The 235,501-nt window shown below is 43.7% G+C and overlaps 5 protein-coding genes and 1 long non-coding RNA gene across 16 annotated transcripts; 3 read left to right on the forward strand and 3 right to left on the reverse strand.

Moving 5' to 3' along the window:
* The first annotated feature begins 9,034 nt into the window (after window positions 1–9,034).
* On the forward strand, window positions 9,035–16,762 carry IER3IP1 (immediate early response 3 interacting protein 1). The gene is made up of 3 exons (XM_030566135.1): window positions 9,035–9,167; window positions 13,691–13,792; window positions 15,365–16,762. The coding sequence occupies exons 1-3, from the start codon at window positions 9,077–9,079 to the stop codon at window positions 15,418–15,420; spliced, it is 249 nt and encodes an 82-aa protein (XP_030421995.1). The 5' UTR covers window positions 9,035–9,076; the 3' UTR covers window positions 15,421–16,762.
* Window positions 16,406–19,807, reverse strand: LOC115653213. The gene is made up of 2 exons (XR_004000875.1): window positions 19,276–19,807; window positions 16,406–18,627 (listed from the first exon to the last, which is right to left on the reverse strand). It is a non-coding gene; the product is annotated as an uncharacterized LOC115653213 (long non-coding RNA).
* A 120-nt stretch (window positions 19,808–19,927) lies between these two features.
* On the forward strand, window positions 19,928–51,375 carry HDHD2 (haloacid dehalogenase like hydrolase domain containing 2). Of its 3 annotated transcripts, none has more exons than XM_030566132.1 (7): window positions 19,928–19,993; window positions 25,697–25,798; window positions 29,332–29,540; window positions 39,797–39,881; window positions 45,961–46,177; window positions 49,047–49,110; window positions 49,444–51,375. In XM_030566132.1, exons 2-7 carry the CDS (start codon window positions 25,698–25,700, stop codon window positions 49,545–49,547), a joined length of 780 nt encoding a protein of 259 aa, XP_030421992.1. In that variant the 5' UTR covers window positions 19,928–19,993; window position 25,697; the 3' UTR covers window positions 49,548–51,375. The 3 variants fall into 3 exon arrangements, with proteins under 3 accessions (XP_030421992.1, XP_030421991.1, XP_030421993.1); XM_030566131.1 differs by having other exon boundaries at window positions 19,989–20,061; XM_030566133.1 differs by lacking the exon at window positions 19,928–19,993 and adding an exon at window positions 20,984–21,046.
* Window positions 51,376–57,498: 6,123 nt separating this feature from the next.
* KATNAL2 (katanin catalytic subunit A1 like 2) lies at window positions 57,499–114,950 on the reverse strand. 3 transcript variants are annotated; one of them, XM_030567742.1, is made up of 16 exons: window positions 114,804–114,950; window positions 97,455–97,525; window positions 95,788–95,954; window positions 94,187–94,226; window positions 93,619–93,748; window positions 89,620–89,718; window positions 88,777–88,875; window positions 87,734–87,811; window positions 86,650–86,748; window positions 86,045–86,108; window positions 84,775–84,893; window positions 78,705–78,796; window positions 76,726–76,836; window positions 61,242–61,404; window positions 59,411–59,513; window positions 57,499–59,048 (listed from the first exon to the last, which is right to left on the reverse strand). In XM_030567742.1, exons 1-16 carry the CDS (start codon window positions 114,852–114,854, stop codon window positions 58,909–58,911), a joined length of 1,626 nt encoding a protein of 541 aa, XP_030423602.1. In that variant the 5' UTR covers window positions 114,855–114,950; the 3' UTR covers window positions 57,499–58,908. The 3 variants fall into 3 exon arrangements, with proteins under 3 accessions (XP_030423602.1, XP_030423603.1, XP_030423601.1); XM_030567743.1 differs by having other exon boundaries at window positions 93,619–93,715; window positions 94,187–94,229; XM_030567741.1 differs by having other exon boundaries at window positions 94,187–94,229.
* A 259-nt stretch (window positions 114,951–115,209) lies between these two features.
* On the forward strand, window positions 115,210–173,436 carry PIAS2 (protein inhibitor of activated STAT 2). Of its 7 annotated transcripts, XM_030566525.1 has the most exons (16): window positions 126,032–126,105; window positions 131,036–131,190; window positions 136,783–136,832; window positions 139,808–140,282; window positions 154,014–154,098; window positions 155,564–155,614; window positions 155,741–155,831; window positions 156,965–157,099; window positions 159,075–159,180; window positions 159,861–159,934; window positions 161,104–161,264; window positions 164,468–164,601; window positions 165,320–165,491; window positions 168,701–168,840; window positions 170,687–170,724; window positions 172,796–173,436. In XM_030566525.1, the coding sequence occupies exons 4-16, from the start codon at window positions 139,811–139,813 to the stop codon at window positions 172,979–172,981; spliced, it is 1,845 nt and encodes a 614-aa protein (XP_030422385.1). In that variant the 5' UTR covers window positions 126,032–126,105; window positions 131,036–131,190; window positions 136,783–136,832; window positions 139,808–139,810; the 3' UTR covers window positions 172,982–173,436. The 7 variants fall into 7 exon arrangements, with proteins under 7 accessions (XP_030422388.1, XP_030422389.1, XP_030422384.1 ...); XM_030566526.1 differs by lacking the exon at window positions 136,783–136,832; XM_030566527.1 differs by lacking the exon at window positions 131,036–131,190 and having other exon boundaries at window positions 126,043–126,105.
* Window positions 173,437–177,574: 4,138 nt separating this feature from the next.
* LOC115653628 (elongation factor 2-like) lies at window positions 177,575–205,909 on the reverse strand. Its single transcript, XM_030567114.1, has 11 exons — window positions 204,872–205,909; window positions 192,573–192,678; window positions 191,852–191,965; window positions 190,538–190,676; window positions 187,478–187,673; window positions 186,932–187,190; window positions 186,075–186,182; window positions 183,541–183,894; window positions 182,789–182,971; window positions 180,368–180,500; window positions 177,575–177,903 (listed from the first exon to the last, which is right to left on the reverse strand). The coding sequence occupies exons 1-11, from the start codon at window positions 204,973–204,975 to the stop codon at window positions 177,710–177,712; spliced, it is 1,890 nt and encodes a 629-aa protein (XP_030422974.1). The 5' UTR covers window positions 204,976–205,909; the 3' UTR covers window positions 177,575–177,709.
* Between the last annotated feature and the right edge of the window lie 29,592 nt (window positions 205,910–235,501).

Consider the following 235,501-nt stretch of genomic DNA (forward strand, 5'->3'; position numbering starts at 1 on the left):
TCAATGAGGAGGGGGTAACAGTAACGGGAGACTCGGAAATGGCAGAGATGCTTAATGACTACTTTGTTTCGGTCTTCACTGAGAAGTCTGAAGGAATGTCTAGTATAGTGAATGCTTACGGGAAGAGGGTAGGTTTAGAAGAGAAAATAAGGAAAGAGCAAGTAAAAAAGCACTTAGAAAAGTTAGATGCCTGCAAGTCACCAGGGCCTGATGAAATGCATCCTAGAATACTCAAGGAGTTAATAGAGGAGGTATCTGAGCCTCTAGCTATTATCTTTGGGAAATCATGGGAGACGGGGGAGATTCCAGAAGACTGGAAGGGGGCAAATATAGTGCCCATCTATAAAAAGGGAAATAAAAACAACCCAGGAAACTACAGACCAGTTAGTTTAACTTCTGTGCCAGGGAAGATAATGGAGCAGGTAATCAAAGAAATCATCTGCAAACACTTGGAAGGTGGTAAGGTGATAGGGAATAGCCAGCATGGATTTGTAAAGAACAAATCGTGTCAAACTAATCTGATAACGTTCTTTGATAGGATAACGAGCCTTGTGGATAAGGGAGAAGCGGTGGATGTGATATACCTAGACTTTAGTAAGGCATTTGATACAGTTTCGCATGATATTCTTATAAATAAGCTAGGAAAGTACAATTTAGATGGGGCTACTATAAGGTGGGTGCATAACTGGCTGGATAACCGTACTCAGAGAGTAGTTGTTAATGGCTCCCAATCCTGCTGGAAAGGTATAACAAGTGGGGTTCCGCAGGGGTCTGTTTTGGGACCGGTTCTGTTCAATATCTTCATCAATGATTTAGATGTTGGCATAGAAAGTACGCTTATTAAGTTTGCGGACGATACCAAACTGGGAGGGATTGCAACTGCTCTGGAGGACAGGGTCAAAATTCAAAATGATCTGGACAAATTGGAGAAATGGTCTGAGGTAAACAGGATGAAGTTCAATAAAGATAAATGCAAAGTGCTCCACTTAGGAAAGAACAATCAGTTTCACACATACAGAATGGGAAGAGACTGTCTAGGAAGGAGTATGGCAGAAAGAGATCTAGGGGTCATAGTGGACCACAAGCTTAATATGAGTGAACAGTGTGATACTGTTGCAAAAAAAGCAAACATGATTCTGGGATGCATTAACAGGTGTGTTGTAAACAAGACACGAGAAGTCATTCTTCCGCTTTACTCTGCGCTGGTTAGGCCTCAACTGGAGTATTGTGTCCAGTTCTGGGCACCGCATTTCAAGAAAGATGTGGAGAAATTGGAGAGGGTCCAGAGAAGAGCAACAAGAATGATTAAAGGTCTTGAGAACATGACCTATGAAGGAAGGCTGAAGGAATTGGGTTTATTCAGTTTGGAAAAGAGAAGACTGAGAGGGGACCTGATATCAGTTTTCAGGTATCTAAAAGGGTGTCATCAGGAGGAGGGAGAAAACTTGTTCACCTTAGCCTCCAATGATAGAACAAGAAGCAATGGGCTTAAACTGCAGCAAGGGAGATTTAGGTTGGACATTAGGAAAAAGTTCCTAACTGTCAGGGTAGTTAAACACTGGAATAGATTGCCTAGGGAAGTTGTGGAATCTCCATCGCTGGAGATATTTAAGAGTAGGTTAGATAAATGTCTATCAGGGATGGTTTAGACAGTATTTGGTCCTGCCATGAGGGCAGGGGACTGGACTCGATGACCTCTCGAGGTCCCTTCCAGTCCTAGAGTCTATGAGTCTATGAGTCTATGTCTCTGTATGGCCGTGACCTTTAACATAGAGGATGTGTTAAAGCAGGCTGGCACAGGGGCTTCCTAAGTTCATTCCCTTTTAAACTTAACAGGTATACCACAACCTGGAACTTGGAAAGAACCAAAATAACCAGTTAGGACAGAAATAACAAATGTGATACCAAATCGCAATAGGGCCATGGTAACGAATTGACTTGTATGATAATAAGTTGAGATCATTGATATACTAACCTACAGGAAAAAGACACTCCAACGTTAGTAAGGTGAGGAAATATAAATAAGGAAATGGGGGGAAATTCCCTACTGAATATGCATCAAACATAGCGGCAACAACATAACATATTATAAAAGTGGCATCCCAGCCAAGGGGCGGTAGGAGAGAGAGATGTAGTCCTTGGGAGGTGCCAGAATGATGGCCACTGGTGATGATGGGGACTAGATGACTTCCTGAGGTCTCTTCCAACCCTAATCTTCTATGATTCTATGAACCTAACTCTCCCAGGCTGCAGATTGTGCAGATTATTTCTAGTCCCACCTTCACAGACAGGGAGAACAACTGATCACCACCATCTTCTTTATAACATCCATTAACATTCTTGCAGACTTTTATCAGGTCTTTTTTAGGTATTATATCACAAATTCTAAACCTTCCCATATCTCTGAGACAGTATTTTTACAAATATTTGCCTTCAAACTTGGTCACTATTTGTTTTATATATATATATATATATATAAAATGTTCAGAGAAGGTGACTGTCATAAAAGTATTTGAGAAAGAAAAACTCAAAAAGCTGACAGCACAAATAGATTAAGAGGCCGATTCCACTTCCAATAAAGTCAAAGAAAAGACTTCTTTTGCATTCAATCGACTTTGAATCAGGCCCTAGGAAAGGATTAGATAGCACAGGTGTGAGAAGATACATCTGAAGGAGTAATTAATACGTAAAATAAACCTAAACCAATTTCCCAATACTAATTTCCCCCTACTGTTACTCACACCTTCTTGTCAACTGTCTGAAACGGGCCACTCTCATTACCACATCAAAAGTTATTTTTCCTCCCTTGGTATTCTGATGTCAATTGATTTGTCTCCTTAGACTAACCTCACACTTGGTAAGGCAAATTACATCTTTTCCTGTATTTATACCTGCTCCGGTATTTTCCATTCCATGCATCTGATGAATTGGGTTCTAGCCCATGAAAGCTTATGCCCAAATAAATTTGTTAGTCTCTAAGGTGCCACAAAGACTCCTCATCGATTTTGCTGATACAGGCTAAACGGCTACCACTCTGAAACCTGATAAAATGGATGCTATCAAAGGACCCAATCCTGAAAGGTGCTGAATGCCTCCTGAAAGGTGCTAACACCATCAACACCCACTGCATTGTATTCTGTAAACTTCTGACACTACAGAATAATAAATGAAGCTAAAATCATGGAGAAGTATCAGGACTTCAAAATACTTCTCCAGCCGGAGTGGTAAGCCTTTGGCATTTGTAAAGTGGTCTCAAACTCTCCTTTATTATGATTGACTACACTCTTCAGATGGTACCACAGAAATGTACTGTGATGAAAGGTAACATTCACATTGAGTCAAAAATATGTTTTCCTCTTTAATGCAAGCAACCCTGGTTTTCTTTTCAACCACAGTAATGTGATGATTCAAAGATAAGACTTGTGTGGTTGTTAAGTTGCCATAATGGATATTAGAAAGATGAAAATCATGTCAAATTTATGCGAGATTTACAGATGCTGCTCTGTGGAAATACATCTTATTTATAGGGTAAAAATATCAATCCATAACTTGTATTCTTATTTTTTAAAACCTATTTTTGTAGTACCATACTTCACTGAGGTTAGTATTTATTTATAAGTTGGGTTTCACAGGGATATAACACAGGAAATGGTTTTTGTTGATAAAGGTTATTAGAAAATACTTTTGACCCTTGATATTTATCTGTATGTCATTATAGAATCGTTACCAGGATGTTATAAGTTATAGCTGAATACAGAAGGCGCTCCCATTCTAGACCACTATATTCCAGTACTTGTAATTATATGAAAAATAGTAATGACCCTTTGGGCTGAATTTTTTTCTGCCTAAAGTTGATTTTTTTTTTTTTAGTGGAAAGTTTGGCAAAATTAAAATTGGCTATATTTTATTTATAGAAGCATGAGAAATAGCTGTTTTTCATGCTTAAAAATATTCAAAAACTTTTGTTTTGCCTTGGATAATTAAAATTGTTTTGTTTTAAAATTTTAAACTTGCAGTTCTCAGTGAGGATTGTTGGTGAACCAAGTTCAAAAAATCTAGCTGACAAACAACTAAGTTATATTTAAGGCCTCAGTCCTGCAAATTTGCTTATGTTTACTCAATTGAATAATCATATTGACTTCAATGAGATTGTTAATGTGTACAATTAAACACATCCAAAAGTGTTTGCAGGAGCACGGCTGAAATTTGGAAAGATTTTAGCCTGTGAGACAGGAAAAACCCATGCTTAAAATTAAGCATGGATTTAAATCCCATTCAGGACCAGCTCTACTGTTTTTGCTGCCCCAAGAAGCAGCGCACCGAATTGCCACTGCGGACTGCCAGGGCAGTCCATGTGCCACTGGGCGGCTCACGCGTTTCCACAGTGGCGGCAATTCAGCGGCAGCTTCTATCTTCAGCCGGAAGACAGAAGCTGCGCCGTGGGGACAGCTGAACATAGAAGCTGCTGCCGAATTGCCGCCGCCACGGAAACATGCGTGCCATCCTAATGTCCCACGTACTGCCCCCACCGTCCGCAGTGGCAATTTGGTGCGCTGTTTGGGGGCAAAAACACACAGACTGCCACCTCTTACAGATTGCCGCCCCAAGCACCTCTTGGGATGCTGGTGCCTGGAGCCGGCCCTGTGTCATTGACTTCAATAGGAGTAAAGAACACGCTTAATTGTTTTTCTGAATTAGAATTACTTCTGATCCAGGGCTTTAACTGGCAAACATTTGTATTACTAATTTCTTTCTGCAACCTGCACCTCAGCCTCCCATTCTCCTATTCCAAATGTGACAAATTTTCCATTGTTAATAAAAAGAATTTACAGAAAGAAAAAGTTAATAGCATATGATATTCTACACTTTTAGACAAATGGTGATCTCTTTTGTTTTCAGTTCCATCTGGTAATCTATTAATATTAAATTAATATCATGATTATTTAAATCCACAAAACTATACCTTGGACTAAAGTGCTGTACCAAAGATTGAGGTGTTTTCAGGAAATAAAGCTGAGGGAACTGAGAAATAGTCTCTGTGGCTGGCATACAGCCTGAAAATTCTGTAAGTATCTATTGAACATACCTGTACTGACTCCGTCCCTGTAGTAACTGATCACTTCACAACCATTAACGAATGTATCCTCACAATGTATCTGTAAGACAGGGATGCAAGTGACTTGCCCACGATCACATAGAGAATCTATGATAGGGAAAAGAATAGAATCCATGTTGCCTGAGTTCCAGTCAAATATGTTAAGCACAAAATCACTACGTCTATCAAAATAAAATGACTACAGCAACTATCAAAATGCAGTGATTATGCAAATCATTGTGCTCTGATTGGGTAATAAAAGCTATCAACCATTTAGACTTAAGGGATTTGCATACTGTATGATTACTGAGAAATAAAAGTACTGTGATTATGCAAACAGAACTCAGCCAATAAGACTGAAGGATGCAAGAGAGAAAAATTTGTACATTTACACACCAATAACTATACAGTATCCCTGAGCACCAGTTATTATTATTTTTGCTATTTGTATTACAGTCGTGCCCAGAGGCCCCAGTTAGTATAATATAAAATATAATTGTTTTATTTTGGAGTCTGTTAGAAATCTTGACTCCTGCGGACATTATATTTTGGATAGACAATGATTAGGATCTGAGGTGATTTTTTAATTTCCTACTAGTGAAAACATTTAAATAACAAAAATTAAAATTAAATAAACCCACAGATATTATGCATCAAATTAAATATAAATAGCATGATTACCATATTTAGCATTTATACAGTATTTAATATTTTCATAGGACTTCACTAAAATTTATTGATTAATGCATGAATACTAATTAAGACATACTTTCTCTAACCAATTTAAGTGCACTCTAAGGCCCATTCTTACATTCCGTGCACACCCAGAATTGCCACTGGCTACAACAGGATGTAAAAGGAATGCAGAATTTTTCCCCTACTACCTTTATCCAGTTCTCTAGAACACCTGATGCCTCATCAGGATGGTGCTGTGTGTGCAGCTTGCCCATAAGAACAGCCATACTGGGTCAGACCAAAGGTCAATCTAGTCCAGTATCCAGTCAATATATGGTGATCAGGTGTCTGGTTTTCGACCAGAACGCTTGGTCGAAAAGGGATCCTGGTGGCTCTGGTCAGCACTGCTGACTGGGCCGTTGACTGTCTGGTTGGCGGCACCGCGCAGAGAGAATGGCAGGCTCCCTGTTAGCCATCAAGCCGCACGGCTCCTGGGAAGCAGATGGCACGTCCCCCCTCTAGCTCCTACACATAGGGGCAATCTAAGGGTGCCGCACCCTGCCGCCGCCCCAAGCACTGACCCCGCAGCTCCCATTGGCTGGGAACTGCGGCCAATGGGAGTTGCAGAGGCAGTGCCTGTGGACAGGGCAGCATGCAGGGACACCTGGCAGTGCCTCCGCGTAGGAGCTGGAGGGGGGACATGCCGCTGCTTCCGGGAGCTGGTTGAGGTAAATGCCACCCGGAGTTTGCACCCATGACCTCCTCCCTGGCCCCAACCCCCTGCCCTGATCCCCCTTGTGCCCTCAAAACACCTCGATCCCAGGCTGGAGCACCCTCCTGCACCCCAACCCCCTAATTTCCAGCCACTCCCCAGAGCCTGCACTCCCAGTCGGAGTCCTCACACACACCTCCACCTCAACTCTCTGCTTCAGCCCTGATCCCCCTCCTACACTCTGAACCCCTTAGCCCCAGCCTAGAGCCTCCTTCTGCACCCCAAATCCCTCATCCCTGGCCACCTCCAGACCATGCATCCCCAGTTGGGGCCCTCACCCCCTCCTGCAATCTAACCCTCTGAGCCAGCCCAGTGAAAATGAGCAAGTGAGTGAGAGTGGGGAGAGTGAGTGACAGAGGGAGAGCGGGATGGACTGTGCAGGGGACAGGGCCTCGGAGGTGGGGTGGAGCATGGGTAGGGGCCTCGGAGGACGGGCAGGCTAGGGGGGCAGGGCAAGGGTATTTGGTTTTGTGCCAGTAGAAAGCTGGCAACCCTAGGCCAATGCCAGGTGCTTCAGAGGGAATGAGCAGAACAGATAATCCAGTCCCGGAGTGCAGGAGGGAGGGCGGTGTGCGGCCCCAGCCTCCCCAGCTCCAGAGTGCAGAAAGGCGGGTGGCGCATGTCCCCAGGCTCAGAACACTGTGAGGCTGCTGCTGGCCTCAGAGCCGGGAAAACTACTGGAGTTGCAGCAACACGCAGGGAGCATCACGGCAGGGAGGTGGGGTCAAGCCTGGCTATTTGGGAAGGCAACGCCTACCCCTGCCTATGCAACCCGCCCTCCATGCACACAACTGTGGCCCATGTGACATCCTCAGGGCCAGACAGGTAGTATATATATTGTGTGAATGTGGCCCACATAATACATTCAGAGCTGCATATGCGGCCCACAATGGTAATTAGCCTGAGACCCACTGCTTCAGAGCATGGTTTTGCATCTCTGTCCATCCTGGCTACTAGTCATTGATGGACCTATCCGCCATGAAATTACCTAGTCTTTTTTTCTAACCCTGTTACAGTCTTGGCCTTCACATCATCTGGCAAGAAGTTCCACAAGTTGACTGTGCATTGTATGAGGAAATACATCCTTTTGTTTGTTTTAAACCAGCTACCTACTAATTTCATTTGGTGACCTCTGGATCTTGTGTTATGAGGAGTAAATAACACTTCCTTATTTACTTTCTCCACACCAGTCATGATTATATAGACCTCTACCATATCCCCCCTTAGTCCTCTCTTTTCCCAGCTGAAAAGTCCCAGTCTTATTAATCTCTCCTCATATGGAACTTGTTCCATACCCCTAATCATTTTTGTTGCCCTTTACTGTTCCTTTTCCAATTCCAATATATCTTTTCTGAGATGCAGAGACCAGATCTGCACACAGTATTCAAGATTTGGCTGTACCACGGATTTATATAGAAGCAATATATTATTTTCCATCTTATTATCTATTCCTTTCCTAATGATTCCCAACATTCTGTTATCACATTCCACACCATCACTGGAGATTTTTAAGAGCAGGTTAGACAAACACCTGTCAGAGATGGTCAAGATCAGGGATCGGCAACCTTTCAGAAGTGGCAAAGAATCCTGTGGCACCTTATAGACTAACAGACGTTTTGGAGCATGAGCTTTCGTGGGTGAATACCCACTTCTTCATGCATCTGAAGAAGTGGGTATTCACCCACGAAAGCTCATGCTCCAAAACGTCTGTTAGTCTATAAGGTGCCACAGGATTCTTTGCTGCTTTTACTGATCCAGATTAACACGGCTACCTCTCTGATACTTTCAGAAGTGGTGTGCCGAGTCTTCATTTATTCACTCTAATTTAAGGTTTCGTGTACCAGTAATACATTTTAATGTTTTTAAGTCGCTATAAGTCTATATTATATAACTAAACTATTGTCGTATGTGACGTAAACAAGGTTTTTTAAATGTTTAAGAAGCTTTATTTAAAATTAAATTAAAATGCAGATCTTACCCGTTGAGTGCAGCGGTTCTTAACCTTGGGTGCACACACCCCTTGGGGGTGTGAGATGCCCTTTCTGGGGGTGTGAGACATGCGAGATACTTTTAGAAGGAAAATCATGGAAAACACAAATAAGCACACTTTGCTTCATCAAACCTATGTCGTTATCAACATTACACAAGCAAGTGTGAAAAATCGGGACATGGGGTAGGGTAATAGGCACCTATATAAGGCAAAGCCCTTCATATCGGGCCTGTCCCTAAAAAACCAGGACATCTGGTCACCCTCTGACTGACAGACAGATGTGGCAAATCGCTGCCTCCCTGCCAGGAGGGCGCCTTTGAGCCAGGAGCCTGTCCCCTCAGCAACGTGGGCGTCTTCTGCCCCCCGAGGGCGCGCTCAACCCTGCCCAGACAGCCGGCTACTCCATCCCCTCAGCCCCGGGCGGCTCCCGGCCCCGCTCCGCCCCGCGCGCGGCGCGCTCCCCGCCCAGCCCTGCCACGTCCCGGCCCCGCCCCGGCGGCGGGCTGAGCGCGCGCGGAGGCCGCGGCGGGTGGCGGCGGCAGCCATGGCCTTCACCCTGTACTCGCTGCTGCAGGCCGCGCTGCTCTTCGTCAACGCCATCGCCGTGCTGCACGAGGAGCGCTTCCTCCGCAACGGTGAGCGGCCCCGCAGCCCGGCTCGCGGAGAACCGCCCCCTCCGGGCGTGCGGTCCGAGCCGCCCCACGCTGCCCCCACTTGCTTGCCCCTGGGGGACCCTGCTGCACGGGAGGCCGGGGATCGTTTCCTCCCCCAGCGCGCTAGGGCATCTCCGGTCTCTTCCCATCAGCGCCGCGCCGAGGCCGCCGGGGGAAGCGACCGGCCGGGCCTGCCCTGGCGGTTCCCCTTCCCCGGGTGCTACCGCCGGTGTTCGCCCGCCCTGCCCGCTAGCCAGGCGGGCCGGGAAGGGGTTGGCATGCGGGGGGGGGCGCCGCCCCGCGCCGGGGCTCAGCTGAGGGCCTGTCCCTGCCGGGAAGTGCTGTTGTGTTAACGTGCAGGGAGCTGTAGCGCTGCCAGGCTCCAGGTATTAGAGAGAGGAGGTGGGTGAGGCGATATCTTTTATTGGACCGATATTACTGCGTTGGGTATTTAAGGCTGCAGTTATGTCAGGCAGGATGCCATGACGTCTGCAACCTGACTTGCAGAGACCACCGTGATATTGGGGCACTGCCACCGCCCGCTGCGGGGGACCCTGCTCAAGCAACCCAGTCACCAGGGGTGGTGGCTGGGGGACCCTGCAACTGACCTGCTGCTGCCAGTTGGGCCCCCCCAAGCTACCTAGCTACCATGGGTGGCGAGGACACCCTGGAGCTCCCAGCCCCCATGGGTGGTGGGGACCCTGGAATTCTCCAGCCCGCTGTGGTGGTGGTTGGACCTGGAGTTCTTCAGACACCACTGGTGGCAGGGGATCCCTCCTCAGCACCCAATTACCCCAGCTCCCCAGTAGCAGGAGGACCCAGAGCTCTCCAGCCGCCACAGGTGGCTGAGGGACGCTGGAGATCCCCAGCTGGGGCAGTGGGGCCCCTGCAGGTCCCAGTCCTGCAGGTGGTGGAGGATGTCCCCCCCACCCAAGCTCCCACTTGCCAGTAGTGGCGGCAGAAGGACCCGGAGCTCCTCAGTTGCGATAGGGGGATCCCGGCAGCTGCTCGACAGGCGGGGGGGGGGATTCCTCCTCCAGCTGCTCAGCCACTGGGCAGTGGTGGGGGCCGCAGCTCACGGCCACTGGGGCAGGATGCTGGATCCTCCTCCCTCCTCATTTTGTCAGGGATGCTTTTAGTAAAAGTCAGGGACAGGTCATGGCTTCCATGAATTTTTATTTATTGCTTGTGACCTGTCCCTGACTTTTACTAAAAATATCCATGACAAAATTGTAGCTTTATGTATAATGCATTATAGTGTATGTTAACTAGTGCTGTGTCAGACTGGATCTAGCTCTCGGCACGTGTCTAGATTAAGAAAATAGGTCATGTTTAAAAAGCATGTTAGCTACCATGCTCTGAATCATTAGTTTAGACAGGGTTTAACACTTTTAAAAATGTTAACTGGTCATGGTCAACCTTAGGGAAGGAATAATAGGTTTTTAAACAGGATCTGTTGGCCTACTCTAGATGGGGGCCATGATGTAAACACGGCCTGTTGTGTTTAAATTTGTTAGATGGTATGCTTATGACCAGCTAATGCAATTGTAAACACAGCAGACCTTGTCTACGCTGAATGCTTTAAATTACATATAAACAAGAGTTTTAAAAAAATAAGCCCTAACTGTAAATCATGTTAAGGAAACCTGTTGTACAAATGGAAACCAAGACTAGTCTTGTTAAGGGATATTATGCCCTCATGCTCCCCAATACTCAGTCTCCCTTGTTGAATAAAATATTCCTGATAAATATTTTTGACATCCTGCATTGTGAAAGCTTCAAGTTATTCAAAATTAAGGCATGCAAACAATAAAAACATGATACCTTTTATAGATATCAAAAGGAATTGATATAAAAGGTCTGGGAGGCGGCATGAATCTAAGCAACTTCAGATATATTACTACTTTGCATTTGGTCATGTGATTGCCTCTCATCATGCTCTTGTCCGAGTGCTGAAGAGTGGAATGTGTACAGGAGTCTTTTAGCTATGTATGATTATGAATTGGTTTCTTCTATTAAATGGCCAGTAATATTGAAGTATCCAGCAAACTAGGTAGTTTTGTTTGACTCCAGGAATGATCTGAAATTAAATGGTATTATATTTCTCTTAGATAAATTCTGAGATTCCTGAGGTGCTGGAATGTTGTGTGCAATAAACTTAGTTTATCAGATCTTCCAGTTTCTCACCCAGTCCAAAGGCCAGAGTCTCCATTCCTGCTATAGGCTGAATTCCTATTGAAATCTGTGGGAGTTCTCTGTACAGGGGATTTGTAGGATTGATATAATCCCTTGTAATTATCTGGCAGTGGGCAGCATTACAGGTTCTGTAAATAATATGAAATGTAGCCTTTGTACTTTCAAACTGTTCATGTATCCAAGCATGTTTCTTTTCATGTATTTGGTATAATAAAAGTATGTAACCATTAGGAAGAACCCATTGTTAGTAGTTCCCAACCTTGGTGTGTGGGAGATGCACCCGGCCCTCAGTATGCTTGATAGTGTAGTTTTTGTCCATTCTCTCTCCCTTCTTCCCATCTGGTTTCTCTGTTTTGTCTTGTCTCTCTTCTTTTATATTTATTTTTTGCATTTTAAGTTTATTTTTATTTTTGTTCCCAGTATCTTGCTCCAAGATCTCTCCTCCATTTCTCTGCCTCTTTCTCTTCTTTGCCTCTATGTAAAACCCAAGTCTCTAAATCGCAACTTAGATTTGTACTGTACTAGACAAAAGAGCATCCATCCCAAGCTCTGAACACCCTTGACAAACATTTACCATACATCTCATAAAATAAATAAGACTCCAGGAATTTGTTGGGTATAGCATTTTCCTGTGACGGGCCAAACTGGGATTATTGGTAGGAATGCTGGTGGCTTCCCTTCTCTGCTCTTCCGCAGTGGATTCATGCGTGGGACACAATCGGTTGGGGCCACTTTGTGCTCTGCTGGGATCACAGAACAAGCATTCTGCATAGGTCCTTGCCCAAGAGAAGAAGCCAGGCATAGCAATTCCAGACTGGATCAAACCAGTCGTCTGTCTACTCCAGTATCCTGACAGTGATAGTGAACAGACCAGATTGGTGACCCTTCTTATAAAGGAAGCCTCTTATGGATAATTATGTAATAACCAGTCCCTAAAGGGAAAGTTTCTTCCAAATCCCCATCAGTGTTTGGTTTAGATCCTGAAGCATAAGGAGATTCCTTAGTAAGAAAAAAGTCCTGTCCTTTCTAATTTAACTGTGGATCTTCTCATCTATATAGCTGTTCAATCCTTAGCAAGAGTTATTAATTTATTTTTAAGATCTTGACCTCAAGGATTTCTCGTGGAATGGGTTCCAATGGTTGTGATGTGTATTTTTAAATTCTTTCTTAAGTTTTAAATTTGTTGCCTGTTAATTTTATTCATTCACCCCTTGTTTTTGTATTGCATGAAATGGTAAATCTGTAACAACCAGTTTACTTTCTTTTTGCAGCTGATTGTTTTGTGTACTTCAGAAGTACCTCCTTTTATTTGTCTCCTCTCCAAACTAAAGAGACCTATTCTTTTCAAACTTTGTTCATATGGAAGTATTTCATACCTCAGTTATTTATGTCAAATGTCTCTAAACCCTCTCTGTTTCTGCTGTATCTTTTTTCTTTGTGAGTGACTGACTCTAAGTCAGGGTATACCATTTATTTATATAATAGTATTATTATAGTTTCAGTATTTTTTTCTATGGCATTCTTTATATGTTCTAACACCTTGTTTGTTTTTTAAATACTACTACATGTTGAGCAGGGTTTTTTATTACGCGATCCCCAATGATACACAGAACTTTTTCCTTAGTGGCTACTTCATTTAGAATCCAGCTATAAGAGCTGTTCAAATTATTCCTTCCAATGGGCACTGCCTTGCATTTGTCAACACTTAATTTAATCTGTCATTGTGCTATGCATTTGTCTAACTCTGAGTCCTCATGGACATTTGTAGTCCTGACTAATTTAGCCTTGTCCTCTGAAAATTTGTCTGTCTTGCTCTTCACCCTTTTCTCCAGTTCATTAATAAATGTATTATAAAACATTAGTCCTACTGTGGAACCTTGGGGTACAATTATTCCTCCTCTTTGTTTTCTATCTCCTAGCGTTGATGGGACTTCATTGCTAACCCCAAGATTACTCAGTTTCCTCAATAGCCTCTTGTGAGCGTTGTCAAAGGGTTTTTTTTGAAGTCCAAATACATTGTCAATCAGTTCTCCTTTATCCACTTCTTACACCTCTGTGAATTGAAGTAGGTTAAATAGGCACTTTTCCTCTACTATTATGTTCATTTAGCTGTTTTATAATTCTCTTTCCAGTAGATTTACCTAGTCCTGAAGTAAAGCTTACTGGTCTGAAATCTGATTTCATCATGTTAGGACTTTACAAGTGGCTGAAAGTAATCTTTTTTTTTCAAGATAGATCACATTCTAATATTACTAATAACATAAGTGTATGATTTTTCAATACAGTTTAACTATCTTTGTGTTATACAGTTGGCTGGGGAACAGACCAAGGGATTGGTGGATTCGGAGAAGAACCAGGAATTAAAGCACAGCTAATGAACCTTATTCGATCTGTGCGAACAGTCATGAGGGGTAAGATGAAAAGAAGAGTTTAGTTAAGTACTTACTATGTATTTTTAATTAACCAGGCCCAGGCACCTGAATTAGGACCCTTGTGTCCTTAATACAGGCTTCATTTGACCCATTCCAGCTTTACCATCAGACCTCACCCCTTGGCTATCAGTTTTACTCATTATTTTCAATCCGGTCTCTCCAATCCTCTCCCTAAGCTACTCGATGAAAAATGCATGGCTCATCCTTCTGATTGACTCTTAAGGGGGAAGCTGCAGGTCACACGATTAATGGCCATGTATGGCACCCAAGGCTTGATACAGCGGAAAATACCCACTGTCTTCCAAGCCACACAGACTTGTAATGTTGACTCTGCAGCAGGCCATCCTATCCATACGAGTGTTCAGCCTATCATAAAAACAATTCTCTCCCCCTCCCCCCCCTCCTTTCCTGTGCCCCAGAACACAAAAAACCCAATAGCTCTGTGATGGAAAGCTGTGCAACTGTCTCAGGGAAAGGAGAGCTTATGTAATTTTTTTCCTTCCATACTTCATAAACTGTGACCGACCACCCTTCATTGTGATAGCTGGAATTATTGTATCTCTATCCCCTGTATAAAATTGCCTTTAAAAAGGGGTGTGGTAGGAGCAGGCCCAGTTTACTCACCAACTGCAAGAGCTGACTCCACCATGATGAGCTAGACTCTTCATTTCCTCCTCCTCCTCCCCTCTCTCCAATTCTCTTCTCACCTTCCTCAGATCTGGTTTGGAAATGGGACTTTGGGATTCAGGGAATCAACAGGCAACAAAAAGGGCTGTGTGACTGACTTCAGCTCTTTCAATGACTTTTCAGTCATTGGGAAAAGAAGCTGCCTGGCTGTTAGTGTCATGAGTTTTGTCTAACAACATATATGGCAACAGGATGACATCAGCTAGTTCCTAGAAAGAAGGCATTTGTAGAATTCTGGGCTAGTAAGGGGATACTTACTCCTCCAAATAGAAAGTAGCCTATATCACTAGACCACAAAAGACCTGGAAATTTTTTGTAGGCCAGCATCCACCAAGATTGTGTTCTGCATGGTCACACAGGAATCTTGATATTCCAGAATAGTAGCAGTGAGAATTAGCAATTCTTCACTGACCTGACTCTCAATTCTTACTTAAAACATCATAATTCAGTTGGTACACATACGAAATGTGAATGGTGAGTGAAATCACAGTAATTTCTAGCAGTCTTAAATGTAAGTGGGGCCTTGATGGCTCAGGAGAATGTTCATGAAAATACAGGACTCCTTCGCTTGTAGTTTACTGATACATGTCCAGTCCATGTTGATAGTAGCTAGAGGCTATCATCTGATGGCTGTTAGGCAACATACCTTAAATACAGCATGTATTTCTGTTTCGTATTTTGTTCTTTGTATCTTGGGTTGTTGACCCTGGAACATTTCACAGACTCTCAATTTGCATAACCAAATTAAATTTAAAAAAAGCAATAATGGGTATTTTCCAGGCTCAATGATCATATGCCATTCTGTGTCTGTCCAATGTAAAAAGAGAATGTCCTTCATTTTCTGTTTTTGTTTTTTCCCCACAGTGCCATTAATAGCAGTGAACTCGATTACAATTGTGTTGCTCTTGCTATTTGGTTGAAGACCATCTGTTAAAAATGAGTTTTTGAACATCAGAAGTGGAGAGGCTGACCACCACCACCACTCTGAGTTTATTGGATCCAACGTGGCTTAGCTGTCAGACCTGACATTCAATTTAAAATAATAAAAACACAATTTCTATTTATCTTATTTCTTAATGTTCACTTGCAGTTTCATTACACAAGATAACGTGATCAATGCAACAGTTCTGTAAATACATTGGACTGCAAAAAGCTTTACTGCTGATGGTTAATAGCACCAATTGTTACAGTGTGTTGTAATATATTGTAATGATTAGAAAAGTGCACCCTTTTAACAAATGTCTTGTCACTCAGGGATGAATTTCCTTCCAGTACACTTTGGTTTATTTTTATTTAGAAAATAAGTTGTCGAGTTTTCAGTTTCATAGTTATTAACACAGTATTATTATATAGACACCAGTTTGGCTATTAAGATGTGTTACAATTTTGGGAACAGATATTTTTTACTTTTTGGTGGATGATGGTGGGTGAAATCCTTGCTCTGTTGAAGACAGGAAGAGTTTGTCATGGCCAGGATTTCACCCATGGTATATATTTTCTCAAACCAATGACATTTAAGCTAATGGCAAACAAAGTGTTTTGAAAATATGTGCAATAGCTATGCAAAATCAGAACTGTATGCGCCTAAGGCGAGGAAACCGTGTAACTGAGTGTTAAAATTTAGATTAGCAAGTGAAGTACTCACTAGTATTTGTCATTGTTTTGTCAAGGATCTCTTAAAGGATTTGCTAAATATATGTGTAGTAAGTAGTATGTCTGCAGTGGTGATCTGTAGCACTGTTTGTATTCTAAACTGTTTTGGATAATATTGGAGGAAAATACTGCAACCCTTTTTCAAATGCCGTTTAAAAAAAAACCCACACAACAGCAACAAACTTCAGAGTCAGTGATGTTACCTCTGGGGGGTGGGGGGGGTTGTGGTTTTTTTTTTTTTTTTTTTTTTGAGTACTCTGTTATTCAAAGTGAAACACTGCAGTCCTTACTCAGGCAAAATTCCTAATTCAGTATAGATCTTGTCTGGACTCAAGACTGCAGGATCAGGCTTGGTGTTATGTAGTAAGTTTGAATTCAAGAAGACTGATTCTTGTGTACCTTTTTAGAGAAGCCAAACTTCTGTTTAGCTTTTCCCATTTGCTAGAGTGTGACCCAAATTCTTTTAGCTTATTTTTAAAGTGGGGAAGAAAAGAGGACTGGAGAAACCTGGTAGTTATATGGTTTTTAGAACAGTTTACTTTTAGTTTATCACCTCTTCCTCTGTCATTGACTCCAGGTAGAATAATTTTTTTATACAGGGATAAATTTGCAAAACAGCATGTGAATGAGTTTGGTGATCTTCCGTTGCAGGATCTTACAGAAGTCGAGTTTATTTAGAACGATAGATTTTTTTTCAGTGAACATTTGTAAATAAATTTGAATTTCTAAACTAAGCACTCTCTTTCATAACTCACTCTCCATAAAGTGGAAGGATCTCAAACCAACCTGTAGCCTGTTTTGGGTACTGAAAATATTTATTTTTTAATTTACTGTCGTCCATCCTGAAAGTTCATAAAGTACTTGCTTCTACCACCACTGAAATACAAAAAGAACGAGGAGTACTTGTGGCACCTTAGAGAAAATAAATTTGTTAGTCTCTAAGGTGCCACAAGTACTCCTTGTTCTTTTTGCTGATACAGACTGACACGGCTACCACTCAACATTGAAATACAGTTTCCTCTCTGTGAGGGCAGTAGCCAATCCAATGCCAGCCAGGTGCATGACAGTAGGGGAATGGAATTTTTGGCCAGAGTGGGATCAGTTCCTGCTGGAGTATCTTGGAAATTCCAGAGTAGGGAGAATAAATTTTTTTAAAGAGATCAGCTGAGACCTTAATAAACAATTACACATGTATAAGGAGGTTTTTTGATTATTACAGTAATTTTATACATATCTTCCTTCACTAATGTAAAATGGATGACACTGGTGGGTGACAACAATGCAAGACTCCCTACACAGCACTATCACTCTGTCAGTTGAGGCTACCATAACAGGGAGCTCATGCAGAGTTGTCATTTCAAATGTATATTTGGATCTTAATGTAGAGGTAAGTCATACTTTGGCCCTCAATGGGTTCCAAGTGTCACCTGCATATCAGTACATATATGTCCTTTATTGACTCAGATTGTTACAGAACCCTAATTTTAATTAAAAAAAAATTTTCAAGCCTCAGCAGTATTTAAAGTGTGGGGAAAGGAACTGCTGCTCCCCCCACCTCCCAAAAACGTTCTTAATACCTCTCACTCAAGGCATAGTTTCCAGTCTGAGAGTAAACATTAACCTCAAAGTAGGTGATTAGATATCCTACAATGAAAAAAACATGAAAGTAAGTGTAGCTACTTAAGAATGAAGTTAACTTCCTGTTATGTACCTGATCTTGTGCCAACTGAAGTCAATCAAAAGACTCCAGTTGATTTCAGTGGAGCTTAATGAGGTTCTTTGAGCTTGGATTTTTTTAAAAAAATACAACATTTCCTCCTCCCTCTTCAGTTTCCTCATAAGAAATTGATCTTCCCAAAATGTCACATGCAATATCTTATCCCACAATAGAGCTTTTCTGAAAAGTTATGGAGTTTTGAAAACTGTTTACAAAGAGCAATGTTTAAGCTATCAACGTACACATTTATAAAACACAGACTTGCTGCTGAGTACAGCTGGATGTTACAGCAACTGTTGGGTTGAGCCAGAAATGGGGGTTCATCTGGGGACTATGAGATAAGGAAATTATTCAAGACAGAAGGCTATAGATGAAGGGATGGTGGGTTGGGAGGGATATGGACTTGGGTGCACGAGGCCCAGTCTGTGAACTGAGGGGCCTTGGGGGAGGAAGGAGAAAAGGAGGTGGTGGTGCAGACAGACAAGGTGGTATTGGAGGAAGCTGTAGTGTACTAAGTATATCAAAGGGGGTGGCAGGGTACTGGGAGGCATAAGGAGTTATGGAAATAAGACATGGAAGGGGGGTTCAAAAGAGGGGGTTGTTTGGCACGGGTGTGTAGGGAGCCAGGGTGAGAAATGACGGAGGTGTACACCAGGTATAACTATACTATGCACACCCACAAGGCTGCGGTGGTTTGGCCATGTCATCAGGCTACCCAGTGGCAGAAGCACAAGGTATGGTTTAGATTGGATTCCACCTGCAGGGAAGAGAAAGCATGGAGGACAAAGAATGACAAACTGCAGGATGATTGAAAAGGATGCTTCCATCATGGAAACAATTTACGACAGAATCAAACAAGACAGCAATGGGCAAACAGGTTGCCTCATGTGCCACTAGGCACAGGAGAGTCTAAGTCCAGTACATATACAGATTTGAGCAACTCTGCAGGAGGCCCACTTTGATAGGCCTCATAATATCTGTTGATGCAAAGATCCCCTCTTGCAGATTTTACAGGCCAACCTAATTTAAACTTCTGATGCTTATTCAAAAACCAAACCAAACCAAACACCAGGGGAATTGCTAAACTAAATACTTTGTTGAAGAGAATGGTGAAACTGTGTTTTAGAGTTCAGCTAGCCCTGAAAAATAACCATATGTAATATGGAACAGATTGTTATAATGGGGACAGTGCTTAATTGTTCTACATGTCCACTGCTGGTAGGACAAGAAGTAATCAGCTTAGTTTGCAGCAAGGAAGAATTAAGTTAGATATTAGGAAAATTAACTATACAGGTAGTTAAGTACTGAAACAGATTAGATAGGGAAATTGTGGAAGCCTTGTTACTGAAGGTTTTTAAGAACAGGTTAGACAAATGTGTATCAGGCATGGTCTAGGTATACTTACCCTGCCTCAGTGTGCGTGACCAGGCTCGATGACCTCTTGAGGTCCCTTCCAGCCCTACATTTCTGTGATGAAAGTGCTCATGAAAATGGAGACTGCTAGTTCCTGGGCAGACCCATTGAACATGTGAAAGCACAACAGTCAACAGAGAGAAAGGCATGATGGAACCTGCTGCTCATATGATCTTCACTATCATATGAGAATGCTCCTGGGCTGGCACAGTAGCCCTGCAAGGTAGGGCTGTTGTCTCCTCTGGCCACAATGCTATATGAGAGTGCTCTAAATGGCTACAGCATTATCAACTGTGACCTGTCATATTTGCAGATTGCACCCCCACCCCCACGAGATTGCCCTTAGCAGTACAGCCTGGCATGCTGTCCCGTCTGTGGATTGCACCGCCTCTGGTGATGCAGACCATGCAGGGACCCCTACTCTCCGTAGGCTGCACCCCACCTGAGACTGGCATTGGCTGTGCAGCACGCCATCCTCAGACCCATGATTTCTGTATTCCGGGACGTAAAGCTGTCTCTCCAAGTGCCTGTCTGTAATACCAAATTCCGTGGGGGGAGACTGCATTTTTAATACAGGAATATCAGTCATGGAGCCTCAAAACTACATGCTGCGAAAATCTCTCACATAGCTTTGGTCTTTGGGGAAAAAAACAGGCGTTTGGAGTGGGCAGCCGCTCAGAGCCCACGAGGACCCCACAGCGCAAGGACAGGTAGGTCCGGGGCACAGTACGGTTCACTCTCCCCTCCCTCTCCGGGGCAGGTGCTCGGCTAGAGTCAGGTGAGTTGGGTAGTTGTGTGGCAAGGGAGCTAAGATGGGGATACCCTGAGAAACCTGTCCTCCCCCACTCCCGAGAATGGACTGGTCCAAATCTCGCTGTCTCTACGGAGAAGGCGGGACCAACTGCATGGTAAAGGGTGAGGAGGAGAAAGCCCCAATCGTACCTTACACTGTCTGTGTGTCACCCCCCGCTCCCCCGCGGGAGAATGGACCCTCTGCGGTGAGAGGACGGTACCATTTCCATGGCCGGGAGGGGCGTCCTCAGCCCTCACGCTGCCACTTCTCATTTGGTGCCTATGGGAGAGGCTGAGTCTCCATTGCCCTCTTGCCTTTCCCTCGTATCCGGGGTGTCAGGCTGGGGAGCCGGGCCCTGAGGGGGTGGGGTTTGTCAGTGCCCACCCCGGGGGCGGGGCACTACCACAGGGCCCTGCCCAGGCCTCCTAGGGGTGGCCTGGTCTCCTCCCATGTGGGGAGTTTAGCTGAGGGCCTTGATTTCCCACAGTGCATTGGTAAGCCCTGTGGGGGTCCCTTGGTAACACACCCCATGCGAGCCGCCTCTTGGCAGACCCATAGCCTATCTAGCCTGTGACAGGTCCCGTGGTGGACAGTTATGGACTAACCTGCCCATAGCATCACTTCCTTCCTGACCCCAGGTGGAGAGTGGGTGGCTTGTGCCCTGGAGCATGAGGATTCACCACTCACTCCCTCTTCCTGGGATTTATTTCCTGTAAGGTAACCATTGTCTGCACAAATTGACCTGTGCGATCAGTGGTGACCCCCTGCAATGTAAGGAGAGAAAGGACATATGGTTGGTAAAATAAATGCAGCTTACAGCTTATTGCACCATGGGGTGTTTTAATTGCAGTACAAGATCATTAGTAGCATAATACACACTGGTCTTAGAGGGTATTGTCTTTTGCAGAATCATTGCTGAAATATATGGGATAACGTAGCTCATGTATTGACTGGATGCAATAGGCATCAGGCATCAAGTAAGGGGCATCTTTTAAAATAAGGGGGGCATAGTCAAACTAATATTATATTGTTTTAATCACCTGCTTTATTTATGGCACTATACCATATATATGAATTACAGTGTACAATCCCTTGTATGATTATTACAAAATGGAGGCAGGAGAGGCCTGCTTCCAGTATATTGATACACAGTGTGGGATGTTAAGTAGCAAATAACAGAGAGTGGTCAGCACAAAATGATAATTATGAATCATCCTAGAACTGTAGCTGACACTGTACAATATATTGAGTGCTTAAAGATGATAGAGTCATTGCAGAGAAACTAAATGGATTCTTTGCTTCAGTCTTCATGGCTGAGGGTGTTAGGGAGATTCCCAAACCTGAGCTGGCTTTTGTAGGTGACAAATCTGAGGAACTGTCACAGATTGAAGTGTCACTAGAGGAGGTTTTGGAATTAATTGATAAACTCAACATTAACAAGTCACCGGGACCAGATGGCATTCACCCAAGAGTTCTCAAAGAACTCAAATGTGAAGTTGCGGAACTATTAACTAAGGTTTGTAACCTATCCTTTAAATCGGCTTCGGTACCCAATGACTGGAAGTTAGCTAATGTAACGCCAATATTTAAAAAGGGCTCTAGAGGTGATCCCGGAAATTACAGACCGGTAAGTCTAACATCGGTACTGGGCAAATTAGTCGAAACAATAGTTAAGATTAAAATTGTCAGACACAGAGAAAAACAAAAACTGTTGAGCAATAGTCAGCATGGTTTTTGTAAAGGGAAATCGTGTCTTACTAATCTATTAGAGTTCTTTGAAGGGGTCAACAAACATGTGGACAAGGGGGATCCAGTGGACATAGTGTACTTAGATTTCCAGAAAGCCTTTGACAAGGTCCCTCACCAAAGGCTCTTATGTAAATTAAGCTGTCATGGGAAGGTCCTTTCATGGATTGAGAACTGGTTAAAAGACAGGGAACAAAGGGTAGGAATTAATGGTAAATTCTCAGAATGGAGAGGGGTAACTAGTGATGTTCCCCAAGGGTCAGTCCTAGGACCAATTCTATTCAATTTATTCATAAATGATCTGGAGAAAGGGGTAAACAGTGAGGTGCAAAGTTTGCAGATGATACTAAACTACTCAAGATAGTTAAGACCAAAGCAAATTGTGAAGAACTTCAAAAAGATCTCACAAAACTAAGTGACTGGAAAACAAAATGGCAAATGAAATTTAATGTGGATAAATGTAAAGTAATGCACATTGGAAAAAATAACCCCAACTATACATACAATACGTTGGGGGCTAATTTAGCTACGAGTCAGGAAAAAGATCTTGGCGTCATCGTGGATAGTTCTCTGAAGATGTCCACGCAGTGTGCAGAGGCGGTCAAAAAAGCAAACAGGATGTTAGGAATCATTAAAGGGGATAGAGAATAAGACTGAGAATATATTATTGCCCTTATATAAATCCATGGTACGCCCACATCTCCAATACTGTGTACAGATGTGGTCTCCTCACCTCAAAAAAGATATTCTAGCACTAGAAAAGGTTCAGAAAAGGGCAACTAAAATGATTAGGGGTTTGGAGAGGGTCCCATATGAGGAAAGATTAAAGAGGCTAGGCCTCTTCAGCTTGGAAAAGAGGAGACTAAGGGGGGATATGAAAGAGGTATATAAAATCATGAGTGATGTTGAGAAAGTGGATAAGGAAAAGTTATTTACTTATTCCCATAATACAAGAACTAGGGGTCACCAAATGAAATTAATAGGTAGCAGGTTTAAAACAAATAAAAGGAAGTTCTTCTTCACACAGCGCACAGTCAACTTGTGGAACTCCTTACCTGAAGAGATTGTGAAGGCTGGGACTATAACAATGTTTAAAAGGGAACTGGATAAATTCATGGTGGCTAAGTCCATAAATGGCTATTAGCCAGGAAGGGTAAAGAATGGTGTCCCTAGCCTCTGTTAATCAGAGGATGGAGATGGATGGCAGGAGAGAGATCAGTTGATCATTGCTTGTTAGCTTCACTCTCTCTGGGGCACCTGGTATTGGCCACTGTCGGTAGACAGATACTGGGCTAGATGGACCTTTGGTCTGACCTGGTACGGCCGTTCTTATGTTCTTATGTTCCTCATTGACAGTATGCTGCAGTGAATGGTTGCTGTATTAAAACTGAAGCTGGCGAGATAGGAATTTATCATAGAAATTTTTATTGAAGAATGAAATCCCTGAGCATTGACCCAATGTAATGCCGAGTGGCCTACTCAACTATGAGGCAATGGCAGAACTGTGTTTAGTTTTACTTATTTAATATGTGTTTTATTTCTTTGATGCTTATATGATTAGGCTTTTCTGTGTGTTTGACATATGAAGCTGAACAGTGAGTGCTCTGTTATATCTAATGTAAGGTGGAAAGGGTGGTTTTGTTCAAGAGCACTAAAATACCCATCAAATCTTGTGACAGGCATAGAGATTTACATACTCATGTATTACATATTTTACTATCCTAAATGGGAGAATAGGGGAGAAACCGTGTTTCATCCTCTAGTCTCTGAAATAGCAGATTGTCTTTAGAGAGACAGAACATGAATACAGTTCACTGGGCGGATGCTGAAAAAGGAGAGGGAAGGATATGTCTTTCTCTACCGTTCTCCAGTCTATTACATTAAGCCATTTGCTGTATAAGTAAGTGAGCATTGATGCCTGGATTTCAAAGTACCATAGGATTGACTGGATTTTGAATTTTATTCTTAAATCACTCCACTTTTAGGCTACATTGAAAGGAGTTCTGTATATAACCAAGTTTGTTAATTATGGGGAAAGCTTGCTCTCTGAGCATAGCCTGAGTGAATGGGCTGCATACAGAGGAGTCAGTAGGGATCAGAGGTGAGGGGATAAGGTATTCCCTCCCACCCATCTGGCCTTGAAGCTGCAGCATAGTCACTGTCTCAGCTGCTGCAGCTGTTCATATGAACACTACATGCTTACTGTGCAGGCATGAGGTTTGGCTGGTGAATTCATGTAAGCAGGACTGGTGGATCTGCTTTTCTGTCCCCCCATATCCCTTAAAACCTCCTGTGCTAGGGTTCAGGGTCCTCATGGAAAACAGCTCTGTGGCATTTAGGTAGTGTGAAGCCATGCTGGTTCCATTGTATTCAGGGCATTTGGGCCAGAAGATTTGACCCTTGGAGAAGGTCTTGAATTACCCTCAGATGCTCTCTTTATAACAAAATTGCCAAAGTTCCCTAACCAGCTCTGCCAATATAGTCATTTATCATCAGTTTTTTTATCATAGAAGTTCGGCCTTCATAGTATCAGACTTATTTTTAAGATATGCATAATCTTCCATGATACCATTTACCAGTATGTATTAAAGAAAATGTAGGCAGATCTGTGGAATTTTCCTAGTACATTAGACTTCAGGTTCATGACTGATTTGATCTCAGTTAAAGAGAAATGTTCCTTCATATGAATTGATAAAAATCTTCTGATAAAAGATTTAAAATCTGCTAAGGCAGGTTCCGGTCACGCTGTTCAATACTGTGCCAAATTTTTAATGTATGGTGATCAAAACAGATCAACAGAAAATACTGCTTAAAATCTAGAGATAGCAGACTGTGCCATTAGGCAATTTGGGACAACTGGCTGAGCAAATTGTTCAAAGAGCAGGAGACACAGTTCAAAGGGGTATCTGAACTAGGGATATATTAATGACTAGTACTAGTTTCTGCAGATGATTCTTCTGCTGCCACGTGACTTGCCGACAAGCCTTAAAAAGAGAATTCTTGTTCCTCCACCCTTCTATGTACCCCTGGAATGCTGCTTTCTATTTTAGGCCGAGTGTTCTGCACTTGTTTGTATCACACAGAAGTGTTCTGATGTAAGATTGTTTGACTGTTGCCTCACAAAATGAGGGTCCTGACCCTACTGGGTGCTGAGTACCCTCAGCTCTCATTGACTTCCAGATTGGCACGCTGCAAACCTGTTTTTTGCCAGCTGTTTTGGGACCCAATCCTGTCAGTCTTCACTTGCTTTGTGGCTTGGCATGCTAGATAGGGTTCGGGACTAGGAATTAGGCAATCTGGATTCTATTGTTGGCTCAGTCACCGATTCACTGTTTGACCTTAGGCAAATCCCTTAGCCTGTTTGTGCCTGTGTTTACCCATCTGCAAAATGGGAATAATACTCCTTTTTGTAAAACATTTTGAGCTCTATAGAATTGAAAGTGTTACATAATTGCTGAGTACTGTGTATTTTCATGTGAGTAATGCACTAAAGTCAGTGAGACTACTTAAATGAGCAAAGATTTGCAAGATGAGGCCTCCATCCAGCAATATCATACCTAAAAATCTTCTTCCCTATGGTCTTAGTTGCTTAGAAAATTTTTAGGCACTCAAATAAAAGCCCTTAAAAACAAATAGCACCTGATTTCCATATATAGCGTCTTTGAGAAAATACCACCCTATCAATTATGTATTTTTTTTAACACTGCTGTTTATCTCCCTATCTAAAGGGGCCCATTTAATACTATGAGTAATGTTCTGAGGAATACCAGGCTTGGCACAAATGAGACGCTTAACAGAGTTCCTCATTTTTATCGTCCATTGTCTCCTTACCAGTTTTTTGTTTCATTTATTTTTCCCCTCCTGGGGAATGAAGGATGGCAGCTCGGCGCGTGCTGAAAGCAGTCTTGGTGGATCTCAGTGGCACACTTCACATTGAGGACTCAGCTGTGCCGGGCTCACAGGAAGCTCTTAAAAGGCAAGTTATCCCTCCCATGTTTCTCTGAAAGACAAAAATGCATGTAAGTGCTGTTTTTATACAGATACCTCATTAGCTGAATGGCTTTCCTGGAGCTTGTGCCTCATATTCCTGATGTACATAAGCAAATATATGCATGTGGCCCTATTCCATTCTCAGTTACATTGGACTGACTCCGTAGTAACTTCTCTGAAGCCACTGGAGTTACAGTGATATAAATTTAGAATAACTGGGGAAGATTTTGGCTCATAGGGTATTCTTTGGGGAGCCTACATTTAATTTGGCCTTTCTGCTTAGTTTTTGCTTCATTTTATTATCGCTCTTTTTTTAAAAATTTGTTCAGCGAAGCAAAAAGCCCAACTTTCGAGCACATTAATTTACCATGCTATGGAAATGTTCGATAATCTAGCCCCTCTTTTCTAAGAATGTCAGAATGTTAATTAATCCTTCTAGCACTCCTGGTAGGTAGAGTCATTATCTCCAAACACTCAGATGAGTGAGAGATAAATAACTGTCTGTAAAATTGCACTGTTCTTATAGCCATGTTGATCCTAGGATATTAGAGACAAGATGGGTGAAGTAATATCTTTTATTGAACCAACTTCTGCTGGTGAAAGAGACAAGCTTGTGAGCAACACAGAGCTCTTCAGGTCTTTTATTCAGGTGTATGTTCTCTATTCCTACATTAATGACCTGGAGGTAGGAATAGAACCCAGGGGTCTTGTTGCCATCTGCTAACTGCTAGAGAATGCTTCCTCCTGGAAAACAGATCCTAGAAAATATGGGGGGAAACCACCAACGTTAAGAAAAGGATTGAATTGATTAAGAGATGACATCTCGAATGATGCAGAAGTAGTGACCTGAGTAGGGTGAAGATTTAAGGCCCTGATTCTGGAAGGACTTACACACATGCTTAACTTTATGCATAGCTTTGTGAATAGTCCTATTGTTTTCAGTGAGATTACTTGTAAAGTGTAAGGTTAAGCATGGGTCTTTGCAGGATCAAGGCCTATATATGTACCTGTGGTTTTTGAATTAGACACTTGTAGTGCTAAACCACTAGCTGGAGGGAAAACTCACATAGGGAAAACTCACATAGGGATCAGGAAATGGCTGAGTTTCTTTTCACTAACACTAGTGGAGACAATTGCCTCCTAAACCTATAGAATGAAAGGGAATGAGACCCACTAATCCCCCAGAAATCCTGTGGCAACATGGGTCCTGGTTGGCCACTGCTCCATGCTGCACCTGTGCTCAGGGAAAACCTGTGGAAGATGATGTCAAGTTTCCATGGGGAAATCCCTATAGATTGGAAGGGGAGTGGTGCCATAGAGATCAACTAGGCTCCTCCCAGGTTCTGTGTACACCTCTAGATCTTCAGTCCCTGAGAGGGAGAGTAGTGAAGGGGCTCGTGTGGGATAAGGAGATGGGGAACTATTTTACCACACAGCCTCTGCTTCTCTCCTACTTTCTGTACCATCTCTGCCTGGTTTCTACTGGGATTTGCTCAGCCAGGTACTGTACTGGCCTGGGTCAGTATGAGAAGGGGGAAGGTGGGAGGGGAAGAAGGTGTATTGCTCCTATAAATCATATTCTAGTGCATGCCCTGCCTGTACCTGGGATAGCAGCCCTGGAAAGAAGGCCAGTCATTTTCACTGCAAAGAACAGCCAGGTTTTTTTACTTGGAGACTTAAAGAAATATCCCCAGGTATTGCTATTCCCAAAAGAAGCTGTAGCAATTGGCACACAGCCCATTCTGTGAACAAGTGAGTAGTGAGTGACAAAGCAGCACACAAACCTCAAATTGGTTGTGAGTCCTGTGCTTAGATTTCACCAACCAAGTATCAAGTGTGAACTCCTGAAGCACTATAACAGCCTAACCATGGAGTCACAGACAGTCCCCATGGCCATTCTGAGCTACCTTGCTACCTAGGCAAGCCTGCCTTTGTGCTAGATGGTCCCTTACACTAAAAATATTTAGGTCACTTCCAGTCACAAAGAAACAGTTGTACCTCAGATCTCAAACCAAAGGCAACGCGTGTAGCCAATTCTATAATAAACTAACTAAAGAAGTATTAACTAAGAAAAATAAATGAGTTATTTACTACTCCTGGGGGAATGCCGTGCCAAACAATTAAAAATTCTGCACACAAGTTTTTAAAATTCTGCATATTTTATTTGTCAAAGTAACACAATATAATCACACCAGTTTCAATTATTTTGATAATTTATTTCAAAATACCTGTCAGCAAGTATGTCTGCAACAATGCAGACCAAAAAAAAAGATTCAGGAAATGATTTTTTGAGAAATAGATTCCTTACTAGGCATATTCATGCAGAACTTTGAGTAATAATTCATTTAAGCTACAATACAAAAATGTATTTCCCACATCCCTAAGCCTTTGCACTGCTTTTGAGGGGAGTCAGGCATAACAGAGGATCTGAGGAGGAGGGAAGTAATTGCTTGAAGAAGACTGGGTGTGAACCTGGAGGGTTGTTGAGTATGGGTGGGAGAAGTATGGAGCAGGTTTTTTTGGAGGGAGGGGAGGGAGTTGGGGAGGCCCCCTCTCATGCAGACCCTGGCTCACTCCTAGCCTCTCATATTCAGTCAGGCACATCTGCCCCTGTTCCCAGGTGTCCCTGCACCCCCATTCAGTACCTCCTCTCCCCCTGTCCCCATGTGTCCCTGGACTCCTACTCAGCCATCCTCTTCCTCTGACCCCGTGTGTCCCTGCCCCCTCACTGAGCCATCCCATCCCCATACCCATGTGGCCCTGCACCCCTATTCAGCCACCCTCTCCCTCTGTCCCCATATGTCTCTGTCCCCATGTGTCCCTGCCCCCTCACTCAGCCACCCCTGCTCCCCCATCCCTGTGTCTCTGCACCTCTCCCCCATCCTCATGTGTCCCTGCACCCTCTCACAGCCACCCCTCATCCCCGTGTGTTCCTGCACCCCTGCTCCCATTCAGTTTCTGTCCTAATCTTCCCCCCAACTAGCTCTTCTGAACCCCCGTCTGTGACCCCCCAGCAGCCCCATATGCCCCACGGTGTCCGTTGTGTGTGTGTCCCCCCCACCATCCCATGCCTCCTCATCTGGCCCCACTTGTCTGCCAGCATCACAGATGCAGTACTCTAACCATGTGACATGTTCTGCTTTAGTGGCTGCTCCACATAGAGAATGCTGTTGCTACTGGCACATTACTCCTTTAGCTCCAGTGGAAGAGGTTCTCTTCCTATTGAGGACCCTGACTGCTTTTGTTGGGCAATGGGCCTTAAGACTGATTATTGACCCAACTGATTGAAAAACAAAAAATAAACAAGCTAAATGGTCAGAAGTTCATCAGCTGTTTACAGTTCTTTTTGGCATCTGTAATCTAAGGTGCAGCAAGGGAAGGGGATTGTCTTTTCAGAGGTTGCTTATATACTGAGTGTCCCTTTAAAATAGAAAGAAAATGAGTGAAAGGCACGTTAAAAATGTATGTGGTATGTTACAAAATTCTCTAGTCAACTCAGCTTTGCTTTCCGTGGATTAGATTACGTAGTGCTCCAGTTGCCATTAGATTTGTGACCAACACAACCAAAGAGAGCAAGAGAGACCTTCTGGAGAGGCTGAAGACACTGGAATTTGACATTGCAGAAGATGAGATCTTCACATCTTTGACTGCGGCTAGAAACCTCCTGGAGCAAAAGCAGGTCCGGCCCCTGCTGCTGGTGGACAACAATGCTTTGCAAGATTTCAGAGGTAAGGTGGTGATCAGCTGAACCTGGGAGCAGCCTTGGTGAGCCTTATTGAAATAATATTAGTTGATGGAACTTTTACAATTGTCTGTCCCATGTAAATAGGTGAGATCCCATCCCTGTCATTTAAGATGTGAAGCTGAGATTCTCAGTCATTAAAAGGCCCCTAGGACTTATCAGAGGAGTAATTCATTCCATTGTTATTTTGACCACCTGTCTATTTGGGTAATTGCATGCCGCCTACTTAAACTCATCTATAGATTATTGTATCCCATTGATTTACTTCCTGTCCTGTAGTGTTCTTGAGCCCTTAAAACAGCTGTTGTATCCCCTCCAGAGTGCCCATTCCTTCTCAATTCAGTTACATAACCATCTTTGCCCAGTGCTGTAAATTGACTGAATGGTACTTTCATGTGTCATTTGTGTCTGTTCACCTTGAGATGTTATCAGCCTCCCCTACCAGAGGCAGACTAGCATGATATTTTGTTTGAGCTGTCAAGGACTGGGGACAGAGTAGGGCTTTGAGGGGTGGTAGTGGGAAAGGTGGTATAAGTCCTACATAGCGTGAAGAATTGCTGTGCAATGTTCCCTTGCACAAATTCAGGACCAAGATTGGACCTTTGGCCCCAGTTGCTTCCCGCTGTCTTCTGCCGAAAGGACAGATGTGACCATACAGGGCCTGTAAGTAGTGTAGAGATTAAAATGAAAATAAGGATCACAGGCACTGATTTACAGCTTCCCCCGGGAGTGCTCCACTCCTTCCCCCAAGGCTCCACCCTCCTTCTGCCTCTTCCAGCCCCTGCTTCCCCCAAGCATGTCCCACCCTTGCTCCACCTCTTCCCACTTCCGCTACTCCCCCTCCCTCCTACCGCCTCCCGCCTGCCACCGAAGAGCTGATTGGCAGCGGATGGGAGACACTGAGGGGAGAGGGAGAAGAGCTGATGGGGGGGGGGGGCCTGCTGAACAGCTGATTGGCAGGTGGCTTGTGGATGCTGAGCACCCACTATTATTTTTCAACGTATCAGTTTTGCGATTATCAAATGTAAAAACCTAAGGCATTTTACTGTCATTTATCATGAATTAATAAACATATATTGTGTTACCAGTAAGTCTTTATATTGAGGTCAAGTCAATACTGAGATAAATTGAAAAAAGACGGTTACTCACCTTTGTAACTGTTGTTCTTCGAGATGTGTTGCTCATATCCATTCCAGTTAGGTGTACGCGCCGCGCGTGCACATTCGTCGGAAAACTTTTACCCTAGCAACTCAGTGGGCCGGCAGGTCGCCCCCTAGAGTGGCGCCACCATGGCGCTCCATATATACTCCTGCCGGCCCACCCGCTCCTCAGTTCCTTCTTGCCGGCTACTCCGACAGTGGGGAAGGAGGGCGGGTGCGGAATGGATATGAGCAACACATCTCGAAGAACAACAGTTACAAAGGTGAGTAACCGTCTTTTCTTCTTCGAGTGATTGCTCATATCCATTCCAGTTAGGTGAATCCCAAGCCTTACAAAGGCGGTGGGGTCGGAGTGAAATGTGGCAGAATAAAACTGCCGAGCCAGAGGCTACAGCCTCTCTTGACTGCTGAACCAGGGCATACTGCGAAGCAAAGGTAAGGACCGAGGACCAATGGAGCTTCGCGACAGGTCTCGTGGGTAGAAACACAAGCCAGCAAGGCGGCAGATGAAGCCTGAGCCCTGGTAGAATGCACGGTGATGTGGCTTGGGGAAATATGAGCCAAATCAGAACAAGTGGGGATGTCCGCCATCACCCAAGATGAGATCCTCTGAGAGGAAAACAAGCAAGCCCTCCCTTTGGCCCGCTACCGGGGCAGAGCTGGGGCACCCTAGGAAATGATTCTGTCAGCACAACATAATGCGAGCACTCCACAGATGTCCAAGGAGTGCAATGGTTATGCCCATTGCGTTGAGCTGTGGGTAACATGAAAGGCCAAAACACCTTAGGGAGGAAAGCCGGGTGCGGTCACAACTGCACCTTGTCTTTGTGGAACCTTCGTAAGAGCTCTGATCTCAGAGACCCGTCTGGCCAAGACTAGGTTGAGGTCCCAGGGCGGGGCTGGGCGGCGCACCCGAGGGTGCAAGCGCTCCAAGCCCTTGAGGGACCTCGAACCCATAGAGCGTGGGACACTGAACGTCCATCTTAGCCTGCTGGAAGGTAGGGACGGCTGCTGAGAGTATCCTCAGCGATGATACCGCCAGATCCTGCCGCTGAAGGCCAGAGGCAGGCCAAATAGAGGGGATCGAGACCTCAGCAGGAGCAAGATCGAGCGTACTGCAGCTGTAAAGGAAACGCTTCCACCTGGCTCGGTACGTTGACCAGGTGGAAGGCTGCCTGTCACCCCAACTCAGGTACGCAGGAGCCACCGTGAGGCGAAGAGGCTGCAGGTCCGAGTGACGAAGCCTGTCATTGCCCTGAGTGATGAGGTCTGGGCTGACAGGCCGAGCAACGTGGTATGTCAGTGCTGCCTGGACCACTCTGGAGTGATCATGATGACGCACGCTCCGCCCCTGCGGAATTTGAGCAGGACGTAACGAACCAGTGGGAACAGCGGGAAGGCATAATGCAGTTGGCCGTTCCACGGTATCAGGAATGCGTCCAAGATCGATTCCGAGGAGAGACCTTGGAAGGAGCAGAACACCTGGCATTTCCTGCACTCGCGGTGAGCGAACAGGTCTGTGTGAGGAACCATTTCCACTTCCGGAAAGCGGGACGCCTCACATGGGGCAGAGTGATGACTCGTAAGACAGGAAAGACCTGCTGAGTCAAAGAGATAAGACGTTCCGAACGCCTGGGAGAAAGGACGTCGCCAGCTCCATCGAGCGGGCCATGCAAAAGACCCGGAAATGGATGGCCTCCTGACAAAAAAGGGGGGAGGACTATGTCCCCCCTGAATGCTTATGAAGCACCTGGCCATTGTGTTGGCTGTAAACACCGAGATACAACGGCCTCGCAGCTGCCGCTGGAACCCCTGGCATGCCAGGCGGACTACTCTGATTTTTGGGGCATTAATGAGGAATGCCAGCTCCCTAGAAGACCGAAGGCCTTAAGCTCGGAGGTGACCATGAGCACTCGAGCAGAGAGATGATGCGTCCGCCGTCAGGGGCAGTGAGGGCTGGGGCGGATGAAACCGCATCCTGTCCACACCAAGGAGGGGGTTAGCCACCACTCTAGGGAGCCTAAGGCGTTCGAGGGAACGGTGACTACCATGACCATTGGCTCCCTGTCCAAGCGGTACGCCAAGGTGGGCCGGACTTGGAGAGGACGGAGGCGGAGCTTGGCGTGTTTGGTTACAAACTTGCGGGCAACCATGGACCCAGGAGACTGAGACAAGAACGAGCTGAGGTCGTTGGGAAAGCCTTCAGACCTCAGATGATTGATGCCATCGCCTAAAACCGCAGTTGCGATAATCAGGCTCCGGCTAGGTAGGAGACCAAGATAGCCCCTAGGAAGCCCAACCTCTGCGTGAGAACCAGAGTGGATTGCTCTATAGTAATCATCAGGCCTCGATCTGTGAATAAGACCGTGACGATGCCCACGGCTGAGTGGGTTGTGTGTCAGAGTCTCCTCGGATAAGCGAATCGTCCCAATACGGAAAAACGCATATCCGACATAGCTACGGTAGGCGGCGACTATGGCCGTAAACCGGGAGTATTCACCGCTGGCTATAAAGCGGAGGCATCTCCCGTGCGGAGGGAAGATGGCATTGCGAAAGTACGCGTCCTTCCTATCCAGGGCGGCATAGTAGCCCCCAGGAGGCGAGGATGGAATAATGGTTCCCAGGGATACCATGCAGAACTTCAACCTTATCCCAAACCGGTTGAGTCCATGCAGGACCAGGGAGGTCTGAGACCTGTGTTCGAGTGGGGAACTAGGGCATAACGGGAGTAAAACCCCTAGCCCCTTTCGTCCGCTGAAGGGGGACAGGGCTGGAGCAATTTAAAGGTGGTACCTATGCTCCATCGTGCGCAGGACCCAGCGATCTAAAAGTAACTGGGGCCATGCCAGGAGAAAGCGGGATCAGGATCCCGTCCTGCGACTGGTACACCGCCCTCCGGCGAACCTTGGAAGGTCCGTCTTTGGTCCCAGTGGTAATTGCGAGGGACCTCGACTTTGGCCTTTTAGGGGGCCTGACGTTTGTCTGCGACCACCTTGGCCTTGCCGTTTTCCAGAGTTCTGCCTCTGGCTAGGCACAGAGTATGGCGGCTGGGGCCATAAAGGCCTGCGTTTGGTCGCAAGCGTATACACGCTGAGACGCATTAGGACCCTATTGTCCAGCAGGCTTCGCAGTCTGGGGCTGTCTCTGCCGCGAAGATGCCTTTACCAACAAAGGGTAAATTCTTTCCCCCGTCCTCCAAGACGGCAGCGAACTCTAGGTGGGAGGTTCGAGGGAGAAACTCCTCCACCCAGGTGCTATAATTATCGCAGCTAAGCAAGGCTTGTTGCTTTGCTACCCAGAGGCGCAGGGCCCCTGCAGAGTACACCTTGCATTCGCCAAGGCTCTTTCTGCTTCGGGGCTGGCGCCCGCTGGCCATGATATCAGGATCGTGGTCCTGAGCATAAAATCTGCGCATATGGGATGACACGGATGCGTGTCCGGATGGCCATGGAGGTACTAAAAGAAGGCACGGGCCGAGTCTCTGACTCACTCGGACCTTGCCCAACTCGGCACCGGGGACCGGCATCGGGAGGCGTATCGGTACCTGGAACGAGATCCAGACCCGCAACCAGAACGGTGTCGGGAGGTCGACCGAGATCTCGAGGCTCGGAGAAGAGCTACAGGAGTCAAGGTACCTGCCCCGGTGCCAGATGTCGGAACGGTGCCGATAGCGGGTCGGCGAACGGGATACCGACCGGTGCAGCGAGTGTGACCAGTACCGAGGAAAACAGTACCGGGACTGCCAGTGGTGTCCGGCGTGCCGACAGGACTTGGAGTGTCTGCGGGACCGTGATCATGGACGGTGCCGCTCTGCTGTACTGACAGGGGACAGTCCCTTGAAGAGACTGTATTACCCGTACCGGCGGTGCCCGGGTCAGGCAGCACTGACTCTGTCATGGCACTGAGAGCCCTCGCCGTTGGTAACATCTCCGGCGTGCAGGGAACAGCAGGCTCAACCACAGTGCGTACTGGGGAGCTGTCAGGCACCGGATTCGACGGCCCTCGTGGGGCCGGGATCCACGGTACCGAGGTCATCAGAGCTTCGGTAGGTGCCGGTGCCGGGCGAACCGAGTTAGATAAGCTGTCTGGCTGCGGTGCCGTCAGCACTGAAGCAGCGGGAGTAATACGCTCAACCACGGCGCGTGCCGGGGAGCCGTCGGGCACCGGATTCGATAGCCCTTGTGGGACTGGAATCGACGGTGCCGATAGAAGCAGCCGGAACAGGAGCTCAACCACGGCGCGTGCCTGGGAGCCGTCAGGCACCGGATTCTACGGCCCTTGCGGGACCGGAATCGACGGTGCCGACGTCATCGGTGCTGCAGCAGGTGTCGGTGCCGGGCGATCCGACTTAGACTAGCTCTCTGACCGCGGTGCCGTTGGCACGGAAGCAGCCGGAGTATTAGCTCGACCACGGCGCGTGCCGGGGAGCCGTCAGGCACCGGATACTACGGCCCTTGCGGGACCGGGATCGACGGTGCCGACGTCATCGGTGCCGCAGCAGGTGTCGGTGCCGGGCGATCCGACGTAGACGAGCTCTCTGGCTGCGGTGCCGTTGGCACGGAAGCAGCAGGAGCAATACGCTCAACCACGGCGCGTGCCGGGGAGCCGTCAGGCACCGGATTCTACGGCCCGTGTGGGACCGGGATCGACGGTGCCGACGCCATCGGTGCCGCAGCAGGTGTCGGTGCCGGGCGATCCGACGTAGACGAGCCCTCTGGCTGCGGTGCCGCTGGCACGGAAGCAGCAGGAGCAATACGCTCAACCACGGCGCGTGCCGGGGAGCCGTCAGGCACCGGATTCTACGGCCCGTGTGGGACCGGGATCGACGGTGCCGACGCCATCGGTGCCGCAGCAGGTGTCGGCGCCGGGCGATCCGACGTAGACGAGCCCTCTGGCTGCGGTGCCGCTGGCACGGAAGCAGCAGGAGCAATACGCTCAACCACGGCGCGTGCCGGGGAGCCGTCAGGCACCGGATTCTACGGCCCTTGTGGGACCGGGATCGACGGTGACGACGTCATCGATGCCGTAGCAGGTGTCAGCGCCGGGCGATCCGACTAGACGAGCTCTCTGGCTGCGGTGCCGCTGGCACGGAAGCAGCAGGAGCAATACGCTCAACCACGGCGCGTGCCGGGGAGCCGTCAGGCACCAGATTCTACGGCCCTTATGGGACCGGGATCGACGGTGACGACGTCATCGGTGTCGTAGCAGGTGTCAGCGCCGGGCGATCCGAGTAGACGAGCTCTCTGGCTGCGGTGCCGCTGGCACGGAAGCAGCAGGAGCAATACGCTCAACCACGGCGCGTGCCGGGGAGCCGTCAGGCACCGGATTCTACGGCCCTCGTGGGACCGGGATCGACGGTGCCGACGTCGTCGGTGCCGGGCGAGCCATCTTAGACGAGCTGTCTAGCTGTGGTGCAGCTGGCACAGAAGCAGCAGGAGCAGTAAGCTCTACCACGGCGCGAGCCGGGGAGCTGCCAGGCAGCGGATTCCCTGGTCCTGGGGGACTGGAATCGACGGAGCCGAAGTCATCGGTGCCTCTGCAGGCCGGATAACGCAACTGAGGCGAGCTCTCTGGCTGCGATGCAGGTGGCACGGAAGTAGCGGGAGCAGGGGGCTCAACCACGGCGCGTGCCGGGGAGCCGCCAGGCACCAGCAGGAATCGTAGACTCTCTCGACCTCGGAAGAAGGGAGCGGTGCCGAGTCGACATCGGTGCCGGCGACGGTCGGTGCCGAAAGGCCTTAGTGGTACCGGCGGGGTCCGGTGCCGAGGAGGCGCTTCTGCCCGCCGCTTGAACATCGCTCCGCGCCCAAGGTGGAGGGGCAAGTGAAAGTCCCGCACCTTTTTGTTCTCGGCTTAAAAGCCTTGCAAATGGGGCACTTATCTGTCAAGTGTGATTCCCTGAGGCACTTCAAACAGGAGTCATGTAGATCTCTCTTCGGCCGCGGCTTCTGGCAAGCCGGGCCCCTTTTTAAAACCCGGTGAGCCATGCATGGCTCCGGCACTGGGCTCATGGAAGGGGCTACTTCCTGAACCCCGCTAACTAAACTAACCATACAAATATATATATAAAAGTGTTATAACTGCATAATTATATACGAGAAAACGAGTAGCTAGGGAAGTGGAGGTCAGCTAAGCCGCGCTCCACCGTTCCAACGACCGACACGGGCGGTAAGAAGGAACTGAGGAGCGGGTGGGCCGGCAGGAGTATATATGGAGCGCCATGGTGGCGCCACTCTAGGGGGCGACCTGCCGGCCCACTGAGTTGCTAGGGTAAAAGTTTTCCGACGAATGTGCACGCGCGGCGCGTACACCTAACTGGAATGGATATGAGCAATCACTCGAAGAAGAATATCCAGATTCTAAATTAACCTGATTTGCAGACAATCAGAATCTTAATATCCCTTAATTTTAATTCAAAGGATGACAGATTTGTGCATCATTTGGTATTGTTCCCTCTCCCACCCCCCCTCCAAACACACATGCCAAAAATATTAGTCCTAACAGGTTTATGATTTCAGTAGGTTCTTATCCTTTCATGCCAGAAGCTGGGAATTTTCTATTTAAATTTAATCCAACATTCTATTCAGTATTCTTCAGAAAAGTCTCAATGGGCTATGGGCAGTGAAACTATAATCTATTCTTTCTGTTTTTTAAATCAGATCTCTGTAGCTGAGAATAGCTTCTGTATCCATGCTCTCAACAACCCTTATCTAGGCCAGGATCTGCAGTTTGTTTCTAAATCAGTTTAGCTAAACCAGTGCCACTTCTGTGCATTGATTAGACTCAACGTGGACTGCATTGGGTATTTTGGGGTCTCTCATACATATTCTCAGTAGCATTCCTGAAACAGTTAAATAAAATGGAGAATGTTTTAAATTTCTGTTAGTAACTACAGTTGGATTGTTCTTCCAATTTTCCGCATATAAGATTGGTCACAGATGGATGAGTGTAATCCATTCTTTAGTTAATGGACCCAGATGATTTCAGAGAGTGTCTTAATCTACATGGTGTCTCTGAGTGCTACATTTTGTATTTGGCTCTCTGGATAAGCTGAAAGATGTGCAGTATGAGACACAGGACAGTAATCTGTTTGACTTCAGACCTGTTGAGGCACAGAAGTGCTAGTTATTCCAGCAAGGATAGCAGTGCAGAAACGGCAGCATGTGCATGATGCTGCTGCCTGCCTCACCCTTGTGCTTCTGTCTCTACACTGGCTTCAACTCTGCTTCCACTGCTGGTTCTATGACTTGATTCTGTTCTGCAAAGGCATTAGTGGGCCACATCCTAGCTACGTTAGAGATAACATCACTATCGGAGAACTGACACAAAAGTTGTGCTCCTCTAGAACAATGCAGAACAAAGCATGTGAGAACTGGCGGTAAGATATTCTCAAGGGCACCTGGCTGGGTAACGAACTTGCAGAAGAGACTAATCCAAAGTGTGATGGCCGTCAGGTCCTGCTGCAAGGCCTTCCTCTCTGGATAGAGATTTTCCATCATAACCAGAATGACATTTACAACCATGGCTGCCAAAAAGAAATCTCGCCCCAAGCAGAACTTTCCATAACCAGAGGAGAGCAAAACACTCGCTGAAATTTACTACATCCCTGTCTAATTAACGTGCAAAACACCTGGAAACTAACCATGTAAATTAAGCATTCAGAGATTTCTGTTTCAGATGATGGTGATAGAAGTGAAGACTTTGTATACTCTGTCCCTACACTAGCTAAATCTTTCCATATGTGTGGTTGGGTGGATCTGTCATCACAATTACTGATCTGGAGTTACATGCCTTGAGGAGAACAGCGGATTCCTGACACATCAACCCCTTTATCTGTGTCAGAGCTGAAAGACGCAAATTAATCCTTTTTATGTGCATGTACTTATGGATCTGAGGACAGAACTAAAAGTGTCTTTTGTCAGGAAATACTGACGTCTTTTGTCCAATGGCTAACTGTACTCACAGTCTACTTTTAAAATGAAAGGGTTTCAGTGTGTTAAACCAGAGAAGATAACACTTCTTCTGAAAACCAAAAATTAATACTTGCCTCCGTGTTCAACAGGAAAGTGCTAACCCCAAGTGTTATCAACTAATGAATCCAATCTCATTTGCCTCTGGGATCTTGAGACCCTGTCCTATCAGTTGCTATTGATCTGACTGCCCACTTTCCTCCTCACAGTGGTCCTTGTGGATTGTAATCAGCAAGAATCATGGAAGTTAGAGCTGCCCCATGGTTCAGAGGGTTATAATTTCCTGTTCAGATTTCCTAGTTTGTGCATTTGTGCAGGAAGAGAGAAGCCATTCATTGTTTTACTCCTTTTCTTCTACAGGGCACTGGGAACAGTGCAATCCTTTTACCTTTTATTCGTAGTGTTCACCATTAAAATGTCTGCATGTGTCCAGGTTCCGCAAAGGATTGCTTCCTGAGATGCTGTAGTTTTCCCTTATACTTAGAATGGGAGCTGTCAGTGGTAACTGGTCAATGTTGACTATGGAATGGCTTCTGCCATATTTAGATTAAGTGTGGGCCAGATGACCCGTCCCCCCTCAGCTTCTAGAAGTCCTGGCACAGTGGAACTACTGCTCTGCTGCTGGGTGAAGGGATAAGCTGAGAAGTAGCTGCATGCGAGGACTGCATACTCCCTACACGTATGCTGCGGTAAATCTCTCTGGAGCAGCTTGGAGGGAAGGAGGTTGGAGTTGCACTGGAGACAGTCAGCATATGGATCCAGAAGTTTCTGATTCCCCTATTTAGGGATCCTCTGTGGATCTTGTCTGCTAATAGAGCCCTGGGCTGTAGAAGTGGCATGTGTGAGCAGCCTCTCCACAAACTATGTGGGTTGTAGGCAATGGGGGGATTCCATTTCCCCCTGCCAATGCTTCTTAGCTGCCCTGCACGAAGCCCTTCTATTCTAACTTTGTATCGGAGATCCAGGGAGGCATTTAGCCACATGGAAGGCTGAACGTATATTGTTATGTATAAACTAATTCGCTCACTGGTCATAAGACAAAAATTGTTGTTTACAAATGTTTTTTAGAGTAAGTAAATCTGAGGGGTTGTGTTTTGGTTTTAATTTTCCAGGGATACCTACAAATGATCCCAATGCCGTGGTGGTAGGACTAGCTCCTGAGCACTTTAACTATCAGATGATGAATAAAGCATTTCGGTAAGTCGTGAGAAGATAAGAGCTACCTTACTGGCTCAGACCATAGTCCATCTTGCCCAGTATCCTGTCTCCAACAGTGGCCTATACCAGAGCATCAGGAGGAGCGTACAGAACAGGGCAGTTATGGAACGATCCACCCCGTCTTCCACTCTCGTCTTCAGATAACCAGAGGTTTAAAGTATTATGTATTATTTGTACTGTAGTAGCACACAAGACCCCATTCAGGATCTGATTGGTGCTTGGCTCTGTACAAACATATAAGAGACACCATCCCTGGCCTGAAGAGGTTACAGTCTAACTTACAACTAGACGCAACCAGTGTGAGAAGTAATAGGCGGGGGGGAATGAGAGGTAGCAGCAGCAAGAACACTTGGTTACTTAAGTGAGTCTCAAAGTGTCTTTTTCCGATGTCATAGGTGTAGTGCTGAAGGACAGCCATCAGGCTTGCTGGATCTGGAGGCTTAACTACACATTTACCTTAAGGTGGTTTAACATGGAATTAAATGGGTTTCACAACCTGTAATTAAACTGCAGAACTATTGCTGCAGGATGTTGTAGTGGACAAAATGTGAGCAAGATTCCAAAAGGGATTGGACATTTTGTTACAAGAACATCGAGAATTAATACGTTTTGGAATCTTGAGATTCAGGATTTAAAACAACCTCTAATTGTTAGGGATTAGGAGACCTAATGTGGGGGGCACATTTGCTCTTCCACCCCCCAGCACTCTTGCATCTGCCTAATGTGGGATTTCTTGCATCTTCCTCTGAAACATCTGCTGCTAGCCACAGTTGAAGACAGAATACTGGAAAAGCTGGGTCCTTGTGTCTGAGCCAGTCTGGTGGTTCTTGTGCTCCGAGAAACAGTATTTAGTCTATTTTGTCTCTGTATTACTGAAATGATAACATGGTTAAAACAAGTGACTGCATTTGTGCCTGTTTTTCAGTGGCTTGTGCAGTGCCATTTTACCTACCCTTTGCAATGTGTTCAGCCACACACTGCTCTTCTAGTAATTTTGAGGCTTAGGATCCATTTAACTTGGACTTATTCTTGGTATTATTAGAAAACTGCTTTAGCTGTAGGAGACTGAAGATGAGTCTCTTGCTCTCCCTACCCCTCAGTCAGTGTGGGCTCCTGTCCTGCCCTGCTGTGAGGAACACAGAGAAGCATTGAAGAGTAAAATGCATCGTAAATCCTGTGCTCCGAGACGACCTGAATGCTGCCCACCTCTCTGGGAGCCCATTAAAGCCTCTGCCTCATTGTTCAACTCTCTACTCTGCTATGAAACATGTGGCTTGTAGATGGATACCTTCCAGTCTGTGCCCCACCACACAATTGTTTCTTACTTTGGAATCAAAAAGAAACATGGTCTCAGTTACTTTTTAATTCCTTTTTACAACCACTAAATTCACACAGACCGTAGTGATCGGTCTTAGCTGCAGCTTGGAGATGGCATCTTCAGCAGGAAGTGGGCAGGATCTTATCTGCATGCCAAGCCTCCATGTAATAGAAAGTGTATTGACCTGACACGTACCTTCTAGCTGCCTCATTAGTGCACTTTACCAGTGGCGTTGGTGTTAGAGCTTTGCGGCGCACTCATAGGTAGACTCTAATTTCACAACTGCACAAAGTTAGCCCGTCAGATATTCCCACTCTTGCTTCACTTTTTTATTGATATTTCTGTCATGAATCTATTGGAAGCTGAATGACAGCAGTTAGCTGCCTCAGGCTGGAGACCTGGCACTTAAAGTGAGTGATTGATGACATTACTACTCCGGGTGACTAATGGACCCAGGCTCCATTGTGGCACTGTGTGAAAGAAGCTGGGCAAAATAATCCCAAGTGGAAGGGAGTGGAATTACTGCATAGCTGAATTGGGCCCATTGCTATTAACTATAGGCTTTGGTATTTGGCCTGGTCATTATTGTCATTGAGTAGCAAATCCAGCTCCCACCCCTCTAGCTGTGAAGGTCTCCCTCGCAGCGGGACGGGGCTGGCCCTGCTGCAGAAGAGGGAACTGTATTGAGGGTGTGGCATGGGGGTGTGCACCCTTGGTGTAGAGCATAGTCCAGTTTGGGCAGCCGTGTTCGGGAGACAGGTAGGTTGCGACTAGATGATCCACCATGGAATGAGCCCTCTGTTCCTTCAGCCACCTCACCCCATGACAGAGGCTCTTCTACCTGGAGGAAGACTATTTCTTATGCAGATCCCTCCTGCAGATAGCTGGCACATATCCTGCTATCCAGGCTGGGCACCAGGTCCTGGGATGTGCCCTGAATGACTGGCTAAATACTGAGGAAAGCCTGGAGCAAACTCCATTCAGCTGTTGTGGGTTTTGTTTGTTTCTAAAGAAAGTGTGTAAATAATGGTTTCATTCTCTCTCTTCTGGCTTTGTACTGGCACCCATCAGCATGGTTTCTGAGTGCCTTCTTTTAATGAGAGAGTTTGGGATTCACAGTGCTTATAACAACATCCTGAGGACTACATAACCCAGGAGGTGGGATGCAAGGTAAGTGGGGCTAGATCTTGCATTCCCTGTACACCAAGAGTTCCATCTGAAGAGATTGAACTTGTAAATTTGTTTTTAATACATGTGGTTTTGAAGTACCATCTAGAAGAATCCTATAGGACAGTGGTTCTCAAATGTATTTGAGCACGCTCCACTTCTTTGTGTCTGTAGTAGTTTGTCCTCCTCTCCCACCATACAAGTACATATACCAGTAAAAAAAAAATCAACATGCAACTCTCACTGAATATTAGAAACAGTAAGGCATTGATTCAAACAGCCATTTAAATATATAGTAATGTACATTTTAAGTGAGATACTGCTTACTTGTATCACACTGTTACTAGTCTAATGGGATGCACCTGTTTTTTGGAGCAGAGCAATTCCATTGTTTGAGTAGCCTTTGTCTGGTGTTGCACAAATGAGCCAATGATCCATTGTAAAAAGAATAAAAGCAAAACTGTGATTGTGGTTGCTGCTTACCATGAAATGTGCACACTGCGTTATAGCAAACGGATTAAGGTGCAGACAGCAAATGACTTTGTATAATGCTATGCAGCCTTAACAGAAGTCTGTCAAAATGCGCAGTGCCATCTAGAGTGAAATGCACAGTGCTATCTGATGACCTGATGGCTGTAGGAACCAGCTTTGCTAGTTGTTTGTTACTGTGGGTAAAATGTGTGCAGTAAGATTTTTTTTTTTCCCTAAAGTTGCTCACATCCCTCCCAGCATACATTCAGGGGTGCACCCCCTAGTTTGAGAACTTCTGCTATAGGGTGAGATTCTTCCACCTAACTATTGAATGTAGGTATCTTTGTGCTTCTGCAATATTAAATTCTTCCGTACCCCAATTGTGTGCCCACACTGTGTGCAGATCTGGCTGTAGCAGAGGTTTGCAGAGCCAGGTCTGAAAGACATGGTCAGGTGAATACATCTGAAAAGCTAATTGCACATATTGTTAAAGGTGTCTCATTCTCCACATGCTCCCTAATAATGACTATGTCTACCCATGTGCCAGTGGCTAGAATTCCAAAATAAATGGGTAGATATGGATTTACGCAGTTTAAACATGGGTTAAAACTGTAGCTCTTCAGTTGAGTTTCTGCCCCAAACAAGCTTCATGTCAGATTTCAGGGATGCATCTCGGAGGAAGTAACAGACAGTTTCTACCCATGATGAGCGGACCAGTGATGGGGGCATTGTTCTTGTTGAATCTGTTTTGGATTACTTGTACTAATGAAACGGAGTGAAATGTTGTCGGTTTTATAATACTGCAGCTGCCTGTGGCGCTTTGCAAATGCGTATGAAGAGAGAGACTTGCTCAAAGAAGTATACTGCCTAACCTAGACCAGGATGGACTGATTTGAATCAAAGTGATTTAAATCACCAATTTTAATCATGATTTAAATCAGCAAACAGAAAACCCTGATTTAAATAATTGATTTGAATTGTGTTTTTCATTTGTATTTTTTAGTTATTTTCCTAAAGAAAGGTTTGTTTTTCCCTGATAGGTAACCATTACAATTTTTACACTGAATTTGAGGCTTTTTTGTGCTAGCCAGTGACCCAAACTCCTGAACTAGTAGAACTGACTTTAAAACTTGGCAGCAAATGTACTGCTTCTATTATATTTTGTATTTTATTTAAATGATTTTAATTGATTATAATAAGTTTAGGACTTAACAAATCAACAATTTTAAATTTTATTTTAAATCTTTATTTTAAATAAGCCTGTATTTCATTTAAAATCACATTTAAATAAAAAAATTCAATTTTAAATTTAAAAAATCATTTCTATTTATTCACCCTGATTAAGACAGATCCAGTTCTTTGGGTAGAGGTACAGCAGAGTGCCAGACAGAAATTAGCATTGAAAGAATGTGAAGGGATAATAGGAGGTTGCTCTCCAGATTGGATTTTTCTGGAAGGCTTCTGTGCAAGATAAGTGGGACTAAAAGGAGAAAAAGTCCTCCTTTCTCAGTGCAAGGAAACTGTTAGAGGGCCCCTATTGATTCCTGAGCTGTAGTACTTTGTGGTTAGGAAAGAGTTTTGTGGCACCTTAAAGACTAACAGACGTATTGGAGCATGAGCTTTCGTGGGTGAATACCCGCTTCGTGGGATATTCACCCACGAAATCTCATGCTCCAATATGTCCGTTAGTCTATAAGGTGCCACAAGACTCTTTGCTGCTTTTACAGATCCAGACTAACACGGCTACCCCTCTGATACTTCGTGGTTGTGTTTTCCACTGTACTGGTTATATTTCTACCCCTTGTGATAAAGACTTAGAATTGGCTGCAGTATGTGAAGAATTTGCTGTTTTGGCAGGAAGAATGAAAAACTCATTTTATTCTTGCTTGCAGAAACCCCAGGTAGAATTTTAAATTTTATACTGACCTCTACAGCATGCGTTGCTGGAGAATCGGAATAATAATAATGGGGCTAAGGAAATGTGGGAACAGCCTAAATTGGGGGGGAGGAGGGAAGAAATAGCTCCTACTCTCTCAAAACATTTCTAGATCCACTTTCTGAAGCCCCCAGCAGTTGTGGACAGCTGAGAACTTCAGTGGAAGGATTTCCACTCATTAGTCTCTCATTATTCTAATTGGAGGTGTTAAGTATGTGTTGATCAGACATTTTGACTAATCCTCCATTCTGAATTTTTCTCTCCCTGTAACAAGGAGATTGTATACAACTTTGTTCCTAAAATGTAACTTCTGATGGCACCGCTGCTGCTGCCGCTGCTAAGAATCAAACAGCTATTTGAGTATTCAGTAGTGTATGTATGTGTGTGATGTGTAGGCCTGTGGACATGCTGATCTTTCCTTGTAACTAGTGCATGTTTTTGTTTTAACATACTTTTGTTTTCTTAATTCTGTTTTGGATGTTTTCTGCCTGGAGTTCATCCTAGCCCCCATCAAAACTTGGGCATGCTGGAATTGGAATGTGGGAGTTGGAAGATGGCGCCGGCAGTACCAAGATTTGCTCTGCTGAGTAATCTGTATTGCAGAATTCCTATGCAGAGTAATTTTGGAAGCACTGAAATATTAATCCACCCAGCGAAGGCCTTGGAAGATTAGCAGGAAATTAAATGTGTGCATCCATCAAAATCACCAGCACTATCTACAGTTAATATCTAATAAAATATTTACAAGGATAAATCAAATGAGTTCTTACTTCAGCCATAGACAAGGGAAAGTGACTTTGAGGTTCTGTTAGATAAGGGAATTAATTCCATCACTGAGTAAACAGAAATATATACTCATCCTTTGAAAAAAACTTCTCTGGCTCTTGCAGTCTTTTTAAGACAGTGGCTTCATTAGATTTTTTTTTATTAGCTGGTTCTGCTGACTGGAAGGAGGAAGGAAGTAACTTTATTTATGTAACTCGCTCAGTAAAACACTAGTTTAATTCTAAACCCTGCTACAGTTTGGGGCTTGATCCTGTTTCCATTAAAGCTAATGGGAGTTTTTGGCATTTACATCACTGGAAGCAGGATCAGGCCCATAGTAGCACATATCTGTGAATCCAAGGCAAAACATGTTTTTTTTGTCTCTTCCCGTGGTTCTCTAGGTTGATCCTGGATGGTGCCCCTCTTATAGCTATACACAAAGCTAGATATTATAAGAGGAAAGATGGCTTAGCTCTGGGCCCTGGACCTTTCGTAACTGGACTGGAATATGCTACAGACACCAAAGCAACAGTGGTGGGGAAACCAGAGACAACCTTCTTTCTAGAAGCCTTATCGGGGACTGGCTGCAAGCCAGAGGAGACGGTTATGATTGGCGATGTAAGTGTAATAGCTGAGTGTGTGTATTATCATCTACCTACCTCGGTGGCCCCCATGTCCATGGAATGTGAGCACTTTGAAGAGTATATTCTTCCAGCACGCTTGTGAGATAGGGAAATGTTAGAATCATAGAAATGTAGGGCCTGAAAGGACCTCAAAAAGTCATCAAGTTCATCCCCCTGTGCTGAGGCAGGACCAACTAAACCTAGACCAGTGTTTGTCCAACATGTTCTTAAAAATTTCCAGTGATGGGGATTCCACAAACTCCCTTAAGTCTAGTCCAGAGCTTAACTACCCTTAAAAGTTTTCCTAATATCTAACCTAAATCTCCCTTTCTGCCCATTATTTCTTGTCCTATCTTCAGTGGACATGGAGAACAACTGATCACTATCCTCTTTATAACAAGTCTTCAGATATGTTAAGAGAAATTATCAGATCCCTCCATTGTCAACCCCATTTTAGAGATGGGGAAACTGAGACACAGAAACACTTAAGGCCTAGTCCAAAACCCATTTAGTCAATCCCATAACCTCACTGATCTTGCCCAGACTCACACAAATCTGTAGCCAGGAATAGAAATCGCCCCTCCTGAGTTCCAGTTCAGTGCCTTAACTATAGGACCATTCTTCCTCTCTACAGCTATGCCACAGATTGCCAGCTCCAAATAAGCATTTCCATGATCCTGCACCTATCTCGGATAATTAATTAAAAAAAAAAATTAAAATATTTACCCAAAACAAGGAAAATAGTAGCTCTTTAAAGGGACACTGCCAACTTACTCATTTATTGTGAGGGAACAAGTTTTCTCAGCTCTGTTACTAAGATCAAGTAATTACAACAACAAATTTTTAAACTCCAAAAGCTTGTTCTTACAAATTATACACTTGGGCCAGATTGGAGTGGAGTCTCTTTAAAGATCATAACTCTTGAATGTTTGGCTCCTGAACACACTACAGGAGGTGAGGTTGAAATATTCCACATTTAAAGAAGTAATTACCTTAAGTGTGTGTTAGAACTATAGTAACCAAACGTTGCATATTGTCAGGAGAAAACCTGGCCTGTTCCTGAAAATAACTGCCCATGGGAACTCTACCTCCAGCCCGGGATGCCACTGAGTTCAGCAGGTCTCATTGCAGGAATAAGGGTCTGTGAATAATGGATCCTTCTGCAGGATCGGACCTTTACGTTGTAATAGATGTTAATTCAGAGTACTTGATTAATGTTTCAGAATGGCTTTCATCTTGCATTATATTATAGGCAAGGCTGATAGCACCACCTGTTAAGGTTGTCGAACACTTTCCATTAAAAGACCCTGTTTTCAATTGCTTAGAACTTTGCTAACATTGGGCTGGAATTTTCCATGATGGGTGTTGTCTCAGGCTGATTTTTTGGGGGAAATTTCAGCTAAAACGGTTCAGCTATTTCTGAGAATGACAAGGGTAAAATACACTGCTTTCCCCCAAGTTAAAAATTCTGGTGACATTTTCTTTGAACTGTGCTAGCACCACATCCTTTGGAGCAGGAACTTGAAATTTGGCTGAGGGGTGGCCTCTGAGTCGAATATGTGCCTTTTGCTGGATCTGTAAAAATCTGCCCAAATTTGGGGGACGGTTATAATTAAGATTTTGTCGCATTGAGGGATGCTCAAGCCTTTCACAGCCTAGCACTGACCAGATTTTTCATGTGCATCCCCCCAGTGTGACTGAAGCCAGGGCTTCAGAGGAAAAGCCTGACTTTCCCTGTAATGGCTGCTCCCAGCTACTCTGGGCCTGGGTGGGCTAAGGCACCAGAACTGAGAGTAGTGAGCCTGTTTCTCCTTTGCTTTCAATGATTTGCTGCCGGCGCCAAGGCTGCATGGAGGAGGAAGCCATATGATGTGAATATAGAGGGGACTAATGCCAGACCACAAGGCAGGGAAAGAAATGGGTTGGGACAAGGAGTTAGACACAGGTGTCGGGAGAAACTAGAACTGACTGAGTAAAGAAACTAGGAATGGAACTGGGACAAGAAGCCTGAATGCAGAGTGGGAGAAAGAAGCAGGCATGGGGAAGTGGCACGACTGAGCCAAGGACAAACTGGAATGAACAGAGCAGAAGGGGTCAAGGCTGGGAGAAACTGGCAGAAGAATCTGTGCTCACTAGAGCACACTCCCTTCCAGAGCCTGAACGGAACCCAAGATTTCCATATCAACCTTCTTCTGTCAGCAAATATCTGTGACACCCACTGGCAAAGTATGTCTCATCCCCCGTCCAGTGCTGGTCCACACAGAGGATGACAACCAGTTCTCTGTTAGCTCGAGTAGCAGAGGTTTGCACGGTGAATCGAAAGGTTCCAATGATGACCCATGTGGGGGTCAATATGATGCTACATGATGGAATTCTGGTTTTTTCAGTTTCTTTTTAAAAAAGAAACCTAAGTACATTAAAAGAACAGTGTTAACATTGCAAAGTCAAGCACTCAGGCAGCCTGAATTCTGGTATTTCCTAAGTTCTGAGTGCACTTGAAGATGCAGATGGCACACAAGCCAACTTCTAAAAGTGCCTAACTCCCACTGATCTTGGTTTTTTCTGCAAACCCCAATAGGCAATGCTCTGCATCTTTAGGCACATAAGTACTTTTAAAAACTAGTCCTTAATGTTTAGAGTATTTAAACCATATTAGTTTTAGCTTAAATCTTGCAGTTCTGTCTCAAGCAGATCTCCCACATAGGTAACTTCAGTGAGAATTTTGCTCAAGTGCTAATTTCAAGATATGGCCTATTATTGTTTTGATCAGACTGGGTTGTCACGTGGTGGTGAACACCACAGAATGCCCATAAACAATTGTTTCTGTAACTCTAGATTAACCTTTCTCTTCTTCTCTCTGCCAGGATTGCAGGGATGATGTTGGCGGAGCCCAGAATGCTGGCATGCTAGGTATTTTAGTAAAGACTGGTACGTACTGCATGGATTTTGACATCTTGTGATACATTTTTTCACTGCAATAGAGCTGTATTAGAACAACTCCTCCAGCACATATCTGAGTCTGGGTTTTGGTCAAACTGCCCCTGGGGTGGGGAATCTCAGCCTACCTCTGTGAAGATTATTGGTGATGCATTAGGTCAAGAAGAATGCCAAGTGAGTACCCCTTTTACAGTGCCTTGTTGTTTGTGAAATACAAGTGATAGGGGCATCAGACAAAATCTCTCCCTGCTCCAGGGAAGACTTCAGGCTGGAAGGGCAGCTAAAGCAGCTTTTAAAAAGCACCTTTTTGTTCTTTTATTTCAGGTAAATATCGAGCAGCAGATGAAGACAAAATTAATCCCGCTCCTTACCTAATCTGTGAGAGTTTCCCACAAGCAGTAGACCATATCCTACAGCATCTGCTATGAGAGAAGTGTTTAGTTGGGAGAAACTTGACTCTGTTTTGACATTGTTGCCTCCCTTCCACCTCACAAACTAAAACTCAGAGCACAGTATGCATCACACCTGCAATCAGGCAATGAACATGTCTCACTGCAGAGCACTGAAAGGAAATGATACTGATGTGCAACCAGTGGCAAATCCTTGGTAAACTCTTACTTCCCTGAAGATGGAACACAGAGAGTGAAAAAGTAGGGCTCCCAGTGTTCGTCAGGTCAGATGGCAGGTGGAGGGAAACCAACCAGCAGACGAAACAATTTGCTTTCTCGTATCGTGTAGGGAAAGGAGGGAAATTCACATAGAGTCTCTTCGACTGTTTAGGAAGTAACTGTTTAAAAAGCCCACTTGAAATGTGCCAAGTTAGTTAAACTATAAAACCTATGAGAAATGTGCCAAGATAATAAACATCAACAAAGCATAATAGCCATTTTTAGCCTAAACGATGATAGCTTGGTTGGTTCTTATATGTTTGTTTTAGTTAACATGTGTTTCCTCTCTCTGCTGTTATCTGACTAATTTAAATGTAGAGATGGCACACATTAAGAGTATCTTACAATTTACAATATCACCATTACTGATACCAATCACTGCTGATTTCTCATCCTCTATTCAAATAGGTAGCAATTGTTTTTTCAAGTTTTATGTAAAATTCAAACAACCAGTATTTTACAGATGTTTTAATTAGATGCTGTTATAAACAGGAATGGTGCAGAAACAAAAATCTGGTCCTTAACGGCTTTATAGGACATGAATTTTTGAAGTTAGACTTCAGCAGGGTCCTATTAACTATACAATTGCAAGATTTCAATTTTTTTTTTCCTTTCTAATGCTATGAGAAAAATCCTTCAAAATCCATGGGACCGATTCAAGCTTTTAAACACTTGGTTAATACAGCTGTAAAATGAAATCTCATTCTGCAGCATGTATTGTTCTTCCTGCATGTGTTAAATCCACCAAAATGAACTAACTTTGTAATGATGGTAAATGGCTTTCGTGGTCCGTCTGCAAGCTGTACTAATCAAAGTCCTTTCCAGTTGTTTTACAGTGCTCCTGAGTGTTACGTTATTAGACTGTAATTGTACATCATTGTAGTACTCACCTTATTGAAAATATAGTTTTGTGTTAATAAACCACACTGTTTCTTGTTAAGAAAAAATGTAATGAATACGTAGCAGGCGCTATCTAAAGGAAAGCAAGTTTATCTATAATCTCTCTAGGTGGTTACATTTCACATGGAGCAAATTTCTGCAAATGACGGAAAGGGAAGCATGAATGTATGTGTGAACTGTGCTAGCTGAGTATTGGGCATGCAAGAAATAACGGAAGCTCTTTGGCTCTGAGGCTGTCTGTTTGCTCTGTGTTTGGCAAGGCCCAGCACAATGGGATCCTGGCTCATGAGTGGGCTCCTAGGTGCTACTGCTATACAAAAAAGCAACAATAAGTGAATGTCCCATGCTTAAAAAAAAAAACAACAGTGCACAATCTTCCTCCATCCCTCCCCAGCAGGACTTGAAATTACTTTTGCAAACGTGGTTGACTTTAGTGACTCCAACCTAACCTCCCACATCCTCTTCCCAACATCCTGTGAAAGTCAAAGGCTATGTAAGATAATGGAGCCCTTCCTTGGACCTCCTAAAGGATCTGTCTCCCTTACTCAACTAACTAATACACACAGTGCTGAGTAAATTCATTCAGCCAACCAATCCCTGTATAGCATCTGTGACAAATATAAGCTGTGATAGACCCAGGCCAGTTGGGAAGAGCCGAGTAGTAGAAGGGAGATATACTAGCCACTGGAGAAGCAGTTTTCTGTTCCCCGAGTGACCAGAGCAGGGGCTGCTCCAGGCTAATGAGAACACCTGACTCCAATTAACCTGCTAAGAGTCAGGTGAGGCAGTTAAGCACCTGACTCTAATTAAGGCCCCTCTGATGCTGTAAAAGGGCTCACTCCAGTCAGGCCAGAGAGAGCCAGAGGAGAGGAAGTGTGTGTGAGGAACTGGAAGCAAGAGGTGTGCAAGAAGCTGAGAGTAAGTAGGCATATTGCTGGAGGACTGAGAGGTACAAGTGTTAGCAGACATCAGGAGGAAGGTCTGGTGGTGAGAACAAAGAAACTGTTGGGAGGAAGCCAGGGGGAACTAGCTCAGGGAATTGTAGCTGTCGCACAACTGTACCAGGAGGCACTCTACACAGCTGCAGTCCACAGGGCCCTGGGCTGGAACCCAGAGTAGACAGCGGGGCTGGGTTCCCCCCAAACCTCCCAACTCCTGATCAAACAGGAGGAATTGACCTGAACTGTGGCCTACCAGAGGGGAAGGTCTCTGGGCTGTTTCCCAACCCACAGGGTGAATCTGCGAGGTGAGCAAATCCGCCAATAAGCGCAGGACCCACCAAGGTAGAGGAGGAACTTTGTCACAAAGCCAACAGAAGGCTCAAGGATGTTATGTGCCATGTAAGTGTGACACACATGCAGAGCTGGATGAGGAGGAGAGACAAGAGTGAGCAGAAGGAAAGAAAATGCTGTGCTTAGGAGATTTTCTAAGTGTTTTGAAAATGTAACTGAGGCAGGAGTAAGGAGGGGTTGTTCATCTGAGAGGGAAGTAGGTGTGGGTATGTTGCAGCAGATCATGGGACATTTATACATATGGGCAATTACACCTGAGACTGAACAAGGGGACATCTGAAAAAGATTAAAAGGGAAGGGGCTTCTACTGCTAGTAAAGCAGTGAGAGTTAGAGGAGGGATCTAAAAGGACTGAGACCTTTAAGAGGTAGTTCATTAGAAATATAGGGTTCCTAAAAGGGAATGCAGTCATTTAAAGGGTACAGGACAGTGATTTAGCTCCAAGTTACTTTCCCATTTTCAGAACGGGAGGAAAGGTCTCTGTATTCAAATCTTGGATTTCATAGACTCATAGACTCATAGGTCAGAAGGGACCAATATGATCATCTAGTCTGACCTCCTGCACAAGGCAGGCCACAGAACCCCACCCATCCAATTTTATAACAACCCCTATCCCAGGACCGAGTTATTGAAATCCTCAAAATTGGTTTGAAGACCTCAAGCTGCAGAGAAACCACCAGCAAGTGACCCATGCCCCACGCTGCAGGGGAAGGCGAAAAACCTCCAGGGCCCCTGCCAATCCGCCCTGGAGGAAAATTCCTTCCCGACCCCAAATATGGCGATCAGCTAAACCCTGAGCATGTGGGCAAGACTCACCAGCCAGCACCCTATTCCAGCACAAAGTCTTGATTAGCTACCACATTTGGCCGTGAAACACTAGTTAGCTACTCAAAACAGCATTTCAAGCCTGTGCTCATGAGCCATACTGCGGTTCCACATCTCCAAACTCCTCCTATCCTTTGCCTTCCCCCCTGAAGCCCTTGACCAGCTCACACTCACTGCTGTAACTTGCATGTCTGTGCCCTTCCTGATGCTTGCTTAGTCCCGCCTCCAATCCATCGAGGACTCTGCAGCAAAAAATCATCTGTCATCCAGTGCTGTTGCCTCCTGGATCAAATTCAGGCCCCTTGTTTTGACTTTCAAGGCCCTTTTTGGTCCCTTATCTCCTTTTCCTCTTCATTGGCCTCTTTGCTTAGCCCAGGTCCCTCCCTCCTTGACTGTACTCTGTGTCCTTTCTCCCCCCTACTGCCATGCCTTCATTCATGCAATCCCCTATGACCAGAGCCCTGTTTGCCAAACCTCCACTGTGGTCATTAAATCTGTGCAAAACTTGTTTCTATGGTCCTGCGCAGATTGTTTTTAAAAATGCAGTCAATAGCTCCACCTCTGAAGACGTGCTGTACCGTCTCTGGCAATCACTTAATCCTTTCATCTTCATCCTCATCCTCCTCTTCCTGTGGCGACATCCCCTTCTGTTGTGATTTAACTTGGACTGGGGGTAGTTACTCCATTAGGCTGTGGGCCCCCATCCCCAAATGTGTACATAAAAAGGCAGCATTATTTTGTGGCCATGTTAGCCACAAGATCTCCTAGGGTGTCAGAGGCAAGAGTAGTGTGAACAGGGGTGGGTACCTTGTGGCTAAGAGCTGATTGGGTTATGTATGTGGGGTGGGCTGGCTGTATGCAGGCCATGTTCCCTAGTTCTCATGGAGAACCTGTGGAAGGGGAATTCCATGGGATGTGAGGAACCCTATCTAATTGTGGCTTTTTGAGAATCATAGGACTGGAAGGGACCTTGAGAGGTCATCTAATCCAGTCCCCTGCACTCATGGCAGGACTATGTATTATCTAGACCATCCCTGACAGGTGTTTGTCTAATCTGATCTTAAAAATCTCCAATGATGGAGATTCCACACCCTTCCTTTTATTCCAGTGCTCAGCCACCCTGACAGGAAGCTTTTCCTAATGTACAACCTAAACCTCCCTTGCTGCAATTTAAGCCCATTACTTCTTGTCCTATCCTCAGAGGTTATGAAGAACAAATCTCCCTCCTCCTTGTAGCAACCTTTTATCTACTTGAAAACTGTTATCATATCCCCTCCGTCTTCTCTTCTCCAGACTAAACATACCCAATTTTTTCAGTCTTCCCTCATAGATCATGTTTTCTAGACCTCTTCTCTGGACTTTCTCCAATTTGTCCACATCTTTCCTGAAATGAGGCATCCAAAACTGGACACCATACTCTAGCCAAGGCCTAATCAGCGCAGAGTAGAGCAGAAGAATTACTTCTCGTGTCTTTCTTACAACACTCCTGCTAATACATCCCAGAATGCTGTTTGCTTTTTTTGCAACAGTGGTACACTGTTGACTCATATTTAGTTTGTTGTCCATTCTGACCCCTCAGATACCTCTCCACAGTACTCCTTCCTAGGCAGTCATTTCCTATTTCGTATGTGTGCAACTGATTGTTCCTTTTGAAATGGAGTACTTTGCATTTGTCCTTATTGAATTTCATCCTATTTATTTCAGATCATTTCTCCAGTTTGTCCAGATCATTTTGAATTTTAATGCTATCCTCCGAAGCACTTGCAACCCCTCCCAGCTTCATATCATCCGCAAACTTTATCAGTGTACTCTGTATACCAGGGATCGGCAACCTGTGGTTCCAGAGCCGCATACGGCTTTTTGGCTGCCCCTTTCAGGGAAGCTGTTTTTTTGATGGGGTGCGAGGTGCAGGCTCTGTCTGGGAGGGGCTTACCACAGGTGGCTCCCGGCTGGTGGCTCAGCAGGGCTCAGGCAGGCTGTCTGCCTGCCCTGGCCCCACACTGCTCCTGGAAGCAGCTGGCTGCTGGCACAGCTCTGCGCACCCCTTGGGAGAGAGGGGCAGCGGGTCTCTGTGTGCTGCCCATGTCCACAGGCACCGCCCCCGCAACTCCCATTGCCCAAGAACCAGCCAATGGAAGCTGTGAGGATGGTGCTGGGGGAGAGGGCAGCGCACGACACAGATACGTGCCAGCAGCCAGCCACTTCCAGGAGCAGCATGGGGCCAGGGCAGGCAGGCAGCCTGAGGTGAGCCCTGCTGCACCACTGGCCTGGGTGCCGCCTGTAGTAAACACCTTGCAGCCAGAGCCTGTACCTTGCACCACCTCCCATACCCCAACCCCTTGCCCCAGCTCAGGACCCTCTCCTCCACCCAAACTCCCTCCCAGATCCCACACCCCCTCCTGCACTCCAATCCCCTGCTCCAGCCCAGAGCCCCCTCCTCTTTATATTCAAATGGCCCATTACCAAGGCAACTGTTGTCTACCAATAAAACTCTTGGAATTTCTTGTGATAAGGAAGTGTCTGTGCTCTGTCTTTACTAGTATGTTCAGATGTCCAACAGTTTGAAAAAGTCTAAAGTCAGAAATAAAATTGAAGGTATTTATCTGATCTATCAAAAAAAAATGACAACCCAAGAGAGAAAGATATAAGACTAACATCAAGAATTTCAAAATGATTGGACTGAGTGTTACGCTTCTATAGAGAGTTCAGCCAGACGCCCGTTGTGCCTCATTTCCAACAATAAGAAATCAAAGCTAGAAAGACATTTTGAAAAGAAACATTGGACATTTGCTGAAACCTATCCAGCTGATGATATGAGGAAAAAAGAAGTAGAGGATCTCCGATGTAAAGCAGAGCAAACAAGATGTATGTTTGCTAAATGAAGGCACCAAGCAGAACCACTACTGCTAGTTTTGTGGCAGCTCAAGAAATCATCAAACGAGGGAAGCCATTCACAGATGGAGAATATGCGAAAGAATGTTTCCTTAAAACATCTGAGCACCTCTTCAATGATTTTAAAAACAAAGATGAAATAGTTTAGAAAATTAGAGAAATGCCATTATCTGCAAAGACTGTAAAGGACAGAACTATTAAGATGTCCACAGATATAACCAGCCAGATTAGTGACAGTAGATCAACACCAGGCTTTTCTGTTGCCTGCAATGAGACATGTGATGTGGATAACATCGCTCAGGTTGCCTTACTCTGCAGATATGTTAATGATCAAGGTCCTCAAGAAGAGTTGATCGTATTATTACCACTCACAGGACAAACTCAAGGCGAAGATATTGCATCTGCTGTCACTAATGTCTGAAACAAAAAGATATTGACATCAACAGAATAATTCCTCTTGCTGCAGATGGAGCACCGAGCATGAAGATGGCACACAAAGGTTTCCTTTCTTTACTTTAAAAAAGTATGGCGCATGATGTAATTTCATTTCACTGCATAATCCACCAGGAGGTGCTGTGTGCATAAACTTTTCCAGAGGAAATCTCAAAAGTAGTGGAAATGGTCCTGCAGATTGTTAAAATAATGGCAAGGACTCTCAATCATCGTCAGTTTTGCGATTCTCATGTATTACAAGATAAGATGGCTTTCCAGAAGTGCAGTCCTGCTGAGGTTTGCGTCATGTCTTGAGGAAATTAGAGTGTTCCTCCGAGAAAGGGGCCTTAAAGATGCAGCGCTAACAGATTCTCACTGGCTGCAGAAATTCAGTTTCATGGTGGATTTAACTTCTCATTTAAACATTGAATTGGAAGCTACAGGGAAAAGGAAATACTTCAATTTCACTTTTGGAAGAAGTTCTTTCATTTGAATGAAAGCTATCTTTGTAAGGGACATTGAGATGGGCATGTTAGTGTATTTCCCAACCGTGAAGCAATACAACCAACCAACTGTGATATTGAGGTTCGGTTCCTTGCAGAAACAGTCATCAAAATGCAAGCTGCATTTGCTGACCGATTTCACGAGTTCAGAAGGGAAAAGTCCACTTTGTCATTTCTGTTGAAACCACTTGAAGCTGACACTTCTGCATTGAATTTTCCAGCATTTGCAGGAATCGATTGAGTGCAATTTGAACTTGAATTAGCGGACTCACAAGACAAGGATTTATGGAATTCAAAATTGAAAGATCTTGTCACTGAACTTGAAAATCTGGAAAGGCAGAAATCCACCCTGGGGCTACAACATAAGTGGTCTGAAATGAATGACCTTAAATGGGAAGACCAGATTATATTTGACGTTTGGAATTGTCTACCAGATATGTACAGTCAGCTGAAGAAATAAGCATTTGGGCTTCTCTCAATCTTCGGTTCAACTTACTTCTGTGAACAAGTGTTCTCCAACATGAATTTCATCAAAAACAAACTGAGGAGCCAACTGCAAGATGTTAGTCTTGAGTCCTGTTTGAAAATGAAAATCACGGCATATTCACCAAACACTGAACAAATCTCTAAAGATATCCAACAGCAGAAGCTGCATTAAAAGTATTGATGAGTAGTAATAACTTTAATATGTTCAATTATTATTAGTTGATAAACTCTAACTCTACAAGTAGCTTTGCGTGTGATGCCACTCTTGAAATATTTTGGTCAAAGACAAAAACAAAAAAAATGGCTCCTCTTCTTTGAAAGGTTGCTGACTCCTGCTCTATACCATTATCTAAATAATTGATGAAGATATTGAACAGACCAACAGAGGTGATCCCCTGCAGGACCCCACTCGTTATCAGGGCCGCCGAGAACGGGTTCGGGCCCCAGTGGAAAAAATTTTTTTGGCCCTCCCAGCAAGGGTGGACTGGCTAAACAGGGCCGACAAGAGTGGGGAGAAACCGGACCCCGAGCCCCATTCTGGACTGCCAGGCCCCATTCTGGACTGCCAGGCCCCAGTAATTTGTACTGGTTTCCTCCCACCTCTCATCGGCCCTGCTCGTTATGCCCTTCCACCATGACTGTGAGCCACTGATAATTACTCTCTGGGAATGGTCTTCCAACCAATTTTGCACCCACCTTAAAGTAGCTCTATAACGAAAGAATTTTGTCTCAGTTGCCTAGGATGCCTTATTAAGCTTTAAACTGAAAATCTAATAAATAAGTAGCAAAAGACCATAACATTCTTCATCCTCCAGTGTCGCTAGCTTCACAAATATTCCTCACCCCATACATCACCTCAGCTGTCATCTGCTTACAATTCCACTTCAGCATGTGCATCTTCCATCTTGGTAAACACCTAAAAAATCCTGGCATCTAAACATACCAGTTAGCATTGCTGTTTATGAACAGCAAAAAAGACCAAAAAGGAAGGATGAAAGACTATTAAGAACAGAATAAATGCTTTGTTTCACTGGAGCTCAGCTAATAAATAATATGTAATTTAAATTAGGCGCTGATTCCTCAACAAGTAATATACTTATGAGCACTACAGCACCCTATTAAAAGCAAATGACATTGGTGCTAGTTGGGTAAAAAATAACCCAAAACCAAATTGAATGGGATGGATAAAACACATCAGGACATTGATACATGAACAAATTATATCCCGGACCAAAACTGCACCAAGTTGACCATGACTATCAGGCAATAATAAAATGTTGAGTTTAATCCCAGATGGGTTTAAAAAAAAAAGTCTCTTATGCTTCATTGGCAATCGCACAGGTCCTTGCTAGTAAATGCTAGACTGGTTGTGATGCATTAGTTTGAGTACTGTGAACACCCTAATCTTCTTGCTATTCCTGACATAAGCTTTCTACTCTTGCTCCTCTTCCCCTAAGAAGTGAAAATCATTTGCAATGAATAAAGATTGTGCAAGACTGATCAATTTATAAGGCTTTATGCATAAAATTAGTGCTAGAATCTTCATTGCATATTCACTGTAGACATTACTTTTCCATGAAGAATAACAATTTCTAATTGTCATTGAACATGGTAAATTAAAAATGCACCTTTCAGGTTTGGAAGTACAGATTCTCTTCAGTTTTCTGGGAGAAAAAAAAAAGAAAGTAATTCCTTTTCCATCATAGTTCACTCCCTCTATCTGTAGCTGAACCCCAATCGCAGATGCCATTTTGGATAGTGGGTGTCTTTGATTTCAAAGTCTAAAGCCATTTCAAACAGATTCAAAATCTCTCTGCCAGGCTATGTACTTCTGACTTAAATTCTTGGCTGATGGCTTGGTGTGAGCAATCACATCCAGGAAATCTGCTGTTGTGACCGTATCCAGCCGGAGTTCGGGTAAATTACTGCTACCTGGAGAGAGAAAATTGACCAAATGCTGAAAGTGAATGAGATGCTGATCAGTGCTAAGAGATGCTCTTTTTAAGCCAGTGCATAATGCAACGTACTTAACGGTTAATACACTAAGCAGAAAATTGGATATAGCAGGAGAGAACATGGTTCTTATTGTGTTCAGTGCACAGAAATTGACAGCTTCAACAGATGACCTGAGTTATGTAAATGTTGGCTTAATTAGGTTTTTACAAACATACAGTTTAAAACTTTTCTAAGCAAATAAGAGAACTCCACCTACTGGTATGTGAATATATAATACCTAGTGTTACAATGACAGATCAGCATTTGTCACATAGGGTTCTCTAAGAGAGCTATAGTACCTGGCTGATGATTTTCAAGAGCATTGAAGATTTTCCTCACTGGCCGCATAGCTGCTTCCTTGCAGACCAGTTTAACGTCAGAGCCAGAGTACCCTTCTGTCTCCTAATAAAGATCACAATTCACAGCATTACGAATCATTGCACGTGATGTGTATACACTCTCATGTTACTTCATTCTTGCTTTGAATGCAGAGTTGCTTTATGCAGGTGTTAGCAAATCAGGCACTTGGCTTTTTAAGGAAAGTTTTCTGCAGGTAAAATAAAATCTTCAACACCCTTTCAGTCTTACCTTTCTTGACTGTAAACTCATTCTGGACCTGATCCCCAAAGCCCTCTGAAGTCAATGAGAGCCTTCACTGGCTTTAATGGGCTCTATGTTTCTGTCCAGTGCCTAGTAAAATGGGCCTCTAGGCCCTACTGAGATACAAACACCACCAATGGGACAGATTTTCAACATCAGGGCTGCTCTGCAAAAAATAACTTGTTTTGCATCCCATCTTTTGCAAGTCTGAATGTGAATACTCTTATTTTGGGTTAAGAGCATCCTGCTTCCATTTAGCTAGGCCACTCTTAATCCAAACTAAAGTGTGTCCACACACAAAAATAACAAGTGTGAAATAAAAGCAGTTTTGGTGCAAATTTGTGTGTAGACAAGTCCTTTGGCATGTGCAACCGCACACCTCCATCAATGCATGTCTACTTCACACACACACATACATAGCAAAAATACAAATCTCATATTTGTGCGCACCCTAGGCACTCAAATGGCAAAGCATGTGCCCAAATAACCACTTGCCTTTAATTTAAAAAATCCTAGCCCTGTGTAATCATCTTTAAATGAAAACCCAACCATCCTGAGTGCATAGCATGGTCTAGCTTGTACCAAGCTGTACATAATGAGGTTCTCGTTCCAGCCAGTGATTGAGCTGATAATCATGCGACAGTTGGATAAGAATGGGGCTTGCTGTAACACAGATAGCACTGTTCTGCCCAGCAAGGACAGGGCCAAAGGCTCACGAGAATCGACAGCTGGTTCTACCAACTCAAACCTTATGTTTGGAGTTCTAGTGCACTGTAGTTGTTAAATAGTAAGAATTATGTTTCAGTTTCATAGACAAAGTGTTTTTGAAATAGAAACTGAAATATTCTGTATGTATCTATGAACAGAACTAAGCCATGGTCAGCTGAGCAAGTATTAGCTACTCTCAGCAGAGGTTATAGGTGACAACAGCCTGAATTCAGGCTCTGTAAGGAAAATATCTGAGCTCTTGGAAATTGATGCCGTGGTGAGCCTTTTCACTTTATTGATGCTCTTTCATACTGCACTAGTGTCCATGACAAATTCTTCCTACTCAGCAGAGGGCTGTACCATGCTCATCTCCACTATAAACCGAAAGACCCCACTGTGGTGTTAGGAAGGGCTGGAGGTATACAGTTGTAATTTTTTTCTATCTTTACGTCTGAAGCAGTGAAAAGGTGACTATACCGGCATCAAAATACATCTTTGACTTCCAAGTTGAGTCATGCGAACCTGGTGCTTTCACCTACTGAGACAAGTTCAATACCTTCAGCTCTCATTGATGTCCCCTCGTAGGAAGAGTCCCTAAGCCTCCCATCTTACCCACGTTCAATCATTCACCTTCATAATGTGAGCTTTATTCTCATTCCCCCGGCTATCATGTTTACAGATGCTACTTGTAGCATGTATAGTTCACACCTGTTTCAATGAGAGCAGAATCAGGCTCACTACATTCCCACAATTCCCTCGCTGAAAAACTTCAGGAGTCTGAGTTGCCAGTGATGAATTGCACCTGCTTTGCTGTCTTCTCACCTGACCCAGCAAACTGTACTCCAGCTCAGTTCTCAGCTCCACTCCTCCACTGTTGCTCACTGGGGGCAGCCAGTGCTGAATCATAGCCTGTCGTGCCTCTTTATTTGGGAGGTCAACCAAAATCCTCTTCTCCAGCCGCCGCAACATGGCATAATCTAATTCCCTAAAGAGAAAGAAAACGGGGATAAATCTTCTCAGCAAGATTGTGTTTGTACGGATGCTGGACTTCTGAAAACTAAGCTGCTTGTTGCAGGAAGCCACCTTACATTTTCAAAGCTACGGGTGATCCTTTCAACCCGGTTATAAAATAGTAATTAATCATCATCACACATTGTTGCCAATTAAGTCTATCTGTATGGTTATTGATTCATGATCTAGGGACTTGGAATATGGAGTCAAGAGTTGTAGGTTCTTATCCTGGCTCTGATACTGGTTCACTGTCTGGCCTTGAGCAGGTCACTTCACCTCTCTGTGCCTTGGTTTAACCCTTTTTGTAAAATGGGGACACAACAACTCATCTCTGAGGCGCGTTGTGAGGATTAACTAATTGCTTAGTGATCTTCAGATGAAACGTACAATAAATGCAAAACCTAGATTATAATCACTTTGGGGCACATGCCATTTTTGTTTAAATGTGTTTTCACCTAGCACAAAATGGTCCTGATGCATGACCAGGGCTCCTAGGTGCTATGGGAATACAAACAAATAGTAATAATATTCCCACAGGACCGAGCATCCTTATTAAAAGCTGCAAAGAATGGGCAAATCATTGAAAGAGAAAGTGCCAAGGTGCTGAAAACACTAATAGTCTCAGATTATTAAAGATGAGTTGCAAAGAAAAAGACAAAAATTGATGTGTGTCCCATATTTGTATTATTGCTTCTTTGTCATGCATATAAAAGGCATGAAAGAGTTTTTTACCCCTAAACTATTTTATTTTCTTGCTGCTGCTTTTTTCCTACAAAATATCAGTATTGTCAAGTCTTGTCTTCCCTAGTTATTCTGGAGGATTCCTTGGAAGTCTCATGTATCCTCTTTTCTCCTAACTGTTTTTCAAGCATTTAAGCTTAACACGTATTAACAAAAACAACCTGCCTAAATAAAAATCAATTCACATCTCAGTTAATCAGGTGTCACTTGCATATAATAAACCTACAAGTTCTCCCATCTTCTACTGAGTATTCCATTCCTGTAGAACACAAGTGTTCATTTTAAAACATTTTCTAGTCCTTAGGGTAAATGGAAACCTTTTAAGTGTGAAATTGACTTAGAGGTACCTTGTTCAGTGCAAACAGCCAGACAAGCTGAGAGTGTTAGAAAAGTACTGTGAATAACTACACATTCCTGACTCTGAACCCTAATTATTGCAACCTATATCACCACACCGGTAACTATTTCATGCTTATCATTTTAGCAGAGACAGCAAGCTATTCCAGGATGTTCGTGGAATTTCAGATAGTAGGCAGGGATTAAACAAAGTACCCTGAGTTTGCTCTTTCCTTTCTGACCCCTACGGTGAAATCCTTGCCCCATGGAAGTCAATAGGAATCTTGCCATTGACTTCAATGGAACCAGGGTCCCTTCACCACATGTAAGATCAACACATTCATGCTAATAGCAGAATTTGGTCCTTGGTTAGCAGTGTAAATGGGTAGCTGTGGAATTTTGCACTGATGGTTACAGCACTATGTATGGAAAATACCCAGTGAAGTTACTGTGAGCTGGAAATGCTTATCTACAACACACTTTTGACCTAACAGTGAATCCTACTTCCATCACTATTGGAGATTGTTCATGTAATTTGTTTAATAATAAATAGCATTTCCCACTGATACATATAATTTTTAAGGGCTGTCAAGCAATTAAATTAATCACGATTAATTGTGCTGTTAAAAATAGAATACCATTTATTTAAATATTTTTGGATATTTTCTACATTTTCAAATATATTGATTTCAATTACAACACAGAATACAAAGCGTACAGTGCTAGTTTCATAATTTTTTATTATAAATATATCCATTGTAAAAAATTTTAAATTAGTATTTTAGTTCACCTCATAAGTACTGTAGTGCAATCTCTATATCATGAAAGTTGAACTTGTATGTGTAGAATTATGTACAAAAAAGCATTAAAAAATTAAACAATGTAAAACTTTAGAGCCTACCAGTTCACTCTTTCCTACTTCCTGTTTAGCCAATGGCTCAAACAAGTTTGTTTACATTTGCAGAGATAATTGCAAGATATTTACATGCCAGATGTAGTAAAAATTCGTATATCCCTTCATGCTTTGACCACTGTTCCAGAGGACATGCATCCATGCTGATAATGGGTTCTGCTCGATAACCATCCAAAGCAGAGTGGACCAACACATATAAATTTTCATCATCTGAGTCAGATGTTGCAAGCAGACAGTTGATTTTCTTTTTTTGGTGGTTTGGGTTCTGATATCATGCTCGTCCCACTCAGATTTTGGAAGCCAGTTCAGCTTTGAGTGTTGCAGCTATCTTTAGAAATCTCATATTGGTACCTTTTTTGCATTCGTCAAATCTGCAGTGAAAGTGTTCTTAAAATGAACAACTTGTGCTGGGTCATCATCCGAGACTGCTATAACATGAATATATGGCAGAATGCAGGTAAAACAGAGCAGAAGATATACAATTCTCCCCCAACAAGTTCAGTGCCAAATTTAATTAAACACTCTATTGTTTTAAACGAGTATCATCAGCATGGAAGCATATCTTCTGGAATGGTGGCGGAAGCATGAAGAGGCATACAAATGTTTAGCATATCTGGCATGTAAATTCCTTGCAATGCCGGCTACAAAAGTGCCATGTGAACACCTGTTCTCACTTTCAGGTGACATTGTAAATAAGAAGTGGGCAGCATTATGTCTCATAAATGTAAACAAACTTGTTTCTCTTAGTGATTGGTGGAACAAGAAGTAAGACTGAGTGGACTTATAGGCTCTAAAGTTTAACATTATTACATAACTGCACTCAAAAACAAAACAAACAAAATCTACATTTGTAAGTTACACTTTCACGACAGAGATTGCACTACAGTACTTGTATGAAGTGAACTGAAAAATACTATTTCTTTTGTTTATAATTTTTACAATGCAAATATTTGCAATAAAAATAATAATATAAAGTGAGCACTGTACACTTCGTATTCTGTGTTGTAATTGAAATCAATATATTTGAAAATGTAGAAAGATATCCAAACATATTTAATAAATTTCAATTGGTATTCTATTGTTTAACAGTGAGATTAAACTACGATTAATCACGATTAATTTTTTTAATTAATTTTTTTGAGTTAATTGCATGAGTTAACTGCCATTAATTAACCCTCCTAAAATTTTTTAAACAAGTACCTAAATTAAGTTCCTAGGTACACATTTCAGTGCTTTAACAAGTGAATGCTCAAAAATACTTAGCACCCAGCAGCTCCCACTGAAGTCACTGGGAGCAGCAGTAATCAGCACCTTAGAAAGAACCTATCAGGTTCACGATGTGATTGCAGGCAAAGACTGAGTAAGCACAGATTTAAAACAAATATCCAGCCAATTCAAATCTTAAAGAAGAACTGGGAAATTCATTCAAATACACTCTACTTGAGCCCTGATAAATAAATAAGAGAATTTTAAAATCAATGCATATTTTTATTGATACTTGTCACCAGTTTGAGTTATGTTTATTGTATATGACTGCAACAGCGAGCCAACAGATAACTAGGCCTTACCTGGTGCCTAGGCCTTGCATATTTCTTTTGTGCGGGGTGAATTTCACCCACTGCAAGGACTTTTTTGGAACAGACTCCAAAGCAAAAAGAGAAATCTTGTGTTCCCCCCACCTCCCATACCAATACATCGCCTCACAAAGGATGTACTTGGCTAGGAATTCAAAACAGATTTCTATGCAAACTCACATTTAATTCTCTCTTACTCTGACATGGCTTAGTTACTAATATAAGGGGTTTAGGTCACCCACCTCAAGCTGAGTTTATCTGAGAAATGATTACGAAACAAAGAAAGGAGCCACATGTCATGCTGGGATGCTTCCTCAGCCAGATGCTTTCTCATGTTGTGACTTTGTTTTGGAAAGCCAACTGTCCACATTTCGCCTGAGGAAGCAGAGCTGTGGACGCTAGAAATCCTGTTGGTGCAGATCCTCAGCTGGTGTATGTTATGATAGCTCTACTGAATACAATTTACACCAGGTGCCGACCTGCCCCTTCACCTGCAATGACAGTCCTTTAGCCTGGCTACATCTAGGTTCTCAAGTACATGCCTAGTGTCCAAGCCCACATTTAGGGTAAGTCTTCACTGCAGAATTAACTCGGGTTCTTATTTGGGTGTTGCTCCTAACCCCTCTCCACACAGGAAAACCTCTCAAACTGTTTGAGGTGGTGCTTTTACCCATGCTAGCTGGCCCAGCAGGCTAAAGCCTGATTACCACTTTCACTTTGGGCTGGTAACATCTTGTGGTGCGGCAGATATCCCTCTCCCAGTCAACCAGAGGTTAAAGAGCACCTGCGGTCACAATCAGCCCCAACCCTTGCTGCACCTGTGCAGCTTGTCTGGCCTGGGGGAGGGCCCTTAGAAGGGAGGAACTCAGGCCAGTGGGGGAGGCAGTCTGAAAGAAGCCGAGCTAGAGCTCCCAGCCCAGGACAGTGGGTTAGGTGCTGGAAAACAGCTTAAGAGCACTGCCAGCCTGAGCCCTCTGAGATCAGACACGCTGGCATACGCCTCCATGTTTGAAATCCACATAGGGACCATCCCTCAAGAAGAACTCTCTTCCTTCATTTTGGACTGTCTTATATCCCCTGGATGGGGTGGAATTGCTATGACAGCCAGCCAGAGGGCTGGCCCCAGAGCCAGACAGGGGCCTGCTGTTGCCTAGGGAATGATGTCTGAGATCAGTGAGATGCCTGCATTCATCCCAAGGGGGTGATGTTCAGACATAACCTTTGATGTGCCCACTTTGCAGTGAGGATGCAGGCCAAACCACCGGCCTGCTGATAGTCCTATAATTTCTCCTGTGAGTCCCAAAGAAAAGACAAGTTCTGAATTATCCCACAATTCACTGGGAAAGAATCATAAAGCACCTCAGCTTACTGCTGCACAAAGAACTATGGGATACGTTCCCAGACATCCTAGCAACATACATTGAGGACAGGGGTTGCAGCACCAAGCAGGGCACAGTAACTCAGGTATGGCTGGTCTCACTTGGGCTAGGCTAACCTGATGGTCAGACCAGGTTGCTGATCACCAGTTACTTCTGCAGTGAAGCCACACCCACAGAGTCTCAAAATATGTCCCACAGTCTGTGCAGAACAGTTGGCTGACAGCAGAACATCTAGCCACAGCATTTCCAACTAGACTTAGTGATAGTCCCATACTTGACAACAAGATTTAAGGATAACAAAGAGAAAACCCTAAAGTGACTTTGCAGGGGCTGAATGGATGTCTTGTAACTTATCCAAACTCTTAGAATCAAACTATAAAACACCAGGCAAACACCCACATGGCCTCAGAACTCTATGTGTTCCCTCCTTTACAGATGTGAAAAATACCACCTACCCTTCTCTTGTCAAGGTAGATATTCAACTGCTGGGTTTCACTCGAGCTGACCTGCTTTTTATATGCAGCAGGTGACTGAGAAGGGAACAAGCTAGTGCCATCCACTCCAAAATTTTTCTCTGGTTTGGAATGTTTCTTAGTAAGAAGGAATCCAGGTGCTGGAAACCCACGTGCTGACGTTTTCAGTGGGTACCAGGTAAAGTCAGTTACATTCAATGACTAAGCCTTCCCCTTTTGTATTTACTGCTACTGCCATGTTTTCTCCCCAACCCCTCCATGCCCACAATTCAAATGAAGTGTCCTCAGCATTTTAAATACAATACGTATAGATATCCTAAATCATTGCTCTTGCAGTCAAGGGGCAGCCAAATTCTCTGCAAACCCTTGGGGATCTACTAAGTTTGGAAGCTGTGTTTGTATTTCCCTTGTAATAATTCTGAGCAACAAATTGTAACTCAAAGGTGAGAAAGCTTATGAAGTGTCACAATAACCGATGATAAATCTTGATGGGAAAAGACGCAGAAGAGAGACACTTCAAACGAAAAGGCCTACTGATATAAGGATTATGTTAAAATCATGCCTGGTAAACAAGAGACTTATGGGACCAGAAATCAATGGACCAATGGTGTTAGAAATTAGGCCTAATTGATGGACTAAATAATGAGAGGATGGGCTATTCTGCCCATCACTCCCCTTTTCAGGTCCTCAGAAAGAGACTTTGAGGGGAAAGGCTGGCTGTGATGCTGGCTGACTGAAAGATGGAAAAGGAGCAAGCTTCACCATCACTGCTGCTACCACCATCTCCTAGGACCGCAGGCCTTCATCATCCTAATCTGAGAGATGTCCAGACCGGGCCAGAGAGAGGGCATCATATGACACTGAAACTGCTGCATCCTCTGGCTAAATCCCAACTACCACAGGGGATGTGAGAGTTTGTCACATCCCTCCCTCTCCATGTGTGTTCTCTTCCTTCCCCACCTTATAGCTCCTTCTTACCACTTGCCTTGTTCTTTATCTCTAATAAGAGTCTGGCTTAGCAGGCAAAACTGCATATTTTGCAACACTGCTGTAAGCCTGTGACCAGAAAGGGGATGCTAAATGCAATGCCCTAAACAAATTGATGCAGCTACAAGTTTGCCACGTCTCAGAGTAGCTGATCAGACTGTGCACTGTGCCTGTGTTTCTCAGCAGTGAGTCTGCAAATGAGAATCAACACCAGATACAGAAGCTGCATTTTCTTTCTTCACAGTTCTTTTCGTTCTTCTGCTAGGATTTAATAACTGCTCTAGCCAATCTGAACCAAACTGTTCTCTCTTCCCCAAACAGCACAGTTATGACTATCTAAAAGACTGGAAAACACCCTGGTTTCCTTCTACAAATTCTCTTCAGCTAAAAGGCACAAGAGATGTTTTTAAAATGAAAGCCTGACAATCATTTACATTTTAAGTACTTCAACTGTTTTTCCTTTTCTGTATCTCTAATCTTATGTATTGCATCTTTAACAAAAGGTTTTAGAGGATTTTTAATGGTTTGGTTGCAAGCTGAGTTCTCTGTATACCAACCCTCCCCTGAATCTTGTTTTACAACTGCTTAAAGTTGGACAGTTAGAGTTGTGTTAACACCTTTGACTCTTTGGGCCCTTTATTCCATCTAAATACACACAATGCTTCTTACTAAGGAGAGCACTAGCTGGGGACTACTTGAGGGGAACACAGAACCCTCTGCCCATGGTTCCTCCTCCTACCCCCCCAGGAGGATATGGTGCTTGGTTAATAATAGTAATGTTGCAAAAGCAGTGCTCTGTGGAGTACTAGCTCCTACTGCGCTTGCTGGTAGTATCCCCACTGGTTTGGGAAGGGAATGCAATGAAGAGTAAGGGTTCTCCATCCTTCCCAAACACAGCTCCAGGGCTGTGAAGTCCTGACCATGCACAGCTGGCTTGAGGTGATTCCGGGAGAGACAGCCCCAGCTTTGTTGGTGCTGCACACCCATATCTGCTCCCGCGGGGCCTTTTCTGCCTGGTTTTACTTTTATTTGCTTCCATCCATGGGTTACCTAGGGAGGTGGTAGAATCTCTTTCCTTTGAGGTTGTTAAGGTCAGGCTTGACAAAGCCCTGGCTGGGATGATTTAGTTGGGGATTGGTCCTGCTTTGAGTAGGGGGTTGGACTAGATGACCTCCTGAGGTCCCTTCCAACCCTGATAGTCTATGATCTCTCTCTCACAGCAGAAAGGAGCTTAGGGTCCTGCAATCTACTGAAGGCAAGGATCTTATTAGCAGAGGGCAATTCTGGGCCTGACTTAGATTCTGTGGTTTAACTGTCCTTGACCCCATCTTTGTCAGCACATTTATAGAAGAGAAAATACTTCTCAATGTACCATAGTACTTTGGCTTCTTCCCTCAGAACTGTTTGTTAATCAATGCTAAGTCCCCGCACCTACACTTTGACCATTGTCTGGGTGGGAAGGGAAGGGCAAATGATCCTATTCTATGCTAGTAAATTAAACTAATCAATGAGTTAGGAAAGACTTCAAAGGTATTGGGGGGGAAAACAGCATAGTTAAAGATCACTTTATCTTTTAGTTAACAAAGCCTTTATTTTATTTAATTATGTTTAATCATTTCAACAAGTAACTTGTCAATAAACCACATTGCTTTGTGATGAGTAACAGGAAGCCGGGCTGGGCAGCAAGGAGGGGATTGCTGAATTGAATGAAAAGATCAATAAGCTGCAATGTAGATAAGAGTGCATAAAGCGCTTTGTTTTGACTTCTTTTCCATTCAACTAAAAGCATCTTGGTATTAATTTTTCATTGGATCAACAACCATCCAAGATAAACAAATCTTTTAAAATCTAGTTCAGTACAAGGCTGAAAAAATGAGGCATAAATATATATATATATTTAAAATGACACTTAGGGCTGTATCCTATTTTTTTTGAGACATACAGTATAACTTGGCATTAGCCAGGTATCTCCTGCATTACAAATCCCAAGAGCAAATTAGGACAAGTGCTCAGGATACTGTCCCAAAGAGAAGAGCTGCTGCTGAATTAAACAACATTCCTCAGCAGAGACGACCGTGGTCTAGTAGGCTCAGCATGGGGCTGTGACTCAGGAAAGCTAGCTTCTACTCCTAACTCTGCAAATGACTCTGTACAACCTTGGAAAAGTAACAATCTTTCTGTTCTTCTGTCACCTCCAGCTGTAAAATGGGGGATAAGGGTAATCCCCTCTTGCTAAACCATTTTACTCACCTTTGTGATCAACAGCTGACCAAACAGCACGACAGAAGTACAAATCATTGTCATCAGCCTTCTTCACCACCAACAAATATATGTAGGGTCGAATACGTGAAATAAATACAACTCACTAAATGCGCTGCTGGATAATACATTCTTTAATCACATAACTAAGGGAAATCAACGGGCATACAAGAGCTAACGAGTAATACTTGACACTTATATAATGCTTTAACTCTTCAAAGCCTTCTTCACACCTCAACTAGTTTACCAAGAGCACTTGTGTATGTGTGAGGCATCACCTGCTTAACATGTGATGTGGCTAGTATTATCCCCAAATATATAGATTTGTTGGGAGGGCAGGGAAGGAAAGGAGCACAGAGATGTGCTGAGTGACTTCCCAAAGTTACAGAAGGTGTCAGTATGATCATTGGGATTAGTACTCGGCCATTCCTGGTTCCACAAACCTTCCCCCTCAGTGTATAAACATAAATATGAATCCAGTGAAAATGAGTAAGAACAATGCTCCAATTCCTTCCCAAATATACCACTTCCTGTTTGCCCTGTTGTACTACTGTGTTCACATTCTTTCTGCTCCATCTCCCTTCTACACTCCACTACCTCCTAGGGCCAAAAGTCCAATTCACATGCAAAACTATTCATATATAAATTCAGCTCTGATATTAGTAAGCCTAACTCAACTGAAGTCAGTGGACTTACACTAGGACTGAACATAGCCCAACAAGTATTTAAGAAAAATAAGAAAAGACCAGAATACACAGTGCTGGTGTAAGCAGGTACACTGATTTCAATTGGGTTTTACCCACTTACAGCAGGTTTCTAAATTAAATTTATTTATTCATATTTACAGAAATCTCCATCTAGTGCTCTAGGCCCAGTTCTTCCCTCATTTGTACCCACACAAGCCAATAAGATTACAACCAGGTTGCTTGGGTGTAATGGAGGGCAAAATCTGACCACTTTAAAAATTAAACTTTATTTTTTTAATTCATTTTTTTAAATTAAAAAGGTGTTTTAAAAAATCTGAAATGAAATTCTAAAACTTCAAAGGCAAGACTTTCAAAACTGGGGGGACAGATTCTGAGAAAACATCAGCTCCCAAAATAAGTTGCCATGTTCTCACAAGATTTCAGTCCTCTGATTGTTGAGTGCTTTTGCAGACCTGGCTGCAAAGGGTCTCGCTGGCAACTGTTGGGTGCTGAATTTTTTAAAAATCTGATCCTGAGTGCCTAAAGCTAGATGGTTAAATCCTGACCCCAGTGAAAGTCGGTGAGAACTTTGCCACTGACTTCAATGGAATTAGATTTCACACAGACTTTTAAAACCCTTATTTATGTCACAGTCCTCCAAACATCTATGCATGAGTAACTTGACACACAAGTAGTCCTATTAAAAATGTCTTGGTATTTTATTTAATTTTTTAGAACACTGTGTAATTTCTTGAAATTTCAGCAGATTGTGCTTGAAATTAGGACCATTTCAGATGAAAATGCCTGTAGTCTTTTATATATATATAAAATACACACACACACACACACACACACACACACCCACACACACAGAGAGAGAGAAAAATTCAAGTATTTCAAAATTCCAAGTTTCTAAATCAACTTTGAATGTAAATTAATATTGGATTCAAAATGTGCAATTTTGAATTTTAAATGTTTTTAATTTGTGCAAACTTTGTAGCATTTCTGAATTGTAAAGTGGTCCAAAATTAAATGCTGAAATAGTCAAAATTGTATTGTCACTGTAGCACAGCTATTCCCATAGCAAGATTATAAATCACATACAAAGATCAGACACATATAATCTGTTTATCTAGAAAACACACTGAGGGAGGTCAGCCTCATGGTTGCCTCAACAGGTCCAGATCCTCAGGCATCCTGCTATCTCTTGACTCCATCTTATAGCTGTTATGGGTTTGGCCACAGAGATCACCTTGGGACTGTCACCTAATGTGCTGAAATTACCTCTGAGCCCATTTTCCTTGCCAGCTTGGGACTCCAGAACCCTGCCTTGTTGAGCCAGACACACTAGCCTGCTACAACACAGACCCAGGGTCTGGGCCATGCTCCTGAAGCTGCAGACTTATCTAAAAACAGCTCAGCAGGTTACCTGTCTCCAGCACCCAGACCGCAATGGGATCCAAACCCTAAATAAATCTGTTTTACTCTGTATAAAGCTTATACAGGGTAAATTCATAATTGTTTGCCCTCTATAACACTGATCATAGAATATCAGGGTAGGAAGGGACCTCAGGAGATCATTTAGTCCAACCCCCTGATCAAAGCAGGATCAATCCCCAGACAGATTTTTGCCCCAGATCCCTAAATGGATCCCTCAAGGATTGAACTCACAACCCTGGGTTTAGCAAGCCAATGCTCAAACCATTGAGCTATCCTTCCCCCAATAGAGAGATATGCACAGCTGTTTGCTCCCCCAGCTATTAATCACTTACTCTGGGCTTATTAATAAACAAATGTGATTTTATTAAGTATAAAAAGTAGGATTTAAATGGTTTCAAGTAATAACTGCCAGAACAAAGTAACAAAGCAAAATAAAACAAAAACACACAAGTCTAAGCCTAATACATTAAGAACCTGATTACACGTAATATCTCACCCTCAAAGGTGTTCCAAAAAGCTTCTTTCACAGACAAGACTCCTTCCTAGTCTGGGCCTAATCCTTTCTCCGGTACAGTCTTTGTTAGATCCAGAAGACATCTTGGGTGGTAAGCAGCGGTTTTCTCATAACTGGCCGTCCCCTTTTGTCCTGTCCCACCCCCTTTTATAGCTTTGGCACAAAGTGGGAATCTTTTGTCTGTGCTTGTCCCCACCCCTGCCTCATCAATGGAACAGTACAAGGATTAAGATGGATTCCAATATCATGTGACATGGTTACATATCACTGTAAGACCCCTAGTCTCCATTTTTCCTGGGTTGGCCCACATGTACACAGGAAGGCTTGCAGGTAAATAAACCATTTACAGCCATTTGTCCTAGTCAATGTGAGCCATCAAGATTCTAAACCACCATTAATGGCCCACATTTTGCATAATTACAATAGGACCTCAGAGTTATACTTCATATTTCTAGCTTCAGATACAAGAATGATACATGCGTACAAATAGGAGGAATATATTCAGTAGTTTAACCTTTGTTATGATACTTTACAAGAGGCCTTTTGCATAAAGCATATTCCAGTTACATCATATTCACACTCAGAAGCATATTTCCATAAAACATATGGAGTGCAACGTCACAATGGTTTCTGACAGTCCCAACTTCTCCCTTTGCACTAGTGTGCATGGGCATGAAGACTTGATTTTTCTAAAGAGACTGAACATCCTTTAATATTGTACTGCTGCATGAAGCTTAGCTACCTCAAGGACTACTTCAGCAATTGAGCATGAAAAGGAACTATGAGTTGTTCAAATCCTCTCTTTTTAAAGGGTACTGATGCTGTAATAAATTACCATTTTTATAGTACATTACTAATGAACCACATCAGGAGAAGTGGGTTATTAATATATTAACTGTTCACCTCAAAAGATAATTATTTGCAATAGCTACTTATCTTGAAGTATTTTGTTAAACAATTGGATATTAGTGGTTTTAGAATGGAATTAATCCTATTCTGATCTATTTTTCTTGTACGTATTGTAATACAAAACAGGCCAGATTCTGCACTGATTTAAATCTACAGGATTGCCCAAATAGTAAGTCAGCACAGAATGTGCTACAGTAAGTCTTGCAATTAAATGCATAAAAGGCAGATGATGGCTTTGATTTTTATTTTCATTGTGCATGTAACCAAAGAATCACCAACCAGTATATATAAGGATGAAAGGAGAATGCAAAGACCTTTATGTTAATTGATTTGTTCATTTTTTATTGTTGATTTAATGCTCACAAAAGGTGCTGTTATGAGATTGAAGTTGTCTATTTATCCCACAGCAGGTAAAACATGCAGGATAAAATCTTTAAGAGCACCTAAGTGCTCTTAAATTCCTAAGTCCCATTGAGTTTCAATCAGATTTAAGCTTCTAAGTGCCTACATCACTTTTGAAAACTGGGGCACATAAGTAATTTAGGTGCATCTGAAAACTCTACCTGCCTCAATCCTGACTTGGAGAAACCACTTATAGGTTAAGAGGGGAGTTCATTCTCTGTATCCACTCTGTCCTTGGCCTTTCTGGTGAAAGTGCCTACAAAGAGATCAGTTTTCAGAGTAGCAGCCGTGTTAGTCTGTATCCGCAAAAAGAACAGGAGTACTTGTGGCACCTTAGAGACTAACAAATTTATTTCAGCATGAGCTTTCGAAAGCTCATGCTGAAATAAATTTGTTAGTCTCTAAGGTGCCACAAGTACTCCTGTTCTTTTTACAAAGAGATCAATTAGTTCCAACTCTGGTGGGGAATAAAGTATTAGCGAAGACCCATTTTATATCCTTTTGGAAAGTTATGATCGAGATGCTGTAACACACCGATCTGTACATGTATATTAAATTATGCATTGTAATTAAGGTTTTTTTCTCATACATTTGAATGAAAACTGTTGTGGATACATTGACTGCAGTTGTTCAGACAAACTGTCTGCTGCAATATAAATGACAACTCACCAGTCATAGACCAAGGATCTCCAGTCACAGAATGAGGCTCTTCCAACAAATGCCCCTAGGGTGTCCTTGTGAAAATCAGCCAGAGAACCACCAATCAAAATAAAAAACCCAGCAACAAAACATGTGGTTCTTGTGGGTGTTGAGCCCTTACTCATCTTGAATCACTTTCAGATGGCATCATTATGTGGTTGTCGCAATGCATAGCTAAGTAAGTGCTACAGAAATGGATGTTCTTGTCAGTCAGATTCTGTGCGCTGCCACTATTACGTAAAACTGAAGAGTCATTTATTAATACTGATACTTTTCTGTGAACATCTGTTGAGTAGAAAACAGGGCTAAGGAGTCCTCAACTTTTTCATGCTGTGCACCATAGTTTAATACAGATTGTCTTGACCTTCCCTTTTATTCATAACCCCATGGACCACCTTCTCCTTCAGTCCATGATCACATATCAACTACAGCACTTGCTCAAATTGGAAAGTAATGCTAGGGAAATATTCAATATATTTGCCATCTTTTAAATTCATTTTAGAAGTAAGAAATAAAGAAGGAACCAACACCATGTGATCTATCAGCTCTCTGCAAACCTCCAGCAAGTGCTTCACAGACCAGAATTTGAAAACCATTGTTCTAATGCCTGGCTACAACAGCTTTCTCCCTGCATCCTCTTCTATCATTAGACTTGGCAAATAAAGCAATACAGATATGCTGCATTTGATAAACTAACTTCTGTAGGTAAACTATATTGGTATTCACAAGTAAGAAAAATATTGTACTGAACTGGTTTATACGTGTGCTGAGTGGAATAAGAGCAGTTCAACTATACATCATCTTTCTCTTTGGCTGAGGCCAGATCGGTCCTCTTCTGCTTACATGACCTGAAGCAACTCAATTCAGGCTAAATGCATTGCGGGCACAGGAGTGGGGAAAATACTACCTCTGCTTCCACTTTCCTCACGTGTTCACTGAGAATTTACAAAAGAGACCTTATATAGGTGCACCACAGGAATTGGGAAGGGATCATGATGGCTGGGTGCAGGAAGATGTATGGAGTTAGGGATCAGCCACTTTCTGTGGCACTGTTCCTCAGCTTGTCCTGAATGTATCCCATTAGGAATTGATGCTCCTTCCTAGATCATAGATGCTATGGTGATGGGCACAATGTAAGAAGACAGATAGACACACTCCTGCATTGGTTGCTACTTCACAACTGCAGAGGACTTAACAAAGGGCATCATATTTCCCCTGGTGAGGTCATGCTGCTAGGGGAAAGCAGCATTCTCCGTAGCTATTTCCCACTTTCATGCATCTCTTCCCTGCAGAACCCTACTCTATGCCCCACATGGGCTTTCCCAGCTACATAGATGGTTTCTAAAAAAATTCATCTTACTGAGTTTCCTACCCTCTACCCTCATCCCACAGGTTTTTCTGAAAGAAAGGATCTTCTAGCTTCATAGCATTTAATTTATTCTCTCCCTCTGCTATTCTTTCTGAACTCTAGATATTTGAGGATACATTTTGTATGAAAGACACTAAATTATGCTATATTGTATTTTCTATTAACAGACCACTTATTCTTCTAGATCTAAATGAAATTAAAGAAACTGATGGGTTTTATCCCCCAACTTTTAAAAGTCACATATTAACACCAATAAAATCCAACCTATTTATAGAGTATCTTTCTAAGCACTGGATGTTTTAAGCACCTTACAATTCTATGCTGAAGCCCTTCCTTTTTAGCTTAAACATAGTAAATAACTTGGATATAAAGTCAAATACTCCATTTTAAATATTAGCAGCTGGTCACATCAGCATATGTCGACTTGATTATGGATTATTCTCATGTGGCACAAATAGCAAGAATTGTAGAATTTAAAAGTGAAAGCTCCAAATTAATCTTTAAATGCTTTAACCAAATATCAAGGCTTTTTCTACAAGAGTCTAAATAAAATCTTTATCTGTGCTTAGAGGCTCATGCAAATGTATTCAAAATGTACTCTCTGGATCTCTTACCATGGCAGATTGGAAGCTGCTAAAACAAATACAAGATCATCAGATCGGGCCAAGCCATCCATCTGCACCAATAATTCTGTTTTCATCCGCAGACTTCCTTCGTGTTCACCACTACCAAGATTCAGAGAAATGTTGTTTGCTTAGTGCTTTAATGCAATCACCTTTATTTAGACTGTCATTCAGAGCAGCTGACCCCTAGTCACAGTTTTGTCCCAATTCAAAGCATGATTAAGTACCCTTAGCTAACATCCAAGCATTAAGTCAAGCTTCCTGATGATTACTTAAATGTGCTCACTTCAGTGCATTAGCTTGGAGTAAATCCACTATTAATGGAGTAAAAGAAAAATATATATTTTGTTTTATCTTTGCATAAAGATTAGTACAAAAAACTGAGTAAACACCAGAGCTGGTATTTAGAGGCAAATGTTGCTAAGCCTTGGGTTAGCATTATGTAGGAGAATTTATAGAGAAGTAAAGGTTGCAGTTAACATACTAACACTGTCGACGTATTCAGTGCAACTAGAGTAAAGAGGAAGAGTTTGTGAGAGAATTTAAACTGGCACAGAAAGACATATTTACTACGAATTTAGTAATTTCATGTCTTTTTTGTTTGCTCTTGAGAAAACAGACCATGAAGAGCTGAAACAGTAAAAGCCAAACACATTCTTCTTTCCTTGAGATGGAGGGTTAGGAATCCCACCTAAGAAAAGATGAGGTTTAAGGGCTTGCTCCTGCAATGTGCTGAGAACTCTGGCCTCAATACAGTAAAACATTTTAGCAGGTGCATAAGTGCTTTGCTGGACTGAGGCCTGGGATCTAAAGTGCTCAGCACCTAGCAAGTTCAAGCCCTAAGAAAGCCTAGAGCATATGCTCTGCAGTTCAGATATCGGGTCCTTTTTCTGTAAAGTGTCATCTTGACATATGGTGCTATATCAATTTTTAATAAAATAACTTCATTCTTGGATATGTACCCCGCTTCGATCCATCACACACTGGAGTCAGGGAGAGTTATAAAAGAAAGTATGAGGGCAAAAGCTGGCCTATAATTTATAGCCATTAATTGGCAATGATTAGAAGTTGCATCTTTATAATGCAGTGTACTGTATACATTCTTTATGAGGACATATAAACACCTGGACATGGTATACAAAGCATCTAGAAACCTTTGTAAAGGGCACCCTATGCACATACTGTAATAAAAACAACATCTATAAATTGTTTTTGCTCTCAATCCCATCAGTTTTTTAATTTTTCTTAAACTTTAACTGTGTATTGTCATGGATGGCAGTATTAATGTTGCTTCATTCTCGCTGCTACAAACCTTGTCCATAGTAATTCCTTTACACAGTGATGCAACTGCCTCCTCTCTGGCCTTACTGTCTCTCACCCTGTCACTCCCAATCAGTCCATCCAAAAGGTTGCAGTCAAAGGTCATATTCTCATTTTCCTCTGTGAATCCTTTCACTGTTTCTCCATCCTCCAGTCCAAGACATATTTTAAAGGACATTCATAACTGTATTCTTGTACCCTTCTCCTACTCATATTCTTCCTGTGCCAACATATTCCAGTTAATCCCACTCTGCTCATCATGCGTTCTTCTGTACCACCCCTTATGCTGATATCTATGGATCTATAGTAGATGATTGTTGGAATTATTCAGGCATGAGCCTTACAGTTTGAAAATGGGCTTAAAGAAAAGTTATTTTAAAAAAATTAAGTCAATAACAAAATTATTACAGTTAAAATACAATTAAAAATAGTTATTCTGTCAATGGGATCTAAATTATAGGTCTTCCTATGGGCCCAACCATGCATCTATTGAAGTTCATGGAGTAGGTGCAGGCCTTATTGAACTAATGGTAACAGGCTCAGTGCACTGGTAAGTGTTGGTTGGCACCCAATCAAAGCACTTACTGAAAATAAATTAGTTTTTTAAAAAGTATTATTTTGACACTACCACAAGCTAAGTCATCAATTACCCAGGATGATTGCCTCTCTGACTCATTACCGACTCCAGCTCATCCAAGAAAATTGTGGAGGGAGCATGATATCGGGCAAGTTCAAATAACACCTGTTCAAAGAAAAGAATCCACAAAACAGAATTAACAACTGTGGCAAGCAAAAAAATGATGACGGTCATTGATGCAAAAGCTAGATAATGATACATATTAGTGCACACATCACAAAAACCTTTTGGGGGTAGGGGTGGGGTGGGAAAATTGAATAAATGTTCTGACTTGGTAGAGGGTCCCAGAGTCTTTCCTTAATTCTGAAAGGCTTATAAAAGGAGATAAAGAAACACACACATAATCCTGTCTTTACATTTAAGTCTTTCCCTCTAAATCCTAGCCAAGTACACAGAGAATAATGGGATAGAGAAAAGAATTGTGGGGAAATCCTAAATTGTTACCAGAAATTAAATATTTTTCTTCTTTTATTGCTGCTCCATTTGTCCCCCGCTCAAATCCTTATTCAAAAAAAAGAAATCAAAAAAATTCCAGTGAAGAAAAAACAAACAATATTCTCTTAATCAGAATAAAGTAATTATTTTATTTTTTCCTGATGAGAACATTATTCTAAATCAACAGAATGCTGTTACTTTCTTTCACTGGAATTTTTGTGATTTTTTTTAAAATAAGAATTTGAGAAAAAACAAATGGAGCAACAATAAAAGAAGAAATACATGTGCCTGTCCCTAATGCTGAATTTCTTGTCGGAATCCTAAATTGCTGTAATTAAGCTGCCTCCACATTTCCTGTTTTTGTTACCCCATAACTGTGTTAGGCCTAATTTAGGCTTGCAATTGTAGGGACTTTCATTTGCCAGTAAAGTGCCACAAGCAACTGTAGTGATGGCTGTGATACTTTCCAGAGGTACCCAGGGTTGTAAGGCACCTTGCTACCACATGTCCTTAGCATGAGGAAGTTTTGTCTGTGCCTGTTATGGATCAACATGACTCCACCATCCTCTGGCAAAATGAGCACTACCTTCCAGGCCTCCCTCTCAAAGAGCAGATTAGCGATAGGCACACACAAACTACCCAGAGTCCTCCGAGCATCCTTCTGGAGTCCCCAGTCCCTGATCTACTGAACAGTCACTAAACTTTCAGGTTCTTTATTCCCAAAGAAACAGCACACCAGCTTCTTAGATTCCTCGAAGGATCACCACTCCACTTAACATACAGCACTTAGATATATTTATAGTGAAAACAGGAATAAGCTTATCATCAAAGAACAGAGATTCAAGTGACAGAGTGAGAATATCGGAAACAAATGGTTACATATAAAACATAAGAACAGTCATATTGCGTCAGACCAATAGTCCATCTAGCCAGTATCCTGTCTTCCGGCAGTGGCCAATGCCAGGTGCCCCAGAGGCAATGAACAGAACAAGTCATCTCTGTCGCCAATTCCCAGCTTCCCAGCAAATAAAGACTGACAAAATCATAACATTCTTTCTAGAGCCTAAACTAACCCACAAGACATTCCCCAGTCTCCTACAGAATAGCTTACCCTAGTCCTTTTCCTAGCATTTTCAGACAGGAAGGCTGAGATCCCCCTTTCATAAGATCAAGATTGCTGGCAGATTGTCTTCACAGTCTGAATCATGCCAAGGCACCTCTCTGCACTCTCAGACAGACAAGACCAAACCTGAAAACAGGTTGTTCCCCACCCCTGTGGTTTACTTATTCCTGTTAATTTCCTTCTGAAGCCCCCACAAGCTCTTCATTAGCATTCTCAATACATTAATATACTTCTATTTTAAGACACACAATAAGCAATGGTCCACCGGGGAGATAAGTGTTTCTCACCTACTGTCAGGAGAAATTTATCTCAAAGCATACTACCTTAGAGCAGTGGCTCTCAACTTTTCCAGACTACTGTACTCCTTTAAAGAGTCTGATTGGTCTTGTGTATTCCCAAGTTTCACCTTACTTAAAAACTTACAAAATCAGATATAAAAATACAAAAAAGTCACAGCACACTATTACTGAGAATTGCGTCCTTTCTCGTTTTTACCATATAATTGTAAAATAAATCAAATTAGAATATAAATATTGTACTTACATTTCAGTATGTAGTATATAGAGCAATACAAACAAATCACTGTCTATGAAATTTTAGTTTGTACTGACTTTGCTAGTGCTTTTTATTAGGGCTGTCGATTAATTGCAGTTAACTCATGTGATTAACTCAAAAAAATTAATTGCGATTAATCACAGTTTTAATCACACTGTTAAACAATAGAATACCAATTGAAATTTATTAAATATTTTGGATGCTTTTCTGCATTTTCAATATTTGATTTCAATTTACGAAGTGTACAGTGCTCACTTTATACTATTATTTTTATTACAAATATTTGTGCGGTAAAAATGATAAACAAAAGGAATAGTATTTTTCAATTTACCTCAGAGAAGTAACTGTAGTGCAATCTCTATCATGAAAGTGCAACTTACAAATGTAGATTTTTTTGTTACATAACTGCACTCAAAACCAAAACCATGTTAAAAACTTTAGGGCCTACAAGTCCACTCAGTCCTACTTCTTCTTCAGCCAATCACTAAGAAGAACAAGTTTGTTTACATTTACAGGAGATAATGCTGCCTGCTTCTTATTTACTGTTATGGGTTGGACCTCTTGGGAAGTCACCTGATGTGCTGAGATACTACTGAGTCTATCTGTTCTGCTAGCATGGACCCCCTTTAACCTGTCTTGCTGAGCCAGGCTCTTAAAATCTCCTTTTAAGACACACACAGGCAGGGCCACACTGAGCTGCAAATCAGCTCTGGGAAGACACAGTTTAAGGGACTTGCTCCAGCACTCAGACATCCACCTCCCTTGGAGTGCAGACCCAAAGATATATTATGAAATTTGCTTCTTCCCTCAATGTGGAGGAGTGTGTACATAACTTCTCGCTCCCCCAGTTAGAAATCACTTAAACTGGGTTATATTGTAACCCAGAAACAAATTTATTAACTATAACAGGTGTATTTTAATTAATTAAGGGGGTAGCAGACAGAACAAGGCAGATTACTAAGAAAATAAAACAGAGCACACAAACTAAGCTTAATACACTAAAGAAACTGGTTACATGCAAGCTCTTAGCCTAAATGTGGTTCTAATAATCTTCTTCACTGGCCAGATGCCCTTCCAGCCTCGGCCCAGTTCTTTCCCCCAGTGCAGTCTTAGCTGTTTCCAGCAGTCATCTTGGGTGAGGTAGCAGGGGAAACTGATGACCTGAATTACCTCACTCCCCACCCTCACAGAGGATTTGCATAAGGCAGGAGCCTTTGTTTCCTAGTTTTACCACCCCTAACTTCTTGTGGAAAAGTACAGAATTCAAGGTGGGTTCCAGTCTCAGGTGACATGGTTACATGCCTCTGTAGCGCCCTTGTAGCCATTCTTCACAGGCTAACCCATATGTTCACAGGTAGACTAAGCTCTTTTACAGTCCATTATCCTTGTTGATGGGCCATCTGCCCTGTCTGGCTTTTCCATTGTTGTACCTGAAGTGTTAGCAGGGAGCGTCACCCAAAGTAGCATAGTTGAAATACAGATACATAGTCAATATTCCTAATTGTACATTGCATTATACATGCATACAAATAGGATAATCACATTTAGTAAACCATAACCTTTCCAGTGATATCTCATCTGAGCCATTTGCATGAAGTATATCTCATGTATGTCATATTAATATCATAAGCATATTTTCATAAAGAATATGGAATGACACGGCACAACAATGCCACCTGAAAATGAGAACAGGTGTTTGCATGGCACTGTTGTAGCTGGGATTGCATGGTATTTATACGCCAGATATGCTAAACATTCATATGTGCCTTCATGCTTTGGCCACCATTCCAGAAGACATGCTTCCATGTTGGTGATGCTTGTTAAAAAAATAATGCATTAATTAAATTTGTGACTGAATTCCTTGGGGGAGAACTGTACGTCTCCTGCTCTGTTTTAACTGCATTCTGCCATATATTTCATGTTATGGCCAGGGCCGGCTCCAGGTTTTCAAGTGGTGGAAAAAAAAACCCAAAAACAATCGGCGGCAGCTCAATCGCGCCGCTCCATTCTTCAGCGGCAGTTCGGTGGTGGGTCCTTCACTCTCTCTCTTCCTTTTTGGTGGCAGCTCAAAGAGGAAGAGAGGGACTGAGGGAACCACTGCCGAATTCCCGCTGAAGACTTGGACGTGCCGCCCCAACAGCGGACAGAGTGCTGCCCCGTTGTAATGGCCACCCGAAGCACCTGCTTCCTTAGCTGGTGCCTGGAGCCGGCCCTGGTTATGGCAGTCTCAGATGACAACTCAGCACATGTTGTTCATTTTAAGAATACTTTCAAAGTAGATTTGACAAAATGCAAAGAAGGTACCAATGTGAGATTTCTGAAGATAGCTACAGCACTTGATCCAAGGTTTAAGAATCTGAAGTGCCTTCCAAAATCTGAGGGACAAGGTGTGGAGCACATTTTCAGAAGTCTTAAAAGACCAACACTCTGATGCGAAAACTACAGAACCTGAACCACCAAAAAAGAAAATCAACCTTTTGCTGGTGGCATCTGACTCAAAGATGATGAAAATGAACATGCGTCTGTCCACACTGCTTTGGATTGTTGCCCAGAAAAACCCATCATCAGCATGGAAGCATGTATTCTGGAATGGTGAGTGAAGCATGAAGGGACATATGACTCTTTACCGCATCTGGCACGTAAATATCTTGCGCTGCTGGCTACAACAGTGCTATGAGAACGCCTGTTCTCCCTTTCAGGTGACATTGTAAACAAGAAGCGGGCAGCGTTATCTCCTGCAAATGTAAACAAATTTGTTTGTCTGAGTGATTGACTGAACTAGAAGTAGGATTGAGTGGACTTGTAGACTCTAAAGTTTTGCATTGTTTTATTTTTTAATGCAGTTTTTTTTTGTATGTAATTCTACATTTGTAAGTTTAACTTTCATGATAAAGAGACTCCACTACAATACTTGTATTAGGTGAATTGAAAATATTATTTCTTTTTTACAGTACAAATATTTGTAATAAAAAATAAATATAAAGTGAGCACTGTAAACTTTGTACTGTGTTGTAATTGAAATCAATATATTTGAAAATGTAGAAAACATCCAAAAATGGTTTTCTATTACTGTTTAATCACGCAATTAATTGTGATTAATTTTTTTAATCACGTGATTAATCACACTTAATTTTTTTAATTGCTAGACAGCCCTACTTATGTAGCATATTGTAAAAGTGGCAAATATCTAGAGGAGTTGATGTTCCCCCTGGAAGACGTTTGAGCACTCCCAGGGGTACACAAAGCCATGGTTGAAAAGCACTGCCTTAGGGTGACCTGCCTTTAACTATAAAGCCTAGAGAACATATTTTCAGCATATACACATAACTCCTCACATATTTTCTATACATACAACTCATAATGGTTATGATGATCAGTGTGAGGCAGGCTTTCAGTACATACCTTACATGACCCCTTTTGGCGAACCCAGGGGATCTCTTTATCCTGATGTATCTCTGTGCCCTATGCCAGCTGGCATCAAGAGATCTTTGGGTCACAGTGGCAGAATCTGGAACAGATCACAACAGCTGCCATTCCCAGAGGGAGCTCCTCAGCTGATCGCAATCAGAAAGGAATTGAAACCTGAACACTGTAGGGGGTGGGGCACATTGAGGACTTCCTGCCAGTAGATCTCAAAATTTAGTATGCCTGCCTGGGATCCAATGTGTCAAAAATCTTTGAGCGCTGGGGAGATCTGGTTCATCTTATGTTACAGAGCTGAAATACACCCACAAATCTAGTCAATTCAACAACTTCATAAAAGTAGTATTATTCCCATTTGACAGAAGGGGAAATTGGAACAGAGAATGAAATCATTTGCCCAAGATTTCAGAGAGTATCAATATCAGAGGAACCACTCAGCATTTCCTGACTCACAGTTCAGTGCTCAATCCATTAATATACACCTATTCTCCAGCTAATTACATGACACCTGTTAGAATACAATGAATATGAAGATAACAATTCTTACCCGGACAAGTTTTTCTGAATCACCCCTCCATTTGCTGACAATAGTGGATGCTGAAATGTTGAAGAAAGTTGTATTGCATTCAGTAGCAACAGCCTTAGCAAGCAGAGTCTTTCCAGTACCTACAAGCAACAGCGATGAGGAAATTCACTCTGACTAAATAAAATGTAAACATAAGAATAACTCCCTTCATCATCTTACTAGTCAGAAAATGAACACAGACAGCAAGAGTGGAAATGCAATTAGAAATATTTGGAGAAAAACAGGTAATGCAGGACTTCAAGTCACAGCACTATTGACAAATACATGTAACAGTTTCTGAGGTACTATATATTGAAATGAACAGAGCACCTCCATGGGCTGTCTTGTGCCAAATAAATGCAATCACATACAAGACCAGAACCAATGTCATTTCACTGGGGCAGGCAGCAGCTTATCTAACACACTAATAGTTCTACAGACTCCCCAGATGCTCTTAGGTTATGTCTACACTAAAAACACTACAGTGTAGACACTTGCTACAGCAAGGGAGGAGTTCTCCTGTCCCTGTAATTAATTAATCTCCCTGAGAGGCGATACCTAGGTCTATGGAAAAAAATCTTCCTAGTACTATCTATACCAGAGGTTAGGTCAGCATAAATGTTTCTCTCAGGGCTGTGTATTTTGCATGCTGATGAAAGTTTTCAGTGTAGACCAGCAATCAGTGTCTAGGTAACTTTCCAGTGGTGCCTGTGAGGGTGACAGAGATAGTGTGGAGAGCAGCCTAGACAGTGAGAGCATTTGGAGAGACTGCAGAAGTGTTGTGGTGCAGGACAGCCTCCATCCCTGCTAGCAGGAGACCAACACCATTTTCAGAACTAACTCCTAAATGAGGAAAAGGGGGAGCTGGGACATTTTTCCAGGAAGGCATAGTCCAAGCCAGATTTATCGCTCTTCGAAGGTCAGTCCCAGCCAAATTAGGACTATTGGCAACTATGGCAAATGGAGCAACAATATGAAATTGACATGCTCTGATTATACCTGGAGTCAAGAGTGTTGGTTGGAGGGAGAATTTAGGTGCAGAAATATTCTAGAGTTGTGGGAACTCTGGATGTGCCAAGAGGTAGATTGAAGGGCTAAACTCCATGTCACCAAGTAAATTTGTTATATTCGTATATTGGATCAAATCAGCATGAAGCTCTTAAAAGGCATTTATAATTCATCTGTTTGGATAGAAACAAAAGTAGCAATATCTGTAGATACACCTATATTTATAGTATAAAACTATTTCTACCTGGAGGTCCATATAGTAATAATCCTTTCCAAGGAGAGAGAATCCCAGTAAACAGCTGTGGGTACTGTGGAAACAAAAGAGCAATTCAAGAATTAAAAATATAAAATCTGAGTCAAAATTTTATTTTTTGCAACAATCCTGTACATGCGGGAAATCTAGCAAACTAGAGGAGAGGAAAACTAAAAGAATTACATAATAGATTTCACCATACAAAATGCTACATTTAACTAGATGAAATCTATTTTAAATGTATTTTTCATGTTTTTATTTTGTATAAATGGGTATAGGTTGCTATTCTCTTCAGTAATTCATTTTCCTATAGCATGATGTGTCTGGCAGCTTTTCTTTAGGCAAAATTTCCACAGAATAAGTACTAATGGACTGGGCTTTTTCTATCCAGCAGCAGCGTATTTGTATATGAAAAGTTACACGGGGTGTCAACTTAAATTCCATTTGCTGACTAGGAATTGAAATTCAGAAAAGGACAGATACAGTCAGAGCTATGGGACAGCACTTTACAAGAAAAATGTTAACTAGCTGGTGATATTTTGACCATGATAATGTACAGAAATGGTGTCCGGTACTAAAGCTATTTAGAGCCTTACCCTTATAGGATACACAACTGCTTCCTTGACTAACTGCTTGGCTGCATCAAGTCCAATAATGTCATCCCACTTTATGTTTGGATTATGAAGATAAATGTCCTGCAATGCACATTTGATCGTTTGTAGAAAAAGTAATGTTTTCCTGTACAAATATAATAAACCCGGAAGTAGCAAAACCACCCACTTATACCAAGGTGTGAAGTACTAGTGATATTAAGTCATACAAACTGTTTAATGTACAGTATAGGCTCATAACTGTTAGCTCACAAAAGGGAAGCACTGGACACACACAATAGAAATTCCCAGAAAAAAATACTTTATGGCTGGCTCTCATTGAAGTCAATGGAGATTTGCCATTGGCTTTAAGGGAAGCACAGTAATGGCCACAGTGGATGAGACCAATGATCCATCTCTTCAACACTGCCTAGTATCTGATAATTCAGAGGATGGTACAAGAAACTCCTTAATGGATAATTATGGAATAATCTACCCAGGGAGAACATTCTATATAATAATTAGTCTATGCCCTGAAGAGTTCATTCAGATAATTTCAGTCAATTCATCAAATTATCTAATCCATTTATATCCTTCTAAGAGCTTGGCAGATCCTTCTAATATTTTGTGGCAGTGCATTCCACAGATGAATTTTTGCGTAAAAAGAAAAATCACATCCTTAATATAATTTGTTGGGGACTTAATTGGGACCACATTGCTGAATCAGGGTCTTAATCCATGTCACTGACTTCTTCAGCCATCTTGGTAATATGTTAAAGGTTTTCCTTACAGCTGACTAATGTACAGTTTCTATAGAAAGGACATAGGGAAACACAATGCTGGTCTTGTCAGTAGAGCTCCAACAGCTTGGAGTGGTCAGTATATCCCCCAGCCCCATGAAGAAGAGTGTTCTAAATTATTTCTGTGTGTTCTAGGCCAGGAAAAAATCTGTTCTAGCATCATTACATGCAAGAAAGGGAAAACACATTGGGTCTAATTTATCATTGATGTAATTTTAATGGAGATACACCAGGAAAAAAAAACTGGCCTGGTACCATCAAGAATGACTGAAATGAAGATCCAATCTTACTCTGCTTATAACCGTTGCAAGTTCTCTCATCTCACCACTCATGCCAATAAAAGCACTCAGAGGTTTTAACAATCGTTCCTAAAAAGACAGAAGTAAGTGGATGTCAACAATTTATTTCAGTAAATTTTTAATACAAATGATGAAGCAGTTTCAAAACAGTACCACGCTGAGGCAAAAATGTTAAAGGAACAAATAATAACAATGACACTGAAATAAGTCATATTTGAAGTGCCCCCATAGCTCTTCACTATAAGGGAAGCCATTATAGGAGATCTCCCTAAGTCCTAATGTGTGAAGTTATGACTCAGGGCTGGATTCTGCCACCCTTACTCACAGCAAGTAGCTCCCTTACTCCACAAACAGTTCTATTTATCTCAGCATAAGGACGGTAGAACCTGACTTGCAGGGATTAATGGCCCATGAGGAATATAAACGACTGTTATCACACTTTCTCATGTGCTGTTTTAAAGAATGAAGTTCCTTTCAAGTGTAACAGGCAGCCCCAGACTGGGTGAGAAGGGGTGATTTTGCTGGCAGCTTTGGCTTGTGGCAGGCTGCGGTGGCCTTGACCGAAAACCTCTACCCTAAAGATTTTAGTGTCCTGGGGAAGGGCTAAAATGGAGAGATGTCAGTACCTTGCCATAAATTTGGAGACAGAAGAAACTGATGGCTGGAACTTGAACACAGAGGGAAATAGTCTGTCCCTGCTGAAGTCAGGGGTAAGGATTTCACCCAGATCTGTTTTGTGGCGCTCTGAAAATTGTGCTACATTTGTGAATTATAAGACGTGATTTGTATTTGCCACAAACACCCCTGTTCAGGAAGTACAAAAATGTCAACAAATTAGACTAGTAGTAGTGTCCATTCATTGCTTTTTCAGGAAGGACATAAGCCACTCCAGAAATTCAAACCCATCTTTACTACTTGGAAGTTGGGACCATGTCAATTATGGTATTTTATTTTACTTTTGTTCCCTTTTGCATAGTTCAGTGCGTAGTTACTTCTAAAGTTAATTTTGTTAGATGGAAATAATAATCCCTTACTGAAGGATCTGGATCACAGTTAAGGCTGTTTGAGGCTACTTCATTTGATGCTCCTTTGATAGCATCTTGGATCATCCCACGGAAGTCAATTATTTGGCACTGAAAGAAAAAAGAATGATGTAATAAGCTTTATCCTATCTAAATAAAGTATCTAATTTTACAGTTAAAACTTCATGAATTACACTTCTACCTCGATATAAATTTCTCCTCAGGAGCCAAAAAATCTTACTGCATTATAGGTGAAACCGCATTGTATCGAACTTGCTTTGATCCACTGGAGTGCGCAGCCCCACCCCCCTGGGAGTGCTGCTTTACTGTGTTATATCTGAATTCGTGTTATATCGGGTCACGTTATATCGGGGTAGAGGTGTACATAGTACAAAGCAAGCTTAACAGAATCACAGCTCTCCAACTACAAAAGGTAACAGGCCAAATTCTGCCCAAGAATCCCCATTGACAATTGCCCAAGAAGTCAGTGGTAGCAGTGGGGAAAGAACCCAGGCATCCTAACTCTCTGTGCTGTGCTTTAACTACAAAGCCATCTGTCCACCACTTTCAAGCAGCAGAAAAAAATTATACATTCAGCTTCCATTTTTACTATTAGGAGTTGGACTTTTCTATTCTATTTCTACATTCTATACAGAGTGCATAAACTATGCCAAATAATGGGCTAAGGATAAAAGCTACAGTCCACCAGCAAATACATGGGATACCTCAGACAGCCACACAGAAGTAGTATTTTAAGTAAATGTACAGAAGAGTCATATCAAACCTTCGTGTACAACTTCTTTGTTTTTCTTCATACACGTAGATGTGTTTTGTGCATAGAAAGTTTCTACTGACCCTTCTTGGGTGAGTGCTTTCTCCTCCACCACCTCTGTTGATTGCTGACACATTTAAACCAAAATCAGCTTGCTCCCGAGTAACTGTATTGTCATTCTCCTAAAGAAAAATCAGTTTTAGAAAAACATAATTTCTTTCCAAGCAGATGAGTGTTAGACTTCATCATAGTTCTTCACACATGCCCAGATGGTATGATTTTTCAGCTGAACTTTTACATTTCCATTTAATTGTGCTAATAATGCCTGATGTTAGTATGTAACATTATGTGCGCCTTTAAGTCTCAATCTGGCTAGCTGTTGAAAGCAATGCAGAGCCACAGCTCTAGCACTCAGCATTCACTCATTTCCTCTGCAAAGAGTTTTCTGTAGTATGGAGAAATCAGCATAATGCTCAGCAATGAAAAGAAACCTCTAGGAGCACCATGAATTGAGCACTAGGGTACAGAAGAGACAACAGATGTGACTGGAAGAGGAGGTAGAGAATGAGCCATGTATCTGTTTAAATGCAAATGATGGGCCATTTTAGAAGTTTAAGTTACTCCAACATCTATTCATAACTAATGGCTACTGCTGTGTACTAAGTTGCTGCACTTACAAAAAAGTGACAGCAGGGTCAGGCATGAGATCCAGCCCCTAACACAGAAACGTATCCAAGGATTTTAAGAAAACAATCTCCGCCACCCAGGGCCATCCTTAGGATTTATGGGGCCCTACGCAGTATTATTAAACTGGTGCCCCTATGCCGAATGGCAGCCCAAGCTCACAGCCTGGTGGGGGAGGGGGAGGAGGGACTTGACAAAAGGATAATGAGATGCCCAGCCTGCCTCATGGTGGCGGAGAGTCACAGTTCCCCGCAGAGACTTCCATGCACTCTCCCTCATGCAGAATGGACATGAAGAAAGTACCTAATTAAAAGCACTAAAATTTGGGAATAAAAAATGTCAGTCACAGGTTTTTTGATATGCCCTGAAGTTTGTCAGAGATTTATTTGCAAAAGCTTCATAGTAAGGGTGAGTCAGCTGTCCTGCTGAATAGAACATTACATATAATGGAATACATGATGCAGCTCTTCTCTGTTTTACATTTTCTTCATCAGTATTTCTAAGTTGAATTTATATTTTAAATGTACTCAAATCTTAAGCCAGCATTCCAGATTACTACATATTTAACTCACTGAAACAATGACATTCTTTTAAATTAATCAGAGAGGTTTAGTGTGTTCATAACAATGTTCATTGATTTTAGAAAAAGGGAACAGTAATTTACTTTGTGTGATCTCCATAACAAGAGACATGGTTATGAAATTTCACCAACTTTAAAAAAATATGTTTCCAAAGATTTTAGGTATAACAAGGATTTTGTCTTACTAAGATACTGATTTTGCTGGAAGGTTCTTTTAAAACTAGTTTGTCGGATAGTCAGAAGTAAAGAAAGGGAACTCTTTGTCCAGCTATCTGGAAGGGAAGGACTGTTGTCCCTTTAAGGGCTCTCTTCACTGGGGAGTGGTGGTGAAGGGATGGACAGAAAGGACAGGAAGACTTGGAAGCACTTTTTTTTTTAACTATAGTAATTAAAATGTGTATTTTAGATAAGGGAGGTCTTCTGAAGGATTTATTTAAAAAACTATGTGTGAAGATCCACACATTTAAGGCTAAAGATGATTGTGCATCTGAAACTCTATGCAAGCATTTTTTAGAAATGTGATTTTATAATCTTCACCAGCTCACTAATGAAATATTTTAAAGCAAATTTTAAACTAAGGTCCTGTAGACTGACATGTTCTGTGTAAATATTACATTAATGCACAACTGTTTTTGTCAGTAAAGTCAGAAACTGACAGTATAAAAATTTATTTGGGCATAAGCTTTCGTGGACATCTGATGAGATGCGTTCTAGTCCACAAAAGCTTATGCCCAAATAATTTGTTAGTCTTTGAGATGACACAAGGACTCGTCCTTGTTTTTGCTGATACAGACTAACAGGACTACCACTCTGAAACCTGTCAGTATATACCTTGGGCTTGCCTGTTAAATGGCTTTATTACCCCTTGAATGTCTCTTTAACAGTTTCAATGTTGTGCTAATAGGTCTGGCAGGCTGGAGGTTTTTTCACTTTTAACTACTAGATTCCCTCCCAAGTAAGACTCACCAGGCTAGAGCAGCCATCTGTGGGAGCCTGCAGGAAGGGTCAGAACAGGGATAGGAAAACAAGCGGTGGACACTAAGACCCAGTGGTGCCCCAAATTTTCAGGTGCCCTACGCAGCTGCCTATGTTGCCTATGCCTAAGGACGGCCCTGCCGCCACCTACTCAATGCCTCAAGAATCATGTTAAGCACAGAGTTCTGCCTGGCCACCAGTCTGGTGTTCCTGCTCCTCTTGACTTACTTCACCTTAACACATAGTTAATAGCAAAGCATCATGTTCAGCAGCCCTGCCAGACTCGACCCCAAAGAGCAACAGACCACAGTGACAAATTACATTTATAAACTCAAACTCAAATGTGTTAGACTGGGCTGTGTGAATGTGTTTATAACTGAGACTGGACGCCTGTAATCTTCCTTATTTCTAGCACTATGGGACCAATCCTTAAGCCTACTAAAATTAATGGAAAGATACCGGGTGACTTCATTTGCTGATGGATTAGGTCCCATGTGAGATGTTCTTTTCCTCTATTTCCTCTCTGCGCCTTTTCCCCCCACTACCATCTTACCCAGATAGCATCTCCCACTTTACTCCTGTGCTGTTACACTTACATAAGCAATAAAACTCTTTACTCACAAACCTCCAAAAGTTTTCTCAGCCTCTTAGTGACTATATCATAAGAACATAAGAACAGCCATACTGGGTCAGACCAAAGGTCCCTCTAGTCCAGTATCCTGTCTTCCGAAAGTGGCCAATGCCAGGTGCCCCAGAAGGAATGAACAGAACAGGTAATCATCAAGTGATTCATCTCCTGTCATCCATTCCCAACTTCTGGCAAACAGAGGCTAGGGACACCATCCCTGCCCATCCTGGCTAACAGCCATTGATGGACCTATCCTCCATGAATGTATCTAGTTCTTTTTTGAAAACAGTTATAGTCCTGGCCTTCACAACATCCTCAGGCAAGGAGTTCCACAGGCTGACTGTGCTTTGTGTGAAAAAATACTTCCTTTTGTTTGTTTTAAACCTGCTGCCTATTCATTTCATTTGGTGGCCCCTAGTTCTTATGTTATGAGAAGGAGTAAATAAGGGCTTGTCTACACTTACCGGGGGATCGCCATGTGGCTATCGATGCATCAGTGGTCAATTTAGCAGGGCTAGTGAGGACCCGCTAAATTGACTGCAGATCACTCGCCTGTCAACTCCTGCATTCCACTCAAATGAGAAGTGCAAGGGGAGTCAACAGGAGAGTGTCTCCTGTGGACATAGCATAGTGTGGATCCCACGGTAAGTAGATCTAAGTATGTTGACTTCAGCTACGTTATTCACATAGCCGAAGTTGCATAATTTAGATCAATCTCCCCCCCGTAGTGTAGACAAGGCCTAACTTTTCCTTATTTATTTTCTCCACACTAGTCATAGATCTCTATCATATCCCCGCTTAGTAGTCTCTTTTCCAAGATTAAAAGTCCCAGTCTTTTTAACCTCTCCTGATATGGCAGCTGTTCCATACCCCTAATCATTTTGTTGCCTTTTTCTGAATCTTTCCCAAGTCCAATATATCTTTTTTGAGAGGAGGCAACCACATCTGCACGCAATATTCAAAATGTGGGCGTACCATGGATTTATACAGAGGCAAAATGATATTTTCTGTCTTATTATCTATCTCCTTAATGACTCCCAACATTCTGCTTACTTTGACTGCCACTGCACATTGAGTGGATGTTTTCAGAGAACTATCCACAGTGATTCCAAGATCTCTTTCCTGAGTGCTAACAGCTAATTTAGACCCCATCATGGTCCAGACTAAAACAAAATCAATCCCAATTGCAATGCAACATAGTCAACACATTTGAACCTGTTTGGGGCTGTCCTTGCTAGATGGTTTAGGCTCTGTTGTCCTCCCAGATGAGGTTTTTGATAATGGCCGCTGCATAGTTTGATGCTGGTTGATCCTAGGAAGATTATGAGAAGAGCTACTTGCAGTCCTAGGATACAAAAAGCCTTTCAGGATGTAATTTTTAACTTCTCATTTTGTTTCCAGCATACCTCACAAGATAGAAGGATTAATGGTGGGATTTTCCAAAAAATACAGTGTTGTTCTAACTTTGGTCCCACTGAAGTCAACGAACTGAGGTCAATGCTGAATGCTTTTTAAAATCCCACCCTAACCCTTTATATGTGATAATGGGGGCGATATTTCAGATACTTTAGCAATCTATGAATCAGGTTGAAAAACAGTCTGACCTAAAATTTTGTTAGCTTTTTAAAAGAGACTGAAATTCCACCATTTAGTTTCCAGCGTGCTCACTGGTATGTTAGTTTAGCACCTCCAGGGTATCACAGCATTAGTGGAAGAGTACCATGTTTTACTCTTAGGGGAAAATCTTCTGCCCAGTGCCCAGCCCAAAAGACTTTTCCCTTACCTTCTTGGTTTTCCTCCATTTCTTGGGTGCTGTTTATTTTCTGCTGTGGCAAAATAAATATTGAAATTAGAAATAAATAAGAGTGGGATGCCATGGTCAAGGAAGAAAGAAAATTTCATTTTTTCTTTTAAAAACATTTTTGAGTGAACCCTGTGCTTGTGAAAGTTGCGAGGTTATGAAGCTGAGAAACTAAAGTCACTTTATAAAGCAAGTACAACACCGGCAGACACGGAGTAAACCTGTCAAAGTGCCTCAATCCTGACATGACTAGTGGAGAAAATAGTTCAGGCTTATTAAGACTTTACTTCCATTCAGTCTTTGGTCTCCTTCCCGAGACTACAAACAAGATGCCAAATCAACATTGGTACTGTGATACAGCCCCTTCTTCACTAGGAATTGGATTGAGCCCACTAAACTCATTTCATATACAGCATTGTCACTTTTAACCATTGCCAAATTAGGGCAGATTTAGGGTTGCAACCAATAACACTTAAGAGTCCATCCTCAGGACAAAGTGCTTTTTCACACCATTTTAATCACTCTGCCTTAAAGCTGCCAAGCTGCAACACCGTCACAACAAAAATGTCACAACCTGATGATGCTCTATCAACCCTCAAGTTATTTTCCAAGAGTGCCTGATATAAGATTTATATATACACACACACACACCTCGTAATGTGAGGTCACTCAAAAGCCTGGATTAGAACCAGTGACCTAGAGATTAAAGGTTCTGTACCTCATTAGCAAACTCCCAGCTGTTCTGAGTCTCTTCTCCCCCTAGTATCTATAGATAGAATAATACGAGGGATAGATTCTGATACTCTTCAAGGCACTGATTCAGTGAGACTGTGTGGGAACTTAGGCATTACTGAATCTGAGTAAGGGAATCACAATCTGGCTGTAAATATGATCTAACAAATGCTCTGCAATGGGACCCATTATCCTTGATTTGCAATTAAGTCCATCATTTATACATTGTAGGACTGACTTTTTTTAAACTGACACCGAACACTAGACCCCGTTAGTAAATCTTGCTCACATGCACACACTACTTGCTTCCAGCCACCACTGATCTTTTACATCATTGTGAATGTCAATATGACTGGTGGGTTTTAAAAGCATTTAATCCATGCAGGCACTATTATTTTTATATGCTTCAGTAGTGTCCCATTTACCTGGGATCTTCAAACTTCCTAATAAGCTTTTGAAGCAACTGAAACTGCTTGGAGATATTCTCTGCCCACTCATCCCCTTCTCTAACAATCAACACTCCATAACTTTGCCTCTGCTTGTATTTACCTGTATATCTCAAAGTTGTTTATCCATCTTTTTTAAACATCATCATACCCATTCATACAGATAACAAAACTGAAGTACATAGAAGTGAGAGGCAGAAAAGGAAACAGATCCCAGGTCTCCTGAATCCCAGTCCCATGTTCTTACCACAAGACTTTTAGCTCTATAAAGCTCTATAATCATTTGAGAGCTTGGGGACAGAGGAAATAACATTAAATAAGGGTAAGTCTGAGAAGTGTTGGGTATTTTTAAAATTATGAGAAACAGAAGTTCAAAAGCTTTGTTTTTGGAACACAGCCACGTACCAGTGTCTTGGGCCTTTTTGGTAATTTTAGGGTATTTTTGGAATTTTACATAGTAGTAGCTTTCATATTCCATCAAAATAGTCTCAAGATCAATGTTGTCACAGACTTCAAAGCGGCGTAAAGCTAATTGGGTTTCTTGTTCCAAAGCATTTGCAGCATCAGCATATCTGGTCATTTCAAAAGAGCAAAGAACATAAAACTGAATGCCATTATTTTATAAAATTCGAGAGAAATAGTATACAAGGAAATGTGTTATAGTTCAAACTGTGGCAACCCTACATGACTAATAACCAGTAACAATTATAAGCACTTTTCATTCACAGGCCTCAAAGTGCTTCCCATAAGTTCAACATAAGATCACATCGCAAATTAGTAACAGAGCTATGACTAGTACCCAGTTCTGTTAACATCCAGAATTGAATCCTATCCACCTCATTATTATTATTAGCTTATATCAATTAATTTAAAAACAAATAAGAATAACCAGTGTGGTACATTTGGCCCTTTATCGTCAAACCATTCTGCAAATATTAACCAATTAATCCTCATAATGCCTCTGAGACTTCTCCTCTCTCTGTTTCCACATCAGTAAAATGCAAGCCAGATTCTGATATCAGTTACATCAGTGTAAACCAAGAGTAACACTATTTGAATATATTCCTAGCTATAAAGATTCACACTGTTGTAACTGAGATCAGAATCAGGCCTGCAGAGATGAAGGGGTAAATACTCAAAACGGCTGTGTCCCGCGCTGGCAAACTTGTACCTTCCCTTTTGCACCCATAAAATCAAATCCGGGTGCAAATCATACAATCTATATGTCTTCTTACCTCACTTCAATGCAAATCACAGCGTTAAAAGCTGAAGAACCAAGATTCACACCTTCAATTCAAATACAAATGTAAAAATACAGGGGGAAATTTTTTGCAACTGCAAATTACACCAGAAAAAGGAAGGGCAGAGCTTTTGAAAATTTTACACAATTGCTTGTTCAAAGTCACACAATAAATTGGTGGAAGTCATGATAATCATAGAATCCTGATTCCCCAGTCCCAAATTTATTTCATTATATCATTACGCTTTCATATTAAATACATTTATACCCTTTTAAAACCCATATATGTACCTACTCTGTGTTAGTATAACTTCCATTAAAAGTAATGGAAATTGTGCATGTGTGCAACAAGTCTCATGCTATAAAGAATCTGACAGCTCAATGCTGACATACTTGATGTAAGCCCACCCCCAGCCTCCTCTGTTGTCCTGGTCTTCTCCAGAAAAACCAGAAGACCTAACTTGATATTCCTGGTATTAGTAGTAAACACCTGGAGGAAGCTTTTTTAAAAACCTTTCAGATCTTTGTTACATATCATAAAGGGCACAATCCCGATTTAAAAAAAAAAGCCTTTAGAGATGATTGTAAAAAAATTCTAAGTAACACCAGATACAAGCTTTTTATTTTTATTCCATAAATTGAAATAAATAAAATGAATTTAAAAATAAAATATCCATGTTATATGCTAGTATTAGAGACACTGCAGAGCAATATAATTAGCAGGGCAGGCCTTCCATTGCATCCACTAGAGGGCAGAAGTGCACGTTACCATGAAGGACCAGAAACACACATATATAAACAACTGTAGTGTATTTTTGTTTAGATAACATACCCTTCCTCTGTTAAATAATGCAAAATTAGAATGAGAAGATTTTTTCGACGCGCTTCTGTCCGCATCTCATCCTGTGAAGGAAGATAGAAATCTAGATCAAACGTAATAATCAGATTCTATTTATAGCTACAAACAGCATCAAAATGTAGTCTGTCCAAATAAATCCAATTAAATAAAGACAACAGTATGTAAGAATTATAAAACAGCTTGCAGTCAAAAAAGAGAAGTAAAATGGTTTTCCACTGCAATTTTTTGAACACTATCAGGCATCTTGGATAGATAAAAGCTTTTTCATAGAAACAATCGTTTGAATTAGAAATTCCTTTTACTGTTTGTACTTTTGTGAAATTTTGGAGTTCAGCTAGGCCAGTAAGGTGTTTGGTTACCATCTGGAGTGTCTTGTGGTTGTGCAGCTTTCATCCAGAGCTCTGACCCTAACAGATAATCAGCAGCCCACAAGCCTCACCCTGGCTTTATCCAACCTGGTTACTCCTTGAAGGCTGACTTTGGGTATGATTCCAGCCACGAATTTGTCCCAAACTCATTCGACAGCAAGGATCAGTCCCTCTGACTGGACCCTCACAGAAGAAGTGTTAGGTTCACTACCTTTATAGAGACAGTCAATCACTCCAACCTGTTAGCTTTCTAGAAGCACACACTTCTCTGAACTTGTATAGCACTGATGATTTATAATAAAAGCAAACCAAGTTTATTAGCAAAACAACATGGATTAAGTGATTCCAAATATGCTTCCACTCCCGCTATAACGTGACCTGATATAATACATATATACCGTGTATAGCGCGGTAGCAGCGGGGCTTGGGCGGCGCTTTAAAGGGTCCAGGGCTCCGGCTGCTGTGGGGAGCCCCAGGCCCTTTAAATCCTGCTGGAGCCCTGCCACCTGCTACCCTAGGGCTGCAGCAGCGGGGCTCGCCGGTGATTTAAAGGACTTGGGCTCCCTGCAGCGGCTGGAGCTCTTTAAATCACTGCTGGAGACCTGCCGCCACTACTCTGACATAACGGGGTTTCAGCTATAACGCGATAGGGATTTTTGGCTCCCCACAACCATGTTATAGGGGGGTAGACGTGTAAAAGGGATAAAGATTACAGAAGCCTGGTTTGTACACCAAATCAGAAAAGTGCACCTTTGACTAACCCATCACTGCATTTTTAGAGTACATCATTTCACCAGAGTGAATCCAGATAGATCCACAGACTTTACTGTGGAACTCCCAGCATCTGATGGCCAAACATTTGTGGACGTCCTGATCCTCATCCCCAGCAACCAGCTACGCTCTGCTTAGACTACCGCTCACCACCTACTGCACTATGTGGTATGGCTCCATGGGTTTACCGACCACATAATTTCTGACCAAGGCTCACAGTCCACCTCTTGCTTCTGGCATGAAATATTTAGGCTAGGGATGGGCAAACTCCAGCCTGTGGGCTGTGTCTGACCCGTCAGACCTTTTAATCTGGCCCTCAAGCTGCTGCCAGGGAGCAGGGTCAGGGGTTTGCCCCGCTCCGTCCGCCCGCCCGGCACTCCAGCCAGGGTGCGAGAGTGGGGCTGGAGGCTTGTGCCGTTCCACCTGCCCAGTGCTCCCCAGCCCCCAACTCACAATGTCTGGATGAGCACCATCTTCCCACATGCAGAGTCACATTGCGCAGGAGCAACCAGCACTGCTTATCCAGACTTCACCGTGCTGTTTCTGGGATCGGAACCCTGCCCCTATGCACCCATTCCCCGAAGTGCCGGCCTCTGCCCAGAAATGGTCAATGATCAAGGCCAGCAGCATCGCAGGATACTGCCCCTAATCGAGCCCAATCAGGAACCACAATCTCCTTCATCGACCAATCTCTGAGGCACCACTCCTCTGAGAGACTTGCCTTATTCCTCATCAGCCAATTACCACAGCCTGGACCTTCCCAGTCTCCTATAGCCCCACCCTTGAGACTTCTGAAACCGCCCAGGGGCCGCACCCATCCCAGCTAGGGTGCCTCTGCTTGTGGTGGTGCCTAGTATGGCCACCTTGGTGTCACTGCCGACAGGGCCCCTAGGAGTCCCCGGTACCAACACTGTAGAGCCCCCCCCCCCCCCCCGCCCCGCCATGCCACATCCCATGACTCCCCCTCCCTCCAGCTCCGTAATTTCCATACAATTTCCACACCCAGATGTGGCCTTCAGGCCAAAAAGTTTGCCCATCCCTGATTTAGGCTACTGGACAGCCACACATCCATCCGCACTGCATACCACCCCCAAACACATGGACAAACTGAACAATACTAGAGCAGTATTTGAGATGCTTTGTAAATTAAGATCAAGACGACTGGTCCATGATCCTGCCAATATTCAAATTTTTCTTACACCATCACCAACCATGCCTCCACAGGTCAGATCTCTTTCTTTGCTAATTACGAATTCCACATCCCTTTCTACCTGCTGCTACTGACTGGGACCAATAGATTCATCTCATTGAGGAAGAGCTCAAAAACCACTTAGATTAAGAAGTGAAGGCCTGTAAGAGACATGTAACCATTAGCAGCAAGATGCTCCAGTATTTACGGTGTGCCAGGTGTGGCTTGCCGCCAAACACCTCCAGACCAGGTGACCCTTCAGCAAATTGGACCACCAGTTCCTTGGACCCTTCCCAGTATGCCAGCAGATTAACCTGGTGTCATATTCCAGGATGCAATCCAGACCACTGAGGGGTTGTGTCACCTCCTGCTCCTCAACCTTGGATTCCTCACAATGCTTTGCTGTTGTAGCTCTAAACCTGGACCTCTCACAACCAGCGTACCAGCATTCCCTGAGCGTCCGTGTACAGCTAGCCTAGCAACTCTGACCCCACCAGGCTGTCAGCAACACACCAGCCACACTCTGGCTTCCAGCAACCTTAGTTACTACCTTAGTTACCCAACATACTCTGAATCCCAGATTTCCCCCCAAACCTGTCATCTCCACTGCTCAGCCCTCCCATGTGCATTCAGATATTGGACGTCCATGGCCCCTGTAAGGGGTCAATATGCAACAGTTCGCTACCTTAATTGGAGTTACCAAACAGTTCAGTTTAATCACAACACTGGATTACTTTTGATTAAAAAATAAAAGTTTATTTAATTACAAACTGATTTTAAATGAGTACAAGAGACATAAATATAAAATATTTTCTAGATGCTAAAAGTTAAACTAGACTTGGTTCAAGGTAAAATCCTTACCACATGTTCCCAGAAACTTTGCTAACCAAATTCTCTGATCATGTCCCCTCCCAAAGTCAAAAGGCTGGTTCCTTTGTCTTCTTAGATGAAAGAGAGAAAGAAAGAAAGATGGATAGAGATAACCTGGGGTGCTTCTGACCTCACTTTTATAGTCCAGTCACCTTTTGACGTGCATTCTCCTAAGGATTATCCCTAGATAAAGTTCCTTCCCACTGTGAGGATGTAGACATGGAGTCTCATGGTGAAAAAAGTTTCTTGAGGTTACTTGCTAAAGTGCAGATCAAACTGTTCCTGCCCCCTCCTTGTTGCCAAAGAATCACTACTTGACAGGTGATGGCCAATCAGCTATGACACTTGGCTAGAGGCGTTACCTTGTCCTTTGTCTTGGAGGAACCAGTTGACCTCCTCTTGCTGTCCTGAGGATCCTGATTACTACTTATATGTAAACTGAGGTAAACACACATTTCTGTGTTTAAGATAGACCTATTTAACAACTTCTGTCTTGTCAGGGCTACATGGGTTTAAACGTGTGCTAACAACATCATACAAGGGCATTCAGAAGTTTACATATAATGTTGCCACATACATTTCACCATTATATTATTGACTAGTGAGGTATTAATTTTCAAATGATACCTCACAAGGCATATTTTGTACAAAGATTATTACAATAGTGGGTAGGGCAAAAATACAGGAGTACATTCGGTCACAGCCGGTCACCTTCAAACTCTAGCTTTCCCGGTCTCTCAAAATACACCCAGTTTTCCATGTTTCCCTTCTGAAACCCTACACTGAGCACACTTTCCCTAACTGAACCACACCACTGCCTCCATCAGATGAAATCCAGGTCACAAGGAATACGAAGTACATGTCATCCTTGATTCTTGACAGTACAAACGGCCACGTGTCTATCTCGTGGATTGGGAAGTCTACGGCTCCAAAGAGCACACATGGGAGTCTGTCTCCCATGTCCACGCCCCTGACCTGGTGAAAGAATTCCAGAAGGCTCACCCAGACAAGCCTGAACCAGCACCTGCCCGAAATGGGGGATGATGTAAGAACCTGCAGGGCTGGACCCTGTGACACAGGGGTTCTGGGCTGCTGACACCTCTGCATCACCACTGAAGGTTTAGGGTGGGCTCCCATGGGAGGACCTGTGAGATTAGGCTCAGCAGGAAGTACTGCCCAGCATGACCAAGGGTGGCTCCTCACAGTCCACCAATGGTCAGTACCAGTACTTAAACCAGAAAGCCACAAACAACACAGACTGCCTGTCTGTCTCTGCTCCAGACACTGCCTGCCATAGACCCTAGATTCCAGCTTCTGACTCTGGTTTGGTTGGTCCTCAGCTTTGCTCTTTGATTGCTCTCTGTAACTGACTTCGTGCCTGACCCTGCCCACTTCCTGATACCTGGCTTTCAGATTGCCATATGACCTGTCTCGGACTCTGTCCTTCCAGTAACCTGAATCGCAGCTCCTGCTCTGGTCATTGGGTCCAACCACCCTCATTCCAGTTGTAATACAGTCTTCTTTCCAGCTTTTACTGGCCAGCCTAGCCAGGACCCATCATGGAGATCAACTCACTTGGTTTCTTTGTCTTCTAAAATGAAAGATAAAGCTGGGATTCATATCACCAAAGGGCTGTCTTTGTCTTACAAAACAGGAAGGCCTTCTGGGGATTCAATCTCCTGCATCTCTCTGGGATGCAGGAGTCATGTTAATTCTGTCTCTTGAATTGAGGATCAGGATAACCACAGCTGCTTTAGGTCAAAGGTTTTGTTTATGGCTAACATGTAAACAGAGGTAAACTCACATTCCTTTGTCTAGGATGGACCTGTTTATGACCTTTACCTAGGCTAGGCTCTGTGGTCTTAAACATGTTCTAGTAACATTATACATAGGAAATTCATAACTTCACCTATAATGTTAACACATGCATTTTACAATTATATTAATAAAGTGTATTAGCTTTTATATGATACCTCACAAGGCACATTTTGTATAATTATTGCAGCAGTGAGAGTACAAAGTGCCTTGGGTCACAACTTCGTATTAGAAAGACTAGCATTCACTGTCATGCAAGAAATTGCTACTTAAGAAAATTAACCATTTTGAACCACTGCAAGACTAGACAACTCCTAAAGCAGAGTGACCAACATAAGGTTTCCCCATAACTCGGGCAAGGAGTCAGTTCCACAGTTACAAATGTTCCTCAGCACAGATACATATGTAAGCAGAGTCAGGATGAGCTCTACCCTGACATCTGGTGGTGAATTATGGCGAGTGTGAAAAAGAACTTAGGGGGCTGATCTGGTTTGCATAGGCACACTCATCCCGCCTAGCATAGCCCACGGCAACCTAAAATGGTCACTTTGACAGCTGAGGGATCCTCAATTTCTCTGTTATTGGGGCAGGAGGAATAAAGTGTTGTTACCCTGATTATGTGAATGAGAGACTATGAACCTGTTTTATGACGACAATCTCACCATCAACTAAATAGCACTCACTAGACAAGGGACATGGGTTCCAACTCAGTGAATTGAGAGAGGTTGGGGATTGGTATGTTTACTTGATGGTATGGGCTCCTTTTGAGGGCCTGGCATGCCAATTGCACCTCTTCCTCTCTCCACTGTTGAAAAGCAGAGCTAATTTTGATTCCATTAGGAATCTAGCTAGAGACTGCTGAGCTGAATTCACTTTGGGCTAATGGTGTACCAGCACTGGGGTTCCCCTACTACAAGCTGAAATTGCTAAAACTACTGAGCTGAGATCACTGAGTGCTTTGTTAACTAGTGGTGGAGCCTGAAGATATATTGCTAAGCAGCTGGCAGAGCAGTTTGCAGGATGGGTGGCGCAGCAAGTGCAGCAGCATGGAGCTGAGCAGTTTGCAGGGATGGCTGGAGGAGTGGAGCAGCTGGTGGAGCAGAGCCATTCGTGGTGAAGGCTGCAGCAGACCTCCACGGAGAGGCAGGGCAGTTGGCCTTGCCCATGTAAGGTGCCCATGTGGGCCCCCCCCTTCCACCCAGGGTGGGGGGGGGATAAAACTCTGCAGATGAACTTTTGAACTCTGGGGTGGCATTGACCAGGGACAGAGACTTTTGGTTGTTGGACTTTGGGGTGATTTGGACTTAAGACCCTGAGGGGAAAAGGACATTGCCAAACTTACTTGGAGATGGGTCTTTTGCTCTTGGTTTGTGTTATGAAGCCTGTTTGTGGTGTTTCCCCAACGTAATGCCACATTGTTTCCCTCCTTTATTAAAAGGATTTTGCTACTCGGACTCCGTGCTTGTGAGAGGAGAAGTATTGCCTCCTAGAGGCGCCTGAGGAGTGGCATGTAATTGTCCTAGGTCACTGGGTGGGGGCTCGAGCCAGTTTTGCATTGCATTATTGAAACAGAACCCCTGGATACTGAACCTAGCCCTTGTTGCTGCCAGCTCAGAGGGGCAGAAGGATTACACATATGAAAGGTCTGAGTAGTATTAATACTTCACAATAAATATTTAAATGGTCCTGATTATCCTGAAGTGCACTACAAAATATTTACATACATAATCACTCAATTGCAGCTACTTCTGTGTGGAGGAGTACTACACAGCATATAGCATAATGCACACTAGCGAGAGGGGAAAGTTTGGCAAAGACATTCACATTTTTTTTTCTGATGCAAAGTGTCACAAGGTCTTTAGTGCCCAAGCAGACCAAATATGCCCTCAGTTTTTAAGATCAACTGTAGGGAATGTATCTTAGAAAGAAGAGGTTGGCCAGCCTGGCTGGGATTTGAACCTGGGGCTAGAGGAAGATCAGATAGCTGCTGGAGTCTGGGTTTAGAAATAAGTTAGTAGCACCAGTTTCCACTAAAGTTTGGAAGGCATCTAAATGTGAACAGTATAACTTTGGCTCTCATTTGGATAAAAAATAAAAATGATATTTATTTAACATCAATATATAATATTTGGAACAAATGATCCTATTTAGTATTTTTTGAATGCAGTGAAATCAGTCCTAAAAAATCACCAAAGGGCTTACTTGTCTAGTAGGGTTTGATCTTTAAGAACGTAATTTCAATGATGGAGACCTGATGCTGTTTGTAAACAATTGCATGTGTCTGATCAGCACGTGCAAATGCCACTTATGCACATACAAATCTGGTATGAATAGTTAAACAAATGAATAGCTAGACTCCTAATTGGACATTGTGTGAATAGAAATGGTATTTACTAGGGCTGTTGACATCAGTTAACTCACGAGTTTAATTTAAAAAAATTAATCGTGATTAATCGCACTGTTAAACAATAGAATACAAATTGAAATTTATTAAATATTTTTGGATATTTTTCTACATTTTCAAATATCTATTTCAATTACTACACTATACAAAGTGTACAGTGCTCACTTTACATTATTTATTACAAATATGTGCACTGTAAAAATGATACAGAAAAGAAATACTATTTTCCAGTTCATCTCATACAAGTACTGGAGTGCAATCTCTTTATCATGAAAGTGCACTTTACAAATGTAGGGGTTTTTTTGTTACATAACTGCACTCAAAAACAAAACAATGCAAAACTTTAGAGCCTACAAGTCTACTCAGTCCTACTTCTTGTTCAGCCAATCGCTCAGCCAAACAAGTTTGTTTACATTTGCAAGAGATAATGCTGCCCCCTTTTTGTTTACAATGTCACCTGAAAGTAAGAATAGACATTCGCATGGCACTGTTGTAGCCAGTGTCGCAAGATATTTACATGCCAGATGCAGTAAAGATTCATATGCCTCTTCATGCTTTGACTATCATTCCAGAGGACAAGCTTCCATGCTGATGATGCTTATTAAAAAAAAGTGTTAATTAAACTTGTGATTGAACTCCTTGAGAGAGAATTGTATGATTCCTGTCTGTGTTTTACCCGCATTCTGCCATATATTTCATGTTATAACCATCTCTGATGATGACCCAGCACAGATTGATTGTTTTAAGAACACTTTCACTGCAAATTTGACAAAATGCAGCAGAGGGCGCCCTGCAGCTGGAGTTGAGCAAATTCCCAAGATGACCAGCAGGAGCCCCCGCACTGGTGACTCTTCAACACTGCTGCAGGCCCAATTCTGTAAATGCTGTTACACATTTGCTTAAATTTTACTCCCAAGAGTGTTCCCATTGAACTAAATGGAACTACTCAAGTCTTAAAGTTAAAAGCATTTGTTTAAGCATTTGCCAGATTGGGACATTGATCTCCAGCTATAGCTAAACTATATACAGGTCTGACAAATATTCCTGCCGCCGGCGGCTCCAGGAACCAGTGCAGCAAGCGCGAGCCTGGGGCGGCAAGCCGTGGGGGGCGCCCTGCTGGTCCCTGCGAGGGCAGCAGTCAGGCATCCTTCGGTGGCTTGCCTGTGGGAGGTCCGCCGGTCTTGCAGATTCGGTGGCAATTCGGCGGCAGGTACACCAAAGCCACAGGACCAGCAGGCCTCCCGCACGCATGCCACCAAAGCCACAGGACCAGAGACCTCCTGCAGGCGCGCTGCAGAAGGAAGCCTGCCTGCCGTGCTTAGGGCGGCAAAAAAAGCTAGAGCCGCAACAGTTCCTGCCTGACTTCAATGGAAGTCTCGTGGTATTTCCAGCATAGATAAGGAGGTGTTAGTACAGTTATATAAGGCACTGGTGAGACCTCACCTGGAATACTGTGTGCAGTTCTGGTCTCCCATGTTTAAAAAGGATGAATTCAAACTGGAACAGGTTCAGAGACGGGCTACTAGGATGATCCGAGGAATGGAAAACTTGTCATATGAAAGGAGACTCAAAGAGCTTGGCTTGTTTAGTCTAGCCAAAAGAAGGTTGAGGGGGGATATGATTGCTCTTTATAAATATATCAGAGGGATTAATATTAGGGAGGGAGAGGAATTATTTACGCTTAGTACCAATGTAGACACAAGAACAAATGGGTATAAACTGGACACCAAGAAGTTTAGACTTGAAATTAGACGAAGGTTTCTAACCATTAGAGGAGTGAAGTTCTGGAACAGCCTTCCAAGGGGAGTAGTGGGGGCAAAAGACATATCTGGCTTTAAGACTAAGCTTGATAAGTTTATGGAAGGAATAGTATGATGGGATAGCTTAATTTTGGCAATCGATCTTTGATCATCAGCAGATAAGTATGCCCAGTGGTCTGTGCTGGAATGTTGGATGGGATGGGATCTGAGTTACTGCAGAGAATTCTTTCCTGAGTGCTGGCTGGTGAGTCTTGCCCACATGCTCAGGGTTTAGCTGATCGCCATATTTGGGGTCGGGAAGGAATTTTCCTCCAGGGCAGATTGGCAGAGGCCCTGGAGGTTTTTCGCCTTCCTCTGCAGCGTGGGGCATGGGTCACTTGCTGGTGGATTTTCTGCAGCTTGAGGTCTTCAAACCACAATTTGAAGACTTCAGTAACTCGGACATAGGTTAGGGGTTTGTTACAGAAGTGGATGGGTGGGGTTCTGTGGCCTGCTTTGTGCAGGGGGTCTGACTAGATGATCACATTAGTCCCTTCCGACCCTAAAGCCTATGAGTCTATGAGTAAAGACCAGTGTATTAGCAAAATAACCCTCCAAAATTTGTGGGGGAAAGAAGGGGATGGAGACTAACAGCTGTAATCCCAAAACATGAAAATTTCTTAACCATGGTCAGGTTTTCTTCGGCCAGAGTTTGGGCTCCAAAATAAGTGGCCTTACTTTTGGAGATACTGAGTACCCCCAGCTTCCACTGAAATCTCTGTGAAGTTAGCTGGAGTGGGGGAGCTCAGCATCTCTGAAAAACCAGACCACTCCCACAGGTGTCTTACCACGGGTGCCTTCAGCTTCCCTTTAGTGTTCCAACAACAACTTCTAGCTCATGACATTAACCAAAGGTTGGATGACCCCAGGGTCTGTGACAGACTCAAGGAAAATATAGATCCTCAGCTGCAGAATTGACAGCAACATCTCCTTATGTACAGTGGACTGCACGTGGGAAGAGCTGAACTGTAGTACTGAGTGCTGTGCTATGTGGCATAACAAGAAGCAGAGAGCTGCAGAGGCACTAATGTGAAATTTCTAAAGATAGCTACAGCACTCGACTCAAGATTTAAGAATCTGAAATGCATTCCAAAATCTAAGAAGGACAAGCTGTGGTGCATGCTTTCAGAAGTCTTAAAAGAGCAAAACTCCAATGCAGAAACTACAGAACCTGAACCACCAAAAAATAAAATCAACCTTCTGCTGGTGGCATCTGACTCAGATGATGAAAATGAACATGCGTCAGTCCGCACTGCTTTGGATTGTTATGGAGCAGAACTCATCATCAGCATGGATGCATGTCCTCTGGAATGGTGGTTGAAGCATGAAGGGACATATGACTCTTTAGCACATCCGGCACCTAAATATCTTGTGACGCCGGCTACAAAAGTGCTATGAGAACGCCTGTTCTCCCTTTCAGGTGACATTGTAAACAAAAAGCAGGCAGCATTATCTCCTGCACATGTAAACAAACTTGTTTTTCTGAGCGATTGGCTGAAGAAGAAGTAGGACTGAGTGGATTTGTAGGCTCTAAAGTTTTAGACTGTTTTATTTTTGAATGTAGGGTTTTTTTGTACTCAATTCTATACTTGTAAGTTCAACTTTCATGCTAAGGAGATGGCCCTAAAGTACTTGTATTTGGTGAACTGAAAAATATTATTTCTTTTGTTTTTTACAGTGCAAATATTTGTAATAAAAAATGAATAAAAAGTGAGCACTCTACACTTTGTATTCTGTTGTAATTGAAATCAATATCTTTGAAAATGTAGAAAACTTCCAAAAATATTTAAATAAATGGCATTCTATTAACAGCTCGATTAATCACAATTAATTTTTTTAATTGCTTGACAACCCTAGTATTTCCACATGAAATCAGGTACAAAATTTGAACCAATTGTATACAAAACCTGAGGATATGTGAAAGTATTCATTTAAAATGGGGCTGTATATTAGAGATGACTCTCAGTGCAGGTTTCACTGTATAACATTTACTATAAATAAAACACCAGTGCTGCGATGCCTTAGGGAGCAATCCTCCCCCTTGTTCCTTAAAAGGCAAAAGGACAGGATAAAACCAGGACTTCTAGCACACTGCCACATTGTTCCCCCAAGAGGTGGGCCCTGTGGCAGAATGGATCCGGAATAGGAAGTGTCCAGCCAAAGTGGTAGAGAATAGAACTGCAGGAGATAAACCCACAAATCCTTGACCTATCCACAATAGAACCCGCCCCTGCGTCCTTTAGTGCCACAGCACTAAATTTCTGCTGCATCTGTTCATCTGGAGCTCACAGACAAGCCACAGAGTTACCACTGTTCATAACTGCTTTAACATTTTAAGTCCCAATAGACATAAAAAAGGAATATGTATGTAAAAGGATAGTTCCCCTTTGTCTCCATTGTCTCCTAGAAGTGTGCTCTACCACAGCAATCACAGAAAGAAGAAAGGTACCAAAACGTGGTTTGGGTGGTCAAACATAGTGCATAGTCAGCCTTCCTCTCCTTGGTTAGATTAGAATTATTCTGCTCCCCTCTGCGCTCTGCAGTATGGAGGGTACCATATGCCTGTAGCAGGAAGAGAGCCTGAGACATAAGCCCTTTTATCTGGGCTAAAGTAGTGGTCAAAGCTTTGCTAATATAAAGCAAAGTCAGCAAGGCTGCAGGCTCTGCCTGCGTACATGCTCACAGAGCCTGGCAGGAACAGGGCTGGTATTGCAAAAAACACACACATTCCTAAGAAAGGATAGGTACAGCACACTCAAACACATTCCAGAAGGATGGTACCAGAACACCCCAATACCAAGTATGGTACAAACACCCCGCAAAAAAATAAAAGGAACATTCTCTTAAAGATGAGGTCAGGATAACTGTATAATGGATAGAGATGTTTTGATCGAACCAACATGTATAAGGTAATGAGTGGTAACAATCCACATCAGGGAGCAGTAACTAATCACGTCAGAGGAGCAATACATATCTTGTTTGTACTGGTATATAAAACTGAGTTTCACAGTGTGTGTCTTTGGCCAACAGAAGGGGCAATGGAAAGTCCTGCCATTCATTGAGCTGCATCCATTGTCATGGGCATACATGTGCTAGTGTAACTGTAGACATTGATCGGGGAGCTAAGACCATGCTTCGCCAACAATAAACTTGGCTGGGTGCCTTTGTACCTTAACGGATATTGTGGTCATTGGGCAGTTCCCTCGAGGTCTGCCATGCCAGCTACGTGCACAGAGCAGGGATGCCACGCAGAGAAAGAACACACACGCAGCCAAACATCTAACAAGAATGCCATTTACCTTCTGACTTATATATTTGAGATAATATCGTCAGTTACTTCATTTTAAAGCTGGTGACTATCCCTTTGTTTGTTCCAGAAGGCTTTTATTAATCTGTAGAAAAACTGGGAGGCAAGGCAGGGGGTCATCACAGCTATTATACTCTTTTCCCTTGGAAGTTTGATTTAAGTGCAGAGCCATCTAGTGGAAGAGAGGGAAATTTTTTTTACATGAAATTTTCCCAGGATTTGAAAGTGTACTTGTTTCTCATTTTACTTAAGTGATGGTGTCTATGCTTAATTTCAGATTTCTAAAGTGAGAAAGATGAGGTAGTTCAAGAAAGAGGTATTAAATTTGCAACCCAAGCGCTAACATGCCCTACTTCTGTTGCCTTGGGAAAGTTACAACTCCCTCTGCCTTAGTTTCCCTGTCCTTAATACAAGTACAATAATACTTGCCTATCTCCAAGTGGCATTGTGAAGATTAATATTTTATAAAGCACTTTGAGAATGAAAAGTGCAGATTATTATTATTAAGCTCTAGTCTGGGGTAATTTGCTAGTACAACCACAAGTGCATTGGCAGGGATGCTGAAAGAGAAGATGGATTAACTTTGTGCCATGTTCTCAGCAAATTAAAACAAACCTTGGCACAGGTGGGATGAGGGATTCTCTCACAGACAGTGTTTTGAAAATACTCTTAAAATTGGAACCCTTTTACAATTCATCCTAGAAGACTTGTCTCTCTGCAATTACAGCTTGAGGGGTAGGAAAGCAGTTGGACTTATTACTACTGGAGATGATTGTAGTGCCCCTTTATATCCATTAGCCAATTGATAGAGCACTTACCCAGGCTGTAGGAGACTCAGATTCAAATCCCCACTCTATCTGACCCCAGGGCTCCCACCTCCCAGGAGAGTGCCTTAACCAAGGAGCTGTAGGCTATTCTGGGGGGATTTGTCCCAGTCTCTCCTGTGGAAGTGGTTCCACTTTATATAAACATATAAATATTCACTGAGCCAGAGACAGCATGAATGACTCTACAACCTAGTGGTTAGCACATTCACACTAGAGACCTAAGATCCCTTCCCATTCCAGTGGCAGCGCCACCTCCTCCACTGTGTCTTGTGCGGGGCCCAATCTGGTAGGCATGCTCTAAGGCTGTTTACATCAGCGCTCCCACTGTTGATTTTGCCAAAAATTCCCCCATGAAGAAGCCTCCTAAAAAATGAAAGGTTAGTTTAGACTCCATGGCCCATTCATTGTTTGTCCTCTGGTGAAACTGACACGAAGAGTGCCACTTGTGCTGATTAATATTGTGGTGTAGAAACCTGTCCACTGAGAACTCAACTAAGGGCTACACAAACAATTAATTTTGCAAGCTGGATTGTGAATCTACCCAGCAAGAGCCTGCTGTGGAGCAACCACTCATGTGGACCCTCCTGAGGCACATTAATGTTCTCTAACCTAGTCCCATTTCAATAATGAATAGATCAAGGCACATGAATGAACTATTAATGCATGTCAGCAGGGTCCTCAGAGGCAGTCCACAACAGGCAATTGAGGGGTGGATTCACCCCCCAGCTTCCCACAAAACTAAATGTCTTTGTAGACAAGCCCTAAGACTACCGAATCATCTCACATAGGGCACCAATGAGCCAATCAGATCATAGCAACTTTCATTCACAATCAACCAACATTGGATCAGAACCAAAAATACAGAGATGCAAGCCTCTGATCCCAATCCTGTGATGTGCTGATGAACCACGCTGAAGTCAAGAGGAGTTGAAGCCAATGAAAAACGTACAGGATGGATTTTCTATTGCATAACAAATCTAGTGAACCACTCAGTCAGCCCACCCGGTCTTTTCCGTACAAGAAGACAGCCTGAAAGCAAACTCTGACAAACTACTATCACACCAGGGACTTCAGTTCTGGATAGCAAGGAAGTGGTAAATCTTATACATGTGTGAAAGAAAAGGAGCACTTACAAGCAAAAAGTTATTTAAAATTCAGTTTAGCTTTATAGTGATTTAGCCTTGCTGTTTAATTAGTATGCTATTTAGAATGGCATGTTGTTTATAGTCATTGGTATTTCAATAGATGTTTAAGTGTTTAAAGTTTAATAAGCGCCTATTCTTAGAACAACAAAAATGTGCATAATTACATTTTCAATTACTACAGAGAATTTTTTGGGTCCAAGCAATTAATAAAAGCTTAAGGCATTTAAACATGATCTTGTTTTAAAAGCTAAATAGTTGAGCACTACACTAATTAGCTCCAACACTTAGGTTTTTTTTTCTAAATTAACAGAATAAAAATGTCATGTATTCATTCCTTTGTAGCTGATAAAGACACGAGTTTGTAAACCAGTTTAATTTTAAAACTGAACTGTTCCCATATTTAATTCCAAATCGTTTTTTTAAAAAAGGTACAGGTTATGGTCAAATTAGTTTCTTGCGTAGCTCCACTGATTTCAGGGACTTCAGTGTAACTCCACATACACTGGAGATTAATTTAACTAGAATTCTTCATTATTATTTGATCCTAATTTTCTACATTATAATGTATATTACATATAAAAATTAAAAGTACTAGTTGCAAAGTACTTCACTCAAAAGACAGAAAGTGCCAGATATACATTTGCCCTTGCCACTTTAATTGTGGGCCTGTGTGCATGAATCCTATGCACTGAATAAGGCAACGGTCTGGCAGAAAAAAATACTAAGTGATCTAGTAATTAAAGATTGTATCATAATACATGTACACGAAGAACCTGAATTAAAGTCACACGGACAACCATAAACCTGACATTTCCTAACTTTCTAATCCTTGACTTTCTAAATAAGACAATCTAAATAACTTTATTGTACCAGCCTAAAAAAACCCAGGAAATTACACACAAATAAAGGAAAAGGGTAAAAACAAATTACATTATGTAACAACCCTCCGTCATATATCAGCAGGGTGCAATCCAGAAACTTTAGGATTGTAGCACAACCTCAACCACTTGAGCTACAGGCCTTGCTAAGGCAGCGGTCCCTAAGCGTGCCTCCCTAGGGGAGTATGGAGGAACATTTAGGGGGCATAATGGGGCCTGGACCAGCCCCTATGCGGGGCAGGGAAGGAGCACCACTCAGCATTGCTCTGCCCCTAGCTCTGCTCCAGCCCCGCCCCCAGCCACAGCTCTGGCCCCGGCCTCAGCCCCCAGCTCTACTCCTGGCCCTGGCACCCACCTGTGGCTTCAGCCCCCACTCCTGGTCCTGTGCTCTAGGCCCCACAACTTTGGACCTAGCTCTTAACCACAGCTCGTGGGGGGCGGGGGTGCAGACGAGTTAAAGCGGGGGTGTGGCCATAAAAGTTTGGGGTTCACTGAGCTAAGGCCAGGGTACGTCTACGCTGAAGCTGGTGGTATAATTTCCAGGTCAGGCAGAGGTACATATTCTAGTTTTGATCAAACTAGAGCATAAAAATGGCAGCCTTGCTGTGAACAAGCTGCTTGATTATTTAAAGAGGACTAGACTGTACCTGGCTGGCTATCCCATGTCACTGCCTATTCTACTGCAGCTACATTGCTACTGTTAGCACTCTACTTTGATCAAAGTTAGCTCATGTACATCTACCGGAGATGGAAATTACATCTCCAGCTGCAGGATACCTTTCATTAGCTAGTAGCAGGACAAAGCTGTTATCCCAGAGGGAGGACAGGCCACTAAGGACACCCTTGCCTGGCTCCTTTTCTGTTCTCTCCCTTCAGCAGTGAGGGAATCCTACCCCAATCAGTGCCTCAAGGGCGGAGGGAGGGGCTTGACCCAGTTCTCTCCTCTCCCCCACCTTCAGGAATTATGAGAGCTTCTGCCCCATCTGGTGCCCCCAGAGGTGTCCAGTTCTGGGTGCCACATTTCAGGAAATGTGGATAAATTGGAGAAAGTACAGGGAAGAGCAACAAAAATGATTAAAGGTCTAGAAGACATGTCCTATGGGGCAAGATTGAAAAAAATGGGTTTGTTTAGTGTGGAGAAGAGAAGACTGAGAGGGGATATGATAACAATTTTCAAGTATATAAACAGTTGTTACAAGGAGGAGGGAGAAAAATGGTTCTTCTTAACCTCTGAGGATAGGACAAGAAGCAATAGGCAGTTTACGTTGGACATTAGGAAAAACTTCCTATCAGAGTGGTGAAGCACTGGAATAAATTGCCTAGGGAGGCTGTGGAAGCTCCATCATTGGGGATTTTTAAGAGGTTGGACAAACACCGGCCAGGGATGGATAATACCTAGTCCTGCCACGAGTGCAGGGGACTGGACTAGATGGCCTCCCGAGGGCCCTTCCAGTTCTATGATTCGAAAGCTAGAGATAGGTGCCCCTGGAATTTTCAAGAACTCCCATGGTCCCTCCCCCTTTTGTGTCCGGGGGGGGTAGGATGGTGGGTCCCCCCCTCCGTTTGTCTGCGGGGAGCGAGGGGAAGTGATCAAAGGGCGAAGTGGCGGGTCTCTGCTTTAGCAGGAGGGTGGATTCCCACAGGTGCAGGGAGAGAAGGGATTTCCTCACGCATGGGCGGTAAGGCCAGACACCGCCCACGCCTCAGGACTGAGCAGACTCCCCTTTACGGAGGGCGCTGAGTCTCTGCTCCGCCTCGCCAGCAACAAGCAACCCGCGGCCAGGAGCCCACGCCGCCCCGCGCCTGCGCATTGGCTGAGACCTCCCTCTCTGTTGAGGCCTCCTCCTGCCGGCACGACGGTCTCTCCTGCCCATGCGCGGTAATGGCGCCTCCAACCGCCCGGTCTCCATAGTAACGGAGAAGCGCAGCGGTCTCTCTGCAGCACTCACCGCCTCCTTGGCCCGGTGGGTGGTCTTCAGCGTCTGGTAGGAAAGCTCCATGGGTGCGGGCTATGCGAGGAAAGGCCCACCTCGCTCACGGCACGGGCGGGAGAGTATAACCCGCTCGGGGACGCGGGACAGCCACCCCACAGCGCCTCATCCGCACAGCGCACAGGGGGAGGGTCTGTCTGAAGATCTGACCAATCAGCGGGCGCTGTCCGCAGCCCTAACCTGTCAGAGCACCGGGAGGTGGGGAGCGGGGTGAGAATTGTCCAATCAAAAAATGGGTTTGCTTGACAATCTGGCCAATCGTCATATAGGGAGGCAGGGCCCGCCTGTAAAACTGACCAATCACCACATACGGCAGTGGCGAGGCTCGTTTTGTAGCTACTGAGGAAGTGAGTAGGTGGTTGCGCTGTGAACTTGAGGCGCGGAAGTTCCCCGCTGCTCTGCCTGGCTGGCTACCCCGTGCTCCGATTCGCCCCCTTTGCCACGTTTTAACCCCCGTCAAAAGCAGTCCGCAGAACCCCCCGGGGCAGGGTGAAGGGCAGTGGCTTCAGCAGATGTACTGAGCATGCTCAGTGCACGTAAGTAGCGCATTGCTCCGCAGGGCAATATCCGGCCTACGCTACAGCGGCTGTTGCTGCTGGCGCGGGGCAGGACCCGGCGACCCGCCCTCTCGGAGGCTTGGAAAGCACCCAGTGGGCACTGCCAGGAAAAAGTAACCTGCTAGTTCCCTTTCTCGCCGGGCGCCTTCCTATGGCCTGGGGCACCGGTCTGAGTGTGTGTGTCCACCCCCCGCCTTCAGCTCCGTGCCCGGCTCTACCCTGCCATTAGCTCCGTGCCCAGCTGTGCAATGCCATTAACTCCAAGCCCAGCCCTACAATGCCATTAGTTCCATGTCCGGCCCCACATCATGGCACGTGCTGATCAGTGTAGGACCCCTGTCAACATGTTCCCACCCTGCCTTTAGCTCCCCTTGTGGCAGGGCATGTTCTGATGGCTCTGGAACACATCTCCGAAGGTGCTCACCCCACGTTTTCATCCTCTGTCCATAGCAGGGTATATTCAGAAGGATATGGGACACCTCTCAGAACATGCCCACCCTTACAAACCACCACTTGCACCTGATAAACTAGCTGTTGTTTGCCATCTGAGGAGGTGTGGAGCCAGAGAGATTAGTGGGTGAAGGAGGTTTTTCTGATGGGAGGTAATATGGGGGATGTGGCTGAGGCAGGTAGGAGTAGGGCCGAGGATAATTTGAGGGACATAAATGGGGGGAAGCGTGGGAGTGTGCCTCGATCGATGATACCTAGGGGGCACGGCAGCTGAATCGGTTTAGGACAGTGCAAACACAGATGACATGTAGTTATCCAAAGATAATTGATCCCGGTGGGTGTGGATGCACTGAACCAATTGAATATAAAACAAGTTCAATAAAACTGGTGGCTTAATTAAAAATGTTTCAGGTCACTAGCATAGACAAGGCCCTAATGGTAAAGCCAATCCTAAATCTCTAGTTTGCATCAGATAAGATTGCTGCTTGGTAGTTGAAAATCAAAACCGCTATTTATAGAAAGACCTGGAGTTCTACTCACTGAATGAAGATTCTGAAACAATGGCAGGTATTTCTAACAACTTTTAAAAAAGGAATCTTCAAAATACATTGTAGCTATAACTTTACTGAAAGCTGTAGGTAAAATTGCAAAATGGTTTCAATTATGCCATTCCCATTAAATTCTGAAAAGTTTTCCTTTAGGGATGAAACTGCTCATATTTGGCCTCAGGCTGAAGGCTGATTTTGTTTGTTCAGTAAGAAGTAAAAACTATATTCTCTTCCCATTTAAAAGAACATGAATCATGTTTTCTTTATTATTAGCCAGAGCTACAGCAAAACCTGCTATAGTATGAAAAATTGCATGTATAAAATAGTACCTATTGAATATTGCCTTTGCAAGTTGTAGAAGACAATGTTTGAAAAAGAATAAGATACCATCTAGGTAGGGCGACCAGAAGTCCCTATTTTTGTCTTTTTCTTATATAGGCTCTGATTACTCCCCACCCCCATCCCGATTTTTCACACTTGCTGTCTGTTCACACTACTAAGAAGAAATGGGCATTTAAGACTGGCTTGTTGATTTTTAACAATGCCTGAGCAGGCCTGTTTGCTTCATTGTAATATCACTTTTGTATATTTTTCTCTCCATCCAGCTGGACAGAGGTAGGGCTGATAATAGGATTAAACTATACAAGATTGAGAATAGACTGCTAAGTGGTTTCAAACCCCCTCTCCCCGCCTCAAAAAACAAACCTTGACAACTGGTATAGGAGAAATTTCAGGAGTGAAAGTATTGTGGCTTTAGCAATTTTTTTGGTGTGTAACCATACCTCTACAAATTCTGATTTTTTTTAAGGCCCTGATCCTTTGAGCACATGTATAGTCCCATTTACTCTAATGGAACTGTAGGGTTATTTAAAGGAAAGCACACGTGTAAATATTTACAGGATTGTGGCATCTATTTCTTTCTCCTTCCATCATGAGAATAGGAGTCCCAGTGAAAATTAATATATTGCAGTCCCCTTAATTCAGCCTAGCAGAAAATATCTCCAATCAAGCAGACATGGGAACTCAACAGGTTCTCTCATTTCATACTAATGGGATGTGAGCCTGGAAGCATAATTGGAATCCCATGAGTACTAACGTTGTACATAGGAATTTCACTTTAAGAATGATGAAAATAAAAAACCCAAGCACAGCAGTTAAAAGGTAACAAACTTACTCTGCTGCAACATTAAGGTTGTAAAGTTGAACTCAATACAGAGGTTAACATTAATGTGGTCCACATTGCACACCAAGTATGTTTTATTGTCTGAGTCTAGTAAATAGATATGCATTAAACTACACACTTAGCAGGAATGAAAATACACTGCAATATAATTAAATTAATATTCCTGGAAGAACGTTAACTTCTGTATTTCCTTATTTTGAATAGTCCTGCCATAACCATTACTTTGCATTAAAATATTTTTTGCATTTAATATAGCTTGCTCAATATATGTTTTAGATATGGCATTAAAACTAAGGATATCCCTCCTAACTCACCAGGTAAAAGGATGTTTGTAAAGAAGCCAAAGCTAATGAGTGGTGTTTTGTAATTGGCGTATTAATCATGTCATCTCTACACATGCAGGTTAAAATGCCATCTTGTAAATTTTGTTCTTTTAATGGTCAAAAATGGACTGCCACTAGAGCTATTTCCTATCCATTTGGTCCCCAGCAGGTGTATTTACTTGATGCAGAGACCATGCATCTTGGGGTGCCTCACTGGGAAAAAGTGCGACTCCCTCTTCAGGGTGGCCACCAGCATGACCACATCACCTATCTTAGTCTGAGCAGCAGTCTGGCGGTCCTGCTTAGAATGCAAAGCAGTAATGATCTATCACAGTCTGTGCAGCTCATTTCATATGCACAGTCCACGTGCCCCAGTGAAGCAGTGAGCCTCTACATGCTGCCTTTATAATCCCTCTATCTGCCACGCCATGGTCTTGTTCTGGTTCACCAAGACCTCAATGCATTCCCAGGGATTTTACTCCTGTGAGTCCTGGCCAACACCATCCGGATTAGGTATGGGATCCGCTAGCCTATCAGATCCTCTTTAGGGGCGACATGGGACAAGCACAAATGGGTGGCTGTGGAACTGCTCTAGTGCCAGTATTGAGAGATGCCATTAGACAGATTTAGTCCTGTGGTGTCAGAGCCTTGCTCTGATGACAGGTATCTGCATCGCTGCTTGTGGATAGTGATAGCTGGTTGGGTGGCAGGAGCAGGTCATCTGGTGTGGTGTTTGGCATACTTCTAAGGGAGCTCAGTGGTCAGGGGATGGGGATGGTGTGATGTCTGCAAGAGAGTAAACATACTTTGCTAAGTCTGTGCTTGATTTTAGTGGTGCAAGATCAGCCCCAACACCTAGTGGTTCAGGATCCATGGACTCATGCAGTAATGACATATGGCATTTACATACAGTTAGGACTATCCTTAGGCTGCTTTCCCGGGATGGGAGAAGGGGGCATGCCCTGGGGTACTGGACAGTATATTGCAATAGTGGGCAGTGGGACATATAACGGGTGCATCCATGGCCTGGAAACTGGGTTGATGTGACTGTTCACCATTAAAGTGCATTGCACTCTCCTACTCACTATGGGCTGCTGTCAATACTTGCACATGCCCAGTGGGTCACAATGCTAGCTCCCCCTCCCCATGGAAGACATCACAGGCCTAGTGGAGCTAGCCACTTGTGTAGGTATTTTGGCAGCTGGTTGCTCTGGCCCTTGCGAGGTAGGCACCTATGCACTTTTGAAAATCCCACCCAGAGTCTACCTGCATCTTTCGGTGCTTAAATACCTTTTGAAAATCTGGTCCTAACTCTCTGATGGAGGGAAGAGCCATGAATAAATCATTCACAAAAAACTCTGTGGACTCATACACGTACACAGCAAGTGAGGCTATTTCCTATGCTGTAAAGTGTTTATGAAAGTTCAAACCCCTATCTTGCAACTGGTTCTGCATGAGCAAGTCCCACAGGCTCAGGGTTGCAGTGGGCAATTTAGTGGTTTACTAGGAAGTGGGCAATCAGGTAATCCAGGCCCTAAATCTAGGGTGTGTAGAGAGGAAAAACATACCAAACAATGTAATAGAAATATTTTAATTAAATTAATAATGTAATAACAATTGTATTTCTTGTCATTAAACAGTCTCTTGTTTTGTTTGTAACCAGTACTTTGGAGTACTGTGCTAGTGTATTGAGAACAGGAAAGTAAAACAGGGCACGCTTCTTTGTCAAAGCCAATCAACTGACAAAAAGTAAGCAGTGAATAGTAAATTTAGATTGTTTCATTTTAAGCTGTTACTATTAGTACTATAACCAAGAAAGCATTACTTTAACCTGATAACATGCCTTTAGAACTATATGGATTTTTATTGGCTGGTACAACAGATAGAGAGTAGAGTTATACTGCTGCCTGCCATTTCTAAGCTTTGTTGTGCCAATTATCAGGGCTACAGGTTATTCCAGGAATAAGGCATAATGGGTGTCTTTCCAACAAAAATTAAATTTTCTTCAGCTATAGATAACAGAAGAATAAAGCTTACAATAGGCAGAGCACAAACTGAAACCACAGACAGTAGGCCTGATTCTCCACCAGGCTTTACCTTGGGTAGTTGTTAACACCTGTGTAAAGAGGGTGTTAAATGATACTAAATTAGAATTCTCTCACTTTCGTTGGTGCTAATATGTTCTACTCTCTTTGCACAAGTGTAACAAGATAATGAATCTGACTCAACTTGCAGCTTAAAGGTTAAACATCTGTATGGTTAAACATAGTGAACCCCATCCTGTACTTGTTTCAACTGCAAAACACAGCCTGTCCCTCCTGTTAGTTTGTAGTCATTATCCATATACCTGTGATCAGTAAGGCTAGAGAACACAGAAGTTTGTTAGGGTGTAAGGCTAATAAGCCTAATTTGTTAGATTGCTGTGAGCAGCTGTGGAGTTTCTAACTGCTTAGCCCAGGGCTTAAACCCTGGTTTGCAGGCACCACCTAGGCTTTACTCATGCTATCAATATTTTGTTAGGTAACAAAGCCATGGGAGAGTCAGTATTCACCAGCGTGCATGGCAAATGGCCTTGAAAAGATTATTATTATTAAGCTAATGATGTATTTCTCTATTAACAAGCCTATCCCTATGAGGGGAGAGAGCACCCCAGTTCTAGAGGCTTAACTCCCCAGTTTGAGCAATGTTTGTATAGAAAACCCTGCAGTTCTGGCTTCCTTCTAGTAAGAGGTACTGAGGGGCTGCTTTTCTGATGGCTACTTCACAGCAAGGCACAGTGTCTGCTCCACAGATAGCTGTCTCCTCATCTTGCTCTGTGCCTTTAATTACAAAACAAGAGAGGACAGAAGGAGGAAGTGTGGGAGATGCTCCTGAGGCAGGGGCCTCCAAGAGGCTGAGAAGAAGGAGGAGGTGGAAGAAGCTGCCAAGAAAAGTCACCGTTGAGGTAAGCATGTTTAAAGCTTAGATGAGGGGTTGGATGGGGAGCTGAAGTCCTAGTAGGCTGCTGGGGGTGGCAAAGGCTCAGGGTGGCTGAATATCTGGGAGTGATGGCTAGGGAATGCCTTTGTCTGTGGGGATACTGAAAGGCTGGGACTTGTTCGTATGCACAAGGGATAGGTTGAAATTCTTTGGGGATGCTGAAGGGCTGATGCACCAGGAAGGGGGAGAACCCCCAGAAATAGAAAATTGAAAGACAGCCCTGGGGTAGGAAGAGAATGGGGCAAGACCTTGAGTGCAAGGAAGAATGTGACTGGGTGGGTTCCCTGAGAAGGTGGGGAGCAGGAAATGAGAAGGGGGGGAAGGGAAAAGGGGAGACTGGGAGGAGGACCCTGGAGGGGGAAGAACACTTGTGAAAAGAAGAGAGTGGGATCTGGGGAGGGAAAGAACATTGCAGGAGGTGGTAAGTGGGGAGGTCTGTGAAGAGAGGGAATAGAAAGGGCTGGGGAGGAAGATTGGAGAACAGAGGGGAGAGGGAGGAAGGGTTGAAAGGAAGAGTTAACAAGCGGGATATGAAGCCAAAAGAAAAATGGGAGACAGCAGACTGGAAAGAAAGGTAGACTAACTTTATTTCTTATTGTCTTATAACATGTTAGATGTCAAAACATTCCAAAAACAGTCTGCTTGCTTATATAGCTCACCTGACATTGGGAAATGTGATTCTAAAGGTTGCTGGGTCGATAGATGTGGCTGTGAATTGGAAGAGGATAGAGAAGCTTGGCTTTCCTCTGTGTGAGGGAGAAAATATCCTGCTTTGGTGTCTTTTATATCTCTGATTCTGTCTTGAATATGTTTGTTTCCATATGCAGCTGAAGGGAAAAATATGAGGTGCAATGCAGGGGATGGCAGGGTCTAACATAAGAATGGCCATGCTCGGTGAGGTCAGTTGTCCATCTATCCTAATATGCTGCACTCTGACAGTAACCAGTGCCTGATGCTTCAGAGAGACTGAACAGAACAGGGCAATTATCAAGTGATCCTTCCCCTCTCATCCAGTCCCAGCTTCTGGCAGTCTGAGGTTTAGGGACCCCCAGAGCATGGGATTGCATCCCTGACTATTTTGGCTAATAGTCACTGATGGATCTAACCTCCACGAATAAGGTCTGGTTTGGTTGGTTGGGCTGCATGATGTGTGTGTAACGGTCTAACTGAACCTAACTTTTTGCACTAGCAACTTATTCTAGTACAGAATTTCATATGCTACATGGGTCTATTCAGTTCACTATCTTGAATTTTTGAGTCAGATTATGGTAGGTTGTGCAGAAGGGATGGGACAAGGGCACCAGGAGCCTTCCTTCCCCTAGGCTAGCCACAATGGGCTCGTCTTTGCTTAAATAAATAAATTACTAAATCGGGTTGTGTTATGACAATCTTGAAGAGTTGTGGCAACTAACATTGTTAAACATCAGAGTTTACAGTCAGTAGACAGGGCAAGTTGTCCCTAATCATGGTTAAACCTTGATGGAACCATGAGGTCTATCTGCAACCAGCTGATATGATGCTAAACACAAAGGTCCCTGTTTGAACTGATTGCAGATTTGTGTTTAATACTGAATTAATGTGACTCCTCAAGATTATAACATGAAGCAATCTTCTAGAGTTGTGGATACCAGTGTGACTAGAGAGTATAAATGGAGTATATGGCATAGCACTACCAGGCTCCCCAAAAGATCAAGGACGGTGCAATGTTTGCAGTCTTCAATGGTCAGCAGAGCTGATTGGACTTGAGTAGGGATTTGCATGTTGTCCTCTGTCCCAGGGCTGTGGAACTCTCGCTTCAGCATGCACTTCCCCAGAAGAGTTAGCCAGAATTCTTCCTGACCGCACTTGTTGCAGCATGGCCTGCTGCACAGGCTCTAGCTAACTCATATAGTCTAAAGCCGTTTGTTTTGAAATGTTTTTTAAAAACTATTTGTATATTTGTTACAAGCTTAAAATTAAAGTGCAACTTCTTGCTCACTGCAGGAAACTTTGGAATTTCAAAACCTTCTGGGTCAGGAAGCCTATATCTTTCCCTTTTTAATGCCTCTCTGTGTCTTCTCAGTCTCGCTACTTGAGCTGGTCTGGTTGCTTGCCTGTTTGTTGGCTCCATTCTTGCCTTTTAATAAATCAGTTTGATTTAACAGCAACATTGCCAACAAAACTGAATATTGTGACTAGGCAATTACTGTAACTAGATAATTATCTCTGGCTGCTTTTGAAAATATGTATTTGAGTTGCACCTCAATGTGTGTGTTGCTGTAAATGTCTCAGCATTTCCTTTGCAGCAGGAGATCCATTATTCTGTTTCAAAGTTTACTGCCAGTGACATTTTTTTCTACATTTTATTAATAAAAAAAAATGTATCTCTATCACTTCTGTTGTGATGAGACTTATCTGATAGTAAATGGATAAAACTGAGAGCAATGAAATTTATGGGATAATAATTCCAATATATATAGATATTGCACTTTAACATGTTTGGACTTATGGTAGCTATGCTACCTTCCCTCACATAAATAAAATATCACTTCATATAAACAAAAATTCAATAGTTGGAGCACACACTTCTGTCCAAAAGAATAATAAATACTCCTGTTAAGGCGCTGGACAGGGATTCAGGAGATCTGGATTCTAATATTGGCTCTGCCACAGACTTCCTCTTTGATGTTGGGCAAGTTACTTAATTTCTTTGCTTCTATTGCCCTTCTGTAAAATAGGCTAGTATGTCAATAGATACTACAGTGCTGGAGAGGTCATAGGTAAGACTAGAAATAAAGCCTTAGATAAAATATGGATAAATGCATTCTGCACCCATATGTTGTAAGACTTGTTAGAAATTAAGAGTTTCTTTGGTAAATGTTTGACAGTTGTGGTGGCTGAAATCCTCTATCCACAGAACAGGTACAGTGTTAGTGCAAGCTTCCTTATATGTGCTACCACTTCCTTTGATATGCCTCAGTCCAGATCTGGAAGGATGGTTTGTGGGGCGAGGCGGTAGTTTTGTTTTTTTCTGATTCCACAGACAATAGTGCCAAATAACTCCTAGTCTTCTGGCTTTTGGGATCTGAGTGCTTATTGACTAAGAACTGAATTCACCAAATGGACAACCAACACTTTTCAGTCATTATTTATCTGGACTAGATTTGAACTAGAGCTAGTTCAAGACTAGCTACTTAAGATTTTTGTTGTGCTTATCTTTCCATCTTGTCAAACAAGATTTATAAGTCTTGTGCATTCTGTGATTTTTCTACTTCAGTTGTAAGCTTTCTGGGGCAGAGACATCTTTTAAAATATGTTCTATGAACAAATGGCCCTGATCCATGACTGGGGCCCCTAGGTACTGCTGCAGTACAAATACATAATGATTTTGAGGAAGACTCCATTGTGAATTAGTTAAAAAGCATTTTTAAAGTATTTCCCTATTACCGCATATAGGGGTAGGTTACTCTTTTGAAAACAACTATCTTGTATATTTCTAAAACGTCTTTTATTGTGGTATGAGATACAATATACAACACTTTTAAAGGTTTATGGGGCTTTACAAACATATATGGTGATGTTCCCTGACTAGTCCAAGACAAGAGAATGGACAGTAGTTCAGAAGAGGAAGGGTTTGAAGATGAGGGATTGGTAGAAGTGGTGGATTTTATAGGAAGATATTCCAGGCATAGGGGGCAATTTATGGTGTGATGTGGTAGAATTTAGATTGTAAATGGTTTAGGGCAGGGACTGTCTCTTGTTATATGTCCACATAGCACCTAGAATACTTTGGGTGCCATATACAATCAAGAATAGTTATTTGGAGGTTGTGTTGTGGTGATATTCTGGGAGAGTGGGACAGTAAGTGATCCTGTGCAGATGGTGGTGTGAGGGGAAGCCAAGTGTTGAACTAGACTGCAACACTGTAGTGGGGTCATGGGGGGCCAGGCCATGATGCTGTATAAAGGCCACATAATATGGAGGGACAGTGCCTAGTGGAGAAGATGTGATGCTGTGTGGAAGCCTCATTGCAGGGGGTTGCCAAGAGGAGGAGGAGATGAGAAGGTGATGCTGTAAGCAGGTCTCATGGGGGTGGGGGGAGGACAACAGTGACAGTTGTTTGGGACAGTCATAGTGATGTCTATGGGGTGGCCTTGTTGCAGGGGGGACAGTGCCAGGTGAGGAGGCTATGTAGTGGGGGATGTAGCAATTTTGAAGGGAGGGTGTGTGTAGTAAAGAGGATGATGGCAGGTGGGCAGGGGATGTAGTAGGGGCGAGACATGGTGATGTAGAGGGCAGGGTATGTGGCAATGGGGGATGATGCCAGGTGGGCTGTAGGGAGGATATGTTGTAGGGAGGACAGTGCTGGGGGCGGGGGGAATGTAGTGGGGAACACAGGCTGTGGGGAATATGACCCTGTCAGGTCAGGTAGAGATGAGGGACATTGTGATCCTGTGGGGAGGGTATGTGGCAGGGGGAGGAGGGGAACTGTGATGCCATGGGTAGGAGATGCTGTCAGGTACTGGGTGAAATGGGTGATACAGTGATGCTGTGGGGGGGGATGCTGTCAGGGAGCATGAGGGGGCAGGGGGATGCTATTGGGTGTGGGGAGGACATGGGGTGCTGTGGGGTATAGGGGTGCTGTCAGGTGGGGTGTGAGGGGGCAGGTGGATGCTGTGGGGAAGGGGGATGCTCTTGGGTGGGAATGCTGTGGGGCGCGGGTGCTGCCGGGTGCAGGGTATGGGGGTGCTGTGTGGAAGGGGATGCTGTCAGGGAGCATGAGGGGGCAGGGGAATGCTATTGGGTGTGGGGAGGACATGGGGTGCTGTGGGGTATAGGGGTGCTGTCAGGTGGGGTGTGAGGGGGAAGGGGGATGCTCTTGGGTGGGAATGCTGTGGGGCGGGGGTGCTGTGGGGGAGGGGATGATTCTCAGGTGGAGTGTGGGGGGCAGTTGGATGCTGTGGCGTATGGGGGTGCTGTCGGGTGGAGTGTGAGAGGGCAGGCGGATGCCGTGTCCCCACAGCCTGGGCACGGAACCACCCCTTCTCCCCGCACCTGAGGAGCCCGTGACCGAGCGCCCCCCTCCCCTTCTCGTGCCGCCCCCGTGCGCAGCGGGGCCGGATGGGCTGCGGAGCCCGCCCCGTCACGTGGGGGGCGCACACAGGGTGCAGGATGGTGGCGGCTGCGGCGGCGCCCGGCGGCGGCAGCGGGTAGAAAATGGCGGATTTCGAGGCGCTGAGGGTGAGGAAAAAAATCCATCCCCAGCGACCCCCACATCCCAGCTATTGCCAGCCAGTGCGGCCGACCCCCCCTCGCCCACAGCTCGGGCGGGACCCCTCAGCCGGGGCCTGACCCCCCCTTCTCACCCGCTCCCTCGGGCCTTTTGGGGGTCCCCACCTCATCTCCCGGTCCCCACCAGGGTTTTGCCCCTCCCCGTCCTTCCAGCCCCGCAGGGTTTTCACCCACTAGCCCGGATTTCCCCCCCTCCCCACGCCCCGGTCTCCTTTCCAATCTGCCGCCTCAGGGTGTGCGCGCCCCCGCCCCCGCCCCTGCTCCCACGCTGCTGAGGGCCCAGGTTGCCTTCATGATTCTCAAACGGAGATGGGGGTGGGGCGGGGGCAAAATGGAGGTGCCTTACTCCTGCTCCCCAGATCTGGAGCTTTCTGTGATTGCATGCCCGGGCGCTGATCTCGCTAATTATTATTTACCAGAGTTGGGGCCTGGGGAGAAACCCCCCCCCAATTCAGTGTGAATGTGGCTTTTTTTTTTTTTTAATCTTTGAGTAGGATAAACTAATAGTAGTATTAAAATAGCCAGTTTTTTGGGGAGGGGGCCAGGGGGAGAGAAAGTTGCCAGTAATTCTTACCAGAAAACAATCAAAATGATTTTTAAAAGGGAGGACACTTAAGGTGTCTTTTAAATGTCTCTTGAAGTTAGAGATGAATGCAGGCCTCAAATTAAGGTGCTTTGTGCACACACACAGTCATTCATTAGCACATCTTAGCGACCTTGTAGTCCTCACCTGTATGTTCTTTGACTTAAAGAAAAATGCTTTCTAGTGTCTTACTTTTTTTTAGAGGTGGAGGAGTGGAGAACTTGCAAATCCTGGTTTCCATTTTCATGTTGAGATTGTTTTCCGACATCTTGAAATCATCCTTATACATCCAGTTTACACTAGTATAGAAAATTTCTGCCTACTAAGTGATATGACTTGCAATTGAGATATGAAAGGAGACAATTCTGCAGTCATGTGTGGCACCTTTTTTCTCTTTTTTACAGAAATGTGTATCATTTTGTATTAATTGTGGGAGAGGGGGACTCAAACTGATTTTTAAAATCAAATTTGAGAGACATTAAATTTGCTGTGAAAATACATTAATTGAATACAAATTTGGGAACGATATGCACAAATGCAAGGGCTATGGAAATCGGTATTTTTTTATGGCAGAACTATTCCATCTACTCTTTCACTTGATGTCTTTTTACACAGTTACATTGAACTCCTGTGATCACTTCAAACATAAAGCACATTTCTTCCTTTGAAATATCTGTTAAAAGTCTAATACAAAGAGCTGACTACTTCTGCTTTTTTAAAAATATAAACATCTTTTAAATTTCCTTAACATCTGCAAACATCATTTTTGGTACACCACTACCTCGATATAATACCACCTGATAGAACGTGGTAAAGCAGTGCTGTGGGGTGGGGGCAGGGCTGCACACTCTGGTGGATCAAAGCAAGTTCAATTTAACATGGTTTCACCTATAACGCGGTAAGATTTTTTGGCTCCCAAGGACAGCGTTGTATCGAGGTAGAGGTGTATATGACATTTTCCTTCATATTCTTATTTCTAGTAAATGGAGCCCAAGTCTGCAAGAATGCCGTGTTTGCAGTGGGAGTTTTATCTGTAGGAGGTTTGCAAAACAGCTCTTAAACTTTGTCTGTGGTTGGGATTTCTGCTGTCACCAATTAACGTGAACCCCAGGGCTAGCACCAGTGGGAGCCCTGGTGTAGAGAAGGCTCTAGTAGCCAGGCCACTTTTCACCAGGCTTAACTAACATATGGGAAACACTGGCAGTTGCCAGAGCTTTGCCTATGTTAGTTAGGGTTTCCGCCAGTGCTAATGCTGACTAATTTGTTGGAACCATAGCTCTGGTGGGGGAATTTTTTCACAAAAAAATCCTAATCCAGGTAGGATCTGAGGGAAGAGCAGAGTTTGGTCTTCCTGAATATAAGCTTTCTTTCTGAAATGATTTAGTAAGACTTTATTTTTGTTTTGTTTTGGCTTTTTGGGGTTTGCTTGTTTGGTGTTTAACCCCCCTTCCCATGTCATACTATCGATTGTCTTGTCTCTCTACAAACTTTATACCAGGAAACTTCAGTCTTCTGTTTTAGTCCATCTACAGTTTGCAGTAGAAAGGAGGATATAGCAAAATGGGTGCTGTCTCAAGGGAGGTATAAGATAAAAAGTTCCCATAAAGTTCATTCCATCTAGCCCCTAATTACGTTGAGTGAATTGGAAATATACATCTGAAATGTCAGGTGTGAAGGTGGACATCCTGAATTTCTTCACTAGACGATGTAGGTTTTGACACAGCTTAAATTATTGTCTGTAAGGGACTCTTCCTTGTCCATACTTCTATAGATGGAAACTTCTGTAAATTCCCCCCCTCTACAATTTGATTGTTGGCAGTGCTGCTTTATCTTCCCTGCTATTTTCTATCTCCTCATAACACCAAATAACAGGAAGTAAGTTATATGTAGTCTTTAAGCATCTTACTACTGTGCAGGCGCATAGCTAAAGTAGCTTGAACTGTAAGCCCTTTGAGGCACGGATGTGATTTGTATGGTGTGCTAATATATCATATACATCTATGTAGATTGTCCCTTGCTATGGCTGACAGAGGGCTGTATGATCCAAGAAAGCTTTATATTATTATTAATATTAATAAGTGAATTAAATGAACCAGTAGAGCAGTGGTTTTCAAACTGGGATATGCATACTCCTTAGGGGTATGTAAAATTTCGTCGAGGCATGTGAGAGAGATCCTGTATTGGCAGCCAATGCATCATGTTATCCCTTACAGACCTTCTCCCCCCCCCCCACCATTTTCATAGGTATATTATGACCCTTCCTCCAATGGGGGTACACAGTAGACTGCATTATTTGGAAAGGGGTATACAGCTTAAAAAGTTTGAAAACCACTACAGTAGAGAATATGGGCAGGATCACATTCATTGTAAATTACAGGAGCCTCCAACTTCTGTGATGAGGGTAGGATTTGATGAGAAAAACTATGCTTTCCCTTATCCTCGTACCCAGTTTATATTCCTGCCTCAGTTACTGGTTTAGATAATGGGGATTTTTTTTTCTAGCAATGTGTCTTATCATAGTGCCTCACAGTCCTCAGTGTAGATATTTTCAGAACACTTCCTCTGAGGGAAATGTTATCCCCATTTTACAGATAGGACAGTGAGGCACAGAGAGACTCAGGCACAGATTTTTTAAAAGTATTTCAGCATTGCAAGACCCAAGTACCATTGACTTCGGTGAAACTTAGGCTCCTAAGTTACATAGGCCTTGCATTGCTGAGCGAGTAATGTCCATATTTTTAGAGGCATTTAGGTCTTAATGACTTTCCCAAGGTCACACACGAAGTTTGTAGTGGGGTAGGGATCTGGGTCTCTTGAGTTCCAGGCTAGTGCATAACACCTGGATTACCCTTTCTTTGTAAAAGTTGTCGGGTAATGCTAGATAGTGACTGTTGGTCCAAAGTGATAGCTCTGATGTTTCCATTTCTATTTATCTTACCTGTAAACTGGGGTGTCAGTCTCTGGACTGGAGAAGCCAGTTCACAATCTTGATATCTGTTTAGCACTGGGAAGGTGGTGGTTTAGGATCTCTTTTTGTGATCCTATGTGGCTGCTGGAGAGAGTGCAGTGCGTGTCTAACCATTAAGGCCTTTACTCCCATTGATAAATCACAGTTTAAAAGACTGAGCATGATGCTCACCTGTTTGGATTAGTGGATCTGAATTACAGAAATTCAATTTACAGGTATGAAGTTTCTTTTTGACAGCCCTCCGGCATGCCCCACAGTCAAGGAGGAGAATGGCTTCTTCTCAAATGGCTAGAACCTCCAGAAATTTCTTCCCTAAATTAGTGTTTTGTGGATTAATCTACAGTATTGTCCGTTTCAGAGTGGTAGCCGTGTTATTCTGTATCAGCAAAAACAACCGAGGAGTCCTTGTGGCACCTTAGACTAACAGATTTATTTGGGCATAAGCTTTCGTGGGCTAGAACCCACTTCATCAGATGCATGGCAGAGTTGCTTGCTGCACTGATGCTGAGCAGCTGTTCACCTCAATATGCAGTCTCTGCCTGTCTTGTGAAGGGACATTAGGGCAGCTTGGAAAGCTCAATTTTTATTAGTAAGCTCGCTGAAAGTTTAGAAGCAGCAGATCCGGCTTCAAGCATGATTCTGTTTTTTTTGGTGTTTTAGGCCAGCAGAGTATGGGGATGCTGTAGAGTCAGTATGCTCAGCTTTCTGGGGTAAAGGAACATTTTAATGTTGTTTTATGATTGTGGTATTAACATGCTGTGTGGAGAGCCACGACCAAAGAGTTGGAGGCAGGAAGCTTTTCATTGTGGTTAAAGAAAACCAGGAGATCTTGTAGGAGCCACCATATTCCCAGTTTTTTTGGAGTGGTGTCCTGGATTGTCATGGTACTCTATTTAGTTTGCAGAATTGACTGCTTTTTATTATACTTTAATGCAATAGTCTTTGGTGTATTTGTATACAGTATAAGATTTTGTTGTCTCTTGTAAAAATGGTCATCTTTCCCAAACAAAATAATGCTCTGAATGTAGTTTCAAGAAGGTCTTGAGAGAAGTTGTAATCAAAACATCCAGAGTAATTCTTACCTCTCACAGGCCTTAACATTCTGGAAAGATAAGATGAATTCTGAATAAGATGGTTTAACTGTATAATATAATGGTGTTTCTTTTAAACACATTTTAGCACTCTGAGGAACTTTAAGGTTTAGGTTGAAAGAAGCACAATTTTGTGATGATCTCTTAGTATTTTGTGTCTTCAAGACTTCCATCTGTGTGGACAATAGAAAAGTTTTAGGTGAACAGGAATATACATGTCCATTCCTTTTACATTAGGAAACAAATTAGGTGTGACATTGGGAACCTGTCATGCCATTTGGAAGGAAAGAAGAATGTGCCAGCAGAAAGAAATTCAAGTGGATCCACATTTCTGTCCTAAAAAGAAGTTTGAATCCACACCAGGTTTCATTAGGGCTTGTAAACAATAGAAAGTAAGTAGCATCTAATCTTAATAACTGCATCTGCTTTCAGACTGGGTAATACTTGCTGACACACATCTAATCAATGAACAGAGCAAGGGACTAATAAAATCCTAGTCAAAAAACACGGTGGCTGAGAGGAGTGCATGCAAGTTTGGAAGTCTCAAAGTTCTGAGTTTCACAACAGAATCCTTGTGCAGCCGTAGATAAGATATTTAACTTTTCTGCATCCATCTCCACGCTTTGTAAAATGGGGAGGCTAGTTGCCTACTTAACTAGGGTATTGTGAGGATTAGTTAGTATTTGTACAATGTTTACATCATGTAAAATGCTATATGTGTCCTTAATATTAAGAAATAGAGTAAGAAAATGGTTATGGGATTTGCAGGTGTGTAAAACATTTTGTATATCTACAGTATACTGTACTATTGCCATACTGTGTAACATTAGTTGTTCAGGTATAAAATTTAAACCACTGCACTTTACACATCTAATTTTATCCAGTATAATAATGCCTTTTAAAGCATGAGTTCTCAATTGCTAACCAGGAAGGAAACAGCATATTATAAAGTGGATGAATTTTGTTTATCTTGTCATGCCCCATTATGCACATCTTTCAGTTTTTGTCATGTATTACTTGCATCAAGGGCTCTGGGTTTATGATTTCTAACCCAAAGCCAATGTGTAATTCTTGATAAAACTTGAGTGGTGGAATGCAGCTATGAATAGACAGTGAACAATTGTCTATAACTATATGCTGTAGGACTCCACTGGCCATCACATACAGCCCCCAGCTAAATCCCCTCCAACGCATCATCAAGGATCTACAACCCGTCCTGGACAATGATCCCACACTTTCACAGGCCTTGGGTGGCAGGCCAGTCCTTGCCCACAGACAACCTGCCAACCTGAAACATATTTTCACCAGTAACTGCACACCGCAACATAATAACTCTAGCTCAGGAACCAATCCATGCAACAAACCTCGATGCCAACTCTGCCCACATATCTACACCAGCAACACCATCACAGGACCTAACCAGATCAGCCACACCATCACTGGTTCATTCACCTGCACATCCACCAATGTAATATACGCCATCATATGCCAGCAATGCCCCTCTGCTATGTACATCGGCCAAACTGGACAGTCTCTACAGAAAAGGATAAATGGACACAAATCAGACATTAGGAATGGCAATATACAAAAACCTGTAGGAGAGCACTTCAACCTCCCTGGCCACACTATAGCAGACCTTAAGGTGGCCATCCTGCAGCAAAAAAACTTCAGGATCAGACTTCAAAGAGAAACTGTTGAGCTTCGGTTCATCTGCAAATTTGACACCATCAGCTGAGGATTGAACAAAGACTGTGAATGGCTTGCCAACTACAGAACCAGTTTCTCCTCTCTTGGTTTTCACACCTCAACTGCTAGAACAGGGCCTCATCCTCCCTGATTGAACTGACCTCGTTATCTCTAGCTTGCTTGCTAGCATATATATACCTGCCCCTGGATATTTCCACTACATGCATCTAAGGAGGTGGGTATTCACCCACGAAAGCTCATGCTCCAAAATGTCTGTTAGTCTATAAGGTGCCACAGGATTCTTTGCTGCTTTTATATGCTGTAGAGATCTTGACATTGTTTAGAACATTCTATTAATTATGTTTAATAAAATAACTGATTGTAGCTGTAAGGTAATCTGTAACATTTGGGACTTCATCCTGCAATCCCTGCACGTACATCCCACAGATTTTGAACAGAGATTTTGTGTTTAGTACCTTAAATACAGGTTTAGTACCTTCAATATTAAATAAGGGGTGTGGGGGGAGATGAATTGTAATACTCTCTTGAGTTTTAAGATCCAGTAATTCACACAAACAATATTTAAAGAATGCTAACAGGGGAAAAAGTGAGATAATCCATTTCATAGGATTTAAAAAAAGGATGGGTTGCTCCTTAATTCCTGAGTGGTGGCCAAGTTTTCAGAGATTTGTGTGCATCCAACACAAACATGCAGTTATGGTTTACAATACCATGCACTGGGATGCATGCAGCTTTGAAAACCTACTGCTTAATTTATACATTTCCTCGTTAGCTATAAATTGTATTGTTCTTCTTTCCCTCCCTTTTAGGGCCTGATAATCAGATGGTGTAAACAAGCATACCTCCATTTATTTCAGTGCACATACTTACTTTTGAGTTAATCTTGCTAACATTTTTGTTACATGAGTGTAGAGCAGAGAACTGGAATCAGGAGGCCTGGTTGTGTTCATGAGTCTGTCACAGGGCTTGTCTACATCAGAAAGTTGCAGCGCTGGTGAGGGAGTTACAGCGCTGCAACTTTGAGAGTGTCCACATCTGCAGGGCATCACCAGCGCTGCAACTCCCTGTTTGCAGCGCTGGCCGTACTCCCGTTTTGTCTCGGGTGTAGAGGATCCAGCGCTGGTGATCCAGCGCTGGTAATGCAATGTAGACACTCACCAGCGCTTTTCTTGACCTCCGTGGAAGGAGGAAGCCTCTGGTAATCAAGATGGTTTCCTTTCCCGGTTTGCTCTCTCGGTCCCGGAGCCAGCCAGCAAACCGCAGGGAAGGAGACCTGCTTGCTCGGGGTTCCGGGACCGAGAGAGCAAACCGGGAACGCCGCGGTTTGCTCTCTCGGTCCCGGAGCCAGCCAGCAAACCGCGGGGAAGGAGACCTGCTTGCTCGGGGTTCCGGGACCGAGAGAGCAAACCGGGAACGCCGCGGTTTGCTCTCTCGGTCCCGGAGCCAGCCAGCAAACAGCGGGGAAGGAGACCTGCTTGCTCGGGGTTCCGGGACCGAGAGAGCAAACCGGGAACGCCGCGGTTTGCTCTCTCGGTCCCGGAGCCAGCCAGCAAACCGCGGGGAAGGAGACCTGCTTGCTCGGGGTTCCGGGACCGAGAGAGCAAACCGGGAACGCCGCGGTTTGCTCTCTCGGTCCCGGAGCCAGCCAGCAAACCGCGGGGAAGGAGACCTGCTTGCTCGGGGTTCCGGGACCGAGAGAGCAAACTGGGAAAGGAAACCAGCTTCGCCGCGGTTTGCTCTCTCGGTCCCGGAACCCCGAGCAAGCAGGTCTCCTTCCCCGCGGTTTGCTGGCTGGCTCCGGGACCGAGAGAGCAAACCGCGGCGTTCCCGGTTTGCTCTCTCGGTCCCGGAACCCCGAGCAAGCAGGTCTCCTTCCCCGCGGTTTGCTGGCTGGCTCCGGGACCGAGAGAGCAAACCGCGGCGTTCCCGGTTTGCTCTCTCGGTCCCGGAACCCCGAGCAAGCAGGTCTCCTTCCCTGCGGTTTGCTGGCTGGCTCCGGGACCGAGAGAGCAAACCGCGGCGTTCCCGGTTTGCTCTCTCGGTCCCGGAACCCCGAGCAAGCAGGTCTCCTTCCCTGCGGTTTCCTGGCTGGCTCCGGGACCGAGAGAGCAAACCGCGGCGAAGCTGGTTTCCTTTCCCGGTTTGCTCTCTCGGTCCCGGAACCCCCCTTGAAGCCGCCCAACAGCGCTGCAGTGTGGCCACATCTAACACCACTTGCAGCGCTGGTTGCTGTAAGTGTGGCCACTCTGCAGCGCTGGCCCTATACAGCTGTACTAATACAGCTGTAACAACCAGCGCTGCAAAATTTTAGATGTAGACATGGCCACAGTGTTGGTGAGCCACCTTGGCCAAATCACTTAAACTGTCATTGCTAGGGCCCTTCCAAATTCCTGGCCGTGAAATGTGTCAGACCATGAAATCTAGCTGTTGGATGGGAGGGGCAGGGCTGGGTGCACCCCAGCCAGGGGCTCCTACCTGGTCCCCGGCTTCAGCTGCTAGCCCCTCCTGGTCTGGGAATGGATGGGACTTAATCTTCTCCTGTACAGCTGCTTGGGGGGAGGGAATCAGACCCACCTCGGGGTACCTACCCCAGCTGCAGGAAGATCTGGGACTGGACAGGGAGGAGCAAGTCCTGTCCCTCCCCAGCCTATCTGGGACTAGCAGCTAAGAGTACCCCCAGCAGCACGGGGGAGGTCAGACTCACCTCCACCTCCAGTAACCTCCTGTGACTGCAGAAAGTTCCGGGGCTGAGGTGAGGCTGGCAATCCCATGGACCATGCCTCCCCACCCCCATCCCCCGACTCCCTTTTGGGTCAAGACCCCCATGGTTACAACTCCCTGAAATTTCAGATGTGTAAACATCTGAACATGTGAAATTTACTAACTTTCAAATTCTGTGGTCATGAAATTGACCAGAATGGACTGGGAATTTGATATGGCCCTACTCATTGCCTGTGACAGTCTTGAGATCTTTGTATGAAAGGTGGTATGTAAGTGCATTAGCAGCACTATTAGCAGTCTGCAGACTAAAAGATGAGTTGGGGAAAAAAAGAATGTAGAGATTCAAGTACTTCTTGGTTGAAGTTTTTTTCCAAGTGGAGTAGTGGATTTAGACATGTCTTCCATTAATTTCAATGGAAAATACTTAAATTCCCTAGATTGCTTTGAAAGATCAGTCCCTGTTCACTTGCTAAACTTAAGGCTTGACTTGAAACAATCATGAATAGTTTTTGAATAGTAACTACTTCTTATTTAACTTCAACTTTTTTAAATGGGTGAAACTTTCCTGTCTATATTTGGATCTAATGACCTTCAAAATCTTGTTTTTGCAAAAACACACTTGGATTATAAAAGCACAGGAAAAACCCTTGAAGCTCCCAGACTATTTTTCCTGTTTAAAACTTAAACATGGTCCAACAGAACTTCCTTCAAACTTTCTCCCCATTTCTCCCCCACCCACGCGGAGGGGAAAAAAGAGAGAGAAGATGATTGGGTGAAACTTTTACAAAGCATGATGTCATAGCTAGGAAGAGATTAGATTTTTACATCTGAAGCTTGCATCCTTGATTTAAAAAGGGCAAATGGTGGTTATCTGTAAGAGAGACTGGAAATTTAAAAGTAAATCATGAAAGCACCATCAATAGCCCACATCAGATCAGTAATGTGAAAAACATGCTGGTTTTGTTTTGCAGTGTCTAGAGAACAAAAAAAAAAAAATGAAAACCAACTTTTTGGAACCTACATTAGGTCTAACTTGTAAATGGAAATATTTACTGGAAATTACTTAAGGCGTGGTCTTGCAAATAGATGCACAAGGGTAGATGCTTATGCCCCTACAGGCTCCTGTTGATTTTAATGGGAATCCATAGAAACATAAAGTCCATTCTGGCAGATCTGTTTGCGGGTTCAGAAAGTAAATTTATGAAGTAGGGACTTGATCCTGCATTCCTTACACATCCAAAATTACTGTTGACTTAAAGAGAGAGCAGAATCCAGCAAAATGAAATACTCTGTTATTGAGCGTGTTTAATCACTTGCAGTGAAATCGATGTTAGCAATATTTTTCTTCAAAAACACAAGTTTTGTGCATCAATGCAGTGTACGTGTATTTCTACTTACAAGACGCATCTGAGGTGCATTACTCTCCATTTAACTTGTGGGTTGTCACATTGATACCAATATGCAGTAGCAAAATGCTAGTCTTTAGAATTTCCACATTAAGCATGAGTTGTTTCTAGACATACTTGACTGCATATTTTGCCTTGATTAATTTTCAGGAATGCATACGAGCAGCAAGCAGTAAGGGAAATGGAAAGTGTACTGCAAGGCATAGCCTGTTTCTTTAACTCTTTATCGAAGGAGTTTCCACATTACATTTTGGTTTAAATTCTTTTAGTCAAAATGGATTCCATAAATACTATCAGCAAAAAGTTTTATTCCTAAACCTAAGTTAAGAACTTCCCAATGCTATTAAATTTCTTTGTTGCATTTTGTATATAAACAGTCTGACATCCAAGAGCATGTTAAGCCAATTAAGTATCTTTCTTTTTAATATTAAAATCTTATTATTTTCCTATATTTTTTCTAAATTTGAAATACATTGTAAGACTCTTAATTAAAACTGTTAACTTAAGCTAATTTTTATACAGCCCCAACGTTTTTTTAAAATCTCAATCCCAGGCCCAAAAATAAACCTTAAAAATTTGACTTCATAGGGAGCGTGATTGGACCTGAAGAAGGGAAATATGTCAAAGGATTTTAAAATATATGTCCTTTTGACAGTTTGATAGTCATTTCTAGATGGCTGGATATGTATATCTATAATCTATTTTTTTCATATGTAGTTTTTGAAGATTTTCTGCTTTAACTGAAGGGAGTGAGAATTTGAGGTGATCTGCGGGGGCCAGTCAACTTGAGAATTCAGAGTGTGTGCTAATTTTAGCAGATGTATTATACTGTATAGTGTGAGAATTGTTACATATCCACAGTAAATTTATTTGAAAAGTAGAAGTTCAAAGATCATGTCAATACCTGCAATATGGCTACTTCTGACAGCCAATTTGATTATCGTGATTCTAATACCAAGTTGTTACGGAGAAATAACTGTATAGTGAGTAGTGTGAATTGGACATACAGAGCTGGGAACTATATAACCATAGGGGGTCGGGGTAAGAGTAGGATAACATCAGTAACTGTGTTGCATCTCTGCTCTGGTGGAGGCAACTGGTTTAGACTAAAAATAACTTTTCCCCTACCTACCTTGTCCACAATTATATGATAGTTTTATCCCTTATTTTGGTATTAGAGCAGATAAATCCATCTTGAAATGTATTGTCAACAGTTTCCAATATAAATATTTTATTTACTTTAAAAAATTCAAGACCATTTATGAGTTGGCAGTAAACTAATGTTTTATAGAATCCTTGGTCCCTGCCATTTCAAACTTCTATTTAGGTCATCTCGTTATCTTCCTGATAATTAGTATTGTTACTTACAGTACATTTAAAGCTATTCTGGACAAAATGCTAGAATGTGTCAGATCATAGGACTCCCTCTGTTTCCCCTGGAAGACTTCCACATTCCACACCTTACTGTGTTTCACTCTCATGAAATTTCTCCTGATAGTCACCCTAATTCTTCCCTTCAGCAATTTTGATTCTGTAACTTCTAGCAATATCATGTATCATTCTACATAATTCCTCTCCATATTTATACGGTTCAAATAACTGTAGCCAGTTAGCATAGTACATTTAGATGGCATCTGCTAGCCAAGTAATAATGGGAATTCTCACTAAAAAGATATCAAGACTGTCCAAGACAATTGCACACTTATGAGAAATTACCTGTCCAATCACAATTACTGTCAACTGCTAATAGTCTAGGAAAAACACACCCCACTTCAAACATTTAGATTCTAGATATTCAAGATTAGTAATTAAAAGATAAATTGAGGTTGAGTATTTAATGGTAATACGGAAGAAATAATAGAAATTTATGGCCTGGTTTACCTGGTTTACCTTCATCTTTCTCTCTCAATTCCAGCTGAAGTCAATGGGAAGTGTGGGTGCTCCACACCTTTGAAAATGAGGCTCTTAGTTGTTGTCATAGTAAGATGGAGGGGCATGCTTTACAGAATATAATCTGGGATCCAGGAATAAACTACAGTAGAACCTCATTTAACTGAGCCTCCATTATCCGGCTCTCCGTATTTATCAAAGCACCAGCTGCCTGAGGCAGACAATGGCCAAGTCTTAAGAAACCTGATTTATCCAGATTTTTGGTTATCCAGTCTGGACCTAGTCCCAATTAGATTGAATAACTGGGGTTCCACTGGAGTTTTAACACCAGCTCAGCAATTGGTCCCACCGTTGTGTTGAGTGAGTCTCTTCAAGGAACACTCAACTTGCAATTTTTTTGTTAAACTGACTAGATCTCAGGTAGCTTCATGTACTAACCTGCCTCTGATTTATTCCGCCCTCCCCCGCCAATCTTGTGGTTTTGCATAAATATTTTCCAGTCATGTCCCCCTCTCTTTAAAAATTATCTTCTCTGTGGAATGGTCCCACACTAACAGGAAAATTGACTGACTAGCAGAATATGTAGAGAAATAGTAAACAGTCTAAACACAGAGGACTCTCAAATTCACAAAGTAAACAGGCTGAAGAAAGATTTTATTTTTTTAGGTGTTTCTTGTGATAATAGCGGGGAAAGATCAGGTAGGTGTGAAGTTTTAAGTTGACAGTATCCTTTTAATTTTCTCAAGCATAAAATCAGACAGTTCTGAAAGTTAATGAGTTAATTATAAAATGCCATGTAATTATTTTTTGGAACATAGATACACTATGATGGGTACTTTAAAAAAAAGTCATCAAAATTACCTTTTTAAATGAGTACTAATCCTTTTTAAAATTTTATTTTGATTTTTTTTCAAAGTAAAGTTGAATAGTGGTAATTCATATGAAATTTTGCAAAATTAGTTATCTGTCTAGTTCACCGTTTCCCTAACTCTGTAAAGCTGAACCCTTCTTCAGGAGAATGAAACCATCTGTGCCTCCTTTTGATCCTACCTGAGGAAGTGATCCCACTTTTTAGGAAACACTGGTCTAGTTGAATAGGCAAGATGGCACGCAAATTTTGGAGATGCGCAAGGGGCAAAGCTATACTCAGGCGGAGAGTTTTTTTTTTTTAAAGAATAAATCTTAAACCTGAGCTATAAAAATCTATGTACTTTCAGAAATAAATTTTATATGCTATACATATTGGGAGTACTGTGTTAATCTTAACTCTTTTTTCTCCCTTTAGAATATGGTATCAAGTTTTCGAGTTTCTGAACTACAAGTGTTGTTGGGCTTTGCTGGACGTAATAAAAGTGGGCGCAAACATGACCTCCTGATGAGGGCACTGCATTTATTGAAGAGTGGCTGCAGCCCAGCAGTTCAAATTAAAATCCGAGAGCTTTATAGGCGTCGGTATCCAAGGACTATTGAAAGTCTGTCTGACTTGTCACCTATAAAACCTTCAGTTTTCAATTTGGATGGTAGCTCCTCTCCTGTGGAACCTGACTTGACTGTTGCTGGAATCCACCCACTACCTTCTACTTCAGTCACCCCTCAATCCCCTTCATCGCCTGTTGGTTCTGTGCTGCTTCAAGACACTAAGCCTCACTTTGAGATGCAGCAACCATCACCTCCAATTCCACCTGTCCATCCTGATGTTCAGCTAAAAAGTCTCCCATTTTATGATGTGCTTGATGTTCTCATTAAACCTACAAGTTTAGGTAAGTGTTAAATTAAGCAATCTGTAGAGTTTGTTGTTAAAACTGACTAAAGCAACCATCATTTTAATCTTACATCTGATCAGTAAATCCAGATCCATAAAATAGTGAGCTTCCCAAATTATACATTTATATAGAGATCAACATTTCCACTTTGTAAAAACAGTAAATGCTGCTTGGCATTTTATAAATTGCTCTAACTTCCACTCCCAGAAGCAATAATGTTCTTTACCTGCAGCCAAGGGACACTCAAAATCATGGTTCTTTTCTGCCTTTGAAAATACTATAGAAATTACTTCCTATATGATCTTTGCAGCAAAATGTACTTATGATCAGTATAAGCAAGGAGAAACCTACAAGGGCCAGTAGAAAATGGATTTTGGAAAATTAATTTTTGATCCATGTGGGTGATCACAAATTGCGCTATCATGTTGCTAGAAGGAAGTTGTCAAGGCTAGCAAACTGTCCTCCAGCTACAGAAAATTTGAGATGTTTTTTTTCAGGGTAGGGTCTGAAGAGCTTAGCTCTTCCATAATGAATTTGACATTATACCAAATGAGTGCAGTAGATTTAATCACTTGAGGAATGATGGTTGTGAAGAAATGATTGTTCACCTTACCTCTTATTGACTGAGGCTATGGCTACACTTGCAGAGTTTTTGCGCTGTCAGTTTCACCAGTGGTAGGGAACTGGTAAAAGAAAAATGCAGGTTTGTGTTCTCTCACTTCCACAGGCATCAGTTCGTGTTCACATGTGCAGCACTTCCATCACCGATCAGAGCAGCGCACTGAGGGCAACTATCCCATAGTGCAGCTCTCTCCATTTTGAGGATAGGTCTTGTGCGAAAGAATGGTGATCGCACGGCATCTTGGGTCCCTGCACAGCCTCCACTCTCCAAACACTGATCAGCTCCAGTAGCTCAGCACTGCTCTAAGCAGGGGATCGTTTGCTCGATAACTGAGCACTTGCCAAGAAAACAGGAGAGGGAGTTTCAAAGTTCCTGGAGCTTTACAGGGGAAGGGTCGGACATCTGTTTACCTGGTAGCAGAGCTGCTTGCCAGAGTGGTCACCTTAGGCACTGTGGGATATCCTCGGGAGACTAAAAGCTGTGTGAGCAGGAAGAACATGTCTTTGTTTGCACATCAACACAAAAGTATCACTGGTAAGAACTATACGCATCTCGTGGAAGTAGTTTTCTGTTTGCTGTGAAAGTTTCACCGCAAAAAGTCATTGGCAAGTGTAGATGCACTTGTGGTTTTTTGCGTGAAAAAGGGACATTTTTGCCCTTTAAATGGCAAGTGTAGACATGCCCTGACTGGTTTTATTGGAGTACAGAATAGAGCTGTCGTGTGCACTTCAGCAATTTGAAGTCCTGCTTATCCTCAAAGGCCCAGATTTTAAAGGTATTTAGGCCTTAGTGCACTCAGTGTTGCAATGCTTATGTGATTTTTTTTAGGGGCCTAAATCTCATTTTCAAAAGTGCTCTAGTCCAAGGCTCTTAAGTGCCTAGATCACTTTTGAAAACAAGATTTAGGGCTTGTCTACATCACAAAGTTGCAGCGCTGGTGAGGGGGTTACAGCGCTGCAACTTAGGAGGTGTACACATCTGCAGGGCATCACCAGCGCTGCAACTCCCTGTTTGCAGCGCTGGCCGTACTCCCGTTTTGTCTCGGGTGTAGAGGATCCAGCGCTGGTGATCCAGCGCTGGTAATCAAGTGTAGACACTTACCAGCGCTTTTCTTGACCTCCGTGGAATAAGCAGGTATCCCAGCATACCTGAGGATACCTCTCTGGTAATCAAGCAGGTCTCCTTCCCCGCGGTTTGCTCCGGTGTTCTCCAAATCCCCCCCAAAGCGGGTCTCCCTCCCCGCGGTTTGCAGGGGGGTTCGGGGAACGCGAGAGCAAACCGCGGGGAAGCAGATCTCCTTCCCCGCTGTGTGCTCTCGCGTTCCCCGAACCCCCCTGGAAGCAGGTCTCCTTCCCTGCGGTTTGCTCTCGCGTTCCCCGAACCCCTGTGCAAGCAGGTCTCCTTCCCCGCGGTTTGCAGGGGGGTTCGGGGAACGCGAGAGCAAACCGCGGGGAAGGAGACCTGCTTGCACGGGGGTTCGGGGAACACTGGAGCAACCCGGGGAAGGAGACCTGCTTCTCCGCGGTTTGCTCTTGCGTTCCCCGAACCCCCCTTGAAGCCGCCCAACAGCGCTGCAGTGTGGCCACATCTAACACCACTTGCAGCGCTGGTTGCTGTAAGTGTGGCCACTCTGCAGCGCTGGCCCTATACAGCTGTACTAATACAGCTGTAACAACCAGCGCTGCAAAATTGTAGATGTAGACATACCCTTAGGCTCCTAAATGATGTAGGTGTTGCAATGCTGAGTTCACTAAGGCTTAAAAACCTTCAAAATCTGGGTCTAAATCCAGCTCCTTGAAAACATATACTGTATCTTTGTGAATATGTTGGTTTCTGCTTTTTTAAAAGTTCAGTTTGTTGCATCACATTCAATATTCATACTTCTAAAACTGCACATAAGGTCGTCCCTACCTCCCATCTGTGCTCTCATTTTCCCTCACACTCCCTGCTTATTGTGTGGATTTTTCTTTTCCTAATTCCTTTTTTTCCTCCCCTCTTCTGTACCTGTGCCCCCATGACTATGATAGACTATTTTGTCATTCGTTAGTAGCTCCCTCCTTTCCTTAAAACCCCTTTCTTCACGCAATCTCTTATAAGTGATCCCTATATTCTCTCTCAATTGAACTATAATCTTTTGAATTGTAAACTCCACAAGGCAAGGATTGTATCATTTTCTGTTTTTGTACAGTAACAAGCATGCTGGTGCTGAGCAAGTAATATAATAACTAGGATTTAATCACAGTTAACTCACACAATTAACTCAAAAAAATAATTGTGATTAATTGCAATTTTAAGCACACTGTTAAACAATAGAATTCCAATTGAAATTTATTAAATATTTGTGGTTGGTTTTTCTACATTTTCAAATATATTGATTTCAATTACAACACAGAATACAAAGTGTACAGTGCTCACTTTATATCATATTTGATTACAAATATTTGCACTGTAAAAATGATCAAATAGTATTTTTTAATTCAGCTCATACAAGTACTGTAGTGCAATCTGTATAGTGAAAGTGCAATTTACAAATGTAGATTTGTTACAGAACTGAATTCAAAAATAAAACAATGTAAAACTTTAGAGCCTACAAGTCCACTCAGTCCTTCTTGTTCAGTTAATCGCTCAGACAAACAAGTTTGTTTGTATTTGCAGGAGATAATGCTGCCCGCTTCTTATTTACAATGTCACTTGACTGTGAGAACAAGAAGTAGGACTGAGTGGACTTCTAGGCTCTAAAGTTTTACATTGTTTTATTTTTGAATGCAGGGGTTTTTTTTGTATATAATTCTACATTTGTAACTTCAACTTTCATTATAGAGATTCCGCTACAGTACTTGTGTTAGGTGAATAGAAAAATACTATTTCTTTTGTTTTTAACTGTGTAAATATTTGTAATAAAAATAAGTGAGTGCTGTACACTTTGTAATTGATATCCATATATTTGAAAATGTAGAAAACATTCAAAAATATTTAAATAAATGGTATTCTCTTATTGTTTAACTGCAATTAATGACAATTAATCACAGAATTTTTTTAATTGCTTTACAGCCCTAATAATTGTTCATCTTACTTGGCTTGTTAATTTTTCAGAGCTGTGCACATGGCTTAATGAGTTAATAAGTTTATTGATGGTAAGTAATGGCTTGTTCCAGTAGTGTGAATAACTACCACAGTTAGATCTTCAGCATGATTGTGTTCAACTAGCAAACTTTTTGGAAAAAGACTTCTATATGGATACAGAATTACTTTAAACAAGGATGTAATCCAACTATTTTTATATCACTATAGCATGCTTTATTGAGTTACTCCTGACCAGGTAGTCTAAAGCAATTTCTCTATATTGGTACAGCCTGGAAGAGAATAGTGCACCTGTTTTGGTTTTAGCCAGTGGCTAGACCTGGTTTTGGAAACTTTTTAGATGTTCCAGATCTTGGGGTTTGTTTGTATGGTAGTATGTGTAATTTTTCTGGGTTGGTATGTTTTTGTTTTTGTTTTTTGAGGAGGAAGGTAGAAAACGCATGAATTTTTTTTTCTCCCCAATATTTCAACCAGCTCTGGCAGTGTCAGTGTCTTCCAGGGTGCACAGCATGCTGTAAGTGAGTTTGCTGACAGAGAAATGTGAGGCAATGAACATGCAAAGTTTTCTGAATCTATGTAAATGTAAATTGTTTTTCTACAATGGTTATGGTAAAAAGGAAACTGATTAGGTCTTGAAAAATGACTTGATATTGAGTATTACGAGCACTGAACCAAGAACAAACAAATCAGCATACTGCAAGGAAGTTGTAATCGAGATTTGGTGGTTGTCAGTTTTTCTTTTAAGACATTTATTAAAATAAATTTTACTTAAAGTTTTGTGGATTGTTTATAAACAGTCTGTGCATATTATTATTCTTAAATAGCAGGGTAGAGAATAACTTTGGTTTTTTCACTGTTGTATATCATGAACCAAAAGCTGAAACTGGTCTGAAGTACTCTGTGGAAAATATTGCTGTATGCAGTAGGTACTCAAGCCATGGCTCAAATGAAAGTTTCCATGTGCTAGATTAAAGATAGAGGTCCTAGCCTTTGTAGATATTGGATGCTTATATACTACGATGTTGGGTGCCAGTATAAGGACGCAGATCATTAACAAGGAAAAAAGAACATAAGAATGGCCATACTGAATCAGACCAGTGGTCTTATCTAGCTCAGTATCCTGTCTTCCGACAGTGGCCCTACCAGATATTTGAGGGAATGATGAGAGAGGCAATTATCAAGTGATCCATCCCCAGTCATCCAGTCCCAGCTTCTGGCAGTCAGAGGCTTAGGGACATTGGAGCATGGGGTTGCATCCCTTACTGCTTACCATCTTGGTTAATAGTCATTGATGGACCTATCCACCATAGAATAACCTAGTTATTCTTTTGGCCTTCGCAGCATCCCCTGGCAATGAGGTTTGTAGGTTGACTGTGGGTTGTGCGAAGTACTTCCTTATGTTTGTTTTTAAACCTGCTGCCTATTAATTTCACTGGATGATCCCTGGTTCTTGTGTTATATGTAGTAGTAAATAACACTCTTATTCACTTTTTCTAATCTGTTCATGATTTTTTTTCAGACCTCTTTCCCCCACCCCCTTCTCTTTCCTAAGATGAACTGTCCCAGTCTTTTTAATCTCTCTCGTATGGAAGCAGTTCCATACCCCTGATCATTTTTGTTGCCCTTCTCTGTACCTTTTTATATTCTAGTAGGTCACTTTTACAATGGGATGGTCAGAATTACATGCAGTATTCAAGGGGTGGGCGTACTATGAATTTATATAGTGTCATTATATTTTCCTCACGTATCGATTTCCTAATGGGCTCTGATAAGGACCACTTTTGCTTTTATAATAGTACACTTCTACCTCGATATAATACTGTCCTCAAGAGCCAAAAAATCTAACTGTTATAGGTGAAACTGCATTATATCGAACTTGCTTTGATCTATTGGAGTGTGCAGCCCCCCCCCCCAGCACTGCTTTACCGCGTTATACCCGAATTTGTGTTATATCGGGTCGCGTTATATCGGGGTGGAGGTGTAATATCAGTTAGTAGAGTCAGCATAGGAAACCTTCTGAAAGAGATCTGGGGTCAAATTTTGATATACATGTGCATGGCTTGTTGGTGGGGTAGCTTTTTCCTTACAGAATTCAGTAAGTTTTCTTTAAAAGATGACTCTAATATTTAATTAGAGTGAAATTTCACTTATTTTTTTTGCATACGTATGCCCTTGAAAACAATGGAAGTGAAACCATATTCTGCAACTGCAATGAGATATGGCATCTTAGCTCTGTTTTGAGCAATGCTAGATAAGTATCTCTATCTTCTAGTGGTATTGAAGCTTCATTTTGTTGTTAGTATTTCTGTAGGGCATTAAATTTTAAAAATACTGTGCATTGTGCCTCTAGTGGTCTCCACTTTCGAGTGGCTTGTGGAGCTGCTTCTGTTTTAGTCATGATGAAACACTTAATTTTGATTTAGGGATATTCTTTTGTAGCCAAATGCAGATTTCATATAGGATTTTTAGAAAGTTTCTTTCCTATATAAACTAACTAACTAAGCATAAACCAGGAGCTTTTCTATCTGTTGCAGATGTTTATTTGTAAAAGCAACTGATAGTCTTGACAGATAACGTTAAATTAGACAGAGTATAGAACCAAACAGCAGTTTCCTTAAATGATTACTATAGTGGGAACGGCTGGCAATATGGGGAGACTTGATAAAAATTAATGCTAAATCTAGGAAGAGGAAATGGACAGGTATTCCCACCTTGAGAAGCTGGCCACAATATAAAAGCACAATTGTGCTACATGTTTGCATTCCTGGAGCAATTAAACCCTTCCCCTTGTTCCTTGCCTAGTATCATGCTTATGAAGTCACTTTAAAAAATGTGTTCAATTGCAATATTTTTCAGCCTTTCAAAGCCATAAGCATCCTCAAAGATGGGGTGAGATGAGCCAGTAAGACATACTCTCCGTTAACTTGCAAATTGTGAAGAGGAGTGATACTGGGCAGTTGTTGGCAGCATCATGTGTTGGCTTCCTGTGTTTGAAGAGGGCAATGACTATCACTTCATGACAGCTTTTTAGGCTTGTCACCTGCTAAGTATGACTATCTTTTAAGAGTTCTCAAGGTGAATAACGCTGCTGCTGATCTATCAAGAAACTCATGCTGCAGACTGCATCTTGCAGTTTGCTTGTAGCATTCATGGTTATTAACTCATTGCTACTGTGAATGATGACGATAAGTGTGGCTTGGGCATGGTCTTAAAGATGTCTCAGTCCTGGAGGATCCCAAGACCATGGGAGATTCAGTAAGAGCTTGGACGACTGACCGTAATGAATGCTTGCAGACCTCCAAATCTCGAATGAATGAAGCCTGTATTACCTCCTCCCCATTTGGCTTTGTACCTTGGTGACTTAAATAGCTACCACTCACAATAGGGCTATAGTAGACATGATGCAGCTGGTGGAACTTATTTGCAGATGTCTACCACCTTTTGTTTAAGTTCAAAATCAGGGACTTTTTGCTCTGGCAGATAGAATACTGAACACAAAACGGACCTCTGATTTCTGATGAAAGACAATAGTGGTTTTCCTCTGAAAGCTTCACAGACAGTGCTTGGAAACTTAACTTGCAGCCAACACTGCTCTGCTATTCTGCATGTCAATTTAGCTGTACATTGCCTATGCCACAGTAATTGTAAAAGGATACACCATACCTGGTCAGTCCCAGGAATCTCTGATCGCCTTGTTTATCATCTTACCAAAGATGCTGTGAAACACGTTCCTCACAGCTATCACATGGTCTCAGCTGCTTGCTGGCAGCCGAAGAGTATGAGAAGAGCTATGATCTGGACACAGCAAAAGCACTAATAGTCATTGAACTCTGCATGCCTGAAAAGATGGAACAAAATATTGGATGGTCTTCATTACGCTCATTCTAGTAGTAAAGCCTGTGAGCTTGAAGTCATTGACCTAGGAAAAACACTGTCAACCAAAAGTGACAGCCAGTGCTATCACCTCACCCTCCTTTGTAATTCAAAACCAAAACTGACCTCTTTGGCTAGACAGAAGGTTTAGAAAGAGCTCTTTCTAAACATCCAACAAAGTTCTGCCACTTCACCTGTATATCCCCATATTGCATAGTAGAAGAAATCAAGGGTCTTGTGGCCACTAAAAAAGGAAAAGCTGCTCGCAAGGATAGCATTTATCCTGAATAATTTGGTGTCAAATGTTGAGCAAGGTTGGCAAATGTATCCACTGCTGTACGTTCAATAATAGAATAGTCATAGGTGGTTTCAGCTGGTGTCCATGTTAGAGTAAGGCTGTACAAGTGATTTTGGGCAGTGGGGAGGAACATCACCACTCTTACTTAGCAGATGTGTGTTCTGTGCATGTTCTGATTCTACAGAAGTCAACAGAAGTGTTTTACTTCTGTTAGCCTTACAATTATTGCACTCATTGACAATTGTGCATCTGATTGAATTATTACCAGTGATGATGCAGAAGTCAAAAATTTTGCTTGATGTTTAGCTCCCAGGCTGTTTGCAGGACTGACAGGAAAAACACTTTAAAAAAAAAAAAGAGGAAAAAAAAATTGTAAACCAGATTTGCTTGAGCTGAGTTTTATTGAGAGTGAACCCTTAAAATGCCATTTTTACTGTCTGTTTGAATGAAGTGCTCATCAAGCTCTTCAAATGAATCTTTTGAGATTGGCTGCAGCCAATCCCTAAACAGAGCTTTACTGGTGTAATTAGTTCCATATGAGTTTTTTACATGAAATATATCTAGATAATTAACTACTGATTTTTGTGTGTGTGTGTGTAAGAGAACTGGTTTTAAAATAAAACTGACTTGGATTATGCATAATCCAATGTAGTAGACCCAGGAAGGCTCTTAAGACCAAGAACAAACAACTCACTGTGTGTATTTGAGAATTAGGGATTTGGAGGGCAAATAGACTCTCTTTTATGGTTGAGCAGCTAAGGAGTATAATTATTCCCTTATGACTTTTTGAAGGGATGAGTAGTTCATATATTTGCAAACTAGCAATATAGTGGTTGCTTTTTTTTGTTTATCTAAAAAACAAACAAACAAAAACCACACATTAGCCTTTCCAAATGATCATGAGAGTTTTACCAGCTCAGGCCCAAAAAAATACCTACAGGCACACCCTTAACTCCACTTCTGCATAGTAAGAAAAACCTTGTAATATTTTCTGGATCTTGACCTTTCCCACAATCTGAGATTTCTGGACTACTCCCCTCTTTTAAGTACTGGCAGCCCAGGCTTTTCTATGAGGCTTAGAGGCTTGGCCATGCCCCTTCTACCTTTGCCCCAAATTCTCTGCCTCCAGTGGTACAATCAACATGGCAATTCAGTGCTTCCAAGTTGCCTGTTGCAGTCCTAGTTTGTATAGGCAGTTTTTGAAGCCATAGCTGCAAAATCTCTAAACCCACACCCACTCTTCTCTACTTTTAAGAGATGAAAATTTTACTGGCCTTTTCTCACTGACAGGGAGGTCAAATGGAGAGCACCTAGATTTGTAAACAAGTCTGAACATTCTACAGGCCATTATCCTCTGATCCCGCTGAGGATTACCAAAAGAAACTACACCATCTTTCAGGGAGTTTCTTGAGCAGAGCACAGGAACAGATCTGTGCAGACACATGCCTAGAACCCCAACCAAGGGTATTCTTTTGCTACTCAAGATCCATAAACCTGGAAATCCTGGATGCCCCATCATCTCGGGCTTTGGCACCCTGAAAGTAGGATTGTCTGGCTATGTGGACTCTCTCCTCAGGCCCTACGCTACCAGCACTCCCAGCTATCTTCGAGACACTACTGATTTCCTGAGGAAACTACAATCCATCGGTGATCTTCCATCCTGGCCACTGTGGATGTAGCAGTCCTCTACACCAACATTCCACACAAAGATGGACTTCAAGCTATCAGGAACAGTATCCCCGATAATGTCACGGCAGACCTGGTGGCTGAACTTTGTGACTTGTCCTCACCCACAACTATTTCACATTTGGGGACAATATATACCTTCAAGTCAGCGGCACTGCTATGGGTACCCACATGGCCTCACAGTATGCCAACATTTTTATGGCTGACTTAGAACAGTGCTTCCTTAACTCTCGTCCCCTAATGCCCCTACTCTACTTGCACTACATTGATGACATCTTCATCATCTGTACCCACAGAAAAGAAGCCCTCGAGGAATTCCACCATGATTTCAACAATTTCCATCCCACCACCAACCTCAACCTAGACCAATCCACACAAGCGTTGCATTTCCTGGACACTACTGTGCTAATAAGCGATGGTCACATAAACGCCACCCTATACTGGAAACCCACTGACCGCTATACTTACCTGCATGCCTCCAGCTTCCATCCAGGACATACCACACGATCTGTTCTCAACAGCCAAGCTCTTAAGTTACAACCGCATTTGTTCCAATCCCTCAGACAGAGACAAACACCTACAAGATCTCTATCAAGCATTTTTAAAATTACAGTACCCACCCGCTGAAGTGAAAAAACAGATTGACGGAACCAGGAGAGTACGCAGAAGTCACCTACTGCAGGATAGACCCAACAAAGAAAATAACAGAATGCCACTAGCCATCACCTTCAACCCCCAACTAAAACCTCTCCAGCGCATCATCAGAGATCTATAACCTATCCTGAAAGATGATCCCTCACTCTCACAGGTCTTGGGAGACAGACCTGTCCTCAGTTACAGACAGCCTCCCAACTTGAGGCAAATACTCCCCAGCAACTGCACAACAAAAACACTAACCCAGGAACCTATCCTTGCAACAAAGCCTGATGTCAACTCTGTCCACATATTTATTCAAATGGCACCATCATATGACCTAATAATATTAGCCATGCCATCAGGGGCTCCTTCACCTGCACATCTACCGGTGTGATATATGCCATTATGTGCTAACAATGCCCATCTGCCATGTACATTGGCCAAACCAGACAGTCTCTGGACACAAATTGGACATCAGGAATCATAACATCCAAAAACCAGTAGGAGAACATTTCAGCCTCTCTGGTCTCTCAGTAACAGACTTAAAGGTGGCAATTTTGCACAGAAAAGCTTAAGAAACAGACTCCAACAAGAAACTACTGAGCTTGAATTAATATGCAAACTAGATACCATTAACTTGGGTTTGAATAGAGACTAGGGGTATGGCTTACACAGCAAACAGTAGCTGTGTTTGTTTTTTTGATAAGCAGCTCCTGGAGCCTGGAGTTCACAACAAAACAAAGAGAGGCATCAGAACAAGACAAAGAGCTAGACCTTCACTTAATTACTGGATTATGGGAAGGTTCTGAAGATCAGTTACAGCGTAGTAAGATTATTCCCTGTTTACACTGGTGCCCCAGTGCTGCAGGAGCAGCGCTATACTCTTTATTCCTCTCGGGGAGGTAGAGTACAAGCAGCACTGTAGCCACGGAGATATAGCACTGTATGTGCCTTGCCAGTGTGGACGGGGAGTGAGTTACAGCGCTATAAAGCTACCAACAGTGCTGTAACTCTCAAGTGTAGCCAAGGCCTGGGAGTGGCTGGGTCATTACACATATTGAATCTATTTCCCCATGTTAAGTATCCTCCCATTTTAGACGGCTGACAAGGTGGTGGGTCATCTTGATTAGCGCTACAAAAATTTTTTTCTCCTGCTGATAATAGCTCATCTTAATTAGCCTCTTACAGTTGGTATGGCTACTTCCACTTTCGCGTGTTCTCGGTAGGTATATATATATCTATCTTCTTACCATATGTTCCCATTCTATGCTGTAGCCCACAAAAGTTTATGCTGAAATAACTTTGTTAGTCTCTGAGGTGCCAGAAGTACTCCTGTTCTTTTTGCGGCTGCCGACTAACATGGCTGCTACTCTGAAACTTAGTATTATGGGTGAGATTGGTCCCAGAAAAGAAATCCATCAAGTAACACATTTTGACCCTGTTCTCATGTTAAAATAATTACCACCACAAATGGCCAGGTAGGCATCTGTAAGAGGATTCTACCATTTGTCTGATTTCCTCTCTGCCTCCTTAAATATTCAGAAGGGGGATCCCCAGGCACGTTTAGGCCTTGTCTGCACTACAAAGTTTTGTTGGCTAAAGTTATGCCTCTTTAATTAAAGCACTTTAATTTAAAAAGCACCGTGACATGTCCACACTAGCTCCTTGTGTCCACCAGAGTGCATCCACACTCACAGCTGTTGCATCAACAGAGCGGTGCACTGGGGATAGTTATCTCACTGTGCAACTAGCTGCAGGGTGCTTTGGAAGGGTTTGCAGTGCCTCATGGGGCAGGTACAATGTGGCATGACACAGATTTCTCAATCTCATGTTCCAGGCATCCTAGCAGACTCTCTGCTGCTTTTCAACTGAAGTGTGTGGGGGAAGGGAGAGGAGAGGAGAGCAGAGCAGTGTGTCTGGGGCAGGGGAAACAGCAGGCTGACTGACCTATCCTGAGGCAGGTGGAGGACAACACTGGCCCCCCCCCCCACACACACATACACCTCATCCCTTGGCTCAGTACAGCAGTCCCTTCCCCAAGTCTCTTCCCCTCTGCCTGCCTGGGTTTCTGTGATTCACTCCGAATTTTCCCACAGCCTCAGCTGCTGGGAGTAGCAAAGAATCCTGTGGCACCCTTATAGACTAACAGACGTTTTGGAGCATGAACTTTCGTGGGTGAATACCCACTTCCTCAGATGCATGTAGTGGAAATTTCCAGGGGTAGGTATATATATGCTAGCAAGCAAACTAGAGATAACGAGGTCAGTTCAATCAGGGAGGATGAGGCCCTGTTCTAGCAGTTGAGGTGTGAAAACCAAGAGAGGAGAAACTGGTTCTGTAGTTGGCAAGCCATTCACAGTCTTTGTTCAATCCTGAGCTGATGGTGTCAAATTTGCAGATGAACTGAAGCTCAGCAGTTTCTCTTTGAAGTCTGGTCCTGAAGTTTTTTTGCTGGGAGTGGCATCCTGAGCAGCTTTGTGAGCTCTCCCTGCTGAGGAATGTCAGTTGTGTCTCATCCTGTCCCGTCCCGTCCCCCGTTCTCTCTCCCCTCGCCTGCCCCTGTGTTCCTAGTGCAGGCCAGAATAGGACCATTCCACATTAATGATTTGCTCTTTGTTCCCCAAAGGGAGCCACACGCCCAGCTGTCAAATACTTCCTGGAGCTTTGAAAGGGGAGGGGTACATGCCTGCAGGGCAGCAGAGTTCAAAACAATGAGCAGAGATGTCATGGCAGGCATTGTGGAATACTGGTGGAAGCCAGTTATGTCAACAGAACAACTGATGCTTTGTCATTTTAACTTTGCCACAAAATGTTTTATGCCTCTCATTGAGGTGGTTTTATTTTGTTGGCAAAACAGCTGTTTTGCCACAAAAGTAGCTTTGTAGTGTGTGCACACCTCCCCTTTGTTGTCGGCAAAAGACAGCTTTTGCCGACAAAACTTTGTAGTGTAGGCAAGGTCTTTGTATAAATGTTAGCATTGAGGTCTGGTACTGTCCAAAGGTGTAACTTCCTTCACCACTCCTGGGATTAAAGCAGTTTTCCAGTGAATCATTATTCTCCATCTGGCCAATAACAATTTGTGCACATCATACTTGTCTGATAACTTACTGTAATATCTCAAACTCTACTTACTATATTTTTATGTGGGAGGAAATGCAGGGTTGCTGTTTGCTTTTCATGTTTGCCTGACACCCAGTGAAAATTCTGGAACACTTCAACTCTGTATTATCCCTTGTAAAATCTAGGAATAAAATAAACCTAGTTTTCCAAGCATCTAAAGAGGGCAAAAATGTCATTTTAGTATTAAGTGTAATTTTAATTTTAAGCTATCTGACTATAATTGAATGATTCATATCCATTCCTCTTTGACAAATGCATGTAATCAACAGGAACTCCATTATTATGTGACCTTTTGTTATGTCCAAAAAAGCAGAGTTGTGGACTCTTCTATTAACTCACCACCCTTGCAATCATTTAGACTTTTGTTAGTGGACCATTCTGTTTTAAAGCTGCTTTGCATGTCTTCTCTCAGTACAGAGCAGTATTCAGAGGTTCCAAGAGAAGTTTTTTATCTTTGCTTTAACACCTCAGCAAGTCAGAGAAATCTGCATTTCCAGGTAAGAGGGAGTGCCTGGCATTTATTTGTGAGCATGTGTTAAATCACTGCTTTTGCAAAGTTGCAAGGGAGTTTCAGAAAAATCTTCCTTCACATCTCTTCACCTGTGGAACAATCTTTCAAGTAAAGTGGTGGGTGGGAGCTTATTATTCAGTACACCTAAAACTAGTGTTTGTACAAACACTAAATGGTTATGTTGGGGGACAATCCTGCATCATCAGGGAGTTAAATAAGAAAATGAGACCTTATTAATTGAAATCAAATAACCTTCATGGCTGCTGCAAGAGTGGCAGACTGTTTTCTTCCCCATGTTCCCTGGTTGCTGGTAGGGATGTAAAATATTTAACAGTTAACCGGTAAGTATTAGTCTAACCATTAACCCCATGTGCGTGAGTCTTGACCAGTTTCTGGCAAGAGGGGATTATGGCAACCAGGAAAGGGTGGGCATCATCCTCATCTTAAAGGGGCTGGGTCGATATTAACACTCTATCCCAGCAGAGGTTTCACCCCGAGGGCTTCGCTCAGAGGGTTGCGCACGGCCTGCCAAGCAGGGTGTATGTGTTTGTCCAGGGGTGTTGGCAGGGGCTGTGGGCCCCGTCGGAGGGGGGGGGGGGGAGGGAGGGCATCCCTGGCTTCTCCCTGTCCCACTGGAAGGGGTTCGGCTGCGGAGACGGTCAGCACAATGGTAAGGGAAGCTGCTGCTGGGATGGCATGAAGTCAATGCGGAGGCCACATTGGGACAAACTAGGTGCTTGGGGCCCCTCTCCCTTTTCCTGGGTACTGAGGATGCAAGGGAGGTGCTGGGCCCCCTCAATTACCCTAAGCTCTCCTGGCTAGGCTTTTTGTGTCACCCCTGGTATGAGCACAGCTACCCTTCCCATCTGTCAGGGGTAAGGGTGGGAGGGGAGATGAGCAATCCTCAGAACAAAAGTCCTACCTGAAATGGAGAGAGGCCTGTATGTGAGGGCCAAATCGGTTATCCTTTTAAATGATATTTACATCACTAGTTACTGGAGTGGGAGGCTGCTTCTACCCTCTATCCTTGTTTGTCAGTGGAATGCAGTAGGGAGGACCTCCATTGGGCTGGTTTGCCCCCTCGAGTGGTGTCAGGTTTGTGGGTTTTTTTGTTTTTTTGTTTTTTCCTTTGGAGGAGGGGGGTTCCCCTGCCCTCTTTCCACAACCTCCTTGGAGTCCCAATATCTGGCTGGAGGGAAGGCACAGACCTAGTTTATCCTTTTAATTTATACAAATAGATTGTTTTGGTTACAAGTGCTTTGTTCTTGTACTACATGGGTAGTGGTAGTAATGAGAAACTTAAGAGTCTTGAAAGTAACTAGAGCTGTTGAAGCAGGTCTGTCTTTTTTTTCTATGTGATAAATTGGAGTGTGAGATTTTGTTTCCCCTCCAACCCCAGCCCTTCCTCCCCTCTCAATGGACTTTCTTTTTTTTCCTTTTCCCCCCAACAGGGACTTCTTGCCAGGGGGCAGGAGGGATTACACAGTCCAAGTTCAGCTAAGGTGATTTAAGGTTTTTTTTACATTAAGTTTGTACTTCATTATTTTAATTCAAGTATATTTTAACATATGTAAATAGTTTTCTGAGTGTAACGTCACTTAAAAATGAAATTTCTCTTTTGGAAATAGGTTATGCCTAGCAGAGACTAGCTGCCCTCAAGAAGATAACTATCCCAATAGTTTGTGCATTAAAGTAAATGGGAAGTTATTTCCATTGCCGGTAAGATATTGAAATTCTATTCAACTTGTAGCTTTTGCTGATAGATTAGTTTGCTTAAAGTCTAAAGTGAGGGAGAAAAAGGGCCTGACTCTTTCTTTTAAAAAATATGCTCACAAATTTATGCCTAATTTGCCTATGCAGCTACTGATCTGTACATTGGGCATTTACAGAAATTGATGATCACTATGACACCAATGCTAATATTTAGCATTTTACACATTAAAAGTACTATGTAGATATTAATTGTTTTGGTCCATTTGTGACAAAGATAAATTGCAGCATAAAGATTCTTCTTAAAAATTTTGACTATGGCTGTGAGGGAAGCCTCTCTACATAGTATCTGCAAAATCTTATCGCGTTTGGTTTGGTTATATGTAGCCTGTTTTTAATCTGAGTGTGTGCTTTCTTTTTTTGTGCTCAGTAGGTGGCTTGAATTCCTCGAGTTGTGAGGAAATTTCTTAAGATATCTCACTCCAAAATTTGAGCTCTTTATAGCTGTGGGGATATAGCAATATTCACGGTGAGGATGAAGGACAGACAAATTCTAGGGCTTCAAACATTGCCAATAGTGGGGGAGCCAAACTATAAACAACTGTAGGAAACGTTTTGCAAAATCTCCCTAGCACAGAGAAGGCTAATGTGAGACTCGTTTCTACGGGCAGGTGTTTTCATAACAGTTAACATTTGGGCACGGTTGTGACTCGTATGCACTAGAACTCTGAAGCTTGAGGGTAGATGAAAAGGGAGAAGAACTTTACCCATTTACATATAATCTTTGTACAGCTCTGTAAAGCTGTACAGAACTTTTCTATATTGATAAGTTTCAGGACAGATCATGTAACTTGATGCATACCCAGTCACTAGACGAAAGTAAAGGTCTCTTTGCTAGGATTACTAGGCGCTTATTGGGGCGGGAGAGAAGGGTAAGTAAGTAAAATATTTGTGATAGTTTTTGGCACTCCTTTTGTATTTTGCTAACTTCAGACAACAGTATTTTTAACTTGGTATAAAAACTTATGTTTTCCAAAAACCTTGTAATGGTGTCTCTGGTAGAATTCAGAGTACAATTGGAGTTTGACCAGAATACAATCTATAAAGTTTTAGAGACACGCTTCTTTTCTTCCATATTGCAGGGATATGCACCACCACCAAAAAATGGGATTGAGCAGAAGCGACCCGGCCGCCCATTGAATATTACATCTCTAGTTAGATTATCCTCAGCAGTGCCAAACCAGATCTCCATTTCTTGGGCATCTGAAATTGGAAAGGTAAACTATGTTCTTTGTAGTACGAGAGTAACCTAACTCAGTATTACTCCTTTTCCTTCTGTATCCCCTCTCCCTCAGTGATCATAACCTCCCACAATAGTTACATTCACCAGTGATAAATCTGTTAACTGGTAGTGGAAGTCTCATGAATGCAGGACTTTCACAGGCGCTCGATCTATACTGTGGAACTTGTGCCTGCAAGAGATAAGTATGATCACAGACTGCTTTAGAACTCATTCAAAATCTCCACCACCACCACCACACACGCACTTGGCTTCATTCAGTCTCCTCACATGCATTTAGACAACTTTTTTGCGCACTCAGACATAACTATTCCTCCAACAGGCTTCAAAGGAAGAAATGTTTTCATTTCTATTTTTAAATACTTAGGAGTGTTTCTCTGTTTAAGTAGGAGGCATGCTGATACTACAGTGATGGGAGCCATAAGACCATAGCTAAAGGGAAAGAAAACTGGCTATGAAGAACTATAAACAAAGGGTTATAAGCAGCACATTCTGTTTGGAGGGGAAGTGTCTCGTCGGGGTACTGTAGTGTCTTAATCTTCATCAGTGATCTGAAAGAAGTGAGAAGTGAATTAATGAAACTCACAGATGGTATGAATTAGGGAGCAGTGGTAAACACCAGTGAGGACCGAAAATTGCAAACTCAGATCTGATTTAGAAAATATAACCAAGGAAAAATAGACCAAAACAGTTCAATAATGGAGAAACCCCAAAAGTAGTAGTGGTACAAGTGTACACCAGACTAGACTTGATTTTTGCCATATGATACAGTAGTAAATAGACCCATACCTTCACATATGTAGCAAAAGGTGATGTAATATCACAGGAAGGTAATGGGTGTGGCCACACCTGAAATAGTGTGCTTTGTTCTGAGTTTGACCAAAAAGATGGTGACAAATTAGAAGGCGTTCAGAGGAGAGCATCTAAAGTTATGGGGCCAAGAGTGCTTAATTTTCAGGAAGAGTGAGTTAAATGTTTCATTTGAGTGACAGTTGTGTGGGATATGCCTCCTAATATTGACAGAGTGTAAATAACAAGAACAGGTGGAGGTGTTATTTGACATAGTAAAAGGAAGTATAACTGGGAGTACAGGGTTGCAGGAAGAAGGGGAAAACTTAAGGTAAATTGGGGGAAAATTTCTGGTGGTGAGATCTGTAGTACTGAGGAATAGTCTTTCAAGTGAAGTACTGGTGTCCAGTTCTTGTAATCTAACTTAGACAATGCAAGATATTAATAACTATATTATAGAGAACTATTGCACACTGGAGGGAGGATAGAACAAATTAATCTCTCTCTACATTATTACTTTTTCCCAGAAGCAAACTCCTGTCTTGAGCTCTGATCCATTCTACTACTGGTATTGGAGATGTCTAGATATAATATTACTCTCCTGCAGTTGTTCACTTGGGAGCCTGCTAAAGAGACGTGGGAGAAAGTAATAGTGTTAGTATTAGTCTGAAATGTGCACTAATAATGATTGTGGTCAGGCATGTGCTTATGTGTAAACAGTTTTATATTCTGTTTTGGGTCACCTTTTGAGATACCTACCATAAAACGGACAAACACATGACTTGACATCTGGCCAAGTTCTCTGTTCGTGTAAGAGGGTGGAACTTTATGAAGACGTGCACAGTCTTGAACCAATTGTGAATTTATCCCACTGATTGCAATAGCTTCAGAATTTGGTCAGCAACCTAATAAATAGCTTTTCTTAAGAAGAAATTCCATTTCTGCACCATCATTAATCTATTAAAAAAAATTCAAGAAGGTGTGACATTTGTTTTACTGAACTAACAGATAATTGATTTACATTTAATTCTGCTAGCATATTTTATAATCTTACTGTATTGTGAGGTATGTCTATTACCCGTTTTATTTCATGAAGTTGTTTTTTCAAATAAAAGGCAAGGAAACTTTTTTCCATCCTTAATCATATTTTCCTTCCTTTGTAGAACTACTCCATGTCTGTATATCTCGTTCGGCAGCTTACTTCAGCCATGCTTTTGCAAAGGTTAAAAATGAAAGGTATCAGAAACCCAGATCATTCCAGAGCACTAAGTAAGTTGGTTGAATTTTTCTACTTTTGTTGCCTGTCTGTGATTGATTGATTTATCTATCTAATCTAATCTATCTAGATTTAGTGACAGGTTCCAGATTTACAGCATGCAGATTTACAGAAGTCTTCTATCCCCAGTAGAGAGAGAGCTTGCACTGCATTTGCTCATTCCAGACCATGAGGGGAACACCTACTCAGTGTCTGGGCTCTCTCCTGATATTGCTAAGAGCACCTCTGCAGTGATGGGCTGTAAAATGTAGCACGTGTGTTGACATCAATATCCATTAATCTCTCCACATATATGAGGTGCCATTCACCTTCCTATGAAATGTAAAGACTTTTTTGGAGGCCCCCTGGAAGGTTGTGTTTGATTCCGCCTGTATATAAGTTAGGGCCCACTCCTGCAAACAGCACTTTGCCTAGTGCTAACTGCTGTGGGTCATCAGTGGGATTACTCTTAATGGCAGTAAGTACTCTGCCTGCCAGTATTTGCAGGATTGGGCCTAAAACTAGGAAATCAATGCAAATTTGATACTTGCTGTAAGCAAATTTCCCAGCTTCTCAATTTAGATGACTTTACATGAAAATTAAGCAGTATATTAATGAGTATCTACTCAAACACTTGAGTGGCAAGAATGGCATTTTTAATAATGGTTATGTAATGTGTTTTTCATTGTACTAGTTAAAGAAAAGCTGACTGCTGATCCTGATAGCGAAATTGCCACAACCAGTTTGCGGGTATCTCTGATGTGTCCTGTGAGTAAAGTTGTGAAGTATAATATGCAAATAAATGTTGGGGTGGGGGGGCGGAATCATCCTTTATTTTTGTTCATCTTAAATTCAAAATTGGATTATTATAAAAAGGATCCACAACTCAGAACTTTGTAAAATAGCATTTACTGTTAGAGGAATTTCTATAATATAGTAAGTGGTATATTTTTTTTAAATACAAACAGTAGTCAACAAGTTAAAGTATAAAAGTGCAGTGAGAGCATCCAGTGCAACATACTTGATCATGTGTACCTCTCAAGACCTTTAAACAGCAGAGGAAGTGTTGTTCTCTTCCTTCCCCCACTCCCCCCCCTTTTTTTTTTAAGAGGGTGAAACTGAGGCATTAAAAATTGACATGACTTGCCCAGAGTTTCTCAGCAGATAAATGGCAGAGCAGGGAGCAGAGTTTAGATCCTCTGATTCAAATGTCCTACCTACTATACCAGACTACCACCTTTTTATAAGAATAAGCCAACTCTTGACCACTTTGACACTGAATGTCATGAGACCTAAAAATAACTTTGGGATTCTCTTTGAGCCTGTTCAGATTGAAATCATGCTGGAAATAATGCTGCAAGTCTGTAGTAGTGTAATCTTTTAACAAGAACAAGATGACTAGAGGAGTCAAAACTCTTTAAGTTTTATTCCCAGCTCAGTCACAGATTTGTTTGTGACTGTGACCAGCTGAGTGATGTGCTTTGTTCTTCAGTTTACCCATCTGAATTGGTATTATACCCACTTTATAAGTCAGACTTCACTAATCGGTGTTCATAAAGCACTTTGAGATCCTCGGATAAAAGGTACAAAATGCTATGACTGCTTCAAGCATTTTACTGTAACAAAATCATAGCAATAGAACACTGACATAGGGCCAGCACAATCTGCTATTAAAAATGCCTCTGCTGGGCCTTGACATTTAGAGACACAACCAGTGTCTCTGTGAATGACACAGTCCTGTATTCTTTCTGCACATACAACTCCTGTTGACTTTGATAGGATTTATGAGCCTACCAGGACCTTGGGATTGGGCATTATTTACCAGCAAGAAACCATTCTTATCCTGTGACTGGTTTATTTCATTGTTCTCTCTGAAAATATATTTCATTCCCTCTTGTCTGTCATGCTGATATTTGTTTCTATTGCAACTCCTGCAGCTGGGAAAAATGAGACTGACAATCCCATGCCGTGCTGTTACCTGCACACATCTGCAATGTTTTGATGCTGCTCTTTATCTACAAATGAATGAAAAGAAACCAACCTGGATTTGTCCTGTCTGTGACAAAAAGGCAGCTTATGAGAGTCTGATATTAGATGGGTAAGAGATTGTTTGTTTGTCATTTACCTTTTTTACACTAGTTCTGTATCTTTAGAATATGAATACAGCAAGTACAAACCTATGCTATTGTTTCAACTTTGAGATTTGCAGTTTCTGGCTCTTATTTCAATGTTACTTTATTTCCTTGAATATTCAGAGATGTCAAGGCCAGAAGGGACCATTTATGATCATCTAAGATGACCTCCTACATAACACCAGACCATAGAGCTCCCTCCAGTAATTCCTGCTTATAACTTCTGTTTGAGCTATAGCAGAACTCTAAGGCCTGGTCTACACTAGGCGTTTATACCGATTTTTAGCAGCATTAAACCAATTTAATGCTGCACCCGTCCACACGACAAGGCCCTTTATATTGTTATAAAGGGCTCTTTGAATCGGTTTCTGTATTCCTCCCTGACGAGAGGAGTAGCGCTTAACTCGGTATTACCATATCAGATTAGGGTTAGTGTGGCCGCAAATCGACGGTATTGGCCTCCGGGCGGTATCCCACAGTGCTCCACTGTGACCGCTCTGGAAAGCAATCTGAACTCGGATTCACTGGCCAGGTAGACAGAAAAAGCCCTGCCAACTTTTGAATTGCATTTCATTTTTGCCCAGCGTGGAGCTCTGATCAGCACGGGTGGCTATGCAGTCCCACATCCAAAAAGAGGTCCAGCATGGACCGTACAGGAGATACTGGATCTGATCGCTGTATGGGGAGACAAATCTGTTGTATCAGAGCTCTGATACAGAAGACGAAATGCCAAAGCATTTGAAAAAAATCTCCAGGCTATGATACAGAGTCCACAGCACAGTGCTGTGTGACAAGCGTAACAGAAGGCCAAAGAATCACATGAACGCTCATGGAGGAAGGGAGGGAGGACTGAGGACTCCAGCTATCCCACAGTCCCCGCAGTCTCCAAAAAGTATTTGCATTCTTGGCTGAGCTCCCAATGCCTGTAGGGTCAAACACATTGTCTGGGGTGGTTCAGGGTATATCTCGTCAATTTACTCCCCCTCAACCCCCCCCCCCGGTGAAAGAAAAGGGGAAAAAATCATTGCTTGACTTTTTTCAATGTCACCGTATGTCTACTGCATGCTGCTGGTAGACGTAGTGCTGTGGCACTGAAGAGCAGCATCCCCTCCCCTCCCTTCCCTGGTGGCAGATGGTACAGTGTAGAAGGACTGGTAGCCATCCTCGTTGTCATTCCGTGAGTGCTCCTGGCTGGCCTCAGGTGAGGTCGGCCGGGGACGCCTGGGTAAAAATAGGAATGACTCACGGGTATTCCCGGCAGATGGTACAGAACGGCTGGTAATCATCCTCATCATAGCAACTGGGGGCTAAACTCCATCACTCCCCCCCCCCCCCTTCATGTCTAAAGAAAATATTCTGTACTACCTGGACTATCATAGCAGTGGGATGCTGGGCTCCTCTTCCCCCCACTGTTTAATGTCCTGCCTGGACTATCATAGCAGCTGGAGGCTGCCTCCCCCTCATTTTTATCTCTCTAAAAAGTCAGTGTTTCTTATTCTTGCATTCTTTATTACTTCATCACACAAATGGGGAGACCCTGCAACGGGAGACCAGAAGGGTTGGGGGAGGAGGGAAGCAACGGGTTGGGTTGTTGCAGGGGCACCCCCTAGAATGGTATGCAGCTCATCATTTCTGTGGGATCTGACACGGAGTGGCTGTGCTCTCTGGTTCTCTGGTACACTGGTTCTCTAGTACACTTGCCCCATATTCTAGGCAAGACTGACTCTATTTTTAGATACAACAGAAAGGAGGGAATGACCCCTGGGTCATTCCCATTTTTGTCTTTGCACCCGCAGCCGACTTCAGCGAAGGTCAGCCAGGATCACCCATGACAGCAGCAGACGGTACAGAACGACTGGTAACCGTCTCTGCTACCTTGCAAAGGCAAATGAATGCGGCTGTGTAGCGGTGCAGTACCGCCTCCGTCAGCAGCATCCAGTACACATACGGTGACAGTGACAAAAGGCAAAACGGGCTCCATGGTTGCCATGCTATGGCATCTGCCAGGGCAGTCTAGGGAAAAAGGGCGCGAAATGATTGTCTGCTGTTGCTTTCACGGAGGAAGGAATGAGTGATGACATTTACCCAGAGTCACCCGCAACACTGTTTTTTGCACCATTATTCATTGGGATCTCAACCCAGAATTCCAATGGGCAGGGGAGACTGCGGGAACGATGGGATAGCTACCCACAGTGCAACGCTCTGGAAATCGACGCTAGCCTCGGTATGTGGACGCACACCACCGAATTATTGTGCTTTGTGTGGCCGCGTGCACTTGACTTTATACAGTCTGTCTTACAAAAACAGTTTATGTAAAATCGGAATAATCCTGTATTGTAGACATACCCTTAGAAACGCATCAGTCTTAACTGAGACGTCAAGTGATGGAGAAATCACCATGTCACTAGGTCAGGGGTCAGCAACCTCTGGCACGCGGCTCACCAGGGTAAGCACCTAGTGGGCCGGGCCGGTTTGTTTACCTGCTGTGTTGGCAGGTTCGGCCGATCGCAGCTCCCACTGGCTGCCGTTCGCTATCCCAGGCCAATGGGGGTGATGGGAAGCAGCTTCCCCCGCTGGGATGTACTGGCCGTTGCTTCCCGCAGCCCCCATTTGCCTGGGACGGCAAACGGCAGCCAGTGGGAGCTGTGATCGGCCGAACCTGCCAACCCGGCAGAAAAACAAACCGGCCCGGCCCGGCAGGGTGCTTACCCTGACGAGCCGCGTGCCAGAGGTTGCCGACCCCTGCACTAGGTGTTTGCATAGGCAGGCTGTACTCCTGAAATCTTTTTATGGAATTGGACTGTAAAATATTTTGTAACTGCTTAAATCAGTGTCAAGCATTTATTCCAAGGCTATAATTTTATCTTTAATCCCTATTACTCCCCTGAAAAGGTTCATAAATACTAGTAATGCTCCCCAGGTAGAGTGGGTGATGGATGTTGTATTCTGAACAGACTTGAAATCCGTAGAGAAGGACAGCTGCAGCAGTGTGATTGTAGAGTAATGTTGTTGTTATACCCTGGGTAGATGAAACTTTTTTTTTTTTGTTTTTTCTCTGTAGCTTTCTTGATGCATTTCATACTCCATCATAGCTGGATTTTAACTTCATCACTTCTGATTTAGCTCAGGACTGTAAACAAAACCAAAGCAACTCAACTTTATTTTTCAGGCTCTTTATGGAAATCCTTAATGAATGTTCAGATGTGGATGAGATTAAATTCCAAGAAGATGGTTCTTGGTGTCCTATGAGGCCTAAGAAGGAAGCTGTGAAAGTGTCCAGTCCTCAGTGTACCAAAATAGAAAGTATGTATATTTGTGTACTGATTGTCAAATGGATAAAAATATCTAAACATTGTAGACTCTCTGATGTAACTGGGATAACCCTTTCAGCTACCAGCAGTGAGTTTGGGGGCTTAGTGTCCTAGCCCTTCACCCATTTAGGGTTTAAAAACCATCCCTTTCTCTCTATTTATTTATTTATTTATTTTTAATTTCATGTTGATTCTTTTGGGAAATGAACTGTTCATTATCACTGGGAGAGGCACAAGAAGCAGTTTGTTCCCCTCTGGTAACACCGAGATGTACTGGATGATCTAGGTCTTTTTGGGCTGGTCTTCACTATGGCGCTAAATTGGCATCACTGCGATTGATTTCAGTGGTGTCAATTTAGCGGGTCTGGTGATGACAACTATAAGTTGACTAGAGAGCGCTCTCCCAGCGATATAGCATGATGTAGACACCGCATGAAGTTGGTGTAAGTTACGTTGCTCAGGATCTTTTCACACCCCTGAGTGACGTACCTTACGTCCACTTAAGCAGTAGTGTAGATAAGGCCTTTGTGGCTCCCAGTCTTTGGTGCAGGGAGTAGTAATCCCAAGGCTGCTTCTGAATTCTGATTTCCTATATTGAGGCCAGAAAGCCCATGTTTCAGTTAAGTACAGTAGAATTTGAGAAGCTGTTCATACGACAAATAGAAACTGCTGATGTTAACATCACTTAAACAATCATGCTTCTCCTTTAGGTTCCAGTGTTGTCAGCAAACCATGTTCTGTGACAGTGGCCAATGAGGTAAACAAGAAGAAAGTAGATGTTATCGACTTGACAAGAGAAAGCTCTTCCGATGAAGAGGAAGATCCTCCTGCCAAAAGGAAATGCACATTTATGTCTGAAACACAAGGAAGCCCTACCAAAGGGTTAGTTAATTTTGAAGTTAGTTGTTCTGTAATGTCTCAGATAAGCTAATATGTGGATGGACTTGTAAATATCTCTTCTGGATGCAGTTCCAAATTTCCACATCAGAACTTCTGTTAGCTTTCTGTAAGAAGTAACCTGTATTAATATATGGTATCTTCGTACAGGTGATTATTTTATATAGTTTTACATCACATGGAGATTTGCTCTCACTTGCTGTGTATGCAGGAATGTACTTCCTTGGTGTGATAGCTGTGGCAGAGGGGATCCCCAGTGCAAAATGCTGATGCATTCCTGCTAAACTAGCTTTCATTTAAGGGTTGAAAATACCACAAATAGTAAAGGGCCTGCATCCTGAAATCCTATAGTGCTGTTTCATTGATATGCTGAAGTCCAGCATGTCAGCCTTGAAAGGGAAACACTACACTGTGTTGAATCAACTCCTAGATTTTCCTTCCAGAGTTTGCATGCAGCTGAATTTCTTAAACCTGATCATCAGCCAGAAGAGACAGAAAACACTATGAGAGAGGAGAGTTAAGTGGGAAAGAAGAAGCAGCAATGGGAGTTAACGACCCTCCCCCAAAAAACCACAAAACCCAACCCCAGAAGATTGGCGGAGATGGCAAAACGCCGTCCTGCTAAAAACAAGGCGGCCACATTCATTCCTGATACAATTCTGTTGCTTTAGTAGAGTTGCAAGGGGGATGGATTTTGTTCAATGGCTTTTGTCAGGCCCTGTCAGAAGTGCCACTTCCTAAAAATTCTGTTCTCTCATCATCCCCGTTTTTCCCAGCTAGACAAAGGATTCCCAACTTCCAGTGAAATTACTTATGTTACCAACATTTTTCTCTTCTGGGTCCCTCCCATTTTTTATTTCGCTCAGCAGCAGTCCGTAACTACATCTTCCCATCAGGGCATTTCAGTTGGAGTACTTTGGGGGTCTGAGAGATCTTTAGATACTTATCTAAAGAAGGGGATTACAGTAAGTCTTCGCTTAACGTTGTAGTTATGTTACTGAAAAACCTCGACTTTAAACGAAACAATGTTAAGTGAATCCAGTTTCCCCATAAGAATTAATGTAAATGGTGGGAGGGAGGGAGGATGGGTTAGATTTCAGGAAAAAATTTTTTCACCAGACCAAAAACTATTATATTTACATATACACACAGTATAAGTTTTAAACAAACAATTTTATACTGTACACAGCAATGATGATTGTGAAGCTTGGTTGAGGTGGTGAAGTTAGAGAATGGAAGAGGGTGGGATATTTCCCAGGGAATGCTTTACTGGTAAATGAGAACTAGCATTCGGCTGAGCCCTCAAGGGTTAACACATTGTTAATGTAGCCTCACACTTTACAAGGCAGCACGAATGGAGGGAGGGGAGACAGCATGGCAGACAGAGACACACCCTGTGTGAGAGAGAGAGGCGCATTGCCCCTTTAAGTATGCAGACACCACTCTAAGTGTGTTGCCTTTTTAAGTAGATCAGGACATTGAGACAGCAGCTGTGGCCAGCAAGCTCCCTTTGTCCTGTCATGTCCCGACCCTGCTCTATACGGGGAAGGGGTAAGCAGGGGGGCAGAAGCGGGGGGGAGGGAGACACCTTGACAGCCCCCTCTTCCTCCCTCTTCTCGCACCCCCCCCGCCCCCCCCGCACAGCAAGCAAAGGCTCCTGGGAGCAGCTCCAAGGCAGAGGGCAGGAGCAGCACATGGCAGTTGGGGGAGGGACTGCTGAACTGTTGGCAATTGGTAGCCTGCTGGGTGGCTGCTGCACAGGGAACTTAAGGGAACGGGGAGCTGATGGGTGGCTGCCAGTCCCTGCTCTTCCTGCAAGCAGAGGACAAAGCAGGCGACTGCCAAACAACGTTATAAGGGAGCATTGCGCAACTTTAAACAAACCGGGATGACTTTAAGTGAGGAGTTAGTGTATTTGTTAGACTGACCATTATTGGAGCTGACCATTTCTCGCCAACCCACTCCTGAGGGTCAACCTTCTGGCATCACTGACTGGTCACAATCAAATTTCCTACAATATCTGAGAGTCACAGCATAGTAGCTCCTGTCCTTTCCTCAAGTAAATTCTTCACTCCATGCCCCAACTTACTTTTCTCCCTTTTGCCACCTGCTGAAGTACTGAGCATGCCCTGTTCACTCTGCAACAGGTGTTTACTGCTCTTTGGCAAGTCTATAGCATAAATTACTTTTCATAGATTTCCAGTGGTGACCCTCTTTGAAGTCCCATCACTTGTGAGAGCAGCAGAGGAGTCCTGTTGCCAGACTTCTTCCTCCTTCAGTACTGACTGCAAATGTAAATAATTCTAAATATCTTCAGGAAAGAATAAGTTTAATAGTAATGTCAGATGCCAATGACTTCCTTTCATAATGTTGCTGCTGCCACTTTTTGGCAAAATGGGTGCAACCAGCCATATGTTTATGTCCTATGTTGGTCTGCAGTATTCCTGTCTGTTTTCTGAGCACAAAAACATCAGACATGCTTTTGTAGAATTAAGATGTCTCTTAAGACATCTTTTTCAGTGTCTAGAAATGTATGTGTTCTGGCATGTTTCCTGTGTAAGTTTCTATCACTGACTTGGGTTTACAAAAAGATCTTATTCAAATATGTGAAGGGATAGTTGGCCCAGTGGGTTACTGTATTGTCTTGCACCTCTGGAGAACTGAATTTAACTCTTGCTTTAAGTTGTGAATGAAGATGAGTTTGGTGTTTTCATGCCATACATTGGTAAGAAAGTTGGTCCAGCATTTATCAGTCCTCTATGTGGCACTAGAAGTCAGCATTGATAAACATGGGCGTAGCGATATGTGGGGAAGTTTAAACAAGTGCCAGCTTGTCCTGTTCCTGGCTCCAACTAGTTCTCAGTTCCTCACTTCCCCAGAGTACTTAATTCACTTACAAATAGCCATTTATATTCCTGGATGATAGTGTTATAAATGACTGCAGCACTGTACTTTGTTTTAATGCCAACTTGCTCTTATGTCACAGCTGCTGTTGAGAGCCAAGATACGTTCATGTTATAATGAAGACTGTTATGAAAGAGGAAATTAGAGTGGAGTACTGTGTAGTGAGTAGCCATGCTATAGTTGTGTTGTAACATAGTGACCTTGTGAATGAGAATGCACTGTGGTGCAGAATTTCTCTCCTCTTAACTAACAGCCAGATTGTTTGTAATTTCCCATGTTGTTTAAAACAGGGTTCTCATGTATCAGCCTTCTACCGTAAGAGTGCCCAGTGTGACAACGGTTGATCCTGCTGCTATTCCTCCTTCATTAACAGACTACTCAGTACCATTCCACCACTCACAGATATCCAGTATGTCGTCAGACTTGCCAGGTAGGTGGTGGTTAATTTTTTTAACATATTCCAACACTCTCATTAATAACTAATGAGGTATTGCCTTACTGAGCCAGATTCTACTGAGCACTGCACTGATGCTACATCCAAACAAGAACAGTGCAAACAGGTCACTAGGGTGTCTTTCCATGCTCAGGTTCCAGTCGTATAGCTTCCTAAATGGTGACGTCAAAAACATTGCTCTAATGAGCGCAAACTCGAGTTTATGTGTTGGTAAATCACCTAGAGATGGATCACTGTGATGGATTACCTTTCATTAGTGTGATCACCTGGCTGATGTGCTTCAAAACCACATGACAGGGAGAGTAAGCATCTAAAGTTGTGACCGCTCACCTCAACCTTACCTTGTCTCTAGACAAGGAGAGAAACCTTTTACCTCGATCTAGCTGGTTGAGGTTGTCCCTAACGTTACTCTGTCTAGCCTAGGAAAAAGGTTAAGGTGAGCTACAATGTGTAAGCTCTGACCTCTGTTGCCTTTTTTATCTAGACATACCCTAAATGCCCATGATGCATTCTTCAACGCTGCTGCTAATAGCAATCAGAAGGTGGGAAATTATGGTATTTTCTATCTTCGCTCTTTACAAGAATGCTGTTTGTGAGGATTCTTGGGATTCTTTCTACCTACGCTAGTACACAGAGCCTCATGGTTTCAGCCAACACCCACCTCTTTCCCTGACCTGTCCATGTCCTCCCTGCTACACTTCTGGCTTTTTTTCCTGTTCCAGCCCCCACCTGGATGATGGCATTGTGATTTATCACCTCCTCTGTGTTTCACTGCGCTCCCTGGTTCTTTTATTGCTCCCTCCCTCCCAACATGCCTCCCTTAAGAAAACCCAGTGTCTTTCTGCAGAATACTCAGAAAAGCCTTCAGTTTACCTTTAGTTCATTTTAACCTTAAGGAGAGAATTAAAGTTCTAGAATTTCACAATGAGAATTGTGGATCCCTTATGGGCTCGGTAGAGAAATCTCTTGAATCAAATCTCCCATCCACCCTCTGAGAAAATGGGGGGACAGACAGGCTGCTGGTGAGGAAAGACCATTGCCTAGGTCTGGTTGGAGGCCAGGGCTGGCTGGCAAGGGAGGGAGTAGGAGGTGAGTTCTACAGTAGCCCATTCCATTCTCAATTCTTTTGTCTTTCTGTCAGTATGGAGAAGGCAAGGCCAGGATTTTCAAAAATACAAGACTAAAGTGTCTCTAGCATTGGTAGACTTCTGTTTTTGAAAGTTCTGCCCTAAATGCTTAAGCACTGAAGGTATATAAGATGGAAGAAATTTAGTCACTGCTCCTTGAAGCTTGTAGTTCAAACTGCTTCTCCATTCCTAATGTTTGCAGACTGCTTCAGCACAATAGGAACGATGTTAGAAGTGTTTCCTTTGCTGGCTGCCTTTGGATGGAGGAGAGGCCTGCTGATCGGTGGTGGACTTGGTCATGTTGTGACCTTACTTCGCTACAGCATTCTTACTATTATGACACACTTTATGTCCAGTTGATTAAAAGTTATGATCACACAGTGAATCTTGTGCTTTTGCATACACTTGCAATATCTCCAGTTAGCTACCTCCTCATCTATGCAACCATGTTAAAATCACCCAGTGTATCCAGTGAATACACCATCATCACTCTACCTTCATCTAGGGAAAAAAACCACTTGTAACTAGACAACTTTATTTTTCCTGGCTCCTGATAATTTCAGAAAGGTATTACATGTGTCCTTCACCAGGTACTCTATAGCTAATCCTAAGCAATTAACGGTAATAAAATGTTTCTGAAAGCTGTACAACTATTGATAACAGAGGAGACCAGCATTAATCTCTTATTTTTCTAGGTTTGGATTTTCTTTCACTAATCCCAGTTGACCCACAGGTATGTTTCTTGGCGTTTGTTTGTTTGTTTTTAAATTTAAGTGTTTTTCATGGTTACACACTTCAGAAAAATGAATTGCAAATGGTCTGGACCAGTCGAGTGGTCCAATTAGTCAGGAATCCTGTCTCAAAGAGTAGCTAGTACCAAACATTGAGAGGAAGGCACAAACCATCCTTTGATAGACCAGTATAGAATAACTTTTCAATAAGGGAAGACTCTCTTCTCCTACCCCCTCTACCCCCACAAATCCCCAGGTAGGTAGGTAGCTAGGTCCTTTTCCCAGAAACATGAGTTTCCATCCCTTTGTAACGTAACTGACTGCACATAGTCAATCGGTCCTATTATAATCCATTCCCCTGCATAGGCAGTAGGCTATATCGGATATTAAATGGATACTACACTTGATCTTAATTAAATAGACAAGATGAGACTAGGATTTGAGACGGATTCTGATCCTCTTCTGAGCTTTTAGGACAGCTGTCATCTGCCCCACCCTTGGAGAAAGAGGAAATACTGTAGCTGTGTCAGATGGGCAGGGGCATGCACAGGAATTGAAATTTGAACACTTTTGGAGGGACACTGAACGCACAAGTGTGTGGACCCTCCCTTCCCCCCATGTCTCGAAATGCCTCTGGTGGGAAAGCCCAGCAGTGAGGAAGCAGCATCTTCCCTTGCAGCAGAACTCTCCATGTCCCTGCAGCCTGGGCAAGGAGGAAGGAGCAGGGCACCTTGTTGCAGGCTTCTCCCCCCTCTCCTATAGCTGCAGCCTGCTGCAGTGCTTCTGGAGTCCCAGCGCTGCTGCCTGCTTTGCAGACATAGCTGAGGTGAGTCAGGGCCTGGAGGCAGAGGCAACAGGGACTCCAAAAGCAGAGAAGGAGAAGCAGCAGGCCGCAGCTGTAGGGATGGAGGGAGGAGGCGCTCAGCCAGCAGCACTGCCATTTTCTCCTGGCCCAAGGCTGCAGAAACACAGATTGGGGCTGGGAAGGAAGAGCCCACCCCACCCCGCCCTTTTTGCATGCCCCTGCAGATGGGCCAGATAGCAGGGGACTCTGAGTTGGGAATCCAAAGGCTGCCAAGTTGGGATTGATAGAGGCTGTACACAAAGGGTATAGATTGAATATATTGCTGTAAAGCAACTCCTCCAGCCAATTCAAACATTACAGTCTGATTCCAAACTTTTGCTGTGACCTGAGGTCCCAGGGTGGGATAGTTTTTAAAGACACCACACAAGTAAGAAATGAATCTATTTAAAAACTAGTATAGTACATTTTTAGGGTGCATCAAATAGGTAAAGACTGAAGATACTCCGATCCCTTTTGGGTATGGACTCATTAAAATCTACTAGAGATTTAGTAGTGCCTTAAACGCTCCCTGCTGTATTCAACCATAATAATGCTAGTTTAAAAGGAGGTTCTGCCAATTCTGCCTATTTTGGATTCGCATGAGTTCAGTTTAACCCGCCCTTCCCCTCTCCTCTCCCCCTCTCCCCCCCCCCCCAATCAGACTATTGCAGCCCATTTGTCATTGGTAAAATGTTCTTAGAGTCAAGTATCTCCTGCTGTTAAGTGGCTGCACTTCAGTGGTGTGGATGAAGTGATTCTTGTAGACACTGCATTTGCGAAGCACATTTGTGTCATTGAGGAGTAAAGGTGCCATGTAAATATAAGGTGATTACACAAATGACAAGAGACCCTCTTATACTTGCACATCTGCAGATTGAGGTAAATTTTCCACTAATGAGATGTTGTCGTAGCAACACAAGACCTTGCTACAGTTCTGTACTAAGATTTCATAGTATGCCAGTAAACGTTCTGTAGCGCATGTATTAGAAGTAATGAAGTGTTGTTAAAACTAACCTAGCCTTCTCAAATAAATGAGCAGAATATAGTTTGATGCATTCTTTGCTTGCTGTGTTCTTGCTTGCTGGTTTGTAAAAGTCTGGTTCTTATTGTGCATGTATTAGCAAGTTTCTGTTGTAATTAACTTGTTGTAGGGAAGCTGCATCTTCAGAGCTTACTTTTCCCTTGTGCAATTAAGTCTCTTCCTTATCGGCATCATTGTTTGTTTCAAGCAGTACTGTCCTCCCATGTTTTTGGATAGTCTCACTTCAACCTTAACAAACAGCACCCCTGGCAATATCATCACATCTACCAGCCACCAAGAGAGCAGCACTCATGTTAGTTCTTCAAGCAGGAGTGAGACAGGAGTCATAACCAGCAGTGGGAGCAGCATTCCTGACATCATCTCATTGGACTGAAACACTGGCAGCAAAAAAACTCTAGGAGTAATTGCACAAAGCTGCTTGTCGTGACTGGCGAAGGAACTTCAGTGTCTTGGAAGCTATTTTGATATTTATTAAAAAGACATATTGATTCTGTTGCCTTCTGAAAATCGAGTAAAACTACATCTACAGTAGGAACTGAAATGATTAGGACTTTTTTTTTTTTTTTTTTCTTGGTCACAAAATATTTGGAGTGTAAAAGACAGTCAGAACAAATGTACCATTTGGCTTGTTCTGGGGAAACTGACTTCGTTTTGTTGGATGGACTCCTATACAGCAATAATGTAAAAAAACTTTTTTTTTAAAATAAAAAAGGCACTTAACCACTCTAGAATGAAAACAGCATATGTTTATCCTGGATACAAGAAAAAGGTGCAGAAGTCTGCAGTGTTGAATTCTTTCACTGCAGCCTGTAATAAACTTCATTTACAATAATGAGGGTTTGTGAAATAGCCATGATTTGTGCTATATTTGTTTGTTCCTTACACCCTTCTTTCCCCTTCCTCGGCAAAAAAAAAAATCCTGTAAATAGTTTTTTCCTGTGATGTTCACTTATGAATGCAAATTCCTAAAGTGTTCTTCCTTGTGTATTTTGGAGAAAAACTATGCAAACCCTTCATCAGAGAGATGTTAATGTGCTTTCAATTCATAGTGTAAACACAACAAACAAACTGCTATGCAGAACCTGGCTGTAGTCCTTTAACTTCTGGCCAGGCCTCTTGTATAAGCTGGAAAGTTTTTAAAGAAACAAAAAAAACCTGTTCAGACTATAAAATCCTTGTTCTTCCTTCATGTAATTGCCTACCCATACTAGTTCATAAAACTAAACTGTCCTTCAGTGCAGCTGTTAGAATCACAAAGTAGTTTCTGATCTGTCTAGTCTGTCCCTTGTCCAGTGCAGGATTGTTCTCTGTGTATATTTGCCAAAGCTTTGTCTAGTTGAGCTTTAAACGATTCAAACAGCTTCACCCGCCTTTTTGGCTACTGCACAGTATGACACTAGGTTTGGGAAACTTTCTTCACTCTTTCAGCCCATTGTTCCTTGTTATAACTTCATGGTAGACTAGAGGGTTTCTTTGTTGTGATGATCAAACCAGTGTAGACACTGTCTGCCTGGTCAAAATATACATATGGGGCAAATCATGCAAGGTTTCTTAATAGTACTATTGTGTATAGTGTCTAGAAGGGTTTGCTGATCAGGACTATAATTAATCAATCTTTCTTCCTAATCCCTCCCTTTAATATTTCTTTGCTTTCCTCTTACCTGATATTTTCTTTGGTGGTACCCAGAATTGTACATGGTATTCTATGGATGATCTCAGTGCTGTATGTTGGAAGGGATTACAGACCAGGAAAGTGGTAAGGAAATGCTTTGCTTTAGAGCTGGAATCTTGGTATTGTCTATATATCTTGACATTGCATCCTTTCCAAGTATAATGTTTCTGTTGACTAAATTTAAAATTCTTCCCATAACAACTCACTTTCATTCTTTCCTGTCTCTTCCCTAATATCTTTAGGTACTAGATGAGGAAGTGTTGCATTTAGTTCAGTGTGGTTTATGCCTCCGAAAGCAATACTTATGGCACTTGTTACCATAGTATTTGAACTAAGTGTAAATACAGGAGATGTTAAAACAGGGCTTATCGCAGATCACTTTGCCATCCTCCACGCCCATCCGAAATAATCGGCATTGCTGTTACTCGTAGCTTTTTTGTATGCTCTTTCAGCTAGTCTTCAGTTCATGTCAATCTTAATAGTGCAACCCCCATGCTTTTCCCTTTGTCCACTAACTTTGTACCTATTAAATGAGCAAGTTTTTTCTGGCATGATTTGTTAATAAAGCCAAGCTGCTTATTGTTTCTAATTTTCTTTAGGTGGTTAGTGTTTTTCTCTATACTAATTGCATAGTTGAAGTAAAAATATCATAGTTCTGCTAATTTTGGGACACTAAAGATAGACAATATTTTTAAAAGTTTTCTTGTACTTTGCAGATGCACTAAGTCACTGGCATGGATCAGCATTTGTCACACTCTGTCAGTACCTAGGCCTGGGAAGCTAATGAGCCAACCAATGGACCAAATTCAGTGGTGAATCCTGGTCATGTGCCGCCTGAGGCATGTTGTGCATACACTAAGATGACTGGAGTAGAAGTCCATGACCAACACTGGCATTCTGATACAGTGCATCATAAACTAACATGCAAAACACTGAATTGCAATATGCAGTTCTATAATTTCCTTGTTTGTTGTATCTGCTCAATTAGAGGGAAAGGCTATTTCTTTTCTCAGAGCAGCAGACAACTGAGGGGACATACTTAGAGTTGCCCACAATCAGCAGATTTGTTCCATGCTCCCTTCCATTTGGGCAGAGTGGAAGGGTATGTTGGTACTGCATAGTGTACCTGTGCCTCTATGCTTGCTTGGAACATCCATACTGCAGCAGTGAAACGAAGTGATAAGCTGTCCCTTTACTGTTCGAGAACCATATGCGGAAGATTTTGCCCATGATGCATGCAATTCTACAGCAACTAGTGTAGTCTTTTTTTTTTTTTTTTCCTCACTCCTCAGACGGATGTCTAGTGTATTGGCTTCAATTGCCAGAAGCCAAACTTGTGTGGTATAATTCCTTTAGTCCCTGTCCAAAAAGTGATGTCTGGATTGACCTGTATAGTTGAGTGAAGATTCTTTCCTGTATGTAAATCTGGATGTAGGGAGAGCTAAAAGCCCACAACAACCCTTTGACCTGGACTGGATTTGAAGACCTGGCTGTGCAGCAATGAGAAATGGCTGTTGGTGAAGTCCACAGGACAGATTCTGTGCCATAGCTCCAGGAGTCCCAGCACCAAACATACCCAAGAGGCAAAAGGTGGCTTTAAACCACCCTTTTTCCCTCTGCCCAATTCTTGGTTGGCAGGAAGCCTGCTGTGGGCTGAGTGTAAATTAGAGCTGCCCTGGGGATACACTAGTATACAAGGGCCTTTAAAGGGCTGCTCTGCAACCAGGGGCAAGAGAAAATGATTCACCTGACCCACTCCCGATGGTGGGCTGCATGGGTGCATGATGGCCTAATGTATCTTGACAGACAGGGCCCCCTACAGAGGCTGGGGTAGAAGGGGATAATCTCGCAGCTTTTCTTATGCTTTGATTAGTGCTCAGTTTCTCAACAGTATGTTCTTTGTGAGAGACCGAGCAATGGAATTTACAACAGAATTGAAGTATTTCCTTGGCACCAGTAGTTGGTATGTAGCAAACATTTCATTAGTATAAATCAGGTGCATTGGGAAGAGGAGCTGTTCAGCCATATAACAATGATCATTACGTTAAGTAATTCGGGGCAAATGCAGTCTCCACTTTCAAACACAGCTCTTCTCGGGAAGCTTACAAGCACTGAGAGGAAGTCAAGTTTGAGCTGTGTGTGTGGTTAAGCTTGACAAACATAATTTAATTCTGTCCATTGCTGTTTTCCTCGTCAGTTGCAAACTGGCAATTGTAGAAAGAGGTGAGTTATGGCAGTAGTTTTTTAAAGTTGAGCTTCTTTTGTTTTTAAAAACTGGCAAAACTTTTTGATGGATGTCTTTGCAAGGTTTACATTCAATTAATAGGAAAGCGTAGTTCTAAATATCAGGTGCAACAGTACAGTGAGAGCCATGAATGCAATTGAAAGACTTCTGTGGACAAACTAGCTGGCTACAGTTCTAATACTATACAGATGTACATACAGCAGCCACTAGCGATGATGTTTGTGGACGGTTCCTAACAGACTGCTTTGACATGTCAGCCATACCAACCCTTCTGGTAGAAAGTTTATACTGAATATTTTGAGTACTCTAGTGAACACAGTTCACTGTTGGAGAACCTGTTTTTTTTCTTTTCCTGCTTTGAGTGTAACTGAACATAGCGAGATAGTGTTCAGCTGCTAGAGGAAAGTATCTACCACTGGGTTTGTTTGTTTTTTTTAAATCCCTACACTATTACCTACTCTGATGGGTAGAGAAAATAGTGGTAGATAAAAGCAAAACTAGCCTCACCCCCACAAATTGATGATAGCATTATTTGGAGCTGCTTTGGAGAAGACTTTCCCTAACACTTTTTTTTTCTTTTAGTTATATTACTGAACTCTTTCAGAAACTGGAACAGGCTAGTAAGAAATTGTGGGCTGTTTTTTCTAATTGTCTACATCAGTTTCTCTAATACCAAAACAGATAAGATTAAAGTTATGAATGAACCTAGATTGTGTTAAAAGGCTTGGTTTCTAAGATCTACTATAGTATATTACTAATCTTCAAGAACATGTATGTTTGTTTTTCATAGGGGTAAGTGAAATAGATAATTAGCTTTAGGCTTTTCTTCTTAGTCCCCTTAAATTTAGTTAAGAATTCCTGCATAATTCTATAGTAAACTGCCTCCACTGTTTTCTCCATCAGGTCAGTTGTGAAACAGACTACGTATTAATGGAGAGAATCTCTTTTAAAAAAACTTCAGGCAGTTATTTCCCATTTCCTTTTGTGAAAAGTGTAGGTAACTACAGAGTGGCCTGCTTAAAAAAAATAACACTTCTAGTCAGTCAATGTAACTTTTTTTTAATAGATTTTATTTTTTGGCAATGAACATGGTATAACTGCAATATGCATGATGGTTTGTATTCAATGTGATGTTCTCAAAACTTCCTGGTTTTGAGGAAGTGGAACATAAGCAGAGAAGGTGGTTACAACTTATCTAAGAAGTCGTCCAGAGGTGGAATACCCTCCTTCAAGCCTTTGCGCTTGCGTATTTCAGCCACAACTTGCCAAAGACGAGAAGTTGCATCATAAGGATCTCCAGGCAAAATTTGCCAATGATCAAAGATACATTGCGGGAAAGCTTGACCACCAGTGTTGGACCTCAAGTCAGCAGTGAAACCTGGTTCGGGCGAGGGGGGGAAGACAAGCAAAGTCAGCTAAGCATACCTGCTGTGTCTAGACAGAGTTAGAAGCCCTACTGTAAAATGAATAGTTTTTGCTAGAATGGCACAGTGAGATTCTTGAGGTGTGTGTTTCACTCTAAAGCAGAGCAGCCAGAGAGCCAAAACAGTGTGAACTCCAGTTACTGTATAAGAGAGAATCTCTTCTTTCTAGCTGCGTAAACACTGAGACGCTAAGCTCCACTTGGGCAGAGCATGGTAAAAAAGCACTAAATAATTAAAATAGGCAGTGTTGTAATTCTTCCCTCTTTCTCCCCCCCCCCCCCATTTAATTCTTAGAACATCAGTGACAATTACACAAAGCACCTGGTTACTTCACACAGGAGTCACACACCTCCAATCCTTCCTTCACACCTACCACTCCTGCTCCCAATGCAATCTGTTGCTCTGTGCTGGTTTTTTAGTGGAAAGCGAAGCCAGAAAAAAGGTTGGGGGCTAGAGTGGAGCAGTCCTATCTTGACCCTTCCTTTCCAACAGCCAGAAAGTATTGTAGGGTACAGTACTGTATGCATATGTTTTCCCAACTGCAACCTCTCAAACTGACCAACCTGCGGTCAGGCTGATGCCTGAAAGTTTACATTTTGGTGGGTTTTTTTTCCCAGGTTTCTAACTGAACACATAGACCTCTTATTTACTTTTCACCTAATTGTAATTACAACTGAACTGCTAGTAACAGTATTGCAATGGTTAACTCATAGGTACCCTGCTTACGTAGGCACCCGTATTCATTGTACAATGCACAGGGGAGACCTAAGCCCTGCATGAGCCAGCAAGCTGAATGGGGAGCTGCCTAAATTAGCCATCAGTGAAATGCCAAGAGTGAGTGGATGGGGGAGAAGAGACCCACTCCATTACAACCAGGGTACTCACCTGGGCTGACGGCGAGTCAGGTTCAATCCCTGCTGGGGACTTGAACTTTACTCCCTCATGAAAGATAAGTACCCTGATCTCTGGGTTATTGTGCATTCTGGACCCACACACCTGTCTCATGGATGGGGCCCAAACCCACAGGTGCAGGTCCTAGGGGAAGATAGGTGGAAGACTGCAGGGTTTGAGCAAAAGCTGTGGTGCAGTGTCAGGAGTGCTGCTGGCTTTTGTGCATGCCCATCAGCAGAAACGTAGGTGGCAGCTGAATGGCAGACACACCTAAATGATAGACTTAAGTATCTTTGTGGCTCTTACCTTTTCTCCCTAGATGAACAATTCATATGCATCAGAACTACGTAGGCTGTAAGTATATTTATTAAAGGATGACTGACTTATTATTCACCGTTCCCTCTTCACAAAACAACTACTGCCTCCTTTTTTCCCCCCTAGCTGCAGCAATTCAGCTATGTAACTAGCTCCTTACCAACTGCGAGATCAGTAGTCCTGGGAATGCAACATAGTAGGAGCTATAGGAAAATACCAGTTTTTGAATATCTCCAGTTCATCAGCTGAGAATGACAAGCCTTACCTATACCAAGGAAATCTAGGAGCAACTGTTTCAGCAGTTGAGTTTCAACAAGATGCTCTGGTTTAAATTATGACACAAGGTACAGAATAATCTGCAACCTCCACAATGTATCCTATCATTAGAAAAAGTTCAAATGTCTGAGTGCAAATAGCACCTTCCAAACAGGAAACAACCCCATGTAATGTCTGTCTGAATTGCCAGAGAAACAAACAATAGTTCTGATGTGTGAATTGCCTTATTCTTACAATGTTAACTCTGAAACCTAAAGATGATCCTTTAAATACTCATTTCATGCTGATAATTTCAGCAGAACTATCCAGTTAATACGCTTCTCACAACAGCAAGCTGTCTCAGACTATGGCAAAAGCCCATCTATTATCTTGTCCTCCTGCCCCACAGCTGGCAAAGCCTCCAGCTTCACTGCTGAACACATCCCCACTGCAAAAGGGCAGTTTCAGTTTAAAGAAAACAAAAAAAACCTAGCACATTGAACGTTGACAAGTTATGAGCAGTGACGGAAAGGGATATAAGTTAATCAGTAAGGCTATGTAGATTGTATTATTCGTTTAAAACATCAGGCTACCTCCTTGGCTGTGCTACGCTGGTTACACGCAAGTTTGCTACAGTGTAAGAGGGGCCTTAGGTCCTGCTTTTAATAAATAGCTTTAGTGACAGAAGCAGCGTCCTGGTCAGCCTGGAATGTCCTCAGCTGGGAAGAGTAAGTTGCATGTGTCCGCACAGGGTGCCAAGGAGATATTAAAGCCTAGCGGAGAAGGCTGCCTGTCAGCACAATGAGTCGAAAATACAAAAAACAGCAGGAAGGAAGTCAGATGTAAGAATTCCTATTTCATTAATTCCCAGCCACTCTGTTGGAAGCCCTCCCCCAGCATCCAGCCATACTTAAGGAAGGTACAAGGAGTTGGCTAAAGACAATATGGCTTCCTTACCAAAAGACTCATTTACAGGTAGATAAGCCTTGACCACAAACATTGGGGTTCCTGCCACTTGGAATTCGTCAAAGACATGGCCTCGTTTCCTGTTCAACACACCATAGATACCACCAACCACTTGTTCGGGGCACTATGAAGAAAAATATTACTAGGTTACATACAGATAGCAGTGGCTTGGTCATTGAACATAGCAGCACTAAACTTAGCACCAGCCAATCCATTTGGATTCTTTTCCCACCCTGGAACCGCCTCTCTGGATGCCTGCTTGCCTCCCTCCTCCAAATCTCTCCAAGGCGCTTCCTCACCAACCTCTGCACTAGTCTCAGGTTGTACAAGTCTCAGCATGTCATTTGTGTCTACAACAGACCAGACTGCAGCATGTGTTTATGCCACACTGTCCAAAGGTGGTGTGGTTAGTAAAGGACTTCTGCTCACTTTTTGCCCCAGAATAATCATTCTCTACATCTTTTAGTGAAAGGGCAGATCAGTGCTAGGCAGGACTCCCATCATGTGCCTAAAACTAAATGCACAGCAAGGTAAACATGTAAATGGAATTATGTAAAAGAGTGCTTGACGCACACTGATAACACTATGTTAAAACAGTCAAGGTACTACTACAGGTGCTAAAAAGAATGGCTTTGCAGCAGTAGCCACAGCAAGCAGATCCAATTCTTCATTGCAATGCCCTCACTTAGCTGGGGGGACTGCGGGAAGGTGAAGTGATTCAAGCAACTCTAAAGATAGAGTGTTTTCTGGCAGAGGATTTTTACCAGTACACGTTTCTAAATAATGGCAGGCACTGAAGTTAAGGTGGTGGTGGTTTGTTTTTTTTTAAAAAAAGGCAAACCAGTATGTGTTTTGCTGTAGAAAATAATACATACTTTTAGTACAAATAGAAATTTCCTGAGGTCTTGCATTTGCATTTACCAAAGTAATTTGAACCCTTCCTCCCTGCGCCCCCCCCCGCTCCCCCCCCCAAAAAAAGAGCGAGCGAGAGATGTCAGTGTAAGGCTTGGTTTACACTACAGAGTTAAGTATCAGAGGGGTAGCCGTGTTAGTCTGGATCTGTAAAAGCAGCAAAGAGTCCTGTGGCACATTATAGACTAACAGACGTTTTGGAGAATGAGCTTTCTTGGTTGAATACCCACTTCGTCAGATGCATGTAGTTGAAATTTCCAGGGGCAGATATATATATATGCAGGCAAGCTAGAGATAATGAGGTAGTTCAATCAGGGAGGATGAGGCCCTGTTCTAGCAGTTGAGGTGTGAAAACCAAGGGAGGAGAAACTGGTTCTGTAATTGGCAAGCCATTCACAGTCTTTGTTTAATCCTGAGCTGATGGTGTCAAATTTGCAGATGAACTGAAGCTCAGCAGTTTCTCTTTGAAGTCTGGTCCTGAAGTTTTTTTGCTGCAGGATGGCCACCTTAAGGTCTGCTATAGTGTAGCCAGGGAGGTTGAAGTGTTCTACAGGTTTTTTGCCATTCCTAATATCTGATTTGTGTCCATTTATCCTTTTCCATAGCGACTGTCCAGTTTGGCCGATGTACATAGCAGAGGGGCATTGCTGGCATATGATGGCGTATATTACATTGGTGGACGTGCAGGTGAATGAACCGGTGATGGTGTGGCTGATCTGGTTAGGTCTATGATGGTGTCGCTGGTGTAGATATGTGGGCAGAGTTGGCATCAAGTGCCTTTATCCTCACACACAACTATTTCAAATTTGATGACAATATATATCTAAAGATCAGTGGCACCGCTGTGGGCACCCGCATGGCCCCACAGTATGCCAATATTTTTATGGCCGACCTGGAACAACTGTTCATGCCACCCGGCTCCCAGCTTGGGCTGCTGCCTGGGCTCTCAGCCCCCCCAACGCTGCCCCTCTTCAGTTGGTGGAAGTGCTCCTGGTGACTGTGGTGGCTACACAGGTTGACTTAAGATCACAGTGTAGACATGTCCTTACAGAGGAGGTCAAAACGCTAGACAAAACTGCTGTTTAAGTATAAAGAGACATATTTAGAACTAGAGCTGCTTATACTGCCCTCTTTTCTGCTCTGGTTTAGGTCCTCAGGACACTTGCATGGAGACCCTCTTTTCAAGGGTTCAGTTACCCCTATTTTCTCTTGAATGTCCTTAGTAATAAGGGACAGAAGAGAAAGGCAGAACAATTTCTTAGTTTCCCTTTGTGGCACTGGCAGTTCATGAAGAACATTGTGATTTAACACAATTCATGTAGCTGTCACTACTCAAACTTGACCCTGTTCCAGACACACAAAACTCAAACTCTACCATCCTCAGAACACAGGACCAATTTCTAAAAAAACCCCACCGCCTGTGCAACATTCTTAGCCCAGAAACAATACTTGTACAATGACATTCCTTTCACGTCTCCACTAGATCACCCTCTTACATACCTGGATCTCCAGGAGATAGATGGGCTCCATAAGTCTGGGTTGTGCTGTAAGAGCAGAGGCATACAGGACACTCCTGGCAGTGGGAATTATTTGCGAACCACCACGGTGGACTGCATCAGCATGCAGAGTAACATCATGGATATCAAAACGAACAGCTCTCATGTTCTCCCCACACAACACACCCTGCAAGAGAGTCAATGGCCTTTTACAGAACTGAAAGGAAAATGGTGAATTTGATACTGTAACTTTTTACTACTTTGAACATTTTTACAGATATGGGAGTTCACTTGGAAATATATTTGACAATGTGCTTATACTGACACCTTGACCTTCAACTTAGAGTCATGAATACTCCTTTTGGTACTGAGCAGATACGCTGAAGGAACAGAAGAACTATTCATTGCAACGTGGAAATGCAAGTTTTAAGAACACAGACGTTTTCACAACAAAGCTGCACTTGGAATCAAAGTTCAGCCGCTCGCAGCCTGCAAACTATTTTTTAAAAATATTTGGGTGGAGGAATTCCATGCATTCGCAATCACTAGAAATCTTTCATCTAAATAGAGTTACAGTTTTTTTTCTGTTCTTTGCTGAAACTGTTCATAGTTTTGTGTAATTTCCTAATAGTTCTAATAAACAAGTTGTCTTTTCCTAAAGGTTACATATATATTCTATCAGAAGATTAAAAAGTGTTTGGATAATGTGAGAGATATTTAATAATATCCTGCATGTAAACTATTATTCATACTTACTTCCTTTGTTGCCCACTGGAAGGCAGCAACAACACTGTCTTTGATTTCATTTAGGTACTGGACACCCTTGGTGATGTCAACCAAGATATTTGGACCAGTTCCATCAGGTCCAAAGCACCAGATCTTACGAACTTCAGACACATCCCACTCATATTTCTCTGCCAGGTAATGGGCACGCTGCTTCGGTTCTTGACGGGAACTGACTTCTCCTTTGTCTATGTCCTCTGCCAACCCATCAGGGAAAGGTCGAGCTTTCATATACAGCCTGTTGTGTTTATTGGCAGATTTAGACAAGCACATCTGGCTCGACTCTTCACTGACTGTTTCACGATAAGATACAACTGGGTCTGATTTCTGTGAGGTAGCAAATTCCAATAAAATTGTAATAGTGAACATCCAACATTTTACACTAAAATTACACAAGGAACCTACTAGGTCCCGTCTTCCCACATTTGTATTGTTTGCCCTTTTTATAACAAAGTTCTAAATCATTTCTTTGCCTTAGGCAGCAGGTTTTATTTTGTACTCCTTGGGAAATTCTATGCCACTGGACATACAGAGTAATCATGTCCCGTGCAGATTTCCTCCCCTCTCCCCCACAGAAAATACATTCTGCCCCGAAGTGCTGCAGTTCTGCCTTTCAACCACCAGAGGCTGCTGTGGTGCCAGAACACCTGGCTGACCCGCAGAAACTGTGTTCATCCCAGCAGCCTGCCTGTGGAACCAGGTTGAGAGGCAGAGAGGAGCACATGGGGCTGTTGGAGGAGGTGTCACAGACTGAGGTTCAGAAGGGCTAGAGGTGCGGGGGGGACAGACTGGGGCTCGGGCTCAGGAGCAAATGGGGTGATAGCATTGAGCCAGAGGCTGAATGGAAGGGTGACTCCAGGGCCACATAGCGATAGGGGCAGATGTGTATGACTGAATGGGAGAGGCTCGAGGTCAGCTGGGGTCTGCATGAAGAAGGCTTCCCAACTCTCTGACAATCCCCTTCTCCCCAAAAAGAAACTCTTCCATACTTTTCCCACGCACACCCTGTTACCCAGGGTTCTTGCAACCCAAAGCTCTTGGTAACTTTTACTCTGTGCGAGGAGGTGTCAGGAAATAAATCAGGGGAGACACGGCCGTCCCACCAAGAGATGGCTGGCACAAACAGGACAACACGAGAGTGCTTTCACTTAAAGCTAAACTTTACTAGTCTCAAGCACTTACGTCCACAACAAGATTAGTAAAAAAACCCCAACCCTTGATAATTACTGAAGCTGAGTGTGGCTCTCGAGCAGCACAGTGGCAGCCCGTCTGCGGATGGGGAACACAAGATGCATCCAGAGGGAGAGACCAGTCCCGAAGAGTCCCCCCATCTCAAGCTTTTTCCCCTTATTTATACATTAGTAATAATACAATGACATGTCACTTTAAGAAAACTTGTCAAGCAAACAGTTCCAAAGGGCAAGCAAGAGGCTCCTGATTACTGATTAACCAGGTGTGGGTTTTTCCAGAGTCTGCAGCCTTAAGACCCCAATAGACATTCCTGGGGCATATCAGCAACTTCAACACAATTCTTATCAGGAAGGATGTGGGGTCAAGCTGCCCTTTCTGTGGCACCCTAAACCCCCCTCCCCTCCTGCTTTGGTCAAGCTGCATGGCCACTTTACAGCCTGCTGACTAGGTTGCTTTTTAACAATAAGCCATAGTGGTTTTAGGCACTTTAGTGGTTTGCCAAAGTCTCCCCATACAACCCAACAGTCCTCCAGGGTTCACTCCCAGGCTCCTTCCCTCTGCCTCAGCTCCTCCATTACCCCCTGGCCCCCCCAAGCCTGTGCACTGCTTCTGAGGGGTACAAGAAATATGTTTCTGTATTGTAGTTTAAATGAATTACCCAAAGTTCTGTATTAATATGCCTAGTAAGGAATATTATTTGTCAAAAAAACATTTCCTGAATTTTTTTTTTGTCTGTATTGTTATACACATACTTGCTGACAGGTATTTTGAAATAAATGATCAAAATAATTGAAACTGGTGTGATTATATTGTGTTATTTTGACAAATAAAATATGCAGAATTTTAAAACATTGGGCACAGAATTTTTAATGTTTTGGCGCAGAACGCCCCCAGAAGTAGTTTTGTTCAAGGCAGACTTCAAAGCCAATTTCATTCACTAGTACAAGTGTTCCCTGACACAGACCACAGACTGCTAATTTCACTGTGACAATAAAATGCAGTTGAAGAACTGCACTATATTGACAAGTAAGATTATTATCTTCTGATTCCAAGATTTTCTGAGAAAAAAAACTCAGGACTTATAAATATGGAAAATATCCAGTGAGAAGGAATCCTAGTAACAGAAATATTTTTCCATGGCCAAATACATTTCTTACTGCAAATGAAGATGTCTGTGAAATTAGCATGGTATTTTTAAAGAAGCCTTAGGAAGTTAGGTGCCCAATTTGCATCAAATATCCTTTGAGAATCCCATCTTTAATGTGTAATCATATTCTGTAAACTGCAGATATAGACACAAAAAAAGCCTTTTATACCTTGATTGGAATGCAAGCATGATCTTCTTCCAGATCTTTAAGGCAAATTTCTAGATGCAGCTCACCAGCTCCAGCAATGATGTGCTCACCCGACTCTTCAACAGTACACTAGAACATGAAATACTAGTTGTGTAAGGGTAAAAAACTGTTTCTTAAATTAATTTAAATCAGAACATTCCACGGACATTTTATGTTAGATTAACTGTGACTGATTTTTTCTAAAATTGCTTAGTAATAGCTGTTATTGTGGAGATTAACCAGATATCATGACATTTATGAAGTGCCTTTCATCCCAAGGATTTAACAATGAATCACCTCACCCACCAGTGAAATGTTGCAGGTCGTCTAACATCATACAGCAAAACTACATAATAGCTTACAACAGGAAGTGAAGCGCGCTCCATAACACTGGAACTGTATATGGAATTCAGGCAGGCAGGCAGAAACTGCCCACATTAATTTAGCCAGACACTAAGACTAATAACATTCCCACACTTGGAAAATCTGTAATGACAAGTAGTCAGGATCTTGGTTTTACAATCTCATCTGAAAGATAAGCAACTCCCAACATCATGCTGGACATTGTTTCAATACTAAATCAAAGGGAAGAGTGCTGCCTAATGATTAACCAGTACTACACATTGCAAAACATGGGTTTTCCTTAGAGCCGTCCTATCCAAGTTCTGACTAGGCCCATCCCTGCTTAGCTGTTCAGTTTCAAATGATTACAATGTAAGTGGTATGGCTGCAGATTCTAAACGTCAGTTTATGAAAGCTATCATGAATAAGTATCTTTTTGAATAAAGTCCCTCAGGAGTACTTCACTGCAAACCAGGAACACTAAAACTAACACTCACCTGAACCATGGGATCAGACTTGGCCAGACGCTTTAGACCTTCAACTAGTTTTGGTAGATCAGCAGGATTTTTAGCTTCAACAGCAACACGTACAACAGGGCTAACACTAAATTTCATCACTCGCATGTTGTGTGCATGCTCAAAGGTGGTAATTGTACCCGTCTTCACCAAAAACTGGTCAACACCAACTAGACCAACAGTGTTGCCACAAGGTACTTCCTCAATGGGCTCAACATAACGACCCATCATCAAAATGGTTCTGTAAAGACAGAAGCTGGGTAACAATCCTTAAATATCTGTTGAAACGATCTCTTTTTATACCTAAGGAAGTTTGTATAACTGCCTTTTATTTGCCTGCGTTCCTTCTGGTACTCATTTTCTGTTATGTAAGCCCCCCCAAAAAATCATACAAATTTGGTATTTTAATAGAAAAAAGTAAACAATCCTCCTTTTATTAGATTCCCAAAAACAGGCTTTGCAAGTATCTTGCCCTTTTTTTTTTTTTTTGCATGCATTCTTCAACAGAAGCAAACTATTTCCATCTACCTCTGAATAGATTTTAGGTAGAGATCTTCCTTCTTGCCAAGTGTGTAGTTTGGTCCCATGATTCGAACTTTCTGTCCAGTGGAAACAATACCAGAGAAGACTCTTCCAAAGGCATAGAAACGTCCCTTATCAGATGTGGGGACCATTTTGGAGATGTACATCATCAAAGGGCCCTTGGGATCACAGTTTTTGACACCTATAGTAAAACAAGGCATTTCAATGAGGCTTCAAAATCTGTTTAAAACTAGGCCTAACACTTTACTGAGCATTTCCTTCCTCTTCCACTTTATAAGCCTTGTTTTTCATATGGTACCCATTATTGTGAAGGCCAGATCTGACAGGAGGCCACACTATCTTCTTGCCAAATCTAGATGGTTTTTGGATCCATATTTAGTTGGGTTTCTAAAAGCAGTGAAATGTCAGGTGGACACTGAAGCTGCAGATTGTCTTTGTGATCTAAGAGAAGAAACCATCAATGAAGGACAATATCATAGAGACTATGAGTTCTGCACAGTGCTTCCTTCTCCCTACCAGCATCATTTCAGACTTACCCAGGTTCAGCCTCAGCCATTTACTCTTTATCCAGTTGCTGATCTCAGCTAAACCTTTGGATTGGACAGCTGGGAGATGGTACCATTTGCCTCTGATGTAATGGTAATGCACAATTTCCCTTAGTGGCTTCATACAGATGTTGAACAAGATGGAGGTGATGATAGTTTAATATAGGACTCCACATAAGGAGTTTGGAAGTGGAGGAGCAGGTGCCCATAATGATTCTCCAGGTATGGTCTGATACAAAATAACCAAGACATCTCAGCATGATCTCACTGTGATGGGGTAATCTGCCCCATTATGCATGCTGAGGCCTACAGATCAACCCATCCCCATCACATGTTGTGGCCTTTTAAGATTTTGGGAGGTCTGATATATACAAGGATCTTTAGGTATATTGGTAGAGAGAAAGTGGTTCTGGGAATTAGTGTTGGGAGGACATACCATTACCATTTCTTTAAGACACCAGGAGCTGTGACGTTATTGATATAAACTGGGACCATATAGAACATGGGTTGCAACCAAGGTCCTGTAGTGGCACCAAATCCTAGGTAAAGGGGGTCATATAAGGTGTCTAAGACCAGGTTACGGATTACTGGTTATGATTATGCTGTCTGTATGTCTGTAGCATTTTGGTAGTTGAAGTTATGAATATTGGCTGTATGCTGTCTGTATTGCAAACTTGTGTTGTGTTACTGGGAAAGATCCCAGACAAGTTGGTATCAGCTCTGTTTAGCCTGCTCGATGGCCCATTAAGGACCATCACCTACACAATTGTCCCATCGAGAGAAGGCAGTTATGGCCTGTGACTCAGCAGGGTGTGCAGAAACTGGCCCATGTGACTGCAAACTCCATTTTGCTGTAACTTTCCACAGCAGGAACAAAGGAGTGTTCTTACACTTGGAAAAGCCTATATAAGGCAGAGGCCTCATCTCCATTTGGTCTTCAATCCTGCTTCTTACCTCTGAAGGGACTTTGCTACAAAGAGAAGCTCTGCACAAAGGACTGAATGACCCATCCCAGCAGGGGATGTTCTCCAGAGACTTGATTTGAACCTGCAGTTTACTCCATCACTGCTACAAGCCTGAACTAAGAACTTTGCCATTACTGTTGTAATTGATTCCATTTAACCAATTCTAGCTCTCATCTCTACCTTTTTCCCTTTATGAATAAACCTTTAGATTTTAGATTCTAAAGGACTGGCAACAGCGTGATTTGTGGGTAAGATCTGATGTGTATATTGACCTGGGTCTGGGGCTTGGTCCTTTGGGATTGAGAGAACCTTTTTCTTTTACTGGGGTGTTGGTTTTCATAACCATTCATGCCCAGGACGGGTGGCACTGGTGGTGACACTGGGAGACTGGAGTGTCTAAGGAAATTGCTTGTGTGACTTGTGGTTAGCCAGTGGGGTAAAACCGAAGTCCTTTTTGTCTGGCTGGCTTGGTTTGCCTTAGAGGTGGAAAAACCCCAGCCTAGGGCTGTAACTGCTCTGTTTGAGCAATTGGTCCTGAATTGGCACTCTCAATTGGGTCCCGCCAGAACCACAACGTCACAGGAGCCTTGCAGAGTGGGTGGGACAAGGCTCTCCTCTCTCCCAGCCAATTGGAATGATCTTTAGGAAGGGGATCAGCATATATACTGCCTTGTTCACAGCAGAAGGCCTGCCTGCTGAACCTGAGGACTAATTGGGGAAAAGGAGCAGCTGGGTAAGGCCCTACTGCTGGCCTAAGCTACCACCACAGCTCTAAGACGGGAGCTGGGGAACTCCTGCTTGGGAGAAACCATCTGAAGTACAAACCCAGCTCCAGGAAAGAGCGCCTCCTGAATAGAGGCAAAAAAACCTATCAAGACTCTTATATAGAGCTAGAATGGGCATGAATTCCATCAACTAAAGAAGTGATTTAACACATCAGAACTCCACAAAGTGGGTATGTGCTCTGAACTAATCCGGCCTGGGTAACTGACTGGAGAAGTCCGAGCGGGTGCTGTGAACAGCATACTTGCACAGCTTCCTAACACTCATGTCTCGGGGGTGGGACAGCAGGATTCCATATTTGATAATAACCAATGCTGCAGTGATATACTTGCTGTTGTGTTGCTTCATGCTGTACATCCAAGGGTTAGTGCACACCATCCTCCAAACTCATCCCACCCACGTATTCTCAAAGACTGAATTAAAGACCATCCAGCACATAAGGAGGTAAGATGGATTGTGCAGCAGCATGAAAACACTGAATTATTATTACTGAACAATTGTACTGTGGTAGTACTTAGAGACCTCAACCAGTCTGGAGCCTCACTGTGTTAGGCACCATACAAACACAGAGTAATGGAACAAATGAAATTTAAAAAAGGCCAGCACAATGTAATAACCAATTCTGAGCCAGATTTATGTGGCTTGTCACCTAGTCAGTTTTACTCCACAGGTTGTGTATAACAACATATTTTTAATCTTTGCTATGGGCATTGTGTAATTAGTGTTGCAAAGTCAAAGAGCAGCCTCCTTACCCATAGCAGCTTCATCGTCAGGTGGCCCCTCATACAGAAGCTCACAACGATATTTCTGTGCCGTTACAGGAGAAGGAAGGTGCATGGTGATCATCTGAAGCAAGGCATCTCCAGCTGGCAGCCAGTGGCGCATCACAGCCTGAGAAACACAAATGTTGCATCCAAACTGAAACTAGATTTGAGATGATAAACGTAACAACTGACCCCAGAAATAACGAATGCCCTTCTACACACTATCCAAAAACAGAGTTGGGGCAAGAACCAGGATAACTAATCAAAGCTCTCCTGGGACCATTTAAAAGTTCAAAAGACTTTAATCTAACTAAGCAGTTATTCCACTCATTGCCTGTTTTTTTCTTTTTTAATGAAAACCTTCGCACTTGAATTATTCAAATGGAGCATTCTGAAAACTCAGTTTTTTCCAAGCTGGCGCACTATATTTCAGGAGGAAGCTATGCTATGGGCCACATTAAACTCTGAAGCTGTAAATGGAAGCAGCAGTTTTAATGTTTATGGACAAACCATTAGTATAACTGTAAATTTTCTATGTATAGTTTTGCCATCAAATTTAATTAATCAGTTGTGGAAAATTGTAAAAAGGAGACCCAGTTACACCATTATTCATGACATTTCTATGAGTTATTTATTCTGTGCTCTACAGTAGTAATTGCAGTTCTTTGTGACGGCTGGCTCTGCACATCCACACCACCCACCTGCCTTTCCCTCTTCCATGGAGTCTTATACCCTTAAAGACCCTGGGGTTTAGCAGAAGAACGGAGATAAAGCTTCTTACAGCCTCTGCTCTGAACACTGAGTGCTGCAAAGCGGTACCTGTGAGTTCCCAATAGTCACTGCTTTTCTAGACATTTCCCAAAGCTCATCCCATACATGGGAACATGCAGACGCAACTTTCAAAAAGTTATATTTCTCAAGGCAACCGATGCAAAATACATATATGTGTGTGTTGCATTAGCAGTTTTCGTCAGTTCTTTATTTATTGCTTATCTGAATGTGAATCTAAGTTCTCTCTCCCTCTTAACCAATATGCCTTTGTTTGGTTGTGCAGTATCAGACTCAAGTCCTGTTCTCATATCTTAAGGGCTCACACTTCCAAATAATTTGTCAACTCTGGCACTCTAGATACACAAGGTTGTCTTTGTTTGGCCCCCTAAGACTAGTTGATAAACTTTGAAATTTGCAACTGACAAATAAGGTAGGTTCTTCTAAGACCCATTAAGTATTCTAGAAGGCTGTGCTGTGTAGCAAAAATAGAAGGGGAGCAGCGGCAAATGTTGCAAAATCTTTTTTAAATACCTTCAGAAGTGGTTTGCCTTCTTTGTCTCGATCTTCAACATCTAGCTTGATGTTAAGTTTCTCTATCAGCTTGGCTGTCTCTTCCTTGTTAAAGTTCATAACAGCATCAAAGATCTACAGAGAAACGTTTGGTAAAAGAAGATTTACCATTATACATCTTAAATCTGTTCCAACATATTGCTGTAAGTAGTGGATCTGTAACAAGCAGATTGAAAGTCCTCACACTGTCTCCAAATTTAGGTTTTTATTTAATAATTCTTTGTTCTTTATAAAAAACAAAATTCATGATTTCCTGCAAAGATCTGAACAATGATAGTTACACGAAACTTATTTTCTAAACCTTCCAACGAAAGATAATTCCTAAACCTTTGATTTGGATAACACCAAAATAATTTCTTTTGTATACTGGAACAAATTGACTGCACTAACGATTTTTCTTTTTTTAATGGAGAACGACAAGACCTGTGCCACATTCCATTCTCTTTCAGACTTTGTGTTGCCTTCTTTCTCCTTAGTGCCATTGTATGTAGTTTACCGTCCTAGATCATAAGTTCCTGAAGGCAGGGACTGCACACACTGTGTGCGATATACAGATAACCAGCTTTTGGAGCCCACGTTTGGTGAGTGAGCCTCTGTCTTTTTCTAGGCTGACTCCTACACTTATACGGCTGGATAGAAATGCCTGAAGTTGGGACAGCTACAGATTAACTTTTTGTTTTACCTTAAAGATGGGATCCAGAACGAGCTGGCAGAATGTCCGTGGCAATTTTTTTCCATCTGGACTGGTGGCTGATTTGCTGAATTTTCCAGTCGCTGGATCAAAATATCTGAATAAAAAGTTTAAGGCAGAAGCAAATTAAGATTTATTTGGGCCCTGGGCACAAAGAACATTTGGGCCTCCCACACTCCGGGGACCTAAGGACACCGGAACTGGGTTGACCTGGGTGGCCATGGCCCACCCACTTTTTAACATGGGTGTAGTAGCCTCGGGCAGTGCACCCTGGGGAGCAGAGACAAGGGCTGGGGGCTGCTCTCAGGCACTCCAGCCCCCACCCAGGGAAGGTGGAAGGTCTGGGGCTCCCCACAGGGGCCCAGGCTCCCTTGGTGGCTCTTACCACAGCCCAGCTCCAGCTTCCGGCCTGGCCAATAGGTGGGGCCCCAGAAGGAAGAGGAGGAACAGGGGTGGAGCTACCGTTCCAGCACCAGTGGGCCCCCCACACACACACTTTTACACAGGTGTGGTTAGATGTTTGGCGGCGTGTGTGTGTTCTCCCTGTGTGCTGCCTTAGCTCTGCGCAGACAGCCGGCACAGCAGACCTTGAGCGAATTGCTCAATGACCACAAGATCCATTCAGGTACGAAGGCACCAGGCCAGGTTTACTGTCAACAAAGCACAGTAATAACACCTGGCAAACTCGACGAGAATACTAAGACATGTATGCCCGTGACAATGGAAACAGCTCAGTGAAAAACAGGACTTTCCATTCCCTCAGCTGGAGAAAAGTACTCCCTCTGAGATATATCTTTATACCCTAATACAAATAAGTTAGTACTGCCTCTGACATAGTTAGTTACTGCCCCCTGACGTGCCTATTTATTACCCATCACCTTGTACATGTTGGTTCAATTAAAACTTCTCTGTTACATACTGTCATCCTAACATTATCTTTAAGAAGGGGGTCAGTGTGTCCCCTGTTATCCTTGGAGAATGTTTTTATACAACCCTTCATATTGGGATGTTCTGGTACCACTTAATATTGGAATATGTTTGCATAAGTACTCTGTGCTTAGCACTTCTTAAGAATGTGTATTTCTGCATCATTAGCCCTGTTCTTGGCAAATTTTGTAAGCAGGTCTTGCCTCATACCAGGCCTCTAATACAAGGGCTTATATCTCAGGCTCTCTTCCTACTACAACAGCTTCCAATGCCACTCTGGGGGGCCCCAAATTGGCCAGGGCCCTGGGCACAGGCACCATGCGTTAATCCGCCACTGGTTTAAGGTGCTCAACTCATCCAGTTTGAACTTTAGAGCAAAAGTTTTTAAAGAGATGATAATCATCCATGGTTTGAAAAGTTTTCCAGATTTCTACTGATCAATCACTTTCTGAGAACAAGACTGTGCTTCAGTGTGGAACACCTTGAATTATGTACAAGGCACTAAAATAGTAGGAAAAGGAGAGATTCCTACTTGGAACTTTTCAGAACTGTTCCAGTCATAGGGAGAAGAGTTAGTTGCTTTGGATAAAAGAAGTACAGGGAGCAAGTGTTTTTGTTTTGTAAGAGATACCCATGCACTGGGATTAGATTTGTGTTTTCAATCACCGAAATTGGTCTAGTGGCTTGAGCAAAGAATTGGGTGCCAGGAATTCCTGAATTCTAATCTCAGATCTACCTAAAATACCCTTTATCATCTTGGATAAATCACTTCAACTGTTTGCTAAATATCCCCATAAACTTGCTTATCTCATGAATAGGACCCTACCAAATTCACAGTCCATTTTGGTCAATTTCACGGTCATATGATTTTAAAAATAGTAAATTTCATGATTTCAGCTATTTAAATCTGAAATTTCAGGGTGCTGTAATTGTAGGGATCCTGACCCAAAAGGGAGCTGAGGGGTCGCAGTACTGATACTCTTACTTCTGCTCTTCTACTGGTGGCGGTGCTGCCTTCAGAGCTGGGCAGCTGGAGAGCAGCAGCTGCTGGCCAGGAGCCCAGTTCTTAAGGCAAAACTGCCACCAATAGCAGAGCAGAAGGAAGGATGGCCTGGTATGGTATTACCACCCTTATTTCTGCACTGCTGTGTACAGAGCTGGACCCTCAGTCAGCAGCCACAGCTCTCCAGCTGCCCAGCTCTGAAGGCAGTGCAGAAGTAAGGGTGGCAATACTGCGCCCCCCTAAAATACACTTGTGACCCTGCTGCAACTCCTTTTTGGCTCATGACCCCCACTTTGAGAAACCCTGGTCTCCCCTATGAAATCTGTATAGTGTAGGGTAAAAACACAAAAGACGGCGAGAGACCAGATTTCACAGAGGGAGACCAGATTTCACAGTCCATGATGTGTTTTCCATGGCTGCGAATTTGGTATAGCCTTAGTCATGGAATGATACTAGATTTTATTTAACATCTGTAAAGCACTTCCTTAGTGCCTTTCACCTGAAAATTTCTTTTGAAGCCTTAATACATCTTCTAATAATTAGCCTGTAACTTCCAAACAATGCAGTTATAATTCATTTGTGCATAATACTATAAGGCATGGTCCAAATGTAACCCCAGAACTTAATGTTACTGCAGTCAGCCATTTTGTGTGTCCAGCCATTTATAGCTGAAAACCAAATACCACATACACCTCTACCTCAATATAATGCGACCCGATATAACACAAATTCGGATATAATGTGGTAAAACAGTGCTCCGGGGAGTGGGGAAGACTGCGCACTCTGGTTGATCAAAGCTCGTTCGATATAATGCAGTTTCACCTATAATGCGGTAAGATTTTTTGGCTCCCGAGGACAGCGTTATATCGAGGTAGAGGTGTAGCTAGAATAATTTTAGGGCTCTCAGAGGCAAGGCCAAACAGCTGCATGATTGCAGTTTTCCTAATCAGAATCGGAAGATAGGACAAAAAGGTAACATCATGAAAATGGAAGGAATGTTTGGACAGCCAACATTGGTTTTAAGTGCTCCTGACATATAAATTTTATTGTTGTTATAACTAGAAATACCAGAAATGCTTTAAGAAGAAGAAATAATGAGTAGTTTGCTAAAATTAGGAAAATTGGTGATCCACTAGGGGTTATAAAATATATAAATAATAATATAAAATTGGAGCTATGCCTATCTCTTAGCACTAGAAGGGACCTTGAAAGGATGAAGTACTGATTTTTGCCCCAGATCCGTAGGTGACCCCCTCAAGGACTGAACTCACAACCCTAGGTTTAGCAGGCCAGTGCTCAAACCACTGAGCCATCCCTCCCCTCCTAGTATTGTGACCCACTAGGAGTCACTATGCGTGATATGCTTTAAGTTAGCTATAAAAAAATTAAGCAAAAGAATACGCTTTGGAGCAGTCCAAGGAAGCTTTTCTTTGGGCAAGGAGTTGACACCTAAACTTCCCAACAGCTGGACAAAAGGAGGGCCCCCGGAAGCCTGGCTGTTGATCATGTGAAACCATTTCAAACATTGGGTAACTATAATACTTGGGATACTCTGAACCTACCACTACAGCATATATGTGTGTATCTTTAAGCCATGAGAAAAAAGTACTTTTAGGTAAAAGCACTCTTGTTTGTACCAATCATTTAAGAGACAGAGGAGCTGTGTCCCCATTGATTTATTCCTGACACCACCTGGAGAGAAACATTTAAGTTACTGCTGCTTTGGGTTCCGAAAAACCTGGGTAACACAAAGCCCTCTGAATTCAATAGAAAGACTGCCACTGATTTCAGTGGGCTTTGGATCAGGCCCATAATCTAACTTGCTGCACATTCATTTTATCCACGTTATAATAAAAGCAAACTCAATCCTCAAGTTCTGGCAACAATCCAGTCTCTCCTCCCTCGCCCAATGGTTTATGCCATCAGAATCCCCCTCTGGAAGATATTTGTATCGGATACGTGCAGTATTCCTAATAGTTTTATATATACACACATGCACACAGACATATTGTTGAGCCATACATGTTAACTGTGTCTAGTTCTTCAGGCTGCTCATTAACATTCATTTTTTGTAAAAGCATAAGCTACTTCTCGTCAAACTGTCTGCATTACATATGTATATTGTAACAGGGTGCCCTGCCCAGGGGCAGGACAGCCTGGGGCTAAACCAGCCCTGATTACAAGATGAGCCCCACCTGAGAGAAATCAGGGGACTCCTATATAAAGCGTAGCAGGCAATTGCAAAGGATGGTGGATGTGAGAGCAACTGAGACTGCTAGAGGCAGAAAGCCTGATACTAAGCTGAGGAAGTTCAGGAGAAAGCTTTCAAGGCAAGGAGAGATCCTGCCCAAGAAGCTGGGGACAGATAGCAAAGGCCTACCTGGAATGGCCTGCAGAGAAGGACAGACTCCAGGAAGGAGGTAATAGGAAGCAGACAGACCCTCAGGAAGGATGAGGCTGTGTCTAGCTGAAACTGGGGTAAAGATGGTGAGAGTCTGTGTTCTGTTTTCAAATGCACTGTGGTATTTTTCTCTACAGAGAGAGAGAGACTGAACTGGAATTGGGCCTGGAAAGCCAGTGAGTACCCTGTGAACTAAATAAATGGGACCCCTTGTGGGGACTAGTTGAACTACTCTTGAACTGTAAGTAGGGTTCTACTTAAATCATGGCGTAATCACACATTTGTTTTGCAAGTTGGTCATGGCATAAAGAGCAAATTTCATGAATGCGTTCATACCATGCTACCCTTACTTCTGGGCTGCTGCTGGTGGCAGTGCTGCCTTCAGAGCTGGGCACCCACCCAGCAGCTGCTGCTCTCCGGCCACCCAGCTCTGAAGACAGTGCAGAGTAAGGGTGTGTCATAACCAGAAAGCTAAGGGTTAATGTCTCTTTCACCTGTAAAGGTTTAACAAACAGTGACCTGCAACACCTGACCAGAGGACCAATCAGGAGACAAGATACTTTCAAATCTGGGTGGAGGGAAGTTTGAGTGTGAGTTCTTTGTTCTTGTTCTGTTCTCTTTCTGGGCTCTGAGAGTGACCACACGAATCTCCAGGCTCTTTAATCTTCTGTTTCCAATTGTAAGTACAGCGGTAGAAAGACAATATAGGCTTTTACATTGTTTTTCTGTATTTGCAAATGTGTAGTCTGCTGGAAATAGTTTAAATTGTATTTTTCTGGATAAGGCTGTTTATCCATTTTCTATAAGCTAAAAGACCCTGTAACTTTTTACCATCTAAATTGCAGAAATAAACCTTTTACTTCTTTCTTTTTTTTTATTAAAAGCTTTGCTTTAAGACCTGTTTGATTTTTTTCTCCTAGTTAAGGCTCAAAGGAACTGAGTCTGTGTACACCAGGGAATTGGTGGGGAGAAGGGAAAGAGAGCAGAGGGGAGGGAAGGATAAGTTTCCTCTTTGTGTCACATTCAAGGAACTTGAATCTGTATTGCCCTGAGGGAGGGAAAGGTAAATTTCCTCTTTGTGTGAGATTCATGGAGTTGAATCACGGTGATCTCCTAGTGTACCCAGGGTGGGAAAGATCTGGGAGGAGGTAAAGAGGGGGGAGGGAATGGTTTATTTCCCTTTGTTGCGAGACTCAAGGAATCTGGGTCTTGGGGTTATCATAACCTAGTCCCAGATTTGGACCTTAGCGTCCAAAATATGAGGGTTAGCATGAAAACCTCCAAGCTTAGTTACCAGCTTGGACCTGGTAAAGCTGCCACCGCCCGAAAAATTAGAGTGTTTTGGGGCACTCTGGTCCCCCCAACAACCTTCCCTGGGGACCCCAAGACCCAAATCCCTTGAGTCTCACAACAAAGGGGAATAAACCATTTCCCTTCCCCCCTCCAGGTGTTCCCTCCCTGGGTTCCTGGAGAGATATACAGAAGCAAGCTCCGTGAGTCTAAACAGAGGGATTCCACCCTCCCTATTTCCAGTCCTGGAAAACAGAAGTACCGAGAGTTAATCTCTCTTCCTCCCTCACCCAGAGGGAATGCAAAGTCAGGCTAGTAAATCTAACACACACAGATTTCCCCCTGACTTCTTCCTCCCACCAATTCCCTGGTGAGCACAGACTCAATTCCCTGCAGTTCCCCACTAAAGAAAAACTCCAACAGGTCTTAAAAAGAAAGCTTTATGTAAAAAGAAAGAAAAATACATAAAAATGGTCTCTCTGTATTAAGGTGACAAATACAGGGTCAATTGCTTAAAAGAAATATGAATAAACAGCCTTATTCAAAAAGAATACAATTCAAACACTCCAGGAACTATACCCATGTAAATACAAAAGAAAACAATATAAACCTTACTGCCTTACTATATTTGTACTTACAACTTGGAAACAGAAGATTAGAAAGCAAGAGACAGAAATCCTCTCATAGCCGAGAGAGAGACAGGCACAAGACCAGAACAAAGGACTCACACACAAACTTCCCTCCACCCAGATTTGAAAAAGTCTTGTTTCCTGATTGGTTCTCTGGTCAGGTGTTTCAGGTTACTCCTTTCCAGGTGAAAGAGACATTAACCCTTAGCTATCTGTTTATGACACGTCCCCCAAATTGCAGACAGTGGGGAAGCTCACTGGCAGCGATTTCCTCCTAGAACTTTAAAATAAACAGATTAATACAACACATGCACCTTTACATATACCACTAAGTATATAACTAACAGACTTGTACATTGTAAGAACACTTTTTAACTACTGGCTTTTGGGAAACTCTCACGGGAGAGTGCATGAGCTACTTTGTTAGAAGCTCCTGAGATGTGCTGAATAGGACTTGTCAAAATCTGGGGCCCTGAGTACAGGGTCAGACATGAGCGTCACCTTAAATTGGGTAAAGGCCTTTCGGAGGGCCAACCTACCCTGGCAAAAATGTCTGTTAGGGCCAGGCACACAGTGTTAGCCCTGGTGTTGCCTAGAGCTACTGCTTCCGGCCATCGGGTAGCAAAGTCCACTAAAGTCAGTACGTACTGCTTTCCTCTGGGTGTCTTTTTTGGGAAAGGACCCAGAATATTCACAGCTACTTGCTGAAATGGGACCTCAATTATGGGGAGTGGCTGGAGAGGGGCCTTGACCTGGTCTTGGGGTTTTCCCACTCTTTGGCATACCTCACAAGACCGGACATACTTGGCAACATCCTTGCCCATCCCCTCCCAGTGGAAGGACTTCCCCAACCGGTCCTTGGTTCTGTTCACCCCAGCATGGCCACTGGGATGATCATGGGCGAAGCTTAAGAGCTTCCCCTGGTACTTAGTTGGAACCACCAACTGTTTTTTGCGGCTGCCATTTTTCCCAGTGTCCACCAAAAAGAATCTCCTTGTATAAAAGTCCTTGGTCTATAACAAACCGGGATCAATTAGAAGAGCTGAGAGGCGGTGGGGTGCTTCGTGCTGCCGCCCAAGCTTTCTGAAGGTTGTCATCTGCTTCCTGCTCAGTCTGGAACTGTTCCCTTGAGGCTGGGGTCACCAGTTCTTCCTCAGACTGTGGACTTGGGCTTGGTCCCTCTGGAAGCGATGTAGGTGATGGGGTTGTTTCCGTTGCTGGTGAACCGCTCTCCGCTGGTGCACCTGAGGGTATTTCAGGCTCTGGCTGAGCCTTTTGGGTATGGCTGTCCGTTGCTTCTGCCAGTTCTGGCTCGCTGGCGCCCTCTGGCGTTGAGTTTGAAGTTGTGGTTGCACTTGCTGGTGCTGGTTGCTGTTCCAGTTCCGGGCCTGGGACTGGAGGTGCTGTGGCTGTTTCAGTGGTAGGCATGGAATCCGGGTCCACTACCTCTGTCTGGGTCTCTGGTAACACAGACGGGGCGTCTGTGGACGGCTCAGGAACAGGAATGGGTCTGGAAGCTTGCCTGGTTTGGCTACGTGTAACCATTCCCACTCGCTTGGCCCGCTTCACCTGGTTGGCCAAGTCTTCCGTCAGTAGCATAGGGATAGGATAATTGTCATAGACTGCAAAAGTCCACATTCCTGACCAGCCTTTGTACTGGACAGGCAGTTCAGCTGTAGGCAAGTGTACAGCTTGTGACATGAAGGGGTAAATTGTCACTTGGGCCTTTGGGTTGATGAATTTGGGGTCTACGAAGGATTGGTGGATAGCTGACACTTGTGCCCCCGTGTCTCTCCACGCAGTAACCTTCTTTCCGCCCACTCTCAAATTCTTCCTTCGCTCCAAGGGTATTTGAGAGGCATCCGGGCCTGGGGATCTTTTGGGTGATGGTGGTGTAATGAATTGCACTCGGATGGCGTTCTTTGGACAGTTGGCCTTGATATGTCCCCGTTCATTACACTTAAAGCATCTTCCATCTGATGGGTCACTGGGCCGAGGTGAGTTACTGGAGACTGGTGAGGTGGAAGAATAGGGCGTCTGTGGCTTTACTTGGGTTGTATGTGGGGTCTTTGGCTGTCCTCGGTTGTAGGGTTTATGGTCGGTGTGCCCCCTGGGGTATTTGTTCCCCTTGACCGTAGCTTTCTTGCTTTCTGCCACTTCCATCCATCTGGCTCCAATCTCCCCCGCCTCAGCGAGATTTTTGGGTTTTCCATCTTGTATGTAACGTGTTATGTCCGCAGGAACACCATCCAAAATCTGCTCCATTTGTATGAGGAGGTGCAGTTCTTCCAAGGATTTAACATTGTGTCCTGATATCCAGGCCTCATAATTTTTCCCAACGTAGTAGGCGTGTTTGGGAAATGACACATCTGGTTTCCACTTTTGGGTTCTGAAACGCCGACGGGCATGATCCGGGGTTATCCCCATTCTGTATCTGGCCTTGGTTTGAAAAAGTTTATAGTCATTCATGTTCTCCTTAGGCATTTCAGCTGCCACCTCTGCTAAAGGTCCACTGAGCTGTGGCCTCAATTCTACCATGTACTGGTCTTCAGAGATGCGGTACCCGAGACAGGCTCTTTCAAAATTTTCCCAGAAGGCCTCGGTGTCATCACCTGCCTTGTAGGTGGGAAATTTCCTGTGCTGTAGAACCATAATTGGCGAAGGGTTGTTAGGATTGGCTGGCGCATGCAGCCCAGCTTGCACTAAGTCCAGTTCATGTTTTCTCTGTTTTTCCTTCTCTTCACTTTCTTTTTGTGGTTTTTCCATTTCTCGGCGGTGGGCGATGTCGTCGTCTTCTTGTTTCCTTCTGTGGGCCACGTCTTCTTCTTCTTCTTTCCTTCTGCGGGCCACCTCTTCTTCTTCTAGTTTTCTTTTGTGGGCTGCCTCTTTGGCTGCTTGTTCTCTTTTGTAGGCTGCCAGTTTGATGCTTTCTTCCTTTTCTTTCAGCTCCAACTCTTTTTGTCTTTTTTCCAGTTCCTGTTTGTTTTTTTTCCATCTCTTGCCTGTGCTCAGCGTCTTTGATTTGTTATTCGACCTCCATTTTTGCCTTAGAAGTCATGGTTCCTGTTTTCTTGTGTTGGGGTGCCCTCCGGTGTTTATTGTCTGAACTGCAGGCTCTGTTGTCTCCTGGGGTCTGCCTAGCAACAGTGCCTTTTTCCTTTTCTTTCTCTAGCTAATTTTTTCAATGTAAAGTAAACCAGAAAAACCACTTTATTTGCATGTATATAGTGCTGGTATTTGCCTCCTAATGGGAGTGCTATTGTGTGACAAAAGACCCTTAATAGTCTCTTAATGGTTGCTTGCTTAATATGCAAGCCACAGCTGCCAGAGAGAGCAGAAAAAAAATTTCTCTCTGGTTCCCTTTGAAAACCAAACTGTTCCCCTCTGCTTAAAAGCCCCTAGCAGAGAAAAGAAAAATATAATATTCCTACTGGCTTCTGGATTCTATTTATCCCACACGCTGCACACCATATCATAACCTAGTCCCAGATTTGGACCTTAGCGTCCAAAATATGGGGGTTAGCATGAAAACCTCCAAGCTTAGTTACCAGCTTGGACCTGGTAAAGCTGCCACCACCCAAAAAATTAGAGTGTTTTGGGGCACTCTGGTCCCCACAAAAACCTTCCCTGGGGACACCAAGACCCAAATCCCTTGAGTCTCACAACAAAGGGAAATAAACCTTTTCCCTTCCCCCCTCCAGGTGTTCCTGGAGAGATACACAGAAGCAAACTCCGTGAATCTAAACAGAGGGATTCCACCCTCCCCGTTCCCAGCCTTGGAAAACAGAAGTACCGAGAGTTAATCTCTCTTTCCCCCTCACCCAGAGGGAATGCAAAGTCAGGCTAGTAAATCTAACACACACAGATTTCCCCCTGACTTCGTCCTCCCACCAATTCCCTGGTGAGTACAGACTCAATTCCCTGGAGTTCCCCACTAAAGAAAAACTCCAACAGGTCTTAAAAAGAAAGCTTTATATAAAAAGAAAGAAAAATACATAAAAATGGTCTCTGTATTAAGGTGACACATACAGGGTCAATTGCTTAAAAGATATGAATAAACAGCCTTATTCAAAAAAGAATACAATTCAAAGCACTCCAGCAACTATAGACATGTAAATACAAAAAAACATATAAATCACTATCTGATCTTTTGTACTCACAACTTGGAAACAGAAGATTAGAAAGCAGGAAATAGAAATCCCCTCACAGCCGAGAGAGAGTTAGACCGAAGACCAAGAACAAAGGACTCACACACAAACTTCCCTCCACCCAGAGTTGAAAAAATCCTGTTTCCTGATTGGTCCTCTGGTCAGGTGCTTCAGATACTTCTTTCAAGGTGAAAGAGACGTTAACCCTTAGCTATCTGTTTATGACAGGGGGTCCCCAGGGAAAGGTTTGGGGGGACCAGAGTCTATCAGGCGCTCTATCTAAGTCCTGATTGGTGGCAGCCTATCAGATCTAAGCTGGTAATTAAGCTTAGGGAAATTCATGCTAGTACCCATATTTTGGACGCTAAGGTCCAGATTTGGGGATTATACTATGACATGGTGTGCAGCGTCTGGGAAAGATAAGAATCCAAAAGCCAGTAAGATTATAATTTTTCTCTGCTAGCTGCTTGTAGCAGAGAGAGGGTTTTCAAAACTACAGCCAGAGATTTCTTTTTCCTTGCTCTGTTCTGGCTGTGCATAGAGATTGCCTCAGGCAAGGCTATTCAGATTAAACAAGGGTCATTTGTTAAACAATAGAACTCCAGCTGTGAGTCAACTACACCAGCAGAACACATATGCAAATTAAAAGGTTTTTTTGTATCTAAGTTATCAAGAAAGGACTTTAAAAAGACTTGGTTGCTAAGCCTACCCCAGGAGACAACAGAGAGCCAGCAGTTCAGACAATAAACACCGGAGGGCACCCCAACACAAAACAGTAACCATGACTTCCAGGGCAAAACTGGATGCAGAGGAACAAATCAAAGAAGCAAACCACAGGCGACAAATGGGAAAAAGAGAAAAAGAGGTGGAGCTGAAAGAAAGGGAAGAAAACATCAAACTGGCAGCCTACAAAAGAGAACAAGCAGCCAAAGATGCAGCCCACCAACGAGAGAGGGAGAAACACCAACAAGAAATGGAAAAACAACAAAAACAGAGTGAAGAGAGGGCAAAAGAGAGAGAACATGAAATGAACTTGGCGCGGGCCAGGCAGGATGCTCCAGCCAGTCCTAACAACCCTGCGCCAATGATTGTTCCACATCACAAGAAATTTCCCACCTACAAGGCAGGTGATGACACTGAGGCCTTCTTAGAAAATTTTGAAAGGGCCTGTCTTGGGTACAGCATCCCTGAAGACCAGTACATGATAGAGCTGAGATCACAGCTCAGTGGACCTTTAGCAGAGGTGGCGGCTGAAATGCCTAAGGAGAAAATGAATGACTATAAACTCTTTCAAACCAAGGCCAGATACCGAATGGGGATAACACCTGAACATGCCGTTGGCGATTCAGAGCCCTAAAATGGAAACCAGAGGTGTCATTCCCCCAACACGCCTACCACATTGCAAAAACAGAACAAGAACAAAGAACTCACACCCAAACTTCCTTCCACCCAGATTTGAAAGTATCTTGTCTCCTGATTGGTCCTCTGGTCAGGTGTTGCAGGTCACTGTTTGTTAACCCTTTACAGGTGAAAGAGACATTAACCCTTAGCTATCTGTTTATGACAGGGTGGCAATACCGCAACCCCCTGACAATAGGCTTGCGACCCCCTTTTGGTTAGGACCTCCAGTTTGAGAAACGACATGTACTTTTGTATACTTTTACAGTATAGGGTGAAAGTACCCAAAAGACGAGATTTCACGGTTCGTGACACATTTTTCATGGCAGTGAATTTGGTAGGGCCCTAATTATGAGTTCTTAAAGAGCCCTAAAGAGGGAAGGAAAACCAAGCACTGTGCTAAATATATACACTTCATTAAGATATTCCTGAACAGCCTATCGCTGTGGTATCTAAGCATGTGCCTATGTATACATGTGTATTTCATCACTCACTTGTCTCCCCAAAGCTTTTTCATCATATCTTCTACTTTCTTTGAATGTTCGGCTGGAGGGAGTGATGCTTTTTCATCTTTGGCAGCAAATTTGGCCACATACATCTCAGCAAACTGCTTCAAAGTAAATGCCCAGCCATGTAAACCAGAGCCAAACCCAACAGTACCAATAAGGGGATCAATCTAAAAACAGAATGATAGTTAATGTGTGTGACAAGACACATTGCTTTCACAGGGATGTAGCATGTGACTGAGACTCCCAAAATATTACGCGGTCTTGACAAGACTGGTCTTGTTGGGTCTTACTTTGAAGAAAGAGTTCTATTTTGTCCCATTTTGCTAATCCAATTATACCCAAAGAGTTTTGATTATATTTTACAAAGATATCTACAGCAAAAGTTTATTTAAAGCCTTCCAAATATTTCCATGAACTTCTGTAAATTTTTGGTATTGAATTACCTCTGAAAGTTGAAACCTAGGTGCCTAAAGTTAGGCAAAGTGGTCTGATTTTTAATGGCTGGGTATCTGCAGCTCTATTGAACCCCAGTGTGCAAGAGCCTCGGATACAATTCTAGCTAATAAGCCCTTGTTCTAACCACCAGCCCATGACCTAGTAGGTTGCGACAGAGGCCATCTGGTAGTTCAGTACTCTTTGCAGCAGCTCTTGTCAAGCTTGACATACTTACTACACCTAACACACTGTTACCATAATCTGTATCTAAAAGATATTGTGTAAGATATCAGTGCAAAACTAATAACTCACTGATCATTAACATTCTTAGATGGTATAGGTACTGGGTGCATAGAAAGTTATGAATATGTGCTAGAGTTATGTGCTTGGCAAGCAATGCATAAGCCTACTCTGCCCTAATGGACCAGTGTATTTGTTGTCTGACCAGCCTGGCCGTCAGACAGAGCCAATGAAGGTGCATTTATTCAAAAGATAAACAAAACCATCAAGCTAACTAGGGGAGGAGGTAATGACTCAGTTATCACCAGTTGGGGAGGAATCAGCATGAAGTCTTCACCAGACAACATGGATCTCTTTTCTAGGAGAAAAGGATCTTTATCTGAGAATACATTTCAATGCTTTACTGGACTATAGAGACAGGAAGTCTGAATCTCAAATGATAAGTAATTTAATCAACTGACTATATACAGTATTGCTGTATTATAATAAGTATATCAAGAAAGGTCTCATTAATCACCGGGGTGTCATTAACTTTCATATCATTGTGAAATGTAAGTATTAACACTACATGGAAGAGTTATGAATACTCATGGTTTAAAGTCTGTGACAAAAACAGGTTTTCTCCCAGACAGGAGGGAAGGCAGCTATCTACCTGTCACTGCTGAAATTAAGCAAGGTATGACCAAATATAACAAAAGCCCTATTTACATACTCCACAGTTAGGGAAGAACAACATGAGGTTATCCTGAGTCTGAGGACAAAACAGTGAGTTGGGGAAGCTATAAGGGGAGAAGATGCCATCTTCGCTTCCATCACTGGACGGATACAAAGGGACAGACCTCTTGCAAGCTCAGAAAAATGGATCTTTCAACCAAGGGGGTTGAAGACTCTGGGAACTGCATATAGGTGAGAAACCTGCTTAGGCAAAGACCCTTCACTGAGAGAGACAAGGGGAACTAGCACCTTGTACTTCTGTGGAAGGTCTTGACTGAAAGTCTGCTGTGGCTGGAAAGGAAAAAAAGGTAAGTTCTACCTGGAACTAAGGTTGTAGCTTGTTGAATTAAGTCTTAGCCACTAGAAAGCATATTTTACTTTTCTTTGCTTGTAACCATTTTGACTTTATCCCTTATATTTGAACTCAACACCTCCTTTTTAATTAAATAAACTTGTTTTACCTCAGGGTTTCTCGAACAGAGGTCGCCGCTTCTGTAAGCCGCAGATCGCTGCTCCGGGCCAATGGGAACTGCTGGAAGTGGTGCGGGCCGACAGACATACTAGCCACCGCTTCCAGCAACTCCCATTGTCCCGGAGCTGCGATCCGCAGCCAGTGGGAGCCGTAATCGGCTGGACCTGCGGATGGGACAGGTAAACACACCGACCTGGCTCGCCAGGGTCTTTCCCTACAGAAGCGGTGACCCCTGTTTGAGAAACCCTGTTTTACCTTTTGGTCTAAAATCTAAATCAACCCCACAATGTATTTGACTTGAAGTAATTATTAACTCCAGTTACAGCAACAAACTCCTATGCTTTTGACTCTTTAGAGGAGCAATGGACCTTATTATGCCTCCAAATATTACAGGAGAGGGCTAGACATTTCAGCACACATACTTTTGGGGAAATGAGGGCCTGAGGGTATGTTGGGGTCACCCTGCAAGTAGTAACCAAAGCTGGTGGAGACCACAGTGGGACTGTTGTGTTGTAGGCAGGCTGCTAGGGGCAGTGTACTGAACGGGCTGCAGAGCACACAGATATTCAGGGAACTGCATGTTTGCTGGCTGTTGGTGTGCACGCTGTGAACTGTAGCAGCAGAGCATTTAAGGCACCTACGGTTACAGGGCAGAAGAAGACAACCTCTCATTGGCCTAAACCCCAAAATGTGACATAAGTATTGTCAGATTTATCAGTTAGCTGCAAGACAAGTTAGTTCTTTGAGATTACAATTTTCAAGTTGGCTGCTTCTAAAATTAAATATGGATTTAGGAGCTAAACTTTAGGAATCCAGGCTTGAAATGTGTGGCTATAAAGAACTAGCTTGTCTCACAGCTAATGTATGAAATTGATTACACACTACTTACTACAGCATGATCTAGTAGTTAGAACACAGAACTAATAGTCAGGATTATATTTTAAGCTCTTCCATATTGATTGTAATCTTGGGCAAGTTGCATCATTTCTCCATGACTTGCTATTCCTAACTGCAAAATGGGAATAATACTCAAACATCTATGTCAAGCACCAGATAGCCTTGAATGAAAACTGTTCTATGTATAACATATTATTACTGTGTCAATGGTTTTAGCTCCAAATAGCCTAATTAGGTAGATCAGGGGACAGCAAATCCAGTCTGTGTGCCACAAAAATGTTATAAACTTCTAATACCAGCTGCCATCTGATGATTTTGAAGGGCTTCACATATAATTGTTAAAGGAGCCTCACAGGATCCCTGTGAGGTAGTGAAATATTGTTATCCTAGGATGGGGAAACAGAAGCACAGCGAAGGATTTGCATAACATCATCCATGAATTAAATAGCAAAATCAACAAAATAATCCAAATCTCCTAACTCCTGGTCCTTGGTGTGAACCTCAAGGCTATGCCTATGTCTTCACCTTATTCTTCTTTCAAAGGCAGAAGAAATGCTGACCCTGAAATTCTTTAAAATTCACAATATTTTAATATCACAACATGCATATAGGAGTATCCACATTTCGCTCTTCTTCTTCAAGCTGTCTTCCCTCCTGTTGCTCCATCTATTCTCCACTATCTCTCTGACACCCTCCTGCTACCTTTTCTCCCCCTTCAGCTTCTGATTTCTAGTTGCTTCCTTTCTCAACCGGTTGCCCCCTCTCATACATTTCCTGCTCTGCATGAGGATGAAGCAATACAGGCGGCAGGGGGCTGATCGGAGGTATGTTCTTGTGCTAGGCCAGAGGATCTTGAGTTCAGGAAACTGCCAGCTTCCACTGTGGAAATATTTTAATTCATTCTCCTATATAAAATCTACAAACACGTTTGCAATGGGATCCTGATAAGGAAGTTTGAACTACCACACAAGCTTCTGGATACATTAAAGCAAAACTTTACACAGCGAGATGATTGTGAAGCTTGGTTGAGGTGGAGGCCCTCAAGGGTAAACTCTCTCACTCTGCAAGGCAGCAGGAAGGGAGGGAGTATGTGTGTGAGAGAGATATGCGCATTTCCCCTTTAAGTACGCTGCCTTGTTAATTAGTTCAGCTTGCTGAGAACGTGGCTACACTCAAAACTTCAAAGCGTTCCTGCAGCAGCGCTTTGAAGTGCGATCGCGGCGCCAGCGCTGGGAGAGCTCTCTCCCAGCGCTGCAGGTACTCCACCTCCATGAGGGCATTAGCTTACAGCACTGGGAGCCATGCTCCCAGCACTGGGGCACTGTTTACACTGGCGCTTTACAGCGCTGTAACTTGCTGCGCTCGGGGGGGGGGGTTTCACAACCCCTGAGCAAGAAAGTTGTAGTGCTGTAAAGTGCCAGTGTAGCCATAGCCTGAGACTGCAGCTGCTGCAAGCTCCCTCCGTCCTGAGCCCTGGTATGTCCCCCCTGCTCTATGGAAGATGGGGTAAGCAGGGTCAGGGGGGAAGGGGACACCCTGACATTAGCCCCCCTCTTCCATCCGTCCCCCCCCCCCCAGCAAGTAGGAGTCTCGGGGAGCAGCTCCAAGGCAGAGGGCAGGAGCAGCACATGGCAGTGGAGGGAGGGACACAGCTGAACTGCAGGCAGCTGCTGCACAGGGAACTTAGGAGAGCGTGGAGCTGATGGGGGGCAGCCGGTCCACCATGGTTACTAGCCCCCATCAGCTAGCTGCAATGGGCTGCTCTTCCTGCAAGCAGTAGACAAAGCAGGCAGCTGCCAAACGATGTTAGAAGGGAGCATTGCACAACTTTAAACGAGCATGTTCCCTAACTGATCAGCAACATAATAACGAAACAATGTTAACCGGGACGACTTTAAAGTGAGGAGTTACTGTACCATCACTAGTCACCGGGCAGAGTGAGCCATGGAGGCAGAGTCACTAGTCGCTGGGCAGTCAGCTGGAGTGGCATGAGGACAAGGGAGCGAGGGAAAAGGGTGGGAAAGAGGCTGGGAGGTGGCATGAATACCATCTTCAGTGACATTATTGGCCCACTGGGAGGATTTGAGGACTGGCACTGGCCCTAAGGTAAATTGAGCTTGAGATCCCTGATCTACATAATGGTTTGCAGACAGTTTAAACTATGGCATGTCTAGATGGTTTAGGAGACAAACATTCCTTTCACTATCTCCAGAGGTTCAAAGAATTCTGTAACTAAATGTTTATTTCCAAAAGGGCCCATCTGTTATAATTACAGCTTTAAAAAGAGACTTCACATACAACTACAAACATCCTGTATAAGCTTCTATAAATGTTCCGGATATGAGAGAGGCAGAGACACCAACTTCTCCAGTTCCCAGGGGGTGGGTGCTCGACCCCCACTCTGCCCCTGTCCTCACTCCATCCCTTTCCCCATCTCTGACCCGCCTCTTACCACCCCGCCCTAACCACTCCCCCTGCCTCTTCCCGCCCCAGCCTCTCCTCCCAGCACTTCCTGCACAGATGAACAGTTGACTGCAGTGGGCAGGAGGCGCTAGTAGGCACTGGAAGGAGCTGATTGGCAGGTATGCCAGCTGGGGGGGAAACGGGGAGGTTCTGATCTGCGGAGCTGATCTGCACCCACTATTGTCAGCACCTATGGGCACAGGAACAATAAATGCAGCTGAAGTGAAAGTACATTTGTGGTCAAATGACTATCAGTAATAATCTGTTTACTTTGTGGATGTTATTTTCCAAACATAAAAAATTCCAACTTCTTCAAGGCATGCTTAAGCAAAATGGATTACAGAAGTCTGAAATATATTAAGTCAACACAGTTACCTTTATTAACCAAGCCTGTAATCTTTCATCAAAAAGCAGTATTTTCTATAAAACCATGTTGACTGATATTAATTATGCCATCCTTTAATTCTTTATTGATTTTGTCACAGATCACTCTTTTCACGATATTTTCATGATATTCAGGATCATGGCCAGGCTAACTGGCCCAGAGTTACCCAGGTTATCCTGTTTATCATTTTGAAATATTGGTACAACATTAGTTTTTTATTTCCAGTTGTCTGGAACTTCCCCAGTGTTCCAATATATGTTGAATATCAACATTAATGGTTCAGATGGCATTAATATGGGGGGGGGGAATTGGGGTTGGTAATGTCCATTTAACATTGTCTGTTCAACCTTTGACCTGTATACTTGCCTTAAAAAAGAAGAAAAATAATAATTACATCATCTTTTAAAATTAATCCTTGTAACAGTTTAAAACTGCCTTTTTTTAGCTAGTTGTAATTCATTGTTAAACATGATTGTTTTTGTCCACGTTTTTGTCAACTTGTTTTCTAAGGCAATGCACTTTGAGAGCAGACAAGAACTCAGTGAGTTAAGGCTCAGACCTAAAGAGCTCAGTTTAATGGTCAATGTTAACTTTTACATCCCGTAATTTTTAGCACATACATCTAGCTAATGCATTTATCCCACAATCCACAAGTCAAACTGCCTCCCAAAAGCCCCAACTAAAATCTTACTTAACTGTAAAAATCTCTAAAACCACCCCTTGACAAATTCTATGTTACAGCAAAGTATTCCCCATACAAAAATTTTTGGCATTAAGAAAACTGGAAATATGGATACAGCATAAAAAGTGTTAGTCTTTATATTCAATTAATTTAAAGGATTTTGATTTACATTAAAACAAAGCTGCTGCTGAATTTCCAGTATGCTGCACCAGACTGCCATAGAAAAGAATTCTGCCGCAAAACACAGGTAGCTTGCCACAGAGTAGATAGTATGGAGACAGGGCAAGTGAAAAAGCAATCCAAAAATTTAGAGTATTTTTCTCCCTTCCACAAGTAAAATACAGCAGCTTTTCAACAAAACCCACAAATTTTACAGCCACAACTGTGAGGAAAACAGAATCACTCCTGGACAATTACATGACATCATCTTGGCAGCATATCCTGCGGCAGTGCTTCTCACCAGCTCTCAGCAGCACCAGGACAGAGGAGAACAAACCTACCTTCCCCCATAACAAGCTTCCCCCCTTCTCTTGGAAGTGTTTAGATCCCCACTGTAAGGCAGGGAGGAATAACCTGCAACCCAGTTTCAAGTCAGGAACAGACAGCGATATAAAGTATATATTGTACAAACCCCATCTAAACTTATTGCTGATGGAGACACAAGTAAGGGACATAAAAGTTGTACATCTTGTCAGAAACACTCCCCTTCAAAAAGTTGCAGAAATAGAAGGACTGAACTGAGAGATCCTAACATTAAAGAAAAGAGCAAAATCGTGATGGCATTTATTTATCATAGAACCAGGCTCATTACAGACTGATCCCTACAATAAAAATATTCAGCAGAGATGAGATGCATTATTAACAGCTAGTGCTATTTAAAGTAACAGGGCTGGCTTGCCAACAAAATAAACACAAATAAATTACAAAACAGAACAACCCAGCAGAGTCTCCAATTTCCTAGGAAAACCCAGATGATCTGACTCAGGCACAACAGGTCTGAGCAGGTGTAACACAGGATGTGTACTGACACACACAGACCCCTTTCAGAGCTCGTCTGAAGTGGTGTGGTACCTTTTCCCTCCCATACCCGTCTGTGTTTCTACCTTTCTCTACCTGCGCCGGTGTAAGGACACAAACAGCTCCCACTCCCAATTCCTTCCGGCCATTATTTAACTCCAGAACCATATGGGAACTTGCGGCTCAAGGGAGGACAGGCAACATGTACAAAGCAAAACAAAGTCCTAGCAGGGATCATGATCTCCAGCACCCCCCCTAAAAACAGAGCCGCATTTCTCTCACGCGCCTGCCATCTTTATGGGAACAACAGGGATTGTCGGGGGATCAGAAAGAGACCCCGGAAGTGAGGTGGAGCAATGCCACCCAGGGCCGGTGCAAGGATGTTTCACGCCCTAGGCGAAACTTCCACCTTGCGCCCTCCCCAGTCCCCAAGCCCCTGCCTTGAGGACCCCCAGCTGACCCCTGCTCCACCTCCACCCTGAGCACACCATCGCTGTTTGCTTCTCCCCGCTCCCAGGCTTGCGAAACTGGAAGCCTGGAAGGCAAGAGAAGTGAAGCAACTCACCCCTGCTCCGCCTCCTCCCCCAGCACACAGTCCCGGCTTCACTTCTCCCGCCTCCCAGCCTTGAGGCACGAATCAGCTTAGGCACCGCAAGCCTGGGAGGCGTGAAGCAGCCAGGGTGTGCTTGGGGAGGAAGTGGGGCAGGGAGCTCCCCTGCGTGCTGCACCCCCCTTGCTGCAGGCAGCCCTGCCTGCGCCCCCGTCCCAGCTCCCTCCGCCTAAATGCCGGTGTCACGTCACTTTGAGCAACCCCCCCGTTTTCCAACTAGCTTCAGTTTCTGCCACATAAGGAAACCATCTGTGCTCCTGCTCAGGAATTGCTGACGCCTGGCCCATGAGGTTGCAAATCGGGAGGGATGGAGTTTGTGGTGGAAAACACTCACGATCTGCTTCCTCCGCCTGCCTGCGGCGACCAGGGCGGCCGAAGATCCGGCTGCCGAGGTCGCTGCCAAAGAAAATGCCGCCCCCCAAATCCCAGTGCGGTCACCTACATGGTAGCGCCGGCCCTGCTGGCACCGTATAAACGGCCCCAAAGCGGAGTTAGGGGCAGTTCGGAGCACTGTGACTCCGGCCCAAGCCGCAGTAAGGCTCAGGGCCGCTGTTTGGGCAGGTCCCCGCCCCCATGGCGCCCACCCCGCCGTGAGGCTCCGGCAGCCCCGGGGCGGGCTCTCCGGGGGGCTAGTCCCGCTCGGGACCCCGGCCCGCGGCAGACCCCGCGGCCCCCGGCCAGACCCGCCGCGGGCTCAGGGACGGTGCGGGGAAAATGGCCTGGCCCAGCCGCGGCCGCACTCTCCTCCCGCCCTGGAGCAGGCGGGGGGCGCTGCCGCGGCGGAGCGGCCCGGCTCGGGGGGCCGCCCCCGGGGGCTGTGGGGCCCTTGCTCCCCGGGGCCACTCACCATGGCGGCTGATGGCTCCGGATGCTGCCCTCGCCCTCAACCCCGGGCCGCCGCTGCGCTTCAGCAGCCTCCGTCCCAGCCCAGACTGAGCCAGGGGGAGACGGGCGCGGAGCAGGGAGAGTCGGGATGGGACGATACAGCCGCGCCCGCCTCCCCCGCGGGTCCGGCTGGGGGCTGCTCCGGACGGGCGGTGCCAGCTGCTCCCGCACCCAGCGCCAGCGGCCACGGAACCAGAAGTGCAGAGGGTGCGGGGGGTTAGTTCGGTTCAGTGGGTTCAGCGCCCCACACTCCTGCCTGGTACTCAGCAATTCCACCTACCCCCGGTTCCCCACCCGTGCCAGCTTCCCGCAGGATCCACCTTCCCCCAGTCCCCCCCCCGTCCCCTTGTATGCCAGCTCCCCCCATACCCAACTATTCCACCTCCTCCTGCCCGTCCCATGCCAGCTCCCCCGATACCCAACTATTCCACCCTCCCCCTGCCCGTCCCATCCCAGCTCCCCCGATACCCAACTATTCCACCCTCCCCCTGCCCGTCCCATGCCAGCTCCCCCGATACCCAACTATTCCACCCTCCCCCTGCCCGTCCCATGCCAGCTCCCCCGATACCCAACTATTCCACCCTCCCCCTGCCCGTCCCATGCCAGCTTCCCGCAGGATCCACCTTCCCCCAGTCCCCCATCCCCTCCCATGCCCGCTCCCCCCGATACCCAACTATTCCACCCTCCCCCTGTTCCCCTCCCATGCCAGGTCCCCCTGATACCCAGCTATTCCACCCTCCCCCTGCCTCTCCCATGCCAGCTCCCCCCGATACCCAACTATTCCACCCTCCCCCTATTCCCCTCCCATGCCAGCTCCCCCGATATCCAACTATTCCACCCTCCCCCGCCAGTCCCATGCCAGCTTCCCGCAGGATCCACCTTCCCCCAGTACCCCCCTTCCCCTTGTATGCCAGCTCCCCTGATACCCAGCTATTCCACCCTCCGCCTGCCTGTCCCATGCCAGCTCCCCCGATACCCAACTATTCCACCCTCCGCCTGCCCATCCCATGCCAGCTCTCCCTGATACCCAGCTATTCCACCCTCCTCCTGCCTGTCCCATGCCAGCTCCCCCAATACCCAACTATTCCACCCTGCCCCTGCCCGTCCCATGCCAGCTTCCCGCAGGATCCACCTTCCCCCAGTCCCCCCCCGTCCCCTTGTATGCCAGCTCCCCCGATACCCAACTATTCCATCCTCCCCCTGCCCCTCCCATGCCAGCTCCCCCAATACCCAACTATTCCACCCTCCCCCTGCCCGTCCCATGCCAGCTCCCCCCGATACCCAACTATTCCACCCTCCCCCTGCCCCCTCCCATGCCAGCTCCCCCAATACCCAGCTATTCCACCCTCCCCCTGCCCGTCCCATGCCAGCTCCCCCGATATCCAGCTATTTCTGGAGGGGAAGGGGGCATGGTTTGCTGTGGTGAAAAGTGGACAGACCGGACCCTTCCACTTTCAGAAAGTGGGAGGGTCATGGCTCTCTGTCCCTCCACTTATTCCGGCACCGCTGCCCCACTCTCCCCCCCGCACTCAGTATGAGCTTCCTTCCACCCACTCCATTGCCACCTTACCCCCACCTCCCAGCTTACCCTGTGCCACTGTGACAAAACATACACCCCTTTAGTCATATCCTACTCACTACTGTAATAATCTTTGTACAAAGTACACATTGTAAGGTGTCATTTGAAAACTCATCATTTGCTTATCAGTATAATCCTGTTAAAATATATGTGGCAACATTGTGTGTGAAGTTATAAGACTTCTCTGTGTGGTGTTATTAACACGTTCCAAACGGGTTGGCAAGCAGATCTGTCTCAAACAAGGAAATGTGTGTTCTGCTTAATTTGAATGTAAGCAGTAAACAGAGTCATCAAGCAGGAAGGGAAACAAAGGAAAGCTCAAACAAGTGAGAAAAAAGTAACAGGGAACATCCTTCCATGTAGACTTTTTGTCTCCAGGTACCCAGAAGGAAATGTTCTTCAGGTGGGGGGGACAAACACCCCAAGGTGCCTCTCCCCCTCATTGATTTGCTGCACCTGGAGAGACAAAGGAAGCAGCCATTGAACTGCGGAAGGGATCCTGACCTAAGAAGTTTGGAGCATGAGAGCATGTGGTGAGGAAACTTTGCTTTGAATTTAACATAGTTTGTTGAGTTAGGTACCAGCAGTGTTTTTTATTTATTTTTCTTGTAACCATTTCTGACTTTTATGCCCCACTGCTTGTACATACTCAAACTCTATCTGTTTGCAGTTAATAAACTTATTGTATTGTTTTATCTAATCCAGTGTGTTTATACTGAAGTGCCAGGAAAGCTCTATTTGGGATAGCAAATTGTGTGCATATTATTCCTTTAAAAAAAATAATGGACCTAGTATAACCTGTACTGTCCAGGAGAAGGCTGGGCAATACAGGATATACATTGCTTGGAGGAAAGTCTAAGACTGGGGTGTGTTGAGGTCATCCTGCAGTATGAACCAGGCTGGTGAGAGCCCAGAGTGTAACCCAAGTGTGGCTGGCAGTTACACACAGACACTCAGGATGTGGGTTCCATGCTGTTATGCTATTTGTGAGTAGCCCAAGTGGGAACTACTTTAGCAAGGCATTGTAAGGCACCCAAGGTTGCAGGGCAGAGGTGACACAGCTGCTCATTAGATTGTACCCAGGTATGTCACAGCCAGCGTCTTGTGCCAGTTTTTCCCCCCAGAACCCAGCTATTCCCCCCCCCTCACTACCCAACTATTCCCCCATGCCACCAATAGTGTTTTAAAAGTGTTCTATGGAGTTATTTATATTATGGTAGCACCTATGTACCTCAGTCAGGAACCAAGACTCCATTGTGATAGGGGCTGTACAAGCAATAGAACCAAAATAGTCCCTTGCCCCCAAAGACCTTGCAGTCTTAAGTAGGTTAGAGCAGTGGTCCCCAACCTTTTTGTGGCCAGTAGCACATTCATGTTTTCAGAAGAGTGTGGTGGACGCCAACAATTTTTCAAGGCTTATTTTGTATTTGTACATTAAATAATACCAAAAACCCCATCATATTTAATATTACATAATATATGAATCCAGAGAGAAGCCGCGAGGACAGAGAACACTGGTGCCTGCAGCCCCAGAGTACTCTGTCCCCAGCAGGCGTAGGGCCCCCAGCACCTGCCGGGGACCGAGAACACCGGTGCCCACAGCCTGCAGCCCCAGAGTTCTCTGTCCCCCGGGGCTGCAGCTTCTCTCCACTGCTGGGCACTAGGCAGTCCCAGCACCTGCTGGGAACAGAGAACACCATTCCCACAGCCTCAGTTCTCTGTCCCCAGCAGTCGCAGGGCCGTGGCTTCTCTCCCCTGCTAGGCACTAGGCGGGCACACATAAATGCCCCGGCGGGCGCCATGGTGCCCACAGGCACCATGTTGGAGACCACTGGGTTAGAGTCTTGCAACTTCAGTTGCCTATAAGGGGAATTTCAGAAACAACATTTATTTTGTATATCAGTAGCATGCCAGTGCAGTTTCAGCTCTTGGAGAAGTATGAGTTGACCGTCATGGCACAACCTGCAGGGAGAGTTAAAAACATTATTTTGATATTTTCAGGATCAAAGCAATAAACTATGGTGGTATAAGGTTTTGTGTAAAATGTTGGGGGCACAGTGGTAGATTTGATTGTTTGCTTGCTTTAAACAGATATTTAGACTCTAGCTGTCATAGCCATTAGTTATGGAACCTACTTTAAAATTATTAACTTAACAGTTTCCCTTTAAATACAAAGAAAACATTCTGTTCCTTTGGAACTTTTTCTTTTCTTAAAGATATCTAAGTAAGAGTAGCACTGTCACCGTGCCTCCATGGGTCACCACTGAGAATACCAAATTCAGAACACGCTGCTGGGAAAAAGGACAGATGCCCCAGAACTGGTGGTTATTCTTCCATGAGATGTACCAAACCAGCAACAAAGGTAAACATCTGTCTCACCACACTGGCTAACAAAAAGTCAGAAATGCAGCCTCCTTAGGTATTCCAGTCCTGGATTCAACACCCAGACACTGGACTTAATGAGGAGTGGTTATTAAAAACCAATTTCATCTAACAAAAGGGTTCTTCTGATCCCAAAGGACCAGCCACATACCCAGGTCAATCTACAACTCGGATCTTATCCAATAATCAGACTGTTGTCAGTCCTTTAGTATCTAAAGGTTTATTTATAAAAAAGAAAGGTGAGTTAAAATTGGTTTAAAGAATCAAATACATACAATAAATGCAAAGTTCTTGGATCATGCTTATAGCAGTGATGGAATAAACTGCTGGCTTGTTAAGTCTCTGGTTGCTTCCAAATCATTGGGAGGTCCTCAGTCCCTTGGTTAGAATGCTCCTATTAGTATAAGTCCATAGTCCAGACGTTTGAGCAGGAAAGAGGCAAAATGGAGCTGTTTCCAGGGCCTCTTATAGCTTCTGCCAAGTGAAGGGAAACCCATTGTTCTCTCTGTGGAAAATTACAGGGAACAAGATGGTGTTTGGAGTCACATGGGTAAGTCACATATCCATGCATGCTTCGCTTAGCCACAGTAGAAACCATCACAAAAAAGTCCATTAAGTGATAGGCATCTCCCATGGTCCTTTGTGAGTTATGTGTTCTTTGATGGGCCATTCAACTTGAATAGTTCCTTCACAAGGTGCTGGCTAAATATCTTGTGTGTGTTATCCAGAAGCAAACACATTTGAAATACAGATATAGAGCCAAAACTCACAACTTCAAATACAAAAATAGTATATGCATACCAATAGCATAATCATATTCAGCAAATCATAACTTTTCCATAGACATTTTTCATTCCAAGCTTTGTACAAGATTTGTTGCAATTATATAACAGTGGTAGCAACAAAGATGTATGTGGTCATATTTTAATTAGATAATGTCACAGGCACTTTAAATTTTTTCATACAACTTTTCATTCAATAATATCCTTTATGAATATCAATGATTTAAACTTCAGACCAGGCTGTGAAATGCAGAAAACATGTGCATAGATCTCTTTACCTAATTCTGAAATGCAGCAGCCTCTCAGTTGGAACATGGCAGCTGTTTCAAAACTACAGAGCAACACTACACAAAAATGTAAGGCAGGAAATGAATATTATTTGTTATTATTATTTTATTATTAATTTATTAACATGCTATCTATATGGCTCCATAGATGTACCTTCATAATCACATAGAAAGAATAGGTCCTTGTCAACAAATATATTTCAGCCTAAAGCTTGACAATGTGAGCTGTCTGCATGTGGAACTACCATTGAGTTTCCCAAAATATCTGCCCATGAAAGGCTTGTAGGATCATGCCCCAAATTAGACACATGCAACAAAAGCAAATATGTTGCAGAAGCCAGAGGAGCAACGGAAAGCTCCAAGAAGAGATCAGTTTTGGATGTGCAAGGGTGTTTAGAAAAGCAGAATGTAGGAATATAGCTAGCACACCAGGGTTAGCACCCTGAGACCCAGGGAGTCACTCAGTGCCAGCTGACAGTGGGCATACCGTACTATCACTCTCATCAGACCTGGCACACTCATTGCCCCAACTTTTGCCATAATCTGTATCTACAAGGTGTCTTGGGAGGTATAGTATGCAAATTGGTAGAATGCTGGTTATTATTATTGTGTGATGTATGTATGGGGGTATGTGTAAAGAATTGTAGATGTATGTGTGACATTGCACTCTATGATTTTATGAAAGTGTGCTGATGAGTGTGAATATAATGTAACTAAAATATGCTTCATGCAAAAGGCCTCTTGTAAGGTATGATTACAAAGCTTATAATCTATTGAGTGTGGTCACCCTATTTGTATAAATGTATCACTCTTATATCTGAAACTAGAAATATGAAATATAACTCTGAGGGCCTATTGTAATTATGCAAAGTGGGGGCTATTAATGGTGGTTTGGAATCTTGATGGGTCCCATCAACCAGGACAATTGACTGTGGATGGCTCTGTTTGCAGGCAGGCCTTCCTGTGAGTCAGGCTGGGAGGAATGAAGGTTGGGGTCGTACAGTGACATGTGATCATGTCACCTGAACTGGAATCCATCTTTAACCTGATGTTTTTCCATTGAGAAGGAGGGGTGAGAACCCAGAGGGACAAAGGATTCCCGCCTTATGCAAAAGATGTGTAAGTGGGTGGAAGAGAACAAAAATGGGGACGGCCATCATGAGAAATCCCCTAACTACCACCTGAGCTGGAACAAGGGCTATACCAGGGGAAAGGATTGTGCCCAGACTAGGAAGGTGTCCAGTCTGTGAAAGAAACTTCTTGAAACATCTCTAAGGATGAAATTTTATCTGTATTCAGTTTTATTACGGCACTAAACTTAGACTTGCATGTTTTATTTTATTTTGCTTGGTAATTCACTCTGTTCTGTTGGTTACTACTTGGAACCACTTAAATCCTACTTTCTGTATTTAATAGAATCACTTTTTACTTATTAATTAACCCAGAGTATGTATCAATACCTGGGGGTGGGGGCAAACTGCTGTGCATCTCTCTCTATCACTGTTACAGAGGGCGAACAATTTATGAGTTTACCCTGTGTAAGCTTTATACAGGGTAAAATGGATTTATTTGGGGTTTGGACCCCATTGGGAGTTGGACATCTGAGTGTTAAAGACAGGAACACTTCTGTCAGCTGCTTTCAGTTAAGCCTACAGCTGTTAGGGGATGTGGTTCGGACCCTGAGTCTGGGTTTGCAGCAGGCTAGCCGGTCTGGCTCAAACCAGGCAGGGCACTGAAGTCCTAAGCAGCCAGGGCAGGAAAGCAAGGGCAGAAGTAGTCTTGGCACATCGGGTGGCAGCCCCAGGGGGTTCCTGTGATCCAACCCATCACAGTATGCTGGAAATTAAAAGGTGTTTTGCAAGCAGTGCATAAGCTGAGCCTTCCCTAGATAAAAGTGTGTTGTTTTTCTTGTATCCCCATGTCTCTGATGTAAACTGAACCAGGTAATGCCTCCAAGAACAATGAAAAGTACATATACATATAAAGTGAAAAAAACCCATCAAGCTAAAACAAGAGGGGGGAAATACCATTTAACAATTACGGTGAGTGATGGAGCCTGTACTTCCCAGGAAAGTTTCCTGTCTCTTGAACAGACACAGTAGACCAAGGGTGGCCAAATAGTGGCTCGCAAGCTGCATGTGGCTCTTTTACAGGTAAAGCATGGCTCACAGAGTCCTCCCTCCCATTACCAACCTACCAGACTGGGGTGGCAGGAGCTCAGGGTTTCTGCCCCATGGTAGGCGCCTGCCAGGGCTCAGAGCTTCAACAGGAGTGCCGGCTCTCTAACTTCTGATGATTATTGTAAGTGGCTCAGAGGGTCAGTAAGTTTGGCTACTCCTGCAATAGACTTTGGGAAATATAAGCAGAAGCAGAAAGCCATTTTGGTATCCGTTATCTAGGGGACAAAGGGGGAGCAGTGTCCTATAAGCTCATGAAAAGTGTATCCTCTTGGCCTGAAATCCAAGAGTAACTGGAACTGACTATACACGAGAAACCTGTTTAGACAAAGATTGCAACATGTAAAAGTTAGTCACTTGTAATCATGTATTGTTTAGTTTTACTTGTAACCATATCTGTGTCTTCTATTCTTGCATATTATCATGTAACTGTCTGTTCTTTGTTAATAAATCTATTCTTGTTTTATTACAAAACTATCCCAGGATGAGTTGTTGATGCCACCTGGCAAGGAGTAACTGGGGGATGGAAGCTCAGGGTGAGACCATTGGGCTATGAGCGTGCTGTTGGTGTCGGGGCTCTGAACCAAAGCTGCACAGCACAAAGGTACCCAGGGTTACAGGTCAGGCAGTGACAGAACCTTCTGGTGGTCTGGGTGAAGCCCCATAGCATCATCCTGCAGTAGTCAAACAGGATTTGCACACAGCCTGCTATTTGATGAGGTTTTAAGTTTTTTAATTGATTCTCAGGTGAGAAGGCTGGGAACAGTCAAAGAAAGGTTACAGTGTTATTTTCTGTTTGTTTATTTTGGGCGAGGAAATAGAACAAAAAGTGTAAAATGAGTAGATAGACAAAAGTAACAAAAGAAACAGTGGTCAAAGAGACAGCCCTCAGCGAGGCAGCCATGCAATTCAAACTGGCTGAGACAGAGGTACAGAAGTTGGAGGTAGCAGAGTGGACCAGCAATTTGGAGTTGGCTAAAATGGAGAAGGACCAAGAGCACTAGAGGGTGGGAAGCTGAGCTGAGAGCCAAGGAGAGGGAGGCTGCAAAGCATCAGCAGGAGGTAGCACACCAATGAACCATGGAACTAAACAAAAAGGAAGCCCAAGAAAGGGGGAAAGAATGACTGTTATAACCTGGACATGATGAAACAGCATGAACAGATTCCGCAGCCCAGAGGTACTCTCTCTTCCCAAGAAGCACTCAGCTGGGACAAGCTATGCCCTGCATACAAAGAATCAGATTGTACTGAGGAATATCTTACTACTTTGAAAGACTGAGTTCCATAAAGTCCCAGCAGACAAGAAAATTCCCATGCTGGTTCCAAAGCTCTCCAGTAAAGCATTACATGTATTTAAAGAAATGCCAGTTGAACAGGCTTTGAAATGTGAGGAATGTAGAAAGGCTGGATTGCAAAAGCTGTATTGCAAAATTGTAGTGTACAGAGGGAGATTTAGAAATGTCGAAAAGGGTGTTAATGAGTCATACACAATGTGCGCTTTGATGAGAGAAAGGAATTAGAGAATTATGACTAGTTACTTCGTTGCACAAGAGCATTTTCTGAGTGTATGTTTTTTGAAGAAATCAGAGCTGCTATGTGGGAATGTATGTAAAAAAAAAAGGGCCCAGGACTGGGACGAAACGTTCCCCTGTTATTTGCTTAGACGGAAGTGTCTCGAGTCTGCAGGGTATGCCTCTTTTGATCTCTTGTACAGGAATAAGATAAGGGAACCCCTAGATCTGCGCAGGGACTGCTGGGAAGGAGGCACTGAACCAGAAGGGGAACCAGTGACTGAATATGTACAAAGGTTCAGAAAGGAGTTGAAAGACATGATGGAAATGGTTCAAACTACCCTCACTGGTAGCCCGACTGCACAAAAGGCATGAGATGATAAAAATGCTTGTGAGAGCTCTTTCGAGGTGGAGGATTTAATATCAGGGCCGGTTCCTGTGAAAAGACAAAAAATGCAAAACTCATGGCAGGGACCTTGTGAGGTTGTAGAGAAAGAAGGAAGTCGCATATGGGGTGAAAAGACCCCACAGTAATGTTGCTTCACAGGCTTAAAGCCTATCACAATAAAGAAGCAGTTTCAAATATGGTGTGTTGTGAAGAAGGGGGTCTCAGGCATTACACCTTATGATGAAGCAGAGGAATGCCAATTAGCACACCAGAGGTTAACAAAAGTCTTTGGGCTCAGCTAGCCCGTCCAAACTATACCTGCAGCCAATGCCAGACCTGGAGGGGAGATAAAAGGGGTTCAGTTCAAGGCTGACTGGTGAAGAGGCAGGAGCTAGGTGCCTCCCTGTCTGAAAAGATGGAGCACTGGCCTGCCTGCTAGCCAGGGAAGCAAGCACTGGTTTCCCAGCCAAGGGAGACCGGGGAGAAACTGCCAGCATGGGAAGTAAATGACTGAGCAAACCCCAGAGACACTGAGGGACTTGCCTTCACCAGCTTGTGGCTGCCCTGTCCAAAGGAGCCTGGGACCGCAGCAAGGTGTTGTCCGAACGTCACAGGGAATTCTGCGGGAAGCAAGCTGCTGGTAGATTGGACTAGAGAGGCGGCACCCCAAACTGAATGGACTGGTAGGAAGTAGCCCAGGTCAGTGGATTCTGACTCCCTGCTGGGAGAGACTCCAACCTCCCTGTTCAGGGGCTGACATACACAGGGCCCTGGGCTAGGACCCAGTGGAAAGGGAAGGCCTGTATCTTTTCCCCCACAACCCTCCGCAGCCTTAAAGGTTGTGGCCACTCAGTCAGTAGGGGCTGAGAGTCATGAGATCCAACCATTAGGCTGCCTGGTCACCAAGTCTGTGTTACACACCTCATTGATCTGGTGGCTGAATGCTAGGGTGTACAAAGTACAATGACAGATTCATAAAGAAATACAGATCTCTCCAGATCCCTTCTATATAGAAGCTATAGCTAACTGACCCCAACCAAAAAGCAGGTCCAGGCATGGTCAACTATTATTGCTAATTAGTGGACAAATTTAGTGATATTGTATCTGCAAAAACATACTTGTGCAAAAAGATAAAACCAAACAACTTTGTATGGTCAAAGGCATGTCTAGAGGGTTTTAATAAGATGAAAATCCTATCTGAAAAGCCTGTTCTGCCCAGTCTAGACTCTGAGAGAATGTTTGAGCTGGGTACAGATGCACCAGACCTTGGTTTAGGGCTGCACTGGTGCAATCGGGGAAACAACAAAAACAAAAAAACACGCCCTTAAGCAAGAGACTGACCTATTTTTCTGTCCTAGTAAAAGAATGTTATGCCATAGTGTAGGCAATAAAGCCACTCAGGCCTTATCTCATTACCAGGAAATTCAAGGTCCTGACTCATGATTCTCCTTTATTAGTCTGGTTACTCAGGACCAGGGGTGCAAATGCCAAGCTCTTGTGGTGGTGCATGACACCTGGAGAATTTGACATGGAAATTGTGGCTATTAAGAGGAAAGAAAATATAGTGGCAACTGCCCCGTCCAGGAAAGAGGGCTCTGACCCACTGCCTATAGGTGACCTCCTGCAGTACTGCAAGAAGGAAGGTGTGACACGCTATGGGGGTTTACCCAGACCTGTAAGGAGTTCTGTCACCACCTGCTCTGTAACCCTGGGTGCTTCTGTGCTGCACAGCTTTGGCTCAAAGCCCTGATAGCAGCAGCAAGCTCACTGCACGTCTATAATTCTTTATACACTTCCCCCTACATGCATCACACAATAATAGTAATGTCCAGCTTGTTGCCAGTTACATATGATACCTCCCATGACACCTTTTAGATACAGATTATGGCAACAGTCAGGGGCGGCTCTAGGTATTTTGCTGCCCCAAGCACGGCAGGCAGGCTGCTTTCGGCGGCTTGCCTGCAGGAGGTCCCCGATCCCACGGATTCGGCGGCAGCCTGCGGGAGGTCCACTGAAGCCGCAGGACCAGCGGACCCTCCGCAGGCATGCCACTGAAGGCAACTTGCCTGCCGCCCTCGCGGCGATCGGTAGAGCACCCCCCATGGCTTGCTGCCCCAGGCACGCACTTGGCGTGCTGGTGCCTGGAGCCGTCCCTGGCAACAGTGTGTTGGGGCAATGAGTGTGCAGGCCTAATGCAAGCTATAGTACGAGGTGCCCTCTGCCAGTTGGCAGTGAGGGACTCCCTGGGTCACACAACCCTGTGTCTATTAAAAAAGGCATATCAGTTTTAAAAGCCATAAGGAGTTAGCAGGACTTTGGATTTACATTTAATCTTAAAGACTCAATTCATTAACAGGAACTATTACGTGTGTCCTACTGCTCAAAGCAATAACATAACAAGGAAAGAAAAACCTTAGAGCTCAGAATCTTTCACTACCAAGTCCACCTTACGAAGTTTCCCAGTAGAGGTAAACATAGTTCTCTTTGCTCTCTTGATTTACTGTAAGTGAAACTAACCATAAGCTAGTTTTATTGATCAGAATCCTTCAAAAAGGGTAAGGGGCTCTTGTCACTCAGCGTTCGTGAATTTATATGTGGTATTCATTTCCCTGCACAATAGGAAATGTGACCATACACTTTGATTACAAGCTTTTTTTGCATGAAAGCGCATTTTTTCTATAACATGTCTTGCAGTGTTGTCAAGCACCAACACCAAGCAGCTTCCTTTAATCAATCTGGTCATGTCACAACAGCAGGGCCGGCTTTAGGAAGTGCGGGGCCCAATTCGAACACTTTCGGCGGGGCCCTGGCAGAGATGACTTAAAAAGAAAAAAGTGTAAAAAAAAAAGCCTTCCATTTCTTCCATGTATTATTTACTTTCCACAACTATATAAATAATAAAATTGTATATTATGTACATTGCATCATATATGCTGTTGATTGGTTATTAATGACTGCCGTTTCACATGTGTGGGTCCCCACCACTCCCTGGGGATGTGCACATGTGTGGGTCCCCGCTGCTTCCTGCCCCCCTCATTGAAGCAGGTGTGCAGGTTCCTGGCCTGGGAACTGCAGGGCAGCAGCGGACATAGGGCTGGTTCGAGGCAGGGCAGGGGCTGACTGGAGGTAGGGTCTGGCTGCAGGCAGGGCAAGGAGTGCGGGGCTGGCTGGAGACAGGGGAGTGTGGGGCAGGCTGGCTTCAGGCAGGGCCACGGGAGGGGCAGCAGGGGTTGGCAGGGCTGGAGACAGGAGTATAGGACTGGCTGGCTTCAGGCAGGGGGGTGCAGCAGGAGACAGGGCAGGGGCTGGAGACAGGGCAGGGGCTGGAGACAGGGCAGGGCAGGGCGGGCAGTGCAGAGCTGGTGCGGGCAAGGGTGTGACGGGTTGGCTGGAGACGGACAGGGAGTTTGGTAGGGGCTCGCTGTGGGCAGGGGGTGCAGAGCTGGCTGCAGGCAGTGGGAGGCGGGGCTGGTGCGGGCAGGGCAGGGGGTGCAGCAGAGGCAGCTGGAGCCTCGGCCCTTTAAAAAGCCCCCAAGCCCCCCGCTATCCCAGGGCTCTGGGGGCTATTTAAAGGGCCTGGGGCTCCCCTGCTTTTACCCCGCACTGGACCTTTTAAATAGCTTGGGAGCCCTGGGGAATGCATGGGAGCGGCGGGGCTCTGGCGACTATTTAAAGGACTGGGGTGCAGAGGCAGCTGGAGCCCCGGCCCTTTAAATAGCCCCCAGAGCCCCCTGCTACCCCAGGGCTCTGGGGGCTATTTAAAGGGCCTGGAGCTCCAGCTGGGGGCACGGGGCTTGCGGCGCTCCGGCCGGAGCTCCAGCCAGGAGAGCAGGGCCGCAGAGCTTGCGGCGCTCCGGCCGGAGCTCCAGCCGGGACCGCGGGGCCTGTCGCGCTCCGGCCAGAGCTCCAGCCGGGGCCGCGGGGCCTGTCGCGCTCCGGCCAGAGCTCCAGCCGGGGCCGCGGGGCCTGTCGCGCTCCGGCCAGAGCTCCAGCCAGGAGAGCGGGGCCGCAGGGTTTGCGGCGCTATGGTCAGAGCTCCAGCTGAGAGAGCGGGGCTGTGGGGCAGCCACGCTCCCGCTGGCACTTTGATCAGGGGAGCGGAGCAGACTGCAACCAAGGTAAGCAAAAAAATTTAAAAGGCGCCTAAAGCACGGGGTCCTCTTAAGCACCGGGCCTTCTTAGGCACGGGGCCCGATTCTCAGGAATCGGGCGAATTGGCCTAAAGCCGGCTCTGCACAACAGAGTAGAAAAAACCCACAGTTGTTTTGTGCTGAAGAATTGCCTATCACTCACTTGGATTTCTTTAGAGGCAGAAGCCGTGCACAGCCTTATATATCACTTAACATTCACTTAAGCCCTATTTTTCAGTAGCATGTTAAGACAATTTTTTTCCTCAGCAAATTAGCTTATTTCTCGAAGCACAAAGTTTATAAAACAACAAACTATGAATCATCACTCCATTTGTTTCTATAATTCAGCAGCTTCTGTTTCAGAGAGCTGGTTCTTAAAAGCGGATGGTTTAAGAAAACCAGCCTTTTTTAGAGCATGCTCACACAAAGTCTTAGAGCCATTCTGCACGCAGGACCGGCACTAGGGGTTTGAGCGCCGTAGGTGGCCGGTAATTTCGGCGCCCTGCATGCTGGTCCTGCAGCTCCGGTGGAGCTGCCGCAGTGGTGCCTGCGGGAGGTGCACTGAAGCCACACGAGGAGCGATCGTCTGCAGGCACGACTGCGGCAGCTCCACCGGAGCCGTGGACCAGCGGACCCTCCGCAGGCACCACTGCGGCAGCTCCACCGGAGCTGCCTGCCGCTCCCTCCGGCAAAGCGGCGCCCACCAATTATTCTGGCGCCCTAGGCGATTGCCTAGGCTGCCTAAATGGTAGCACCAGCCTTGGCTGCACGTCTGGTGCTCAGAAATGATTCTAGAAATACTCACCATTGTATATTTAGGTTTATTTTCTGTTGTGATTAGTACATTCCAATGTATATGTTAGCTACAAAGAAAAACACACGTGGTAACAGAGCATGAGTCTGTAGAATATTTGCCAAATGAACACGCTCCACCAAAGAGTGGCATTAATCTGGCTCACCCTCCACATATGCTTTAACATGTAAAGGACCTTCTCCCCCTGTGGAACTGACAGTTCTCTTACCCAAAGTACCTTTTGTACATCTTTTGTACACCATTTACAGAACTCTCTGTAAAGGCTGCTAATCCTCTTCCTGCTTTTTATGGTACGTTTGCTGACATTTTTATATTTCTCAGGATGCTGCTGTCCTTATTCTTTCCTTCACAGCATAAACTTCCAGACTCTGCTGTCAGACGGTCCGCTGCTAGAATACAGTTTGCTGAATTCACTCCAGGTGTAACTCCACTGAGACAAGGTGATGGAGTTGAATTTAACAGAGTTATGCTTGGAGAATAAAATTCATTCATATGTACACTGAGACAGGAACTGTCCCCAAAAGGTGCAATTTCTCATCAGCAGCTTCCCCTGCCCCCAGGCAGTACTGCTCCAGCAATGCTAACTGTCTTTGGCTTAATGCAACGGCATCCTCCAACATGCAGGCCTTGGGGAGGACTGAGAAGGAAGTGCTACAGCTCTGAGCTATGTTACTTGCGGCTCAGCTTTCCATGAAGAAATTGTGGGCTCCACAGGGCATAGTATTGCAGGATGACAATATCATGCTGCAGGTTTTGCGTTTTTTTGCCCTGTATCCAGGGGTGAAAGTAACTTACAGGGCTTACCGGTACTGCCGGAGTCCTGAGGGGGCATGGCCTCATCCAGAAGAGGCGTGGCTGTTATACCAATTATATTAGACCAGTGAAAAAAAAACCAGCAGGATCTTTTTAAAGGGGACAAGACAAAGATGCCACATTTATTATGATAACAATTTATGACTAATAACTAATATCTTAATTCTTATACACACACATTATACCTATTACCTATACACACACACACACACAGGGCCGTCCTTAGGCATAGGCAGAATAGGCGATGGCGTAGGGCCTCACTCTGCCTGGGGGCAGCACTGCAGGCAGCCCAGACAGTGTAGAAGCAGGGCTGCTGGGTCCTAGAGAGAGCCGAATGCAGCACAGTCTGAGGGACGGGATTGGCTGCTGGGGTCTCTGGGAAGGGGAGGGGGTGGGGGTTGGGAAAGGAGCTCACCTGTGAGTGTGACTCTTTCCCCCCCCCCCGCTGAGGTCAGGTGGGGCAGGCTCTCTGGCTCTGGAACCAGTATCCTTTGTTGTGCCCCATAACATCCATTCTTCTCCCCCCTGCCCCACGGAGCACCCCCTCCTTTCTCTCTCCTCCCCAGGAGCACCCATCTCTCTCCTCCCTCCCCTCCATCCGGGCTGGGTTGGGTGAGTGTGACGAATTGGGAATGTTCCTAATGTTTTCTCTGAATACTGTGTTGGTGCCTCAGTGTCCCCATGGCCGTTCTTAAGTATCTGGCAGAGCAAAGGGCCAGTGCACCCAAATGCCTGACACTCTGTCTCCTAGCAACTGATGACCTGGGCCCCTCCTCTGCAAAGATGCCAGCAGAAGGTGTTGGAGACAAAGGGATCAGGTGACCTCCTGGCCCGGGAAAGGAGCTGAGCAGAGAGGAGGGGCTGGGAGGGGTTGTTAGGCTGGAGGTGGCTGAGGGGAGACCTGGGGGTCTGGCTCACTGCCCCCAGAATGGACCCGGCTGAGGGGTCTGGTTCGCTTTATCTACAACCTCTGTTTTAGACCCTGTTCCTGTCATCGAATAAACCTCTGTGTTACTGGCTGGCTGAGAGTCACGTCTGACTGTGAAGTGGGGGTGCAGGACCCTGTGGCTTCCCCAGGACCCCGCTGAGGCGGGCTCACTGTGGGAAGCGCACGGAGGGCAGAGGATGCTGAATGCTCCAAGGAAAGACCCAGGAGGTGAAGACCTGTGAGCTTCTTGCCCTGAACAAGTCTGCTCCACGGGAGAGGAGGCTCCCCAAAGTCCTGACTGGCTTGGTGGGGAGCATCCAGAGCATCGCCCCGGGACTCCGTGACAGTGAGGTGCTGCAGGGGAGGGGAGGCTGGCTACCTGCTGAGGAATGAAAGTGAAAGTAACTCACTTCCTGGGCAGCGAGCCAGGACTGGAATGTCACACAGGGCTGGGTTGGGGTTAGCCAGATGTGTGAAAAATCAGGACAAGGGGTTGGGGTAGATATCCCTATTTTATAGGGCTATTCCTGATATTTGGGGTCTTTTTCTTATATAGGCTCCTTTTACCCTCCCACCCCACACTGCTTGTCCTGATTTTTCACACTTGCTGTCTGGTCACTCTAAGTGGGGGTAGTTGGTGCCTATATAAGACAAAGCCCCAAATATCAGGACTGGCCCTATAAAGTCAGGACATCTGGATCTGGCCACCCGAGCTGGGGAGCGCCTCTCCCCCGGGCTGGCAGCTGCCAGCGATTCGTCTCATCCGGGGAGAGCTGCACAGGGCAAGATAAGCTGCTGTGGCTCCATGGGTGACCAGTCTGAGATCAGATGCTGTGCTAACTTCACCATGGTCCGTAAGGCTGGTGGTGGTGCCCATTGGCGTGTGATTACACCTGAGGGTTTGCTGCTGCTGTTGCCACTCTGCACCCCAAGAGGTGGATTTTGGGGTCTATTGCAGCTGTTGGACCAGCAGGCTGGGGGGTGAGCCAAGCATGAAAGCAGTACTGTGTTGCCATTTAGATTGTCATTTAACAACTTTGTTTGCCAAAAATTCTTGCTAACAATCCTGAATCCAATTTCAATTAAAAAAAAATCAATATCTTAGCCAAAAACAGAAAATTAAGTTGTTGACAATTATTAGTGACAGGTTTGGTTTGAGGCAGGGAGTGGGCCAGTTTTCATCAGAGAAACAAAAAATGTTGACTGACTTTCCTATAGCCTGTTACTCCTGATTAGAGCCCTCCAACAACTGTAATATGCTCATCTCCTTACTAGTGTATAAAGCAGGGGTAGGCAACCTATGGCACATGTGTCAAAGGTGGCAGGTGAGCTGATTTTTGATGGTATGCAGCAGCAGGCTGAGCTGCTCAGCCCATCACTGCTCTGGGGTTCCAGCTGCTGCCCTATTGCCAGCTGGGATACCAGCCATCGGCCCCACTCAGCACCTGCTGCTGGCCTGGGGACCCCCAAGGAACCCCAGGCTGGCAGTGGGCAGAGCAGGCCAGCTGAACCACTCAACCTGCTGTCAGCCTGGGGTTCCATTCACTCAGCTGGCAGCGGGCTGAGTGGGCTGGTGGCGGGCTGAGCAGGGGCGGTGGGGGGGTGAGTGGCTCAGTCTGCTGCCAGTCTGGGGTGCCAGCAGCACTCAGCCTACTGCTACTCTGGGGTTCCGGCTGCTGGCCCCTTGCCAGTCAGGTGCTCAGCCACCAGCCCCACTCTGCCTCTTGCCAGCCTGGGTGAGCAGAATCCCAGGCTGGTAGCGGGCTGAGGGGGGGTTGGCGGCCGGGATCCTGGCTGGCAGGAGTTGGTGGTCAAAACCCCAGACCAGCAGCGGGCTGAGCAGGGCCTGGGATCCTTGTCTAGGGTTCCACACCAGCCCGCTGCCGGTTTGGGGTTTCATTTACTCAGCTGGCAGCGGCCTGAGCAGGACCGGTGGCCAAGACCTCAGATAATAACAATAGTTTATTTATATAACATAGACATAGACTCATAGACTCATAGACTCATAGACTCTAGGACTGGAAGGGACCTCGAGAGGTCATCGAGTCCAGTCCCCTGCCCTCATGGCAGGACCAAATACTGTCTAGACCATCCCCGATAGACATTTATCTAACCTACTCTTAAATATCTCCAGAGATGGAGATTCCACAACTTCCCTAGGCAATCTATTCCAGTGTTTAACTACCCTGACAGTTAGGAACTTTTTCCTAATGTCCAACCTAAATCTCCCTTGCTGCAGTTTAAGCCCATTGCTTCTTGTTCTATCATTGGAGGCTAAGGTGAACAAGTTTTCTCCCTCCTCCTGATGACACCCTTTTAGATACCTGAAAACTGCTATCATGTCCCCTCTCAGTCTTCTCTTTTCCAAACTAAACAAACCCAATTCCTTCAGCCTTCCTTCATAGGTCATGTTCTCAAGACCTTTAATCATTCTTGTTGCTCTTCTCTGGACCCTCTCCAATTTCTCCACATCTTTCTTGAAATGCGGTGCCCAGAACTGGACACAATACTCCAGTTGAGGCCTAACCAGCGCAGAGTAAAGCGGAAGAATGACTTCTCGTGTCTTGTTTACAACACACCTGTTAATGCATCCCAGAATCATGTTTGCTTTTTTTGCAACAGTATCACACTGTTGACTCATATTTAGCTTGTGGTCCACTATGACCCCTAGATCTCTTTCTGCCATACTCCTTCCTAGACAGTCTCCTCCCATTCTGTATGTGTGAAACTGATTGTTCCTTCCTAAGTGGAGCACTTTGCATTTATCTTTATTGAACTTCATCCTGTTTACCTCAGACCATTTCTCCAATTTGTCCAGATCATTTTGAATTTTGACCCTGTCCTCCAGAGCAGTTGCAAACCCTCCCAGTTTGGTATCGTCCGCAAACTTATTAAGCGTACTTTCTATGCCAACATCTAAATCGTTGATGAAGATATTGAACAGAACCGGTCCCAAAACAGACCCCTGCGGAACCCCACTTGTTATACCTTTCCAGCAGGATTGGGAGCCATTAACAACTACTCTCTGAGTACGGTTATCCAGCCAGTTATGCACCCACCTTATAGTAGCCCCATCTAAATTGTACTTTCCTAGCTTATCTATAAGAATATCATGCGAAACTGTATCAAATGCCTTACTAAAGTCTAGGTATATCACATCCACCGCTTCTCCCTTATCCACAAGGCTCGTTATCCTATCAAAGAACGCTATCAGATTAGTTTGACACGATTTGTTCTTTACAAATCCATGCTGGCTATTCCCTATCACCTTACCGCCTTCCAAGTGTTTGCAGATGATTTCTTTGATTACCTGCTCCATTATCTTCCCTGGCACAGAAGTTAAACTAACTGGTCTGTAGTTTCCCGGGTTGTTTTTATTTCCCTTTTTATAGATGGGCACTATATTTGCCCCCTTACAGTCTTCTGGAATCTCCCCCGTCTCCCATGATTTCCCAAAGATAATAGCTAGAGGCTCAGATACCTCTTCCATTAACTCCTTGAGTATTCTAGGATGCATTCCATCAGGCCCTGGTGACTTGCAGGCATCTAACTTTTCTAAGTGATTTTTTACTTGCTCTTTCCTTATTTTCTCTTCTAAACCTACCCTCTTCCCGTAAGCATTCACTATACTAGACATTCCTTCAGACTTCTCAGTGAAGACCGAAACAAAGAAGTCATTAAGCATCTCTGCCATTTCCAAGTCTCCCGTTACTGTTACCCCCTCCTCATTGAGCAGTGGGCCTACCCTGTCCTTAGTCTTCCTCTTGCTTCTAATGTATTGATAAGAAGTCTTCTTGTTTCCCTTTATTCCCATAGCTAGTTTGAGTTCATTTTGTGCCTTTGCTTTTCTAATCTTGCCTCTGCATTCCTGTGTTATTTGCCTATATTCATCCTTCGTGATCTGACCTAGTTTCCATTTTTTATATGACGCCTTTTTATTTTGTAGGTCACGCAAGATCTCAAGGGTAAGCCAAGGTGGTCTTTTGCCACATTTTCTATCTTTCCTAACCATCGGAATAACTTGCTTTTGGGCCCTTAATAGCGTCCCTTTGAAAAACTGCCAACTTTCCTCAGTTGTTTTTCCCCTCAGTCTTAATTCCCATGGGACCTTGCCTATCAGCTCTCTGAGCTTACCAAAATCCGCCTTCCTGAAATCCATTGTCTCTATTCTGCTGTACTCCCTTCTACCCTTCCTTAGAATTGCAAATTCTATGATTTCATGATCACTTTCACCCAAGCTTCCTTCTACTTTTAAATTCTCAACAAGTTCCTCCCTATTTGTTAAAATCAAGTCTAGAACAGCTTCCCCCCTAGTAGCTTTTTCAACTTTCTGAAATAAAAAGTTGTCTGCAATGCAGTCCAGGAACTTATTGGATAGTCTGTGCCCCGCGGTGTTATTTTCCCAACATATATCTGGATAGTTGAAGTCCCCCATCACCACCAAATCTTGGGCTTTGGATGATTTTGTTAGTTGTTTGAAAAAAGCCTCATCCACCTCTTCCGCCTGATTAGGTGGCCTGTAGTAGACTCCCAGCACGACATCACCTGTGTTTTTTACCCCTTTTAGCCTAACCCAGAGACTCTCCACCCTTCCGTCTCCTATGCCCATCTCCACCTCAGTCCAAGTGTGTACATTTTTAATATATAAGGCAACACCTCCTCCCCTTTTCCCCTGTCTATCCTTCCTGAGCAAACTATACCCATCCACACCAACATTCCAGTCGTGTGTATTATCCCACCAAGTTTCAGTAATGCCAATAATGTCATAGTTGTGTTTATTTATTAGCACTTCCAGTTCTTCCTGCTTATTACCCATACTTCTTGCATTTGTATAAAGGCATCTAAGATACTGGTTTGATCTTGCCTCCCAGCTTTGCCCTGACCCTCCTTCCTCTCTGCCATTATAGCCCGTGCTCCCTCCTGTTTCCAACCCATCTCCCAGGTCTTGTTCCCCACTTACCTGTGGGCTTTGCTCACCTGTCCCCGTCGAACCTAGTTTAAAGCCCTCCTTACTAGGTTAGCCAGTCTGTGCGCAAATAAGGCCTTTCCCCGCTTCGAAAGGTGAACGCCATCTGTTCCTAGCAGTCCTTCCTCAAATAGCATCCCGTGGTCAAGAGAGAAACCTTCTACAAACATTAAAATGTATTACTGGCACGAGAAACCTTAAATTACAGTGAACTTGGCACACCACTTCTGAAAGGTTGCCGACCCCTGGTATAGAGTGACCATATGTTGTATTAAGATTCTCCTGCTTTTTTTTTCCCCTGTGAATCAGTATAACTTTTGCCAGCCCAGAATTTGGGCAGCCAATGTTTTACGTTTTCACAATGTTTTCTCCAACTTTCATAAAGTAAATACATAGTTAATATGAGTTTAAAAGGCCAGGGACACTTCTTTGTGAAGAATCTGTACAGCAGATCATGCCCATAGACGATCCAGAAAAGAAATTTGAGGTTGAATTTTTTAATGTTGTGATGGATAAAGCAGTATCTGCTGTTGATGAAAGGTTTAGTACCTTGCAAGTACACCATGAACAGTTTGGATTTTTGTATGACATAACTAAATTCAACGAAATAGGAAAACAAGAGCAAATAATGACAAAGTGCAAGAACCTAGAGAGCCTCGTTAAGCACGGTGATAGTTTTGATTTAAATGGACTTGAAATGTACGAAGAATTGAGTACACTGTCATCAATGTTGCCACATGCAAAATCGGTGATGGACATTGTACAGTTTATTCATACTTGCAAACTTGTTGACATATATCCTAATGTGTACATTGCCACTCGTATTCTACTGACAATTCCTGTAACAGTAGCATCAGGAGAACGGAGTTTCTCAAAACTAAAGCTCATTAAAAACTATCTCCGCTCTACCATGAGTCAGGAACGCTTAACTGGTCTTGCTATTCTTGCAATCGAACAAGACACGACTTTGTCTTTGTCATAGGATGACATTATTACTGATTTTGCAGCCAAAAAAGCCAGAAAGATTGCTTTTAATTAAAAACAAATCTTTGTTTCAA

The sequence above is a fragment of the Gopherus evgoodei genome, chromosome 6, assembly GCF_007399415.2.
Source record: "Gopherus evgoodei ecotype Sinaloan lineage chromosome 6, rGopEvg1_v1.p, whole genome shotgun sequence".
In the NCBI taxonomy this organism is placed as follows: domain Eukaryota; kingdom Metazoa; phylum Chordata; order Testudines; family Testudinidae; genus Gopherus; species Gopherus evgoodei.

What these genes read in the sequence shown, in the direction of transcription:
- IER3IP1 (XM_030566135.1), top strand. Translation starts at nt 9,077, where the DNA reads ATGGCCTTCACCCTGTACTCGCTGCTGCAGGCCGCGCTGCTCTTCGTC. An exon ending in GGAGCGCTTCCTCCGCAACG is followed by an intron (nt 9,168 to 13,690) that starts GTGAGCGGCCCC and finishes TGTGTTATACAG; the next exon opens with TTGGCTGGGGAACAGACCAA. An exon ending in TGTGCGAACAGTCATGAGGG is followed by an intron (nt 13,793 to 15,364) that starts GTAAGATGAAAA and finishes TTTTCCCCACAG; the next exon opens with TGCCATTAATAGCAGTGAAC.
- HDHD2 (XM_030566132.1), top strand. Translation starts at nt 25,698, where the DNA reads ATGGCAGCTCGGCGCGTGCTGAAAGCAGTCTTGGTGGATCTCAGTGGC. An exon ending in ATGATGAATAAAGCATTTCG is followed by an intron (nt 39,882 to 45,960) that starts GTAAGTCGTGAG and finishes GTGGTTCTCTAG; the next exon opens with GTTGATCCTGGATGGTGCCC. An exon ending in AGGTATTTTAGTAAAGACTG is followed by an intron (nt 49,111 to 49,443) that starts GTACGTACTGCA and finishes CTTTTATTTCAG; the next exon opens with GTAAATATCGAGCAGCAGAT.
- KATNAL2 (XM_030567741.1), bottom strand. Translation starts at nt 114,854, where the DNA reads ATGGAGCTTTCCTACCAGACGCTGAAGACCACCCACCGGGCCAAGGAG. An exon ending in ATTACTATATGGACCTCCAG is followed by an intron (nt 84,894 to 86,044) that starts GTAGAAATAGTT and finishes TGTTGCTTGTAG; the next exon opens with GTACTGGAAAGACTCTGCTT. An exon ending in ATTCAGAAAAACTTGTCCGG is followed by an intron (nt 78,797 to 84,774) that starts GTAAGAATTGTT and finishes TTCTTTGAACAG; the next exon opens with GTGTTATTTGAACTTGCCCG.
- PIAS2 (XM_030566524.1), top strand. Translation starts at nt 126,082, where the DNA reads ATGGCGGATTTCGAGGCGCTGAGG. An exon ending in ACAGTCCAAGTTCAGCTAAG is followed by an intron (nt 155,615 to 155,740) that starts GTGATTTAAGGT and finishes TTTTGGAAATAG; the next exon opens with GTTATGCCTAGCAGAGACTA. An exon ending in TATGTCGTCAGACTTGCCAG is followed by an intron (nt 168,841 to 170,686) that starts GTAGGTGGTGGT and finishes TTATTTTTCTAG; the next exon opens with GTTTGGATTTTCTTTCACTA.
- LOC115653628 (XM_030567114.1), bottom strand. Translation starts at nt 204,975, where the DNA reads ATGTATGTGGCCAAATTTGCTGCCAAAGATGAAAAAGCATCACTCCCT. An exon ending in AGTCTGATCCCATGGTTCAG is followed by an intron (nt 186,183 to 186,931) that starts GTGAGTGTTAGT and finishes TTCATGTTCTAG; the next exon opens with TGTACTGTTGAAGAGTCGGG. An exon ending in TCTATCTCCTGGAGATCCAG is followed by an intron (nt 180,501 to 182,788) that starts GTATGTAAGAGG and finishes TTTTCTTCATAG; the next exon opens with TGCCCCGAACAAGTGGTTGG.